The sequence below is a fragment of the Diplotaxodon limnothrissa genome, linkage group LG11 (assembly GCF_057381915.1).
Source record: "Diplotaxodon limnothrissa isolate DT_005_m linkage group LG11, D_limnothrissa_male_GT1.1, whole genome shotgun sequence".
Lineage (NCBI taxonomy): Eukaryota > Metazoa > Chordata > Actinopteri > Cichliformes > Cichlidae > Diplotaxodon > Diplotaxodon limnothrissa.
In genome coordinates this window covers 12,339,065-12,627,422 of record NC_140606.1, presented here as the reverse complement: position 1 = coordinate 12,627,422, position 288,358 = coordinate 12,339,065, and the positions used below count along the sequence as shown (strand labels likewise).

Below are 288,358 nucleotides of genomic sequence, written 5' to 3'. Positions count from 1 at the left end.
AAAAATCTCAAGTGGAGCCACTTTTATAGAATTTAACAACAACAATGAACACTGTCAGCAAAGTAAGGCAAAGCAGATATGTCACAATGCTAACAGCTCTGGCTAATTTAGCTATGGAGTAAGTAAGCGAAGCCTGCAAGCTAACATTTGCTAGTTGCAGTTTCATGTTCACAGAAAAATGTAACAATCATGAACTGCACTATGTTTACACTATAAACACAACATGAATCAAGCTACTTTCTCTTACTTCTTGAGCTCTGCTTCTATTTTAAGCTAACTTACCTTCACATGTCTGAGAGCATCTGTTAGCAGCTATCGCTACATTTTTGTTTAGGCTTCATGTGTTTCTTTTGACTCCTTCAATTCTTTGGCATTTCATTGCTACAGCCTGACACGGAGTACGCTGCTTACTACCGATTGCCCAATATTCAAGCATGGTAATGAGAACTTTAAGATACTTCAAAATAAACACGCTAAAGTAAAACTAAAATTATAATATAACAAATGGTAGTGCCTTTGGTCTTCTTAATAGAAAATAAAATGTCTTTAAATTTTTTGTGTGTACTATCCTATTTTTTTTATTTTTTTTTAGCATATAGACATCTTAGCCATCTTAGCTCATACTCCTGGAATTAAAGCAAAGAGTTTATTACAGATCAGTCAACTACACAGAAATTGTCCTTTAACTATAGTTGACTGGAACGCCCTGTACATGTGATGTGCATTTAGTGTCAGAAAACAAGATGGGGAAAAAGACCAAAAACTGTTGTTCCACTATCATCAGCACTATTGCTCACTGCACCCACCTGTGAAACCCACGGCTCAGTGCAACTTGTTAGCACAGCAGGGTGAAGAAACATGCTATCATCAAAGTAAATTATAACATATTACAAGATGTAACCTGCTCAGGGAGATTTGTTTTCCTTTTAAGGCTAAGTCAGTATTGGTAGGAGCTGCATATCAAAGTGTATACAATATGTGTTTAAGTGAACATACAGTATGTTCACACAGAAGCATTACAGTTTTTTACAGTCGCTAACAAGCGTTTGTCCAAACAGTTGTCACATTTGCAAAACTCTAAACACAATTAGCACAGGATCGGTCTGTTGTGGCCATACCATTCACACATTTCATGTCGTGTTCACCCAATATGCAGTCAGTGAACACATTTCCACAATGCTTACATTTTCTTAACAGACAAGTTATACCTCCCAACAAAACTATGGACTGTTCTTGTAGTATCTACGAATGTTAACACACAACATCCCACAATAGCAAAAACAATATTCCAAACCGTAGATACAGTATAAAAACCTCTGCCCCTGCAATGATATCAGTACAAAAACAATATCAATATCAAAAATATATCTCAGCTGTAAACAAACAAACAATTGAATAATTGACACACAGCTGATTTATGTTGGGTAAATTGGGCCAACCACACCTTCTTCCATTCTGGCTTAGACTCAGTGGGGTTCATAAGGCAAGACCTTGAGGAGTGATGTTTTTGGAAACAAAAAAAAGACAAACACTGTAATGTCTGGTCGAGGAAGAGTAAGAGCAAGGGGCCCAGGGAGAAGAGCAGGCCCAAGGAGAGGGCAAGGTATAGGTGTAAGAATGCGTGGTGGTGGCATTCCAAGGGCTGCAAGAACAGTAGTCAGTGATGAAATTCGTGCCACTATCATTGACCATGTAATCAACCATGGTCTTTCACTAAGAGAGGCTGGTGAAAGAGTGCAGCCCAATTTGAGGCGGTCAACGGTTGCCTCCATTATACGCACCTTTCAACAAACCAACAGGTAAGTATTGCATTTTACATGGATTGTTTCTATTCTCACTTGACATGTCAATATGGTCATACAGTAATGCATATGTTGAATTTTTTGTCTTTCTAAAGAATGCAACGTCTTCCACCCTCTGGGGGAAGAGGAAAGCTCCTCAGTAATGATCAGGAGCTTGCCATTGTGGAAATGGTTACTGCAAATAATGCAATAAAACTGCGTGAAATACAAACCAGAATTGTGGCGGACCATGAGATATTCGACAATATCGATAGAATCAGCCTCACAACCATTTCGCGGACATTGTCCAAACATAGAGTGCGGATGAAGCAGCTCTACACTGTTCCCTTTGAGAGGAACAGTGAGAGGGTCAAGGAGCTACGACGACAATATGTCCAGGTACAGTGTATATTCAATCCAATGTCCAGTTCTATAAGCTTTGCACTTTGCAAGTAGGTAACCTACACAATACTAGGTTACAGTACAGTATGGTATACAGTACTAACATGACTTACATAAACTTTGTTTCAGAGAGTTATGGAATTGGAGGCCAACCAGGCCCCTCATGAATTCATAGACATCGATGAGGCAGGATTCAATCTGGCCAAAAGGCGTCGACGTGGACGAAATGTAATTGGAAAAAGGGCCACAGTTGATGTGCCAGGACAGAGAGGGGCAAACATTACCATGTGTGCAGCAATTGCAAATGCAGGATTACTCCTTCACAAATGTCAGGTTGGACCCTATAATACAGAGCGCTTGCTTGCCTTTCTCAATGATCTCCACCAGCGCCTGGTTCCAGAGCAGGGTCAGGAGGGTGAAAACATGAGGACCTTTGTAATTACCTGGGACAATGTGGCTTTCCATCACTCGCAAGCAATAACAACATGGTTTGAAGTCCACCCAAGACTGGTGAGTCTCTTCCTTCCACCCTATTCACCTTTCCTCAACCCCATAGAGGAGTTCTTTTCTGCATGGCGGTGGAAGGTTTATGACCATCAGCCACATGACCAGATGTCCCTCCTTGAAGCCATGGATGCTGGCTCCAGGGACATCACAATTGACGATTGCCAAGGGTGGATCCGACATACCAGGCGGTTTTATCCCAGGTGCATCGACTTGGCTGACATCAGATGTGATGTTGATGAAAACATGTGGCCTAACCCTGAAGATCGCAGAGATTAGATGCAACTTTTTTGCCTTTTTTTAGCCCCCCTCCCCCCCTTTTTATCTTGGCTTTTTGCTGTTGTTTTTTTGTTCAGAATGCTCTTGTGTGTTTCATGGATATTTTGTTCACTGTAAGCAATACTGTAAAACTTTCTCTGTCCGTGTTTCTACTGTACCTCCTGTAGTAAACAGTAAAGAAACATAAACTTGTTTGCTTTTTACTGGAATGCTTTTGAATGTGAACATTACTGTACATGTGGACATACAGTTACCAACCAAGACATTTCTGGTGTCAATATGGTGGATTGCATGTTTCGCATGCAAATACCTGTGAAACTGAAACATAAAAGTCTATGCAGTTTTTGTAATGTCAATAATAGCCAGTATTTTGAAACCTGGTGTACTTTGATTGACTGCATGTACCTTGTGAAGTGAAAACAAGTGTTATTCTTTGACAGACTAATTTCATTTTGAGTCAGATTTATAGTGTTTTTGTACAGTTAGTGTGTGCAGAGAAAGATGTGTTCTAATTTTGAAATGAGGAGTTAGTATATATTTAACAAAGTGTATTTTTGGGAAGGATATTATCCATTTGGCCAATTGTGTTTTGTAGGTGTGGGTCTGTGTTAAGAGTTTAGAAAAAGTATCTGAAGTATGGGTAGGCGCTTGTTAGCGACTGTAAAAAACTGTAAAAGAAGTCATGCACAATTTTCAGCTCCTGGAGGAAGGAAAAAGAACTGCATTAGCAAATTGGACTGTTTCACCTTTATTGGGGAGGGTGAGAATATAAGGTGCAAGACTAATATGAAGACAGATGGTGCTTTGAAAGCATGGATTTCTTGTTAATGGATTTGTCGCTTAATATTACACAGTTCTGGAGGGGGAAAAGAGGTACAAAGAACAGACAAACTTATGGATGCTTACTTTCGGTTCCGATGTGTCCACATATTGTCTGAAACTCTACAGCTCCTCTCGTCTTTGTGTCTGCTTCTTATAAACACAGAAACTGGACAAATAAAACAACAGGAAGTGTATGACAGAATAGTTCTGTTTGGTGTATGGTTTGATGTGTCATCACATTTGGGTTTATGGATGTTACTGCTCTTGTTTTTGTTTTGAAATTGTGTAAACTTTTTTGCGAGAGATGTACACAGATAAGTGAATGTTTGGATTGCTGCTTGTTTAGTCATCCTAGCATCTGTTATTGCAATGACAGACAATAATTGCAAATATAATTTTCATGATAGGGCTTCGCAAACCACAATATTTGACAGGCTTGCATGCAATGTTAGACAATGATGTTTGTGGAGATGGAGCAGTAAAGTGTGATTATGTTCTCTTCTAAAAACAGCTTCCATCGGTCAACTAAAAAACAAAAAAGCCCGCAAAACTCTAACCTCTCTGTCATGCACCACCACTGTTCAGGTTTCATAAAATAACTGGGTTGCCTTGTTTGATTTTGCTTTGCAGGAAAAAGTAAAAACAATTATCCTGCTATTTTGGAGGCATATTTCTTTAAAATTGGACAGTCCGGGGATCTGTAATAAACCTAAGTGCTGGAATGAAGAAAAAGCTCCTTTTAAAGGCGTCCACCTTGGGGAGCATGCCACTGGAAATCCTCTGGCTCTTTTTAATACATCAAAGCAGCAAATTAATCCTGAATACAACACATGTACAGGCAGGTAAATGAAGACAAAGCCACAGTGGACCTAGGCTACATGCCTCTTATTACAGGCCCTTGATAAAATCCACCTCAAGCCTTACAAATGGCTTATTGGGAGATGTAGGATAAACTTATTCTTAATAAGCCTGTCACTTTACAAGGGAAGTGTAAGCATCAGAAAAATGGACCTAGGCACACAAATACTTTCTACACAAACTGATTGATGGCAGTGCTTTACTGTAACTTCCTAAACTAAGTAAAAGAAAAACAAAAACAAAACTCGTTTATCAAAAAAAACAACCTAAATGGGAGATTACACATTTTTTCTGTATAGAAAGTTAACGCAAGAGTCTGCCAAAAATGTCTAATTATTTCCCACTAAAGGATACTGACTAATACCACGATAAACCCTTTTTGTTCATCTTTCTGACTAAGCTCTTACTCACTGGCAAATACAAAGAAAGGCAAATCATGAAGTGTTGTGGAAGATTATGGTTTGGGGCAATGACTCATGAGCTGCTGACGCGACGCTCCAGGAGGCCAGAATTGTCAACCGGCTCCTAATTGCAGTTATTATTCAGTTTTAATTGTCGCATGATGGGGATCAGTGGTTTGTTCTCTAATAAAGGATGAGGGACCTACATTTTAGGTCACAGCAAACAAGAAATGACTTCAGTGAAAACTTGGCATTGTTAAAAGATATTACTTTAAAAAAAGAAGCTAGCTTCAGCTCTCAAAAGTGTAAAAAAGTGTTGGTATGTAACCCTTTTCCAAATATCAGGTTATAGCAGTACAACAGTTTGACTGTGTCTCTGATGAAAAGATTTGTGCTGTACAGTTCGTCAGATTAGCATTGTAGTGTCTACATGGTTAGTTAGGTTTATCAACTCTCGCAAGCAATGCTTTCAGTATACACTCAGGATTTAAGAGCGTCCACTGATAAAAAGTTGAGTTTATTTCTTCCATTTCTGTCCATTAAAATGCCAGGCTAATGCACTGCAGTGATTACACTCGGACTCTCCAGTTTCCCATTGACCAACAAGGCACAGGGATTACAGGTAAACAATGTTTGTATTTGCAATTTACTAAAAAGTATACATTAAGTTCTGTGTTCATAAAAGAGGTAAATCACATGAGGCTTGATCATAAGTTAACACCAAAAGTAACACAGCAAACTAACAGCATAAACTAAACTGAACAGAGCTTAAAGGGGAATTTAAATACTGACCAGTCAGATCAACATAGACATACAGGACAAACAAACTAACAAATTAACTAACAAAAAGGAAAAAGTAACAATAATTAGGTTAAGTTACCAAAACTATAAATCCATTCTAACTAAATATCTTACCAAATGTCAAATGATTATACAGTGCATTTAAAACAAGTCCTTCTTCCATGATTTGGCAACATTTGGTACATTTTAATTTGGACTTCCTGTATTTAGGAGTGCTGAATTCCAAGACCCATCTTGGGAAATGAATGCAATTATAAAGTAATTTAGCAGTATTGAATATACAAAGAGTGATTCAATGTGCGCACTGCAAATAGAGCTAATGCATCTTAAACAAATGCCAAACATTAACACGTTCTGTGAAATAAAAGACTGTGCATTGCTTTTTATGTGTTTGCATGCAATGTGTGTACAAAAAAAAAAAAAATTAAGTGCTGTTGATAAATGCTGGTGCAGGAGATTATACACTTTGTAACTGCATGGCTGCAAATGTGGCTGTCACACTGTCACATGCAACACTTTAATTACCCCAAATCTGAATCCAGCTGACACCTGAAGATTTAAACCAACAAATGTCCTGCACTCCACCCGTTGTCAGTACTTGTCAGGTTCAGGTCACATTTCTCATGGATGGGTCACATTTTTCCCATCTATGAGTAATCAGACAAAACACAGAGTGGCTCAGGGTTAAACAGTCCCAGTATACCCACTATGAGGACCTGTGCTTCATGTTATGCCCCACCCTCTATTACACAGTATTCCCACTCTAATTCTTTACTGTCATGTTTCCAGGGATGAAATGCCTAAAAATATACAGTGTAGAAGTATTTTCAGCGCACTGATGACAACGTCTGGTGCTGTCTTGTGACTTTGTCTGAACAACTCATAAGATAAGTTACACACCTGGTCACGCATGTTTGTCCACATATGCCAGTCTGAAATCAGAAGGCAAATCTGTTTCACAAATCCACAGCGGTCCAAGTGCTAAAAGACATAATATCCCACATAATCGTACATTTGATAAGAAAGAGGCATTTCTCTAAGACATAATTGGAAAGTGTTTAGAAATAATCCTTTTCATTAATATTATGGCTTATAACCAATATGACTGCGATTCCAGTATGCAGAAATAAAAATGTGACTTTAATGGAATTTCATGTAAGTATTAGTGAGGTTTATTATGAACCTGTTTTACTGGAAGTTTAAACCGGGTGTTTGATGTCCACATCCTTTAATCTAGTATTGTGTATGAACAAATATTGATACAGCTTTACGCCTGAGGCGATATATTTTATTCCCCACAGGGCTAGAAGACAGTATAATCCCCCTGAGATGACTTCCTTTTGATAGTGAGCTCTGAAAGCTTCCTGTCACTTAGTGTGGTTTGACAGCATCTTCACAGTGATCATTGATCTGTTTGCTTGACTCTGCATTAATAAGATGACAATTGTGCGCGTGGAAGTGTGCTCTGTGTGTGTAGTGTGTGTGTGTGTGTCCCAACTGTAATGCATGTCTCAGATCCATTATAACCCGATTAGATTCCCCTCTCCTGGAAGCGGCGCTCTGTGACAGAGAGCATAATCTTTAATGGAATTTGTGTGAAATTAAATTATACGAGCATCAATAAACATAACATAATTCAGAAGAGTAAATGGGTTTAATTTATTGGATGGGCAGGCATAATGGCACCGGTGTGTATAGAATGAAGATGTCAGAGAGACAGGTTTGAAACAGCGGTGGGGGTGTGTGTGACAAATGTGTGATCAGTTCGCATGCGTGCATGCCCGTCTTTGTATTTTTACGTTAGCATCTGTGACACCTTAAGTGAGAAGGATGAATATTAAGGATGAGGCACAAGCAGGATATTCTCTGTTCTTGCTGTTCTTCGTGTGTGTGTGTGTGTGTGTGTGTGTGTGTGTGTGTGTGTGTGTGTGTGTGTTCAATATTCTGAGGCAGGAATTTGAACAGCAGGAAACTGGCAGATTCTTCATCCACATGAGTGGGTAAAGAAAGTTCAACCTTTTATTAGAGAGGACTGTAATTTAATGGGCAGGGTGCACACATGGACTGAGAGATGAAGAGGGAGGGTGACGTAAGGGGTGGGGGGTGTTTAAGACAGAGAGGGGAGAGAGAAGACAAAGATAAGATTGAAAGACAGATGAAAAGATAGCAAGAAAGCAATGGAGATGGAAAGGGAGTCAAATGGAAAGGGGGTGAGTTGAAAAGGCTGGGGTGAAAACATATTGAGGGATAGGGCGAGAAAGAAAGCCTTGGAGTATGTGTGCGTGCGCTTGTGTGGGTCTGTGTGTGTTTGCTTTAAAAGAAACATTTGATGGAGTGGCTCGGCAGCTGTAACAGTCAAGTGTTTGATTGCCCGGGTGGCAGTCGTGTGAGGTTGTCATTTTGCGTCTTAACCTTTTTCGGGAGCTTTTCTTTTTTGGGTGGGGTGGGAGGTTAATAATCAAAAATGATCTGCTTCACTAGAGCAGATAAATAGTGTCAAACACAGCTGGGACAGAGAGGGGCTGACTGGCCACCACAGAGCTAAATTGATGGTTGTAGCTGCAGAGGAGACGGGGGGGGAAAAGCCCCCTCGGTCTACTGTATGACATGAATAGACTTCTAGGTGTCGTGTGTGGGTTTTTTTTTCTGCTCTGTCGTTCTCGTGATGAGCCGCAGTCAGAATGCCAGGCGGCGCAGATGTAAAGCGCGTGTCGCCCGAAGATGTGGGAACGCGCTGCGGCTCGACAGACAGGGCGCCTTTACAGAGGCCTTTCAAATCACAGTCTGAAGGCCTGATAATTTTATTCCATTTCTTTCTCCCACCTGTCAGTCAGGTTACGTTTATTTAGGAAATACTCACCATGGTGTTGACTCTGTGTGAGGGATTATGTCATAGTCAGACACACATATACGCGCTCACAATAAGACAGAGACAGGTGCGAGCTGCTGAAAACATGTATCATTGTCACGTTTTTTTCTTCTTCTCCTCCTAGAAGGCCTAACTGTTTTTGAAAGATATACTGTCCACAAAAGCCTCTTCTTCTTTATCCCATAAATCTGCTTGCGTGGCGGATAAAAGGAGATGGACTGAGAGGAACAGAAAAGCAACTCAGTTTACTTTATCATCTTTCACTTGCCCACCCTCCCCCAGCGCCCTCGCTCCAGCACCAGATTTGTAGCCATAATCGAGGATAACTTACAGTATAATCTTGTTTGTCCCTTTCTTAAATGGAGCGATAACATCTCTCCGGATCATCAGTGGAACGGTAGCGGGAGGTTTGGTGGGGGTCTCACAGTAGAGGAAGAAGAGGGGTGGAACAGGGGCATGGGGGGGGGGGGGGGGGGGGGGGGGGGGGGTATAGAGAGGCTGTTGCAATTCTTTTCTTTATGTGGAAATCCTATAGCGCTGGCGTTTATGACCAGCTGCCTGACTGCCTCCTCTCTAGAATTTACTAACACTTACACACACGCACAATTGGCAGTGTAGGCACAGTGTTATCAGGAGAAATAAATATCTGCAATATAAGAGGTCAGCAAAGGTTGATCGGAGAGGAAGATCTCCTGTCATAATTTGTTTAAGGACCCGCATCGCGTAGCCGCTTGGAGGACTGTTGATGCCGCGTGGGAGGGGGTTAAATGCAAACAGTTCATTATTCAGCGAAGCAAAATGGGCTTTGGCTTGGATCACTCACAGCCATAAGAGCTTCCCCTGACACTGCCATATAAACTGGTTTTAAAAATCCTTACCGGGAGCGCCATGTTTGTGATGATTGGTGATGTTTATCTTATTAAATACACTGACAATCAATAGCAGAGATTGAAGCCCATAAACTTGGTTTAGTCCAGTGTTTGACTCGTGTACTTTGGGATAGAAATTGCACTCGGAGGTTAAAAAGAGGGTTCGAATTTAGATAGAAAGCATTATGGGTTTGTCAATATGATTTTTATGCTTTCAGTCTGTTCAGATCACTAGCGGATAAAGTGAAAGTAAAGCATAACTGTTCGTATGTTTAAAAAAAAAGATTTAAGCTGAGGAGATTTTTTTGAAGTTTGAACCTAACCTGACTGCAACAGATTTTAGCAAAACAAGCTATTAAAAATACAGAAACTAACATTTTATACACAATATATGCTCAAAGGAAAATATATCTACGTGTTGCCGTGCATTTTATTTCAAAGTCATGAAAAGTTTACATTTTGAAGACAGCTGGTTTTCAACAAACAGCAGCATGCCATGAAATATGTTACACATTGAATCCCTAACACCTTATCTCTATTCATCAAAATGACACTTGAAAAAATGTGTTTTTATTCCACGGTACAATTACTTTACATCTTACTCTACACCTCTGCCTACTTGACGTGCATGAATTTATGAATATGCTACTCAGGCCCCACCTCATGCCGCCAGCAAGTTTCCCTGTGCATCTGCCAGATTCCTCATACTTACTTTTCCAACATGGAGGCACTCAAACGTGTGCTTTGTGAAGCAGGAGAGGAAAAGCCTGAGCTTTTGTAAATCATGGCCCTGGGACACAGTGAGGATGCTGAGGATATAAATGCATTAAAAAAAATCAGTATAGCCTAAATAAAACTAAGTCAAACTGTCAAAACAGAAGAATTAACAGTTAATGGGTGACTTTCATTGCAAGTACAGGAACATCTGTGCAAGGGCAGCTCTTTTCTGATACACTCAAGTATTATTCTTGATGTTAAAGAGTCCAGAGACTCTATGTAACATGTCCCAGGCCTGAATGACTGTATGAAACATGGATCTGAACCTATGCAGTGCACAGATAATGTGGCAGATGTACCTATTTCTGTTTTGTTTTGAGATGTTAGTGTTCTAATGTGAGGTTGTGACTCTGACTTGCAGCTTTAAATGTAGGAATATGATTTAACACCACTTTTACACTCTTTTAAACAACTTTAAAACATTTGTAACACTATTGACAGATGTTTTAATAAAACAGACTGGAATTTTGCTGATGTCCAAGTTGTGTATTTTATTCTGCGGCTGAAACTACGCGACTGCATTAGTTACCTCTTCTAAAAGGCCTAGTTTCAAAGGACACCTCTGCATGCAGATCCCTCATCGGGAGAGCTATAGAAATGTACTCCTTGTTAATTATTTAAAAGGCTGCGCAGCCTCAGAAGCTTTACCGATAAAGCCGATCAGAGATGAGGGCATGTTTGCTCACTGTCAAGGAAGAGGCACGATAAAGAAGACCCTATCCTTGTGTCTGCCAGAGAATAGACCTTCCCCGCCAAACCTTTCCCATGTGCAGGGTGTGGCTGATGGATGGGCCTGCATTTCCCAGGCTTGGAAATCACCCCCCTTCACCCCCCAACCCCTCCCTAAACAGAAACCTATCCCCCCCCTATCCCTGCTACACTTCCTCAACCTCCCCCGTCTGCACAGCTTGGACAGGTGATACAAGTGTATATTTATTTATTTCCTTTAATACTCTTCTTTATCTCCTTCATTGTTAGTAGGCCTGTGAGATTGATCAATATTTAATTTTCTGGGAGAAGTAGTGGGGAGGAATCGGGGCTGCAGTGACACTCAGGAAATCTTCCTCCACATATAGGCTTCATTCTTTCATCCTCTCCCTTTCCTCATCCTTCCCTCATTTCTTGTCTCATCCCATTTCTCTCTCTCCAAGACCGGCTCTCTTTCACACCTTCTTCCTGTTCCTTTGTTAACGACTGTTTCTTCATGCTGAACAAAGGTGCTTGTTAGGTCTCTTCACCCCAGTGGTAGGAAAAAAAGGACTGAGGTTAACCTTTAATGTAATGAAGGATCATAAAGGGAGTTTCTGTGCCCTCTAGGAGGAAGCCCTTGCTATGAGCAGGGCCCTTTGGTGACCTTTGACCACATATGGTCATTGCCCAGTGCTTGGGTATGCCCTTTAATGACTGAGCAGTCTAATCAATGGATCATTTTTCACTTTGGAGACGGAGAGGGCTTGCTTTATGCAATATGTAGGCTTGAAGAACAGAATGGAAAAGAAACAGAAGTAAAAAAAAGGATTGCTTGAAAAGCCCTGAAATTGAAACTGCATGTGTCAAAAAATCAAAACAAAACTCTAAGCAGTGACAGGGTGAAAACCCATCATTTGCTGTGGTTCCAAAATGAAAAATCCCAAGCCCAGTCCTGCCAATAAAGCCTTGAGACAACTGCTTAGTCAGGTTCAACTAATCATGTCTTTTTGTCGATGTATTTGAAACAAGTGAATTGTCGTCAATGGCATAAGTCATTATTGTCCTGACCCTAAAGCCCTCTTTAATTAACCCATACATTTGATTTAATACTGACTAAACTGAGTCCTTTCTTGTTTTTGACATACAAGTTACACAGTGGAAAGATTAGAAACCAGATTCTATGTTTTATGTTTAATGGCTTTAGATGTTTTGATACAAATCAGAGTCTAAGCTCACTTTAGGCATCAAAGCAGTGTGCTGCACAAGAGAGCTATTTTTTTAGGATGCCATTTTACAGAGGAATGCTGAATGGCTCTCTGTGGATAAAGCATACTCACAGTCACTTAAAAAAGTTGAAGCATCCTTGTTTTGCTCCTTGCAATATCAGTGCTGCAATACAGTAGATGATCATGAAAGGATGCTGATAATTTTGACTGCAGGCCATTGAGGCTCTCTCTAGATAGAGGGCAGTGCCACTATGGCACTCATTATACCCCCACCCACCCCCTCACTTCCAGTTACCCCCGCTTGGTAATCACCACCAGAAGGGAATTTCTCTGCACATGCTGGTGGTTTCTGGCTCGTTTCAACCTCTGCTTCCCATTGAGAAGGGAGGAATTTAAATTTTCATACACAGAGAGGAGAAATTACTCTCACAAAGTTGTTCCTGTCTCAGAATGTCTGGATCGCTTTAAAATATCCCTAAAGCCTTTGAAAGCAAGTGATAAAATGTTATCAGGAGAATGAAAAAAGGGGGGTGGGGTGCTATTCTTTTATAGGTCTCCCACTCTCTGTGAAGTGGCAGCAGCCAGTTTTAGCTCTGTGTATCTGTGATCCACATAGCTAACTAATCGTGTTGTGCAGCATGTGGTCTCTGGGGCTCCAGGCCAGGTGTTGGTGTTAATGCTGGAGCCCTCAGAACACCTGTTAGGGCCAGCTTCAGCATCAGCACAGACATTTGCTATGGTTACTCTGCTTAACCAAACTGAGTTATTCTCACTGAAGACTTCAGTCATTTAGAAAACATCCCAAGTGAAGCCATGCCACTAGCTGCCATTTATATTTAATCTTATTTGGAAGACAATGAAACCTGTCATGAGTCCTTTTTCTTCTGCAACATGACAGTTTATTTTCTTTTGGCTTTTTTTAGTTAAATAAAGATTGTGTTTTTTTTAGTGGGGTGACATGGTTTATTTGTCTAGTGAGATTAGACAGTAGGTAACATTCTGAAGCCTCAAGTTTGACTTCATGGCCTTTGCTGTTTGAGGCCAGAACTAGCTAACCACAGCTAACCAATGCTAGCTAGATTTAGCTAGCCAGATTTACTAATTATGGTACAATAGGTGTGAGCACAATCCCTAGCGTTCATAGGCATTGTTAGTTTTACTGGTGATTTCCAAAATTAGGTGCAGTCAATATCTTTTCAATATCATGTGCAAAAAAATAGTACATGCTTTTTTCTTTTTTTTTTTGCAGTAAATTGGGATTGGCAAGCGTTAGCAAAAACGTTTTTGTGCTTGATTTAAATTTTCTCTTCCGCATATTTTGCACCTCGAGAACATGGTCAGTTGCAAAAATCTCTCAGGTCACACCTCTAAAGGCCTTTACACACCAGATGTCCAAAATTCTGTGTGAATATTTCGTAAAAACTATTTTTCGGACTCACCTATTCTTAAGTCAGCCATTCACGTCTAATTTCACTGGAAGAATTCGCAGCATTTTTTTGAATCAAGCTCGATTTTTCTGATCTGAATAAACAGATCTGACCAATCAGACTACTTTGGCAACAAGTTTAAGCTTTAAGTCAAAATGCGGTGCTGAATATACAATAATAGAAATAGCGAAATAATAATACTTTACCTCAGACATTTCTCTTACCCCTCAGATGTGGTCCCAGCTTTGTTAAACTGGTGAGACTTGGATGAACCCAGAATCTTCAATTCTTACCTTTTCTTGTTTAGAAACATCAGAACCAGCTCATCATGGCTTGATGTCGACTTCTTTTTTTTCAGCCTGTTTTTTGAATGTGTATACCTTACATGGCAAGTTCTGAAAATTTTTGAATTTCATTTGCAATGAAAAAGAAATGTTTATTTGGAGACCATTCAAAACTGCAATCGCCTTCACACATAGTCTTGTCAAAGTACTCTCATTGTAAATACCAACAATAGTTTTTCACACAAAATCCCATTTCGCACTGGCACAACACAACCTTAGGGCTGCATAGTGGTGCGGTGGTTAGCACTCTTGCCTCACCAAAAGAAGGTCCTGAGTTCAACCCCACCATACGTGCTCTCTCCAGGTTTCGCCTACACTCCAAACACTTGTAGTTAGCAACATTAGACAATTGTGTGAGTGAACAGTGGTTTAGCCCGGTGTCAGATTGGTGACCTGTCTGTGACAGCTAGGATAGGCTCCAAATTGATCATGTTAAAGTCTCTATAGAGGGCTTGATGTTTTTTTTTTTAAGGCTTAAAGTGAACACTTAAGGAAATGTAGTTTCAACATTAAAAATATAGCTAGGCCTAAGCTATGTGACAACTGAGGACAATATTTGCAAAGTTAAAAGATCAGAAAAGGGCCATCATTAAACAAAAATAATTTCTTAAGGTAAGGGAAATGACTGAACTAATATTTGGACAATGTGAGGTGAAGAGTGTCAAATATAAAAAAACACAAGACAGGCAACACAACTACCACAAGGTTATCCTTTCCATCCTCCTTTCCAAAAGTGTGCTCAGATGCACAAGGTTGGTTAAGATTTTGACAGACTGGAGGAATTGTCCGTCACAATGCCACAAACGGCTTCTGTCATTATTTGTCTGAGTACGAGAGATTGTTCTTCGGGAAAACACACAAATAAATTCTATAGTTTTGAAAAAATGACACTGAGAATGACACACAACTATCCTCACTAGAAAACAACAGGACTGGTTAGTAATGTAAAGTTATTATTATTTTCACTACACAAGAGATTAGTTGTCTGTGAGATAGCTTACGGTCGTTTGTAACATTTGAACAATGAACCAGTGTTGCAGTCTTGCTTGAATCCTGCTAAACTGTCTTTTGTCATTGTGTCTAGTCTAGTAGTTTTTATGAATATGAAGCAATCACAAGTCAAAAAATTAAATGGATCAAACTGGCATAAGTGTCTTTGCTCAGTTTCTGTCTGTGTCAGCTGCAGAGTTGTGAGCTGTCAGTGTTCAGCTTAGTCGTCCTCTAAACACACAGATCGGACATGAGCGGAAACCAGGTGATTCTGCCTCTGATGTTGGACACCAAAAGTAGTAGCACTACCTATGCTGTGACCACTTTGGAGCAGAGACACATTTCTTAATAATACGTACTAATGTGGTTGTGAGTAAAGTAATAGATTGCTTTGGTAATTACCCCACATTTAATGTGCTAATTCATGTAGTCCCTTGGCAGTTCAACATCTAACAGCTTCTTTGCTGTCTTTTGTTTGTTTGTAGGATTTAGAGTAGTTCAACTGCCCTTGTCAAAGCTGGGGTAAGTTCCAAAGGTAAAGTAATTTGACAAGTTGCTTTCATAGCTGACATACTACGTTTCAATGTGACTCTCCAGTGAGAAAGATAAATAAGACAGTTTATAGATCATTCCCCCTACTCATGTTTCAGCAGATCCCTCAGCTTTGAGAGACCCAACAATTCTCAAAAAGAACATTTTGGGGGAAAATAAGACTACTGTACACATCATCAAATAATAACAGAGTAAAGTTTTGAACTGGGACAGCATCACGCTTTAAGTAACAGAACTTAAATGAACCTAATGAAAGAAATGTGACAACTCAAAACACTGTCTTACAATCACTTGGAAAAAGACTTTGCCAGCTGCAAAGATTATGTTAAATCATATTTGGTACTTGACAACCTGCCCTTTGTGTGTTCTCTCAGAGACCCTCGGCCACTACACACAGCTTTACAAGATGTTATGACCTCTTAAACAGTGGCACTTTAAAGTATTCCTGTCCTGTTCAGTGGCCCACAGAGGCCAAGTTGTTGCCAGGGATTATCAAAGTTAACAGGATTTTAATGGGTCCAGGGAGACCGGTAAAAGACCCTACCAGGGCCAGGTAGTGCTGTTCTCCTGCTACCCGTCTCTCTCTCTCTCCCTAATGCAGTCAGGCTGCACATCCAAGAACCAGCTAAATAATAAACAGATGGCCAATACCAAATATAGCCAGTTCCAGTTCAAACTACAAAGGGACCCCAAAATGAAATGATAGGGTATTAAAGGGCAGATACAATTTGCAGGTCAAAATGTAATGGCAACCCTTCACTGTGCAAATTGAAAATTAACCTTTCGTGTTACTGAATGATTCACAGCTGATGTTGTGCGCGCACTGCAGGCGCTCTAGCTGCAGCAGAAAAGCCTGCCGGAAACAGGTAGCGATGAAGTCGGATCGTATTTATGACTCTGTGCTGTTTCTCTCATTTGTCTCTTCAAGACCTGCTGCAAGGAAATCGGGACTAAGATGGAGCGCTGAGCGAGTGGAATGTGCACTGACTTTGAGTTCTGCGGCTGTCCTGTTCTCACTTTTTGTCTCCGTCATGCATCACGTTTGAAAAGTTTTGTCCATAAACCAAGTTTTTCTGGTGCAGCTTGTAAAATGCAAGGTCATTCCCAGATGATTCCGCTTGCAAAACAAAATGCCACTCATTTTTCATAGAATTATGAAATCCCAAAAACAAATGAGTGTTTTTTTCCTGGATTAATGCATTTATACAAATAGACTGGCCTCTTTTTCGCTGTTCCTGGGGCAATAATCCATGCCTTAAACCCCCGCGGCAAGAAAAGGCTTATGATGCTAACCTTGTCATATTCAGCAGCTGTCAGCGAAATGACCACTGTACCGGGCCAAGCTGGTAAAGTGGCCTATTCATTATCCTAATCTCATTAGTTAAGATCTGTTAAGTAGAGACTGGTTTTAATGCATGCTTTTCCCTTTTAATTATTGACCATAAATACATTGCAGTGCATTAGGGTCCTAGGGTGAAGAGCAGAGCTGCTCCTAATAGATTAGGAGACAAGCACATTATCTAAATGTACATATCTAACTAATCATGCATCAGACATAGCCATGTGAGCATTGTGACATCAATTGCAGTTTGACATTTGACCCCAGCTGTGACCTCTCTGGGGTCCGGTCCCATAAAGATTTAGTGCTGCTCAAAAAAACAGAAAGAGAAGGAAAAGTGACGTCATGAATGCGGCACGGCCCCCTCCTTTACTTCCCATAATGATTAAGGCTGCTGTGTTAGTTCTGAATGCTAACAGATTATTTCTAAATTGCTCCACGGTTAATCATGTTACAGATTGAATCATTTAGGGATTAGGTTGGAATACATGAATAAGCACTCCACTGTGCTGGATGTCAGAACGCATGCTGGTGACCTCATATTGAGGAGACACAGGAGAGAGAAAGAGGGGAGGAGAAGCTGGAGGTCTACCTCTTGTCACTTTTGCTCTCCGTCTGTCTTAGATTTTTTTCGCTCTCATTCTACACAACACACACACGCACACACACAAGCACTCCTGCTCATTCTCTCAGTGATGAGGGAGAGTGCTGCGTTCACCACACAGAGGGGCTCTTGTACAGTTGTGAGAGGCTATTGTGTAAAACAAGAGCGAGGCTACGCTGCTCAGAAGTATCATCCCAGCTGAGGACCATCATCCCCTTGTCTGTGTGTGTATGCCTGTGTATGCGTTTCTTAAACACATGGAGATACATTCTCTGCCATTTGGTTTCAAATCATCTGTAGGTCAAGATAAACATGATACATCCTGATTAGATTTTATTATAGTTTTAAATTACTGTATAAGGAATTGATTTAATTAAATGACACAACAGAGTAGACTGCCTGATTTAGAGAACGACAGGGAGGGAGTTTTACGTAACAGCTTCAAATTTAGACATGCAAAATTAAACATAAACCAAATCCTCACTCAATCAGCTTTTACTGTAAGCAGTGTAAATATTGCGACTGTGCTAAATTCAAAACACATGCTTATGGTCAGGGAATACAAAGAGGCAGCAGTGAGAAAATCCACAGCCTAAAAATTGAACAACCGTAAGGTTGTTCAATTTATATATTCATATATTCAGTCTCAACTAAATATATGAATATAGGATATATAAAAATTGAATTTGTATTTAAAAAAATTCCTTCACTGCATGTATATTCATTCGATGACTTATTTATGTTTAGCTGACTCGCTATGAAACTTTACGCTAAAATATGGTCATCAAATATTCCAGCTGATGAGTGGAGTGTCTTCTTTTCCGACATATAACCAAGTCGTTCCATCTCTGTATCTGTTATTATTGCAACAGGAGGCCACAGAGCAGCTGTTGAATTCCCCGGCACAATCATCCCCTCACTCCAAATCCAGTCAGAGACACACAAAATAAGGACTATTGTTTTGTTCCGTGAATATCTGTAACAGTAAACAATGTGTTTGTGTGTAAAATAAGAGCTTCAGTGTTTCGTAGCCTTAATAACTGGCTATAGCAAAGTCACCAGTGGGGTAAAGTACATGTGTAACATCTCTTTTCTATCTGCGCTGTGTTTTGTTTTGTTTCTGCATCAGTGTTTGTAACAAAACTGATTTATTTTCCCCACATATTTAAGTGAATTAAACACACTCTGAAAACATAAAAAAAAAAAAAAATTAATCACATAAATCTGTGATATTTTTCCCATGAGGCAAACAACACTGTCACGCCCCTGCAGGCATTTCCCAGCGCACTTCCAGTAAGCGTGCATTTAATAAGCTGCTAAAAGGATTATGAGTTTTTAGCATCACTGTACATTGAGATCTCAGGATGAAATTACACACTGTGCAGGAGTGCAGTAATTATTGTTTTCTTTTGTGATGTTAAATACAGGTGATGCATTGGCAGCGGTCCCTGTTTGATCCATTTAATTACTGTATGTATGACAACATGTCCATATGTGCGCATATGACTCTCTACATCATTATCGGGCTGCTCTGTACATTACAGTCTAATTCAACTGTGCCAATTATTGCTGGACTAACATATATGGATGGCTGTCTGAGAGCAGCAGGTCATAACAGTCATATTGTATCGGCCATATTAGCGAATCAATATGAGCCCAGGGCAGGTTGATTTAATTACACTATTATACATTAGGTTGATTAGACTACTTTCCCTGGAGTGAGTACAGACTATATGTCATAATTATGACAACGGCACAAATGATGAACAGTTCAAAGTAATATCCCTTCGTGGTTTGTCATTGTTAATCATTGTGGTAAATTACTGTGTGTTGATGCATGCTGTGCCCGCGGTGTTGATTTTATTGGCTTTTGACAAACTGTAAAGAGAGAATGAAAAATGGCGTAGGATTAGTATTTGAATGGCCTCAAAATAAAACACATTTCACCACCTTTAACTTTATATTTGTTCTTTTCTTCCTGTTAATAAAACCCCTGAATAGATAGTCTTTGTTTACATGTGACTATATTTACAGGCCAGCACTAATGACACCCTGTGGGCTCATATATTCATATCTCCTCAAAGCATGAAGGGAAAAAAATAATACAATTCTTTGCTCTCTGTTATGTTCGTAGCATTAATAAACCACCCAAATCAAAGCGAACCTGACATTTAGTCATTTCCTTAAGATAAGTAAATAAATAAATGAATAAGGTTGATGTTTATGTTTTTCTTGTTTTAAATTAAGTATTACACCCCAAACCTGACAACCTATCATCATGCAAAATAATTAATTTGAAAATGTTATTTAGACATAATTTACATATAAATGTGTTTTCTGTTAAAATAAAGAAATAATACAAATACACCATGGTGATAAATGATACCCTCAAGACTACAATTTACAATTAAAATGTTAAACGTGCTGATTATATTCAAGAATAATTTCTTCTTGACCTTTCTTCAGTCAGAGAGTGTTCGGGCCTTAGCTGAAATTTCACAGTCTTACTCGCACTGTGATTGCTTACTTTTCATCATGTGTAACTATACATCTCAAGAATCGTGGGTGCTTGTTAGCTGCATTCATCCCACTACATTTTTCTACATTTAGCAAATTTGCTATATGATCATCTTAGGATGTTCTGGTTATGCTGCAACTGCAATAATATTTATAGTAGGGCTTTTCCTTCATACAGTATAGAACGCAGAATTGATTGTAGTTTACAAAAATGTACAAAAAAATCAAATGCAACAAAATAAACTTTGTTGTTGTTCTGAGTCAGTGGGGTCACAATTCACAATATGTGACCAAATTCTCATTTTTATTCTGCATACCTTTTTACAAAGCCAATAAAAAAAATACAAAAGACTTAATTGCACATTTTAAAGCTAAGGCACTTACATAGATCACAGTAATCGCAAGTCTGTAAATGCAGTGTTTTATTTGGATCCATCAGCATCTCATCCATCTCATCTCATCTCATCTCACCTATGAGGAAGATGTGTCATGCCATTTCCACATGATGGCAGCAAAGCAGCAGTCATGTGTAAATTTGCATTCACATATATTCTGTGTGTCTCCGTGTGCGTGCGTGTGTGCTCTGATGTGCTCGTACGTGTGTATGCCATCACATGTTTGACAGGGCTGATCTGACCCATGCTAATGAATGCTGCCGACGTGGCTGACACAGTCTGACACCAGGACAAGAAAAAGACCCTCTTCTCTTCAACGCCTCCGTTTCTGGGCCTTTAAATAGCCCCACACAGCCTGCTGCATGTTCATTAGTCATGTATCAGACCAGTAGCTGATGGACATGGATGCTCATTATCAGTTAGTGTTGCTTCACAAGAGACCAATCTGGTGCCCTGTGAGGGTCGTCATTCAGAAGCAAACAGACCTGACAGCGGCATGAGTTGAACTTGAATAGACACACAATATTTAACTGATGAAAAGGCAGCTTTCACTGAAAGCAAGCGCTAATGATTCGATTGGATTAGTTCAGTCTGCATTCAGCATGATAGGTGCTAACAATAGCAACGCAACACAATTCTATGAGAGCTGTAGTTGTAAAGCGCCTGTCCTTTCTGTTACCTTTCTAGGTATTTTCTCAGTTGGTTAGCTCACCTTACATCTGCATAAGTACCACACATCCTTTTTTTTCTATAGTGAGTTATGTGATATTTTGGCAGTTGTGCAATGTGACATACACAAGCCTGAAAGGCAGACCTGCTCCTCCTCTCCCTTTCCATGCATGACATCACTATGTCTGCTTTTAATTAAAACACATAAATGGCAGTGCAGGAAATATGAGCAAAATATTTGAATTTCAATCACTATCACGTTTCCCTTATTTCACACACGCTGCGTCTGTGGAATGTGCCATACTGCTGCATATCCAATGGGACCGGTCCCTGAGAACAACACCTGGGAGCAGAGCAGAAAGAAGAGGACTGGAGAGTTTTTGCAGCCAAGAAATTCAGTTCACTGTGTCTGAGGAGGCAGGTGCTTTTTATATAAGAGGAGTCCAAGTGTAGTAATAGTGACATTTTAGCTTGATTCACCCCGAGAGCTTCTGCAGCCATAATAAACAGATTTGAAATGAGAAGCGCTTAACCTAGGAGGAATGTTTTCTTTGGTTAGGAAATGCTAACTTTAATGCTAATTCAGACTCATTTCACTTGGTATTAAAGTGATAGATAATAAGGAACACTTTCTCCACTAGATGGCGCAAGACACTGCGCCCTTTTTCACTTCTTTCTATGCAACATGCACTCCCATGACTAACAAAGTCATTTGGTTCTGGTTTATGGTAAACCTTTAAAAACAGCACATACACACAAAGACTCACAATGCTCAAATGCTTCTTCTTGTCATATTTTTTTTAATATTCCTGCAGGTACTTAAAGGAATAAGAAATGGGACTGTGTTCTGTGATGTTATTTTTATAATGTTTTTTCAGTAGTTTTTTGAGAGTGTGTGTGTGTTTGTTTTTTTTAAACAAATACATTTATGTGTGTGATAAAATAATGGTATAATATATCAGTAACCCAGCAGATGGCAGCAATAACACACAAACCAGTGTCACTATAACCACAATTCCATTTATTTCAATTCCATTCAGTTCAATAATAAAAAAAACCAAATCAATAACAACAACAACAATAATATTAATAGTTAGTGTTTTGCACACAAGTAAGTTGGTGCTGCTTCTTGTCGTTCTTTTTCTTCTTTGTCTAATATAGACTAATCTCACATTTTGTAAGACTCATACAATGTCAGGTTTTATCAGTGGAACAATTCACCATCACCTGTCTCAAACTGCCGAGAAGAACTTCTTGTGTACTGTATAAATGCCTTTGTTCATATAACTGTCTTTAAGCACAAATGTATATTTACTGCACCAGTCACCAAGTGATTTCAAGAAGATATGTTTGTTAGGCTCATGTATTTTGAGATTTTGAGCTGCTAATGACACAAACCAACGGTCTGTAGACTTCCCATCCCTATTTGCTTCCACTTATCTTCTTCAGGGTCACGGGGGTGGAGCCTATCCCAGCTGTCATAGGGTGAGAGACAGGGTACACCCTGGACAGGTCGCCAGTCTGTCTCAGGGCTAACACATAGAGACAGACAACCATTCACGCTCACGGGCAAAAGTAGATTGACCAATTAACCTATCCCCACTAACTGCATGTCTTTGGACTGCGGGCGGAAGCCGGACTACCCATGCAAACCCCAAACTGATGGTGGAATTGAACTCAGGACCTTCTTGCTGGTCAGCAACAGTGCTAACCACTGTGCTGCCTGTCTATAGACTTTAGACAGTGAATTCAACTAGTCTACAGCTGGTTTAACTTGCTGTACTATAACTGTTATCTAAACAGAAAATCTGAAAGATTCGCACGAATAAAAAATTACGTGGTTTGGTTTGACAAGATTTTCCCTGCTGATTGAAAATGTGAGCGACTTCAGAAGTTCGGCAGACATCAAAATCCACAACTGTTTGATTTAATCAGTTACTTTTTCCGTAATTGTGTGTGTGCTATTTTTAAAGATTCCGAACAGAATTTCTGCCGTTGGAAAAGAAGAAAATTAATACCTATAGGATTCATTTTGAAAATGCTGAGCCTTGAGTTTTGTCTTTTAATCAAACTGAGAGACAGCTTCCCAAAACTGGTACAATGAATGTCTCTCATTAGTAATCGCACTGAAACCTTCAAGCAAAACCTACAAAAGGAATGAAAGACAAGCCTTTCGATAAGATGGTAACTCATTTCTATGAATAAGTGGTAATGAATAGTTCTAACAGGCTTGTATCAGCCATGTTTCATTTGCCTACAATGATCATCCGAAGTGAAGCTACCTGTTCTGTATGGAACTTCAGCAGCTGCATCATGTAATGTGTACTCGCATTATGAAGAGCTTTTCTAGTCTTACTGACCAGTCAAAGCAACTTATGTAACCATATGGTAGGTATAGCAACCTCTATACTTCACAAGTTTGCCTGTCTGCCACTGTAGCAGCCAGTCTGCGCTCTGTACCTAATGTGAAGTTAGGACACAGATCTGGTTCATGGGACGACATGTAAATACTTTCAGGGCTCATTTTCCACCGTAAGGATCTTGGAGTTCTTTAAAGCCCACAAGTGAACCCACACACACACGCAGACATAATACTAATGTGTTCCGATGTGAGACCAGTCTAGAGCCCGACCGACTGAAAAAGTGGGAAACCTCATTTGTCTGGAGGTCTCCTCACTTGTGGCCTGGCAAAGGCTTCTGGGAAGTGCGGGAATCCGAGGAACTGAGTCACTCTAGACGGTGGGTCAAGGCGGTTTCAGACTGTTGGAAGAGAATTATGTCAGAGGGGGCCAAAAGGGAATGTGTATTCTCAGACGGGCTACCAGGGATTCCCTCTGACAAGACCTGGGCTTTATTTTCTTATGGAGCAGAAGGAAAGGGAGGGGGTGGTGGTGATGATGTGTGAAATTATATTGTCCAGATGTGTTTACACATGCAGCCATTACTGCAAAAGAAGAAAGACCCATTATATTTGGCAACAAACTTTCCTTGACGTGTGTGCACAGGTGTGAGTGCGTGTACATGTGTGGTGTACATCAGTTCGTATGTTGGTAGCATTTGCTTGTGTTTATGTCCATTTCTCAGCATGATTGTGGATTTTTCCTTTGCGGATCTCCTTTTACTGGAGGATGATTATGGATCCAGACGGTTTCTCAGAAGCCATACCAGTTGTGACACATGGGAGCTGCTGAGTAACACTGCCTCTTGTTGCCAGTACCGACACCATGCGGGATTTCACAATCTCAATTCTTTTACTGGTGGGAATGTGTCATAATAACAAAAAACCATTATGCATCTATACAGTAACACATTTCAGCATATGCTCTGGTGAAAATTATACTACATGCAAGGCTTTTATCCACATGTGCAGAAAAAAATATGCTGTCTCTAACTGAACCTCATGAACTCACTAATACTTTGGATAATTTAAAAAGCCCCGAGCTTTATAATTGGTGATCTCTAAGTAAACACAAATGACAGGTGTAGCCATGCCCTCTTAGAAAACACTTTAGCATGCATTGAGTTACCTTAATAAGATCACAAAATTTCTGGATGTCAGTGTCAATAAAGAAACGCCCAACACAAGGAAGGTGACCATGGAATCCTGCTCTGTGTGTTGACAGTCAGTCCAGTCAAAGCTAGTCCTGGATTTACTTTTACTTGCACCGCGCAGGAGTAACCTCTTGAAAAAGCATGGAAATGTGAATTCATTCACTTAGGTTTTCTTTAATGGTTTTGTAAAGTTAAGCCAATATGTATTTGGACAATGATCTGACTGGAGTATAGGCTTTTAGCTGTTATTCAAGGGGTTTTGCAAAAATACTGCATTATCTGTTCAGGAGTTACTGCCATAGCGTCTGATTTTCAGATGCTCAAAAATATATGGAGAATTAACTGACAAGAGGTTTCATGGCCAGTGGAGGTATTTACCTTTGTAATTCCACGACAAATTAAGCAGATAAAAGGTCTGGTGTTGAACTTGCATTTGGTAGCTGTTCATCAAAACTCTCAATATGAGGTCCAAAAAGATGTCCAAAAGAGGGAGGCCATCATTAGATGGAAAAACCATAAACCTCTCACAAAGACAGCAAAACCTTTGGTGACTAAATCACCAATCTGGTAGGTTCTCATAAAGAATAAATGCACTGGCACTGCACAAAAATCACCACCAAAGATGAGAAATGTCTTTCCTTGGTAAAACTAAACTAAACTAAATGAAAACTGATCAGCTAGTGCTTCAAACACAAGATCAATAATGAGCCAATGCATACTGCAAAGGCAACTCAAGAGTTTCAAAGGATTGGAATATTTTTCAATTGCCACCTGATCGCAGCCCAAGACAGGAGCTTTTATTAAATGCAAAACTGGATGCAGAGAGACGCAGAAACAAGCAGCAACTGTAGTTGGCTGCATAAAGGCCTAGCAGCACATCCTATGAGAAAAGGCATAGCATTTAGCGCTGTCCACGGGTTCTAGACTTCAGGTAATTATTGACTGCAAGGGATTTTTATCCATCTATCCATCCATCCATCCATTCGCTTCTGCTTCTCAGGGTTGCTGGAGCCTATCCCAGCTGTCATAGGGCGAGAGGCGGGGTGCACCCTGGACAGGTCGCCAGTCTGTCGCAGGGCTAACACACAGGGACAGACAACCATTCACGCTCACATTCACTCGCACATTCACACCTAATGGCAATTTGGATTTTCGAATTAACCTATCCCCACAAGCTGCATGTCTTTGGACGGTGGGAGGAAGCCGGAGTACCCGGAGGGAACCCACGCAAACTCCACACAGAAAGACCCCGGCCTGATGTTGGAATTGAACTCAGGACCTTCTTGCTGTGCGGCCACAGTGCTAACCACCGTGCCACCGTGCTGCCGATTTTTATCCAAACATTAAAAACAATCCTTATATTTAAAATTACTTTAGTTTATCCAATCAACTTTGAGTCTCTGAAATCGGGGCAGTATGTTTAAAATGGCTGTGATTCCTAAGCAGCTAATGCAATGCTTTAGTTAAAACCCTTGAATTTAAGATGAAAGCATATTAGACAACAACCACACAACCACATCCATTTTTTTTGATTTTTCAGACACTGGTCAGTGTTTACTTGTTGGAAAAGGACTGGAGTTCATGAATCATCCTATTTCGAGTAACTTGGAAACATAAAAGAAAAAGAGTCTGACATTGTTCTAACTCAAAATGCTGATTTGTACTGTGGGTAAAGCAAATATGACTGTAACCTTGGCACCCACAACTAAAAACCAAAAAATTAATCCCAGATCCTTCGGTAATTTGTAAAGTGAAACTATTACTTACTGAAATTGTGCTTTTATAGTAACCCATGCAAGTTATCAGCAGGAACAGCAGCCAGTTTTCCTACTTGACTATGTTTCCTGGAGAGGGATCCCTCATTACACGATTATACTATTTGGTTTCAGAAAAAAAAAAAAGGGCCCAAACTGCAGCATCAGGGTATTCCTTCTGATTGGGATCACTGTCTGAGGTCAGGAATACCACTGCAGCATTCAAGTGAAAAACAAACTACCAGATCAAGTTCCCTGAAACCTGGGAGACACTTGAGGCTGCAGGTTGGAAAGGGAATGACTTCAGAACGACCCACAACACATTTTCTCCCTGAGTTAGGCACTTTTTTTTAGGTCGGGTTTAATCAAAGTACTTTTAATGGTGAAAAAACAATCGACTGACAGGGAAGACAAAGTTTTTTTCCCCCCATTTGCAGTTGATGTGTCTGTGAATATGTTCGTGGTTATTCAGCCACCCATGAGTCATTCTGACCTGATGAGTTTTTCATCCGGATGCACACATTCTAATCTGGCTTGTGTCATGCACATTGTACACGTACTTTTAAATGTGTCTGTGGTTGCTGTTAAACCTTGTAAGGAGAGTTAAAAGGAGAACAAAGACCTGATTTCTAAACCTGACATCTACCAGTGCCATCATGTGGGGCTCGTGAAGGTCAAGCCTCGCTGAACTCCTCCAGCACTTAAACATCACACTATGTAGCCTATTCCTCATGTGACACATGAGGCCCACTCATATCACAGCCAGATGGGGGTGAATCAAAGAGATGGCTGACTAATAGTAAAGTGTGAATCACACTGCATTGTTAACAGAACTTAGCTGAGACTCTGTGTACAATTATTAATGGTTGAAAGAGGTTTCTGTGAAATTTCTAATGTGAATTTTGTTTATCAACAAGCGGCAGTTTACATCAGTTTATCAACAAGTTACAGTGTAATAAAAGTTTGTCAAAGGAAAAATAAGCAACAATGAGAGAGGGGACTTTGTAAGAAGCCAAAACTTGGATTCAAGTTAAAGACAATTCAAATGAATGGTAAATGGCTGGTATAGCGCTTTTCTACTCTACTTGAGAAATCAGCTTTGATTCATTCAAACAAACACTTTTTTTCCACATCCAAGTGTTTCCTATCTAACTTTCACATTCCGATGAGTGCATCAGGAGCAACTCGGAGTTCAGTATCTTGCCCAAGAATCCTTTGGCGCCCAGATTGGAGACATCGAACCACCAACCTTCTGACTAATAAATGACCTGCTCTACCGCCTGATCCACATAAACAACTGCATAAAAATACATTGATGGAGGATGAAAAGCTATGTGTGCTCGGTCAAGATGAACTTTCTACATTCAAAAATAAAGATACAAAATAAAATAAAAAAGCTTATACTGCACCCAGTATACAAAGATGTTTTAGCATGTAAACTGAATAGCCTGAAATAGCCTTTATGATACAATGCTTATGGCCACAGCAGGTACATGCTGAGCAAAGATTACTGAAGGCAAAAGGATTATTACTAAAACAGTCAGTTATAATGGTTATGGTAAATTTTCTTACACTATCATAAAGAAGCTAACTAGGTCTTGTGGATTGTTTTGGAGGCATGAAAACTTTTCAGAGATGATGTCTGGGCTTTGTGTTTTGTGCAGGACAGGCTGCATATGGTGGGCTTATCAGATTTGCAGGTGTTTGCAGGCTGCAGGTGACAACAGGTGTTTGTGGTGGCTGTAAATAAAGCTGATGAGAGTAGTAAGACTGACCCAAAATGGCAGTGTAGCAGGTCGCAAAGCAATGAGCTGAAACAAGGTAAGGAACTGAGGGGCTCTACAGAGTTAGGTTATAAGTTCACATTGGTTTCATTACAAGATTGACTACTTTTCGAGTCACTTTCAAGGTAATTTCACCCATTTTAATGCAGATACACTAACTTATGCAGTTTTAAAGCAGTGAGACACAGGTGTAGAGGAAATCAGGGTATGTAGGAATACATCAACCATACTCCGAAATGAATAATGTTATTCAGATTCCCTCAGCATCTATCTTCAACATCTATCTGCTGACCTTGTAACCTTCTAACCTCTCAAATCACACCAGTAAAAAGAAAAAAACTCCTCTCAAACTGGACAGCTGCTCTGGTCTCTAAGCAACTAACAAAAACAGCAGGAAACAGAAGAGGGGATCCCATCAAAAAGGAAGGGCACTGACTAGAGACAGGAAAAGGAGAGAAAAAAATATAGGAAGAAGACAAGGTTGGTATTTCAGTTCACCCCCTCACTGTAAGTGCCCAGCAGGAGTTATTTTTCTTGACTCTCAGAGTTAGAATGACAGTCGTCCGATCTTGGAACAAGGTTGTGACTTGCTGCAGCACTGTAAGCCAGGATCTAGCTATTTTTAATCTTTTTATGACATGTCAATACCAACGCCAAGGACAGATCACAGAATCACAGAAACAGCAGTGGAGGTGATCCGTGTCACGCTTTCTCTGGGTCTGTGCACGAAAGCCTCTTTCATTCATACCTCTGAATATGCATTAAAGGTCAACTGTATTGTTCTCCTGATAGTTAGCATGTACGCTGTTAGACTCAATGAGTAAACTGGCTTGACATTGGCCTGTTGATGCCAAAGTCTGAGAGTTTCTTAGGATTTCATGTCCATCACGTTATTAATACCAGTGATTTTTTGGAAGATCACAAAAAATCTGCAACCTAATAAGAAACAAGAGGCTGTGTAAAATTCTCCAGGACTTGACCAGGCCTGGAGAATTTACAGTGAGTGAGCGTCCTGTCCCTTGCATGCCCTAACTGGTGATCACCATCACACAAGCCAAACAAAGTAGCCTACAGCCATTGGTGAGGCTCATACTGACTATGTCCTGCAGTGTATGTGACAAAGGGCAACCTCTGACAGCAGTCTGACCTCTCCCAACACTGTCCCGAGTTCCTAGGCGGAAATGATTAGAGAAACAAATAATGACCATGTTCACCTCTGTGTTGGAAATAATAGCAGTGAAATGTACAAGAGAAAGATACTGTATAGACCAGGGATGTCAAGGTCATTTTACATAGAGGGCCACATACAGACAAAGTTGATGTTAAGTGATCTTAAATGGGCCGAACCAGTGAAACAATATGATACATTTGTGAAATTACAGACTGCTCTGTAATTATAAAATTTAATGTTTTGTTAATTTACTATAAAGATTTTTTTAATTAGATTTTTGTTGGGGGTATTTTTTTTTTTACAGTCAGTTGATTAATATTTGGAAAAACAGTAGCTTTTCTATCCTTAATTTGTTTATCTGTTAGTTAATTACTTTAATGCAATATGAAAGGCAATGAGGCTGGGCAGGCTTCATTAACAGGAAAAGCTGTAAAACATATGAAAATACTGTTAAAAATTAAAAATCTATGCATTCCTTCACATTTACTATAGCTGCTAGGCTGTTTAGCCTAGCATTAAACCTGGAAATAAAGGATGCCAGTCTATCAACATAAAAGTTAAAAAACAACAAAAACTATTTGTGTTCTTATAAATGTTACACTAATTCTTGGCTTGACAAAGTGACCTCCAATAATGTTATTTAAATAGAGGCGTAGTTAGATAAAGCCAAAATAAATCCTCTACAGTCTGGCTCACCTGGCTTCATGCACTTCATAATTAATGGAAGGATGAGGGCGATGTCTTCTCATGCATTTTTCCAAAAAACCTTTTCGGATGAGTTGCGTGGTATGATCTAATTTCTGTCCTATCAGTGTTCCAGAATTGTCATCCCAAATTTTGTAGGGACGGTAACAAAGCATCTCTGGCAGTGGGAACAATGACTGATCCTGACTTACAAATGCAGCATCATGCAGTCTCAGGTTTAATGAATTATCCATCAAATAGTGGCAATCAGCATATGAAAAGGAGCGGAAAAAAAGAAATGAGTGCAATGATTTTTTTTTTATTGCTTGCATTTATTCAATACTGCCCACATTTGCAGAGTACTCATTTTTCTTTGTTGATTCCAAACATGCATGCAATTAGAATGATCAATGTGTCGCATAAAAAAATCTTCTCCTGTCATCTTCAAGTTAAATAGAATAACAATGGAAACAGTGACTGCCTGTGACAAATCATCTCTCAGCATTTAGTCGACAGGATGATTCAAGACGCACCGAGATCAAACTCAGATTTGTGAGTGACCCTTTCGTACAACCAGAACCCTGGCTGTGCTGGACTGTATAAATGTGTTTTAATGTAGAGCAGCCAAGTTGGAGAGCCCTGCAGTAAAAATGGCCTTGGCATATACGCTTGTGTTTAAATCACGGTAATGGTCCTCGATGTGACAGTCATAGGCTAGAAAAATGAAACCATCCGCCCTCATAATCCCATAACCATTACTGGGATTGCAACAAAACTGAATGGATACACATTTTGGTTGAGGATAGAAAAAGTAAAATTAAAAAAAAGGCAGCGCTTGCATCATACTGTTTTGTTTGAAACTGACAATATGGCTCTCGTCAGATGTCTTGCCTGTGTTATTATCTGTGTAGGAAAATTGTCTCATAGGCCGTGCGCCTTTGACCTATAGAAACTGTTATTGGCCACAGGTTTTGAATTAGCCACACATGTGGGTAAGATACAGTACCCGTGGCGGGGCTCTTATCACAACTTTCACCGTCAGCAAAAGCAGTCGCAGAGAAAACAGCACTGACGGAGCGCAGTAATAGATCATTAGCTAGCAAAACACAGTTCACATATTTCAGCCCCATAGAGCCACATTCAATCTAGACAATAACAAAGAAGAAGAACATTATCATAGTTTAAAAATTCCCCCCCTTCCCATTGGAGTTTCTGTTGTCTTTTCTTAAAAGCAATATAGTCTCATAAATTGACTTGCAAGATGTGCAGCACTAAGTAGGTAGCAATCATTTTAAGTGGTGTATTAATCCCACTTATGATAGCACAGCAACAATGGTAGCAGAGGCATATGGCTATAAAGATCTTTGTCCAGAATAGCAAGTAAACAAAGTGATAAAGTGCCGGCCTCGCACTGCTTCTTCCTGATTTTCTACAAACACTCAAACTTAGTCAATGGCCTTGTGACAATGACAGCCTTGCTTCTTTGGCTTACAAGCCAGACATTTATGCTACTTCCTGTTCATAAGGGGAATCTCTGGGGGGGGAAAAAGCAGCTAAACATACAGCGGTGTCCAGACATGCCTAAGATAGCTCCAAGCAGTTCTCCTTTATGAGTGCACAACTATGCATTTCCATGGGTGTATGTACTATCAAAGGAAAAGGAGAAGTGGGGAAGTGCGTACGATTTGTGTATGTGTGCTCATAACAAAGTATGGAACTGACCGCAGCCATTCACAAATTGGGCTTCATTAACCACAGACTTCTTCATTTAACAGCATACTCATTCATGTTAGACAAAGAAAGAAAAAATCAAGAGATGACTGGTAACCATGTCTGCGAATGTGGTAACTGCCACTCATGCTGCAGTTTATTACGGCTGAGTAATAAACTTGTATCAACACAGCGCACACAAATGAGCATTTACGGCTATTAAAAGCAGCCCGATTCAAGTTATGGCTCATAGAAAAACGTAGAAAATACTTAATAATAGTGTAGGGAACTCAAAATGCCAGTGTGCACATTTCTCCGGATATGTCAAACATGAATTATACGTTGTAAAAGGAGAGGATTAACTGTGCAGCTACGAGGGAAGTGCTTGGGTTTGTAGCCTTGAGTTTTGTGTATCACAAAGATTCACCCAGAAAAGCAACAATTTTCTGAGTTTATGCATCTTATTAGTGTCTACGTCCATATTAACATCTGCTTCAGGCTCCCCCTTTTTCCCCCAGTGGTAGCATCCCTGATGTCTAGACAAACAAATATGACAAGGCTAAGCCCAGCGCTTGGAAAGCCTCGGATGAGTTTATTTATACCTGTTAACTTTTGGTCTGTCTTTTAAGTGTAAATCTTTTATGGCGAGTTCTAAGAAAAAAAAAGTATTCTCAACATGCCGAGATGTAGCCTGACTCCTGGGCCAAACCACTAGTAGTAAACATTATAGCAGCTGGCATTACGTAGAGAACTCGGCTACAAAAGCCACTCATGTCATTTATTATATCAGCAGCAGCACCGACAAATAGGCTCCGGCTCTTTACAGTTCTGTGCCACACCGAAGCTTGAGCAAACACAAGAAACCAGGAGGAAACAGGAGTGGAATTTGTACCCTGCACTGAACGCTCCTGATGTTGATACCTTTGATTTATTTCTTTTTTTAATGGAGGAAAAAGCAAAACAAAATACACTGGCAACAAGTCAGTTTGTGCAAATGTAAAAAGCAGCATCTGTGTGTTTACAAGGACACAAGAAATTGTCATTTTCTATGAAATACACGAGCGAGGCGCAGGCCACTCATAAATCTGAGCGCAAGATGTGCTTTTTCTCTAATGCTCTCTGCAGACCTGTTGCGGCTGCTCAGTGCGTACAGTGTCGCAGGGCCAGATGTATGAACTCTATAATGTATAATCGTACTTTTCCAAAAAAAAATGCAAAGTGAAGGCAACTTCTTCAAATGTTTTCTAGATTGAGTACTCCTTTTTTGACATGGTAGCATTAATAGACAAAGTTTAAACACTCTGCAAACTTATTTAGCCCAGTGACAAATATGGATTTGAGCTTCTGTTGAAAAATAAGCAGAACCACAGGGTTTATTTTTGGCAAGTGAACAGAGAACAAGTATAGATCTTTATGATATAAAGATCTGACCTCATTTATGCTTAAACTCTAGTGGGTACTTACAGTTTTTCTGATTGCTTAAGCACATTTTTTGTAACTATTGGCTAATTTTGCAAAACTCTTCACACAAATAAGAAAATCTGTCACCCAATAATCAAAACATTGTAGTTCTCTTGCAAAAGCAAACACAGCTAGATTAACTCTTCACACCTTCGTAAAAATGGTGTTTCCGTATCAAACAGTACACACAAGCCATCATCTACTAAGCACACAATGCGCCAACTGCACACTGATGGTATGAATACAAAACACATCTGGCTTTTGCTTTCTCTGTGCACAAGGTAGGCTATGTCAGTTTGAGCTCATACTTCTGTCATAGATCCATAAGCATAGAGGGATCCAAACTTCAAGTACATCAAAACAAACACAAGTGTTTATTTCCAAGTATAGGATTATTTGCAATCGCCATAATGACTATATGGGTTACTTGGTCTGCAGTGAACATGCTTCCTCTGCCCCCAGCATCTGGTCATCTAGCAATTCTGTAAAGTAACAATTTCAGTATTTTTACATCAATGGTATTGGTGTGTTTCTCATTGGCATATGGCAGTGCTACAAATCTTTGTGCGAAGTGACTGTACTAACCGATTCTCATTTCAAGATGTCCCTATGGTACTTGCTACAGTGTAGCGGCTCGAGTTAGGCTGGACCCGTTGGCCAGCTACCCTCAGGGTCATTCCACGGTTGATTACATGGTCCACTATTGTAGCTCTGATGTCATCAGCAATTCTATTTCTTACTCTTCCTACCCTTCCTCTCCCCCCTCCTCATCTTCCTCTCCCTCCTCCTCGTCTTCCTCTTGCTCCTCCTTGTCCTTGTCGTCCTCTTCATCCTACTTCTTCACCTCCACGTCCTCTTCCTCGGCCTCCTCTACTTCTCACTCTTTCTGCTCCCTCCATTGTACTCCGCACACACAGCTTACCTGTATTATAGTGCTTAGGCTGATTGCAAAGTGAACTAATTATCTAAAAAAGTTTTCACATGTGAAAGTGTGCCAGACAGTTGGCAAATTAGTGTTAATGATAGCCATACATGTGTATACTTTTGCTAGGAGTGTGTTGGAAATTTGGTAATTGAGTGTTGTGCAGTGAATTGTGCCTACAGTTTTGCAAAGTGTGTGTTACAAAATTGCAAACTGAGTGCAAAGCAGTTTTTGTGCTTTTAGTTTTGCAAACTCAGTGAGTGGTTTTGCTATAAGTCTGAATAGTTTTAGAGATTGTGCTACAGGAATCACAGTTAGGGTTTAAGCATTCAGAAAAAACTGTAAATCTGGGCATCGGTTACACTGCTGAGAGAGACACAGTCAAACTCATGAAATAGTATTTACCAAAAAGTGAAAGTTACTTATAATTAGGTATAGTTACTATAAATGCACACATGATGAGATTCATGAGATTTTTACCATGATTTATAGACTGCCTAATAACCCGAAGGCTATATTGTCTGTCACTATTGATGTTCTGACTAACTCTGACTATTGTTGACAGACTGCAGTTAATGACACTTCACTCAGTATCACGGAATCCATCAAGATAAGCCTGTTGACTGCCACTGAACTGTGCCCCACCACAGTCGCTTTAAAGCTGTTCAACAACTTGCGTAGCTCCATGCCACTGACAGTGCCAATCAGTTATGCAGCTCCTTTTTTTTGTTCCTACCGCTGGTTTGTATCATAATTCGTCTCCCGAACTATGTGATTCTTCTTTTTCATCTTTGAGCTCACACATGCTCATCAGCCAAGCCGCAGCTGACGCCAGAGAGCTACTGCAGGCAAAGAAAACAGAGCGTACTATTACTTTCCCCTCGTGCAGACTGCTTACACATGCCACCCTCCCCCGCGTCCACACACCATGCCTGCCTGCTCCCAAAAGACAGTCTGCTTCTGATTATGTGTGATCATCCTCAAGCTTGCCAGCTACATTTCAGATTCAGAGTCTTTAAAAAAAAAAAAAAAAAAAAAACTGGACCTAATTCAAAAGGAGCTAGAGAGACTCTTGTAGAGTGCATCCTCATGCCAAGACCAATGCCCTGTCTGTTTTATAGAAATTGATCTGGAGTCTCACTAAAATTTAATGGGTTCTTCCTTTGCCACGTGCCACCTCTTCATCAGGTTTCATGGAATTCTGTTCGGTTGCTTTTGCACAACGTTGCTGACGGACAAGAAGACAAACCAACAGAGTCAAACATGCAACAAACACAGTGGAAAACATGCTTTTCCTGCTCCATCAGTAAAGAAACCTTAGAGGAGAGTTCATCCAAGGCATTGCTAAACATGCCCATGGCACCAACACACAGTGATATCACTATCCTATATGCACTCCTTGTCTTTACAATTGATTAGATGCTTACATTGAAATGTCTAAGGCTTAAGCTTTAAAGTTATACATAATTAAGTTTGTGACTGCTTTGACAAACAGGTGGTTGTATCTGCCAGCTTTCTCTAAGACATCATCATCTTTCATCTTAGATGATTAGAGACACTGAACTGGACACCTGGGTTGTGCTTACAAAGTCAATTGTTGTGAGTTTTGGAACAAATACCCGTGTAGTGTCCAGAGTGAAATTCTGCTGGCTATTATTTCATTTAAATGCAACCCCTGATTACTAGAGATTAAGAAGACATGGAAGTCAGAGATAACTGACCTAAAGTCTGTGACAGAATTCAGCAACAACGTCATTGATGTTGCTGAATTCTGTGATATAATGGTGGTGATTTAAATACAAAACTTTCACTGCTTTTTAATGAGCGGTGATTTACCCAGTAAACTCTCTGTAAATTGCTTTGCTAAGTTCTGGTAGTTTTTATATAAAAAATGTCCCAACATTTACCACATGGTTCTTCTCAGCATAGCATCTATGAAATACAGTACCTATAAAATGAGTAATAATTTCGGAAGAATGTAATTTAAAGTAATATGGTGCACTATAATATTTATCTATGTGGAAAATTATAATAAAAAAATTTAAAAATATGTATTTTTTAAACAATGACTACTAAGCAGTGACCAGGTTACTGAGAAATACGTAGATTTTCCTAGGGCACCTGCATCAAACCTGAACACTGCTATTACCACTTGGATTTAATTTGACACAGAAAGTAATTTTAAATAATTAGGTAACAAAAAGTTATTTATTTCTCCGTTGTTGTAAGAAAAAACCTCTCACTGGTTTTTACATCATTGTTCCACTGTGCTGTCACGTAAATACCTGTAGGAACTGGTTAGGACTTTCAAAGAATGACAAGAAAATAACAAAATTACAACATACATTTAAATAATATAAGCAATATGCAACAGATTACACTTAGATTAAACAAGATTTTGGCAAACATTTTTTTGAAAATGATGTGATATTGTTTTTATTATATTTTTTTTTAAGAAGAAAATGGATATTAAGTAAATGTTCTAATGATCAAAATAACTTGACTGCCAATGTAAATGGGAAAGGCCATAATAATCATATGAATATATATACACAATATGAACTGTTGAGGATACACCCATCAACTCCACTACCCAAACTTAGGTAACATCTCACAAGTAAAGCAAGTTTATCCATAGAAAAACATGGGACAAAGACTGTGTGTCGTCATGACAGATAACAGTGGAGAACTACCCAATGTGGTTTGCTGATAAGAGGGGCTACAGTGGGATTTAAGTAAGAAGAAGAAAACTTCTGAAATCCCTCGAAAACAATCTGAGCCTCCAGCAGCTGAAGGAAATGAATACTCGCTGCGATTGTTTTGTTGGCTAATTTTATCATAAAAATGTGAAGAACGGACCTCTTGTTGACTTAACGTTAACCTTGTGTGTGGGCTTTCAGTCTCTTTCACTCTCTCTCTCTCACGCACACACACACACACACATACCCGTTTTTACTACCTGGTGGGACCACCTGACTGGGAGGGTGCTGGTGGGATCCACCTTTTCTACATGGTTTAGAAAATTGATTTTAATTGCTAAATTCATGTAAATTTTTTGTGAAGGGGAAAATCACTTGATATATTAAAAACACTCACATGAAAAAAATGACCTGAATTTTGCTATTTCTGTGGGGACCCTCCTATATTAAATGAGCAATTTTACTTTTTACCACAAATAATTAACATTTCCTACCATGTTAAACAGAACAGCTATAATACTACAGCAGCTATGGTGATAGTGTACCTCAAACACACTTAAATTTCTCAATCAAAACATTTTTTGTGTGTTTAAGCTCTTTATTTAAAACACAAGATATTTTGCATGGTAGCAAAATGTCATGCCATATATCCCATAACCTAATAAACAAAACAAAAACAAAAAACTGCAAATGGGACAGTGATTGTTTATTTCTAAACAAAAAATCCCAAGTATTCCATTTATCCAAATGTTTTATAATGTAAAAACAGCAATTCACATTATTATTTTGTCTTGTACTGACCTTCCTACAATCCATAATGAAATGAAAAGTGCCATTGTGCACAAATATGTAAAGTACTCAATTTAGTTTACACTGGGCCAGCCGTGGTTAAACTAAATATGAGCTTCAACATGAAACATGAAAAAACAGCACTCTGAAATGTGCAACTATGTGTTTTAAACCAAAACCAAAAGTCTTTTAGCACTCTGGTGCCTCAGTGCTCCAATTCTGTTTGTGACATAGACCTTAACTGCTTTCCACGTCCTTTGTTCAAGTTCTTTTGGTGAAGTTTCAATACACGCAATCCACCTTACCAGGAACTTTGCCACCTTCTAGGAACCTTTTCTCTTTTTTTCTACAGCAAGAGTCTCTGCTGCAGACCAGCCTCTCTTCTGTGAAGCTCCTGAGAACAAACAAAAGTATTAATAGTAATAATTAATTTTAATTGAAGGGGCCTGTGAGGTGAAGTGATATTTCTGATGCTAGTGATTTCGAGAGCATAGTGGTGAAACTAGTGTGAGGGACAGACAAGAAAATAGGAAACCGAACAAGTAAAATACAACATGTGAACAAGTGAAATAAAAAGTAGCCCCCATTTATTTTTGCCATTTCAGGGGAGATAATGTACTGCATGTACATATCTCAAAACTGACAAACTTCCCTGTATGGCAGGGGTGTCAAACTCCAGTCCTCGAGGGCTAGTATCCTGCTTGTTTTTGAGATATCCCTGCCCTACCTGCTGCCGATTACCTGGATCAGGTGTGCTTTGCCAATAAGAAGCTACAAGGGCAGGTTAGTTGGAAAACAAGCAGGACAGCGGCCCTCGAGGCCTGGAGTTCGACACCTGTGCTGTATGGTGTTATACAAATGCTGTAATAACTCAAACATACTTCCAGAGCTAAATAAAAACCTGTACAGTACCATAACAATCTTTTAACTGTGTTCAACAAATTCATCAACTGAAGATAAAATTGTTTCAGGCAACAGGGAACAATGAAATAATTAAACCGTCGCCTGCAAAAGAATTTGGACAGTTAGGCCAAGTTCTTTGTTTTTGAGTCACATGAAGAGGTTTAATTTTCTTTGCTGTGGACTTTTGGTTTGACTTCAAAAGCTGAATATCAGACAGCAGATTTAAATAAAATGTAAATAAAATATCACCCTAGCTCTTGAGGTGTACATTTGTTGTAACAATACCTTTCAAAGGAGTATCACCCTCTGACTCGGTCCACCATGTTGTTGTGATCAAAGGGCCTGTTTAAACAAAACAAAACATTAAATTCAAATGCATAAATCTGGTCATTTCAGAAGTGAAGTGTTTATTAAGTGTGTCATAAATTAACAAGGAGATGGAGTCAGGCCTAATACCAAGATGGCGGCCCGTGCATCACACTAGGTACAGTGTCTCTTCACATTTTACAAGTTTGCTGTATTATTCCTGCTTATTTTGGGTCTGTTCTTGTAGAACAGCTTCGCTTTTACATATTACACCCAACTAGAGGTTTTGGATTTAGGATTACACAACTTCGACTGTTTTATCAGCAACCTTTGACTCATCCCGGAAATAAGAAGAACACCGATGCTTTTGCAGGCTGCTCGGCCAGCCGGAAGTGCTCGAAGACGGCACAGAGACTGTAAACAAAGGCAAGGGAAACACAGAGGGCTAACAGTTAATCTAAGGCTAACACCTGGTGAATAAAATGAATGAGTTATGACTGTGGATCACTAACAACAGGACACTAATGGATTGTAATGTCATGATAATAATGGAAACACAACTCTATCGAGCTAGTTGGACGCCACACTCTCCGGCGACTTCAGCTCAGCATTCAGTACAGTTATTCCCTCCAAACTCCATCATCAAGTCTGCAGATGATACTACGGTGATTGTCTCATCAGTGACAACGACGAGTCTGACTACAGGGAAGAAGTAAAGCACCTAGCTGTGTGCTGCTGACAATAACCTGCTTCTGAATACCAGCAAAACCAAAGAGCTCATTGTGGACTTCAGGAGGGAGAAAACAGACACCCATGTCCCCATCTACATAAATGGAACAGCTCTTGAACGGGCCTCCAGCTTCAAGCTCTTGGGGACCCACATCTGAGAATCTGTCCTGGTCAACTAACACCTCCAGCCTGGTCAAGAAGGCCCATCAGCGCCTCTTTTTGTTGAGGACACTGAAGAAGAATCACCTGTCTGCTGACATACTGCGTAACTTCCACCGCTGTGCGATAGAGAGCATCCTGACCAACTGTGTAACTGGTATAAGAATTGCGCTGTTGCTGACCGCAAGGTACTGCAGCGGGTAGTGAAAATGCATTACAGGAACTCCACCTCCTGCCACTGAGGATGTCCAAGAGAAGAGATGTCTATGTCAAGCACGCATCGTTCTCAGGGACTCCTCTCATCCTGCCAATAATAATAATAATAAATATCATAATGTTAGGCAATGATAAGAAAATGAAATATCACGATAGAAAATGGGTAAAACGCGTTTTGTTGTTTTCATATGCATATGGCGGAAAAAGCATGGCGGCGACGGAGAATGAGAAGGGAGAAAGCGGATGGCTGAATGAATCAGATGAACCAGAATTGGTTTGTAAAAATGGTGCAATTTCAGTGGTGTGGAACTGGTTTGGCTTTCGTCCGTCAGATACACACCAGAGCACATTTTTTGGTAGAGCATGCAAATTGGCCGTCGTTATTACCGAACCAATTTTATGTCGTACATGGCGCTCAAAAATCTGTCAAAAATGTTTTAGTACGACTTTGCTAAGCTACAGAGTCGCACCGCTTGATGGATTGTCAGAGCATTACGGCTACTGTCGTCAGGAGCCTCGTAACACGTACTGTGCTTCAACATAATATTACCACATTTTGTGTATAACCTCTTTTTAAGTTTTGTGGTTACTATACATGGTTGTGCTGAGTATATGTCGGCCAATTTCCACTGGAAATTAGTAATGGGATTTCCGGCTCTTTTTAGAGATCCGGCTCTTTCGGTTTGGCTCACTAAAAAGAGCCGGCTCTTTCGGCTCCGAACCGGCTCTTCAGGTTGTTTTGTTGCTTTAATTAATTTATTATTAACAATAATATAAAATTATGCACAAAAGGAATTACTAACGTAAAAAAAAGGGGTTTTATTTGTATATGTTTATATATAAATATATGCGGTGGCCCCTAGAGACAAAACACGTACAAACTCCAAAACACATTTCTAGCATGAACGGAACTTCCAAAGCAGAGCTACTAGATCACTTAAATTACACAATTGAAAGCATATGTGTATTGTTTGTGTATTTATACACAGGCACTCATATATATTCAAATAATTTAAAAAAAAAAGTTCATTTACCTGTTACTACCACACACCAAATCCAGTCGTTGGTACTTGCTGGCTTGTGTAGCCACTAGGTAACAAAAGCTCAACACTACGCCCAGCATCCTGGAGCACTTCTGTTGTCTTTTGTATGTGTTTTGAGTTTTTATGTGCTTCTGAGTTTTTTGTACGTGTTTTGGAGTTTTTACGTGTTTTGGAGTTTGTACGTGTTTTTACGTGTTTTGGAGTTTGTACGTGCTTCAGAGTTCGTACGTGATTTGAAGTTTGTATGTGCTTTGTCTGTAGGGGCCACTGTAAATATACTTTTATTTTTTCACTCCACATAAAATGTAATAAATAAATCATATAATACAAAAATCAACTATTCACATTTCAACTTTTAACTATTTAAATTTTCAGCTTTTTCCTTTTACAAATTTAAAGTGAAAACAACACAAAACACTGCAAACCACAACACAATTAAATATAAATTATAATATGAAAACAAAAAGAAGATGCATATTCTCTGTCATATGGGCCTGCATGAATAAACTTTATGAATCCTTTATCATCTGCAACCGAAAATAGTTGTGGATGATTACTACACCTTTCTAATGTGACGTTGTTGTCCCTGCCTCTCTTTCTCTCTCTCTCCCTCTGGCTCTGTTCCTGTGCTACTGAGTGTAACTACCGCCCCTCCCCCCTCTGCCCAGCATAAAGCACAATGCTCAGGTGCGAAGTGAAGCGGAAAAAAAGTGCGAGAGAGAGGGTGAGAGAAAGAAAAAAAAAAAAAACCCACGTGACGGCTCGCGATAAGGAGCCGGCTCGCATCGTTCACGTCAAAGAGCCGGCTCTAAGAGCCATTTCGTTCGCGAATGACCCATCACTACTGGAAATGCCTTTTGTTAAACTGTCAGCAAGGAATTTGCATTTGCAATGTTAAATTTTTATATAACTTTAATGCACATAAAAAACAGCTGCTTGTTTAAGTGAAAATTTATTGATGAGGTTTTTTTGCACTAATAAAGTTGTGGATTTGGAAAGTATTTTGTCTAGTGTCAATTATATCGTCAGTTATATCGTTATCGCAAATTTTCAAATGTATATCGTGATAAATATTTTTGGTCATATCGCCCTGCTCTAGTTCATATGTTGATTAATGGTTTTCTTTCGTTTTTGATCTACTGCAGAATATTTTTATAAAATCCCAGGCCAGGAAAATCGCCTTCATGTTTTTCTGTGTTTTATCCTCATTTACTTTGACACAAAGGCATCTGATGTGATGCTCACACCTTTGATAAAGTCAAGTGTCAGCTTTCATGATCTGAATTATGATATTTCTGACTATCTGAGGCAAAATTTCCCCAATTCAAATCAAATTGAATCGAAAATAATCGACGCGGGACCTTGTGAATCGGAATCAAATCGATTCTAGAAATCAGTGACGATACCCAGCCCTACTGTTTTACCTCTATGGCCTCAAATTGTGGTCATAAATTTTTTGTACCAGGATTTGTTTGTGCAAAAAGAATCTCTGTGTACGTAAAAAAGATTTGTGTGTGGACATAGCCAAAAAATCTCTGCACTCAAGTTTCAACTTACAAGTACGAATTTTGACCCTATTTTTCTTCCTTTCAGCTGATTGGTCAATGTCATGTCAATCACAAATGGAACTATCCAATCAGAGAACAGATTGGCTGTCGGAGGGAAGCTTTTTTGAACTGCAGGTCCTTGAAGGGTAATACAGTTGAAGCTGGAGGATCTTTATATAAATATCCCATAATACTCATAAGGTCCTTTAACTTTTGGTAGCTGTTGAAAGCATACAGTTGTGGTATACCAGTCTTCAGAAACACCATTATTACTTTAGTATTACTTTAACACAAAATCAGGGTTGACCCGGGACCACTGCTATGAGTCACACTATGCAGCATAAAGGCAGTTTCACATCGGACGCAACATGCGCTGTGCTCACCGCTAACTAAGAGCGAAGGATCCAGAATTTGTTGTGCTGGCTGCTGAGCTCTGCTTGTATATTGTTTTTTAGCGACTGCTTTAGGTGTACTAAATGCGCCTGATCCTTGTCGTTTCAAAACATGTACCTCTCTGACTTTATCTCCTCTACGAGAGTTTATGTTGTATTATGTTCAAATGTTTAATAAAGACAATGCAGCTCTGCAGAAGGAAGAGCTGCAAACAGGGTCTGCAGCTGCATGAAAAACCCATGGTTCTGTCCATGTCACACGCCAGGCATGGAGAGCAGAAGCAGCTATTTTGTTTCAATAAAATTGCTGAGATGACAGTAGGTTGACCAGACTCCATGTTTCTACACAAATATAATTTTACTGGGCCTCATGCACGTGACCGTGGTCTACAGGCACGTGTCCACCGTGTAACATTAAAAAGCTATATGGATTTAAAACAAACATGAACTCATCAGAATAATTTAGAAGATAAACTGCCCAGAATCACTGCAATGGAATATGAAACATGCTAACAAGGTTAATGCGTGTTCGTATTCTGATCTTCAATCCCCCTTCACCACCTCCACCACTGCATACTTGAGCATTTCAATAAGACTTCAGGCTTTTAAAGTTAGTACAAATGTAATATAGGTCAAATTAAGCTACCATGAATAAACAACCAAACCAGTGTCATCCCTCAGTAAGCCTCCAGGCCACAGAGCTAATCAATATTAGCTAACCACACACCATGTATGAAAAATATTGCAGTTAAAAACTCATAAAAAGCTAAAATATATCTCTAAAACGTCTCTGCATCTATTGAGAGCAGCAATATTAAAGTTTTGAGAGGACTTACCTGGTTTCCATCATGTAATCAGTCTCTGCAGAAATTAAAATTGCTTTGCTCCATCCAACATGGCTCCTCGTGCTGAGTGTCTGTGGGGGAGGGGATAAACTGATAGGTAACGTGGGGACCGCAAAATTCAGGAAGTGTGTAACCTTTGCAAACAAGATTCTTTCCTCCTGCTGAGGCACACACTTTATGGGGGGGATGGGCATGGTCATCATGGGGACCAGAAAAGTCTGGAAATGTCAGCTTACTCTCATCTGCACACATTTGTTTCATGTAGGCTTGCTTTTGTTACACTGTTGATTGTTTTTGTGTATTTTTCATATTTCTTGTTGATCAAAAATATATTATTAAAAAAAATCCAAATAAGGAAAATGGATCACTTATTTATAAAACAGCAGTTTAAGCACAGGCATATGTACTTCTTCAGCAATCACCGGGCTTTTTAGATGCTAATCTAAATAGTGACAGATTTCAGTCTGGGTTTAAACCACATCATAGTACTAAAACGGCTCTGCTGAGAGTTGTTAATGACCTTTTAATTGCAGATTTATGGAGCCCTGAGTTCTTGGTTTTACTGAATTTGTCTTCAGCCTTTGATGTGGTGGACCACAGCATTCTGCTAACAAGACTAGAATATTTAGTAGGCATTAAAAGAAGCGCCCCTGAATGGTTTAAATTGTACCTTTTGGATAGGTCCTTTTGTCATGGTCCTGGGTCCAAATGCGAGACTCAGACCCTAAATTTAAACTCAGAACGTCAGCTTTATTGCTGGAGAAAACAAAATGGGAACTGAACAAAGAATACTGGTGACAGAGAACAGAGACACACAGGAATAATCTGATGATACGGACACGGAGCAAGGGCAAACACAGGGCTAATATACACAGGTAGGAAGTAGGAAGTAATCAGGGAATGGAAGACAGGAGGGAGACACAGCTGGGAGAGATCAGGGCTAACGAGACAGAGGGAGCGAAGCTAGACACACTAACATAAGACACAGACCTTCACAACAAAACAGGAAACAAGAAACCACACTTTACTAAGACACGGATTAGACAGAGAGACGGACTTGACACTGAACAAAACCTACTAATATAATGATAAACACAGTATCACAAAGTAAACAGCATATAAATCCTAATCCCGAGAAATACCAAAAACATAAGAACTAATCCCTTAAAAAGAATAACCGAAACATAGCTTATAATAATAATCAATAAAGCACCAGAGAAAGAAGACAGTCCATCATTCAAAAATAAACCAAAACATAAGAACTCAAAATGCTGGGTCGAACCAACCCAGAACCATGACAGTACGTGTTTCCTGTTTTACTTTGAAGGTCCCTGTCTGATGTCAGTGCGTTCTGTTTACGTTTCCCCTGCCTCATCAGCTGTGATGTCTCCCAGGTGTGTTCCCCTCCTGTTTCCCATCCCCTGATTCCTGGTGTGTGTATTTATACTGTGTGTTACCTAGTCCTCGTTGCTGATTCGTCTGCGGTTTTCCCCTCCGTCGTTCAGAGTGGTTTTCTCCACATCTCCCTGCATCTTCTTTTGTGTCTCTAGGTTTCAGGTTTGTTTTCTATGCTTAGTTTTCCCAGTTTACTCGGTTCTGTTTTTCACCACTCTCACCTTTTGTTGTATGAGCACGCTCCACCAATAAAGCTTCCTCACGTCAGGTGTGCCACATCTTGGGTCCTTAATACTTTCATACGGCTCACCTCGCGAACCGTGACACCTTTTCTGTTACGATGAGGAGCTACTCTTCTTCTGTTACCCCTTTTCGTTGTGGTGTGCCCCAGTAATCTGTTCTGTACAATTTTCTCATTGTACATGCTACCCTTGGTCTCTATATTTGAGAAATATAACGTTTCTTTTCATTTTTATGCTGGTGATATTGAAATCTATTTTTGTCTGACTGACAATACTTCACTACACTGCTTTCTTGATTGTATGAGGGAGGTCAAAGGCTGGTTATCGAGTAACTCCCTAACTAAAAAGATAACGGAAATTATTGTCTTTGTTAGCCACATGCCACGGGGACAATTAGCTGATATATTTGGGCCCTTTGCTACCTCCCTCTCTGATACAGTATGTAACATAGGTGTTCTTTTGGACAGTTTCTTTAAACTTGTTAAACAAGTGTCCTCTGTAGTACAGTCTAGCTTTTACCAACTACGACAAATCTCTAAGGCTAAGCATTGCATACCGCAAATGGATCTTGAAAAACGTATCCATGCCTTTGTTACTTAAAGATTAGACTACCGCAACTCCCTTTACCTGGGCCTCCAATCTGCCCTTCTTCCTAAACTACAACTTGTCCAAAATGCAGCGGCACGCCTTTTAACTGGTACTAGAAATGGCTGACTTTAATGGCTGCCCATTAAATATTGGATTGATTTTAAGATTTTATTGCTTATATTCAAAATCATAAATAATATTGCGCCTTGCTATTTAACTGAACTTCTCAGCCTGTATACTTCTAGGAGAGCACTTCAATCATCGAGTCAAATGCTCTTGGCGCAACCTATGTCCTGGCTAAAAAAACAGAGGTGATCGTGCCTTTGACATTGCTGCACCTAATATCTGGAACAGTCTTCCAGCTGATATTCGCGTGTCGGAATCTATTCAGTCTTTTAAAACACGGTTGAAAACGTATTTATTTGATCTTGCATTTTCGGTTAGTGATTTATCGGATGTACACTTTGTACTTTTATTGCATCTGTATCTAATTTCAACCAATTGTCTTACTAGTTTTTTTTACACTAGGAGTGAAATATTTCTTTTAACATAGTATTCCCAGGTTAATTACTGCTTTGTTTTTTTTCGGGAAGTGTATATATACTCTGCTATCATACCCAATTAATTTTATTTCATATTTTACTATTTAGAAGCACTATGGTGTACCTCTGGTCTTTAATTGTGCTATATAAATAAAGTATTGATTGATTGATATAAAAATTTTTTTAAATGAAATACCCCACAGTCCACTTTTGAATGCAAGCTTGAGTTTCTCCCCCCTTACTTTTAAAGATATTACCTCTTTAACTTTATCTTTATAGTATTAACAAGCTAAAGACAGTAAACATATAAAGGAAAATTACTTCTAAGTAGGGCTGGGCGATATGGCCGAAAATCCATATTGCGGTATAATTCGAAGCATGAGCGGTAACCATATATATAGATATATTCTTTTCTTCTGTATAATGTATTTTTCACACTATAAAGCACACTTAAAATCCTTTAATTTTCTCAAAAATCAACAGTGTGCCTTATGTATGAATTCTGGTTGTGCTTACTGACCTCGAAACGATTTTATTTGGTACATAGTGCTCAAAAATCTGTCAATTTTTTTTTAATAACACTTATGTCTTGAAGAGGGTGATTTGGCGAAGAAGTGACCCGATTTCTGACCCTCTACGCCTCTCCTGTGACTCACAGCATGACCGCAAAGTTAGTAGAAAAGGCAATACAAATGTATAGGGGATTTTGAAAGTACATTTTGGGGGCCTAATCGCGTAGGAGTGGCGTATCAGAATGCAAACACTTAAGTCTTGAAGAGGGTGATTTGGCGATGAAGTGACCGGATTTCTGACCCTCTACGCCCCTCCTGTGACTCACAGCATGACCGCAAAGTTAGGAGAAAAGGCAATGCAATTGCATAGGGAAGTTTGAAAGTACATTTTGGGGGGCCTAATCGCGTAGGAGTGGTGTATCAGAATGCAAACACTTATGTATTGAAGAGTGTGATTTGGCGATGAAAAGTCACTTCCAGGGGACCAATTTTACTTTTCAAAAAAAATCGCACTAGGCATATCAGGAGGCTGTTTTCTATCCATTGCAATGCTTGTGCCTGTGGGGACCGGCGCTCGGTCCCCACCGGAAAAATTGGACCCCACGAGGTGAGTGAAATCTCAGGTTGTGGATCCCACCAGGTAGTAAATACGAGAATACACACACACACACGCACACGCACACACAGGCACACAAACACACACACACCTCCCACCTCCTCCGCTGGGATCCCAGGATGAAAGACATCATCAGGCGGTCCAGGAGGTTGCAGAAGCCGGCAGCGTCAACCCTCAATGGGCGGCGCACTGACGGGAGGACGGAGGGTGTTTTCCAACTTTAAAAGCACCGGAGCCGGCCCCTCCGACAAACCGCTCTGCGTCACAGACCTGTGGACATTCTTTAAAACCTCCATTGGGTCGAAGAGAGCAAAACTCACCTTTAGCAGCCGTACCTGCGCGCCTCTCCTAACCCCCTGTTCCCGTTTCCTTTGGTGCGCAGTCCATCGCCGTGTGGTTCAAAGTTGTACACTCGATTTCCAACGAGTCTTTTTGCGAAATATGCTCCTGTTTAGTGGTTTGTCTAGAGAATCAGTGGTGTTTTGAATACTCTCGTTGCACATTACAGCCTCGCAGCCGGTGAAAGTTGCGCATCGCTTGTTGAATGCAGGATACCTTTTGCCTGAGCGTCACTTCCAAGTTCAGCTTTGGAGCAGCAACCGGCAAGGAGCGAGGACTCCAGTTACTTACTTCTCTCGCCGCCGATATGAAGTCTGCAGAAGAAGGTAAAGAACCCTACATGACTGCGCATCACCAGCACTGTACCCCTATATACATACATATATGTATACATATGTATTACCTCGCTTTAGCTGTTTTTTTTTTTTTTTTATTTAAAGATGTATTGACACCAGGTGCTGCAGTTAATGCAAAAATGGAGAGCGCATCAGGGCAAACTCGGGGTTAATCCTTCTGTGAGATAAGATTACTGAGAGCTGTCACTGCATTATACCCTCATATTTTACGTTTGCAAATTTATAGACGTCTTAAATTATTGTCTAAGCGTTTGTTTTGGTAAATATGTTTAATTATAACAAGCTAAAAATATCAAATTCTAAAGAAACGTTTTGGCCTTTTTGATGGTGTCACGATTTACCTCCCCTTGTTCTATTTTAAAAAAACAACGCACAAAATAACACGCAAGTAATACACAAGAAGCAGATAAGCTCAGTTTACATACACACCATTAGGTGTCTCCAGCTATCTTTGCAGGTGCTTCTCATTATGTGCAGTGAAATATGATGGGGGTTACACTGTTGCTGTCACCTGCAGTCTTTGTTAAGATCTTCATGTCAATTTCTCTACTTTACTTCCTTTTTTAAAATGAATAAATAAATAAAAAATTGAAATTTTTCTCCAAATGAGCCAAGTGAGATGTTAAAGTTCAGGGTCAGATAGCCCAGAGGCTGCTAAATATTATTTACTTTCCCATGCAATCAAAAGCAAACTCTCTATTTATAGCTTTGTGATTCAGAGTGAGAGGGCAAAATCTGATCACAAGTCACTTATAGCCTTAATTCATAGTGGTGATATCACTGGCTTTTGGTGGATTTCAGGAATTTAATTTTGTCTCTGAGGTTAGAGAGGGACGGGTGCAGGCGGTATTATTATTCAGTTCAGTCCCTTGATACTAAGCTTTATAATTTGTAACAGATGTGCGTGTATATACATGTGTTTGTGAGTAAGAGGGAGCACTGTGATCTGTGCATGCAGGGATGCTGGGGTAGCTTGCTTGACAAGGAGACGTGCTTAACCACACACAGCTCCAGCAGTGTGGCGAGGGCTGCTTTAGTGTCACACATAAACTCAGACACGCAGACACTCAAACGCAAGCACACAGACACACACAAACACACACACAGAGACCATGCTGGTGTTCTTCCATAGCGCATACTCAGCCATGTGCGATAAGTGGCCCCAGAGTTCTTAGTTCCAGAGGCTGCAGATGACTTTTGTGGGCGACCACCTATCTCTCTATGAGGTCCCATCACTCTTAGCCCAGCCTAGACCACAATGCCTGCGGATAAACCCGTCCATTCTTTAGTCAGACTAGTTTGGTTGTAGGGAGAGAATGTGTTTTGATCACAATAGCATAATTGGAAAAAAATTGGGGAGTGCAAAGAGAGCACGCTATAATTTGTGTTTTCAAATTAAATCTGCTTGCACTGCATTTTCAGCACATTGCAAACAACCGGGGAGGCACTGCCTCTTGTTAGTGACTCATTTTGATTTCTCTTTTACTCGCTTCACCCCAACAAAATCTGATCTGCTTTCCCAATTTTGTTATTCGGCAGTTGTGATGCGTGTCACCCGGAAAAGCCAAGTTTCAAGATCATGCAGCAAACAAGAGTGAAAGCCCTAGTGTGTTTGAGTGGGTGTTAGAAGAAGTGAAGTGTGCTGCAGCGCAGTGCACTGATCACACACATTCAAAAGGAAGGGGGGGAAAAAAACAGCCGCAACTGTAAGCAAAGTCAGTCAGGCCTGAACTGAGGAGGTGTGTCACAAGGGCTAGAGTGGGCAGGAGATTATCATCTGTTCAAACCAGAGAAAAAGAGCATCGGCGAAGACTGAGCTGAATGCTCACTCGCCCTTACTTTGAAAGACTACGATGAGTGGTGCAGAAATGAGTTTTCAGCATGAAGAGCAAGAGTTTGATTTCAACTACATTTTTGAGTACAGCCAAAGTGTCCAGAAGGAAGGGGAGAAAGGTGCGTACTGATCTGCTATTATGACATTGTAATTCTGTGAAGTAGGCTCTAAAGGGGTTTGACATTTAGCCTCTTCTAACCCCGTATAAAAAGTAACTTTTCCAAGTCTGTAGGTTTAGTGAATAAGTGTCTCTTATAGTTTTCAAAAGGACGACTTCAATTTAGTTTGGGTTTCTGTCACAATACATGCACATCTCCTGGAATACATGTCCTGCGCACGTAGTGTTACTACCTCTGAAAATAGACTCTCATAAGCTAATTTTACCTTGCCTACCCACATATTTTATGTTGTGTGACAGATCTGTCATTTCATGTGATACGCAGTATTGTGGTTAACAAATATCGAATGGTTCAGAGAGGGGAATGCCCTTTGCTGGGTTTCAGACTGAATGGTTTTATTTCTGTAGCTATTTTTACCCTCATTGACGTTATCAATAAAAGGCAGGCGTGAGGTTTACAACTGTTGACACAGCAGCCACCCGTGTCAAGGCTAACTGAAGAGGCATGCCTGCCTTCCAAGCTATCTGGGCTCTATATTGTTGCACTGGACGTGATTTCCTTGTGTACCTGCCTGCACTTGTCCTCTGTTTATGTGTGTACCGGTGGTGTATCTGTGTGTAGCGCAAAAGCAAACTCTCCTTGACTTAATCACATGCTCAGAGCGATGCGAGAGTGCTGTCAGTTTTCCACAGGGGAGGGCCTAATTCACTCAGTGAGTGATGCAATCAATCAAATAAAGCATCCATCAGTGCTGCTGGAGGAATTCCTGTAGAGTACATATGACAGCAGGGTGTGCCAAATAAAGCCTTAGATGAACTGATCAAACAAACAGAGTGGCTGCTCGACTTGCGACTACACAGCAGCCTCATACAGTAACCGCTTTGAGATGATTGCTAAGCTTCTCCAGATGTTTATAAAGAAGTGGGCTAGTCAGAATCTGAAAAACATACTGGAGAGATTTGTGTAGGGGTATTGTTCTTAAATGTGACCAGAGTTCTTAAATGTGACCAGTTCTAGAAATTACATTCCCTCGCAGTTAGGCTATAGTGTTCTCCAAAATTATGTTTAGTCATAGTGTGTTTCACAAATAAATTTTTTTCTTCAACGTGTTTTCTCAGTTTATTTTTTACCAAGAAGTTTTGCATTTATCCCTGTGGTATTTCAGAAGACTGGTTAACATTGCAAAACATGACAAATTCAATTCAATTTTATTTGTATAGCACCAAATCAAAACAACAGTCACCTCAAAGCTTTTAATATCATAAAGTAAAGACTCTGTAATAATAAAGAGAAATGCCAACAATCAGACAAACTCCTTTGAGCAAGCACTCGGCAACAGTGGGAAAAAAAAACTCCCTCTTTAGAGGAAGAAACCTCTGGGAGAAACAACAGTGACAACAGCAGCAGGGACAGACACAACTGAGAGGGAGCATGAATACATCAGAATTAGATTGTATAGACTGAAATGGAGGGGCTGAGGCAGAGGTGGCTTTGCAAAGTGACTCCACAGGCAGCTGCGACTTTATGCAAGATGAGGTAGTTTAAATAACATGTTCTATTTGAGATTTCCCAATAAGATGGGAATTAACTTAGCTATCCTCTGATATGGGCTGTTTGGCTTTGAGACCACTGAGCTTCACTCCAAGGCCTGCCAGAACTAATGCTATGCTTGTTTTAAAAATGCAATTTAGTTGTATGGGAATATCATTTTTTTACATTCTGAACTTTGCTCTGGAAAGTAACACATATTTGTGATTCTCTGTTTCTTAAATATACTTATTTTTTCAGATGCATACAGCTACACACCAAACGTCAGCCTGTCCCTTCCTCTGGGTATGGGCAGCCCCTGTCTGGCCACTCAGTACCATACCTTACAGTCCAGTCCAGTCATCTCAGTTTCCTCTTGCCACCAGACGGGATACAGCAGTGACAATCATGCAGCATCAGGTTATTATCTGCCGCACAGCTTGAGACCCAATGGTGCTCCAGCCCTGGAAAGCCCCCGCATTGAGATCACTGCCTACAGCCAGTACCCTGAGGATGAGGTTGAAGAGAGCAGCAGTGAGGACCACATTGTCAAACGGGGGGTCAACATTGTCACACTGACGCTCCCCAATGCAGAGGGGTACCGTGATCCCAGCTGCCTCAGCCCTGCCAGCAGCATTTCGTCACGCAGCTGCAACTCTGAGGCGTCATCCTATGAGTCAGGGTTCTATAACTACGACAACTCCCCGCAGAACTCCCCCTGGCAGTCCCCCTGTGTTTCTCCCCGAGGATCATCCATGCTTCTGTCATGCCCACATGCCAGTGGCCCCGCAGGGTCCCCTCACAATTCACCATCCACCTCCCCTCAAATTGGAGCCGTGGCTGAGGAAGGCTGGCCGGCACAACCTCGTGGCTCTAGACCAAACTCCCCTTCCTACAGTGGAGGTGGTGGAGGCGGTGGAGGCAGCGGTGGTAGCATGGGGAAGAGAAAGTACAGCTTCAACGGCACCTCCTACCATCAAACGCCCTGCTCACCCAACCAGTCAGCGACACCCTCTCCACATGGCTCCCCCAGGGTCAGCGTTACGGATGATAACTGGCTTGCCAACACCAACCAGTACACCAACTCTGCCATCGTGGCTGCAATCAATGCTCTAACCACAGATGGGGTGGTAGACATGGGGGAGGGAATCCCAGTCAAGACGCGGAAGACGATGCTGGACCACTCAGCCTCCATGAGTCTGAAGGTGGAACCTGGAGGCGAGGAGCTTGGTCCTGATGGAGAGCTCTGCCACGAGGACTACCCCTCCCGCCTGGCCCTCAAGAAGGAGAGCTACTGTGGGGGGTTCCTGGATGTGCCTCAGCACCCATACTCCTGGTCTAAACCCAAGCCTTACCTCAGGTAGGCTGAACCAGCTCCTGCTGTCTCAAATAAATTTAGTAATTCTCTATCAAGTACAGTCTAAATGTTCAGAAATTGAAATAGCCAGCAATTTAGCCAAAAGAAAATTGTCTATGTGTCTCTGCTTAAGACAGAATTATGATCCTAACGCTTGGTCTGAGGGTCAGGATTTTCTACATATTACAATTCATCACATTTCATCAATTCCATTTCTCCATTGTTCTCTTTTTCCCCACATTTATAATGTTTTTTATTTATTGTGAGGACAAGATGGTTTTAGTTTTCAATCTTCAAAAGGCAGAGATTCCAATTTACATGCCCTTCACTTCCAAAGGAGTTCCCTTTGAAGATCAGAACTATTTCATAAATCGTATTTCACATTGAGGAGTTGCCCAGCATGCATGTGCCGCCGTTGCCATCGCAACCCTCACACAAATATAACAACGAATACAGTCACACATGCACACACTCAGACAAATAGACTCTTGCACTGAACAATAGTATTGATTTTTGTCAATTGAGCAAAGCGGGTTTTTTTTCTTTTTGCTCCCTTGTGGCATTCCCCCCCCTTAAGCCAATAACACACTTTCCTGTCGGAAATCAAGTGTTTGATTAAGATACTGAGCAACAGGAAGCAATGGTGACAGGGCTGGCTGAAGGGGAAGCAGCCTGTGAGTTAATCAGCCGGCGCGCTCCACTGGTTTGTCGCGCCATCGGCCCATCTTTTCTCTGTGTAGCTAAAGTGATGTCATGCACTGAATAGGCAGATAAAGTCCTGCGGGGGGAAATCAGTTCATTTTGGGTCAACAAACAGCCCGCAAGTTCCACAAAGATGCCAGAGATTGGTTTCAGTCGAGCCACTCTTCAGGTCAGGGGTTTGCGTTTACCAGGCATCCGGCAAAGAGAAATATTGTCTTGCACATGTTTGTTTTGGTTTAGATATCTCCACGGTGTTCACATGGGAAGCTTTGACTCCCCATCAGGAGAACAATGATGTTGAAGGAGGCCAGCTGTAGCTCTGAGAAAGAGATATCATGCTCCCAGGCAAGGTGTGTGGCTGACCTTGTTCCATAACACCATTGTCTTCAACACCAGCTTTTTGTATTTTAGAATTTTACAGTTATCAATTTAAAATTGAATTAGATAGATAGATAGATAGATAGATAGATAGATACGTACGTGTGTGTGTGTTAAAAAAGCTGCCTGACTGCCAGGCAGTGAGAGATTTGTTTTTGTGCCCCAGAACTGTCTTTCCTCCCACTGTCACTTTCTTAACTCGCTGCGTCTTTTTCCACCTGCCACACCATAATGCAAAACATGCCGCGCTCTAACCGGGGCACATTTGTCTCTCATTTATTTTTCACAAAAAGAAAGAAAAAACAAAGGGGGAAAGCGGGGGCCACTAATTATTACCCAGACCCAAGGAATTACACGCAGTCGGGGGATGACTTCAATTGATTAGATTAGAGACCATGATGAAATGGAGAGGGCTCAAGCCAGTTGGATTACAACAAAGTGTCCCAATTTCAGGCTAATTTAAAGCAAGTTTAGTTTAGATTCAGACTTCTGGATCCTTGGAGGAAAAAAAAATATGGTAGTTCATACTTTGGCAAATTAGATGAAAACCAAAATAGAGATGTACATAAAAAGACAATCATTTGCCATATGTCTTCATTTATTTGTTCCAAGCAAAGTGGAAACGTATAACTCACTGTTCTTTCAGGAAAGAAAAAGCCAGACACTGGGGGTTTTAGCCCAGAAAGGCAAAATCTTTGGACCGTGTAAATGTGAATTCACTATCCTGTTGAAAGGTGGGAATGATACATAGTGTTATTCTCACCTAATAACAATCAATGTGTCATGTAATTACAGCCCATCTTTGCCAGCACTTGACTGGCAGCTTCCATCCTGCTCCGGCCCTTACAACCTACAGATAGAAGTGCAGCCAAAGTCCCACCACAGGGCCCATTATGAGACTGAGGGGAGCCGAGGAGCCGTGAAGGCCTTGTCTGGAGGACACCCTGTGGTACAGGTATGCTGCCAGCACTAATGTTCAAACAACAAATGCTGCTGCTGTGCACTTTTGCATTTACCCAGAGACAAAGTTAGCTTTGTAGTTTTAGACTGTGCAATAATTTGCTGTCATTACAGCATGAGAGGTAACAAGTGCATGCTGATTAACAGCAGTTTTCTATCCAACGCCAATCTGGTGACATGAACGTCTGGCTGTTGCTTATTTTATGACAGCATGTAGTCACAGAGCAAAGTCAACACAGCCCTGACATTTCTTTCATTAGTCACAACGTTGATGTTCGTTTGCTTTTTTTTTTCTCTCTCTCGACGAAATCAGATTTGGTTGGTTAGACTGTGTTTAAATACAAACTACTGTATGCGACTGCTGCTCAAACCATCCAGAAATGATTAGCTACAGTAATCTTTTAATGCTGTTTTTGGCAAATCAGATTCCAAATATTGGAATAATGAGTGTGATTTGAGCACAGTGCCTCTATCTGTTAAGATTAAAATGGATCTATTATGATGACTTTCAGCTCTAGCCACTACTAAAATGGATTTGCAAGATTCACAGGCAGTGAACCCTGGTACGGCCCCCCAGTTTACTCAGTATATGAATCAAGCTGTTTTAGCTAACTTCCCTCTGCTTTTGAGCTCTCTTACCTCCCATTTGCTGCTTTGAAGAGCAGATGGATGGAGTTTCTGCACTTACAGATCATTTTATATGTCATTACACAACCAAAGATTATAAAATGGCATTACAGATGAGGTCACTCTATTCTACACACAAACCACATGCACAGAGATAAAAAAAATAAAAATTAAATTTGTCTAACTAGTCAGCTAGCTTAAAAAAATGCAGGCCTTTCTTGTAACTTCTGACAGCAGCTGTGCAGCACTTGCACACTGCAGGCGGTATATCTCAGCATTTTCTTGTATGCTGCGTTTTTAAATGTTCCCTAAAGCTGACAGTGAATCTGCTGCTGTAATAAGTCACTCTGACCAGCAGCAGTGCATGCTGACTGGAGGAGAAGCGTTGCCCCTCGCTATTGTATTTGGCAAACACTTAAGGAGCACACGTCAGTCTCACCAGCGGCACAGCACAGAGCTCCTTTCTCAGCTCCGCTGTCATCACGCTGTGCTGACATCTCAGTTTACACAAGGTGGGGATTTAGTCGTGTGTGCATGTCCTTAAGGTAAACTTGTCTTTAAATGCAAATAAGCTGCTTCAAACTGTATCTATCCTACTAACTATATGAATATTTGCTGGCTCTGTCAGAGAAGGGATTGAATGGTTTTAGATGGCAGATAGCCTGCTTTCCATGCAGCTAGACTCTGCAAGCCTAAAAAAACACACACAAAAAGTTCCTGGAACTATAAAGTTTAATTGGTGGTCCATCCTTAGCTTTAAATGTTGTTAGCGCCGCAGCTATTTTGTAAATAGATGTTGTCAGCACACCCTGGTCTGCACAATGTCAAATGCATTTGACAGCTGTTGGCCAAAGTTGTGTTATAAAGACGCCTGTCAACCTGCAGGTTTTTTCTGTAAATACAGGTAATTATTCCCCTTCTTTACAAGCCTTTGAATATCAACATGCAGGTGAATCAACACTTTACCCCTCACAGTTCACTGTGCTACAGTAAGAGGCCCAGCAGACTCAGGCTCGTTTTGATTTTAGGTCACGTCAATTTCTGACTTGCTCTCTCTCTCGGGGGCCGAATAGGAACTCATAAATAACACTCCTGAGTGTCTTTACACGTGGCCCTGTCAATATTCACGCTCATGATTTGATTCTGTTATTTAAAATCGCCCATTTAGCGCCAACATTCTGAGGATATTCCCAACCCTCGCTGAGCGCCCTGACCAAATATTATATGAAAATACGATGACAGATGCTTTTCCATCACACCTGCTTGCTTGCTCACATACCTCACATTTTCTTTTCTTGGTGAGGAGTGATTTATGACCCCGATATTGCCTGTGCAGTCAATTGGGATATCTTGAGGGTTTCATAACAGTGGAAACCACTCCGAGCATGGCAGTTGGCAGGAAGATGAATCTATGAGGATTAGGCAATCATGTGTACATGCTGGAGGGTAAAGGATAGAAGAAAAATGTGGTGTTTTTTTTTGTTTGTTTTTTTGAAAACCTGACTTTTTCACTCCTAGGCACTCCCTTTGTCTTTGTTGTGGTGATGTGAAGAAATTGTGTTGTTACAATCTCGGAGGATAGGGCGCGTGGTGTAGTCCCCAGTGCCCTGAGGTAATGAGTGGCAGGCACTGGATGGGTGAAGTGCAGTCAAGGAGAATGAGTCAATAATGACACAAGGGCACGAGTGTAGGAAGAAGCTAAGGCAGTGTGTGTGTGTGTGTGTGTGTGTGTGTGTGTGTGTGTGTGTGTGTGTGTTCTTCATGATTCTTGAGACTGGAGAGAAGGAAAGAGAAGGGGCAGAGGGAGTCACCAGGCAGCTGTGGCTTGGCTTGCCTGCCCCAAGAGATGCTCTGTATCCTGCTGATTAGGACCTGAGTAGCCCTGAGGTTGGCTAAGCATGACAGTGGTGCACGGGAGTCAGTACCCATCACCCACCTCCTCTTTCCATGCACCGGTGCCTCTCTGCCTCCCTGGTGGGCCCGAGGCTGTCACTCCCTGTGAACCGTTCATCCTTCAACCATCTCCCAAATCCACACCAGCAGGCCTACCTCGGTTAAAACCCAGCCATCTACAACTCTATTGTTTTTTTAGGTCATGGATGATCAGACACACGTGCTATGAGCAATCGTGACATGTGTGTTGGAAAGCAGTTCTGGATGAACCCCCCACCCAAAAAAAAGAAAAGAGAAAACAGCAAGATGATGAAAAACATACAGGGATACACAGGTTCCACACTGACAAAGTACTCCGTAGAGAGTGGCTAATATACAGTGAAACCAAGGCGCTCATGTGCACATTTACTGCTGTCTTGTTTTTCCTTGACACACAAAGGTGTTTATGTGATGGGTGGTTGCACAGAGAATGGAAGGTCTTTGCTCCAGTCATACGCCAATGAAAACCCTGGCTTACCATGACTCCCTAGCCTTTCACCATTTGCACCAACTCGTCTCATCAATTTCCATTCCAAATCAAGGTCATCTATTCTCAAGTCAGACACCAACCCTACCTCCTCTCCTCTGCATCTCCAGCCTTTTAACCCCCTCTCTCATCACCAGTCCACTCTGTGACCCCCGCTGCTGCTTTTCCACTTTACTTACTGCATCAGACCACAACACCATTAAGGGGATCTAGGGTACTCTAACAGTTCCTCTCACACTCTTCCAGACTCTCCCCCTTGCTTTACCACAGCTGTGTTTAATGTCTGACGCCGTGCTCAGGAAAAACCAACAACCTGGTCTACCTTTACTTAAAATATAACCGCAACACTGATTTATTTGGTTGTTTGTTTCTTCTTTTAACTGAGCAGACCATTTAAAAAAGACAACTGCAATTGTAAAGTTTTCATTGACAATAGAGTGACCGATCTAACATGAGTTCAGATCAAGATGTTGCAACAGCTTTCAAGTTCAACCACAGACAGGAAAACAGACATCCGCCAGGCCCTTGGTAACAGCAAACAACACCTGTGAAGAATTAAACCTGTCCTGCAGCACACAGAGCAGAATTGCTTATGGCTAATTCATATAGGATAATCACTGGCCTGTAAGGCTTTCACCCCCCACACACATACATGCACTTTCTCATTAAGTTTAAAGCAGTAACACACATGTGTAATTTCAGGATGTGGCCATCATCCTTATTAACGTGTGCGTGACTTAATACTCATCTCTCTTCCTCTGCAACTTTATGTAATGCACATCAAATTTGCAGTATATTTCCGCCATGATGACATGAAAGACTTAAGCAAACACGTGCTCGGGTTTTTCGCATGTGCGGTTTCACCTTGGGATCTGGTCCTTGCTGGCTGCGTAATGTCTCGAAAGAAGAACACCCTGATCTACAGCACTCCATACTGTAGCTGCTAATTGCTCATTAAATCTACCGCCGCCTTATGTTTGATATTCAAAAGGATTGGTGTACCCTGTAGTGCTGTTAGAGCTTAGTCAAGGCTATTATTTGCTGCCCAAAGGGGCATTTATGCCACTCTCAAATTGTGGTTCTCCATCTGCGGGGTTTCCCTTACACTGGTATTGGGCTGCCACTAATTACAAGTTAATAACAAGTGGAAAAAGTTGAGGTTATGTGTACATCGTTTTCACTGGTTTGAGGTGACAACCAAACCGCAGATTTATGAGGTAAGATAAGAGTGGGTAATCTGGCTACTTAGGGGCATAGCAGTGATCTATGCTTCATCCTGCACAAATTTTCTGTAGGCTTTAATGATGGGTCTTATGAATGGCTGATAAAATCAAAATTTAAAACAATGTTATTTGACATAAAATTTGGACCTTTAGTAGTCTAGACATGGGCCTGTGCTCAAAGCTACACCCTCAATACTCGAAGTATTAGTAAAGAAAATAAAAACTTTAAAGGATATAGCTGTTTGGTTGCTTATAAAAGTTGCAGCATGTGAAGCCATGGAAACAGTGCACATTAAAGGATTGCATATGTTGCGTTATGCATTCAATATGAGACACGGGAGACATTAGAGGGTCAGGGGGGCGATGAAGTAAAGTCTGGAAGGAGAGACAGCGTGGATGAGTGTACGTCTAATTGGGTACAGCAAAGGCTGGCTGGTGTGAGTGTGTCAGCACTTGACAGAGAGGAGAGCGTGATAATGGGAAAAAGCCTGCATCTGCTGTTGTAGTTCTCCTCCCCCCTCAACCCCTCCTCTGCTGCTTCCAGTTGTCTTCTCCCTCTCCCCCCCGATTCTCTGCGCCACGTGGACTTCTACGAGTCATGACATTTCTCCAGGCGGTGATGAAATCACCGCAGAGGGATAGAAGGCAGCCTTCACTGCGGGGCCTGTGAAGTGTATTCACACTCAATTTCTAGCCAGGCCAGACAAATCTAATTTACCACCAAGTCATTATTAAACTTTAAATGTTCAAATCCCCACTTTGAATGGTTGCAGCAGCATTAAGAATGTCACTTTTACTAAAGAAGCTGAAGGATAAAATCCACTGTGAAAAATACATTATATTTATTGGAATAAAAACACCCTCTGTCGCTATTTGATCACATGTGACTTTCATTGAGTGAAGCAAATAAGAAAATGGGGGGGGAAGAAAGAAAAGAAATAAACTGGGGCTGTCTCCCAAGGACTAAAGCTTTCTGTATTGCTGATGGAGCTGAGAAGACCCAAAGGCAGATGGGAGTTGAATGGCGGTGAGCACCCAGAATGTGCCCTCCTCTTCTCTATTTATCATCACAACTGACCTAGACAATACAGCTGCACACTATTATGCAGTTAATGCCTCAGCTGCCATGGTCGCGATGTTTTACTTGAGCGTCAGCTCTCAGAAATAGGTTCATACAACAAGCTGACACAGTGGCAAAAGCTGGCACCGGGAACAACTGCCTCAATGTAAGACTGGTTTCAGTGAATGATCTCAAAATAAACATGTAGTGAGCGTTCAGCCCGATGGGCCATATTTTACAGCAAGAAGAAGCTCATCTGGTCAAAATTAGTGTCTCTCTCACAGACAGCGTCAGACACAAATGCAAAGCTGAGGTCGCAGGTGTTTAAGTTCTGTCTACACAGTCTTGACTCCCCCTGTCTTAATTCCCACTTTGAGAATAAAATGAAGAAGTGAATTTTTCACTGTGCGTGTGGCGTGCAGTTGAGGGAGCATCGCAGGAGTTTAGCAGAGGTGAAGGAGTGGGATGGGGGGAGACTGTAGCGAGAGGGTCAGGGGAGCACATATGGTAAAGGAATTGAGTGAGGTCGCTCAGGGGGGATCACGCTGCCTTCGTTTGCTGCTGGGAAGAGCAGCGTCACCACGAGGACTACCTGACCTCATTAATCACATCCTCCTCTTGAGCGAGGATGCCGCCGCCATTGCCGTGCGCTACAGCAGGATGAGAGGAGCGAGAACCTCCTCTACCTCCCGCTTCTTTTGTGGCCCTCGCCACGTGGCGGCTGAGGTAATGTTTTGGAGGTCAAAGAGAAATCCAAAGAAGTCCATTGCCGCAGATGACACGGGTTTGTAGTGCAACTGCCAGCGTTTTATTAAATCACAAGGCAACGTCATGCAATTTAACGCTCCGATGTTTCAGATTTGTACCTCATGCTCCACCGTGGCCCTCCTCTGATTCAATGCGCCCGTAACTGGTAGCATGTGTGGCTATGGATAATTACTTCTGGTGACACCATAAGTAAAATATAACAAGGGAACAGCGTCTGCCGGTGAGATCACTCTATAGATGAAGTGGTCCCTTGAGATGCCAAGACTTCAAGAAGCTCCTGACCTTGGCCTAACTCACTGATGACTAGCATGTGTGACTAGCTCCAGGTCAAGACAGCTGCTAGAGACACTATGGGGAGCTCAAGAGAAAAAATATGATGGTTGGAACTGGAGATGAATGACAGCCTTAGTCTTACCACTCCCTCCGCACTCCCTCGATATCTGAATCAAAGACCAAGCCAGATAACCGCCAGTGCTTAGGTTATTGAAGCATATGGATATATAATCTATTCCCGTGACTGGTCATATTCTATACCTATTCAAGATAATTAATAATGAAAATTGTGTAACAGAGACCACAAAGAGCACATCCTCTGCCTTGTCTTGCATCCAGCAGAGCTGTCATCAAGTGCCGACCAAGGCCATTTAATCCTTGTCGTTATTATGAGACCAAATGACTTTTGATACTGTATCCAGACAAATCTGCTCTCAAATCAAAGGCCCTAGGTGTCGATGACACTGTGGTACTAATTTCCACAGACACCCAATCAGGTTCAGAATAACTTTCCAGTCTTATACCAGTCTTGCTCTTCTTTACACCCCCCCCCCCCCCACCCCCCCAATTCCTGCCTGCCCTCTCAAAGGTAATTATAAACCCATTAATCAGATTATGTCATAGGTTACATGTGGTCTTCATTTCATTGTATGACTCAGTCTGTTAGATAAACAACAGGGGTCTTTTATTCCATTTGACGTTACCACTGTTTTCACTCGGATGGAGCTCAAACAAAATTGGTCTGAAGCGGTGCGCTGGAGTAATTGACCAATTTGTGGGATTTTTCAGATGGTCATGGCTTGTTGAGCCTTGGTCTTAAGTAACTGATCCCTCACAGTAAACGTCACATGCGGTCAAGTAGCCACCTGGGTGGATCTGTGGAGGTCCACCCGATCAGAAGTTAGGCTTTTTGGGGTTTTATGTATACCAGATGGATTCAGCGGCTTCTTGATAGTGTTTAGGTTTGGAGAGATTTCTAAGCCATAGGAACAATTTGCATTACAAAGAGAAACTATATCCTGGGAGGTCTTTGGTGTTAAGACTCGGCCACGCCAGAAATAACTTGGTTAGTGGGTTATTCTGGTCAGAAATCATTCACAAAGTATCAGTTGCCCTTCACCACATCTTGGAATTTAAAGCATTCCCTGCATTTGGATGTTTTTGAGCCATTACACACTTGGTTAAATGATCGAATGATGTTACTTTAGACACAGACAGAAAATTATACTGGGACATTGAATTTAAATTGGCAGTTACAGTTTATATTTGAAGTACATTTGAACCCAAATTCAACAGTGTGCACAGGCATGGATTATTTTTCCTTTTTTTGAAGATTTGATCTTTTTATTAGCTAAGCAGTAGCGGCTAATGGCAGGCTGCTAGAGGAAGTGGTAGTTGTTTGAAGTGGTGGTTCTGATACAGGAGTCTCTTTCATCACAGTGGGACACAGTCTGCGCTCTTTAATGGAAATCATAATGCATGTTCATAACTGCCCAAAGGTAAAGGGGGGGGCTGGAGCACGTCTGCACTCCCTGCTTCATGAGCATTCAGGCGTAAAGTTTTAATAAGTTTAATAGCTAACTGTGTGTTGATAATCATCACAGAAAAACCATTGATTTGTACTGTTTATTTATTTATTTTGAACAGTTTAAGTAAGAGTTTGAGTTTTGATTTCATCTATTTGATGCCCTCCGTTATACTGGAAACATTTTCCCAGTCATCTCCTTAAGTATCAGCTGTGAAACTTTTATCAGTCTTTGTCTCTGTGTTTCCTGCTCAAACACCCAGAAACAATAAAAAATCTTTTGATTTCTCTTCCTAAAGGAATGTAGAAAAGAACAGCAGACCACTGAGAGAGAGCCTCCAATCCAACCAGAAAAAAACAAACAATGAAAAAGAGCTCATGTTCACAGCTCTTCTGCCTGGTCAAAGCTATCAATAAAGGTTCCTTTAACAGTTGCTAATGTGCGTCCAGTCTCGATTTCCTAAATGAGGGGTTGCCTGAGATGGAGGTCTTAAAACCTGATGTTGCCTCTTACCTGGGTCTCTTTGTTCTCTTGCCAGCTTTATGGCTACATGGAAAGCGAGCCGCTCACCCTGCAGCTGTTCATAGGGACCGCAGACGACCGCCTCCTGCGACCACATGCCTTCTACCAGGTCCACCGCATCACGGGCAAAACCGTCTCCACCGCCAGCCATGAAGTCATGCAATCCAACACCAAAATTCTGGAGATCCCTCTGCTGCCTGAGAATAACATGAGAGCTATGTGAGTGCTATCCACGCTTTCTTCCATTAACTTCAAAACACAAGCAGAAATGTGCACAATCTCTTTCTTTCTGCACCTTTCTCTTTGTTATGTCTCTATAGGATGAGAATGCTTATTGATAAATATTCTTGAGCTTTCACTTCAAAACAGGCCTTCAAATTTGAGTTCCATGCTTTTACCCCAAGAGATGCACAAACGTTAAAGAAAAAGCAAGCGCCGAGTTCATGGGTGCTTTAATTCGGCCCAGTGTGAATATGGCCAGTTTGAGGCTTGCACTTGGAGTGCCGTGATCCACCAGAATAATGCGGTCCCGTTACACTTGGCTTGGTCAACATATTCCACCGAGACAAATATATGAGGCGAGTTAGAACATCCCAACTGAACTAACAAGTCTGGTGAAAAGAATGATTTGGGCTTGGAGGGCAATTAGTCACATTCATGTAGCCTGCAGTACCCAAAGCAAACAATAACTTTATTGGCCTGTTTGTATTAAGACCATAACTGCCAATTCTGATACCAATTTAGCAATGTCAACTGATTACTACTAAAATAAACAAATTTAAAATTAGAAATGTATTTTGTATTGTTAGTTTTGTATTTTCAATTGTTCCTTGACCAGCTGGCTGGCGTGCACAATGAAAAAACAAAACAAAAAAACAACAAAATGGATCCAACCATCATGGAAGCCACTTTATGCACACCTGTGTTTTTCTAATGGGTCAGAAAGTCTTCTGAAAAATCGACATCATCATTTGCTGGACAGCAGTGGCCGTCTACTGCACCATAACCAAACAGAAACTTCTGAAACAGAGCTATGTCAGTGTCATTCGTGAAGCAGCTGGCGCAACAGTAGTCTTTCACTTTAATGAATGAAACTCGTAGATCTGCTCTGTAAAGTTTAAGTTAGGCCGGTCATCTTATATTTTAGTCATTTTATACCGTAAAAAGTTCATAAAATGGTTTATTTTTATGAAATTAAACTGGACATACATAATTTCATGTGTCACATATCACATATGTCACATAAACAGTGTAGCCAAGAGATAAAAAACAAATAGCTTTTTTTAAATGACAAAAAGTGTCATAAGTGTCTGACCTCAATGTTCAGACTCAAGGACAAAGTTTTGCTGTACTTGCCTACTAAGTCCACGAGGTTTTGGGGCAACACAGGATTTCTAGAGAAAGTCTGGAGGCTGTTAAATAAAAAAGATGGATAAAGAACTAATCTTGACACTGAAGGGGAAAAGATAGGCCTAATCTAACATTGGTAAATAATAGAAAGTTGTTTGCTTTAGCATGGTGGCATGATGATGATTCATCACATCTGATCAAAAGTTTCAAACCCAAAATAGTGTGAAACATGTTTCAGAGTCAAGTCAAAATAAAGTAAGAGAGGGTTTAGTGATTCGGACTTACAGTGGAGACCAGGATTAAGTCTTTGTCACCGAGCTGCTGGATGATACGAGCAAGGCAAGTTTAAACAGTTTACTGCAGGTAACTTCTACCATCTGTACTGATTAACATAAAAACGGGGACCACTGTCTAAAATTCTGTGCTGCAGGTGGACCAAATTTACAGCTTAACTCAGCATAGAAGAAGCACTGAATGAAACAAAAAAAAACTAATCACCTATTTATTCATAGCATTAAAAAATCGATGTTTTTGATGTAGTTTTACATGTAAACTTGCTCCATCTAAAGGAGCAGAGCATCTGTTTTCTAGGGCTGAAAAGTCAGGCTCGGGTTCTGTCTTCCTCCCTCTAGACTTTCAGTAAGCCAACGGCTCTGCTCTGCAGTGTATCCAGGCAGTAGCTCCTGTCCTGGGGCTCCGTTTAGACTAGGCAGCAGTGAATTTATTGGACTGTGGCCCAGAGCTGTGTGTTGTTGGTAAAGCTACTGTATCTTAGCACAGGTTACATAAGGCAATTACCTCTTACTGTTTATTCGTCACCATTTAGACTTTAAGTGCGTATGTGTTTTTAAATGAAAAGCATATAGGTGATGCATCTCTATGACACAGGTTCATGTTTGTATAAATGTTGGGGATCATGAAGATTTATGGGACATGAGAGTTTCCTGACCGGACAGTGGCCTTCTTTGGCGAAGTGTAGATGATTTTAATATTTGTATTACATTACAATATCATTTCCAACAATACCTCAATATCCTTCATATTGTAGCATATTAAAGCATACTGTTGGCCTGTTTTGCTTAATGTGTCCCCTAGGCTATGATTTTATACCAAACCAAACATTCAAGAGGAAGTTTTTTTTTCTCTCTTTTTATCGTCAGCGCACAAGAAGAGGAGTTAACGTTTTGTATTTCTTCCTGACTATCTAAACAGTGAAAGATGGAGAAAAGTCTTTAACTTTCTCTCTCCACCAAGCTGTTAAAAAGTTGCCTTGATAATGCAGAATCCATCTCGCTGTGCACACGCCAGCTATCATTTGTGTGGGATGCAGACACTCAAGAACTGCAGTCAAACTTTCAGAAAGCTTCAATCTGTTTTTTTTCCCTTTCCGCTTCTAAGATGTTTTATCTTCAAGCACACCAACCACCTCTGCAGATTCTAACTACTATAACCTAATAAGCGAGAAAGCATTCATAAGAGGATGACGGTTATGACTAGAGTAACTTTATTATGCCCATCATCTTGCTCTTGTTTAAAACCACAGACTGGTGGCATATTAGTAGAAAGCTGTGAAACCTTGACTCGTATGCTGAGTGGATCTGTGGTGGTTTTCATATGCTGTCATTTGGTCATCTTGTCTGCTAAAAGGGAATGGTTCATTTGAGTGATCGCCTTTAATTCTATAATGCAGTGTTTTTCTCCTGATGAAAATGGTGCGTTTAACATCCCAGTCGCTGGTAGATAAGGGCTCACTGAATAGTTTGATGAGCTTGAAACTGATTTAGGTCGTATGCTACAGCTTTTTTATTTATTTTTTGCTGTCACTACATCTTGACCTAGTTGCAGATGTGGATCTAGTAAATTTGGGCAAAACATCAAGTTTGTATGTTGATAATCCCTGTGGAATTGTAGGCTATGACTAATACCTGCAGTCCCTCCGCTCTTTCCTACCATGCTATCTGCAACCACTGCAGGATTTTTCATAGAAACAAGGTTTCTACTGCCACAAGGGTTTGTTTAAAATCCAAAAGATTTGGTTTAACATATTTTAACTCTGTCTAATATGTTTGGGTTCGTTATCTTCTTTTTCCTCAGTGTCAGTCGATCATTTCATCTAGATTTCCATAGGTTGGTTAGCAGACATACGGCATCCTAAGTTTCTGATAGTGCCAAATTGTCATCATATGTTATGTTAAAGTGCAAGATAGTTAGAACACCAAAACACCAATCCTTTATGTTGCTCGTTTTTCAGTGCTGATAAGGAGCGGGTAGTCAGCATGACTGTATCTGTTATTTTTCTTTTCTTTGAATTGTACAAACCAAAGTCAAGGGAAAAATGGATTGGTATAAAACCTGACATTTACCATGTTCCAGGAATCGCTCCCAAAAAGCTACCATGTAAAATAATTTAAATGCCAAACCATATCCCATCTGTATTCTCTCACTTTTTACCAGCCACACTAGTTTTATGTAAATTTATGAAAGGCCATGCCTGCGAATGAATGCCCTTTTTCCACCAAGAAAAGGGAAAGAAACTCTACACCTTTACCTCCCAAATTGTGAAATGAAATAAATAAAGAGAGACAGCTTAAAAAGGGGGCTATTAGCACATGTGGCAATGATTAACAGCGGTTTTAAACCCAAAACTCATGAAGTGAATGGTGTGAACGGACAAGGCAGGCTCGGTGTACTCCTACAGAACGTGTGTGATACTGGTAAGCCATGGTGCGCTCAGTCCAGATTTCTCTGAATACTTGGACCACTCTGGCCATTTAAAACCGTGATGCAAACTCATTAATGTCCAACTTTTCCTTTGATGACATGCTGGATTAATAATGACACGGTCATGCTCCGATAAACTTCCAGTGCATGATCTGTAACACCAGTGGGGACTTCACTGCTGGTCCCGATGCGTAGCAGCTATTTTCGATTTCACAGCCAAGAGTAAATCAGATAGGCTCCTGTTTCAACCCTTGGTCGCACTTTTCCATGCTTTTGCATCCCGTTGAAAGCTACCCTCTGTGACTCAGGGTGTGGAACAGAAGAGAAAGAAATTGGTGCTTTCTTGAAATGTTGTAATAGAAATTGTTCTGGCTTGGAAAAAGTAAACAGTGAACTTCACCTTTCCGTCACCTTTGCCTGTGTAATGTTGTCTCGGGGATATAGTCTTCAATTGTGCGTGTGCTTTTCTCCGTTCTAGAATTGATTGTGCGGGAATCCTGAAGCTGCGTAATTCAGACATTGAGCTTCGCAAAGGGGAAACGGACATCGGACGTAAAAACACACGTGTGAGGCTTGTGTTTCGCGTGCACATCAACCAACCCAATGGCAGGACCGTGTCCCTACAGGCCACTTCGAACCCCATTGAATGCTGTAAGTCTTACACACACACAGACAAACACACGCACAGAAATAAACACAAAACCTGGCATGTCTTTTCTGTTGGCTTTGCACTCAGGTGGCATCTATTGTTGTAGTCCAATAAAGTGAGCTACTATTTTATTGCCTACTGGAGCAAATTCAGTGCATCTGCACCCAATAAGCTTTATTTGATCAAAGGTCTTTGCCAAAGCAATAGATGCATTGTGCACGATGCCAAACACACGTGCTATCTATCTTAAATTCACATTTTACGACTGAATGCACAAGTTATTTTGGTAACACTACCCCATTAGCGCAGGTTTCACAAAGGTCGTTTGCCAGCCCCACTTTTTGGCACGGTTGAGTGAGCACATTGAAAGAAACCTCTGTTCTCTTTGTCATTCATTTGTGTATGAGGGGTGTGATGTTATTTGCGCCCAAGGAAGCCAGTTAGACTCAGATTGTGAGACAGAGCTTGCGTTATAGTTTATGGTCCAAAGTGGAGGTTAATCTGAGTTGGTGTATCATATTTAAATGTGAAGTTTAAAGTTATTTAAAGCACAGATTTATAAATAAGATCCACAGATGCAAGGTGATACTGTATATCTATACGGCTGTGAATGTGGTGACCGAATTCTACAGGTCAGAGGTGACTTGCTGGCATCACTTCATGCAAAGCAGAGGCAGGTGGTTGGCCATAACAACCATGAAAATATTGTTTTGATCATTTGTGCGCCTTTTTTTCAATGTCATTTAAAGAGCAGCTGTTGGCTGCAAACCTCTTAGCTAGGGGGTCATGAAATCATCATAATAAAGTTGATAAGCCTGTTTCCCTAACCAAGAACTGCTGTTTTACTGGCTGTGAGCTGGGCTTGTGCTTCCCGGGGTAGTTGGGGATCAGGCGGTGTATTAGTGTAATCTTGCGCACCATTTTGAAACCTGTGTTTGTGTGTCTCTTTCAACAGCCCAGCGTTCGGCTCAAGAGCTTCCCTTGGTCGAGAAGCAAAGTATGGACAGTTGCCCTGCCACGGGAGGCAAAATGATACTTCTAAACGGACTCAACTTCCTGCCCGAGTCCAAGGTGGTATTCGTGGAGAAGGCCCAGGGTAAGCTGCAGTCACCGGGCCATGTTTACCGCATTTCAATTTCCCTTTTTAATACCCCTTTCTTTTCTTTCTCCCCCACTCTCATCAGTTGCATTTTCTTAGTCTCTCCTCCCGTCAAAATAGAGCAAGACTTGCCAGCGAGCCACATGTGGTGTGCATTAGGCCACTATATTTTTAACCAAAGCGTATTTACATTTGCTGAAGTTTCCATTGCCTGTTCAGCGGCGCTCGCCACAAGTTAAGGAATGAATCACAACCAGGGCATGTGCAACGTCTCTTTCTCTCACTTTCCCTCTTTCCCTCGCTATCCGTACCTCCCTGACTCCCCCTGCTTTCGACAGTTAACCCTTTCGCTCGCTTGCTTTCCGTCACTCTTTCTTCCGCCCTGTTCTGCCAGACGCTCACCCTGGCCGGCTGTCGGAAACCATTTCTTTCTTTTTCTTTTTCTTTTTTTTTGGTCTAAACTTTTTGGCCATATGTTTCTCCCCTGTGTGGGTGGGTTGTGAAAGTAGAAACACTAGTGATCAGGTTTTCAGTTTGAATAATGATTGTGATCATTTCCTTGATTGCACCCAATAAATCAAAACAAAGGTCAAGCGCAGTAGTAGCTCTGAAGTCAGCTGAAGCACGACGTGGCTGCTGCTGCTGCTGCTGCTGAGCAACACACAAACTAAGACAAGGGAGCAACATAAACAAAGTTGTGAGAATGAGATAATTGTGTCTTCCAGTTCATTAACCATGAATTTCAAAATTGCTGAAGATTATCACAGTTAATCCACACTTTCCAAAACACTTCACACTTCTGCCGTAAAAGTTAGCAAGTGGTCAGTGAACGCAGAAATAAAAAGTGAATCCTTTATTTACTTATTTTCCTCAAAAAGGTTATAAAAATAAAATTCAGTCTCAAAATTGGAAGGAAGAAAGATTTTGTTACTCTTCACTGCATGGATCTCTCCCTACTTGCCCCTAGCTTGTTTGAATGGTCTACTCTTAAGGACCTAAGGGCTTAAGGAGGAAGCAGCAATGGGTTAAGGAGAGGTGGATGAACTTGGTAATTTGGGGTATCCCTTCTCCTGGTTTTATTTAGTCATGGAGGGGTGTGGGGGATCCCTTGAAGAGGAAAGCCCATACATGCACACCTTTTGCCTTCTTGGTAGTATTTCCGTTCTTTCCCCACTCTCTTTACCTTGATATTCCGTTTCCTTCTTTTCCTCTGTTCTCCCTCATCCCTCATTTTTTCTCACCTCTATCCCCGATACCCGCTAAAGACATTAGGAGCTGCGGAGCTCTACGCTAGCGGGATCTCCGGGCTCGTGGCTGCCATTGACATCTCGGTGGTTTGTTTTCCGTCTCTGTGGTGTCCAGAAGGGAGAGAGAGAGAGAGGGAGATCGAAAGGGAGGTTGTCTGTCTACTACTTAGTCTGCTTTTATGTGAACTTTAATGACCCACCATTTCCAGGGTCTCCTAAGTCAAAAAGCCCATTACAGAAAGACCTACACACCCTAAACACACGTGCGCAAGCAGGAACACGCACATCACTCACTAATGGCAACTATGGACGAGCAACTATGAGCACGGAAAAATACTTGTCTTAAATATACTGCAAAAGATTGTCCTTTGGCATTTTAATCAGAGAATCCTGCTGTTTCGTGAAGTTTTAGACTTCAGGATTTCTCCGATTGTTGATTTAGAAGGGCCAAACTGGGATGAGGAAAAAAGAAACCAATAAAAATATAATTGTATTACAGAATTATTCTATAACTTTGGTTTTATTTTCCTCTGGAAAAGTTCATGACTAAATGCATCCATGAAATACAGAGCATCGCGCCGCAATAATTACACAGTCATGCGTACGTACAGCCAAGGCCTTTGTGTGGCACAACACCAATCACTGATTTTGCCTCAGTGGTGACAGCCATTACTGTTGCTGCCATCAGAGGTCAGGACGGCTGCTCACTCTCCAAAATTGACTCCAATAAACACCTTCAAGAAAATTCCACAAATCCTAAGGAGCAACAGGCTGCTTTAGGAGTACCAATCCAACTTGTGTGAATAACTGTATACAGTCAAAATCCTCCAAGTGGAGTGAGGGGGCAGATCACACAAAGCACAAAAGCCTATTAGCACAAATGAGCTATAAATCATAAATACATCTACTTCTCTAACTGTTTCCATTTGTTGTGGGGGGGTTTTGTGCAGGCTGTAGCTGTTTTTGGCATACACGCAGATGTTTTTGAATTGTCTAAAACACCAACGCAACAAAGACAGATATCAATTAATTACAGAGCTCTGTTAGGGGATGCCATCAACATTTGAGAGATTTGCTGTTTGCAGTTTGTGGTTAAATGAGGACACCAGTGACACACAGACATCCAGTAGTCTTTAGAAAATCATTGGCACATGTGGCCACTGGCATTATCTTCTGTACAAGGAGCAAAATATTATGCCGTGAATACACAGTAATACATCTAAGAGCAAATGATTGTTTCGTACAACAGCATAAATAAATAAATCAGACCCACATGTACTCTTAAAACATAGCGCCGCTCTGTTTGTCGACTTTAACCTTCCTCTCCTTCTCTGTTGTTTTGATTGTCTGTCTGTCCCCCCGTGAGACATCCGCAGTATCAAATGAGCAGAGCTCATAGCTGTTGCCACTGCGGGAAACCTTAATGCACCTTGAAAAATAATTACTTCTACTTTTTAGATGCCATGTCCATCCCCACTGCTCCACTTCATCACCCACAGGATAACTGATGCAAACCGGTGCATTCACGTGTGTACAGTATGTGTGTGTGTGTTTGTTGTTGTGTACCCGCTGCGGCTGCTAGCCTGCGGGCCTGTTTGCGTTGTTCGGTAGGAAGTGTTTGCAGTGAGTCATCCACAAAGGATTCCCTGTAGAAGAGGTGAATCGGAAAAGACAAGACCCCTTAGACAGTAGAGAGGGGGGAGAGGAATAGGAGGTGCAGAAATGGGCGGGGCTTCCGTAGAACTCTTGAGATATTGGCGCATAGAAATGATCAGATGTTATGGTCCAAAGTGGACTCGAAGACCACAGATCACTTTCCACACGCCCCCAGCGAAAGGTTTGTATGTATGGTTTTGCTCCATCAGATAGTGCAAGATATTCAGACTGTAGGAACATAGGTGCTCGTCTTCTGTTGCAGTTTAAAAACTCCTTTCAAGAGTAATTTTGTTGATAGTAATAATAATAACAATCTGTCATTTTTGCTCTCTGCTCAGCACAGAGTAGTGCCTTTCCCAGAACCACAATATGGGCATTTGTGAAACTTTCCATCTTTTTTGCATTGTTGACTTTGCTTCAGTTTTCTGTTATTAGTATTGCGTTTTGTGTCTGTGTTTTTGGTATACCCAAACCGCTCTTTTGGCATTGGATTAGGAAGACATACCTGGCGCACCTATTGCAATGTGTGTTCTGGCTTGCCCTGCTTTCCATGGATGGAATGAGTGCTAAAGGCAGGGAAAATAGAGGCACAGACAGACAAACAGAGAGAGAGAGGGAGAGAGAGCAAGCTGGGGAAAGCCTACACTCTGACTCAGAGGGGAGGTAAGGGAATTCCCTGGTGAGCCGGATAGTTTTTACATCTGGTAGGACTGGAGCGTTGCCTGGAGCTCAGCAGCACCATGCAGCTTGGTCTGCAGCAGGGAGAAGTCTGGTCCTCTCTACCTCTGCCTCAGGCTGGAGAGAGGCTTCCTTAGCTCTAGCATAATCTGTAACTTTAGAACAACATGATCTACTACAGTAAGCTCGAGCTAATATTCCTCATGTGTAAAAGCTCCTCAGCATCGGACTGAAATGTTTGGATATTCATACCTTCATAGTTTGAAGAAGGCTATGACCTGAACTGCTAAGAGTTCATTCATGCACTGTTTATACTTGGCTGAACTCTTCCACCCTGGGCAAGTTTAAACACCAGACAAACTGGTCGATGTATTGTACTTGTAGCAGTATGTCTAGACTGTCCTTTGGCTTCAGGCTAGAATAACCTTCATGGCTCATACTGGCTCATAGTTCTGGCACTTTGGCACGATAAGACCAACCTCCACCCCTGCTTCAGGCATGAGATTTGGGATCTTACTGTCTCATTAGGATGGTATACTGCCCTCAATTTCAAAATCAGTAATTATTTATCACTGCTAGAATGGTTTAAGCCAGCGGTCTCCAACCTTTTTTGCGCCACGGACCGGTTTATGCCTGACAATATTTTCACGGACCGGCCTTTAAGGTGTCACAGATAAATGCAACAAAATAAAACTAGTACCGGTACCGAAAAAAAGAAGATTTATTCATAACACACATGAAAAGACCCAGGAAAACCGAGTTAACGATAAAAACGATAACAAAATAACGCTGAAAACCGATAAAAACCCTGAAAACCATACATTTCACACCTGAGCCTCAACTTTCGCGGCCCGGTACCAAACGACTCACCGACCGGTACCGGTACCGGTCCGGGGGTTGGGGACCGCTGGTTTAAGCTCTCAAGCACCTTGCTAGAAGAGCATCATGAGGAATGTGTGAAATGGAAGTTTCTTATCCGCAGTTTAAAGCTATATTTGTGCAGTGGCTTTGAGAACATCTATACATCAAAGGACCCAGTTGTGTGATAGCAGAAAAATGTTTACATTGTCCTGTGGCCTCTACACTTCTCTTTAGACATGTTTGAACATGTAATTGCCAGAAGAGTCTCTCGAACTGTGGAAAGATGGCCATTTTTGTTAGGGAAACATCTTAATATCCCTCCAGTTGATTAGAATAGTGATATACCTTAATGAAATGTGGCTCACTACATGGGTCTTTATGACCGATTTGGCTGCAAGCTGTTGGAGCGACCCTGCTCTGATATATCAAATGATCATCTACCTGCATTCTTTTTCACCATTCGCTCAGTTTCTAAGTGCGGTTCTCGCTGTGACTCTCGCTAGGCTGTGAAATAACATGCAACACACCATTAAGAGCAGCAAGCTTTGATGTCTTTCTAATGCTATCCACTCTACAAATACTATCCAAATGTACAAGTGCAGATGATCCTCCCACCGTCATTCTGAGTCTTCAGATCATTTTCAAACTCAGCGCCACACAGCTGGACTCTTAAAAAGAAGCATAAAATTTCACTCCGCTGACCGCCATCCTCCTCAGGCTACAACCCCAGGTCACGTCGGCTCACGCTTTCCCTGTTATACACCGAGAATAACTCACTTCCTGGCTATAAACCCATCATAAATCTACTGTCAAGTCGTAATTTATACGGAAGCCCCTCGATCTGAAGCAGACCCACATTTCTCCAATTTCACCAGGTCTTAGATTGGCAGAATCCAGTCGCTCCAGACGGGAAACGCAGCTGGGATCAGTCATGGTGGAATCCCTTTTGGGCTTTTTTGGCTTTGCGCCTCATTGGGCAACAAGGCGAATGCCGTGAAAAATGTACATAAAATTACTGAAGCATTTTCATTCAAGGTGGCAATGGAGACACAATAAAATGGAAAATAAACTTGACATAGGTAAACAGGAAAGAGATATAAATACTCTAAAATAATCTTCTCTGGAAAAGAGACGTAGCTGCAGAATATGTCTGGGTTGTTTCACAAGACAACCTCCGCATTTAAGCGCGTGATTCATAGTTTCCATTCTCAAAAATCCTGAAGTGAATTTGGTCAGTGGAAGCTGTTTTGCACTACACAATGCTTTTTGGAAGGAAAAAAAAATCACCTTTGGCTGTCACTGTAAAAAAAAAAAGGAAAATTTAAAAAAGGAAAAAAGAAAACGCTCAAATGCTAAAACCTGTGAGTTCATTGGGAGGTCAGATACACTGTTACTCAGCTATCTAGGGTTCTTAACTTGGGTAGGTAGTAACAAAAGAAGGACTATAGTATATAAAACTAGAAATAACACAAATGAAAGGTTTGGACTTTATGAGGTTTTTTACAACAGCAGCTCTGTTGCCAGGTTGTCACCAGGCAGGTACACGATATTGTTTGTTGTCAGGAACTGAAGAAGAAATGACTCGAAGAGGCCTCGCCCTACGTGCTGTCTAGCTGCCTGATGAATGAACATGTTGTCCTGGTTGTGCAGTGCTAGTCTTTGTGGACCAGATTTGCAAGAGTGAGTCATATATAGAAAAGCTGCCTGGTTAACATTTGAGCACAAAGTCTAAAAATAAGCGTGCTTCCATTTGTCCATGTGCATGCATGTGTTCATTCACTTCTTTGTTTGACCAAGGCAAGATTATGCCGTACCTAGAGCTCTCCAGACACAGCTCTTATATGCCACTTCTTGTTTTTGTGCTTCCCCTGTTATAATTCAAGTTGAAGGCCAGAACAAAGGTAAAGGATGCTGTGGTTGCATGTGTGCATATGTGTGCATCGGTGTGCGTGCATTACGCGTGGGTGGACTTTGCTTGAAAGAGGAGGTGTTGTCAGGAACAGAAGCGTTTTGCAGATGTTGCAGGGAAGATGGAGAGAATGGAAAGTCCTGTGGTTATCACCCAAACAGCATGCCACAAGTGGCCCCATCCCAATTCCATCAAACTCTTAGCTTTGCTTCATACGATGCAGTGTGATTTGAAAAAAGTTTGACAGAACAAACTGATTTAGAGCTACCAAAGGTGAGACAAAAAAAAGATCAAGAGGGAGGCAGAGAGAAAAGTTTGAAAAACATGTTTACTAGTGGAGGCTGGGGTTGACGTCGGAGTCTAAGGTTTCCCTCTTGGAGTGTCTCCCAGAGCGGAGGCGGGTGAGATTCCCTCTTGGTTCCCCTAGACGTAACATGAGGAACGCTCATCTCTGTCTGCCTCTGTCTCTCCCCTTTTCTCTGACCTTCCCTGAGCCTGTGCTTGCTCTAATCGCCCTTCCATACTCTGAACAACTACACTGCATTACCTTTGCCTCATTCTTTCATGTACCTCAATCATCTGCCACATGCACAGGATCACACACTGTGCCCCCTGGCTACTGCTATTCCCCAAGTCATGCACTTCATCTCCATTGCAGTGAGGTACATTTCTCCATATGCAACTTTTATTTCCACCCATTTCAAATACAAAAAAACCCTTATCTGATCTCTCCACCGTCTGTTTTTCTCTTCCCCCCATGTTTTAATATGGCCATTTTGGAAAGATATATCTACTGATGTTCACTCTCTGAATAATAAAGCTGACCACCCGCCCCCACTACCACATCTCACCAATAATAAGCCAGCCGTGACTGGAATCCTTTATTCTCTCGCTCTGTGCATGATGTGAAAAACATAATGCTTTGGGGGAAAAAACAAGGGTTTTACATCTTCCAGAGCTGCTGGGCTTTTGCTGTCGTTTATGTGGAAACTGTCTCTGATTATCTTATCTGATAGCTTCCTGCGCCTGACGCTGCAACTCTAGTTCTCTGTTTAATCTGCAAACTCCTACTTGCGCCTGTTAACATATAGTAGCACTGCCACACTACCCATCCATACAGTTGAGTCACCTGGTGTGCCACTGAAACAAAAGCTGTTCTGTGTCACTGTCATTCATGACAGCAGTAATGACTCATGGTTTCTGCTGAAAAAAGAAGGCGAAAAATTGCAGTGTGGTTGGTGTTGATTGCCGTAACAGAGCCCAGAGCGTCTGTTCACAAAGGTGCGGCGTGAAATCACAAAGAGGACGCAAAGAATGTGAACTGAGCTTCTGCAGGCTCCCAACAGCTGCAGCGGCACACAGGCCTTTTATTGCGAGGCAGCGAGGGGAAACCTCACCACAACAAGAAGAGAAGAAGGGCGGGGAAGAGAGGAAAAGAAGTAGGGGGAGCAAAATAGAAAAAGAAAAAAAATCTAATCAAGGGACAGAAATAGTGCAGAACTTTACAGAGACAGATGAAGAAAAGAGAGGATGCATTCCTTGTCGAACGTTAGAGAACAAACACAACCCGGCTCGTGGCTATACCAAAGCGGCTTCCCCTTTTTTTTGTGCTTTGGTCCAAAACCTTAAAGTCTTCACTTCAGACTTAGATAAGCAACACATTCTTACATTGGAGCTGCAAAAATTGTTGAAATTGTTTTTAAGAAATGAAAGTTAATAAATTGTCAATTCACTAAGGAGCTCATCTGAAAGAAGAGGGAAATATTTAGTTCATAATTAAATAATAAAATCTGAAAAATTCGACTAGAAGCAACTTAATAGAGTCAAAGTGCATTGAAACTGGTGTAGCTAGAGTAGAATAAGCAGGTGATCGATGGAGATTTTGGAGTTGATGTCCTGAACAACCTGGATCAGGTCGAGTTTCAATTGTCTCACGATGCTTTTTATTATACCGTAAAGACTCTACAGTATTAGAAAGAAACCCCAACACAACAATCAAGTGCTCTGTTTATGTTCCCTTATTATTCAAGACCTTGCATGTCATTGAATTTTAAATTCAATTCTGGGCTTAACGGGGAGCCAACATGGGAGAAATATGTGATCCAGAACTCTTTTTTAGTCCCAGTCAGAGTTCTGGATCAACTGAAGGCTATTCTGGGAGCTTTTAGGACAGCCTGATAATAATGAATTAGAATAGTCCAGCCTAGAAGTGATGCATGCATAAACTAGCTTTTCAGCATCACTGTGACACAGGATGTTTCTAATTTTAGAGATGTCAAAGAGGAGGGTGCGTGACAGACAGCCTGAAAGGGGGAGTGAAAAAACACTAGAGAGAACAGGAGCAGGTCTATTATAGGAAAGAATAGTGACAAAAACGTTTGAATGAGATGACTTTGGCAGTGTGAAAATGAAACTGATGAAATAAAAAGATCCAAAACAGCACATATCAACAAGAACTTGAGAGAACAGAATTTCTTTATTCAATTTCTGTCGAAACCGTGATGTTTTTTTTCCCCAAATCCAAAAGTCTGTAGCCACACTCCAAATGAGGTCCATCTCATCTATATGTTGATGCAGTTTGTAAGGGCCTCCGCTAAATAATGCATTTGTCTTTTTGCAAAACAGATGGGCATCATCTTTGGGAGACGGAAGCCAAAGTTGACAAGGACTCCATCAAATCAGTGAGTGCACCTTACCAGCATGATTTATTTGAAATGCTCGTGCCGTCTCCAGTCCCACCTTCCCGTGAGACTTTTTCTCCTTTTCCTCTCTCTGTCTTTTCCTCATCTGTCCCCTGTAATGATGTAACCTTTGCTAAGTTATTACAAATTGCAACATAGACAATGATGTTTAGCCGATGCAATCCTGAATGGAATTTTCACAAAATCTCCTTATCCTCTTGGAAGTAATTAGACGCAGGCTGTCATGTTGTTTTTGCATCTAATCCATGAAGATACACATGTATGGGTTACACGCACACACACGCACACACACGCACACACACACACACACACACACACACACACACACACACACACACACTCCTCCTAGCATAGCCAGACGTTTAGTTCACACTGAGGTTTGCTGAATTGGGCTCAAACACTTCATCTACGTTGAGACTGTGCAGCCAAGTGCAAATCGCACCCTACCTGCTGCCTTTCATGAGGGTGGTAATGAGAAAATAAACCAGTGTACTCGTTTAACTGACGCTCAGTCGGACTGTTAATGTAGAAGCAAGCGAAAAGGGAATCGTCGACAGAGGGAATGAGGCAAATGTTTTTCTATGTGTCACAGGGAGCTGCCTGAGCTCTGGACTTAATTAAGATTTCATCAAGGTTCATTAGGCCTGCTTTTTACTGTGGACAGAGTCAAGAACAGAACCTGTTTGCTTGTGCAGGATGACAGTATGTTTTGAAATGACGATTCTTTTCATCAACTGTGTCAACCCACTGTAAACTAACTGAGGTGATTTACACTCGCACATAGTTAACTATCCCCAACTAAAGTCTGCAAGTCGGGATGTTTGTCGTTGGCTTGCCGCTGCTGTTTCGCTTGGGTAAATGACTCGGTTGCATCAGTAGGACAAATATGGAGTGTGGTGTCTAATTGCTCCGCAGGGCCGGCTGATGCGTGATGGCTAGAGTCCCGGATGCTGGAAAATTAGCAGTCAGCATTGATAAAACACAAATCTTACAGTGTGTTTGTAAATCTAATAAACAATTACTTAGAGACAGCGAGCGAGAACAGGCCCTCTTCTTATGCCAGCTGCGACTAGACTACTCTAAAGTGCTCCAGTCTGACTGCCTGCTCGACTGTGTTTTTATTGCCATCGAGAGTGTGCTAACTTTCACGGGGTTGGGAAGCGAGGGAAAGCGGCGCGCACGCACTTAACACCCTAAAGTCTGCCACCTGCATGTTTTTCTTTGTCATTATCTGGAGGGTAGACTGGTGCTGAGCTCACCTCCGACTTCCCCCCACCAACCCGTCCCTCCCACCTTCCTTCAAGTGTGGCAATGACCAACAGAAACCTGCTCTCTGTCGAAAAATGCCTCACTCTGAGCCTGTTTAGATCTAGAGGAGAGTCACAGCTGCCCCGGGATCATTTTTTTTTGCAATGTTCTCAATATATTTGCAAGTTCATATCCATACAGACTTGCTGTGGTGTATCGATGCAGAGGAGGCGAGCAGGCAAGCCAGCAAAGGCACGGCTGTACAAACAAATAAGCTGGCTGCCTCCCTCCTCTCGTGCAGTACAGGGACGATGCTAAAGCTCCTGGGTTTTCCTCAGAGACAAACACAGGCACTGGACCAACCTCTTGAGCTCTCGTGCTGCATCTACACAGTCCAGACGTGCTCATTTAGACCTGCTCCCAGTCCAGCCTCTTGGAAACAGTATCCTGAATACTGGCCAACTGCAAAACAAACATAGCTGTTGATTAACCTCTTAATTCCCACAGGTGTACAGTCATTATAAACCCATGCTGTGTAGTCTTTCCAGTCTTTTGAATTTGCAGAACTTCCTTTGAAAATATCATGGTGATCCCAAGCTTTCCAAAGATGCAAAAACGCCTCAGCCTAAATTTGAGACAAAGCAAGAAATAAAAAGTTTAAACTACAAAGCACAAAGTACTAAAAAGAAGTTGGTTATTTAAGAGGAAGTGTGAAAATCAAAATGACGTCTCACACCTGAGTTTTTATTATCATATCATATTTCTGTTTTAGAACGCTCTTGTTGTGGAGATCCCGCCATATAGAAACCAGAGAATATCCAGCTCGGTGCAGGTTAACTTCTACGTCTGCAACGGCAAGAGGAAGAGGAGCCAGTCCCAGCGCTTTACCTACCTTCCTCCAAATGGTAATAATCATCCACCCACCCTTTTTATTACCAGTGACACTGCAACACTCCTATGCTTTGCACAAGCTGCACGCTTTGCGTTCTTTATTGCAACTGTGTGCCTTTTCACATCTTGACAGCCATTCGTCCTATTTTACCTCAGCCGTTAAAGTGCTACGTGAAATTTGTAGCCCCCCTTTTTTTTGTGAATGTTTTTGACGTTGTAAGTGGCAGCACTTGGCTGAAGCCTCTGAGCGAGTGCAGGAGGTGTGAAGTGTGTTTATTCTGCAGTGACAGCACGTTCCCCAGCCATGAGGTGCACCTACTGAGTGACAGAGCCTCCGAGCACTGTTGATGTAGAGGAGTCAATCTCCCAGCGACCTGACTTTCACACCCGGCCCCACACATTCTCTTCCAGCACACTTATGAATTGACAAAAAAACATCCACGCACACACACACACACACAGCCAGCCATTGCTTTGCCATATCATTCATGTAGCAACCTGAAAACCCAGAAATACCTCTGTCTGTGTGTGTGTGTGTGTGTGTGTGTGTGTGTGTGTTTATCACAAGCCTCAGTGTTTATAGATGGCTTTCACGTTGGAATTTGAAGAATGTATTGTTAAGAGTTAAAAAGTTCAGCCTCGAAATTACATTGCGAGCTATTTGCTCTTCACAGTAGGCACAGGTGAAATATCATCTTCAGTATCGCTTTCAAGCATCCCACGAGAATAGCATTATTTTATTGCGCCGGTTTGCTCTTTCAAGCCGCAGCTTTCCAAATATGGTGCCATAGTAAGTCCTTTGCTTGTTGGTCTGCTGAGAAGCGGCACCGACGCAGTTAAGAGCTTTTCAAGACACCGGAGAACTCTTCTGCCTCTTTAAACAGTAGTTGCTGAAGGCAGACTTAGCAAATGCTGCAGCTCATTTGCTCGAGTCGGTTTTGGAATTCTAACCAGTAACCGTGCTTTTACAAGGCACGCATTCCCCTTGTGATAACCAGCGAAATCCATTAGATCAAAACAGTGGTATCTTGTTTTCATTGATCAGAGCCTAATGGGTCTAATGCTTCTGGGATAGCAGGCAAGCAATGTGTTTAAAGACCAGAGCTGTTAATAAGATGTGACATTTAGATTATCAGCAGATGCATTTATGGCCTCGGGAGATAAGTGATCAGGATTTTGGATGAGGCTCTGAGAACAAATAGAGCACAGCCCTATTTGGAGATGCCTGATAATATGATGAACAAGTGCATTGTGGGTAACCGGACAAGTGTGGGACAAGACAAACTGTGGCCATATATAGCTGCTCATCCGTTTCATATAGAAAGAGACAGAGAGAAAAGGAGATGCAAAGGCTTTTCAACATCCACGGCGCATCTCAAAGTCAGTTCTCTGAGCGTGCACGCAGCTCTAATTAAAAGATGGCTTGTTGTGTTCTTTCCTTTGCTGCCAAATAAACCACAAGTACAGCGTGGACCACACAAGCGGGGCCCATGTCTTGTCAAAGAAGTTTAATTAACTTACAAGTGTTACAGCCAAAGCGACCACGACAAGGGTTTTGAGTTCTATTTTCAGATACAGCATACGCATTAAAAAAGTACAGCTGATCATATGAAAAACAGAGACTCTGTTGGGAGATAGCAGGTGAAGCAGAACACAGAGCTTGAGTTCCATAGTTGTGATCTACCTGGTAAAAACTTTGGTTTTATTTTTTTGACCACAATGTTAAAATTGTTCTAATTATCACAGACTGTGCACAGTGATGATGACTGCAATAGTTTCATGAGGAAACCCTAGTGAAGCTGTTTGCTTTTGAGGGTTTCAGTGTGTGTGTGTCAACAGTGAGTGAAACAACCAACACTGCGGCCATGTACTCGGGGTGGGCTGCGGAGGAGAACACCCACACACACGCATAGACACACATTGCTGTCGACACTTTTTTTACTTCTTCTTTTTTTTGCTCGCTCGTATGAAAAGACTCTTCCGGCCCTATGTCCCACTTCAAGCACAGTTGTGGTCTCTGACGTTGTTTAGAAAGAACATTTCTTTCACACTCTGCTGTCTGTTCATCTATAAAAAGCAAACCAAAACCTTAAAATAGCCCAACTTGTTTAAAACAGCGGAAGGATGAAGCAAACACTCTCTGGGACCCAGATGCTAGTGAAAACCACCTTTATTTTCCATTCAGGTCATGTGACCATCTTGTTATTCTTTGACACTAATGCATATGTGGTTGGCAATACTGCGGCTAAACATTGATACCTGCATTTGAAGAACAAAACACATCTGGAGGGGGGGGGATAATAAAACAAACAAACTGTTTGCTATATTTTGCCCCGCAAGTACACCAGACATATTATTTCAACAGGCATCATTATTTCAGCAGATCTGTATGTTCACTGCCTCTGTTGTTAATTAAGAAGTTTATATTAGGCCCGTCAGATGCAGTGGAAAGATAGCAATAGATGGATGCTGTGGAATTTTGAGACATTGCCATGCTAATATAGTGCAAAAAAATGGACATGCTCTATGTAAGTGAGGAAGAGGTAAATTGTGTATACAAAGCAGGAAACTGTTAGAGGAAGTGCCAAATACTGCAGTTCCTTTAGGCTGGCTGCTAAGGAAGGTAATAATTCAGTTCAGTTCAATTCAATATAGTTATACAGCGCCAAATCACAACACAACACAGTCATAGTCACAACAGTTGCCTCAAGGTGCTTTATATTGTAAGATAGGCCCTACAATAATACATACAGAGAGAAACCCAGCAATCATATGGCCCCCTATGAGCAAGCACTTTGGTGACAGTGGAAAGGAAAAACTCACTTTTAACAGGAAGAAACCTCCAGCAGAACCAGGCTCAGGGAGGGGCGGCTGTCTGCCGCAACCTGATGGGTCGGTAATACCAATAGACTTAAATTTTAGCAGAAATAGTGCAAAAACTGTTTTGGTCTGTATGTCTAATTCCTCATTTCTGACTATACGGGCAAACGTGGCTCCTGGTCGTTGTGTCCTTGGGCAAGACACTTTACCCTCCCGCCTACTGGTGTTGGCCAGAGGGGCCGATGGCGCGATATGGCAGCCTCGCTTCTGTCAGTCTGCCCCAGGGCAGCTGTGGCTACAACTGTAGCTTGCCTCCACCAGTGTGTGAATGCGAGAGTGAATGGTATTGTAAAGCGCTTTGGGTGCCTTGAAAAACGCTATATAAATCAAATCCGTTATTATTATATAAAATTTATGTATCACATTATGTTAAGGCTTAAAGTTTCATTATTTGGGACAACTGTGACTGACATTTGGCTGCTGCTAGCTGGACTCTTAGCTGTCTGCTAGGCTAAACTGGACTTCTCTGTCCTGATTGTGGTGTCGCTCATATGACTTTCTGTGCACACAATTGCATCAACGGCATATCTAAGAAGTCTGCGTTCCAGTTTTGGTGAGTAAAATTTCAGTATATTATTTATATGCTTGCAGTTAGAAGGTATCTCAGGAGACACCCTTGATAACCAAACTTCATAGTATTAGTTGATAATTCAACAACCAAACTACTAGTCCAAATATAGTCATGTTTTACATCAAAAGGCTATCCGGTCTTTAAGTGATGACGTGATGAATCCTGCTTCCGGGCCCAAACTACTCTGCGTTTAATAAGGCTGTTGTGCTTTTATCATGTTTTAATGCTTTGTATCTTGTTCTATTTAATCTCAACAAGCCCCTAAAAACAGTCAGTGATCACTGTCGGCCTCTCTCGGTTTTTGTTACCACTCTTCAATTTAAAGCTGAGTTTTTTAAACCTTACAATGTAATTACAGCTCAGCCCATGCAGCAGTATATTAATGACTAACCTCGTATTGTGGATGGATTATCTAAGTTGTTTTCCTGACTGAAGTTTGATCCGTTTACAGCATCCTGCCATGAGATTGTATTTGCACCTAACCATCGGGAACCCTCACCTAAACTTTTATTGAGTGGAAAAAAGTCCTCCGTTTGTTAGCGTTCATCCTCCAGCTTTACTGTTTATATTATGCTAACATAGATGTGTTGCTAGCGATCACGTAGCACATCATTATATACCAGCTAGCCCAACTTCAGTAACCCTACAAAACTCACTGCTGTTTAGTTTTCTGTCTTCATTTATGTTGGAAGTGATAGCAGAGCTGTACGTCTTAATTTGTTTCAGAAATCCCTCAGTCTGAACATGGTATATTATATTTAGATGGAAGCTAGCGAGCTAACTCCCTGCTAACTTCTAACTCCGTTAAACTTCTTCATGGATGCCTGGATGTTAAACTTAATTGTTACACCTGGTAGAGCAGCCACACTGATCATTTTATTACAGATGAAAGAATTTAGACAGTTTTTCAACTCTCAGTAATGCTGCAGTGATCGTTTGACTTGGAGACCTGCAGCAGTGTTTGGGCCCAGACATAGCTAATGACGTTAGACTTAAAGACCAGATAGCTATATTTTATATGCAGTCTATGATATACACAAAGCAACCCCCGCCTGTGTCCAAGTGAATACAAGAACTTGACCTTTCCCTTTACAGAACAAAATAAAGATTATTTTTTAGAATCTTTAGAAAAAAAGAGTTATACCAGTTATGGAAAAAATGTTTCTCCATTGGGATGAACTGATTATGAGGTATAGGTGCATTTAGCCGATGAGTCGAGAAGACTGCTATTGTTTAAATAGCAGCAGCATTTGCGGTTGAAGCCTAAGTGCCTGTCTGTGATGATGAGATGTACATGCAGAACAACTGTCGTCTGGTTCCCAGAATGAGCTTCCCTTTTCCGAGCTCCCGTCCAATAATTCTTGCGTGTGTAGAGATGTGACGTGTTGCTCTTGAAACAAGAAACAGTTTTCACCAACCACATTAAACAACAAATGCTAAAAAAATGCTGGCAGTGACCAAAGCTCGGGCGAAGAACTTCTCGGAACCCCTTTATTTTTACAGGCCGTTTGGAGATTCCTCTGTAATATCAAGTTCTATTCTTAACGCAAATGGCTGCCTACTCTCTCCCACCATCACTGCATCAGTCTGTGGTTGGAGCTGGAGAGGGTAGAGCCAGAAACATGTTCTGTGACACATACAGGAAAAGTTAATGAGCCACACGTTGATCTTTTGTTGTAAATATTTGCACAGTCATGTTTTCTAAAGGAAAAAAAAATCTGGACAATGACTGAACTGTTTCTGTCAGGTCTGCAGCTTTGGGTGTTTTTACACTAACCTACAGTATACCAAAGCCCACGGTATGCTGTGTGTCCAGATTGCCTACACAGTGGGACATGGTGCATGAGGTACCTTTGAGTTAATGAACTACCACCTGCTCCATGTTAAATGTCACGGGAGATTCATGCCGATAGTATGAGGTGTGTCCAGAATTTCTTAAAATGTTTTTCACAGTGGCATAATAGTATCATATTTTACCAGTGGAAAAGAGTGTTAGAACCTAAAATACCTCTTGAATTCGTCCAGAAGTACAGATGCTCTTCTTTAGAAAGTGTTTTATAAAGCTCACATAAGCCTTGCTTGCTTTTTTTAATGAAATAAACAGATACAGACACACATCACTGTCCCTATTCCCATCAGAGGAAACAAGTGCTCAGTAAAATACCTAGATCATTCCTGATCAGTTCAATACAAAGCAGACAGAAGGGAAAACTGCCAGAAATGGAGAGAAAACCATGTGCGGAGCATCAACAGTCTGTGGGCCATAACCCACAGGTTGGGAGGAAATAGAAGCCAGCTGAAGTTGCACTGGGCCCGGTGAATCTGTTTTCTCAGTTCTCATATAAAGTTGAAATGAGACATAGAGATGGACCAAGCTGGAGGAAACACGTCTGTTTATAAATCGAGGAGGGAGGAGTATGAATTTTGGAGAAAATGTTTGCAACTTTGGAGAACAGGCAGGTGGAGGTTTTGCTTAATGTAAAAAACAATGCTTAGAATTTCCTTTACTCTTAATGAACAGCCTTTTCCTACATAAGTCAAACATGTCAAACAGCCGTCCCATTATGCTGAATGCGAAATGAGGAATGGCGTTGCACCAGGCCCAAATGTGGATTCAAGGACAACTTGATTAGAACTTGGTTTTAAAAGGTCAAGGTCACGGTGAGCTTACAAAACACATGTTGGGCTATAACGCCAGACTTTATACACTAATTATGACACAATTTCGTAAAAATGTCTAATAGGATGAAAAGATAAAGCTGTAAAAACACTCTTTCTGGCAGCTGGTCAATGTCATAATCCAAGAATAGAAGACAGCGAGGTTGCAATTGCTGTATATGTCACATGTGCTCAGATACTTAAATAATGACAGCAATCTTTGGTGAAAGGCATCTGTACATGCAATAAATTACTCTGGACGTATGCAACTTTCATATATTGTAATTATTTTATTTTTTTCATTTAACTTTTGCAAGGAGACATTTGAAACAAGATATCAGTTTTCAGGATCCGTTAAGCGCGATGTTCTTTAAATATTTAACGGGACTTTTGTTTTTTTGACTGATTTCATAAGGCAGAAGGTTAAATGTGTTTCAAATTAGAGGCAGCAATGCAGATCGGGACCCCAAGCTAAAATATGAAAATGGTCTCATTTTATGACATTTCCACTCTGATATCACACCCTCGGCTCCTTGGCACACTTCTGTCCATTCACACCAGAGAAAAAGGCACAGGAGACAAAGGCAATCTGGAGGGAAGTAACTGTGGATGTTGTGTGAGCATGTGACTCACTTGTTATTCCCCAGGCCATGGAGAGGAGGCCTGTGCATCATGGGACTCGCCTCACCGTGCTGCCCCAGACACCAAGCCTGGTCTCTGGGCTCTGAAAGCAGACAAGGCTGACGTAAATGTGTTCCCTGCCACGTTATCGCTGCTCTGTAGCTCGGCACCCCGGAGGCTACAGACGCGTTTGGTGCCTTTTCAGACCAAACTCTCACATACCTAGATGTCTTTTTTTTTGACACAGTAAGGGACAATTTGCCTTTTTTTCTGTCAGAGAAAGGTTCTATTATGTACAAAAATCATACACACAGACATCTTATTCATATTGACAGCTTCAAGTAAATGTCACTACGAAGTACATTTAGCCAAAAACTTTTAATGGCTGGCACCAAACAGTCACCACACCCATTAACACATTTTAACAATTGCTAGGAATAAACAGTATGTCCATTGTGACTCAGAAGCCTTTGCTGTGCATTTGGGTATCTTAACACGGGCCTATTACTTTTGTGCTGGCACAGCCTGTGCATGTGTACTTATATAATAACTCAGCAGTGAGCTTGTTAATATGGATCCCTCTCCGTCACTCAACCCGGTCCATAAACACGCCGCTGTTTATGAAGGCTTCGGATTGTGATTGAAATTTTCAATTAATAGAAAACCTTTCTTGACAGTGAAGAGGAAGTATGTGATACCTGTCAGTCAGAAGTAATCAGGAAACAACGCAGACAGTCTGCACTGGATTAGAAGTTAGAAGGGAGCAGGCAGGATGATCAAATGGGGTCACTGCACTCTCTGCATTAGCTGAGGTCTGAAGCTCCTGAAACCACAGGCACAGCTCTGCAACCTCTTAAGCAGCTCAGGCAGCCTAATCAAAATCAAATCATCTCCTTTTTTTCACACCCCCCCCCCCCCCCCCTCCCCTCCCCTCCCCCACCCCACCACCACCACTATCCTTTTGGTCCTGAGAGAAACAATTACTTCTGGAGTGTGGAGGAAACCTGGGGGTCCAGAGCAGCAGCAGCAGCAACAGCAGCAGCACTCCACTGCTTTAAAGTACTTTTATTGGATATCAGAGCTGGAGGAGAGTCCAAAGAAAATAGGTCCTATTCATTATTAGAGCCAGCTGTGGCTTTCCACACTGATGACTCATCCATTTTTCTTTCCTCCCTATTCTTTTGCTTTTTTTCACGGTGTGGTAAAGATGGGTGGCAAAAGAGGAGGCGTAAGGATTTCTCTGTTAGAGGACTCTGCCAAGTTGACGCTGAGCCCAGATCCACTGGTGGTTGTTTGTTTGGATTATAAAGGGTATCACAGGCGCAGTTCTGCCTGCTCGATGCTTTACTCAGCCTCAGTCATACGCTCACTGCGCCACGTGGATTCCCTGCACGTTTTATAACCTCTCCTTTCTTTCTTTCTTTCTTTCTACTTTCCCCCATCAGTGCCGATCATAAAGACAGAACCCCACGATGAATATGATTCTCTGGGTACCGTGGGGCTCTCCATGCATTCCACTCCTTACTACAGCCAGCCAAGACTCACTCCCATCATGCCTGTGGCTGACCCTGAAGCCTGCCTGGTTGGGGGCTACCCTTCGTGCCCACCTCGCCATGCTGCCATGCCATCGTCACCCCCCAGTTCAAGCCCCACCCTTCATGACCTGTCTCCTGTGGCATTCAGCAAGTGCCTCCCCAACAGCCCCACCCACGCAGCAGCACCACCGGGACCCATGGTAGCGCCCCCTATTCAGGACAACCCTGGCCACCCTAATCTCGCCCACCCATCTTCGCCAGATAACAACTCTTCTCTAGGGTTGCTCTACTCCCAGGGTAGCCCCAACCACCTCAACAGCCCAGGACGCCATAACTACCACCCTATCTATACCAACAGCAGCCCCTCATCTTCCCCAGCGTCCCACCCTTCCACTCCAGTTGGGCCTGCGGAGAGCCCATTCGTTCAGGCCTACAGCCCAGTTGGCTCAGCCCAAGCTGGAGGGAGGTCACCAAGCTTGCTACCTGAGGATGCCAGCCCACCTTCGATGGCCATCACCGTCAAGCAGGAGCCCCAGGAACTGGACCAGATGTACCTAGATGACGGTGAGTTCCTGCAGTGTATGCACATTATCCAGAATAATAACTAAATAAAGTTATACGTTTCTCTTTATGAGATCACTGTCCGTGCCAAAATTGGCTGTTTGGGCAACACATCACATTTATTTAACAGCTTTTTCTTATCTGCAAGCCCTCACGCACGGCCGCACCCTATTGCACCTCAGAGTATTTCCTGAAAAAAATTCTGGCAGCATATTTACGTCAGATTTGTTTAATTTTAGGCCCAGCGGATTTATTTGCTTTTGGTTTTAATGTGCCGGCCAGCTTATGTTGTCCGAATGGCCGCTTGACTTTCAAAGGGTAAATTGCCTTGATGGGATTTTGAAACAATCTGTCAAAACATCACAGCACTGGGGTCAGCCGGGGTGCAGCCGAACAAAAACAGTGGCACACGCGTAGCGATCCAAACTGTTGACACAACGACTAATGAAGGAAGCAAAACAATGGGTAGGGGTTTCCTGAGCCGGCCCACCCCCTCCTCATCACCACCCCCAAATATCTGGGAGGGATGCTGGGACGCAGGAGGCAGAGGCTTTGTTTTCCCGTCATTTCCCCACGGAGTCCACACCATGCAGCTGTCGTCATCAGGGGAGACTGTGGGGTCACCAGTCTCCCTCTAGCAATGAAACCAGTCACACCCAAGAGACCATATGGTTGGGTTTATTGCCTCCTGTGTCCATCGCACATTGTGTCTCTAAGGGCAGCAACCTGTTATCTGTGTTAGCAGAAGCTCCACTTGCTGTTATGATATATATCCATAGAGCACATCCCTGGCATCCAGCCAGCTTGACCTGTTAAAATCTGCCTGCAAACTACTAGAGGTGGTGGAGAGGGGAGGGAGGCGCCACCGCATTGAACTCAGGAATATCACCCTTCCTGTGCACCTTTTGTTCAGTAAACTAATGTTGTTGCATGTGTGTGTATGAGCTCATACGCATTCACTCAACAGCTCTGGGAGTACAGGGGTGATAGGCATGAGGGGACCTGGGGAGTTTTGCTGTGGAACTGTAATTGAGTTGAAAAGCAGTTGTCAGCATATCTGTCAGTCTTGATGAGTCCCGTTAGTCATTATCTCATAAACAGACAATACAGACACAGGAGGGATGTCTGCCCCTTATCAGCTCTATAAACTGATTTGAAACTTTCTCTTTCCTCTAAAAAAAACAAAAGTAAATAAATCTTTTAGACTTTTTCCTCTTTGAATTCATACAAATCTGGACTGTCTGGAGATGTAAGCTGAATCCTTTCTTGTTGCTTTCAATAATTACGGCAGCAGAAGCGTTCACGTGGGCATTAATTGAATAATGTAAAACGATAGCTTTATTTTGAGTTTTCTACTACGGTTGCCAAACGGGTCCTTTTACACCAACCGACGTGGCAGTGCTCATCCAAGTAACCTTGTTTCTCTTCCCCGCTACTCCATCCTCTGTCACTTTAGCAAGCTCAGTCTTCCTCCGACCCGGTGGCCAAATGTATTCAGCCTGCGATTATAGCTACATTAGGGACGCACAGGAATGTGTATTGATTGACCAAAGACAGTGAGGCAGCCCCTTGAAAACCTCAGCGTGCTGCCGTTTACATCACCTAACGTCTGTGCAAGCATCTGTGGTAAACTCTTGGAGTCCTGGTAAGTGTGCGGTGGTAACAGCATACTGCCAAGGCATCTGCTGCTCCAAGGCCCGACCCTATCCAAAACCCCTCAAATGAGCCCTGAGCTAAAATAAATAGGATCGGAAGGCAGCTCAACCCGGCGTCTCACTCCCCCGTCTGTACGCATTACAGCCGTGTGTTAGCAAGCTCAATTAAAGAAAGAAGACTAGCAGATGACCTCACCGCGGCAGCGGTGATTTAACACCGGCCATGAAGAAAAAGCGTTCCTCCCAAGCAGTTGGGGAGGCCGTGATTTGGAGTCGGCAGGAGCACACTTGATCTTCCCCAAGAGCAGTGCACCTCCCACGCCCTAACACTGAGGCCTCCCGACTCTCATCAGCCAGAGGAAATGTGTCTCTCTGGCTGGGCCCAGGTTTTACACAGCCCCTGAGAAATCACTCAACTTATCAACGGTGAGCTACTGTACCGTAAGGAGCTGGGTTAGCAGGGAGGGGGTCTGAGATGTAAACACCCCTAACTGCCGTAGACACAGTCTCCATTGTAAAGTGCTGAACTCTTCCCTCTGCTGCGATAGAAGCTTTACTAACTTCAGTGTGAGCCATGATATGATGGTTCTTTTTTGTTTTTTCTGCAATGTTTTATGGGAAGACTCCAGTTGGCAGTCAGATCACCGTTGGAGCTCCCATTTTCACTCAGTGGCATGTTGGCTCTCACCCGCTTACAGCCTCACTTCTCCTACCTGGAATTAAGGCCAAATATCAGCGTGGTTTAGGGAATGGAGGCGAGAAGAGGCTGAAACACCCTTCTGCTAGGCGACTACGCCTTGTTGCATTGTTGACTCACTGTGGTAAACAACTCATAGTGGGGCTCTTGTAAAAGCAAAGATTTCAGACATTTCGTACTTACTCGCAGCCCGCTATCTGTACTTTATGAGCTAGAAAAATGGCAGTCAAATGAGATCAGTGGGTACACAAATAGAATTTTATGAATAACTCGGTCTGAAGGATTACGTTTGTCTTGTTAGCTGAACTAATTAAGCCAAAAAAGAAAAAAAGAAAAAAAGCTTTAATGACAGCATGTTTTTGTCATATATTTTAAGGCGCACTTCTGGTGACACCGCTTCCTGTGACATATCTTGGTCTACATATGAAAAACACGGGTTACACAAACCTAAGCTACTATTCTGAGACTTATTTTTCTTGCCTTGGAAACCTGTTCCTGCTGTTTATAGGTATTTTGCTGTGGTTGCGAGTAGAGTAGAGTAGAGCAGAGGCGATGTGTTGGCAGTGTGAGGCATTCAGGGCCTATGAGGCTGCTGCCGTGTGTCCTGTCTCATTAGCTGCTGCTGTGATGGGTGATATCATGAAATGTAACTGAATGCAGCACGCAGCAAAGGAACTACTGTTAATCAGAGAGCCAGATTTCTACCACCTGCCTCTCTGGGAAACAGAGGGCCCTTATTCCCTAAAATAAGAAAAACACAGAGTGCAAACCAGCCTCTGCTGATTTCTGACATTTGACATATGTGCTCTGGTTTCCTTGTGTTGCAAGGTAGTTTTTTAGATGGGAGCGTTGGGGGGGGGGGGGATTGCGATTGCTTCCTCCTCAATTCAAAGCTAGTGTGCTTTTTACTAACTGAAAACAGAATTGTTGTTGATCCTTCTTTCCTCCTTCCTTCGCTGCCCAACTCCCAACCCCCAGCAACAAAAGCGGAATTCTAGCCTTCCCGAGGATCTCTGTCCACCACCAGTGCTTCTGAAGGCAACTCAAAGCATTCTTCATGGAAACTTTTACACATCCTGGCAAGGTGCCCAGACCCCAGGACTCCGCAAAACCCCTAATGATGATTGAGCGTGCGTCCTCACTGCGCTGAAAACATGCTGAGTCGCTAACATTGGAGTGTGCCGCAAGGCTTCATTGGGGTGGGGGGGGCAGAAGACTGCAAGATTTGGGGGTTGAAGTGCCTAATGGGACTCACTAAAGCAGGGCTACTCCTGTATGTTTAGACAGCATTAGTATAGTATACGTGCGTGCGTGTTTTTTCGCTATTAGTTGGTCGACTCGGCTTAGATGTGGAAGCACTGTAAGTGACATCGTGTGCTTTCACACCACTCCACCTCTGACCCGCTGGCCTTTTGGGAGCAGGTCAAGCTTCAGCTAATAGTATACAGAAAGAAAGGCTGTCTTGTGGTTAAGTGCAATGCCTAGAACATAGTCTCCTTCTACACATAGTGATATTGACGGGTACAAGAAAACGCGTGATGGCTTTTTTATTATTTATGGCCACAAAGAGGATGTGGATATTTTACTGTTATTGTTATTGCTGCCTTCTCATATTAGGAATCCCGTTTTCCTGGCAGCCCTTGACGTGGTGAAGTATAAGTAAAAGTTTGGGCTTGCTGCAGAAGTTTTACAGTCATGGGAAAAATTAATAGGTGGGTGCACTCTTGGCTTGGCCTTTAAGACCATCAAAGCTATGGATCAACAACTACACATCTGGGATCAGCAATAGATTAGCTTCAATTTCTTCTCATTAAGATTAAAAACCATTATTTTTACTCTGTGAATTGAGCAGCTTTGGCTCTTATTGCCCATTATCAGATACTACAGGCCTTACTAAGCACTTTAGAGAATATGCTGTTCGGTAAATATGAAGATCAACTTGTGGTATGAGCTGTGTAAGTGTAAGTAAATGCTTTGCTTGATCCCATGAGCTTGTTAATTGTAGTTATTTTAGTAGCACTGGAAAAGATGATAGCATGCTGGTGATAAAAAATAAAAAACAATAGTAATAATACTACTAATAATAATAATCTTTAGACCCTGTCGCAGCACACAGCTGGATACATGAAGTAATTCTCATAAAGCACATAACAGTGTGGTTAAACATGCTGATTTACAATCTGATGTGTAGGAGTTAAAATGGAGGTACATTAATGGGACCCAGGGAATTCAGTGGTGTCCTTGCTGAAGAAAAATACATTTGCACTTGAGTGGAAGTCCTCTAGATTACCTTAGCTCTGTTTCCTTTTACATCTCTTTTATGTCTGTCCCGCTGGCTGAACATAAGAGCATGTAGATTCCTGGTTGTGATCATAATAGATTTTTTGTAACACATTTTGAAACCCACTCAATTACAGACCCTATTGCCCAAGATTGCTCGCAGTTTAGCAAATGATTGGATCCAAGTGGTTACATATGACAGTGGCAATGGGGTTACCTTATTTGTGCTTTGATTTTAAGCTCTTTGTAAATCCATTGGGAATATTATTATAGTTCTGATAGATGCAGCAAGACGAATCTGTACGAATTCGATCCATTTATTACCGCAACAGGTTGGCTTTAGTGTGTGTGTGTGTGTGTGTGTGTGTGTGTGTGTGTGTGTGTGTGTGTGCGCGCACCCCAAACCCTTGCAGCTGAGCCAGAGGATCTGGTCTGGTTTCAGTCGCTCCGTCATAATATCCACAGTCACCGAGAAAGAATGCGTCTGCTGAAAATGTGCAGCTAAATTATCTAAACAAATTGGGTTTCTTTTGTGTCTGGGATCTACACACGGACACATTTAGATGAAAGACTTTGATTCTGGTTTTGAATGGGTTTCGCGTTTCTTTTGCCAAATATCAGAAGTGCGTGACGCAGAACTGCTACCGTAAAGAACGGTGTCTTATTTTTTCTTCGTCGCGCACTGTGTGGCCTTCTGTGGAAGCATATTACCTGGCATCAATAGGAAAACGGACTTCGGCGAAGCATGCAATCAAATATAGCAGAGTAAAGCCACATGGCGCACTAGATGCATCCTTCTCCAGACTCATCTGAGTCTATTCATTAAGGCTATATTATTCCAGTTCACCGTATGTCATGTATTTCTTATAGTTTCTCCTGACACAGCCGTTTAGAGGCTCGGTTTATGTGGCTCACATTCTGAGGTTTAGGAAACACGTGCTGAAAAGCCACCGAGCCACACGGATCACAGCAGGTCAGGACTGAGACAGGGCCTGTGGCTTGGCTTGGGATCTTCCTGTGTATATCTGTGATCATAGAGCTACCACCTCATGCCAGACACTCTCATTACTGAATCGTAACATGACAAATGTCAGTGTGGTTGACGGCTCTGACTGGATGATTTCCGAGCAAGTCTCCTTCCTCCATAAAGCTCTGAAGGCTGCATTTAAGCTGTGAATTCAGCTGCGTCCAAGCTTTTATCTGTTCATTTTCTAGCTGACATTTTATGACACTCAAGGCTGTTTCAGTATACATCATCCGTGGGGAAAGGCGGGTTCATGCCAGTTGCACAACTCAAGCCTCCTCAGTGATCTCGGTGAGTCGACTGGTATTTTGTTTTTTTATGACATAAACATTTTGTCCAGTCCACAATAATTCATCACCAACCTTAAAACACTGTTCCTCTGTGGAGATAGTGAGTCTTACTCTGAACACCACAAATGCTGCGCAGTCACAGAAACCATAAATTTGCCCTGAATCTTGGATATTTCCTCCTGGCATTAAATAATATGAGCACATGGAAAACTCATACAGTCCATACAAACACCCAAGAAGCACAACTGATTTAAAAGCAAGCATTTTTTTTTGTTTTAGTCTTTTAACAGGGAGGTCAGGGGTCAGGAACAACTCCTGGGCTGCTGTCCAGGAGCTTAGAGAGGGTCTTGCCCGAGGATCTTAAATTTGAACGTAGAGTAGTAACCACAGTGAGATGCTTGCTCCTAGCATATGTATTTAGGGGATATAAATACCTGCGGCATCAGTAAACAGGAGCAGGTCTCCTTCCCAGACCACTTAATAACAGCTTCCCATCTGAAATTTGTTATGTCAGTGAAATTGTATCCTTTAGCGACGGATGTCAACAGAGAGGTTTGTTCCAGGCGGGTGGGATGGGGAAAGCCGTTGGGTTTTGCAACAGTTGGCAGAGTACACTGTCTCCTCTATGCACAAATGCTTCAGAAAGCAGAACGTGGGGGAGATAGTCAAAAAGACAAAACACGAGGACGGAGAAGGAGCATCAAGACAGAATTTATAAGAGGGTGGGAGATAAAGATTTAAACTTTGAAAGGAGAGAGCAGTAACACATAAAAGAATATAAGCCAAATGAGCATATCCTTCCCTTTTACTAAGTTTAATGACAAATCACTGTAAATATAGGCAGGCTTGTGTAAAATGTAACAGTGAACATAATGAACCCTTAAATAAGTGAAAGCCTTTTCAGAATGTTCGTATCACTTAACCGAGAGGAACAGACGCACATAATTTCATTCTTCTTCTTTTTTCTTCTTTTTTTCTTAGCGCGCTCCTGTACTCATGAGGAGTTTATCAGAAGTTTCAGATTTTTTAGGCCAGGAGATGCTCATCATCCCCTCACATCCAGGAATATTCAGCGAGCATGTGGAGAAGCAGGTCAGCCATAGAAATAAAGTAGACAGAGACACAGACAGAGATGGAGAAAGAGGGGAAAATCTGAGGTGGAAGAAAGTAGCATGTAATCTTGGTGATTTTCCCTGGCTTCCATCGCCCCTGTTCTTTACACACACACACACACACACACACACACACACACACACACACACACACACGCGCAAACAGATGGACACTATGAGCTCTTTTCACAGCTAAAGCTGTTATAACCAAGACACTGAAAGTCAAAGAAAGAAAAACACAACCAAAGTGAAAGATCACATTTTCTTCCTGCCCCAGCAGCGACCACTTGCAGAGAGCAGTGGGTGAATGGGTTTCTTTCATTGGAGGAGATGATCGTAACCGCTGAACTGTGAGTGTCCTGCTATTGACATATGACCCATGGAGGTTTTACACCTCAACTGGCCCCCCAATTCTCAGATTGTACTCAGCTGAGCCCAAAGCAACATGGTAACGTAAAGAAAAATCCTTTGATTACTTATTTCCAAAAGCGTAAGAAAACCCTTTACTGTGGATTTTAGTGAAGCATTTTATTAAGCTTTGTGGTATTGAAAGATTATATAACAAAAGACAATTACTACTGTAAAGACACAGAAATTAAGTTCTTTATCGTCCCTCTGGATTCTTTGCTAGCTTTGTGTTAGCACAATGGTGTCTGTGCAGGTGCTTGCAACAAGCCAAAGTTGTGTTAGCAGTATAATGCAGTTGTTTCTGTCATAGATACAGTTTGTATTTTACCTTTTCGGGCATTAAAAATAATGCCCATATTGCCAGTCCTAAAAGGTTGCAAACCAATCCAACATTTTCCTCCTACTGCAAATGAATTGAAATCAGCTGATTTTAGAGTGCAAGAAGAAAAAAAAGAAAGTTCCTTTATGTCTTTTGTGCATTATATTGCTGCGTTACTGAAAAACGTAAAGTTTTCAGTAACGCTTGGAAAACATTAACCCCAACACTGGTTGTCAGCCGTGCAAATTCTTCATTTCACTTCGAAGAAATTCAAGATTCAAGATTCTTTCAAGATTCAAAGAAAAGAAAATTCTGCCTACAGTTACACTTTGGGCTCTGAAAACGTAATCTGCTCGTTAGTGATGGTGAAGAGAGAAAGTTTCAATGAAGCGTTACTATAGAAATGTATTAGTGAGACTTTTTAATAATTTACCCTTCATACAGTGTGTAACTAATGACTTCATTAATTATTTATAGGTCATTTACTAATGTCTTGTAGGTTATAAGCTATTAATCTTTAACTTTTGGGGTGTGCGGAAGAAAAAAAAACTCTGTGGTAAATTGGCATTGGTAAATTTTTTATTAACCACTATTAAAGCCATTATCTACAATACTTTACAAAGAGTCTCCTGCTAGAGAGCGATGCTATTATTTTTCAGCCCTAAAAACTGCAAACATACTTTTCTGATAGACCCCACAGTTCCTACTACTAGAGGACAAACTAATTCTTTCTGCTCATGTAGTAAATCAGCCATGACGAATCTGCGGGGAGCTGGACTTAGAGCTTAGACACAGAGCTTTCCATGTGAATGAAAACATCACGTACACTTTAATTAGATCAGTTAGATTTACTGTAGGATGGAGTAGCAGCGCAGGCTCTCGTTTCTTTTAAGTTATTCAAGTGGAAGGTTCTCTCACCACCAACTGTTGAGTTTGTAAGATATTAAACACTGCGAACAGAAGCAGGTGAAGATGTGCGTCTGTGATTTACAGGTGGCCAACAATGTCTCCGTTTCACCCACTGTCTGCGAAAGTGTAGCTGTCTTCACCTTCAGCTCTGAGACAGTCTGGGTTTCTTGACAGCTATACAGTCTCCAGATGGATGTACGCTTGTCTATGAAAATCAAAGCGAGGTCAAGGGTGTTGGAAAGGAGATAAGAGAATATTTGGCCACAATTGGCTCTCTCTACCTTCCAGCGAATAAATCCATGATGTGCCCCAAGGAGGGCCTCGCCCTCTGTGTCCTCTTGAGTATAGGCTTTAAAGCTACAGGGGCAATAGTTGGGGTGAACAGACAGGGTGTTAATCAGATAACTCTCAGCTTCAGTAGAGATCACTAGAGCGCCACGGGGATGCTGAAAGAGAGAGGCCATGTTCCCGTGAGCAGCAGAAGCTTTTTAAGATTTAGTTAGCTTAGTATACTTTTCAGTGCCTTATCTCTCTACGCAAACCTGCCATCCAGCTCAGCAAGATCCTAGATAAGTGCAAATGTTGTTTTCATCAGAGCGTTCAAGCCAAAACAAACAATAAGACGCTGGGGTTGACAACAAATGTCCAACTTTAGCATGCCAAAAGCTAATGCGTTTTCATGGATGTCTAAAGAGACAGGTTAACTTAAGACCATGACTTGCTGCTACACCAAAACCAGCCATCCATCTATGATGAATAGCAAACAATAAAGCTCGCAGTGAGGTAAGCCTTTTTGGACACAGAGAATATAATTTATATATAAACAGAAGAAAACAAGTCTGAAATCCCACATTTCAGCTGACAGGCAACAGGTGATTTAAAGAAGCCCACTACAAATGCAGTTGTAAATTGTATTATATGCAGGTGCACTGCCAAATTCTCACCCAAACGACTGCAGCCTACTTGAAGTATGATTGTTTCAATATGCTCATATTTTTAGACTCCGTTCCATAATTCAAAAAAAAAAAGAAAGAAAGCGGTGAAATCCCGAGCCGTCTGCGGCGGGAGCATACGTTTCTAATTCCAAATCAATCACGGCGAGTTTATCAGATGGCCGAGTTATTTTACCATAAACCCATTGGTAATGAGCCATGCAAAGGGTTTTAATCTGTCTCCTTTCATATCTCAGCTGCTGAGATGTGCGAGTTTTGCTCGGTTTGGTGCTATTTTTTTCAGGCTTTGGTGTTTGCTTTATGCATTCATGCTCTGCTAGTTGCGTGAAACGGAGCTTTTGATTTCACATGATCTGTACACACAGAAGCTCTTTAGCGTGTTGCTTTTATGTTTGCTTTTGTTTGATAAACACTTTGATTGCTGTGTTTTGTTGTGGTATTCTTCCACGGTAACTTTTTTTTAAAGGCAATTTAACGCAATCAAGCGGACCCGTGCAATCAAAATAACAGAAAGCACTTTTTGTGCTAAACATTCGAGCATCTGCGCCGCACTCGGCGACATCACCTGTCAATCGACTAGTGCGGCTCGTACTGCAGCATCCTTTTTTATCCTTCTTAAAAAGTGTAAAATGCTCGTGAACTATAACGCCGGACAAAGACTGTTATTCCTCGTGACGCACTCGTAACGCCTCACACGCCAAATTCAGAGAAGTCAGTGATGAGGGCACCAGAGAGTAGCTCCAACCATGTAAACACCTCCCCCTCATCCTCCCCAGAGAGCGACCTCAAGCGAGTACACCCAGGGCCTCCTGGGCCTGGGAGGAAATGAGAGGAGGAGGAGGGAAGTGAAAGGCTCACAAAGAGAGAGACAGAGTGAGGTGAGATAGAGAGCGGCAGAGCACACCAAGCAAGATCAAAGACAAAGGTTCTGCGCCGCGGCGGCCAAAATAAGCATATCAGTCAGTGGTGGGGCTTTCAGTAAAAGTTGTTGTCTTTAGGGTTCTAATTTGGTATGCTGCTGTTTCATTGTTCTCCAGCCTCTCTAGTAAATTTTGGATACTTTTCGGTGACTGTGGGCTGAGGCAGGCAACCCTGAACTCTTCCGATTCGTCTGACTACAGAGAGCCATAAAGCATGCGCTCTGAAGGGAGAGGCGCATCGGAGACTCAGGTGGAGATTAGAGCCCAGCTCCACTTTGTCTCTCCACATGAGGCGCAGAGAGTATGTCATCATTATTTCTCAAGGCTGCTCCAGCTCTCTCATCCAACTGAGCCAGGAGTCCTTGTCTAAAAACAGCAGCAGACATATTGATTGGAAATCTGTTCAGCGACATCAGAGCACTTACTGTTTACACTCTATACTTTATTTCTTTTTTTTTTTTGTGGCACTAAAAAAAATTTAAAAAAATTGAAAGCTAATTTACTCCTTCTAATTCAATCTCATCAGTAGTGATTCAGTAGATTCATTCAGGGATGGGACAATGTGGAAGTGGGTGCACATGAAGCCAGGGGGTAAACTGAAACAAACAAAAAACAGCACAAGATTTAATACTTTTGTATTGAAATGATTTAAGCATACAACACACTATGACAAAATTGGTAAATCTGTCTATTTAAATGTATTGTAGTCTCAGAAAAACATGCACCGCAGAGACCTGATCCCTAAACAACAGAGTAGCTTTTCTCTAAATGGGAACACACTGACAACATAATAAGATAATAGTGCTTTTTAACAGCAAAAGAATTGACACACTATTTTTACATCATCAAGGCTCCTCGTGTCTGCAGGCAGCACTCACACGCAGACTGAGAGGTGAACTGTTGGTCAGAAATGCCTGTCTATAGCTTGCTTACTCTTAATCCACTCTTTGGCAGCTGAATAGCGCAGCAATCTTGTTGGGGGGAGGGGGAGAAAATTAAATCAAACTAAAAATAGTAAAGTGGGAGAGACAGAAATAAGACTTTTAGGGTTAGGCATGTGTCACCTACCATTACGCTCCTCATCTATTATTTCTCTCATGATTATCTCTAGCCATGACTCCACGTCCAAAATCAATGAAGTGAATTTCGTGGGATCGCTGTTCACCTCAGCAGTGTGAGGAGATCACCACACATCGGTGCTCTGCAGCTGTTGCAGGGCAGCTGTAAAAAAACCTCAGTTCTCAGGGTAAACTCGGCTCTGTCTTAAACACCCCCCCCCCCCCCACCCCCACCCCACCCCCTTTTTATTCTTCTCTCCAACTCCTCTGTCAGCTGAGGAGACTGAGCGATTCCACATGGGAAAGCCTGGGGCTTCACAGATCAGCCTAACTGTGGGGATGAAATATACTGTCTGTACATATCATCACATCATTAGGCCCAAAGGGATCCCTGCAATGGATTAGAAGCTGTCTACCTGCAAGGCTCAGATGAATTTATGAAGCACTTTATCACGATGAAGCATGAGCGGAACGCTTTGTCTCTTTCCATTTGTGTTTATCTGTGGGAATAAGGATCGCGTCTCCCTCGGTTTCGCTCGCTCTCTTTCACTTACTCCATGCTGAATTCTCTGTCTGTGTCATTTTATGCGCGTGTGCGCTCCGACCTTTCACCCCCCCCTCCTCCCTATTTTTGACACTGCTGGTGATTAGCACAAGATAAGTGACGCTGTGTCAGTGCCTCTCCGTCCAGCCGCTCGAGCTGTGTGTGGGAGGCAGCAAATTGTCCATTAAGTGTTTCTGCTGAGGCCGAGAGAAGATTTGATATAGTGGGGAAACAAAAGTAATATGTACCAGGAAATTCAATTGTCTCTCTCCGGCAAGTTTGAGCTTTAGTTCGGCTTCCCCACCAAATCAATTTCACATGAAAGTACGAGGTCAGATGAGGTTTAACTGTGAGTCCTCCTCGCAGCTAGTCTCCTTTTACTCACTCCGAGGTAGTGTACAGATTGGGTGGCGATTCGATTTTTGTGTGTTTACATGAAAGAACTTGTGTGACTCAGGCAAACTTCCTCACGTGCTGCCGAGAGTCTCGGGGCCACAATAGAAGGAAACTTCCTCTTCTCTCTCACAAAACCCGATGTGGTACTACAGGAGGTACGAGCAAGCACAGGAAACAATCACCTTCGCTACAGTGTGAAGGTCCTTGACCCTAACACAGATGCAGCTAGCACGTGTCGTGAAAGTAAGGGGAGTTCAGGAAGGTGCCCTCCACTTCTTCAGTATCAAGAGACTTCGAGCGGCAGAGCAGAAGTCACTGCCAGGAACCTGTTGTTGCAACCTTAAGTACGGAGGTCACGTACGGAGGCCGGGGTGAGGTGAAGTCTCTTGCTCTCTCTCGCTGTCAGGTGTTTGCCAGTCAGGCCTGATTTGACTACAGGGGATCGTGTTTCGACAGCAGGAACCTCCAAGAGGCTCTCAGGCCTCGAGGCTCCGCATCTCTCCAGACCACAGGGCATCCTCTGTTCTCTAAGGAAGCCCGGCTGTTATCGAACCCCAGTGCACAGCACTATCCCGTAACAATGCTAACTAAATCCCCAGTGCAGTTCAGGTTCACACTGAACTCTTAGAAAAGCCAAATGAAGTCATATCAGGCGTGCTTGTATTACTGGATAAAAAGAAGCCAATTTGTAAGTAAGTAACAGTGAGGTATAGCAACTATGCTGTCGCTATATCAGTGCTTGTATATACTGTACCCTCCAAATTACATCAGCAGCAGAGTGAATATGATGTTTTTGCTACCTAAGCCATTGGATTGGATTCTTTAAAGATGAAAGTAAAACATAACTACAGACCAGCTTTACTTTTTCTTCATTTATTGTGTCTTTATATGTAGATAAAATAGTACATGTAGCCTCTGTTCTGAAAAGTAAAGCAAATCAGTGTGACCTAAACTTGTATTCATTCTAATGACCTTTCTGGTTGCAAAAAGAAGTCCAGCAAACACTCTCCTGATGAGTTTACGGTCTTAATCACAAATTACACAAATTAAGTCTAATTTAATACAATATAATGTTAATTTTGGAAATAATACGCCTAGTTAGAGAACCTTTGTGTGATTTAAGGCGTGGTCAATTTGTTATTCTAAAAGCTGCAAGTACCGACAGCAGTCATGTTAAATTTGCATACGCCGGTATATTCAGGATGTATACTAGAGCTGCCTCCATTACCGCCTTCTAGCAGGTTGAAAAACATCTTCCACAACAGTTGATACAGACTGGTTATTTTAGCGAGGTCAACGTTTATTCAGCCCGGAGTCACACCCAATGGAGGCAGGGATTTAGCAATTAGCCACTTTCCCTGCCAAGACACACTGGCAGGCCCTCACAAAGGTGAATTGTCCATAGAGCTGTTCACCTTGGCTGGCATCACAGTAAAGTGCAGTCATATTTTTGTGTCACTCTCACACCTGCCTGAAATAGATCTCCCAGCCACCCAGTCTGGAGTATAGGTCCTGACAGGTCCAGGCTGCGGTTTGCCGATTGCGTTGGCAGGGAAGCTTAATAAAGGATGCCACTCTGTTTAACTAAGCCTAGCAGGGCACGTGTTTTTTGTTTCCCTCGTTCTTTTTTTTCAGCAGGGGAATATTTGGAGCTCAGTTTTCCACTGTTTTTGTTTATTCACGAGAGGGTATCCTCCCAGCTTTCCATTATTAACCTGGGCAACTGAAAAAAAGAAAAAAAAAGTTTCCAGTGCTGTTGAGAGGGAAGCCAGGCCACTTTGCTTTCGTTATTGTAACATTACATGGAATCTTCTTTTTAACAATAGCATATAGCGATCACGAAAGTGGAAAAATAGCCCTCTGGCAATCTTTTTCAAAGGTTACACTTAGATTTACAAGGTTTGGTGAAGAAATCTTATAATCCACACTTGCCAGCCCACGTTGTGCAACAGAAGATTTTTTTTAAGCCAAATTTCATTTAGAACTAAATGTTCCTCCGAATGCTTGACAAGCTTCCCCACTGCTGCATATTTGTGGTTATTTAATCACCTCAAGGACGGTAAGACAGAGTCAAAAATGTATTAAAGGAAAAACAGAGAGATAATTCTTTCTGGTTCATTTTTTCTCAAAAAAAAAAAAGATACATAAGCTCAGGACAGAAAAGTAAAAATAAAAGTCTTTAGCTAAAACTGGATCATTTCAACTAATTTTGTTTTTTTAAAAGATGCGTGACATGCGAGACCTTTGGTTCTCTCAAAAACATTACCTGTGAGTTTTCTTTAAAAGGTCTTTGTTTCCCAGAACTTGTCACAACTAAATAGTGACATGAGTATTAAGATGCTATAAATAGCATCTTGGTGTTGTCTTGTGGTGCAACAGTTGGCCACATCCTGCTTCTAAAATTCTCACGTTGCTGACAGAGTACATAAATGAAACACATGGGCCAGTGTTTTACCTTTCTTTTCTCTGTCACTATTTCTTCAGAATGGAACATCTTTGTGCTTGCCAATGGAAAGTATTAGTTGATAAAGGGCATCAAAATAACACTGCAGTTAATATGTGGGAGGAAGAGACGTCACGATTTTTTTCTTTTTCTTTTTTTGAACAGTGACTGAAATCAAGAAAAAGAAGCCACCACTTTTAATCTCAGAAATATGAATGATATATTTCTGCTGCTGAACCGTCGGGTTTTCCCACCTCTTCTTAAGAACTAGCTGGCGATGTTTTCTCACCTCTCTGTGATCATTTCGTTGTGCATACATGTGCTTGCACTTCCTTCGTGTCCTGCAATGGTGGATCTAAAAATAACCACAGCATGTAAATGCTTGTTTAGCCCGGAGCGGAACAGGGTTGAAAACAGCCAACACTGTTGGCACAGGTTGAGTTTTTCCAATGGGAGTTCCTCCTGTTCAGGGAGGGGAGTCCCAACCAACTTGTGTGTGTGTGTGTGTGTGTGTGTGTGTGCATGCTTGTTTGTGTGTGTGAAAAGGTGGGCGTTTGCATACATAAAACAAGGACAGCTATTATTGTAGAGCTTGTGTGTCTTTTAAATCAAACATTATTTATGTCTTCAGCCTTCTTTCCTTGGTGGTTCTGCCATTTGTTCTGCATGGATCAGTTCAGCAAAACATTTTTTTATTAGCACCTCAGCCATCAACATCACACTTAACTGAAATCAAGCAGCAGTTAAATGATATAGTACAAAAGGAGCTCCAAATAAGTTTTTCTCAGTTTTGTTTTTATCTTGATCTATGCTGATGCTTCATAATTCACCAAACAGTATGCAGTGATAACAAACGCGGGCCCACTCTGAACTTCAAAGTGGGTGGACTTCCTGTCTCGGCTCCGATGGTGGTTCCAGCAGACTCAGACTGCATCGGCCTGTCTTATCAAGGCGAGCTCTGTGACTGAGGCTTCTTGTTTTTGTCGAGCAACAGGTCTCAGGGTCCTCGCCATCTTCTCAGTCACTTCCCTCTGTTTTGCCAAAGAACACAGAGAAGATAAAGGCAGGGGACTGATCTCTGTCTGCCCGACTGTGGGAAAAGCGCGGGCACAGGAACTGGTGCAGGAAACACAAGACGATGACTAAAAACAGGGATATTCGCATGGAGCCGAAATGAGTTATTAATGACATTGATATGTTTGGACTGTGGCTTCTGATGTCCATGATGTCCTGATGTCAAGTATGCAGTGTAGTGTTGCTGTCTGAGATGTTGTCATGTTTAAAGTTTAAAGAGTTCGCTAATAAGAAAACATTAGAGTAGCTAGGAAGACTTCAGCCAAAAGAGGATTTGCCAACACGTGTAATTTATATTTGACACTATGGCTCTGTCCTTCCATCATAACAGAGCAGGTATCCAAGGCAACAGACAGGTCACAGATTTGGGGCGGAGGGCGTTGCAAAGTGGCTTGCAGGGCAAACAGCGGGAATTGTATGCAGGATGCAGCTGAGTCATGAAGTGATACTGAAATCAGACGTTAGCAGATTATATACCAGGCTAACCTTAAAAAATATGAAAGTATGAACTCCCATATTTTCTGTGAAATGTATGTTTTTTTCTTTATACATTTAGACATTACTTGTTCCTAACCATGGTACTTTGACTTAACATAATAATTTGGAAATGTTTGATATACAAGCACAGAATTGAAATAATAAAGATCTCAAAACTGTTTATGGCGCTAGGATCTGTCGAGATTAGGTAATACAACCCGAGTGGGTCACTGTCTTGTAATTGAGCTTTGTAGTAGTTGTTGTTGTTGGGTCTTTTTTCTTTTTTGTGGCAGAAATGAATAAAAACAAAAGTGATCAACTACTGCACTTGGAGACTTCAAAAGCCGCAAAAGCCAATATCCCCTGATCTTCACTCTATAAAATGAGTCATGCCCTAGAAAATAAACCTATTTATTTAGCCTAGGTGATTTCTTCAGGGATTTACCTTCAGAAAGCCCCATCAAAGATATATGAGACATTTAAAAAGATATGTATTAACCATGAAAAGTAAGTATAGCTCTTGAATATCACTTGAAATCTGACTGGAGCATCTGGTCCCCTGAGGTTCTGGGGCTCTGACTCCAACCTTTGTCAGTGTTCAAACAAACAACCCTTCAAGGCCAGTATTTTCATGAAATGTAATAATGCTTTAGCGTGTCATTAAATGGCAGCAGTTAATAAAGATCTCCTCTTTCTCTTTTGTTTCCACAGTTAATGAGATCATCAGGAACGACCTCTCCAGCATCTCGGTGCACACTCACGCATAGACCATTTGAGTCTCCTACAGCAGCAGCACATACACGTCCAAAAGCAGCATCAACAAACGAGGACAAAAACAGCCAGAGATCCAGATTATAAAGAATAAAAGTTTGACCAGGATCTCCCACCTAACTAACGATGCCACCCGCTCCTCTTCAGTCTCAGACTCTCTGCAGGCTCACATTGACAATCACTGGCAAGCTCCATTTGAATAAACAGGTGAATGTTATATTTACAGAAACGAAAAAAGGGAAGTGATATATCAGGGGCAAAGTATACGATTACACTTGCCTTAATTCGCAGCTGATGTTTAGTGGACCAAACAACTCAAAGAGACTGAGTTATTTTCTGTCGTTAACAAATGACAATCTTCATTTCGAGTGTGATCTGTACGTTAATGCATGGACAAGCTAATGGGACAATAAGTGTCAAGCTTCATCACTTTGGTTCATTTGTCTGCACAGTCAGTCCGCATCAACCAACTCGGTGCCTTACAGCAGTGCTATTGACAGCAAGCAGCAGCAGCAGTCAGGCAAATGCAAACGGTTCAGTGTAAAAACCCGACTGAAGTTTTCTATGACATTTTTTTTGTATTATTTCAATTATTTGTTTACAGGGAAACAAAAAGGCTGGAACATCTATAGGAAGCATGTCAACTGATTCGAATTTTGTTTTGCCTGCTTCCTTATTATCTTTGTTCATTTATACGGAATTTTATGTATGATATTCTTTTGTATAAACATGTATTTGAAAATATGTATGCCTTATGCTCATATCATGCAGTTTGTTATCCCCCCGCCCCCTCCCCTGTCTTTCCCTGATATGATTTTGTAGCATTTCTGCTACCCTACACCTTTACTTTTTCACCTTGGTGCCTATTTCCTCATCATCCTTTCCTGGTCTTCCAGTTTTCCACCCAGATCATGACATAATGATGCAAGGACAATCAGAGGATTTTTTTTAAAGTACATATCCTATCAAAATTCCTGGTTTACAGGAGCTTAATAAGGCAGGTATCAGTTTTATTCTTTCCCAGCTGAGAGATTGTTGAACAAAGGTAAATGTACCTGCTGGATTTAAAGGGGAATACTTTTATAGATTTGTCTGTTACTTGTTGCTCTGCAGGTTTGCATGTAAATAGGCACAGGGATAATCTATACCACGGGCTCAGTTTTCCTCATCATCTAGGTGATTTCACTGAGGAGCTGACAGGACTGTTACTTACAGCTGGCAATAATTGATCTGAGTAGACCAAAGGATTTTATCTTTGGTGAAATTATTGTCAAAGTTTTTTTTTTCTCTGACTGAGACTTTAGCATAGGATGGTTCCATCATACGAAAAAAAAAGACATGCACTTTACCGTAAACACAGAGCCGATTTTCTTGCCTCCAGACCAAATATTGTAGACTGATTTCCACTGTAGTGTCATAAACGCGCTTCTGTCAACTCTTCACATAAACGCAGTCTTTTCCATGTCGTCTGTCTTTTGGAGCATGTACACTGTACTGATGTTGGGGATCATTTAGCTGATAGTAGCTTCCAGGATAGCTTTCCTAATACATTTTTCAACATATATTATAATAGCATGACTAAACTCTATCAATAAGGTTTGTATTTTGTGCCTTACTACCTTTCTTGGCTACAAAATTGTTGCAACTCTCTAATGCTTTTCTGTGTAGGCACAAGGTGAAATATATTTCTCTTTAATATTAAATATTTATGAAAAAAAAAGAAATGTGTTTTAAGTACATTTAATGTGTTCTCAAAAATGACCTAATAAATGGCATATTGGTGACCATAAGTAACAAATGTCCCAGTGTTATATTTGTAAGTGAGTAAGTTGATTGTTGAAAAAAAAAAAGTTAACAAATATTTGATAATAAAGTAAAAAAAAAAAAAGAAAAGCATTGTGTTGAGTAGTAGCGTCCCTATTTCCTTTAACCTGTTTGAATTGAATAAAGAAGTAATTAAAACATTCAAAAATGATTTTCTTTTAAAAATTTCTTTCTAAATTTTGTAAGACTAGCAAAGCACCAGCCCAGCAATTAAATCACTGGACGTCCGTGAGAGGAAAAACTGTGCATTCTAACACTGATTTTGAAATTCAGATCTTGCAAGTTTTCTCTTTGCCAGCTACACTGCACAGTACAACACTGCAGGATAAAATGCAACAAGCTGCTGATATGCCAAGTACAAGCAGAGACATGCGTGTTTTCCAGTGAGTATTGTTAGCGGTGGGTAGTTAGAAGCGAACCAGCTCCTCGTCATGGGATCTGTGCCACGCTCCTGTGTACCACCTGCCAGTCCTCCAGACTTTTTCCGTTCAGCAAAGTTATGAAGCGCCCATCCCCATAGTAACAGAAGGCAGGCCTAGGCGGTGCTCCCCTGTTTGACCGAGGTAAGCCCAAAATAGAGCCACTATTTACAGATACAGTCACGCCCCTTTTTCCTGGCACCCTGTCCTTCTTACCTTAGTCTTCCTCTCGCAGCGCCATACCCTTTGACACAGTGGCGCAATGACTCCGGGCTATGGTTTCCAAAGCCGAAGCAGTGGTCCATAAAAGTGAAATATCAATGGACAAACCCAGCTTTAGAATCTTTTCTTATCGGTTAAATTTTTGTTTAGAAGTATAGAAACACGAAAAGCTTTGAATGTATGATGTGGAAATCAACAATTCACAGCATAAAGAATTTACAGCCGAAATAAGCACCTAATTAAATTAAACATTTACTCAAAAGTTGTTTCGTTTTTAATAAACACTGTACATATAAGCATGGCATAGCTTAGCAAAAAGCCCAGAAGCAAGGAGACACAATCAGCCCAAGGGCAACCAAATCTAATTTGCCAGCATGTGTAATTGATAAATGTGGTGGGGAAAGAGAGTGTATGTGTTGAACACAGTTTATTTCACAATGTGTTTGCTCATCACTCTTAGAAGAGCTGGTAGACACTTTTGTAGGTAGTTAAAAGGCTTCCTTGGGTTTAGCTTATGATCTGATTTCCTCTGATCTGATTTCTTGCAAGAAGCTGCTATCTCTCCTGCCAGACACATAAAGGATTCATGTGCATTCATGTCCATTCGCTGACCTCAAAGGTCAGAGTTTTATGCGACAGTCACACTATGGAAAAGAGTGGTTGGAGGCTGTGGCATGAACAAATTCATTACAAACTTGGTTGATTTTGAAATGGTTGCTTCAAAACCAAGTCTGCCACCACTCGCAGTCAGTAGTCTTAAAGCACAAGAGTCTTTTTTGGGTTAACACAACAATAAAAGGGCAATAAAACAGAATGTGCTATCACTCTGTCATCAATTAGAAATCGAATAAGGTTGTGATCATACAGTGAATAATCTGCAAAAATTGCAATTCCATTTCCATCTATTGCAAATCTGTATATGTGTGCATACACAGAAATCCACATCCACAAACTACTAACTAGACTGCAGTTATTTCCAAACCTTTTCCAAGAATGACTCAGTCTGAGTCAGATTACAATTGTTTGGATACCGGTTGGTTTTACCAGGCGATTGCGCTGAAAGTGATGATCCAGAGGTTAAGGGCGTAACCTGTTAGTCATTATAACTGCTTGCAGTTGTTAACCAAATGCAAAAAGAACATCGACGCAACCGCATATTTTTACTAGCTGCAAGGAGATTTCCATCCTATATTTACGAAATATATCAAATACATGTATTGTATTGTATGTATTTGTATAAAAAAAAAACCATCATAGCTGCCTCATGTGTATGCATGATTATGATTAAGATTCGACCAAGTGCCTCACCAAATGATCACAATTTGATCAACTGCTAATGGTACTGACAGACTGATGTGCTGACAGACAGCCCCAGTGAGCAGCAGACAGCACAGTCTGTCATTTGACGGCCACGGCGTCTCTGCTGTGAAGTCAAGAGTCCAGACAAGGAAAATGTCAGTCCCTGATTATAATGATTGCAGCGCGTGCCTTCTCCCCCCCCCCCAAAAAAGGTTAACATGTCCACAAAGCCTGGCAGAGGGGTCAGACTTCGAAGTTTCACTATACAGATTTATAGTGCCTTTTTGGTCCCACTTCCTCCCCTATTGTATTCCCAGAGAGCCCTTGATTTGGGCTTTTATGAAGCAAGTGTAAAGGCACTGTGGTGGAGCACCTGCCCTTGTCTCTCATGAGCCACCTGCAAGCAGTAAATCCCCAGTATACTTCTGTTATGAAGGGCATGTTGAGAGAGCCATGGGGGTGACTTTAAGAGATCCTTTAAGAGATAATTGCTTGACCACATTGAGGGACCTTTGATAACTCTGTCCCATAAGCCAGTCCAGCATTTGATCTCTGTTGGTCTCTTGAGTCAGTTTCTGTGACTTTTTTCGCTTTTATTCGTTTGAAACATATGTCAGATGACTATAAACAGACCTTCTTATCAGTTACCTTTAGGATGATAAAGGAGGAAGATAAGGACCATGTGTGTGTGTGTGTGTGTGTGTGGATTTCGGCACATGTTTACATGTGTGTGAGGCAGGGCCGCCCAGCTCCACAGGTGTACACAAACCCAGTTTTTATGGGATGGTTTCAACATGTGACAGGATCAGCAGAAGACACGCTGACACGATCACATTATTGCGGATCCACAGACAAATCACCTTTTTAAAAGACATTTTAAGAGGTTGCCCAGAAAGGCAACCAGATGGGGCCTGGAAAAATCCTGTGCCTTCTTTTATTTTCCATCTGTAATCATTCAGCTTGATTTGCGCTCACTCTTGTGATGCATGAAGTGTTGTGCAAGGATTTATAAAATTCAGCGACGGGACAGATGCTTGAGTTTAAGACATGTGAAAAGTGAGAATTGTCTTTAAGTGTCTGTTTATACGATCGCATCACATGATCACTTTATCCTCCGCATCAAAGTCGAAGTGTTTAATATCACATTTGTAGTTCACTCTGAGAGCTCTGTCTTCTTCGTGGACGAGAAAAAAAAAAGCCTCAAGACATCCAAAGCAATCATTCTTGTCTTGTTTGCTGTAAATGTTTCGGTACATATGCAGAATGTTTATGTTGAAGTACGCTGTAGCGCGCATTAGGGATGCTCTTAATGGGCTACAGTAAAAGCCCTTGCTAGTCAGGAGTTCAGGCAGGTGCAGACTCTTACAGTAGATAAAGGAGCCTGGCACTGCAGATGAGTTCACGACAATCACTGTGAGGCTTTTAGACGCCTTCTTCAAGCTCAATCTTCATTTCCCCTGACACTGATTTTGCAATAAGGATCCGGAGAAAAGGGGAATGTCCATCTATTCATTTTAATGATCCCTCATTATTGACTGCTGGCAGGGAGGGGGCGGGCAAAGGTAATGATTCTTTGTCTTTGCTGGCCAATCACTCCTCTTAAAGGAATAAGACTCTAAATAAGGCCACTAATGGATGCCCAGAGTGACCTAAAGCTGACCCCAGATGCAACCCCTGTGATCTGACTTCCCGAAACGATGGACTGTGAGTTTGCTTCTTTAGTTATTTATTAATTCGTTTGTTGTTGTTGTTTTTTATACTTATAAAGTTTTAAAACCCAACATAAAATTATCAGTAAAAGTCTTGCCACAAATTCTTTGTCATCTGTGAATATGAATTTAAACTGCTCCCTAAACTAACATTAAAAGTTACCATCAGAACCAGTTGAGTTTAATTAACCTAAAGACTGAGAACAATAACAGAAGATGTTAAAAATATTTTTAAAAACTGAAGTATTTTAGATGATATGAACGTTCTTAAAGATATTTTAAAGAATTTTTAGGGATGTATGTTTAGATCTTTCATGGAATATAACTCTGAATTCAAACTAGTTCCTACAAGTTGGAGAATTTAAGCAGGTATTAGTCTGGCTTCAGCTGCTAATATCTGTGTAGTAATCTGGTAAGGATCTAAGCTGGGCTTAACAATAAGAGAGCTAGCCACCATCCCTCCTCTCAAATAACTCAGCATTGCCTCTCTAACCTGAGGTGTCCCTCTGATGTACTTGTTTCTAATCTTGTCCATCCTGGTAACATCCAATGAAATCTCTTTCTTGATGATCCACATGTTTGAGTTGGCAAAGATTTTATGCCGGATGCCCTTCCTGACGCAACCCTCTCCACTTATTCAGGCTTGGGACCGGCTACAGGAGTACCCTCGATTGTGCGAGTGCACTCCTAGTAAACAGCCTCACCCTCTCCAAAGCTTCTTGTGTCTTAAAAGTCACTGAAATGAAAATAAGAAAAAGTTGTTTTACTGTGTTAATTTGTGATGTTCGTGATCATGCTGTTTTGCTAGGATAAGAACTATTCTGCTTTCCTGTTTCCAGTATTTACTATGGCTAATCTCCTTGGCTGCTGTTAGATGTGATGTCAATATACTGTACTCACCCAACGTTCAGCGACAAAATAAATAAAATAAACTCTTTGGCCACTAAAACCTTTTCAAATGCAAACCTAGCATATTTACCACAGAGTACTTTTCAATGACTTGCTCATCACCACATCACAATGAAAGCAGTACTGACTGTAGCATCTCGGGCATCATTTATGCAAAATTCTACTGTGCATAGCACAGCATCACTGATAGCACATTACTGAGCCTTTATATGTGTGTGCGTGCACCTCAGCCATTCTTACTGTAGCTGTCATCAGTCTGTCAAGGTAATGAACCCTACTTTACTGCTGCCTCCAACAGCTCTTTAAGGCATACTTCACACCCCTGAAGAAATACACTCAGGTATTAGCTGCTCTGCCTGCATTCTCTGGTAGCTGATGGGTGGGCAGGGATGTTATTAGGAGCATTCATCTACAAGACTCCCCAAGCAATACTATACAGAAACTGACCACAAGACAACCCTATCATCCTCAAAGATTACCTGTCTCCTGCACTGTATATGAATGTTTTATCATAAAAGCTTTCTCTTTTTTGCTAAGTGCCTCCTTGAGTGTTTGCTTTTAACTTTTGATTACTTTGTCTTGTTTGCGTAGAAGAAAAAAGAAAAAGATAAAGAAAGAAAAGGCCCCGCCTATTTGAATATAATGGACTTAACGGGAAAGGTAGCCTCTCCTGCTTCACTGAGAGGATATATAGCAGGGGTTTAATCTTACTCAGAGGGTGTGAAAGCTTGGACAGTGCAGCAATATCAGTGCCTCAGAGTCTGTTGAATTTCTGCCTTGACATTGTCAAAGTGAGCCAAGCAGGTGAGGAGAGAAACGCAGAAAACAGACATGACACAATCACATAAATAAAACAGTGTGGCAGGCTTTGTATGGGATCCACATGTTTCCATCTGTCAGGAAATATAGGATGTCATGCATTACAGTGTAAAAAGACTCATTTACAACCATTGAAAGCAATCCATCTCTGCTTTTGATGTGGCCCATCACATCTTGTTTGGCTTTATACATATATATATATAAATATACATGTGTGTGCGTGTGCGTGCGTGCGTGCGTGCGTGTGTGTGTGTGTGTGTGTGTGTGTGTGTGTGTGTGTATGATAGCCAAGTTTCTCTTTTATGAAGTCTTGAGTCGTTTAGAAGAAAAAATGTTTTTCTCTTTTTTGGTCTAGACGTTGAGGTTTCCAACCCTTATCCAACCCCCTCCTCCCTTTTCCTCCTGCTAGGTTTTACCAGACGTCGCGTTGTGAGAGGGGAATGGTCGATTGCATAACGTCAGGCGAGACTTGATCGTTCCTGGCCTTCTCACAAAATTCAATCATTCTCTGCATACTCCAATCCCATGACGGCCCATTAAAGAGCAGCGCGGGCTAGGATTTCCCCTCATGTGTTTTAAATTTAAATTACTGTCACAAAGTCTGCCATATGCAAGAATCGAGGAAGACAAGGAGCTTGGGGGAAACGGAGATATCACAATATTTAAAGGAAAAAGAGAGAGAGAGAGACGAAGATAAGAAAGGCTGCACTCTTACACTTTTGCTTATTATGTTGCCTAAATCATGCTTCCCCCTTCTCACCCCACCCACAGTCATATAGAGCAGGCTTTCTGATCTGAAGTCTTATCTTAATCTCAATGCATTGTTCTTTGGCTCGTTTGGATCATTACACAGTTTCAGAAAGAGTGCATCAAAAAATGCTTCTCCATTTTCAGACAGTAAGCTGTTGTTGAGATGATTCCAAACCGTTGTGCAGCTTTTAAACTCTGCACGCCATAAGTCACAGAAACTACAGGAAGCGATAAGGAGAGCAGGTGAAGTATGAGACAGCAGGAGATGATGACCCCAGATGTTCTCCGGAGAGCCACTGGGATCTGAATCAGCCTCTGACTGGCCATGAGTTCCTCATTCCTGTTTGTCTATGTGGAATAGAGGAAGGACAAACACACGTGTGCAATGCACACGCAAAACAACGCACGCACACACATTCTCGCATCCACCTACATGCATAAGACATTCTCTCCCGATTTAATGTGACGAGCATATGATGCACCTTGACTCTAATAAGCTGGGGGAGATGCATACTGCTGATGTTGATTCATATATATATATATATATATATATATATATATATATATATATATATATATACTAATTTAGGTTTGCTTAATTTATCCAATTTAACCACAGAGGATCTTCCGTCAGTGCCCCATTCACCAGCTGAGGTTCAATAAAGCGACACTGAGAGTTCTTTTTAGAGCTCACACCCTCAAATCAGACCACAGCCATTTAAATGTTAAGCCTTGACTGCAGCTATGAGAAGTTCTTGGCGATATATTTTTTTTAATCAAAAAGTGACATCTAGTGGTGATTTTGTGAATTACATAGATATGTAAGATTCAGATCAAAGAGTTTTTGGTAAATTACAACTATAAATAGGCAGCTAATTGGCCTAAAAATATTGTCTTTTTTTTTCTTTAAGCCAGCCATTTTTCAGTGTTTAGCAGACCAATGTGAAGGCATTACCTTTTAGATTTCATAAAACAAAATTCATGTGATTTGAATGCCTTTGATCTGCATTTAAACACATGTGACCTGTGGAGTACATCAGTGCTGCCAACTGTCGACGATCTGTTGATGATATTTTTTTCTTTTCTGTTATGAATGTAGTCTTTTACATCATTGGCCACTTCATTAGGTATAGCTGCTACACCAGGTTCAAGTGCTAGTTGATGTTGTATCTAATAAACCAATGACATGGCAGAAGCTCAGTGCCTCAGTGCAGTCAGAAGGGGAGGTTTATAACACTTTGAGTTAGTGATAAAAGTAAAATATAATAAAATAAAACAAAAGTTTGTACGCCTTATGTATGAAAACAGACCCATTCATCGACAGTGTGCCTTATGGTCCGAAAAATACAGTAAATTTATGAATAGATATAATTTATCTCAGGGCTGCAGACAGCTTGTTCCAAAGAACAGGACCACAATAACTAGGAACAGTTAAAAGATCTGCATGTGATTAACTGAGGGGTCTAACTCAGTTGTAAACGGTGAGCAACTCAGCAAAGTATTGTTTGGCCAAACCATTGAGAGGTTTTTTAGCTAGTAAAAATTATTTAAACTTTGAACATGGCATCTGTTGCTGGTGCCAGATGTGCTTTTCTGAGTCTGAGTATTGGTCTGAGTATTTTAGAAACTGCTGGGATTTTCCTGAACAACCATCTCTATGCTTTACAGAGTCATTGGCAGTTTCCTGCAAGAAAATGGCCAGACTGCTTAGAACTGACAGCAATTTATTTAACCAATCATTATAAGAGCATCTCTGAATGTGCAACATGTACAACATTGAAGCATATGGGCAACAGCAGCAGAAAACCCACATCAGGAGACACTTCAGTCAGTTGAGTCAAACAGTCAGTGGAGAAGCAAAGTTTGGAAAAACATCGGCTGGTCTGATGAGTTTAGATATCTGCTGTCACATTATGGAGGATGGGGTCATAATTTCGATCAAACAACATGAAAGCCTGGATCCATTGTGCCTTGTACCAGTGGTTTAGGTGGTGGTGATGTAATGTTGAGGCCTTGGATTGGAAGAAAGCTGGTATTAAGGCGCCCAAGTTGAGTGTCGTTTAAACAAACTGAGTATTGCTGCTCAGGATTGTCCATTCCTTTATGATCACATCCTCTGATGGCCACTTTCAGTAGAATAATGCACCAGAACTCATTCAATTCAATAATGTTTCTTGAACATGATATTAACTTTAAGGTATGCAAATGTACTCCACAGCTACCAGATCTCAAACTAGTCAAGTCAAGTCAAGTCAAGTCAAGTCAAGTCAAGTCAAGTTTATTTATAGAGCACATTTAAAAACAACCAAGGCTGACCAAAGTGCTGTACAGTAAATACAGATAAAAATACAATAGAACACAATTTCGTAAAACACCTCGCTGATCAAAATAAAAAATAAATAAACAAATAAATTAAACCTTTCTAAAAGCCAATGAAAAGAGGTGAGTTTTAAGAGCAGTTTTAAAAGTTTCTAGGCTTTTGGAGAATCTGACGTGAGGAGGTAAACTGTTCCACAGTCTGGGTGCAGCCACAGCAAACGCCCTCTCTCCCTTTGTCTTTAATTTATACCTGGGAACATCTAAAAGCATCAGATCGGCTGACCTCAAAGATCTCCTGGGGCGATAAGTACTAAGGAGTTCTGACAGGTAAGAAGGTGCAGTGCCATTTAAAACCTTAAAAGCCAGCAGTAAGATTTTAAAATCAATCCTAAAAGCAACTGGGAGCCAGTGGAGAGAGCAGAGAACCGGAGTGATGTGGTCTCTTTTTTTTTGAACCGGTCAACAGGCGAGCGGCAGCATTCTGCACCAGTTGAAGGCGATGTAGACAGGAACGATCTAGGCCAGCATAGAGGGAATTACAGTAGTCCAGCCGTGAAGTAATAAAAGCATGGACCACTCTTTCTAGATCGTTCCTGCAAAGGTAAGACTTGACTTTGGCTAAAATCCGTAAATGATAAAAAGATCCCTTAACTACAGAGCTGATTTGTTTATCAAGTTTAAAAGCATTGTCAAAAATAACTCCAAGACTCTTAATGGAAGAAGTGCAATCGGAGGTTAGGGGTCCCATAAAGTCAAGAGAGAAGTTGGGATCTTTAGGAAGCCCAAACACAATGACTTCAGTTTTGCTTTCATTAAGGTGTAAGAAGTTAAGAGTCATCCAAGTCTTAATGTCAGACAAGCAGGAGAGTAGCGGCTGCAAAGAAACATTGCAGTTCAACCTCAGAGGGAGGTAGATCTGAATATCATCGGCAAAGATGTGGAAGGACACATTATGTTTACGGAGCACATCGCCCAGAGGGAGCAAGTACAGAATAAACAACAGGGGGCCTAGTATGGACCCCTGAGGTACGCCACAGGTTAAAGGAGCTCTGGGAGATGACAGTTCACCAAGGTGAACAGAAAAACTCCTATTATTCAAATAGGACTGGAAAAACTTTAAGACAGTGCCCTTTAAACCGACACAATGTTGAAGGCGGGCTAGCAGTATGTTGTGATCTACAGTGTCGAAGGCTGCTGTCAGGTCCAAGGTTACTAAGACAGCAGCACAACCAGAGTCAACAGTTAAAAAACTAATAGAGTACCTGTGGGATGTGCTGCAACAGTAGGTGGCATAATCAAAAATCCATTGATACATATGATATTCTGTGTCCACTTCATTAATTTTACATTATTTTGCCTCTCAAAATTTGCCTAAGATGCAAATTAGCCTGAATGTTTAATTTTCTTGCCTTAGTCCTGTTAAGGACTGGTGGCTGGTCCAGGGTTCTTACTGCCTGCAACCCTTGGCTAAATAGTTCAGAGGATGAATAAAATGTATGTATAGAGCTCAGTGTAGGGATGAATTACAAAAAGAAGAAGCAATTTTCTGGATAAAACAACATGCAAATTTGCAATTTTTTTAGACAGTAATTAAACAAATGTTTTATTTGGTATTGTTCAACAGTTTCTCCACTTCAGTAACATATACAAAGCACATTGTAGTTTTATTTAAACAACACAGTAGTCTATCCCCCAAAATGCCCAGGTCATTTTATAGAATTGAGGCACATTTTAAAGGCGACAGTACCATAACTTCTTATAAAGCAAAATCAATAAAGTACATGTTGAACATCATCATCTGACATGATGCTCAAACTTCAAGTAAAATAGCTTTGACCTTTTGAACCAACAAGGTTTTGTATATTATATTGATATATTCAGTGGCAGAACACTATTTAGTTTGGTCTTTTTGTAGTCTGAGACACTATAGATGGATATAGTGCTTAACAAATGTATTAGATCACCATCCAATGTAAGGTTTGTGCCACAGCAGCTCTATATTAATAATACTGGTAATTACCAATATCATTATTTTATGTTTCTTTAATGAATTAAAGAGACTGCATCAATTTTTGCAAGTAGACTTTTCAAATTTTGTGTTTCACAAAAAATAAATAAATAAATAAAAATAAAGCTTGTCTTTCAATTATTTTTCAAAATTAAGATGACAAATTATACTCATTTACTTGTATTACTGAACAGAAAAGTTTGTTTTAGTGGTTGAATGTTGTGCTTGATTCTGACTTCTCAGATAAGGTCCAGTTTGTCCGTTCAGATTTGGGTATAAAAGTGTGAATTCAAACTTTGTGAAATTATTTGTGTTTTCTTGTTTTTATGAGAGGTGGTCCAAAAAATTTTCTAAGCACTGGGTGTATGTGTACTTCATACATCATTAACTACTGATAAAGTATATGAAATTTACAAACAGAACTTAGGTTAAAAAAAAACACGGAGTGATACTGTGGTGGATTTTCATCTATAACTTGCCAGCTCTCTTACAAGTTGGAATAAGTGCAGTTCTACTAAAACAAGTGCAATTAATGCTAGAATTCTGTACAGCAGAGTTGAACTTAAACACATTTTACATCTATGTTGGACACTTAGTGTTGCAAGCATCACCCGATTTAAAAAACTGATAGAAACCAACAAGTGGAAACATGGTTAGAGCACCAAGCATTGAACCCAGCTGCACTACAGCTCCACACCACACGAGGGCACTGTGGCCTTCATCCCTCAGGATCACCCCAATGATGACTTTGACATAAGACAGGGTGAGGACAAAGAGTATCCAGGCCAGCACCTGCAACAGAGAATTTGTTAGAATTGTGCATTGAATGACTTACTCTTACTGCTACTACTCTTACTGCTGTAAGTAATAAGTAGGAGCTCAGAATATCCTGGTTGGAGCTTGGTTAGCTTAGTAGCATTCAGTGCGTAGCCGCTTGGTTTCTTATTCAGTTTGGTGACTGAAAAAGTATTTTAGCAGTTAACACCATTTTAGTATTAAGTACTTTTGCTCCGAAAAAGTGTATTAGGAAAGGCACATCTGACAGCAAAGTGGAGGCATAGTTGCCTGTGCCAGTGCACAAAAACAATGTACTCTTTTTGAATGTTTGACTCATTGACTCATTCAATGGACTTTCACAGCTCTTCCATGACAGCATCAAGTAGATGAGACTAAGCTGACTTAACATTATATTGTAAAACCTGTCAGTCACACTACACACCTTAATCACAGGAAATCTCATAAATGCTAAGTGAGTATTGCAAATGGGTGGTGGCTTCATGCTTTTATAAGATGCAAGATAGAACATGAAGTCTGAAATTTTATTCTGTGTACACAGTAAGTACATGCAAGAAAATAAAGAGTCTTACTATGACTACAGTTCCAGAGGTACTGTGGACCAGCAAAGGACAGGGACTTAGAACAGCCATGCCCATAATGTAGGCTCCAAATCCAGTCCCAAAAATGGTCAAAACTCCCATGAAGACAAGAGACCTGGACAGAAAAGATTTACAAGCTATTGGTGACTTAGAACTTATTTCTTGGATCTATGGTCTTGATTAGTATTTTATAATTATTGTAGTTTTTCTATAGCTCACCTTATTGGTATGAACATGGCGATGAAGCAAGCCACAGGGTTAGCAACAGCTCCCATGGTGGCAGCTAGATGGTAAGCCTTGTTCCCGTAAGGCATGCATGAGTAGGACTGCACTGAAGGCAGCACTGCATTGGTCAGAGCATTGACCCAAGCCAACACTACAAAGATAAAGACCACCTCAAAGATACTATATGTCCCCCTCCCGAAAGAACTCCTAGGTTCCCTCTTGCCAGCCTCCGAGGGGCTGATCATGGGCTTTTGCTCTGGTGTCTGGGCATTCAGAGATAGGCCTTGTTCTTTCTTCTCACGATCAAGTTCCCCACTGAAGTACCGTTCGCTTTTTCTCTCACGAGCCACAGCTGGGTGGTGATTGAGTAGGAGGAAAGCGACCAGACACACGACCATCATTACACTAAGGAATATGAAGAAGACCTGTGCAGAGAATTTAGCAGGCTGGTAGATGGCCTGTAGCATTCCATTGTCAGTTATGTTGGAATTATTAGATAAAGTGGCATTTTCACAGTGAACTACACCAACGCCTTGAATAAGTGCCACCACTGCAGGCACGAGACCACTGAGGCCCTCACCTGCAAAATACGTTGTGAGATATTGTGGACGCAGCCGCATCATGAAAGGAAGAAAGGTAACAGATGAGGTGCAGTCCACCACAGATAGCAGGAAACTCAATGTCAGCAGTGGAACACTATGCACAGAGTTTCCGAAGGTCACTGTATGCTTCCAAAGGAAAGCCAGAAGGAATGTAGCAACGATGCCCAATCCTACAATGCCGTAGATGACCGGCCGCTCATCGAGCACCCCTGGGCGGAAGCGGTGCATCAGCGTGATGAAGAGAGGGCCTATGTTGGCCATTTGGATGAGGACTGTGAGGTAGGAGGGCAGCAACCAGTGCTCTGGGATATCATTTACGATCAAGGGGAGCTCCACCCACATCCCATTGATGGCCACCCAGGAGCCCATTCCAAACAGACATGCCAGCACGTGAGTCAGCAGCGACATGATGCAAGCAGAAGTGAGCAAATGAAGACCTACAGAATCTGAAACATAGAGACACAGCATAAGCGCGACTGATTAGTGGCATTTAAAAGAACAGTCATTAAACCTTCAGGCAAAGAAATGTTTATGTGTATTTTGCATGCATTTGATGGATTATTGCTTTATTGCATTTATGTACAAATGAGCTTCAATGAAGTGAGTTGTAGAGTGTATCTTTTTTAACTGCAATTAGTTTAAGAGGCTTCATCGGTAGAGGTTGATTACAGTGGAGCTTTGAGCAAAGGTTGTCACTGATGTTCAGCATGTATGATGTTAGTCATGTTCATCGTGATTTAGGGTAACATTTACTTTTGAACAGTTTCTAAAGTTATCTTGTAGGGAACATGAATTTGTGCACTATATTTCATACCAATATATCAATTCCTGAGCCAAATAGTATATGAAAAGAAATAATACTCCATGGAAGTCTTTTTCTGATAGATTTCGAAACAAGTAAAAAAAAATTCTCTCTGAAACAAAGCCTTCAGATAAGGTGGCATAACTAAACAACAGCAAAAGGACAATGAGCTTTTTCATCATCTTTATTTCATTGTTTCGACACAAAAGTTAATAGATGAGTTCTTCTATGGAAACAGCACATAGAACATTGGTGTCATAAGTTAATACTGTCCCCTTAAGCAGAAATAACCTTGAGAATCTTGTGAATTATTTTCAACCAGCCTCTGATATCCTCTAGGTCTCTGATATCCAACCAGGTTGATAAAGCTTTATATTTCTCTTTATTGCTTCAGTAGCAATGCGTTCAAGAGTTTTTGTGCATGGACTTCCCATTTCAAATCCAAAAGATTTCAAATTGATTTAAAAAAAAAAAAATTTTCCTGGCAAGGCCTTAATACTCTGCAATTTTGCTGTAATAAGGGTCACATGTTAGAAGAATCTTTTATGACATCTTGGTCAAACTGTCTGCTTGTAAGCAAAAAAATTGGAAGGGCTGTGGGCAAAGAGAATACCAAAGAGAACACTTCTCTATCTCCCTGACAGCTATGTTCTCATGTTATCTGACAATCTTGGATCCACTTCATCGTCAGTTCGCCCAACTGTAAGAAATCTGGGTGTAACTTCATCGGACATTCAGTTATGATTAGCAGGTTGGTTGTCTTGTACAAACTTGTTTTTATCATCTGCAGAACATTGCCCATCTTAAATATCTGAAATGGAATTGAATTTACATGCCTGTATTTAATCACGCCTCGATTATTGTGATTTTGGTTGTGAGAGTTTTTCATGATCAGATGCCTCTCTGTGTTAGTGAACGACTATACCCATACATAACTACCAGGTCTCTGAGTTCAGCTGTTCAATGGTTGTTGTTGGTATCCAGGTCTAAGTTCAAGACAAAAGGAAACTGTTTGTGGTTCCCAAGTTATAGAGCTTGGTTCCTTTGGACTAAAGGGACCAGAGTTATTAAGGTGTTGAGATGTGTTGCAAATGTGGCAAAAAGAAAAAAAAGTACAAACATAAAGCAGTGACAAAATTGCATGCAAGAAGTGGAAGCTGATATTTCTGCAACTCATCCTGTTGCATTTGGTTTGATATTGAAATGAGCTGACAATTCCTTTGTTTAAGAAATGCGCCTCTTTTCTAAATCATCTGTAAAACTAAACACACCTATAAGCACTATTTGGGATTGCGCTTACACCCTGTTTTTGCCCATTTAGTAAATCTGGCCCAAGATCTTTGTACATGGATGATACCCTTAAAACGTTTGAGACGCACTGTGTAGGCTTGGTCTTATTTATCTTTATATATTACTAACATTTTAGTCATTGTATCTTATTTTATATTGTAAAGTGTCTTGTGATCTTTTTTCTTGAACAGCACTATATAAATAAACTTTACTTACTCTACTTCTGTCTACGCCGGCTCTCTCTTACCCTTTACCCGCCCTGTTGCTTGTCTCGTGTTTCTATGGTGTATTGATAGTCATGTGCTTTTGTGCTGAGGTGTTTTTTCTTTTATCAAACTGTTCTCCCACTAGGAGCTCAGTCTGAGTGGAGTTTTTTTTTCTCCTCCTCTTACCTCATGTAGTGTATTTTCGTTGTTTTTTTCCTATCAGCCTACCTTCTGACATGTCTGCCCAATGTGATGTTTGTGTAAAGTTGGTCAGAAGGTTCCTTTGTGAGTGCGCATGCGCCATTAGCGTGCTGCCTGCTGTAACCCCTAATTTCCCTCGGGATGAATAAAGTATTCTGATTCTGATTCTGACTTCTACTTGGCAAGCCCATGGAGGTTCTAATCACTAACCCCTAATCTGGAATCCCTGTTTTTTGGGGATTTCAATATGCCGTCATATACTGTGTTACTATCCTGTTCACCCACTTAAATGAAATCATGCATCATTACAGCTTAATTTGCCATTTGATTACACTTTTTTAAAGTCACTGTTTCAAGTAGGAGCCATTGACCTTCACAGCATTTGTCTTTCTAAGCTTCTTCCATCCTTCTCACATGTGCAGTCTAGAAATGGATGCCTGACCTTTCGCACACTGACACGGTGCTCCCATAAAAACACCATGTGGTTCTGACATAAACATATTTATCAAAAAGAAATCATTGTTAAGTAACTTTAAAAATAATGTAAGTCTTGATAATGACTATGAACAATTAGTGCCAATCAATTAAAGATATAAGCATGTTTTACGTTTAGGGTTGGCTATATAGCACAAACGCAATATATTGTGTCAAACTTCTAAAATACACAAGATTATATGTCATGTGAATCAGGAACGAGTAAGAATCTCTGGCTGTTACGTCAGGTTACCTTGATATAACTTCCTGATCTTCCTAATCTTGATCTGCAATCTAAACTTAATTATCTGGTGCCTTTTGTAACCATTTTTATATGCATTTTTTCATTTCTGTTACCTTTTAATGCTGGAGGGAAGCAGATGAACTACAGCACAGAACAGATGGACTGAAAGACTTGAGGCTTTAGGATCTAAGATAACCAGGCAATTCAATCACCCTTACTTCCGTCATACATCATTTCTATGCTGCTGTAAGTACACAAAATCAATCATCCTACCTGTTTCAGAACAAGGAACAAGAAACCACTCTCCCCTGGCTTCTCTCCTTCCAAAAACCTTCACTCTTGGCTGATTCGACCTTTTTTTTTTGTTACATCTGCCGCAAATGTGTGTGTGTGTTTTTATGCCCTCCCCTTTTCTAACCTCTCTACACACACATACAGGCTTGCATTCTGCTTCCGTTTTCCTCTGTACTTGCCAGGGGAGGGACTGCACAGGCGCACATGTCCTCTACCACCATGAGTGAGGTCGGTTTCAAAACCAGGCAGCCATGTGCTCGCTCTGTGTTTCAGGGAGCTTAGGAAAAGAGAGCCGGTGGAGGGGGAGGTGTCAATAAGAACTCCTCCCTTTCCTGTTTCCTCCTCCAACCAGCTTGGGACTTTATGGTCTCCCCTCCTTTAAACACACAGGCAGCAGAGTGAGTAGGAAGGTTACGGCTGCCTTTGGATTCACAGTCAGTAGAGTTATAGTTTATAGTATACAGTTAACTCCATGCAGCTGGGGCTTCATTCTTCTGCTCTCTAATTTCTAATGCTTTCACTGTATGACTATGGATTATGGATGACTGTTTCACAGTCATAGATGGTGTAGATGCAGTGATTCATCTAAGCAGACCAGTTTGTCAAGTTCAGCATGACATGGCACTTTAGCAGCCAAAACCTTCACTCTTGGCATATATAATTTGAATATATGGAAAGACTGCTAAAATAGGAACGGGCCAAATGAAGTAGTGTTCCAGTACTGCATTGCAATATTAATATCACTATCTTTATCATTGTCTTTATTTGGTTCATTTATTTTACACAAAATTAAATGAAAAAAAAATACATAAATAAATCAAATGACAAATCAAAAGTGAGTAGGTTGGAGCTACAGCCTATGTAACACATACACCTGACACAAAAAAAAATCAACGTAAGGAAAATGAAATCATCCACATCTTTAACATCTAATTTAAATACAGTTATGTCAGGGATTATATGAACTCCAAAGAACTATCAGCAAGTCTTAGATTAGCAGCTGCAGACGCAACTTTGTGGGAAAGCTGCTATGCTGAAAAGCCTTATTTGTTTATTAAAAATGAAAGAATTTTTCCTGTATTTCTAAAATGCAGATTATTAGTAACAATAATCTCTTCATCTACTAACCTTTCACATAAATCAAATACACTAAAAACTAAAGACAGAAAGTGCTTTCCATTAATCACTTTATACCTGTTTATCATTCTGAATTACAAAGGGAACACCTACCTGCTTGTGGGAAGCAGAGTCAGTTATAATGAAGGTCGCTCAGACGTGTAACAGCGCAGTCTCCTTCTGATATACTGTCTATAGAGTATGAATGCACAGTGAGATGTGGGCTTTGTACTTTACAAGAATCTGTGTCATGTGACCACTGAGGAGGGCTGAGCCAGGGGTTCAGTTTGGGAACCAAAGTTCTTAGCAGTAGAAACAGTTGGATAACAGGAAAAGGTACACACGGAGAAAAGAAACTGTAGAGAAAGGGGTGGAAAAGGCAATTTATATGTCATATAAAAACCTGTATAAAATCTTCTATGGCATTATTACAGCAACATGAAGGTTTTTCCCAAATTGGGTAGAGTAAATTCTGGCAGTCTAGCCAACCAGAAGATGACTTTGGACAGCTTTCTGACTGGCTGGTTCGTTGGGGTCAGTCTTGCTTTTGTTCAGCGCAAATTCCAGCTCAAATGAATGACCCCTGCTGACTACTAACGTCACTGGATGGCTTTTCATTTGAGTGTCCTTGCACCCACCTCAGCACTGACTGGTATTATATGCTCCTTTCCTGAAAAACAAAATTCTTTGTAATTTGATGACTGTTATATGAAACAAATTACTTTTGATACATGATAATTCTACATAAGAAAATCTCTCCTGTCCCTTAAATTTCTTCTCTGTTTGCCTGTCCAAAAATATATAACATGTCACCATTTCTTTAGTTGAATCTGTGAAAAATGCCAGACATGACAACAGCTGACAGTCATAAAATAGCAGTTTTGCACCAACGAGATGATTCCCAAATGGCTGTTAGCTGAAAACGGGATATATATTGGCATGGTGTGAAGGGTGTCCTTGAAAAAAAATTGTAGAACCTGGACAAGTGGAGGACAAAAGAATTGGCGGTGGCGAATAGCCTTCAGTAATAGTAATAAATCACACAGCAATAGTAAATCCAAGATACTTTAGTGGCACATCTCCCAGGTAGCTAGCACAACTAAAACAAGGTAGTTGCAGTAGGCTTAGGCTAATGTTAGTTTTTTAAAAATAAGATATTTCTTTAGGTTGGAGGTGGAGTCTTTTGATGCTGAGAGCAGCTTGGTTGCAGGCAAACAGAGTTTGCATTGCATGGTCAGCTCTCGCCCATCCCTTTCTTCTTTAAATGTGAAGTGATGTCGGAATTTCCAAGTAAGAAATAAATTCCTGCCCATGCACTGCTGGCTCTGTTGTCCTGGCTTCGGGTCCATTGTGTAACTAACGCCACCAACATTAACAGGACGCTTACATTAGAGCCTCTTATTGCGTGTTTTGTTTGGATTGAAGGAATAGCCAAACATATGAAACAGGAAAAGGCCGCCGTGTAATCAGTTTATTTCAACAGAGTAACTGTATTCTAATTATCACCTTTTTAAATGGTAACTGTAGCGGAATGGACGATCTGATTTCCTCGTGTCAGCGTTGTTCCCACATCATCATAATTAATGTTGTTCCAGGTTCAACATTGCAAGTGACCAATCACCTTCTTGTGACGTCATTCCTTTGCGACTTCGAACACCGGTACATGCATTCTATTACTCCCCAACACTGTTTGTAGTTAACACCAAGACTTACTAACTTCTGTTTTCAACCTATGCGCATAGGGCTGACTGATGAAGAAAGGATTTTACTTATAATGGTAGAAGGAGAGTCAGACTTTTAGACATTAGAGCAGGAAGGAGGGAGTTCCAGAGCACATACCAACTTTTGTGGAGCTCAAGCAGGGATAAAGCGACAGCACGCAACATCAGTTATTGATAGAAATCAAAGTGTAACCTTCGGCTCTGAAAATCTTTTTGGCATTACGATATTCAGAAGGGGAAATAAGAGCCTTTTCAGTTTATTACTCACACACAAACACACACACTGTTTTCTACAGTCATTGACACACACACATGCATAAATGTGGAGTCCAAAATCAGCTAAATATTTCTTAAAGTGTTGAATTATATCAATTAATATTTGCTGAAAGTGCAGAAAACTGTGCCTCTCCTTTCTTTATCAATTCATTGTCAACTCTATAAAAACTGGGCCGAAAGACTTCAACAGAACCATGCTGGCCACAATCACCAAACACTACTGATTACATCAAGCATTAAATAGGCAACCGGGTTTTTGAAAATGTCAAAACACACAAACCACAGAGAGGTGCTCATGTCTGAAAGCACCCTTAAAACTTAAAACATTCTTATAACCAGTTAAAGAAATGTTGCCTCATGATAAATGTGTGTTTATCACTGGGAAATGAAGACTGATATCCAGTCACAGGACAGAAGTTGTTTTGAAAAACAAAAAAAGAAAAAAAAAACAACCAAAACAAAAAGCCACTCAGGACTGGAAGTAGGCTAAAGGGCACTCCTGTGACCTGGATTCATAATGAATATTTGTGTAGAAGTACAATACCCTGCTTTCTTTTTCAAAACAGCTGGGCCCCATGTTTAAATAAATATGTCTGTGTTTTTGGTACTGCGTGTACTCTGCAACGGAGTCTGAAAGAGTCACCAACAGGAGGGCAATGTTCCTGAGAATCAACAGATTACATTTCTTTGAGAATCTATCATAAACACTTGACCTTCAGACACATTCTGTAGTTAAAGTGACTGACATGTTCTTTTAGCCTAATATTTAGATGTTTCTTTGTCATACCATGTCAGGTAATATGGCAGATTCAGTTTAATGTTATCAAACAAAATGTTTTTTGGAATTTAAAAGGAAATAATTAGCCAATCAGCTTATACTGCTATTGAATCTTGTTTTGAGCATCTGGTGCCCACCTGTAAGCATTGACCCAGCTATAGCGGTCAGTTGTCCAAGCATGCCTTGACAGAGAGGATTTGTCTTTCATTGATGCAACCCACATCCTCAACTCTGAACTGACAAATGCATCAAATTTGGCACCATTTGAGAAAAGCAACGAGGCTTTCCAACAGTGTAAGATGTTCTGGGCCTACCCTGAGATCTCTTCCCAGTCTGGCATGGTTGGAAAACCTTCATAGGGAGCAGCCCATAAAACATCTTAACTTAATACCTGAACCACCTCAACTGTCAATGAATATGACAAATAGGATTAGAGATAAAGTTCAACCCTGGTGGAGCCCAACATCCACTGAAAACATGCCTGATTTTGTGCCAGAAATGTGGACAGCTCTGACTTTGATTATACATAGACCCCGTGGCCTGTAACAACAGACACACTCCATACTCCCACAGTTCACCCCAGTAAACTTTCTCCAAATCCACAAAACACATGATTGAAGGGAGGGTCAAACTCATACGATCCAGCCAAAAGTCCTGTAAGGGTGATGACCTGGCCCACTGTTTGGACAGAACTGGCAGTGCTTTTCCTGAAGATCTGGACCGAGGTTTGACAGTCAGCCGGAGAATCTTTTTCAAGATCTTGATACCCTGAAAATTTAAGCACACCCACTTTTTGGTAAATGGCAACCACCACTCCACTCCACAGGCATTGTCTTAGACCTCCACGTCAACCAAGTGTCAGCCAAGACAGCCATACAATGGCCAGAACCTTTATCATCTCAGGATTTTGGAATCTCATCCTAGCCTGGCAACTTGGCACCACGGAGCTTCTTAACTACCCCAGTAACCTCTGCCATTGTAGTTGGTCTTCTGCCTCCTCCACAGAGGGCATTTTGGTAGTATTAGCAAATGTAATAATATTAATAGCAAACTATTTCATATTTTTATACAAAAGTTTTATTTTTTATACAAGTGGATGTAAAATTATTAGTGACATTCATCTAAAGTTAGACATCAGAATGAGTGCTGGGTATAGAAACATTTACAGTACAGAAAGATCAGGGTGCATAGCAATCGAAGTGAAATCTGGCTGTTGTAATTTTTTACAGTACAGTAAATTATCAACTGTCTCCAAACACGAGGCAAAGAGAAAATGTATTCCATCACGTAAAACATTTTTGACTTTAAAAAATTTAGTTGACAACTGCATAGACCAAATGCCATGACATAAGCTACTGAAGCTACTCAACCTCAGGTGGATCTAGTACAAAGGGACACTTACAAACATAGTGGTTACACATATTGTAAAGTATTAACTGGTCTATCATTAACCCGCAGAATAAAAGCTTTGCAACACTACCAGTGGATGATGATGATGATGATGGTGGACTTGTAGTTGATTATTTCTCAAGATAAATGTGGTTTGTTGTTTATTGCTGAAACAATACATACTGTTATGTCCAGGCTCATGTGTTGTTATTAAGGAAACTAGTGTTGAATGTTCTTTTTAACATCTTTGGAAGGCGAATAATGAATTAACAAATGTGAGAGTTTCTGAACTGATTGAATGGCAGAAAACAAAACAAAAAAACGATACTGTGTTGCTTAAAATGCCAGAAAAGCATAGAAACTAATAGAAATATTAAATATACAACCACTGCATTCTCATGACATAAAATTGTCAACATTATTTTTTTATGAACCCCAAACTAAAATTATAGTTTGTATAAATCATATGTAAGACATCCTCTTACTTAGCACGACATATCTACAGTAGTTGGACACAGAAAAGTGCATATTTATAAAGACAAATGCGCTAAAGAAATTTTTCTAAGTACAGTGTTATGAAGAAAAAAACACATCTACATGTTCACAGTAATGTTCCATAGAAACATACATCGAAAGACACAACCAGTCCTGAGAAAAAGAATCTCTACAAATCAACAATGGCCCGTCGTACTTCAGTGCATTGTTCGTTAAACAATCTCCAGTGTTTAGAGCATCCTTACAATAAAGAATAAAAATACATTTATATGAAAACATGCTGTCCAAAAAAATTAAAAGACAAAAGAAAGTGTGGCCCTGCCAACAATATCCTCATCATGGAATGACATAAAAACAAAAAAAAATATTACAAAGCTGACGGACGGCATACTGTACCCTTTATATAGTTATGATTTTGGTATATGAGTATTTTTTTTGGATGTTGATAGCAGAGTCAGATAACACAACACCTTTCAGTGCCATCATATGTGAGTCTTAGCACTATGTCACCTTGAATCAGTAACAGAGCGTTACTGACATCTCCCGACACTGTCCGACTTTAGCTCATCTTTAGCAGGCTTGGAAAATAAAAGCAGTTCTGATTAAAGCAATGCTCTGGCTATCATGCAGCAAGTATCCATGCAGAAATTCTTACTCTCTACGCAATCAGATACAAATATATGAAATGAGGAAAAAAGGGACAAAAAAAATCTCTGCCTTGCATCTGGACTGACCCCTCATTGTCCACACTGAGACATTCTTCTCACGCAGATTACCTAAAGCTGCACGCCTGTTAGCAGCACTTTTGGTGACCTTTCCTGTATTTTTCCTTCATTTTCACCTGGTCAAATGTGAATGATTCCATTATTTTCAGGCCCCTTCTAGCACCTAACTTTTGCTTGTCACTCTTTTGGGGCTTCAAGGCTGTGTTTGGGTTGAGCGCTGCAGCATACTCAGGGTTCTCAGAAGGAGAGATAATCATGTGGGCAACCTCTCAGTTTCGTCTAGAAGGTGCAAAAGAATGAAAACAGACAGAATCGGGTTAACACAACAAGTTTCTCAAGTTCTAAAAGTGAATGTTGCAACTTTACTGGATGCACGAGAAAGCAGTTTGCCTAAAAAAATCAAGCAAAAAATAAAAAATAACCTGGTGGTGATGGAGAGTTATCCTCCCCTGTTGTGGCAAACTGTAGGTCAGACCCCAAAGCAGCTATGGAGCTCCTGGGGCGAATGCAGCGGTCACCTGAGAAACTCCTACGAAGTAATGCCTAAAGCCAGATATGTTACACCAATTACTGATAAATGTCTCCATAATAAAATACATTTACATTTTTTCTGGTTGCTACTGTTCTTCATTTGAGAGGTAGACAGGTGCAACTTGATCCTACATTGTTATGGAAATTCTCTCATTTCAATATTAGAAAGATAGGAAGTTGCTTTACCCACAGCTTAAAGCTTACCTTGCGTGTCATGGGGCTGGTGGGGGCAGAGGCACTGCTGTACAGGCTGAGGCTTGAGTTGGACCTGCTGACAGTCAAACCTTTAGAGGTGCTCCCAGCTGGGGACAAGTACTTCTCTTTTATCTTCAGGTTGGTCCGACCTTTTACTGTTGGAGACACAACAGAGGGATTTTACAGAAAATGGCAAAACTTCTCATTATTTATAGATACACCTATTATTATAGTCAGCCAACATGTAGATATTAATAAGACTAAAGTTTTTTCACATACGCTGTGTTAACAACCCCTCCAATCCAACAAAAACTCAGTGAAAAGATGGCTAAAATATGTTGAAGACAACTTTGCAAGATGTCTAAAGAATGTTGAGATTTGGTTGAAGGGTGAAAAGAAAAAAATGCGTATAATTATAGTCTAAGGAGCTTGGAAAGAAAAGCGTCAAATGGTGGAGAGTCCCAGATTTAAACCCAGTGGGAGTTTCCCCCCAAAGAGGGACAAAGGACCCCCTGATGATCCTCTACCTAATCACATGAGCCAAGGTGTGAAAGCGGGTGTGGGTCACAATCAGCCAGGGTTTCAGGTGAGCTCATTATGAAACCTGGCCCCACCCTAGCATGTGATTTCCTGAGGTCAGATGGCCCAGGGTGTGAGTGGGCGTTAAGGCGTCTGGGGAGGGATCTCAAAACTGGATTATAGATGGCAGACAGTTGGTGTCGTAAACCATCGCCTCTGTTCAAAGATGGTCGCTCACAGTGGACATAAATGGCTTATTTCACTCCTCCTTCAAACCATCTATCCTCTCTGTCCAAAATGTGAACATTGGCATCCTTGAAAGAGTGACCTTTGACCTTTAGATGCAGATGGACTGCTGAGTCTTGTCCTGTGGAGGTGGCTCTTCTATGTTGTGCCATGCGCTTGTGAAGTGGATGTTTGGTCTCTCCAATGTAGAGGTCTGGGCATTCCTCGCTGCACTGTACAGCTTACACCACATTGTTAAGTTTGTGTTTTGGAGTTTTGTCTTTTGGGTGAACCCACTCACACCCTGGGCCATCTGACCTCAAGAAATCACATGATAGGGTGGATCCAGGTTTCACAATGAGCTCACCCGAAACCCTGGCTGATTGTGACCCACACCCGTTTTCACACCTTGGCTCATGTGATTAGAGGATCATCAGGGGGTCCTTTTTCCCTCTTTGGGGGGATACTCCCACTGGGTTTAAATCTGGGACTCTCCACCATTTGACCTTAGAACTGAAGAAGCTTCTCGGATGAGAGGTGAAACGTCTTCAAGCAACTTAAAGAAGTCCAGACGCTTTTCTTTCCAAGCTCCTTAGACTACACTGACCTGGATGACTGAGAACCTTCACAGACATGTATAATTATACACTCTTCCTCATAAAGACCTTTACAAAGTCTTTCCATAACCAACAGATTCAAACCTGGAATCTGCCGTTCTGTCTTTCCACATGGGAAAAATAATGTTTTAATGTCCACAGGCTTGTCCTAATCAGCTTACCATGTGACAAATAACAACAGGAGCCCATCAGAAACAGAAAGTTTGCATTTTTTTCTTTAAATATAAGAGGTCAACAGCCAGCTGTGATCTAGTCATCTATTTGACCTTTACTTTTGACCAGATTTAACCCGATTTTAGCCTTGATGGCTCTACATGTAGATCTTTTTGATTGCAAAAGGATTTTTTTAGTGCTAAACATGAATTGGTCAGTTCTTGATATTAGTTTGTTTCACCTTTCACTTTTTAATCTAATTCACCTGAATGTCAAATGAAAAGGCCATTATTGGCCAACTAGATATAGCTGAAAAAGCAACGTTAAGAGATGTTTTATCCTTTATGGTTTTTAACAGCTTGTCTTTGAAAGAAAGGCATTTAGTTATGCAGGAAATAATGACTATTACAACCTCTGCAGGGATCATTTTTAACCAGGAATTCATCCAGAGCAGTCCAGCCTCCTCCCACTCTGACCATCAATGTGCTACGCAGGATTCGAACCATCCTCAGTTGTTGGGAATCTCCAAACTGGAGCAAACATTAAATAATATAATATTACAGTGTTACAAGTACTGATGGACAGAGGAAATCCATGTAAGACATAAATTTCCTCTGTGGTCGAGGATTTTAGCATTTTAAATATGAAGTTGCATATCTTTTGAATCAGTGACTAACAGTTGACTCACCCTGTATCTGTTGGCACTTATTTGCTCCACTTGAAACCTCTTGGGACAGTTACACTGTGCTACCTGTCGGCTCACCTAATAAAGGCAGGATAATGACAGCATGAGTTGAAAAACCTCATAAGGAGTACATTAGTTTAACTTTTTCTTAATTATTCCTTATGAACACGCTCTTCTTACCTCTTCATTGATCTGATCGGCATCCAGTGTTTTTCTGTAGGGATCTCTGCTGGGATGGAGCGCGCTCACAAACTCATAGTAGTCGATGAAACCGTCGTTGTTCATGTCAAAGATGTTGGCGACAGCGTTCATCTCTAGAGAGCTTGTGGGGAATTCTACAGAAGGAGTACAAAGCCTTATCTTGAACACCAGCCATGCAGATCTTAACGTAAAGAGTTAAAGCACTATAATCCAGAATGAGAGCTACATTAGTATCAGCAATGAACTGATTATTATAGGTAAGAAAGTCTCACTAGAGGCAAGAACATAATCGATGAACTCCTTCTGGCTAATCCGTCCATCCTGGTCCCGGTCGATGCTGCGAAACACGTCCAAGATCCGAGACTTCAAATGACTAATCCACTGTATGTAACGCTTTCGCCAAATGTTAAAGTCAAAGTTTGCAAATTCTTCCATCTGTGGGAAACAGCAAAATATCACAACCTTTTTAAATCTTTGAATGTCAAAATGTCTCTCCTAATAATAATTTCAAAAACATTTTTATTGTTTTGGCCACCTACAATGGTACCAGAGTCTCTCAACGTTATTACAGTTATGTTGCAAAAAGCACAATGACCTCTTTGAGCATTTGCTGGTGTTGTTCCAAGCGGTTTTGTCTCGCCACAGACAGGAGCCAAAGTTTCTGCCACTCACTGACCAGCTGACTGAGCTGTGGGGTCTGAGGGTCAAGGTGCTCCAGGGGGACTGGTATAGCAGGCTGCAACTTCATAGCGCTCCTTCTCTCTGGACAAAGAAAGTCATCATTCATCTCAGTCAAATGATACTGTATGTGCTTGACAGGTCATTAGCAGTGAGCTACTCAACCTTTAACCCTTTACGAATGCATGCACAGAATGCTGTTTTCACAGTGGCTTACTGGTGAGGGGCCGTTTGCTTGGGGAAACTTGCTGCTTCGAAATGCTCTTGTGTTTGCAGGATTTTGTGGCATGTTCTACCTCTGGGAACTTTTTATTTAACTCCTCCATGAATACCTGCGGAGAGGAGTCCATAACTGAGACTACAAAGTACAGTAAGCATGTTGTAAAACTGGGGGTTTTGCAGTGCAAACATGGTAAATAACTCATGCTCTCAAAGAAAAAGAACTCATACTGTGTGTTGCTCAATGAGTTTTTGGTTATGCTCTGTGGCCTCAGGCAGAGGCTCTTGATCTCTGAGGCTGAGGGCTTCCTCTGCTGATGAGATCCAGTCCAGCAGTCTTTGGACTTCCTCTCTCTCTGTCTCCAGTGCTGTCAAACTGGCTTGGATCTTCTGGCCCTGCTGCTGGGCCCAGGTCTGAACCTGACTCGGAAAACAAAAGAGGGGGAGAAAATTACACAGCTCGCTGTTTATACATTGATAAAATGTCTTCCAGCATTCAAGCCATTTTGGTGACTGATAGCAACAGTTACCTAAACAATCAAATGATTTGTTTTTTAATATAATTAAAGGAAAATAGAACCTTGTGTGTATTACTTTGGCACAAAGGCACTCACTTCCTCGTAGCGTGTCTTAGTGACACTGATCCACGATTTTAGGGTGATTATGGAGTCTGGATGGCAGGAGGCAAGAATCTCCTCACCCAAACACTGGATGTTCTCAAGCTCCACTGCCTGAGCCTGCAAGGCAGACAGCGACTCCTGTGGCGGAGCAATAAAAAGACTTGGATGAGTTTTTTGATGCTCGAGGTAGCCGTCCTTACAGCTACGCTCAAGCACAGCTTTGTTTAACTGACCTTCAGCCAAACACTAAACTCTTATCAGCACCAGCTTCTTCTGTAGCAGAGTCTGTCCTCTGCACTCACTGGAAGCTGATAAGCTGGAAAAAAAATAATTTCTCTACAGGGAGTGACAAAATTTTATACTGACCTCATGCTGTTTGCGGAAGGAAAGCAGACCTTCCTCCTCCTCTGGTATGACCCCGTATTTTAGGATCCTCTCGGCCTCAGTGAGCCGCTCCATGAAACAATGAACGAGCCCGTCGAACTTTTCAGCCTAACAAGAACGAGGAGGGGAGTTTAGCTCCTTATTAGTGCTTCACATCATGTGTTTTTTCATGACTTTTGACAAAACTTAAAGAAACACGACTACCTGTCAGTTTTTGTGCAGAAGCTATCAGTATCAGTGCAAAAGGTTATGTCTTGACAGATTAAGTGACACAGTCGAATCAGCATTTAATACCGAATGTCAAAATTCCAGCTTCTACTTTTAAAACAGCTGTTGCACACACAGGACAGCCTCACAGCCTTTACTATTCGTGTACAACACCTGCTGAAGCGCAGCCTCCAGCCTGTCCTGCTTGCTGACTGACAGTTTGCACACAGCTTCCCAGCGGCCCTCCAGTTCATCCATCTGCTCCTGCAGCCAGTGAGCGTCGGCCGTGCTGCTCCTGGTCAGATCTCTCACAGAGCGCTTCAGGGTCCTAATGCATCCGGCTCGCTTTCCCAACTCCTTCTGGAAGGCCTGAGAGAAAGAGAAAAAAAGGCTAAAACCAACTATTTTATTTTACTCATGAGGAAGGACTGTGAAGAATGAGCTGCAAATTCAGAGTACAACAAGTAGCACTTAACATTAATTGTACGTATATACATTAATAATACATGTGATATACAACTGTTAGTAAACACTTCATGTACAAGACTGCATTACACCCTCTAATATGAAAATGAGGAAATGAATAACACTGCATTTAGAATGAAAACATTAGAATAAGTCCTGTGGGTTGGTTGCAAAGGCTGATTTTTTCCAAACTGTATTTGTGGGTACCTTGTGTTTGTCTATGAGATTGTTGACCATGTCTTTGTCTCCACCAACAGGTACGTCTTCAGCCAGTTGGGGTTCTGCTCTATACAGCCAGTCGTTCAGTGCCTGCAGAGCATCAGTGAATCTTCCTGAGAACAGCAGTGCTTCCTCTAGCTTGTGTTGCCTAAAAGAAAACAGAAAACACAAACACTTTGAGTACACTTTTTTTTTTTGGTTATTTATCTGTATTAATGTGAATGTTTGGCTCATTTATTGGTAGAAATTCAGTTGTATACGGTATACAGTTCTGTACCTCTCCATGGACTTGCCACTGATGGTGTCCCATGTGTCTTTGAGTTCAGCCATTAAGTTCTCCAGATGCTGCCTATCGTGGGAGGTTTGAGCTCTTTCATGCAGACTGCGACCGCTCTTCAGTGTTGCCTCGTACATGGGCCTCTTTGATCTCAGTAGTTTCTGGAACTCCTAATTACAAGAGCGATCGGCAAATGAGTGACACATAAGTGAACAGCAAAGGTGCTTACACACATACAGCATATCACCATGTTTATAATGTACCTTTTGCTCTGTCAATTGTTGCTTAATCTCTTCGTGGGACACCGCAATCTCCTTATGTGTGTCTAATGTCTGTTCGACTTCTGTCATCCAGTCCACCAGGAGGCGCCAAGATTCATTAAACTGAATGAGATAGAAACATTTTATACAAAGCTCTCCGTGGGTGTGGCACATTATATTCATATACACGCGTGAGAAAGATCAAGGTTACATATCTCTGTATATTAGAGATGAAATATACCTGCTTGGCATTCTTTTTAACATCCTCCAGCATCCTTCCTCTTTCTGAAGTCCGCTGCTGTAACTTTTTGTATCGATCCTGGACGGTCATGATTAGGTTATGAATAACATCACAGTCGTCCTTTCTGCTGAGCTCAGTTAGTCTGAGGCCTGCGTTCTCCACTGTGGTCTTCTTCTCTCCATAATTGTTTACCTCATTCACCAGTGTCTGTATAGATAAAAGCATTTCATAAATGAAAAGCCAATACATATTACAGGGTTTAGATCTCTGGATTGGAAGCAATAAAAACAAAAATACAACAGGTATTTAAAAAAATAAATAAATAAAACCTACTCTGTGACTGTGCAGCTGTGCACAAACTGTGTCCAGAACAAAGCTAGGAGCTGGCAGGTTCCCCATAGACTCTTCACACTTGCTCATCTTAGTGAGTAGCTCCTGGACACTGCTGTGAAACTCCTTGGCCAAATTGAGTCCCTCTGTGAGCTGTGCCTGTAGAAAAAAGTCCTACACTCTGATTTACTGTAATAACATGTATTTGCAATAAAACACACTAAATAAAACACACTGGAACTGAAAACAAATCTCAAAGAGGCAGCGTGTTGACTGTGCTACATTAAAGGACCTTTCGCTCCTGGACTTTGCTGTAAACAGACGCCCATTTCTGTTCAAGAATCGACAAGCTGTGTTCGGTGCTCGATCCCCGCACAACACCGCTGCTCTCCAGCATCCTGTGAATGGCATTCTTCACATCTGTATAGGTGTGGAGCTTTGACTCCATCTCATTACACAACTCCTGTCACATCAAGTCAGGAGAGCCAAAGAATTAGAACCAATATCTTCACATGTATGTTTCCAGGATTATAGTTGACATTTTTAATTTTAAACTCTAATCAGCCTCACCAAGTGGGCATTGAGCCTTTCACTTGCAGAGTCCGGCATGCCCCACATGATTTTAGAAGAGGACAGTCTCAGTTCTGTATTCTCCAACCACTGTAAAAGGTCCTGAATCTCCATTGTAACATCTTGCACCTGTGCCAACACAATATACATATATCGTGCATCAACATTTGTTATAAATAAACTGAATCGTGTTTTACAATCAAAAAGACTTCTGATCCAGTGTAACAATATAATTCTGTCTTCACCTGACTCAGTCTGTTCTCTAATTCCAGCTGCCTTCGTTCAGTCTCACAGCGGACAAACTCCCAGCTTTCATTGAGATGCTCCAATCGAGATTGCAGACCATGTGGACCTTCTGCGGACCCAACCTCCAGCAGCCCCCTGCCTGCCTTGTTGAGGGATTCCACTGTGCGAACATGAGACATAACATCATTCCGCAACACCTTTGAGAAGGAAAAAGGAGGAGGGAAGAGATTAATGCATATGTATAGTATTTCCGCAATGTATTGCTTGGATTGTTTTGGGCTAAGTGTTTTCTGGTGTTAGTTATTTCTGACTCTTATAAGATGACTCAGATAGGTGGTGTGTAAGCATACAATAAACAAGACACACACATACACACACAAAGTTTCCAGCGTTGACAAAGTAGCCTACTGAAAGGCTGGATTGAAATGTTAGTCACAGTATATCTGTATTTATTAAGGCCACCACCAACCTTGTGTTTAGCCAGCTCTATTTCACATGCCTGCAGGTCAATGCTGATTGGCTGGCTGCCCTGCAGTTGTTCAGTGGTCCTGGAAAGCCAAGTGTGCAGCTCATCCAGTGTGTTTTGGAACTGACCGAGACCCAGCAGAGCACACTCTAACTGATGCTGTAAACATAATGAGTGGATAGTATATATCATTAGAAACATTGGAAACAGATCATTTTTACACATTTATTACAGGCTAGCTCACCTTTGTTTCAGTAAAATGTCTTTTGAAGTTGTGGCACAGCAGATATAGCAGCTAATAGCCACATTAGCATTAGCATTGCATCACTCTACCTGCTGTCATCTTCTTACCTGTCTGTTGACAGTCTCTGACTCCAGACTGTCCCAGCGCTGTCTGAAGTCACACAGTGGCGAGATTGAGCCTGGACGCTCTGAGCCTGGAGACAGCCGACACACAAACCGATGGTTCAGACTTTCTATCTCAATCTTCTTTTGGTAAAGTTCCCGCTTCAATTCCTAAAACAAGGGATACCGTACGCAAACATATACCAAGAGAACACATTACTTTTAATAGGCAAAGGTGCCGTTATGAATGAATGTAATTGCAGGTTCTAGGGCAGTATGGAGAATGAACCCACCTTGAGGTCACATAGCTGTTCTTTGACTGACTCCAAGTCAGTTCCTACCACGAACTCCTCTGCAGAACTCAGCTCAGCTGATTTCAACCACTCAAACAGTCCCTGATAGTAAAAAGATGTGGTGTGTTATTTAATATAGCTGTGATAATGACATGTATGTTATTATAAATTTATGCATACCATATAAATGGTTTTGTATTGCACTTGGACACATACCTGCATGGTATCTTGATAATGCAGTGCCATCTGCAAGGAGTCCTCCAGCTTTTTGTGACATTCATTCCATAGTTTGCTTAAGTTGTTCCACGTGCAATAGAGCTTTAAGCCAGCAAAAATATATGGTTTTATGTCAGTGCACAGTTTAATCAGCTGAAAAAAATTACTTTCAGATATGTTTCATACTTCATCTAGGCTCTTTGTGACATCTGGTTTGTCAGTATCCCCGCATGCTGACATCAGCTCCATTCCCAGAACGCCAAGACTGTCCAGATCTCCCTGCAAACTGTCTATATCCTCCCTGAGAGTCTATATTTTGAAAAGATGGAAAAAGTTACAACATGTCTTTCTAACAATATGGGTTCTTCACGCACGCTTCCTTTTAAAGTCTCCAGACCAACCTGCATGGTTTCAAGGCTCTGACGTATTGTTTCAGAGTCTGTTCGACTAGCATTGAGATCCAAAACCGCCTGCTGAGCATCATTAAGAGCAGCTGTGACATCGCCGACATCGCTCCAGTATTTAACGGCAAGGTCCAAGAGTTTGAGCAGCCAGGTTTCCCTCTCTTTAGCTTGATTATGTGTCTCATCCCAAAGCAGGGACAAGCTGGACACTCGCTCTTGAATTGCTGGGATCACAAGGATATGGCAAGCAAACTGCTTAGAATTTAAACTTTTCCACATAATTAAAAACATTGCAGCTTGTGGTTTTGTGTGTTTTCAGGAGATCTGAGAATATGGTCACCTGTGCTGATTGATCCATCCCCGGCAGCCCGAGTGTTAGCCAGTAGTTCATCTGCCTGTGTTTTGACGCTGCTGAGGCCTAACTCAAGTTTGGACAACTCAGCCAAGGTTTGCTTGTTGTCCTGCAGCTGCTCTTGGATTCTTGGCGTGAGACCTTGAAGTAAGGTGGGTGTCTGTATGCGACTGAGCAGGCGGTGTAGACTCTCTTTGATAAGAGTCATCCTCTCGTTCAGCTAGAGGAATAAGAAAACATTAAGCTGTGAACCAGTATAGGACAAACTGGTGAACATTTCCAAACAAGGATTCTTACCTGAGTGAATCGAGGCAAGGACTCCTCCAGTAGATTGGCAGTCTCTCTCACGCGGTCTCTAATAGCTCTATGCTGCTCCTCAGCCTCTGTGGCCTTGCGGCAGAACTGATCCCCCTGAATGGAGTTTAGTTCTGACAGGCGTTTTGCCAGAGAGCATAAACGTGCAATCAAAGGTCTATGTTCAGCTATAGATTCCCGAAGACCCTAAGCACAAGAGAGAAAAAAAAAGTTTAACAATGCAGAGAGCACTTTATTTACCAGAAAGCATTTGAAATGAACAGGGAAAGGACAAAAAATCCCTTTGTGTCACTTGCAGTGACAGGCCTGACACAACAGACCTGTCATGAAGTAAATTACATTAATGAACTATGGTTTAACAGATTAGCACATTTACCCAGAGAAAAATAGTGGCAGTGGCTATAAAGTCTGAAAGGACTTCATTGTTCACCAGCACAAAAAGGGTGATGAAAGAAGAGAAAAGCTGGCACTCTGATATGGGAAAGCAGGTTTCTTTACCTGTAAAAGGTCCTGTTGTTCCCGAAATGCCTCATAGCTAATTGTGGTGAGGGACAGCTGGCCAATCAGGGTCTGAGTTTCTTCAAGCCACGGTGAAACCTCAGCAAAGCCCTCAGAGAATTGATGGAGGAGTGACTGAGCATGCTCAAGCTGCAGGACCACGTGGGAATTGGTAGCTGAGGTGGTGTTGCATTGTTCTTGTAAAGCCTCAATTGGGGTCTGCAGGAGATGTAACAGTGGAAAAAATACATTCAAACCTCCCGAGTCATGTATGTGTTTGCTTCATTGATGAAATTTTAGTTGAGAGTGTACCCGAAGATCGCCAGTTTCCCCTTCATCGCTGTATGTCATCAAGATTTCAGTGATTTTTACCATCTTCTCAATATTGAACCGATGTTGTAGAATCTCAACTGCTAAAATCTGTACAGGTAACATTATATCAAGTTAAAATCAAGTTAAAATCAGTTACCAAACATTCCTATTGATGGACTTATAAAACTGTAGCATGTACTGTATAATATATCGTGTCTGTGTGTGTGTGTCCTGACCTTTTGCTCATAGACCTGTTCTGCGATGAGCTCTGGATCAAGATCAATAGTTTTCAGCTTCTCAAGTTTGGCTGCTGTATCTTTGAACCAAGCTATCTCCTTTACCACTGCTTTTTCCAACTGTTAAAAATACACAGTATTGTCACATAAACAAAACAATTATCATTCAAATACAAATAGATATGTTCTGAAGGCTTCCAACATCTTAAGTAAAAAACACCATGTGACAATAAAGAAATTACACAAAACCTAATGGCTTTCTCTCAGAGTCTTCAGGTCTCAGTTAAATCTTAAAGTTCATGAAAGTGCAATTAGAGCAAGACTGTCCTACAACAACACTGACTTGACGGCAGCTAATGCTTGGTCAAAATTAGATCAGGTGACAAGACAACAATCCCAAGAACGTCAAGAAACCTACAACAGACAGTCCCAGTTTCTTCTTGGGAAAATGAAATGCCAACCCCAGCGCCACAATAATATGACAGATTGATGAAGTCATACAGAAGCAATTACTTTATTGCTGCTTAGATGGCTCTTTTGAATTTGGTGGTGTACTTAGTTCTTCACATTACTTTTACAGAGTCCTGTGAAAATGTTTTTTTTTCTCCACATATTACATTAGCTTTGCACTTCCACTTTTCAATGGCGATCAAGTGGTATTTCCTTGTATAAACCCTAAAAACCTTTAATTATGTGTAAACATTACCCTTTGTCTCTCAGCTGCACATAGTACTGCATCTCCAGCATGAGTCTGTGCCCCTGCTGCCCCCAAGAGCTCCCGCTCAATGCGACCCAGCCACAGGTGGAGGTCCTCTTGGCTGGAGGTACAACGACTGGAGGCCTCAAGCGCTTGTTCCAGTCTCTGCAGCACGTCCAGACTGCTCAGACTCAGCACAGAGCAACGAATACGCAAAGCATCCATCTTCTCCTGTACTTGCTGGGCTTCCTCCTCTGAAAGAAAAGGTAAATCCAGATTTACACAGTAGCCATTCATCAAAATAACCACCAGCATCACACTTGGCAGGTGTACTGCTGAGGATGCAAGGAAGTGCAGTGTTTGGTTTGAAGTTGTTTGAACGAGTGGTAGATCACATCTCAGTCTTCTCATATAATAGTGTTGATTAATCAAGGAGTTATCAAACAAGCGACAAGGGACAGACATGGGCAGAACTTCTATTATTAATATATCCATCTACAATAACTAATTTAAAGATGTATGTAAACATTACCTGATAATGCTTCCATTAGCTCATGACCTGACTTCTGTATTTTCCCTAGTTCTGCAGTTTTAACTTGAATTTCTTCAACAACAGCCTGAAGGAAGAAAAAAAGTGTTTAAAATGTATTGTAAAATCTATTCTTCTATTTAAACAATACAATCCACCTTTACTTTGCATGGCAGTCCATTCGCTTTAGATTTCTAACCTTGGCCCGGTCGGAGGCCTCTGTGAGATGCAGCATTACTCTTTCTGCATTTCGAAGTTCAGCTAGAGTCTGTTCCATAGATATGAGCCATTGCTGCAAGCTGTCCACTCCTTCCTGGAACAGCTGGGCCCTGGGAAGGATGAGCTCCAGGCTTGCCCTCCTACGAAAGTCCCCGTAATCAGTGAGTGATGTTTGTCTCGTGATGCAGTCTTGTCAAATCAATATTGATAGTAAAAGTGGTTCACCTTTGTTCTGCTTCCTGTTGTAAGGCCTCCCACTTCTGATTAAGAGTGGATAGTTTGACCTTTACTTGCTCCCCTTCTTCTCCCACATGGGCCTCCACCAGCTGAGTGCCTTCTGACATCATGGAGGTCATACTACGCCTCCGGTCTGTTAGGAGACGCTGCAAGAGCTGTGAAACAGCTGAATATCTCAGGTGAAGTGATATTATGTGGAATCACAAACACTATTGATACTGCTATACAGAAAACCTATTCTTAACATTTTATGTACGATTTCTGAGACACGACATTGCTTGCACCTGTTAATATTTCTTAAATCCGCCTCCCCTTTTATTTTTGCTTTTTTTGTTTTTCTTCCTGTTTTTGTGCCAGTCAGTGAGGGGGGAGTCCTGTTTCACAAACCTACATTATCAAGAACCAGACAGGTTTCACCTCCTCCAAAGAGCGCACAATGGGTGTGACTGCCGCTGAAAGGTGAGAGACTTCCCTGCTTTTATATGCCCTCAGGACATGTAGACAAAGACTTACTGAAGCTCATTGTGGTGATAAACACCACCCATTCACTGCTGAATAGAGCAGATTTACCTTAAAACGGAAGCACTAGAGCATTTTCCATGGATTCAGGACATCTTCCTATAGGTAATTCTTTTTGCCCACTGCAGAACTCAGTGGAAACATGAAACTATGATGCAATGTTGAACGTAACAAACCTTTTGTTCTTGGAGCTGTGCTTTCACCACTTTCACCTCTGATGATGGGGGTTTCTGATTTGCTGTGAGCTCCTCTATTTCTTTGACCCATTTAAGCAAAGCTTCCAGGTTTTGGAGAAATGTTTCAGAATCTGTAGAAACATCCTTTAGTGCCAAGGCAGATCTTGTTCCCTTGACAAAAGACCACAACATATCAGTATCAATTTCTTAACTGTGAATAAAAAATGTTTTCTTTAAAACAAGGTTGTTTCACCTGAAATATAATCGGCTTAACTACAACAGAAATATGATATGGGTAAAACCTACCCTCCATTTATCCAGGGTGGGATCCTGATCTGAGCTTGAACTTTGGAGCTGCAAAGTAAAGACAATCCTAGTGTTTTGTCAATTCATAAAAATTTTGATATAGAAATACCCAAAAAACATATTGCCTGTACAGACAGAGAGAGTTCTAGGATAGAAAGAATAATGGAAAGAGTGAAAAGAAAACCAGATACAACTTCTCATATTTGAGAGTCGTGTTGTTTTCAACCTCTGCAAGTTCCTCCGCGACACCATTCAAGACTCTCACGGTTCTGGTGACAATCGGGTTCCCTCCTTTATCTCCTGTTGGATACTCTGTCACTTCCACAATTTCTGTTACAGTTGTCTCTGTCACCTCTGTCACTTCTGTGACCTCACGTGATGCCACATTCTTCCAGGACCAGGGGCTTCCTTCTCTAGAGTCTCTCCTCTGGAAGCTGGCCCTCCTCTCTGCAGCGGTTTTCTCTGGGTGAGCCAGAGGTGATCTGGCGAACTCAGGAGGCACTGTCCTCCTTGTCAAGGTGCCATTTCGAGAAGTTTTTATGGGAGACGGGCTGCCTTGCCAAGCATTTTCTAGAGTACTGGTACTCCTGATTGTTGACGCAGGAGAGCTGTGAAGGGGTTTATCTGAAATGGGAGTTTCAGCTCCCTGCTCCCTTTTAAGATCAATTTCCTGGGGTTCCTTGTAACTCTCCACCTCTCTTTCCTTGCTCGCATCATCGTTGGCTTTGTCTTTGATAGTCTCTTCCTTTTTGGTCTCCCCATGTTGCTCTGCGGGCTGCCACTCTTTTCTTCGTTGGTAGCACTCCTTCAGAAAGTCCTCATCTGACCTGACATGCTTGGACTTCTGGCCCAGGCAGCTGGGCCGGCTGATGAGGTTGCCCATAATCCTTCAGCCCAGTGGCTAATGAGGTAATAGGTCAGGTAAGGGCCAGCGGCCATGCATGCGGGAGTTTCTTCAGCTACCTAAAATAAGACAAGGGGGTCATCATGCAATGAATAATTGCTCAGTTTGTGAATCTACAAAATAATACTTATTTTAAAAGCATAGCTTCCCAGTTTCAAAGGCACGAGTTACTCCTTGCATAGCTTACACGTCCAGAAAACTGCTAACAAATAAAGTAAATCAGTGTCTCACATTCTCCATTTGCTACATTTCTTTGCCAGTGTTGCCCTTTTCTTGGCACTGAAGGACCATAGGAAAATGCATCAGAGATACTTGGCCAGGATACTCCCCATCCCTTTGTCTAGATTTCACATAAACACCCGCAAACACACGCACTCCCCTCTATGTCACATCACCAACCGAAATATTCTGGGCTTAGAAATCAATGTGACAGGCTTGTCGATGATCCCACTGTTGAGCCTGGCACAGAAAAAGCAGTGGCAATCAGCCAGCGCTTTCTGTAACTCAGCCTGGACCAGTCCTGGGAAAGCCGCTAAGGATCTGATCAAATATGACAGCCATTAACACGCAGACATCGCCTTTCTAGAGGGTGACAACAAGAGGAGGTGCAGGAAAACTAAGCGGCATGAGAGTAGTGGGGGAGTTGTTGGTGTAACAGACACCAATCAGTAGCATACCTTACAGTATACACTGTTATTACACAGACTGATAGCTGGTGACCTTTATGGAAAACTAAAGCCTGACTCTCTCCTATTACCACACTACTACTGCAGAATTCTGAATACAAAAATGATCTGATCACCATCTAACCTGATCAAATTACTACATGAGTGACAGTTTACGGTGTTAGCCTGTCTGCCTGTCCCTCAGCTCAGAGCCTTCATTGTTTTAACAGGAAGGTTAAAGGTGAGAGTAATTATCTCGGTCTAGTGGAGCTGAGGTGAGCCCATCAGGATAGCACAGGGAGGGGTGCTGTTGAAGTTAGGTCCTCCTCTGAGTCATGATTGGACTGGTCCATTCAGAATTATTACAGGTCATTTCAGGTCATGCTCGGTGACTAAAGATCTGTGGGGGGCCTCTATGGGTCATCAAAGAGGAAATTGGGATGTTGGCTCCTCAAACTACTGAGAATGCGGAGGATGTGGATGTACAGTGCTATAAAGATAGACAGTTATTCTGTATATTACACCCATAATCGATTGCTAAAATAATAGCCTGTAGATGCAGCTTCTTTATTTTTGCAGCTTCTTAGACAAAAAAGTCTACAGCCAAGGAGAACGTCTCTCTACTGTCAATATACAAAACAAATTTAAATCAGATCTGCCTTAGGCGGGCTTTTTAAAGTCCTTCATTTGGTTCTCCTTTTTTGTTTGACTCAATTCTTATTTATTATATATATATAGCTGTATGTGTGACGATGTTTATGAAAAGTTTCATTCAAATTGGCACACCCATAAAGGAGCTAAGGTTACATATGCTTGATCACTGTAGTAAGATGAAATCTGACAGTGTTTAACTGGATGGGAATCTAAATATGACCTATGTTGGTATGATGCCTCCATGTGCATTAAGCTAGCAATTACCTACATCATGCATGTTTCTGCTGAGCAGATGATGCAGTTAAGAAACCACAGGGGAGTACACAGTCAGATCAGAGAGTAGTGCCCAGACAAAGCCCCAGCCTGAAGATCAATGATTACCCAGTTAGGCCAGATCACTGCCCAGCAGTCTCCCGAGGAAGCGAGAGAGTGTCTGTGGCTCTGTCCATATGGGTTAACAATTCAGCAGAGAGGGTGTGCCTTCTCTGGTTACCGCACCACATGTGTGGTCATTTACTAAACTACACGGCTGCTCTTACAGTGATCTCACAGCACACTGTGTGAGGATATGCTGAGGACCACTTTCATCACATGCTACAGTAAAAAGGAGATTCTGTTTGAAATACACAGGCTTATGTACTCTTATTCTCATTATGTTGCCTTGACCCCTTAGACCTGATATAGAGTGAAAAAACCCCCAATAATCATTCAGTTTTTAAGGAGGACATGTACTAACACAGTGACCTACATTATTTCATGAAAGAATCCCTTCTCAGCATCCCTGGATCTGATATACACCTCTCACCTTTTTGCACAATGGTAGATGAAAGGGAGCCAGGCAACCAGAGAGCCACTCTACTATATAACTGATATTGACCTAACCATCCCATCACTTAACCACCTTTAAAATGGCCCTTAATTCAAATGGCCCTTTCTCTGCTCTCAGCTGTGATTTATGATACACGACCGCAGTCCATTTCCTGATGAATTGGATTATGACTATAGTATAGGGACTTGTATATAGTATAAAAGCACGAACATCAAAATTAGCAATATTCATTTATATGTGTGTATGCATTATGAGCATCTAAAATACCATATAGAGGATATTTGTATTGTATGTTTTTCATCATATTTATACACTGATTTGGTGTAATAAGCTCGATACGAGTGGACTGGTAATTAGTGGCGAACAATAATCATCAATCAGAACAGTAGAGCCTTAATGTTGTGTCACTGTTGTGTGCTGGTTTCTGTTGAGGGAGGTCCTGAAGTAGTAATCATTGTAGTGGTCCCTAATCAGGGATGGCAGCTGTGCATTCACCCATGAGACTCATAACATTTTAGGGTGGATAATGTACAAGGTTGCACACTGTCCTCTAAATGTGCAATACAGCACTACTATATAAAATACAATGTGCTAGTTGTAGCTGTTGTAAAAGGGGCATGTCTCCATACAAGGAATTGAGAAAATGTTCACAAAGAATATATAGCTGAACTAAATAAAATACACTTATGTACTTACATTTGAATGATCCATTCATATTGATGCTTTGGAATATTTTATTGCCTCTTGAACTGAGTAAATGCAGAAAATCCTTCAGTTGGATCTCTCACTGCTACGACCTCTTAGTTTAATCCCTGACCGGCAAAGTGCAAAACCAAAGTCTCTCTAGGCCAGCCCTGACTTAGTGGCAGTTTTGGCGGTTAGAAGCTTACGTGAATTACACTTACCCCGAAGCACAGTCGAGCCCAACAGCATGAGTAAAGGAATCCAGCTACTCCTCAATCACCGTTCAAAAAGAAGACAAAGATAGAAAAAAAATCCAGCTTTGTTTGAGCATCCCTTGAATGGCCTCCCACCTCCAACATCCTGAACTGAAGGCTCCCCGAATGCATACACATGCATGCTCCCTCCAGCTCACACTCAATCAAGTGCACTCATTCACACATGCTCGCATACAAACTCACTTTCTAAACACACTCACACATGTCCTGATAACTCATGCTTTTCCGTTGCCCACAGTCACAGGCAAACAATGCCCTCCTCTCCCTTCACAGTGCACCCTTCCCCTCCCGTCACTTCACTTCTCCTCCCACCAGCTCTGCTCCTCTCCCTTTCTTCTTTGTTATGGGAGCTGCGATGGAGGAATTCTTTCCTTGTTAACGCCACCGATGGGATAGTGCGCCCAGATGGAGACAATGTATTCCAACGGCTCAGTTGAACTCCCACAGTTCCCAGCCAAGAGCAGTTTTCACATTGAGGTCAAATTGTGCCAGTTCCATATAACGGCGTGGCAGCGCTATTCCCACCAGTGCTGCTGATGCTCAGGTTGCTCCTGTACCGGGCAGCCTGGCAGCAAAGTGCCCCCTTTACCTTCCCCAGGCTTATTTTTTCTCTCTCACTCTCCCCCTTCTCATCCAACAAAGCCCCTCCTCTGGGTCCGACTGTGGCTCAGAAACTCCATGCTGCTTCTTCATGAAAAATGGGGTGGGGGGCAAAAAAAAGGAGAGTTTTCTAAAGACGCCCTTGAAACATTCACATGGTAAGTGACAGCTGCCTCGGCCCATTCCCTCTCTCGACGGCGAGGGAGAGTAGTGCAGGCTACAAAAGAAGGGACCCACACCCACCCTGCCATCCACCCACTTACACATTCACCCCAACCCCCTTGCAGTCCCCGATTCCCCATTCTGAGGCAGTACAGCAGTCTCCACAGCAGCAACGAGGACAACTAATTACTGTAAAACATCTCAGATTACTTTTCAACTCACTTCCAGCCACTGCAACTCAACCCTGTAAACAAAGAGGCTGGAAGCAAACACAAAATAGAGAGCAACGGGAAGATAATACAGAGTCTTTTCTATGCTTTTGGCATGGGAAAGCAAGGAAAGACCCCTATGGTGGAATTCTATCATGCCCCATTTAAGGAAGTCACAATATTTGCCTTAGAAATGCAATACACCAAGCATTATGTATGCCAACGCCATTACAAAAATACATCCTTATCATTTAAGGTGAATAATCTGGGCAACCATGTTTTAACACATTTCTGGTATTGCTTCAAACATGACCAATGCCATAAGTAACGCCAAAAAATGTCTGGAAATGATGTGAAAGCGGGATACATAAACACATGCATTTATGCGAGTACCTTAGTAACGAGGCCAAGCTCTGCCCTCTTTATCATTTTTCCTTCTATCTTTCTCCAGCCAACCAAACAATCAAACAACTGACTAATTCTCCAAATGCACACATGCATGCACCTTGCACACACACTCTTTTTCACTCTGTCTCGCCTGTACACATCCACTCAGTCGTACATGTAGATACCTGCCACTCAGCCTGCTGCCTAAGCCACACTTCTCAGCCAGTGTTGCCATGAACTGCAATATCTTAACAGCAGCAGGAATGTTAATGTGCATTCACTGAACAGGTACTTATATCATAAAATCGATATCAATTGTTCTCGTGTGAAGTGCCTACTGCGTTACACGTGAGTAGAAATGTCTTGGAAGCTGTCACTGTAAACTTTGTTTGCATGAAATGTGCGCCGAGTCCTGGTTTATTCAGTTTGTGTCTCAGAGCGACAACGTAACTCCGTTAACAAAGAGTTACAATCGATTAAAATAAGCAATATACTTTTTTCATCCCTTTAAAATGAAACACATTGCCCGGCCCAAGATTACCGTTTTTGATAATCTACTTTCACTTTAGACTAAACACCAGACAACACAAAACTGGTCTAGAGTCAAACCAGCGGTCTAAATAATGTTAATTTCTGCTAAATGTTATCATATGCTAACAGCTTCAGCATCTTAGCCTTTATTTAACATGCTAATAACCATGATAACTAACAATTATTGTAGCTGCTGGAAATATTTCTGACTTTGTCAATCAACCCAGGTGCAATCACTATTTTCTTTTTCCTAAATTAATTCAGTATTTATTAAATACCCCAACAAAACCAAAAACCAAAAAAAGGTCATCTGGACCCAACGCAAAAGTATGAAAATCACCATGAGGATTCATCCATATTAATGGAGGTAACGAATATCTTTAGAAATATCTTGTGAGATGTAGCATGGACTGACCAATAGTTGGTAGTATATAAGCTGTTTGATAGCATTACTACAACATATACAGTAATAATATGTTCCTGATTCAAGACCGGAAGGAGCCACATAGCCAGGATATGGGGAGTGTCACAAGCTAGTCTACTCGTAGTGCTGGTCCCAAAGCCCAGATAAATGGGAGGATTGCATCAGGAAGGGCATCCGGTGTAAAATCTGTGGTAAATGAAACAGGGAGAGCCATCCACTGTGGCGACCCCATGGGTAAATAACCTAAAACGTGCCATTAAAACATATAATGTGAAACTGCTCTGTTGGGTCTATTAAAAGTGGATGTGGTGAGGTTGAGCTAACAGTAGGATTCTGTCCCTCTGTCTTCTGACAGCTAACACGGCTATGTTCTGTTTCTAAAATCTTTCATAGTGAAATTTTGGTTAAACAGTCATTGTTCTATTGTGCTCAACAGCATTCAAGACCTTCCTGTGTTAATGACACATGAAGAGTCTTGTGATGGTAAAAATAGGCTGTTTAATCTGCTTTGAATGTGTTTCAGGTTTTCGGTGATCCTCAACTCCTACAACAGTGCCCCACTTCTGACCCCCAGCCCTCTACAACTTAAATTTATGCAACTGATGTTTGGAAAAAAAGGAAAGAAGTAGACGATGTCATAGAGGGAAAAAACTGGGGGGAAAAAGCCTGTCACTGTGGCCAGTGAGAGAGTGGCTTAATTGAATAGAATGACCTCTGAAGGTCAAGTTATTTAACCTCTGAACACTCCAGTGCAGATTCAAAGCTTCGCTGTCTTGTCTTATAGGACAAAAGGCTTTCTGTATTACACACCCCTGGAAATGTACAGTAATACAGAAAGCAGTCACATACCATGAACACCTTTAGCTAACGGTTTAGCAGTAAAAGATCCACACATTCATTGATAGCTGTTTCCTTAGGTCACTTTGAGAGCTTTTGTCTTTAGCTGCTTAATGAGAAAGTAAGTCCCACATTCCCCGTCCCCCCTTTCTTCTTTTCTGAAAGGAGCTGGCAGTAAAGGGGCACTACTTTGCCAGGAAGACATTGTTGTAAATCCATGACACCTGATCCCTGCTTTCACCATCCTCCAGTCCCCTCAGTACTAATTAAATACTTTGCCAAAATCTCCCCTCTCCATTTCACAGTAGGTGCACATAGAGCTTCAAATAGTTCTCAAAAAGAAGGCTGGTGTGGTTAAAGAGCAGCTGGCACTTTGAGCTATGCAATGATGCAATAAGCTGGTGAAACTGTAGTGAAATCATCTCATTTTTCCTTCTGCCGAATCCAGATTCCCAAAATGCATGTGATAATGGAGTGGACACAGGTTTGAAAATTGATTAAAGCCCAAATTAATGTGATATCAAATTAGTGTCCAATGGGAGCCTAAATTTGATCACAGATCCCGTGTGCCAAAGGACCTGAGAGAAAAGATTAATTTTACAGGCTTGTTTTCCCCCCTCCTCCCCTATCTCATCCTCTCTGCTGCCTTCAAATTAAATAAGACCTCAATAGCTCTTCTACAGAACATGGTAATTAGCCCTCTTCACAAGAAATGAAAAAAAGAGAAGGTCCCTTTTGAGGGTCAAACCAGAAGCACTATTCAGCACACACACACTGTCATTTATCACCAAAGAGGTCCTTTCCAAGAAAAGTGGATGAAAAGCTGATGGGTTTTCCTGCTGGGTTGCTTGGGCCCTACTGGGCTGCCTGGATACTGGAAATCACACCCGTGGGTGAGAGAAGGATTCAGCCACTCGAGGATAGAGGAGTTCAGCCACATCATCAAGTATGCATTTGATTCAATCGCTGCCAGGAGGAGAAAATTTAAAGCCATAAGTCTGCATTTCATACTGAGAACAGGAAAGCATGGGCAGTAAAAGAAGAGACCCCATACTGCTGTGGACAAAAAGTCTGTAATGGACGAGATTACCCAAAGTGCATTAAGATGAAAATGAATTAGATGCGCTACGAGAACAAAAAGAACATCAAATTGTTTTCAAAATAAGATTCAAGTTAAAATAAACAAATTTACTTCACGGCCATCTGAGCCTAATGGATTATCCGTTTGCCTTTTCGGCAACAAGCCTCGTCTTTCCTAAAGGTTATGACAGCGTCAGAGGAGGGTTACTGTTTGCAAGCTGTCAGGGACAGAGAGGCGCGGATAATAGGTTCTGATCTTTCACTGCCTTTCCTGAGTTTGTTTTGTTGTTTTGAAGTCGTCCTCACGGGGTTTAGTTGGGATGCAGAATCTGCCAAAGTCTAAGCTAAACCAGAGACCTTTAAAACACAAAGTGTCTTTATCTCATCAGCATGGACTGGGGGCGGGGGGGGGGGGGGGGTGATGGAGAGAAGAACGTTTGACCTTAACCTTTATTGACAAAGCGTTGTCACTTTGACGTGTCAGTCACATTTTGTTCTGCCACCGTACAAAAGGAAAGTTGAAATTACCATCGCTGCAACTGCGGTTTTCAGCCTCTCTGATGCGTTTTCATTTTTAAAGTGCCAGTGTAGTGGGTAAAATTATTTCTACGGTGATATATGTAAAGAGAAATGTAGAAAGTGCAGCGATTGTGCTAATAATTTCATTAACACGTTAATCAACTTGCTCTTAAAGTGGCATTATAGGTTCAGAAGAGAGATGAGAAAAAGTGCAGGTAAGGCAAAGTGGACGGAGAAGTGTATGAAATTACATTCAGTTTCTGTCTTGTTAAACAGATTGGAAATTTTGCCACTTAATTAGTTCTATAACTTACAAGTTCAGATAAGCATGCAGTTCAGATTAACCATCCTGTGAGTCGGACAGAGTAAAAAGAGGTAGAGAATGATCTGCTGTGGTGTTCCTAAAGAAGTATTAATCCATTTAAAAAAACAATTTTTTACACTTGCATATCTCTGGTTGTGCTCAGTTGTCATGGTCCTGGGCCATGTTGGCCCAGTATTCTTAGTTTTTGTGTGTTTTGTATTTTGTTCTCTATTTATGCCTTGGTTCCTAGGTTGTTTAGTTAAGATGTTCCTTATTTGGTTACCTCCTGTGTGCCCCTTTATGTATCTGTGAACCCTTGTTTCCCCTCCTTGTGTTTATTCCATGTTTTCAGTTATGTCTGTGCTCTCTCCTCCTGTCTGAACCTCTGTGTACTTCCTGTTTTACTTTGACAGTCTCTCGTCAGTATGCGTCATGTTGTGTTCACCCCTGCCCTGTCTCGTTACGATTATCTGTGTCAGCTGTGTTTCCCATGTGCTCTCACTTCCCTCGTTTACCCTCTGTGCATTTATGTCCACATCTCCCTCAGTTCAGTGTCGTGTTCTCCCTCATGACTGTGTGCCCCTCCGTGTGTTTCCTTGTAAGTCAGTTCCTTAGTACTTCCCAGTTCAGTTTCATATTATTTTGTATCGCCGTTATCTTTTGTCAGAAATAAAGCTGTATTTTGAGTTCAGTCCTGTTTTTTTTCTGTGAGTTTGCGTTTGGGTCCTCATCCTGCCTGCACAAAGCCTGATCATGGCATCAATGTTAGCAAATAACTTGTTACGACTGCCAAAATACTACTACCAACTATGTTCAGGTTTCTCTGGACTGTAAGAAACAGATGCACAAATTCCATTTAGATTTTTATCACATTCATAATTTACAGTGTCCAATTTAAAGCTTAAGGCGTAATTGAGAGTTCATGGGAAAACAGAGTAAGATGCTTCATTGCTTGTTTTGTGTTAAGGAGCAGGTGTGTAACTCTCTCCTCTGCTTTGGAGAAGGGTCTGTATTGTGGCGGAGGGGATGCCAAGGGATGTCCTTATTCATGCTGCTAACTAACAAGTCCCTCAGGCCAGACTGGAACCAGCAGTGCAGCAGACTAACAGCATTACCATGACAAAGGTCTGTGGTCGGATGCAGTATGATAAAGGAATGGTACAGATAAAAGACACTCCTTTATTTCACTCCTTTATTTATTTCTCTCGCTGGGGTTCAGACTAAAGCTTCACTATGTTTCCTTTTGAAGATTAAATAATTATTTTCCCTAGAGAAGACATGGAGACTGAGATTGTGTTGGACGGCTGCATCAGATTTTAAGTTAATATGCGGCTAATCTGAATGATGCTTCTTTCTTGTGTCTTTGAGTTTTCTAAACAACACTGAGATTGAATAAGACCCTGAAGCACCGTGAATTTATTTGCGTCATTTATTGTATGATTTGCCCCTGTTGGGCAACTCTTGTCCAGCTGAATTGTAGAAGCAACAGAGTCTTTCTTCTGGAAAAACTTGAAGTGCTTTTTCTTCTTTTTCAGGCACACTTCCTGCAGATCTTTGTTCTGTGCTGTGAGCTTTGTCATCTCTTCATGCTGCACCTCAAGGTTTTTACACTTTTTCTCCAGTTTTTCTAATTTTTATTGCTTTTCCTCATGCTTTTCTTCCAGTTCCTCATATTTTCCTTCTCAAACTTTCTTTTCCTTGTCATTTTTTGTTTGTTGTACTTTGTCATGGACGGCCAGTAACTCTTGATGTCTGCTCTGCAGATTGTGAAGCGTACACGGGATGTCTTTATATGTTTTTTCCTTTTTCTGATCTGTAATATTTCCTAAAGTAATGTTTGTGTTTTTGTATTTCAATTGCAATTGTATTTGTTTATTTTTAATCATTTTAAATCCAGATATGTATAAAATTCATGCTCTACATTAATATAAATAATGCAAGCTATGTCTCAGCCATTGGAAGTATGAAAAATAAAAAAGGCTGAAGCTCACCAAAACCTTCCAGCTATGCGATAAGATGTGGCGCCGTATCTTTAACGTTGGTCCCCAAGGAAACGGTAGCCGCTTTCAGACACAAAATGTAAAATGTCTGAAGAATGAATAACTAAAAAGAGCTTCTGTTTTAAAAAACAAAAGATATACGTACAGGTTTATTCTGTTCCTTTTCAGTTAATCAATGCCTTGAAAATTCAGTCAGGACTGTGAAACCCATGCCCAGACTAAATCAATCAAATCAAACACCTCTTAATCCTTGTGTGCAACCGATTCACAGATGATTGAAAAGGTGCAGTCACCCCTCACTAGGAATAATCACATGAAATATTACCGTGCCTTCCTTGTACCCCACAGAGTCGTAATATGTTAATGTTATGAGCAGGGATAGCTTTCATTTACTGGACAATAGGGTAACCAAAATGAAAATGTTCCTTTATTCAAAGCTGAATTAATTATTTAAGTGATAATAAAGCACAAAATGCTGTGAGACAAGCAGAAATAGTAAATTAGCAAATTTAGATTCACATTTAGAGTTTAGCCATACATGGTCTCTTATAGTTGTATAAAACTGAAGTAATTTGACTAAAAAGTAACAGTTGATGGAAACATGACAAACTTCATGGGCAGCTAGACTGAAAGGAAACCCTTACATTTTAATAGCATTAACATTTATCGATAAAAGCAAGAGAGAGTCCAACATTTGAAGAGCAAAATGGCATTCCACTATGACCTGCATTTTTCTAATACTTGTTTGGTTTTTTGATTATTATCTTGCAATTTTCTCAATCACCAGTAACCCAGTTAGTAAGCCTGGTTGTAACTGGCTAACTGTAACTGGGTTCGGTTGCGACAAGTTGCATTTATAAATATTTGTAAAAAATTTGGTTGTATGACTAAATCTAATTGTGTTCAGTAAATGCCCACTTAGTTAGATCTGAATGCTTTTACCGTAAAAATCCTGCTTTCCTTTCTTTTCTTTTTTTTCCTGCCCCCTTGCCTCTTCCTCCCATCTGAGTCTGATGTCTTTTCAATGTGTTCGCTCATGTGTGCAGAGGGCCTCCAGTGCCAAGCACTTCTCTAGCCCGGTTGTCCAGGCCAGGCACAATAGGGTCTGATTCCCCAGCCCCTCTGTCCTCCTGTGGTCTAAAGAAGTCTCTCTGCAGGAGGGGACGAGGACCACCTCAGTGGCCCTCTGAGTATTTTGACAAACTTCCACACTCCTGCTCCTCTCTTTCAGTACACTCAAAGGTCTCAGTATAGTGACTTGCATGAGTCATTGGTTTAGCTTCCCTTTGATTTCTTTGCTCTCTTAGTCTCCACATCGTTTACAGGATCCAGTATACTATTGTTAAAACGGAGCCTAATCTCCATTAGGAAATTGAGCAGCTGAAGTAGAAGACATAAAGACAGAGTGACATTACATGAGAGTGATAGACAATAATGAGGGAAAAGGGCACAACATTGAGTGACAACACAATTGATAGTGATAAACAATAAAAATGATGTTCATGCATGGGAGTGTCTCTCTGACCTTGGGGGGAGTTGATTGCTTGTGTAAGTATGGACAGAACTGAATCTCTCATTTTCTGCCTACTCACGTAGTTGCCGGCCGCTACAACTTCAATTTATTAATTATTATAATTTTTTTTATTATTATTTATTAATCTAATACAATTATATTTATATAGCACAAGGTGCTTTATATTGTAAAGTAAAAACCGTAGAATAAAACAGAGAAAACCCCAACAATCAAATGACCCTCTAAGAGCAAGCACTTGGCGACAGTGAGGAGGAAAAACCCCTTTTAACAGTTTTAACAGGAGGAAACCTCCTAAAAAAACCTCCTAAAAAGCCGCAACACTGCCTTCAAGTCAGGGGACAGGGCTGCGTATAGGGCGGCCAGGGCAGACCTGAGTAGAGGCATCAGGAAAGCTAAGGCTGCCTATAGGAGGAGGATTGAAGATCACTTTGCTGACAACGACCCCAGAAAAATGTGGCAGGGGATCAATCACATTACCAACTACAGAAGCAATAACCAGGCAACATCTAGGACTGATGCCTCACTGGCTGAGGATCTAAACCGTTTCTTCGCCCGCTTTGAGACGACCAAGCCCTCAGCTGCCACACCACTTCCACCCGCCCCCAGCACTGGCACACTAACACTCAGGGAGCATCAAGTGAGGTGTGTTCTAAGGTCAGTGAATCCCAGGAAGGCGGCAGGTCCTGATGGAATACATGGAAAGGTTCTCAGAGCATGTGCTGACGAACTGACCGGAGTCTTCACTAAAATCTTCAACCTTTCCTTGTCATCAAACACCGTCCCGCCCTGCCTCAAAACCTCCACCATCATCCCCATCGCCAAGAAGACAGCTGTGGCCAGCCCAAATGACTACAGGCCTGTTGCACTTACGCCTGTAGTGATGAAGTGCTTTGAGAGACTGGTCTGTCAGCACATCAGGGCCGGTCTGCCTCCCACTCTGGACCCCCACCAATTTGCCTACAGGACAAATCGTTCCACCGAGGACGCTATCACCATAGCGCTCCACACTGCGCTGAGTCACCTGGAGCACCGAGGAAGCTATGTGAGAATGCTCTTTCTGGACTTCAGCTCAGCATTCAATCATATCATCCCGGAGATCCTGGTCCAGAAACTGTCTCACCTGGGACTCTCCACCCCCATCTGCCTCTGGATCAAGGACTTCCTGACAAATAGACCACAGTCTGTCAGACTCGGCCCCCACCGGTCCAGCACCATCACACTCAGCACCGGGTCTCCACAAGGATGTGTTTTGAGTCCCCTCCTGTTTACGCTCTACACATCCGACTGCTCCCCTACCCATCTCTCAAACACCATCATAAAGTTCGCGGATGACACCACAGTGGTTGGACTCATCTCAAGGGGGGATGAGTCGGACTACAGAGATGAGGTCAACAGACTGACTGAGTGGTGTTCAGTTAACAACCTCCAACTGAACACCACGAAAACTAAAGAACTTATCTTGGACTTCAGGAAGGGCAGAGCAGACCCGGCCCCACTTTACATTCACGGGAGCTGTGTGGAGAGGGTACACTCCATGAGGTTTCTGGGCGTGCAGATATCTGATGACCTCTCCTGGACTGCAAATACTACAGCGGTGGTTAAAAAGGCCCAGCAGCGTCTCCACTTTCTGAGAGTGCTCAGGAGGAACAACCTGGAGGAGAGGCTGCTGGTGACATTTTACAGAGCCACCATAGAGAGCATCCTAACGTACGGCATAACAACATGGTATGCAGGGTGCTCAGCTGCAGACAGGAAAGTACTGCAGAGGGTCATCAACACAGCCCAGAAGATCACTGGCTGCTCTCTGCCCAGCCTGGAGGTCACTGCAAACTCTCGGTACCTCAGCAGAGCTGGCAATATCATCAAGGACCACTCTCACCCCAGCAACCAACTGTTTGAACTATTACCGTCAGGCCGACGGTACAGGTCACATAAAACCAGGACAAACAGATTCAGGGATAGCTTCTTTCCCAGAGCTATCACCGTAGTAAATAAGCACAAAAACAATTGAACCTATTCCATACCGTCACTGTCATTATATTAATGCTGCTATCCTGTATATATTGTACATACTATTGTTTGAGTACTTACGATTGTTTTTTTTGTACTTTTTATATTTTACATTTATATTTATTATTGAAACTTGCACCAAGGGAGTGGCACTCCAATTTCGTTGTACTCTGTACAATGACAATAAAGGCTATTCTATTCTATTCTATTCTGCAGAACCAGGCTCAGGGAGGGGCAGCCGTCTGCCGTGATTGGTTGGGGGTGCCGAGAGGGAGGCAGGACAAAAGATTAATTTATTTGACTTCCACGAGTGTCTCTTCTTGAGCAATGAAATAAAAGTCCTCACCTTGTATTTCTTGTTCATGTGCATGATAATATGCTAACAAAATCACAATACCCTTCGTAAGCTTGCTAAACATTAGCATTGTCATAGCAATCATTTAGCAGGGAGAGATTAGTGCAGCTCAAACTGCACTGAACTAATAAATGAAAGTAGAATGAGAGTAGATTTTTTTTTATTCTAATCTTGTGACCTGATAATAAAGTAGCATTGCTGAATTGTTTTCATGTGTGATTAAAAATGGAATCCAAAACATATTTTTGTAAAAGTACTGTAGCTGGCATAAACAGGGAGTCAGGGAGAGAGAAAAGGAAGCAGAGGCACGACAGATGGATTTTAATTATGTAGACTTGCTTGGCAGGAAGCTCAAAGATGCTACAGATTTTAATAACAACATCAATTAATTAAATATACTATTTTTTCCCCTTTATAAAAGTGCCAAACACCTCTTTTTTTCTTCTTCCCTGGAAATCAAATACTGCTCTTTTGTCACTGATGTCTCAAAGTTACATACAAGGTGTCCTTCAGACCTGCAAATAGTCACTATACATTACATTTAACTGCTATTGTGCAATTACACACTTTTGGTGCTCAGCACAGAGCTCCCAGAAGTGAACCTACTTGCTTCACTATCTGTGAGATACCAGTGGCATCTAATGAGCATCACAGTGTTCAACTCACTGGGATATTAACACAGTATAAACATACGCAGAGGTGCATTTTTTCACCAGCCCGTGTCATACGATGAACTTTAGAATGCAGGCAACAGCATGCAAGCAGACACACACACAGTAAGGCAAACTGACCCTGGGGTCCAGAGGAGGTAGCCTCATCTCCATGCTCTTGAGCCACTGTCTCAGTGCTCTGATTTGACCCCTGAATTCACACTGCCATTGGCTCATGTCCTCTATTTCCCTGCTGAATCAGAGAAGAACAGGAGAAAACGTTGCATTGATCACATTTTAGTCAAATACTATTACCACTGTAATTTAGAATCATGCACATAAGGATTGTACTAAATGAACTAATGATTGCAAACACAGCACTCAAACAGCTAACATCATTAATATTCATAAGTAAATACAGTTATTCATTGGTAATATTTAAATATTCATATACAGACCTGCCAGATCTTTTTTTTTTCTTTTTTTTTGCAGTTTTATGACTACTTTTACTGGTGTGTGTGAACTGATGGCCTGTCTTGGTTGGTTATACTTTTTCATGCTAATAACAGTATTCATTTTGCTATATCCTGATAATGACACAATACACTGCTGTTTGTGGCTCATCATTTTATTGCTACTTATGTGTTACTGTTATTATAATGAAATTACAGCTACACAGATATAGTATCAGGATTTCTTGGTTTAAAAACTTTCCAAAATAGATCATTAGGAAGGCATGTGCTCTCTCTGTCTGCTGGGCTGGAACTTTGGTTTTCTTGTTTAACTATGTTCCAATCAGATGCTTTACACTTAGTGCTTACTACACAATTCAAGACCCTGTCTTTGTGTCTGTGACAAATGGAAATGCACTGGTCCACAAAGCTGCTACAAATGACCGTTGTCACAGGCTGTTGGTGGCCGCTGTCAATCTGGCAGTCATTCTTTTTTCTTTTAATGTGCCTAGATTGTTATCTGTTGTGGTCCAGAGTATTTCATTCATTCCTTTTGCTTTTAAATTCGTTTACAGTAGCATACCCATAGCTCTGATCCTGTGAAGTAGCTCCTGGTGATCCAAACAAGTAGCAGCCTTTATCCTGCAAGAAACCAGTGGGTAAAATATACAAAATGATCCCTGTTCCAGTCTCTCTGCTTTAGCTGAGACTGTTAATGGAGCAATTCATTATTTTATAGCATTCTGTATACAGTGGGTTTTATTTCTCTCTGTGTGCTTACCTCCCGCTCATCAAACGCAGGGAGAGTTGGGGTCAATTCAGAGTAGTCAAGGGAGCTAAGTGAAGAATTCAGGGTGGTGAATGCCCCGGAGCTTCTGTTGGCAGGCTCTTCCATCAAACCCACTGGCTAATGTTGGCACACAGAGCAAACATCTGTATGCATGTAGTGTGAAGGACTTTGGGTGTAAACAAACATGCATACCCTGAATTCAGAAACCCCATTCTGGGGTCTTTTCACTCTGATTTATGAAAAGCTAGAAAAATAGAAATTGTATAGAAAATTGACTGTAATTAGTCGTGAAATGCCTAATGACAGAAACTCACTTATGTGATAAACAGAATAAACAGTGGGTTTAGGGCAGAGCAGGAGTTGGACCTGTGGCGCTTTCACCTGACTGAGCTGCTTCCTTGCAGAAAGTAGGTCTGTCTAACACTGCCCTCATGTGGTTGACTGTTATTTATTTTTTCCTTCTCTTCTATCAGTGATAAGGTACTTGTTTCAGGTAATAGTATCATATCACATAGGTAATAGTATTATATCACATCTACAGGCGTATTAAAGCAATTGTTCTATATAGAATACATACTTATTTAATCAAATATTAACGTAGTATTTATATTAATGTAAACTGAGGCAGAAGCAGTGAAAAAGTACTCTTAAAAAACTGGGTACTGATATACAAATGACAAGAATGCTTCTTCAGAGCACGTTTATTTACAACATAGTGTTAAGTTCACATACAAGAGGTTTTTTTGCCATGTCGCTGAAGCAACATCTGCCCCATAACAAAATCCAACCAGTTAGTTTGTCGTTTTATATATTGCTGAAACTTAAATTGGCACACTTAACACTTACTGAAGTTGCTTTTATTTTACACCAACATTTTTCCCCCCAATATCCTTTAAAAAGTTAGTAAAACATGCAAGACATTCATAATATCAAAACCATCATGAAAACAAAAAGATTTACAGCAGTAAAACTTTAAAGATGCATAACAGAAATAGGTCATTTGAGAAAATAACTAAGCACAATTATTCTTTGTGCTGTCTTTGAATCTGCAAAAAAGGAAATTTGCAGCAAAAAAAAAAAAAAGGCAAAAGAAAGGAATTAATTTGAAAAAACATAAATTCATGCAATGTGGTGCTGAATCAATATCTCAGTTCTCTAAATTACTTTCATAGGTACTTCAGTTGAACTGGATATGTAGTCAGGAATAGCAAAAAAAAAGTCTAGATGTATTGTTTCGATTGAAATGTACACATAAATGTTTTTATTCTGAGTGGCTTTTCTCTAAAAATGCCAGGATATAACATAAATATCAGTATTAGCATTCAAGTAATAAATACATGGCAAATGGTAATAAATGAAGTGTTCCTAGAAAGGCTTCCCAAGATGATGTTGACTCAGCCTCAGCTTCCTTCAACAGTGATGTACAATGGAAGAAAGGACATACTCAATGGTATCTAGAAGCAAAAGGAAAAAAAACTATGTAATCAAAATAAACCAAACAATGCAGCGAGAAATTAAAAAGAAAGCAATGAAATGAATACTGCAAAACAAATCTTGATGAAACAAAGCTTAATCTTTGAAAAACAATGATGCAATTATGCTCTGTACCTGTGTTACAGCATGAGGCTGGCATGGACTCACAGATCCATCCAAGGTTAGAAGATCGTATTCTCCAGCCAGTTGAGTACATGTGACCAGATGTTGGATTCTGAGTGACTGAGGCAGCTGTGAAAAAACAAGGAAGATGGTGAAAAACAACAATAATGAGAATAAACAGAGAAAGTTGACAAGTGAAATGACACCAAAGGCAGTGTTTGGGACTGGCTATTAGTTGTGATCAAAACAAACAGAAGAAAATGGGCAACGAAAGAAAAACAAATACAAATAATAAATTCAACTTACAAGAATCAAAATAACAGGAGCAGGTCTGTGGAGGGGATCGGGATCGAGTCTGACATCATCTTGGGATTTAGTGGGAGCACTTGAGTGATGATGGTTATGAGCAGTGTGTAAAACAATGGTGCAGTTAACTCAAAAGATGAAAAGACATACTGAATATAAATGGGTGTAAAAGCAAAGTAATGACAGATCTAAAACTGATTTCAGAACAGTGTACATGGATTTAATTGTGGAACTTGTTGCATTCCTATAGTGTCTCTTTGTGTAGTGTCGCAGATGTATTCTGTGCTGCAAGTTACTGGGTGCATAATGCAGTAACCCAGACAATTTGTAACATTAAAAAATTAACACATACTCTGTGCATACTCTTTACAAACATTCAGGAATTTTAAATGCATCCAAATATTTTAGTTAAAAACATTAGAATTATGTTAACATTTGGTATCTCTTTACCAGTACTGTTGAAAAAGATAAAAAATAAACAAAATTTCTAAGGAAACATGAAATATTCAAGAAATATTTCTGTTTGATATACAGGAAGTATATATTAGTTTCAGAAAGTATAAAGTATACATCTTTTGAATTGTGTTATATAAAAACTATAAACTCAAACAGCAGAAAAGGCATGCTTTGCTTTGAAAAATATAAACTCACTTTGTCATCTGTACCAGAAGATATGAATATTTTATATATTTTGCAATGCCTGGTTATGTTTCTACATCTAGAGCGCATGTTTAGACTGATGTTATATGAAAAAGTAATAACCTAGACAATTCTTGTTTTGGCCACATGCAGGGAAGAACAAATAAATTATATTTTCTGTTACTTTAACTATTTATTTCCTGTTAGAAATGCAACTGTAAAGTGCATTAGTACTGCTGGTTTCTAGTCAATATATAAAATCTAGAATCTGCGGCTGTAGCCAGAAGAAGATGTAAAGGAGGAAGATGAGAAGTTCATGCTAAAGCCAGAGCCAGCATCAATACTGCCTCTCCTGGAGCCTGATCGGGATCCGGTTCTTGAGCCACTCCGGGAGCCATAAGCCGATCCAGAGCCACTAGCATTGTAGGGACTGTAAAGGCCTTTGCTAGACTGGGAAGAGGCTTCCAGAAGCCTTAAGCCGGAGCCTTCCTCAACCATACTTTTGTCCATGGCATCTTTGAAGGAGATTTTCAGTTTGGTTTTTGGGCAGGTCAGATATTTAGAATAGGCACCGACATCCCTCAGTTTCTGGGCAGTGCGAGCATCGATCGTACCCTTCCTAATGGATTCATCTATTGACACCCTGCCCTCAACATCAGGCTCAATGAGTCCACCAGTTAGATATTGGACCTCAAGGAAACGCTGACCAGCCTCATAATACAGCCAGCCCTTTTTCAACGCCTGGGAGGCAGACATCTTCACTTTAGTTCTGGGGTCTTCAAATCCATTGAATGCTTTTTGAGCCAGGTTCAGACGATCAACCATGATTTTGTCCACAAGACCTTTTTCTGTGGCCTCTGCAATTGAGTATCTCTCTCCACTTGTGGGGTCAATTATTCCACCTGTACATGCCTGGGCCTCCAACAGTCTTTGACCAGTGATGTTATCTACCAGATTTCTGTGGATTGCCTCAGTGACAGACACTTTTTCCAATGTGTCTATGTCTAATATTCCTGCTACAGGGCCAGTCTCCTCTGTTGGGTCATTCCATATGACTGCAGGTGGTTTAATTGATGGTAGGGGGCTCATTGAAGAGGAGTAAGTGGAACCAGTGGTAGAACCAAATGAGGATGATCGTGAACGGAAGCCTCCCATGTTTCCAGAAAGCAAGTCAGCAAACTCTGTGATGGACAGGTTTCCAGCTCGGTATGTTTCAAGAGCCTTCTGGTCAATAAAGCCACGTGCAATAGCGTCATCAACATCATACTGTCTTCCTGACTTCCTGTCAATAATGACGGATTTTACAGTGCCATCAGAAGAAGTCATTGTGATTTCTTCCCATTCACACTCCTGCTCAGCAAGCTCCAGGTAGGTTTGGTGGTCAATGAGCCCCTTGCGGTAGGCCTCATACACAGTCATTTCTTTGCCAGTCTCTGGATCTACAATGACAACTCTGCGTTTACGTACTGAGGATTTGGAAGAGGTCTTTCTTTCCCGCTTCTTCTCTTTGAGTAGCAGAAGCACCAGGCCGGTGTCAGGATCAGTGATACACCTCTCCATCAGCTGGAGGTAGGTTAGGTTTTCCTCAGTGTTGGGATCAAAAAAGCCTTTGGTATCATCAGATGGATCTGTCAGTATCTCATTCATTTCCTCATCGAAGAAGCCACGATTGTAAGCCACCTCAACTGGCAGACGGTGACTTTCCTCCGGGTCAATTATTCCGCCAGTGGCAATCTGAGCTTCGAGTAGACGGATACCATGATCTTTTAGGATAAGCCCTTTCTTCATGGCCTGGAACAAAGAGATTGTCTTGCCTGTATAAGGATCTCTATATCCTGTTACTGCACGCTCAGCAGAGAGAAGCTTGTCTTTGAATTCTGGGCCTACTATTCCCATCTTTACTGCTTCATTGACAGTCAGTTTGAGGTTTTTGATTGGATCGATAACATATCCTGTGGCTGCCTGGGACTCAAGGAGTTCAAATGCAGTGCCTGGCCTAATCATGTTCTTCTTCATAGCCTGGTAAATTGACAGCCGTTCCTTTGTGGACTCCAAAAATACACCAGCAATACAGCCTGTGCCCTGCAGGTACCTTGATAGCCTATTACTAATCTCCTCTACTGAAACAAGACCTTCATTCAGGTCAGTGACGGTCTGCTGATCAATGATTTGTGAGCGAATCAACTCCTCAATTGTGATTTGTTTTCTCAGACCCTTGAATGTCAGCCGCTGGTCTCCCAATGAAAGCAGGCGCAATCCACCATCCAACTTGCATCGTTTGAGTAGCTGTGCATAAGACAGTTTCTCATCAGTGACAGGATCAATGAATCCTTTCACATCATCATTCAGTTTCTCATTGGTTTCCTTGTTGATATAGCCTCTTTGCATAGCGACATCTGTTGGCAGGTGGAACTGGAATTCAGGATCAATAATACCACCAGTGGCAGTTTGTGCCTCCAACATTTTGAGAGCATAATCCTCTGGAACGAGATCCTTTTTCATGGCCTGGAAAAGTGCTATGATTTTTCCACTGTAGGGATCTTTGTATCCTGTGACAGCTCTTTCAGCTGAAAGAAGTTTATCATGGATCTCAGGGCCAACAACACCCTTACGGACAGCTTCATCAACAGTGAGCGTTTCGTTCTTCAGTGGATCAACAATGAATCCTGTAGCAGCTTGGGCTTCTAGGAGGGTGAGGCCTATTTCTGGTTTAATAAAACCTCTCTTCATTGCTTGGTATATGCTTAGCTTGGAGGTCGAGTCTGTTGTGACGCCTGCGACACAGCCTGTCCCATAAAGATACTGCTTTACACTTGTCAACTCCATTATGTTACGGATGTCTCTCTTGCCCTGTTTAAGAAGGTTGTATGTTTCCAAATCAATGATGCGAGCATTGTAGAGCTCCTCAATAGTTATCCTTCTCCTTATAGTCATATATGACAGTGGACTATCATTTCTGATGATCTCTCTTTGCTCCATGATCTCAATAATGATGATGATCATCCGCTCTTTAGTCATTTTACCAGAGCGATATTCATCTAGGAGCTTCTGCCTCTCTTGCTCTGGAAGCAAATTTGAGTTCATGATATCCCAGAGATTCATGGGTTTATCAGCAAGCCCCTCAATAGGAATGTCAAGCTGGGTACTGGACAGCTCACTCTGTGTTTGCTCCTCTGTGTAGAGGTATGTCTTCTCTACAACAGTTGGAGACTGCGGCTTGGAGAGTGAGAGCATGTACAGGCCGGTGTCTTTATCTTTTTGGCATTTGTCTTTAAGTTGTCTGTAGGTTATAGTGTCATCAGTTTCTGGGTCAGAGAAAACTTTGTTTTCATCACATGGTTCAGAGAGGGTCTTGGCAATATCTCTGCTCAAAATGTTCTTCTGATATGCAACATCAGTGGGGACACGATGGCTTTTTACAGGGTCAATAATTCCTCCACTCACAATCTGGGCCTCCAATAGGGGCATCGCATGTTCCTTTAAGATTAGATCTTTCTGCATTGCTTCAAAGAGGGAGATTTTGTGGCCTGTGAATGGATCTTTGTAACCAGTGACAGCTTTTTCTGCAGAGAGGAGTTTTTCATGTAACTCTGGACCAACAACTCCTGACTTTACTGCTTCATCTACTGACAGGCATTGGTTTCTTACAGGATCTACAATGAACCCACTTGCAGCCTGAGCCTCGAGAAGTGAAAGGCCAGTGTTATGGCGGAGAAGCTTTTTCTTCATAGCTTGATAAATGCTGAGTTTCTCTTTTGTTGGTTCCAGGTAGAGTCCAGCAATGCTACTAGAGCCCTGGAGGTATTTACTGACATTGGGATTTTCACTGACTTTCTTGGGTGTAGTTTTGCCTTGTTGAAGCAGGTCAAAGGTTGGTTTGTCAATGATTTTAGACTCATACAGGGAGTCTGCTGGAACAGGAGCTCTGAGTCCCTTGAAGCTGGACTGTTCTTGTTTCTTGGCTTCTTTCTCATCTACAATTGTGATGATAATCTTAATTATCTTTTCAATTGTAATTTTTCCTGACCTAAACTGTCTGAGCAGGTCAAGTCTCTCTTCCTCAGTGAGGTATTCAGAGTAGATAATTTCCCACAGGGTCATTTTCCTGCCCTTAAATGGTCCAGAGTTAACTTCTACAGTAGCCTGAGTCATAGCCTCTTTGGTCTGGGCTTCGGTGTATGCTGGTTGTTCCTTAGCATTGATTGCTTCATCAGAGAGAGGGAGGACCCGCAGACCAGTTTTCTTGTCAGTGACACATCTGTCAAAGAGCTGAGAGTATGTGAGATTTTCTTTTGTGTTGGGGTCAAAGAAGCATTTAGTTTCATCATTTGGATTACTCAGAGCCTGCTTCATTTCATCATCAAAGTAGTTTCTCTTGCAAGCCACATCATGAGGAATGCGATGGCTCTTTACTGGATCTATGATGCCACCAGTTGTCATTTGGGCATCGAGTAAGCGGAGTCCTTGTTCTTTAGGTATGAGATCTTTTTTCATTGCTTGGAATAGAGATACAGCTTTTCCAGTGTATGGATCTCTGTAGCCTGTAACAGCTCTTTCTGCAGACAGAAGCTTTTCATGCAGCTCAGGACCAACAACACCTGCTTTGACAGCTTCATCAACAGTATACTTCTGATTGTGAACTGGGTCGACCAAGTAGCCTGTACCTGCTTGGGCTTCAAGCAAGTTCAAGGCAGGCCCGGGCCTCATCATGTCCTTCTTCATGGCTTGATAGAAGGACATTGTCTCCTTAGAGGAGTCAATGACTACACCCGCAATACAGTTCGTGCCCTTCAATGCTTTGTGGACAGGCTCCATTTGAGACACCTCACTGACAGTCATGTTGCCATTATGCAATTTGTTGTACAGATCTTTATCAATGATTTTGGATTCCAGAAGGTCAGTAGCAGGCACGGGTGCTCTCAGACCATCAAAGGTAATTTCATTTTTCTTCTCTTTTTCCTCAGCAACAGTGATAACAATCTTAATGATCTTTTCAATTGTGATTTTGCCTGTCTTGTACTGACGGAGGAGGTCCTTCTTCTGGTCTTCTGTAAAGTATTCTGAGTTGATTATCTCCCAGATCGTGACAGTCTTTCCCTTGAATCTACCAAATGGTACAGACACAGTTGTTTTGCCGAATACATCTTTTGTCTCTTCCTCTGTATATATACTAGAGCACTGCGCAGCTTTGTCTGTGATTGGCAGGAGTAACAGACTGGTCTCAGGGTCAGTAGTGCATCTTGCCATTAACTCAGAATATGTCAAAGGTTCCTGAGTGCTGGGGTCAAAATATCCCTTTGTGTCATCTGATGGGTTCTCCATGATCTTATTCATTTCTGCATCATAGTGTCCTTGTTTATAGGCTGTTTCAGTGGGCACACGGTGACTGTTGATTGGATCAATGATGCCACCAGTAGCAAGCTGAGCCTCAAGGACTCTGATTGCATGATCGTGTTCTATTAGCCCCTTTTTCATGGCTTCAAAGACTGAGATCTTTCCACCAGTGTATGGATCCTTGTAGCCAACAACAGCCCTCTCAGCTAAAAGCATTTTGTTGTGCAGTTCTGGGCCAATCAGTCCTTCCTTGACAGCTGCATTAACAGAAAGTTTCTGGTTCTTAATTGGTTCTAACATGTAACCTGTGGCTGCTTGTGCTTCAAGAAGGATCATGGCTGTGCCGGGAGTAATTTTCTTCTCTTTTGATGCTTGATAGATTGACATTTTTTGATTGGAGGGTGTCAAAACACCACCAATGGCATTCTTTCCTTTGAGAATGTTTCTTAGACTGTCAGTCTTGCCTAACTCTTCAACAGTGGTTTCACCATTTTTCAATTTATCAAACTCCTTCTTTGGTAAGACACCAAGCTCATGAAGTCTGCTTGCAGGTACTTTGTCACGGATGCCATCAAAAGCCAACAGATCTGGCTTTTTGTCTATACCATCTACCACATCACCAACATTCTGACCATTGTAAACTGTCTTTGTTGTCTCAATCGTTGTTAGATGGATAACATCTTTGTGACGGACAGTGTGCTGATCTTTTTGAGCATCCTCAAGCTGCTGTAGCTTCTCACGCAGTTTCTGGTTCTCTTCTGCCAGAATCCTTTCCTGCTCTAGTCTCTGCCTCTCGAGTTCTTGCATTTCTTTTTGCTTTCTAAGCATTTCTTCCTCAGCCTCTTTCTGTTTACTAAGGGCTGCATCCATGGTAGCCTGGAGTGTCTTTTTCTCCTGCTCCATCTGCTGTTTCTGGCGTTCCTGTTCATCTTTGAGAGCCTTGGCCTTTTTCACTTCCTCTTCAAACTGGCTCTCAAGCCTCTTTTTCTCATCTTCAATGAGTTTCTCTTTCTTTAATAGCATCTCCTTTTCTGTCATGAATGTCTGCTGGAGGACTGTCTTCTCATGCTCAATTTTTTTCTGCTGTGCATCAGCCATCTGATGGAAAAAAAAAAAAACATAAAAAGATAAGTTACAATATGTTCACAGCTGTGGCACCGAACTACGTTTTTTATTTTTATTTTGTTCTGTTTAATAATTGCAACAAATTTATACAATGCACTCTGCTTATGCTAATGGCGCAAAATACTAAATGAAATTATAATGTGAACATGTGTGCGTTCCTGTTTTTTCATGATTATGTTATCATTTTTTAGCCAGTCGTCTTCTTCTATCTATTTTTAGTTACCATTTTAATAAGATTATGTAAAAACTGTTGTCACTTCATATTAGCATAGCTAAACCTGAATCTAATGTCTGATACACATTTTGTTGTAACCTGTTACCCCTGGTCATGTGTATCCACTAGAACTCCCACTGTTGTTCAAAAGTTTGGGGTCCCTAAGAGATGCTTTTGTTTTTACAGAAACGATGTGTTAGCTCTGATCTAATTTTTTTTTTATCTCACTCATCTCATTTAAAGAACACTAAAACTGAACTGAAAAATGTTAATCATATTTAATTATTATTGATATCATACCAATTGTTTTAATGGAAAGATTTTTAATAGAAAATCTGCATGGGTGTCTAGGGGGCCATAGAGGCTGAACCTGTTGGGGGGAATTAAAAAGTAATACATTGACCTGAGCAACAGCCTTTGAGAGTTTGATTCAAGTTTCAAAAAAGAACTTGGTGGCCTCGGGATTTCATATCTGCTTTTTGTAAATGATGTGGTTTTGTTGGCTGTATTGACCTTGCGCTAAGGTACTTTGCAGCCAAGTGTGAAGCAGCTGGGAAGACAATTAGCACCCCAAAGTTCGAAACTATAGCTTTTGGCTATAGCCGCATATACTGCTACTGTACTAATATGTGCAGGTTTACACTTTTTTCCCCTTGGAAACAGCATGCCATTTCAGAGCAAAGAGAGGTAGCTACAGGAGATTCAACATGTTTTTGAAAAAATGTTGAATTCGTCTGTTAGAATTTGTTTTTGACATTTTGGAGGTTGAGAAAGCCATTCTAAGGATTAATCTGACATATTTATGTCATAACAAATGCGCGAGCATAAAAATGATCCGAGCAAATAATTTCATTGCAGGTAAATTCCTCGCATTTAAATTCAGCAACCCACAGACGTAGAACTTAGTAGCTGCACCCACAAAAGGTACCATCGTGCGTGTAAGAGTGTCTGCTTTGCACATGCTTCTACAGTTTTACAGACAACAGTGCAGAGGCTTCAGAACCTTCCTTAGAACCCTCTGGTTTAAAATATTTCTTCAACATTAAAGTAATACAGTGACAGTTGTCGGTGTTTCCACTACTGCATTGCAAACAGTAACTGTTGATAATTAACCCTCTGTGGTCGACGGATGTGCCGACATGTCCAAAACACATGACCAATTTAAGCAACTAATAGCAACAAGATACAGCCACACTGTGTCTCCATTTCAACTTGTGTTGAAAGTGTGGACTTCAACTTATATACCAGTTTTTAAATTGTGTTGATAGGGTTAGGGTTGTTGAATCTCCTGTAGCTGCCCCTCTTTGAATTGGCATGCTGTTTCCAGGGAGAAAAATAAGTGTAAACCTGGACTCACACAGCATTATTTTTGTTACATTACTTGACTTGTTGTACAATGTGACTTTCTGATTTGTGCAAAGCTCTCGCATGCAAGACGGCTTCTTTATGCACGTTGAATTTAAACGTGAGGAATTTAATTGCGCTTGTGAAATAAAATTATTTGGTCTGATTATTTTTTTTGCTCGCGCTTTTGTTATAATATAAATATAATTTCACACAAGTGAAGCACAGAATTGCATTAGTACATATAACATTGAAATCTGTGTATAACAACTGACCTCTAGAATCTATCCAAATGCTGGCAATGCTCTTTTATTTTTCTCAAAGCTTTGTGATGCTACTTGTACTTATCAAAGTCAGTATTAGATATTCCACTGCCAGTCATGAAACTGACACAGTGCTTCTAAGTTGGGTCACAGTGGCAGCAGGCTAAGCAGAGTATTCCAGAGATCCTCGTCAGCGCAGTCGCCCTATGAAGAAAACTCATTTCGCCCCCTTGTATTCGCAACCTTACTCCCTTGGTGATTACCCAGATTTCATGACCATAGGTGAGGGGGCTTTAAAAATATTACAAAAAATACTCCTACTAATTGGAGTAAACAATGTAAACTCATAAAATATACCTGACAAAACTATAATTCCAAAACAACAGATCGGTTTGTTCTTGGTGACTGCTGTTAAAAAAGTAACACGGTATATGGGAAATATGTTTAACAAACTTAATGTGGATTATTAAGCAATCAGTTAGTTTGTTATCAAGTTATTATGGTAGCTTTTTAAATAGATAATACAATTATTAGGATACTGGGCTTTTGGTGGTAATAATGACAAAGCGACCAATCTTGCTAACTATAGGGAATTTCTATAGATATTGCAATATCATTATTATTGTGAGGTTTTCTTTTGGGAGGGGGGCTTGAAAAACAATTATTATGACTGGACATACAGGGCTCCATATATTAAGTCAGCTCTATGGCAGATGTACTCTTGGCCTGCAGTGGCAACACAGTATTCACAATGAAGGTTATACTGTCCCTCGAGTTAGTGTAGATCTTCTCTATTTCCCTCTGTTGCTCAAATTGCTGAACAGTTCATCTGGTTTTCGAACTGTATTTATAATAATGTTTGTTTTTAATTTTGTCACAAGCTAAGGGATAAATGAGTTTTGAAACTGAAAGAAAAAATGAAGCATGTCAACATTGCATGATACGGCTGCACATTCAGGTTGTTTTCTGCATGAGCACAGTGCACTGTGAAAAAAATTAAATCATATTCAGTAAAAAATATGGTGATATGATTAGTGTAAGGAAGGAACAGAGGAAACTTTAAGAATGAAGTGAGTTAGCTTTTTGATAGAGTTAACAATGACATAAGCTGCTCTGTTATGCCATTTTTGACACAATACCTCTTTAGACTTATTTTGACGTTCTTCAGCCTCCTTTTTCAGTCTAGCCTTCTCGTTCTCTAGGTCTGCAATAGCTTTGCGTAAATCATCGGACTCTTTGCTGGTATTTAGTCTCTCAAATTCCAGTCTTTCCACTACAGTCATTTTTTCTTGGGTAGCAATTTCAGTCTCGTGAAGACGGGCAGCAACTGTATCGGCTTGTTTCTTGAATTTTTTAGCCTCTTCTTCAGCTCTGGCCTGGGCTTCACTGAGCTGAGAAACCTGAAGTCTGAGTCTTTCAGCTTCAGCCATGATCTCCAATTGCCTTTTTCGCTCTACTTCCAGTGACTTGTGATATTCCTCGGATTCCTCCTCCAGGCGCTGCTGCATTAACTGTTTATCCTCCAGCAGCTTCTGAGCCTGCTCCTGAGCCAAGTCCTTCTGCTTCTGGAGCATTTCTGCTTCAGCCTTGAGTCGAGATGCTTCTTGAATTGCTTGCATTTTCTCTTTGAGCATCTTTTCCGCAAGTGCCCGTTGCTGATTAAGGTCATCTTCTGCAATTTGTCTCAAGCGTGCAGCCTCTTGCGCTTCCACACTAAGCCTAGCAGCGTCCTCTGCAAGCTTTCTCATGTTCTCAGCCTCTTCAGCAAGCAGTTTTTGTGTGCTGTCTTTGTCCTTCTTAATCAGACGCTGATTTTCCTCCTCAATTTTATTTTTCAGTTTGAGCAGTTCCTCCATCTGGACCTTGACTTTGAACAGCTCCTCCTCCACCTGGCCCCTTTGTTTGACGGCATCGTCGACCTCGTCTTTGAGGCGCTGGAGTTCTTCATCTAGGACAGATTTTTGCTTATCAGTTTCATCAAGCCTCAGCTTAACCTTTGTGAGCTCTTGCTCCACTTGGAACTTCTGTTTTAACGTTTGCTCGGCCAGCTTTTTGTGCTTTGCCATTTCAGCGTCAGCTTGCTGCTTCTGCATGAGCGCTGCAGCCTCAGCTTGGGCTCGTTTGGCAGCTTCAAATTCAGCTTCCTTCCTCAGTCGCTCGGCATCTTCCTGAGCCTTGGCTTGGTTTGCGGCTTCTTCCTCAGCGGCTGCTTTCTGCCGTTCTGCCTCCTCTGCTTGCTGACGAAGGAGAGCTGCCTCTCTTTCTGCTTTCTCCTTAGCAGCTTCGGCCTCTTTGGCCAGCTTCTTGGCTTTCTCATACTCTTCCTTGAGCTTCTTCTGCGTGATGCTGTCTTCTATCTGTTGGGCAAGGACGCTTTGAACCTGTTGCTCTGCTGCACTGCATTTGTGGGCTGCCTGTTGGGCCACAACAATCTGTTTTTCAGCTTCTTTGTCAGCCTCATCTTTCTGCTTTCTGGCTTCTTCTGCTTTCTTCCTCAGCCGTTCAAGCTCTTCTAGGGCTGCCTTACGCTGCCTGGCGGCCTCTTCCTCTGCAGCAGCAATCTTCTTCACCTTTTCCTCTGCTTCCCTCCTCCTCTTCTCCTCCTCAAGGGCAAGCTTCCTCAGTTTCTCTGCTTCCTCTTCGGCTCTGATCTTGCTTTGGTGGGTTTCATCTGCAATGTTTTTCAGCTTGTTCAGTTCCAGCTCCAGATCCAGTTTTCCAGATGAGGCCTTTTCAAAGTTGAGTTTAAGAATCCGGATTTCTTCTTCGACAATTCGCCTCTGTTTGAGTGTGTCATCCACTATGGCTTTCTGTCTTTCCATTTCTGCCTCAGAGGATTTTTTGAGTTGCACAATCTTTTCCTCAATCTCTTGCTTGTGCTGGTTGGCCTGGTCTTCAAGAGCTTTCCTCTGGTAAGCCTCATCCTCAGCTTGCCTCCGGAGTCTCTCATTTTCTGCCTCCTTCTCTTTCAGGGCAATTTCGGCCTCTGTTTTTAAGCGAGTGGCCTCACTGATCGCAGCCAGCTTCTCTTTGAGAATTCTCTCAGCTTCTGCCCTCTGACGAGCTGCCTCTTCCTCAGCAATCTGCCTCTGATGCTTAGCCTCCTCTGAAATGGCTCTAAGCCTGCTTGCCTCCTCAGCAAGGTCCTTCATCTTGGCAGCTTCTGCCTCAAGTAGTTGCTTGCTCTTCTCTGTATTAGACATGGACTCCTTTTCTGCCTTAGTCTTCAGCTGAATGAGGATATCCATTTCACTCCTAACTTTGGCCAGCTCATCTTCTAGCTGCTTCCTTTGTTGCTGAGCTGCAGCGACTTCATTCTTCAGGCGGTAAAGTTCATCTTCAAGGAGGGATCTCTGCTGTTCTGCGTTGTCAAAGTCCGCCCTGAGTCGAATGAGCTCCTGCTCGGCAGTGAGTTTCTGCTGGGCTGTGCTGTCAGCTATCTTCCTCTGCCTCTCAAGCTCTTCTTCAGCCATTTCTTTCTGCTTCAGGGCTGACTCCTCGGCTTTGGCTCTCTTTTTAGCCTCACGCTCTGCCTCCTCCTTTTGTTTCTCAGCTTCCTCTTGAGCGAGGGTCTTTTTGTGAGCTTCTTCTTCGGCCTGCAACCTCAGACGAAGAGCCTCATTAGCCTTCTGCCTCCATTTCTCGAGCTCTTTTTCAGCCTCTTCTCTGGAATTTTCTGCGTCTTCTTGTTGTTTCTTGAGGCGTTCTGCTTCCTGTTGCAGCTGAAGGACAGCACCATGCTCCTGCTTGAGTGATTCCTCCAACTTTGAGGTCTTTTCCGCAAATGACATGTGCTTGCTCTGGAGTTCAGCTGCAGCACTTTGCTGTGCAGCCTCATGAGCGACCTTGATTTGTTTTTCCTTTTCAATCTCTGCTTGCTTCACTTGTCTTTCAGCCTCCTCGGCCTGCATCCTGAGGTTTTCAAGGTCCTCCAGAGCTTTTTGCTTTTGTTTAGCAGCTTCCTTCTCTGCCTCAGATTTGCGCTTGAGTTCCTCTTCAGCCTGGCGCTTTTTCTGCGTCTCTTCACTTACTTGTTTACGGAGCTTCTCAGCCTCATCTTGGGCAAGCTTTCTGAGTTTTTCTGCTTCAGCCGCTCTATCGCGAAGCTGCTGGAGCTCAGATTCGGCGGTATACTTTTGTTTTTGTGTTATCTCGAGTTGGATCCTGATGAGGCGGATTTCCTCTTCGATCTTAGTCCGGCTGTGAAGCGCTTCATCTACCTGTTGACTTTTGTCCTTGATTTGCTGCTCTGAGAGATTTTTGAGCTCCTGCAGCTCCAGCTGGATGTTGGTCTTTTGCTTCTCTGCATCTACAGCAGCAATTTCTCTCTTGCTTACTTCTTCCTGCATTTTGAGCTTCAGCTCTTGAGCCTCTTTCTCAGCTTTGGCAATAGCCTTCGCGTGAGCTTCAGCTAACTGCTTCTGTTTGTCTAACTCTGCCTGCATCTCGGCCATTTTTTTCCGCTCTTCTGCTTTGAGTTTCTCTGCAGCTTTCTGCATTAGTGGAAGCAAATGGTAAAGAAAGGATTATAATCAAGCATGACAGGTTAAAGGTAATACATCACATTTGACCTTCTCGAAGCAGTGTGAATTAAAATTGTAAGTACTGTGGTAATCACAGCCAAAACACACACTGCAACAAGCATCTAAATGTACTGTATTACCCAGGCAATGTTAATGTTAAAATTAGCTTAGTAAAAGATCATTCACTAGTTGCAAATTAGATGCACATTCATCAAAGTCATGTTAAATTCACGATGCAAGTAAAACGATTCAGATGGCAGTGGATCTATTAATGTATGGGAACAAAATATCACTTCACAACACAGCAAGAAAAACATGGCATGTGACTGTAGCTGTAACTGAACTATGTCAATCTGTGCCATAAAATTGGATCAATTAAACTGTTTAAATTAGCACTATAAATGGATTCACCACACTCATGAATAGAATTTATGGCGAGCTTCTAATGCTCATGTTTCCTGCATTTGAAAGTTTGTGAGAAAACTTAAGTGAGGTTTGTTGAAATAGTTTAATGTTAGAAATCACCACTCTTTTTTTTAAATCTTATCCCATGCACTGGGGGTTCTTTAAATCACTATTTGTGACAAAATGGAGAAAGCAAAGGCGAAGTCAATGATAAGAGGCTCAAGTCAACCCAGTGTATATTAGGAAGCTCGCTTATGGCTGTGTTAATTTCAGGAAAAGTTGTAAATTTACAGGATGAGCTGTTAGTAAGAATATTAGTGACTTTGAGACAGTATGAATGGCTGCAGTGTTTATATAAAGAATGGAGTGAAAAAAATGTCCGATGGAGTTTGACAGAGACAAAGGATGATGAAAGTAATAGGGTCGGTAGGTACCCCAAAAACACTGAATAATTTACCTCTTTAATGCACAGGTTAAGCATTCATCATGGCAAAGCACTGGCAAGCAGTTAAGAGAGGCAAAGAAGGAAACAAAACATCAGGGTTAGAAAATAATGTAACACTTTAAAGTTGTGTTACTGTGGAAAAAGAAAGAGAGCTGAAGATCATGATAACCAGGTTGAACCTTAGATCAGAACTTTGGGTTTGACCTCGGGAATTAATGCGAAGGAAGAAAAAGGAAGCTTGAAAAGAGTGAAAGAAAGAACCCCTCGTTCTAAGTCTATAAATGACACAACACACAGAATGGATGGAAATGGAGAACCTAACACTCCAACTTAACAAATCTACTTTCATACTGCATCCACGTGGGTGAATGAGCTTTATACACTGTTTGTTTTCTGGTATTTTTAATAACCTTAAATACCATTTTAACTAATCCCTATTAGATATTAGCCTTACGTGTGTATTTCACTGGAAAAAATATCAGCTACAGCAGGCCAATGTTTCACGCATAACCAGTGTAAAGAATCTATTTGTCACCTGTACATTAAATATAATGTATATATGGGTTTGTGTGTGCATAAAACACACAAAGAAAAGTGCGTGCTTGCATGCCTGTGGTTCAGTGACTGGCAATTTCTCATCTGTGTTGGTTAGATGTCAGTTTGATTGGTTTGTTAGGTTAATGTTAGATAGAATTTAGTTTGTTTGGGATCCTCGGCCAGTTGTCACGCACCTCGTCGTCGTCCAGGCGGCGCTGCGTGTCTGTGATGAACTTGATGTACTGACTAGTCAGAGTCATCAGTTCGCTGTACCTGGTCCTCAGTGTTACATACTGATACAGGAGAGAAAAAAATAACATTTATGCAACAGCTTCAGGAATATTGTTTTCACAGGGTCAGTGGTTAGTGGTAGAGTTAACCTTCAATTTAAAAAAAAAATTACCTTTTTTCTGTAATGATTTCCAGTACTCATAAACTCACCTCCTGAATAATGTTGTCAGAAGCTGAATCCAGTTTGGTTTTCTTGAGGGGCGAGACAAGAGGTTCCACCTGAGCTTTGTAGGCAACCAGTTGGAGTTCATAGTCCTGTTAGCATGAAACACATTACAGGTTATTTCAGTAAATGCTCTAAACTGCAAGATTTATCGAAAAAATATGCAGAATAGTGTTATTTCAGGCTCGCCTTGATAGTATCAATGTATGCTTTAGCGTATTTTTGACACTCATCAACTTTGTCTTTGTTCTGTTCGATCTCCTCCAGCAGTTTCTGTGTTGAAAGGAAAAGGGTTCAAATAAAAGTTAATCTCAGCAGTTTCACTCGAAAATAAAGCAAATAATGGTGCTAATATTAGATCGTTGAACATACTTTCTCCTGGGCAAGTTGCTCCTTCAGCGTTTTGCTGTCGGTGATAGGCACAGCCTGAATCTTCTCCTGTCTTTGCTTAGCATCGGCAATCCAGCGGATTAGCCAATCATAGCTCTCACGATAGTAACCGAGCTGGCGGCCGAGCTGCTCTAGCTCTCTCTGGCGAAGGTCGATCTGGGTGAACACGGCCTTCCAACGATCCTGGAGGCTGGACAGCTGCTGGCGGAAGTGGTCGAGCTCAACGTCGCGCTCGCTGTGCACACGAGCCATCTTGTCGCTCACGGCAGAGGCTTTTTTCAGTTCTTCTTCCAGGGAATCAAACACTGGCTGTTCACCCTCAGCTTCAGTGCGCATTTTCTGCAGGTTTTGTACAAAGAACACCAATAAACAGTCTGTAAATACATCAGAACCGGGCAAACCTACTATTAAAAGTGTGACTTCTATTTCTTAAACAGAATCAATTGAGAATAGTTCTTTGTAACATAAGTAAGATTTCTGTAAAAAGAGGCTTGGCAAGAAAATAAGTCATGTATTGTTTACCTTAAGCTTTGCTCTGTAAGTCTCTACTTCCTTGACATCACTGGGCACAGTGTGAACTTCACGCAGACAGTCCTCATACTGCTTGAGAACGCCTTCAGCACCCTGTGTGTTGCGGATGACCATTTCCACAGTCTTTAGCCTGAGACAAGGAGCAATAAATTAATTAAGGAGATCTAAGTGCACTAGAAAACAGCACATTTTCTCTTTGCAGTCAGTTTTTAGGGACTTACTTCTCAAGATAAACAGAGGAAAGAATGTGGGCATGATCCATCTTCTGTACAGTGAGGTCGAGCTCTGACCGCAGCACAGGAGCTGAGGTGGAAGGCTGAGGGGAGGCCAAGACTTCTTGTGTCTTAACAGACACCTTATCAAGGTCCTTCTTAAGGCTGTCAAGTTCTCCCTGAACTTTCTGTACAACAGAGAAGACAAGCATGAAGAACAAAGAAAAACCCAAAAAAATCCAAGCCAGCCGACTATGAACAACTGAAAGAAAAAAAGGAACATTTAAAATTTTAATTAAACTAAGCTCGAGGAGAGCAGGAACCAGAGGCACATGGCAAGTTTTCTGCCATCGTTAACAATTTAACCCCATTTTTATGTGTCAACCAAACTCAAATAACTCAAAACTTTTATTTTTGCACAAAGCCCTAAGCTGAACTTCACCTACTAGCAGGGCTGTACAGCTGCTGGATTGACGCCAGCATCCCAGCTCTCATTGAATTACATATAAGCTGTTAAGCACTTAAATTGATTTTAATTCTCTGCTGTGTTTCCACATTTTAAACCTACTGCAACGATTCATTAATTCAACCCCCACTCCATCCTTCTGCATGGATTCTGGTTCAGTTAGCTACTTTTGCTTCTCATCAATAACACATTTAGTCAACTATCCAACAAACCTATCCGTCTTTTAACCACAGCACAGCTATTTTTGGTTTCATTTGATGCCTCATTGCCATTTCTGCACAGAACACATTTAAATTTGAGCTCTGTACCTTCTGCTCTGTGGTCTTCTGAATACACTCTTTGAGAGGCTCTTTTTCCACAGGTTTGCGAATGCGTGCCACAGTACCAGCCTCGCAGTCCTCTATACGCAGACGCAGGTCCTTCAGCTCAGAGATGTAGTTCTTACACAGAGTCTCATTCTGTTGACCTGTGAACACATTTGTATTAGTTTAGAATCGTAGGAATAGAAAAGATCATCCGTTTTGAAAAGGCTATATTTGAATTTCCCAACTCTGGGACTAATAAAGACTATCGATAGTCAAACTCATCCCATACTTTTGCATGAATGTCGAGTTGCAAAAGTCACTGCTGTTGTTACGCTACCTACCAGCAATGGCTGTGAAATTAAAGCACTCTGAAATTGAACTATTCTTGTTAGTATGAAACATTCAATTCAATTTTAATATGACACATCCTAAGATGTCATGTCCACAAATAGATAATGCTGTACTGCTGCACTGTAATGTTTTCGATCACCTGTGTCACACCTTCCATGCAGTTCTTCATATATGATGTGTAAAATACACGCAGCTCCAGCCATATCTATAGCATACACAACATCTGCATTACCCAAGTACCTAAAATCAGAACACATATTCTACTTGGTGCAGAGCTGCCACAAAAAAATGCATATTGAAAATCAAAGCAACATGCACTCACACATGACTAAAGACAAACCCGTGTTTTGGGACATTCCATCAAAGGCTGGAAGGCGTGTACACATATTAGTTTGGTGAGCAGTAGTTTGTGCTTGCTTTAAGTCACTCACCTTTAACCCTAACGACCATTATTCCTGAAAGGTGAATTGACAGTTATATACTGTTCAGTTGCTACACACTTGACCTCGGTAAAACTATGAATCATTAAAATCAGTTTGTTAAAATCAGATCTCACCTTTCTCCATGGAGCGAAGCAGGTTGTCGAAATGCTGGGTGGACTTGGTGTAGTCGTCCTCGACCTGCATGCGATCATCGGGGCCGAACAGCTGCGAGTCCTGGCTGTCACGCATGAAGTCCTGGTAGTGAAGCTCCAGATTCCGCATGATCAGCCTGTACTCTTCTGGCTTCATGGTCTTTAACTGCACACAATGAAGAGAAGCAGTGGAGGAATTAGGAGACAGGACTTGGCGCAATGTCGTCAAAGCACAAACAAGGCCCCTTTTATCGTCAGCTACACCAAACTTGGTACACACTGAAATGGAATTTCCATTTCCAAAAATGGAATGAACCACAATGAAGTTCCCCTCTTTGTCAGCTCTACAAGTTTTAGGTGATACTTTTACTTTAGTACCAACCAATGTTCCCTCTAATTTTTCACGTGTCTGAGCGAACACACAAACTCCCTGAGCGGTCCCTTGGACCACTGTGAGCGACAATCAGACGTGTGCACTGTGGTCACGCCGGCATCTAATCCATCCAAGTTACATGGTTTATTAAAATTATCAAATTACAGCATTTATGTTAGACTACTTTTAATTAACTGCTTTAGCCCACTTGCAATGAAAATGTAAAAAAAAATCTAGTCATTGACCTGTGTAGTATGTTAACACTATTGGAAGTAAAAATAACTTGAACTCCAATTTTGAAAACACAACTTTCTTTCTTTTTAAAGTAACTCAGTTTGGCAAACAAAGTTTTTTGCAGCTATTTTTTTTTAAATGCAGCCAAGGCGGTTTTTTTTAAATAAACATTTCAAACTATTTTTAGAACAATCAGCTGTTTTGCATCAAATCTGATGCCACACAAATTATTTGTGCCACTCCAAAAAAATAATTTCTGTCCACTATGAGATAAAGGAGAACAGCCTGAAACTGCAGGCCTGACAACAGGAGATGTATCACTGCTGTAACACCTGTAACATTCAGCAGTCGCCTCATTGTTCTGACACACACAACAAAAACTACACTAAACACTAACTACACAAGATTTGCGCTACACGTCTCAAATCTCTCACATCTCAAAGCACCACCGTCACTCCTAAAATTTCCCACCGTTTCTTAACAACTAGATGCCACGTTGCCATATCATTTTTTGATTGGTCGACATGGTACTTTTTTGGACGAATAGGAAAGGGAGAGGGGGTGGAGTTTGTTTTTGCTCACAGGTGGAGAGCGCTTTCGAGCCTTTTTTCTTATAAAACGCCGTTTTTACCGTTTATTCCCGCAGTAAATATAAACAACAATAGTATTCAGGAAAAAACAAACAAAGATTGCATATCTTTTTATCATAACTCTGGTTTTACGTGGCCTATCAACACAATTTAAAAACTGGTATAAAGTCCACACTTTTTCCGTCAATTGTTTCGTCTGTCCTGCTCACATCTCCAATGGTTGTTCACGTTGTCATTAATGTGGCTTCACTCCACATCAGCCACGCCGCTTTGCTAGCTAAAACACCGGCGTCAGCACATAAGGACGCTGTCATAGCCTGTCAATCACGTTGATTAGCTGCGTATATACGAATGTAAATCGCATCATTTGCTGGACTATGGGATAAGGTGGCATCGTTCTAATCCCATATGGGAGCAGCCAGTTACTTACTGACTAACACTGCAAAACATAATTGTTAAATTATTCATTTTAATTTCAATTCAGGTTAGATTTTTGTTGTGCGCAACACAGATTTTCTCTGCACAGAGACCGTGCCAGCAGTGCACAATTGCGCACGTGCGCAGCTTAGAGGGAACATTGGTACCAACCATTGTGATGTTCCAGGAGCGTATCTGTGTGAAGTCTCTCATCAGGTACTGCCATGACAGTAGACTCTTCATGTTTATATGGAGCATCTGCCACATGGACACCATTCCCTGATGACCTGCATCCAGACTACAGTAGGACAATATTGTGCATTATGGGAACAAAAGAAAAAACAAATTAAATAATTGACATGATCAAGCCAAGATGTCGTCGTCACATAGGGGATCAATTTTATAGCCACACCTGGACACACCGTCCACAGCCTCCTTGTTGACAGGAGGTACAATGAAGCAGACAGAAGGCACCATCGCCTCGTGTCCAGAACGGTTCAAGACCTTCCACTTGAAGGGCTGAGAGTTGTTGAGGAGTGCACACTCATCTCCTTTGTGGACAGTGATCTGAAAAGAAGCCAGGATATATTAAAGTAGATGTAGTCTCAGGATCTGTGGCAATCATGATTGCAATGGTGAATGATTAAGCATTTCCACAGTGGAAATAATCCAACCTCCTGCTGTTTGAAGTCACAGACAGCCTGAATGGGCAGTTTGCCTTTGATGGAAGTGGTGGGGTTTCGTGGTTTCAGCTGGATGATTGACCTGGATCTCTTGTTCAGGCCGGCCACCACAGTCTTGAATTCATTCAGCTGTTCTTTCTCTTCCTGTTGAAAAGAAGATTAAACTAGATTACAGTAAAAGAAAGCAGACCCCTATCTTGATGCTTTTATTAAAGTGTGTGTGCGGTACGATGCATTTGAACATGTACATACCGCAGCATCCTGCAGCAGATCCTCTAGGCGTGTGGCTGTTGTAGAGCGATCACAGCTGTATTTCTTTTTCATGTTCTCTTGCATTTTCTTCATCTTGTCCTGAGCCTCTTTAACGTCGGCAAAGAACTGTAAAGAAGGAGATCACATGAGGCGGACAATATTCCTGACTCTATAAATATGAGGGATGATTATCCTGGAGATTTATATTCCTAAATGTCTGTGTTCCATACCTGGTAGTAGGCTGTGTTTTCTTTGAGATGAGCCTCTATACAGCAGCACAGCTGGAGGATCCAGCTCCACTGAGTCTGCAGGGCAGCTGTGAAGGACTGGTAGAGATCAAGAAGATATGACAATGACAGTGCATTAGTTTGGACACATTTAGGTCTATATTCTGCATGCAGATGTCTTCTGCTCAGCTGGATTAACTACTGCAATTACCTCAACGGTCTTCTTGCCTGGATGTCCATCCCTGACAAGTCTGTCTCCCAAAGTCTGGATGTCATTGACCTTCTTCTCCCTCAGCTCCAGTTCTCGCATGAGACCCTGAAGAATTGAACAGATGTAGTTGAAAATCTGCTTATTTGTTGAACATCTGTCAGTGAATCTACAGGGCAGGATTAGGGGATAAAAATGAGCAACTGTGAAATTTTAGATTTGGTTCTACTTCTTAAACGCACCGAGTAATTGTCTTTCTTTGCTGTCATGTTAGTGTTCCTGTCACTCCAGTCAAAGTTGACCTCTTCCTCTTCTTTGTCATTCAACCACATCAGCTCTTTAGTAGCAGCGCTGACAAAGGCATGCAGTGATTCCAGATTTCTTAGGCGGAACTTGGAAGAGTTCTGAAAAAAAGAAGAAGGAATATTTACAGCTGATTAAAGATCCATAGCTTATATTTATAGCTTCAACCTTTTGTGCTGAGTGATTAAAATCTGAAATCAGATTATTTATGAATATTTACCAGTAGTTTGCCATACTGAAGGTCCAGTTTTCCCAGGTATTCTCTGTATGTGGCCTTGCTGACAGGAGATAATTGGGTCTATTGTATATGAAAACCACAAAATGACATTATTAGGAAATAGGGAACCACTTTTATACATACTTAAAATCCGTATGTAGACTTTTTAGTGGTCCGATAGAAACACTACCTCATCAGCCTTAGCCCGTTCGATTTTGGATTTGAAGTCCTCCACGGTCTGATGCAAGCCTCTGTGGCTGCCCAGCTGGGACTCCATCGAAGGCAGATCAGATCCCCACTCTGCGTTATCGATGCGGCGCTGGTTCTCCTCCACCCAGGCCAAGAGATCTTGAACATAACGCAAGGTTACGTCATCCAACTCGGGCCGTCCCTTCACGGAGGTCTGCTGGACGCTCTGGGTAATTGGGACCTGGGCAGTAGTCACGGCAGACTTCAGACGAAGATTGTAGTCAGTGCGCAAATTCACCAAGCGCTCATGGAGGCGGTAAACTCTGTCAATGAAAAATAAAAACACAGACACACACACACAAGTACAGACAGACAGCAGTTAGTTGACAATGCCCTTGCTTTTTCAGCTTTCTATTTTGAAAGTTCACTTAAATTCAGCACACACACAGCACTCACCTGCGGTATATCTGTTCAGCCTGAGGGTGGCGCCCATCCTTGAGTACCTGCACGTCATTGAAGAGCAGGCGAATGACATTGTCTGCCTTGTCCAGCTCCCTCTCCACCTCTGCTGCGTGCTGAGCTGGTTTCCCTGCGTTCAGCAGACGGATGTCCTGGAGGAAAGGAAGCCAATTAAAGTATTAATCTTAGCCTTGTTCTTAGTTGGTCACGCACATCAGGATACAAAAAAATGCTAATGACAGTGACTGGAAAATGCATTCCTGTGATTTTTTCTTTCCCTTTGTACACTAATCACTCAATTTCTGGATTTCATGTCAGTTTGTCAACTCATACTGCAGTAACACATAGCAGTTTAACTCACCGTCTGCAGCAGGGTCTCCAGGTGGGTAAGCTGCTCATCACACATTCCTGACTCCTTCTGGACTTTACCACAAATCCTCTGAAGTCTCTCGAGTCTAGATATGATCAGAGCAATCAAATTAAATCAAGAGGAAAATGGATAAACTGTCCTCCCCATTATTTAATAGCTAAACGCCCATCGTGTAACACACGCCAGAGCTCACAACAAAACCTTCACAACACTTACGGGACCCTGCGTTGCAGCAGATACTCCAGTTTGTGAGGGTCAGTCACAAAAGCCATATCGCATTTCTTCTCAACAGATTTCAATTCAAGCTATGAAAAAGTTGGCTCTTCTTGGCTCTCACACGCCCATTACTCTGCCACGTACGTGCCCAGAGGGGGACAAAAATGCCTTTCTTACAAAGAAGTCCGGTCAGTCCATTCAGTCATTCCACATCCCAGAGAACTCCATAAACAAGGCTGCGAGACTGCAACATGACGGGGCTGTCTTGTGACAAGAAGCCATCCCATTTTGTCCCAAGCGTGACACAACGCTGTTCTAAGTACACAAAAATGTACAATTTTCTCATACCTAATTATGTCTTTTTGTGCGTCCAGTTATGGGGAACACAACCCTTTTATCTCATTATAGAGCAACCCACAAATGCAGAAAAATACTCTTAGAATGTTTTAGCTACCAGAAAAGAACAAATGTGCTAAACAATTTGGCTACTCGAGAGGGGGAAAATGAAGGCAATTGTTTATTTAACCATTCAAATATTAATATATAATGAATAAAATGCAACTGGATATTATTTTGCCATTCCCCAATGAACATAACTGGCTAATTTAATAAAGCTAAAGACAGGCAACAGGCTCACTGCCTTTTGTCAATTATCATGAAATGCCTTTGATAAAACTGTGTCTTTGTGTTTTAAATGGATTTAGTTTACTAGCCTATGATCATCTGTTTATTCCAGTTGAAAATATGTCCCTTACCAGGATTTAATGTTAGCTTAGCTCTTTTCCCAAAGTTAACTATGAAGAGTTAAACTCTTTATTATTTTTAGAAAAACAAATGCGTCACATGTGTTTTATTTATAACTTGGTATATTTGTGCATTATTCCCAGTAAGGTTGACAATTATATCACCACCTTCTTATTAAATATGGCTCTCAAGGGATTTTTCTTTTGCAGTTTGTTGTTGGCACAGCAGTCCTTGCTAAAGAAAAACTGATGCAATTCAATCTTGATCACAATCATCATATGTCTTATAAATCTGTCCCAACCTCTCAAACTCGATCCTGAGGAGTCGTTCTCTCTCAAGAATGGCCACGTGGAGTCGACCCCACTCCTTCTCCACATCAATGGGATGGTAGCCTGGAGGGACTTTGACCTGACCAGCATGCACTGCACTCTGTATATGGAAGTAGAAAGCATTTAGTTGTGAAGCGTTGGTATAACAGTGCTGAAGGAACGGAACAGAATTCAACTTATTAAATTAAACGATTGTTGGTTAACTTGCCTCAAAGGACTGGTAGATGTGTTTGGAGCGGCTCTTATCAGTCTCTTTCACTGGCAGCTCTGTCTCTTTGAACTTCAGGAACTGGCGCCAAAGAAGCTTAAAGGGAAAAAAAGAAACACAAAGAAATTGTTTATTTTTAAATTAGATTTCCCTTTATTCATTCTAATAATTTTATAGACCTCAAATTATCTATAAAAGTTCCTGGTATTTTTTTTAAAATCAGAATTGTCAGATGGTAAAACCCTAATTATATGAGTATGAATACAATAAAGTAACACATCCTGTGACAGCTCTGTGACCAGCAGTGGGGTGAAACAGTATTCACACATTCCTGTGACCACAATAAACTCATTTAGCCTCGGAAATCTTTCTGCCCCAAAGTGTCTAAATGAATTTGATTGAGTATATTAAAAAGAACACCCTAGCCTGCTACTTTTAATACAAATATTCTACTAATACAGACGTTCAAAGAAATGTAGAAAAATACTAAAGTCACGCTATGCTTTTGTAAAGGGAGTGCTGACAGGGAGTGGTGATTCTCCCGAGGATTAACTTAAGCATTATCTGCCTTATGGCTGTCTTTTCTCAGCTCCAGCACTGCCCCACCTTCAGTACAACAATGCTTGTGAGTATAGTTGTCTCTATCTGCCTACAGCCAGACATTATGTAAGCATGTCCTTTGATCCAATAATGGATGGCTGCAAACGTATTCCCATTTTTGAGACAGGTGCTATGTTTTAATTGTTTCTTAAGAACATAATGAGAACTTATCGGTGTGTCTTTCGATATTGCTCAACTGCAAACATGCCTGTAACAAAATCCCTGGCCTAGAGACAAAATAAGCGCATATCCTTAGCATATCGTCTCACCTCTATCTCCTCGTAGCTGGCAGGAAACTTCCTCTCTTCGAAGATCATGACATGGTGACGGATCCACTGGAGCAGAACAGTCACCAGCTCGTAGTACTCCTGCCAGCGCAGCTCCAGCTCCTGCAGCCAGCACAGCAGAAAAGATAGCTGCGAGTTTAACAACAAGAAACAGGAGGGCTCTTCTCCTGCATCTCCATTTTAGTTCACTCACACACAACCCTAAACTCAATTAGGTGGCAACAATCCAGGTCTTATGCGAGTAGACAAAGAAGCAGAGGCTAGAGGAGAGGTTGTTAAAGTGTGAACTGCTGAAGGAGGAAAGTGGGAGAAATAATAAGTGGGGCCAGACAGAAAGGAGCATGGTTTTTTTAGCGTTTTTTTGGATTTCATGTACGTGGGGTCATAGCCACGCCTGTGAGGACAGTAATGTGAAAAGAAAAAGTCCTCAGATGTATTCAATATTCACTATAACACAGCTCAACTTTAAACTCTGGACACTGAATCAAGTAAACGAGTTTGTGCGTGTGCGGAAGCTACATGTTTTTCTATAAACAGACAATGGGTGACAATAAATGTTCAAATCCTCACTGTCTTGGTAGCTGTAAACACCACAGGTTGTTCATTTCCTGTGATACTTACTTTCACAAGACTTCAATTTGTCTTTGAAGCTTTAACAGGATAAGAATAAAACTGACTACAAAAGCTAAGTTTAGGCACAGTCACAAGCTTCTTCAGTCCTGATTAAATCTGATAGAGCATTCCATCAGATCAAATTAAAGTGCGCGTTCATGTTGCGACGCTTTATTTTTTTATTTCACTGTCTCCATGTTTTCCTTACGTTGGTTCTCATGCCGTCGTGTACATCAGTGCGAGGCATGGCATCATACAGGGAGGACACGTAAGTGATGATGGATTTCTCATCTGGGTGTGGGACATCAACATCTGAAAGGATATGGTAAATTTATGTGATGTGACATAGTCACCAGGAGTTTGTGAGTAACAGAATTACTTCAGCTGAAATCGGTCTTAAAAAAAAAAAAAAAAAGGTTGTCTGTGTCTGTTTGAACACATTTTTGAACACTTTTACCTTCAGGGTCCAGCAGGCGGGTCACACCCAAATCTTTCTCAGCCACACTGAAGGCTTGTTCTAGATTCTCCAGGTTGGTCTGTTGATACACTTTGCCCATGTTGATGAGTCTGGGACTACGGAACACAAAAATGCAACAGATTACCCACAAGGCCACAAGGCCCGCGAGTCCAATGTTCAGAATAACTCCCAATAACATTTGATTCTATATCCTAACGTGTAATAACATCAGACTTCTCAAAAGCACTGGTTTTGAGAAGTCCCCAGTGGGTAAGTAGGATGTTGTCTTCAAAAAAGCTGCATTTGAAAGGACTAGAAACGCTTCCAGCTTGGCGCACATATAAAATGACACCACCAATGCCTCAACTCAGAGGAAAATGATAGGAAGATAAATATCACACCTGAATGCATTTGCAGAATTAATGCAGTCTCTGCCAGCACGTTTCATAAACATGACCCCAATACAGCATATTAGCAGTAGAACCTCTTAGACCAGGGGTGTCAAACATAAAGCCCGGGGGCCAGAATCGGCCTAGCAAAGACTCCAGTCTGGCCCACTGGACAGCTTTAGAAAATGTTAAGTGGGGCATGGATTCCACAGTAAACATATTAATGTGAATGAATGAAAACTTTATATTTGATAATAAAAGCACAGTCAGAGCAATGAACTACCAGAATATTTTCTGTAGTTTTACACATTTATCATGTAGTTTCACTGGTCCGGCCCACTTTGGACCAATGTGGGCTATGTGTGGTCCACGGTGTAAAATGAGTTTAGCGCCCCTGTCTTAGACCCTCTGCCTGTGGCTGAATGCTGTAGGAGAGCCCGCCTGTTCAGTTTCTGACAGAGCTGCATGAGCACCTGCCTTTTTGTCCTCAGGGTGTTTGACGCTTTCTGGCAGATGTCAGAGCATCTATAGGTGGAATGTAATTTACAGAGCAGCTAACATAATCAAAGCTGACACAAGTTAGGCTGGCAACCAGCCGCAGCTTCACTCCCACAAGAGGCAAAAGTTCAAATTTCCAGAGTACAGAGCAGGATGATTGAATGCCTCGCCTTATCTCCTTATCTATCATGCACGCAATCCCCATTACAAAATTTTCAATCGGCAGTTTTAAAGACATTTCCAAATCTACAAATTCGAACGTGCAAGCAAAAGAGAGTATATGCAGATACATACAAATCTCTCATCGTTAGAGTGGAATGGTCCCCATTGTATCTGTACACAGGAGAAGACACAGCATGACGGATTTCTCGAACAGAGTATTGTTTTATTGGCGTTGGTGGACTGCTCATGCTCTGACCCCCTCTTCCGTGAAAGCTTCGGGACCTCCATCCATGCCCCAATTCTTCGCTGCTTGAGCGGGCCCCTGAGCTATTAGAGCCCCGTCCTGAGTCCCAGGAAGATCCCTCTGATGGGATATCCTCACACAACATGACCACCCTGTTGTCCACATCGCTGACACTTTCTGACAAGTTCCTGATGAAGCCCAGGCTTCCCTTCTTCTTTTTAGACTTCTTCCTCACACTGAGCATTTTAACACCAACAAGAAGGTCCAAAAGCTGTATCGACTGTAGTTAACAGGTGCGTTAATTTGAGCAAATCTTTTTTAAGGCTTGCCCATTGCATGTAAATGCATCCTGGCATTGTCTCAGGTGTCCATCATCTTCAGAGGATCTGCTTAATCCTTTAGCTGTGATCCCTGCTCGAATTCTTTGCCCTGAAACCTAACTTCAGCTGCGTCTCTGCAAATCCACGCTGGAAACCATCACACATGTGCAGAAAACCTGGAAAATCTTGAATTCGCCGGATGAATGACAGTTCGACAGTAGATTACCCTGAGTTATGCCTCAGCACCAAGTAACGTTACACTTTTCATGTAGCAGACACAGAGTGCTACAGTTACGCCCACACACCACACCCCTGACCTGCATGAAAGGCAGCAATGAGCCAGCCTCAGCAGCCTCCTACAAAAAGAAAAAAAACAAACAGTGCAGGTACGAGCTGAAGTTCAAGAAAACTTGCCCCTGCAAGAGTCTTTTCTCTTTTCTTTTCTAATAATGGATCTAAAGAAATACACCTCTGTCTTATGAAATGTAGCTTTTGTCCCATTTGTACTCTGGAATTATGTATGAATACCGTCATTTTAGGACCAACAAAATACTTCACTTCATTTGCGGATATCCTGAGAAATGCACGCATGTTCAATTCCCAGGATAATAACACACAAAGCACCCACTAATTCTACTAAGAAGACCCACAAAAGATTTGTGGGATGTAGCATATTTAGGCTTCAACAAAAAGAGCTTTGGATTTAGCTTTTCAAACTTAGGTTCCCAACAATTTAACAAGCCAGCTGCATTTAACGCAGGAATTACCATCTTATAACGCAGCCAAAGGAGGCACAGAGTTACTCGGGGCCAACACCTACCAGTGGTATTCTAAGCCTTAAGGCTTGGAATCTGCATGAAGGCTCTTTATTGAAGCAGCATGAGCATGTGCACAGTCAGGTGCGGAAAAGTATCTATAAGAGGCATTTTTAAAGGGAGATCGTGGCAAAAATAGTCCAACTGTATCACTGAGTTCAAACAAAGTAAATACGTTTGCAGCTATGCACAGTATGTTGAGGCTCTGTATGGAAGGAGCTATATGCTGTGACTTATTGTCTCTTAGTTAAAATAAATCAGCCATAGTAGCTTTTAACAGCCACTTGTGCTTATCATGTCTAAAAAAAATTCTTTCTGTCAATGCTGAGGCCGAGTTTAATTACAGTGCAGGCTTAAACTGGCACTATAAAGTGTAATTTGACATCTGAAAGCGTTCCAACATCACACTCCTGCTCCAGTGCACTCTATACTGAATAAAACTTATGGATGGATGGTTGTGTGTCATGACAAGACCGTGCAAAAAAGCTATGAGAAAGTGCTCCATTCTGGAGACAATGCTATTATGTCAGTCTTAAATATGTTAAGTCTTGTTATGTTGGCAGTGCAGGCTTGGAACAGGGTCGGTACAGGGACCTGCAGCGGGCTTTTCAGTTTGTTCTATGTAATACTAGCATATTTGTTGCCATTGGCGTTGGGCTTATTTTCCATAAAAAAAAAAAACTGTGCACACTCACTAGTGCTTGTGTATGACAGCACTGAAGAGTTTGCCATCCCTCCAGCTGGTGGTGAAGTTGTCACAGCGGATGCCCTGGTAGCCATCTGTCATCCTCTGAGACCAGAGCAGCAGCTTCTCCTTGGCCGTCATGTCTTCTGACTGGCCGTTGACCTGAATATCTGAGATCTGTAACAGTTTCATGCAAAAGAGCGTTAACACTTGTGGAAGACAGAGAGGATTTGTGGCTAACGCAAGGAATGTGGAAGCAATCCATCATTAGTGGAAACCCAAAAGATGCAGTTTAAAGTGGACCTATTATGCTTTTCTTAAATATAGCTGTTTTCGAGAGGCAGCCAATCAGAAGAAAGCTGGTTTGAAAGAAACTTTAGTGGAATTCAAGTTAAAAAATGGAACTGAAAATAGTCACAATAGGTCCAGTTTAAACAGAATTGCTCAACACCACCTTAATTGACACCTTAGTCATTTCACCTTTAATATATTTCATGGCTGAGAACAGAGTGTCTGTGTTTCACAGGAGGTAGTCGAGTTTTGCCTGACGGATTGCTGGAAAACACCACTGTGTCTGTGGCATCTGGATAACGTTTCATTTGGGGATTTTGATGGTAGGAAAGATGAGTCATAGCAGTCTTGGTTTTTCTCTTTTTTTCCAATTTAACTGAGGGTAAATGAAGTGTAAATGGGCGAGCTAAACTCAGATTCTTCTCTTCTAATAGCTCTGTTCTACAGATGCGATAACACTTTAAATATTCAATTCAGTAAAAAAACAAAAATAAGAAAATAAAAAGTATAAAGCCATCATTACTTCATTACTAATACTCACCCCATTACTGTATCTCGAGACTGGCAATTAAATCTGCAATTAAAATCATCCTCCAAAGATTTCTTGGATCAAACCATCTTCTTTCCTTTGTGATCAAGTTAATTTAGGATAATCGGATCAGATTTGTGGGGAGTAGTTTTTCTCTTCCCTTTTAGTCTGGAGCCTTTATGACTCATCAGCAGCCACAGCCCAGCTCTCTTATTTTGCCTCTATTGTATAAAAGTATAAAGACTCTGGGAACGCAGTGTGTATCTAGAGGGCACAATACTATCTTTACCAGAATGCCATAATCAAACCACGCCACTCTCACCTTTTTTTCCCTCTCTGCTTAGCTTCAGCTTTCTGCAATCAAAACCTCAACCATTTTTATATGACTGAGGGTGAGGCCGTGACTATTAGGCTATCACCCAGGGATTTCTGCCTGGCAGCTTTTGGCGTACACAGGAAAGGCAGAAAGAAAGGCCTGGAGAGTATGTGGTAGGGCGTGGAGGATGCCATCAAGCTGTGCACTCCAACCTGACACGCCCTCCCCCTGGGAGTCAGGGAGAGATTGACTCACACTAACACACCCTGACAGTGTTATATTTGTTTAAACGGTTCGTATTAGCTACTAAACTCTAAATACCTGACTAAAGTTTTTATGTTAAAATAATACTTCTATGAGGAATATGATTTAATGAGAGCAATTGATTAAAAAAAAGTCCTTTATGAGAGGTTTTGAAGAGCAGAGTCCCCTCTGATTGGCTCCAAGGAGATGGGAAGCAGCAGCCGAGAGGTTCAAATCCCAGAGACAGAGGTAGACAGCAATAATATAATGAAACATAACACTGACAGAAGAGGAGACCTGGAAGTGGAGGATGATGGTCCATATTAACCCCAGGGTCAACTTAGGGTTCCCATCAGCTATGTCATCGTTTCTGATGTTAACCAGTTTGACCTAAGAAAGCAAAACACTCACGTTACTTGCAGGATTACAGCTGAAACTATCAGTCATCTTCTAACGATTGATATTCGCAGTCTGGTTTTTAAGGGTTTGATGTATCGTTATACATATCATACCTGCCGATGTCTGAGGAAGTCCAGTGCTATCTGTACATTCTGAAGTTTGTGGAATCGCATGCGGCCTTTCTCTCTAGGCTGAAGAGGTGAAAGAACAGATAAAGAAGTGTTTAGTTACATTGCAGACACTCGGTACTCAGTGCTACTGCCATTAGAAAGGACCAATAGCAACAAATAAAAAACAAAAAATGTATGATGTAAAAATCAAAATGAAAATGAAAAACATTTAATAGAGAGGTGAAATTGTTCTCCTTTCTCCGTCTTAGTCCTTTAGTTTACCAGAGAAACAAAAAAATAAACTTATGGGAAATTTGCATTAGCTAAGCCAAATTTAAGCCATCTGTCAGGAAGCAAATATATAATCATGTTGCGTGGCTTGTTTCTGGGCTTCTCAAACAGAAATCAAGGAGAAATTCTCAAACAAACAGAAATCAAACTAAATATTTTCTTGTATACGTTCACAGCAGCTACATGATGAAAGCAAGCCTGTCAGCACAAGAAACAAAAAAGTCCCAGCAACAGAACTCATCATGGCTTGAAGTTCGTGGATACCATGCGCAGCCAAAGAACCGGAAAAGTGCCGATAAATCATTAAAACAAAAACATAATGCCTACTGTAAGTTCCAAACCCACTCACCAACCGAACGCTCCTGGCCATGTCTCTCTCCCTCGGCTAGCCCCAGCAAGAGCAGTGCAAAGGAGAGGAGGCGAAGGCCAGACGGCAATGATCAGCACACACAGAGGAAGGTTAAAGGAAGGCAAACGGGAGAAGGAGGAGCAGAAAAGAAGAACCGTCGATCAGATAGGAGCACAGTTCACAAACACGCACACAGTCTAAAGTGGTAGCAATGTGTTATAGCTATGGATGCATTGTGAAAATGAGCAGAGCTGAAGCCGGTGGAGGGCAGCAGCAGCAGAAAAGCTTTGTGTACAATTTTGAACCCCAGGATATGAAATACATAAGCGTTACGCAAAACAAAGAGAGAAGTAGAAGAAAGTAATTAAAATATATCGAGTGAAATAGGAAGAAGAGGACGGTACACTGAAAAGGAAGTTAAGAGGTGTTTGCTTAGCGTAGTTCAGCTCAGGTTAAGCTCTTGACTGACAACTTGGCTGCTAATATTTTACATTTTGTTGCCACAGGGGTGGCATTCCAGGTCGACCTCATTAAAGTAATCCTTGTGTAGTTAGTCGGGATTAGGTTTGGGTTTGGATGCTGGAGGACTGCGAAAGAATAACTGACAAAAATCAAGAGACTGTACTCACCAGTGTTTCTCCAGAGAGGACCTCCAACAGCGAGATCAGGTTATGTCCATCTCGAAGGTCTTCATACAGGTCTGTCACATGACGCTGTGACTGTCACGGTGGGGAAAAAAAAAAGGAAAACACAGCAGAGAATATGTCAAAGGGATTCATGATGATACAACTTGGAATAACCTGTTCCACGTGAGATTTGCAAACTCAAATTGTGGTGCAGTTTGCTGAAAGCTGACGGCTTAAAACACCTGCAGAGTCACGTACTGTAAGTTCTCTACAGTGCTTTGAGCACAATTCTACACATGTCAAGAATGCATAGCCACGAGCAGCCAAGCCCGACTGCTGGCAGCTGGCAGCCTGACACATGATGAATAGGACTCTAAATAAAATAAGAGACCATCAAGGGTTAGAAAAAATGATTTAACCTTTTGGATTTCAGTTAACTGAATTCATTGTTTATGCAACAGATGCGCTGTGCTTTTGCAACCAGACAACAAAACAAGTGAGGGAAAGCAAAAAAGACAAGGGAAAGATGTGATGGTGCACAAACATGAGGGAGGGGAGACAGCCTCCATGCAGTGAGATACTGACCAGCTACATATTTACTGCCAGCACCTACCTCTACCCTCGAATGCTGGTGGTAGAGAAGAGAAGAGATGATATGAGTAATGGGGAAAAAGGAAAGGATAGAAACAAGAGAACGAGAAAAGCGTATGAACAGAAATTAAGTGATAGTTGGACTTTGGAGGATTTGATGGTGGACATGATGATAAACTGATGAAAAACAGAATAATTAAAGTACTCTCTTTTTTCGTAGTCTGCAGATATATTGGTCTACTGGGTGTGTTTTCCATGTGGGAAATGGGCCTCAGCCCTAAAATGGAATGAAGGCATATTTTCCCTTGCAAGTTGCAACAGTGACTGATTTATCTTGGCAAGAATTTCCGCACCTTCCTACCATCCATCTATCCATCTTATGATATGCTCCTCCCTGCCTGCAGAGAGAGATGATTAAGCGAAGTGCACCACAGAGCTAAATTTAGGGAAGGGAACCAACACTGCTGCCACTAGAGTTCACTGTTTGCACAATAAAAGCTCTTCTACTTTTTAGGATGGGCCATATTGTTAAAGTCTGCACCCTCTGAAACTGTCTGTCAGGGCTCTCTCCAATCAGATCAGTACCTGTTTACACAATTAAACGATGATGATCCGGTCTTTCTTTGTCAAGTAATGCTGTGATTTGTCCTCTACCTTGCTGAATCTAGCACAGCCATCTATCGCCACTCCTCGGTTACTTTGTCCTGCTGCTGAAAGTTTACTAGGCAAACTGCAGCCTCGGCAGTAAAAAGGAGCTGCTTTCAAGGACAAAGTCATTAGTGCACATGCCTTACACCGGTCCCTCCAGTGGTCTGTGAGCCACTGTCTGGAAGCAACATGCTTAACATGCCTCAGGTTTTATATCATCTTGTGGAGTTCCTCTCATTTTCTTTATCCTTTTTCCTGATAACCATCCTTACAGAGTAGCCTTGATGTGCAACAGTTCAAGGTTCTAGACCTCATCACAAGCAATTTGTAGGCATCTACTAGAAAACAGATGTTCATCCCATAGCTGGTTTGATGTTTCACTCTTGTCTTACGCAAGATGAAGAGATTTATTGAGCTAGGTGGGGTGGAGGGCATAACACTCAATGGCCCTTTACAGCTCTTCATGGTTGCACCCAACCTCCAGCCTATCCCACTCAACCATTAAGCCATTAAATCAGTTTAACAGCGGTTTAACCTCACTAGAGCAGATCAGCACATTCGCACACATACTTTAACGCTTTCCCTCCCAAACGTGTGCATTTGCTTCAGTGAGGTTCTTTACTATGGGCTGTACGTGGTGATAACGCTTCTTTTTTTGCTGCTAATAAACACAGACTCAAACTTTTCTATTAGAATACTGATATAATTCGAATATATACGGATTCATGTTGTCATCCTGAGAAAATAAGTGTTATCTAATGAGCACCTCTCCTTTAACTACACTCGCTTTCAAGTCATGGCAGAAAGTAGTCTGCAGAAAAAGCAACAGACTGAAACTGTACCTGGAAAGGGCACAAACAAATTCTTAAATTCATGTAGTGTTGCAGTATGCGGGTAACTGTAACAATAACTGGATGGGAGTACTTATGAAACTCCCCATGCATCAATGCATGCCTTTCAGTTTAAGGCGTGCACTGATGCCAGTACAGCCACCCCTACCGAGCAGTCTGTGCAGCACATGTGCTACCGTTGGCCTAACCCACCATGGGCTCTGAGCCCAGACCAGAATTTGCCTCTTCAGAGGGAGCTAAGTGAGTCCAGATGTCTGTGACTCACCCTCGAATATTCACAGTGGACACTTAAGAGAAACAAGAGGGAGGAACTGAACTAGGTTCTCATGCAGTGGTAAAAGAAACCATAGCTCTGCACATTTATGGAAAGGATAACACTTTCTTTGTGCTCATTTGTTTCCTCTTTCTTGTTCCATTAAAAAAAAGAAAGAATGGGCCTTATGTCTGTGGAGTGGAGCACTTAATGGTTGTAAATGTAGTGCTGCCAATTGGAGTTTTCTGGAAGAAAAGTGGCACAAGCAGGAATATTTTTAGCACTCTGGGAGAGCGGTATTGTGTTACACGGGGCTAATTTGTCAACCTTAATAGGAGGTCTGAAATGAGGACTATAGTCCTTTTGACTTGACTCGCCTCCTGACCTGTTCACGTGAGCCTTCGGGCCATATTTTGCGAATAGAGAGTGAGACAGGTGAGATTTGAAGAGTGCTGATGGACGGCTTACACACTCTCTCAGCTGATGACAGATGAGACTTCTGGTAAGCCTTCCGATCGCGGTGCTGTGTTAGCACGAAACAAAAAACTGTCTAGCTAATGTATGTTTATGCAAGAAGGGAGGGGGTGAGGGTCGCGGTGGCGGTGTTGGTAATGGTTTCTGCAGAGATGTTAACAATGAACACACGCTGACACTCGTTCAGCTGCTGTAAGATTTTGCTGTTATGTGGTTCTTTGTTCACCTGAGTTTGTGATCTTTAAATTGGCACAAATCTTACAGACTGCTGGAGCTCTGTGTGGATTCGACAGGTTCCCCCTGTGCCTGACTGAGCTCTCTACAGGTACTCATTCTTCCAACCGCAGTACAAAAACACACATGTTGGCTTGGCTTGGTGCATAAGTCTGAATGTTCTTCTCTGTGCTAGCCTTATAACAGCTGCAATAGACTCCAGCAACCCTGAATTGTAAAAGCAGTTATATAAATGGATGAATGGAAGAATGCATGGAGTGACGTATGTAATGATCATACGTGGACATAATCCCAGAATACATGAGTTGCAACATTTATACAGCTTTATTCAACAGCCTCCTGTTGTTAAATGAGGGTCAGGGCAATCACTCACTATGCAAACATCTGCAGTTTGACACTGACAAAAGCTATGCTTGTTGCGACAGAAAACACCCGTACACGTGTTTGAACAAAAGGGAAATTTGTTGACACTCTTCTGTGACGTCCACACTTATGTTTCTCCATCTTTGTACCTTAAGTCATGCTATGGATTGAGCGAGTGTGCGTACAAAAACTTGACCGTCAATGTTGCCTTAGTTACAACACAGAGAAAACCCAGAATAGGTCCTCACCTTTATCAAGTGCTTGTTCACCCACTTTGTGAAGGTCTTTTTCTGGACTCGGTCTCGTTCATCTGCAACACAGAAAGAGCACAGTTAAACATCGGACTCGTAAGACGAGGAAAAGCTAAAACTAATTTCAAAATGAGTAGCATCAGGTGTGCGATTAATGTGTTTCTTGAGTGTATTTCCAGCTGCATGCTAAGGAGGAAATCCCCAAGACTGACTGACAAGACTATTTTTTCCTCCTGTAGAATAAACACAACTCATCTCTGGGTGGAAAACGGCTCTTGTGCTCCTGTTCAAGCCTGCATCTGAGTCAGGGAACATTTGAGACCATTCACTGTCTGTAGATGCACTAGAACACAGGTTTGTAAGGTCATGTCTCACTCTATGACACCACTGGCAGCTGTGCTCTTAAGACGTAAACAAAAAGGAAAGGATCGAGGCTGCAGAAGTGAAATATTATTAAAGTGTGAAGATACTTGGGCGTGATAACCGTGCGACATAATAGCATAACTATTAGTCTGCAATTATCCGACAAGAAAGAACAAGGCCTAGGCATGGAATTCACCCTCTAACAAAACAAACCTTCATACTCCCTCTTATTCCTGTTCAGTTCAGGTTTAAATAAAAAAAAAAAAACAAAAAAAACATACACACCTACACAAACACAAAAAGGTGTGCCACTACAATCATTTATTATGGACGCAGTAGATAGAAGAGTCTGTTTGCTTTCACGTTACCCCACGTGATCTAAAAGTTGTGGTTTACTCAACTGTTCAGACAGGTTCAGGAAGTGCACCACCCAACTTCACTGACCCACTCAGCAATTCCTTCAGATTATGCTAGAATGTCCCACAGACATACCACAAAATCTTATCAGTTTTAATGGGAGTGACCCATCCACCCATATATGTTGACACGCCCAGCAATGAAAAGCAAAGGGTAGTGATTCAGTGCTAACATAAAATAGATGCCCAGAGGCTACCTTTTTTTCCTCTTTAGAGGAAGTTGCCAGCAACTTCTGGACAACTCTGTTATGGAACTGAGTTGCCATGGAAACATCATACTGAGACCACCAGACCTAGCGTATACTCTGCAAAGGCTCAGTAAAACTGTAAACGGTAAAACAATAGTGTAAGAAACGCTTTTATTTTGATATGTCATTGAAAATAAATATAAAATGTAGTAAGATTTGGTATTAGTACGTGACTGAATTGATATTTTTACTTGAGTAAAAATTGGTAGGTTTACATGAGGACATGCGCAGGATGAAGCAAGGCTTTTACTGAGAAATGACTTTGTGGAAACTTTCAAAAATATCCATCTTCACAGGAATAAAGAACAATTTGAAGGAGAAACAGGAAAAAGAAATGTGATGCATGGAGTGACACATCGTTCATTTTGGCTGCAACCGAGGAGAAACAGTCTGTAGCTGGAGTGACTCACCCCCCCCCCCCAACAAAAAACAACAAAAAAAACACATCAAGCACGCCACACAGCAAAAGTTGTGAATGGGCTCTGCTGACCAATGTGAAATGAGGAAGCTGCTGATGGAAGGAAAGAGTGGACAGCACAGCCCAGCCTGACTAACTGCCACTGGATGTGAAATAATATGCAGCACATGATGCACGCCTGCCACTACAATAAAAGCAAACAATAAGCAGCAAAATAAAAAGATTATCATCTGGCATGCACGCAACGTTTAAAAAAAAAAAAAAGTTTCACACAAAGCTTTTCAAGCTCTCGCAGACAAAACGTCTGCAACGGGAACTCTGCCCAGTTTGGGAAATTAACTACACATCTCACCCCTTCCTGGAAAAAAAAACACTTAATTTGTGCCCAGAGGCTCCTCACACATGTGGGAACAAACAGATCAAGACTTGCAATTCAGCTATTTTACACTAAGTGCCACCATACTGGTACCTTTCCTGCCGTCCGTGGCCTTCAGCATCCCTTGGTAGTAGCCGTCATCTGAAGGCACCCTCTCCCTGCCAAAGCTGTCAGAGGAGAAATTCCTGTACCTCTGCTGCTGAGAGGTCATTGTCGCCGTTTGTCAGGGCACAAAATAATATTCCTAAATGATAAAATATCCGTGGTGATCTTCCCCTTTGACAGGATCTTTTGCTTTTTACTTGTATCTATCCCTCCAGCGCTACAGTTGGTCCCAGAGTAGGCAGTCCTGTGGCCACAATCTCTTCTTTTTTTCTCTTCTTCTTCTTTTCCTCTCTTAACCTCCTCGCTCCCTCACTGGGTTCGGCTCTGCCCTTCTCTTTCCTCCCTATGTGGTTTTTTTTTTCACTCCCTTTTTTCCTCTTTTTCTGCTGCTCACTCTGTTCCCGCGAATGGTGCCTGTGGGCTATGACGTCTGGGCCTGTCCTTATGTGTGATGTGCAACTGTGCATTAGCGGTGGCCCTAGTGTGTAGAGGACACTCTACACACTAGTAAGGTTTGTGGGTGGGGCTCTAAACACACGCCTACCTCTTGCAATGTGAGGCAGAAAAAGAAGAAGAAGTAGGAGAGGCGAGGTGTGGCAACCTGCATGTACTATTACTTATTCACCCAACTTGCGCAAGAAAAGACACACGCACATGCACACACCCCAGCTGAGTAAGAGGACGCAATAAAGAGCCATAAAAACTGATGCTCATGACCTTTTATGCTTAAGAGTGAATTAAATGTCATTTAAATGACTAAAATGTCCAACAAGAGCCTAAAAAGTAAAAGAGAATTTTCTGAGTATTGTACACACATCTCCGGTTAATCATTATTTATGATTCATGCTGTCAGTCACTGTGATGTAAAAACAGTAGAGATGAGGGATGAAATAGTTTTGAGAAATGCTCTCATAAACCACGCCCTAAACATCTCAGATTTACTGAGAGATTATGACTCCATGTTTGAATGTGCCTGTGCGTGTAATTATTTTCTTTTTCACTACTGGTGACGGAAAAATACATCCTTTTGTTTATTTAAGTCTCCATGTAGAGCATGAAGTGCTGTCAAGTGTTGTATTTCACACTTCTAATCAAACAACACGTCTGTCTTTTCAATTCTATTTCAGGAATCAAAAAGGTTTTTTTTTTTTGTGTGTGTGTGTGTGTGTGTGTGTTGGGGGGGGGGGGGGGGGGGGGGGGGTACTTAGCCAAAGTAACCTCCTTTTCTCAGCTTCACTACACATTTTCTGCTGTATTTAAGGGAACAAAAGATGCATTAATTCCTGCTGTATAAACTAAATGATTTTGCCAGGCAACAAGAGGTTTTTTTGAACAGCAAATTTCATAAAGCGAGCGAAAACATCCCTCTTTTTTTAAGAAAAAAATAGAAAAAGAAGTCACAGGTAAAAATGAATTCTCTTTGACATTTTTTTACTCCAAGTTCCACTAATGTCACTCTGCTTTATCGCCCTGTGGCAATAACTGGAAAGCAATTATTAGAATACACCCTAATGATAGCGCCACAGAAGACGCAGTACAGTTAGCAAAACAACACAGTAATACTGTAGCGTTAGAAACTATGAGGTAAGACTGAAGCAGCAAAATGAGTGGGCCTATTAACATAAGCAATGTCATATTTACTTGATCATGTCTTACTTATTAAGAGGATGGTTTCATTATTGATTACTTTAAAAGTAACATACTATCAGTATGTAGTTTCACAGAGTTCCAGCTCTGTGTCTAAAGTTCCACAATTATCAGTTGATCAGAAAACTTTAGACCCTGTTTTCATAACAGTCCCCTATAGAGTTGCTGTACTATGTGCTGACAGCTAAGCTAGAGGCCAGGGTGTGTCTAAATCCTGCCCCCCTTCAGCCTAAGGTTGGTTATATATCCCATTTGCCCCACCATGGCTGACATCACTTTATCAGGCATCTGAAAGTACATATTTTTTCTTCAGTGTAGTCAGCATGGCCTGTGTGGACATGCAGGCACTTAATGTGTCAGTGTGGGTGTGCTTGTTTGGAGGTGTGTGTGTGCAAGCGATGCCTGACTCATTTGAGCCCTGCTAGCAAATTTGGAGACACACCTTTCTAGTTTCTACATTGTCTAGGCAAGCTGCAGAACTAAGGTGCGGTATGTGGGCAGGTAATTAAATCTGAAACAGGAAAGGAATCCTATCAAAGGCAGAACGTGCTGTGAAAATACTCAAAGGATATGATTTTGAAATGGATGGAAAAAGGTGTTTTTCATCTCCTAACACAAGTTAGAAAAGAAATTGATTTACAGTTGATCTGAGATGCAGAGGAAACGGTAGATGGTAACAGATATCAGTGACGATCTGGCGGGCAAAAGCATACAAGCACCTACTTGACCTGCATTTCTGTCAGTGCGCCCCAGGGTGGCTGTGGCTACAATGTAGCTTGCCATCACCAGTGTGTGAATGTGTGAGTGAATGGGTGGATGACTGGATATGTAAAGCACTTTGGGGTCCTTAGGGACTAGTAAAGCGCTATATAAATACAGACCATTTTACCATTTACTCTCACTGGAAACACTATAGCAAAGGAGACCCAAAGGAAAATGGGCGAAAATGTGGAACATCTTAGTCCTTAGATCTTTCCTCTAAAAAGGAGGCATATCATTAACGTCTCAACATGCTTATTACACTGCTCCTTCATCTGGCTTCATCAAAAACCAGATGGAACACTTGGGTTTTTTATAAGAACGGAGAAAGTGTGGTGAAAATATAGAGAGTTGCTTTTTTTTGATGACAAGTTTGATGATGGACTTGATAAGGGCAGTGGTCATAGTAGTCCCGGATGCAGTGTTGCTGTTAGCATGACTACTAGCAATATAGTACAGTATCTGCTATTCTCTGCCATTAAGATGAGGCTTAGGCTGTCTTTTGTATATACAAAAATCAGACACAAATAAGCTAAACTAAATTTGGGAACATGGTACATATCATGCCTGCATGGTCTGTCCACGACCTGCATGTTAGCATGCTAATGCAAATGCAAATGTTAAATTTTGATTAAAATGTATTTTTGTTATTGATTTTAATTAGAATTTTGTGCATTGTTTTATATTTTTCTGCTATGGTCTTTCTAACCATGTGTTAAAAAGTGCTTTACGAATTAAATTTAGCATTATTTATTATTGTGCATGCTGATATAGCAGAAAGCACCACTAGCATGGCTTTTGACCCTTACTCCTTTTACCACTAATATACTGTATCATCGTGGAAATGGTTTGGTATAATTATCATAAACACATGTGACAACCAATATAATGGGGTTAGGCAGTTCTGTGTGCTAGTGGTCCTGAAACGCTAACTTTGTGTCTTTTAATTAATGGTTGTGTCATTTTAGTTTTGCCCTGTTTGCTATCCTCTCTCTATGCCTGTTTTTCCTCCCCAATGGTACCAGGTTGTTACATAGCTGGAGTCTTGATTTATAATGTTGAAGGCTCCTTGTTTTACAATATAAGTGCCTTGATATATGAAAGTGAACTGAAATTAATAAAAAGAAATCTGTATTTTCACATATATAGATGTAGCCTCGCCAGATGGTGAATTCAAACCCAGGACCTTCTTGCTGTGAAAACTGAAACAGGACCATCACACTGGATTTATGTGCTTTTAGCTGATCCCTGTGACACCGCTAAGCCTTCCACCACTTAAAACTACAACAACCTTCATTTAAGCACTATGGAGCAACAAAGCAAAACAAATTAGAGGACAAAGGAATTCTAGGAATGTGTCATTATGGTCTTTTCTAAGTGCTGAAGCGCAGGGAAAAATAAGGGTTTAGACAGAGGGAGGACGTGGCGTAAATGCTCTTTTGCACAATATTATTACTAGATATATTATATATTATTATTTTTTTTGCACTAACTTGTCTTGTAGCACCTTGGTTCCTGGAGGAACGTTGTTTCGCCTCACTGTGTATTTTTAAACTGTATATGGTTGAAGTGACAATAAAGTTGAACTTGGACGCACAACACCTTTCTTTGCAGAGGATGAAAAAGCTGCGAAACAAGGTTTGCTCCAACAGTTCAGGTTACATGCCTCTCTATCTCTCTCTCCCATGTTTCTCATCGTTGTTTTTAACCCCATGGCTGAATCACAGCAAACGCTATCTCATATTTCTGATACGGTTCGGATACATACAAAAGTCATCAGTGGCATGACCATCCTTCAGAAGGTTCTGATTCACACAGATCACAAGCTGTATTATCCAAGCTGCATACTGAGTACATGACTCAAACATTTAGGCAAGCAGCACACCAAAGCAAACACACCTTAAACCTGCTTAATGTTACCTGGATGAACTCCTGTAAACATTCAGTGGAAATAAAAAGAAAAAAAAGACATAACACAAACTATCTGGCAATTTTAAAGTCATGGAAAACTTATGAGAGCACTAACTTTATGCTATCAAATCCAGTGGTTAAATTGGCCCCTAAGTGTGATAAATGCTGTATTTCTAATCCTGTTCTATTAAGTGAAAACTGAAAACTATGACCAGAGATATCTGTATATGTTTTTACATTTTTACACTTTACATCTTTATTCAGATATAAACAGATGTTATGCAGAAGTTAATGATTGGCAATGTAATTTTAAAAAGCTACATTACACAAGTAAGACCCATTCTAATCACAGTTAGTCATAGCTGTGCTGTGACACACCGTACAGTTATCACTGCCAGCCATCATCAGCCTGACAGCAGACTTTGGATGATGTTGTCAGAACCAGCTCTAGTGATGAAACTCCAAACCCAATTTAACTCAGACTCAACAGGCCTTCAGATTAGCCACGGCAGCTGAGGTTTAAAATAGCTCGGTCCTGAGCTTTGCAGGAGTCTGTGGAAAGCACCGCATCTGGGGTCATGTTACTTGTTAATGTGCAATTCTGGTGACTGAGATGTAACTTAGTTGACTGACTGGCACGCGGCGGCTAACGTTTAAAAGCAGCATGTGTCTCCCCCTGCAGGTCACAATGCAGTCATTTGGCTGACAATGTACACATTAACAAAAGTACCTGAAAATGTTTCAGATAAATCAGATAAATAAAAGTTAAATAACACAAGATAGTGTAAATGGAACTATTTAAATTCTTGGCAATCATATAAAAAATGTAACTGAGTGTAAATCAAAAAAACATTTGATGATTGTCAAGAAAATAAAAGATTTTTTTTAAGTACTAATCGGCTGAAATTATTTTTAGGAATTAAAAAAGAAAAACAGTCAGTATCACATGTGGTATTTCCATCTGCTAAATCACCCTCAACACTTTTTTGAAAATGTGGAGAGAAAAAAAAAGGGAACTTGAGAGACGCTTCTATGACAACATCCACAAATATACAGCACTGTGTTTCTCAGTGGTAACTATTACTGAGTCTTACTCATGGGTGTGTTTTTAGGCAGAGACAGAGGGGTTTCCCATAACTGACTATTTGACGAAAGGAAAACGCCACCCTCGCCTCACATGACACTTTGGTCCTCCACTGGCTGAAGGTAGTGAAATATTCTGACCACTAGATGGCACCAGAGTACAACCACACCCACCTGCTTTACACTACATTCAGTCATCCACCCATTCACACACTGGTGATGGCAAGCTACATTGTAGCCACAGCTGCCCTGGGGCACACTGACGGAGGTGAGGCTGCCGGACACTGGCGCCACCGGGCCCTCTGACCAACACCAGTAGGCAACGGGTGAAGTGTCTTGCCCAAGGACACAATGACCGAGACTGTCGGAGCCGGGGCTCGAACCGGCAACCGATTACAAGACGAACTGCCAACTCTTGAGCCACGATCGCCCATAGAGGGATGGACATGGTCAGCAACAATACTCAGCTAGGCTGTGGTGTTTAAATGATGCTAAAATTTGCTCTAACTGTGCCAAGGAAATACACCAGTACACCACCAGTATGATCCTGAGCTGCTGAAACAAGGCAGGATGGATCCAGGCTTTTGCATTGTTTCTGCCAAATTCTTACCCTAACATCCAAATGTGACATTAGAAATTGAGGCTCCGTTAGCTGAAGGAGAGGCAGCTGGTGTGGTCTTCTGCTGCTGTGGCCCATCTTCAGGGTTCGACATATTCTGTGTTCAGAAATCTTACTGCATATCATAACCTTGGTAATGAGAGGTTATTTGAGTCACTGCTCCGTCCCTATTAGCTTGACGCAGTCTGGCCATTCTACTCTGGCATCAACATGGCATTTTTGGTCAGAGAACCACTGCTCACTGGATATTTTCTTTTTTTCAGCCTTCTCTCTGTAAATGCCACTAGATCAGCAGTTTCTAAAATACTCAGATACATTACAACTCAGAAGCATGCCACATTGAAATCACTTAAATCACCTTTATTCCACATTGACATACTCAGAACTTCAGAGGGTTGTTTTGACCATTTCTACATTTCAGTTTCTGGCATATGATGAGCCACATGTACCTGAGAAAGTTTCCAGTGAGTGCAATCCAGAGAAAAGAATGAAATAAATCAGAGGTGCCAGAGAAATCTCTGAAGTCCAGAAAACAATATTGCAGCCCTATTCAAAACAGACACTTTAAATTCGTGCAAACAAATTACTCCATGGATTCAGGAACACTTCAGAAAACTATCATCACTGAATAAAGTTCATAACTGAATCCACAAATTAAACTTAGAAGTCTGTCTCACAAAGAAAATACATGTATGAACAAGATTCATACATGTCTTCTCTGGGCTGCAATAAGGTAAAATGAGGGAAACCATAGACTTCCCAGGGTTATCCAGGTTATTATTAATGTATAGATAGGAACCCAGCATCAATCATGGTGTCAGGATTCAACAGTGCACATTTGCGACATCTGCAAAAGAACCATTAATGCTTAACAATATAGGTTATGGAGCAATTCGAGCTGCCATCCAGACAAAATCTTTCATTTCAGCAAGATAATGCAAAGCTACACTACGACAGCATGTGTTTGTAGCACAACAGTCCTCATGCTCCAATGGCCTGAGCACTGTCCTGACATGTTACCCATCAAAAACATTTGACACATAATGAAATGAGGCTTCAAACTTTTGAAAAGCTAAAATCCAATCAAGTAAGATAAAGACGTTACGCCAGAGGAATGAGATAAGGTCAACATCACATTACACAGCAACAACAAAACACTTTTAGAAGATAAGAGCACAGGTTGCACGAGTTGCACAAGCATTTCCAAGTGTTATAACAGAAGTGATGGTGGGAAGTATTAATTGTATTGTTTTATGGCAGATGCATATGAAAAAAATAAATAAACACACACACACACACACACACACACACACACACACACACACACACATACATATATATATATGTCATTGCAAAGAGTCTGTAATTAGATCTGTTTCAAGTCATACAACTATGTTCATAATTGCCATTTTTGAAATATCTTCTAATTGCATCTGGACTTGAAATTTTTATGTGAAAGTAATTCCATAAACTATAAATGTAGTTTACCCCCAACCTTCCGTCAGTCTCTCTGAGCAGGACTGTCTTGTACCACCCATGGAACATTCAACACAATGAAAAACACAACACACCAAACTCCTCCCTACCGTGTCCTATAAATCGAGTCTCACCACTCACCTGTACAACACATCTTGCTGTACAGGTATCTGGTTCGTTCTCCATGCGAGCTCATCTCATGCAGATAATTCCCTCGCTCAAAGTTCCACATCCCAGCCATGCTGATGCGAATGGAAGTGTACACAGGTAGCCTTTTGTGTTTCAGGTAAACTGTGCCAGCTGGTGTAAATAGTGGAAACAGGAATGACTTTCAAACAGAAAGTCGTTTCTTTGAGGGGGGCAGGGCCCAGCCCAGTGCTGGGCTCTTTTAAGGACAAACACAATAGACAGCAGACTGGTAGCTCAACATAATTTTCATAGTTTAATTATGACGTCCTTTGACTTATTAGTCATTTGGTTGAGCATATCTGCTCCATGAGAACCATGACAAATGTAAAACTGGAAGCAAAAGCGCTTTGTTGCCCTACAGCCATCCATTTATCAGACTGTCACTCGTCTAGAGTCAGTTTACAGTTTGTACAAGCATTTAAAAAAGAGGTGTTTGTGCACCTGCAGGCACGTCGGTTTGTGAGACTATTATGAGGCTTCACTGCATCTTTAATGCTAATCCAAGATAGCAGACTAGACTTCTGTTGTGTTATGATTAGTATTTAGTCCAACTGCTTTAACCTGAAACTTTCGTCTCTCGCTGCTTTTTTCACCTTGCAAAAGCTGAGTTTCAATAGCCTGCATCTTGCCAGAATACAATGTATTTATTCAGATTAGTCCCCAGTGCTGTCTGAAAATCTTCAAGCTTAACAAATCCTAAGGCACATAATCCTGAAAGTAAATACAGTGAATATGCCCCTACCCATTACCGGTTTACTTTAGGATCTGGATATTTAGGACGGGACAAAGCGCAGTAAAATGTTGAAGGGAAAGTGCAGATCACTGATCTCTGACCCAGGACTACCTGTGTGCCAGGATCTTATCACACTGGACGCTGATACGGATACTTTCACTTGACCTCCTTGATTTTATTTTACAGGAAACTTTAATGTTTTGACATCAAATAAAAAGATAACGATAATGTTGACAGGGACATTAAGACCTTCACACTGACAGCTAGCATTTGCAGTGCCACACTGGATTCTTGGACTCTACTAAATTAGCATTATATGACTCACTGTACAAAATAACACTTGTTGACTTAATTCTGGGCCTATGAATTAATATATCATCTCAAACAAGCTGTTTTAGCTCCCTTCACTGTCCCTTTATCCACTTTTCTTTGAAAAAAAAAAAAGATTTGTATAGCATGTTGGTGACGCTTCTGTGCTATATGACAAAAAAAGCATAATTAATCTGCCTTAAGGAGGGGGTCAGATCATAGAAATCGTATTTGTTTCTATGATCCCTGTGCTGCTCATAAATAAATCAGCTCTATACGAGCTCCATCTGACTGTGTGTCTCATCACAGCTTGTTCATTATTCCCAGAGAACATGAGAGCTGTATCCAAACCGGCTTCCATAAGCCCCTAAGGAAAAAGTGTACTGTTTAATTTATGACTCATGCCCACTGGTTTACCAGCACCAACCACAATGGTGGAGGCCATTTAGACTTTTTTTTTTATATACTCACGAGCCCTGGAAAAAACAGACACATACAGACCCACACACACTGCTGTACTGTATTGTAAGTAGTAATTGGATTGCTCCAGAATAAAACTCCTGCCTGTTTCCAGGAAGAATGCTGGCTTTTCCATGAACCAAGCCAAAGCCATAACCAGAAGTCAACCATCACAGCCCACACAGCTATGAGAGGGCCCCACATGTAGCTCTAAACGAGCATTTGCTTGGCGATTGAATGTCATCCATGCGCTTAGCGTGTCAAACCGGATGTTACACTTCACAGCGTTCTGTAAAAACTCTGACACCTTCTGGGCGACTGCAGAAGAGTGCTGGAGCAAGAGCTTTCCATAGCTACAGCAGCTACATGTTACGCCTGAAAATTCTCAACCGATCATTTATGCAAAGCAGTTTAAGCAAATTAACAGTCTGGTTCCAAAACAGCCATCAGCCAATGTAAATAGTGCGACAGATCTGGGTTCTGTTGCACCATAAAATATATTCATCCTGATTTTGATTGTCTGTGTGAGGGCAGACAAACAGAGATGAAAGGTCAAAGCTCAGGAGGAGAATGCAGAGTGAGGCACCTTGTGTGTGACTCACAGCATTTTTCCCCCCGCCCCCACCCTTCTCACGATCTTTCTCCATACTGGTCATCGATGGAGTAAAATGCCAGCATCAGCGTTTCCATATCTGCACATGCAGCCTATCACGGTCAATAGCATAAGACCAGAAGCTAAATCACAAGTGGTCAGACCGTGTGGTGTCTGCTCTCACTCCTGTATAAGTGATAGCTCGAGCCATTGAGCTAGTGAGTGGATAGAGGACAGAGCTGTCATCATGAAGAATGGGTGCCAGTGAAAAATAGGACAGCTAAGAAAAAAAAAAGCCCCCCGATGGGTCTAGACCGAAGGGGACAGATCAGCAGGAAGAGCAGCTGCATTAATGCTTCCGTATCAAAGACAATAAAACATTATCCAAAAGGACATCATAGAGTAAATGTCAGGGCACATAACACGAAACTACAGCCAAAGCAACTGGGCATCAAATATTCGTCTTCGTGTCCTTAGAGTAGTGAGTCAACTTTGAAGAATATTACATTTTGCGTAGTGTTGTGTAGGTCAATGCATTCTTTAGTGTTGCCTAATGCCATTTTAGCCATGGGAAATGAAGTTAACGTTTGCTTTACGCCCTGCATGAAAGCATCTCGGCCAGCTTTCTTTTTCGAGTTGTCTCACAACAAGCGCTTTCCTTTTACTCCTATCTTAGACTGATAACATTAACACTTCCCATGAGCAAGAGCAAGATACCACGCTCTCTAACTTTAAACTTTATCATGATAACAACGATGAGCCATGGCAGCTAAACTACAGACACTTTGGAAATCACTCAGGACTACTAGTGACACCTTAGACATCTTAGAAACCTGGGTTTCGAACAGGGTTTGGACTGATCAATAACCAGACTTGCACAAGCATGTCTTAAAATTTAAGCAATTGAGTACTTTTGGGGTATCGTGTCAACAACGACTCGTGTAAAGGCATTGGATCAAACAAGATATTATTTAGTGTAGGACTGTATTATCTGTTAGCTGTTCTGTGCACACAAAAGCTACATTTATCCAGGATAAACCAAAGAAAAAGTCATCAAAGTGTTGACTCATGGATGCAGCATCTCTTTTGTAACACTGCTAGGGTTTCAAAAGCTACCGGCTGGTTTGGAAATTGGCAGTGCCTCAAACCAAGCAGGTGTACTGAACCACTACCGGACTTTTTTTAAAGAAATACAGGAACAACCTTCAGCAAGAACACACATCCACACTCAAAAACAGACAGAGACATATTGATCTGAAAGCAAACATGGCCCAACAGGTTTGGGAGGGGCCTTACCAGCAACTGAATTACCAAAACACTGCTCAGCTACAATACCGTGCAGCAAAAGAGCTTCTGTGGAAGTTCAGCTAGGTGGAGAAAGGGCCAGTACGCATCTATGTTGTGTGACCGGTCAGACCTACGTGTCTCAAGAACCTGCAACAGGCTTCTCATGCTGTCTGGGAAATATGGCGGTGTAAAACTGGCACATTATGGCCTGGTGGCACCTTTGACCTGTCACAACTGACAAATTTTCAAGGTTCCACATGACCTATACAGACAGTAAACATGCTAAATGTGAAGCTGCGCAGAAGAGAGTTTTAGGTTTAGTAATGTGACCTCTTCAGATCAGTATCACCAATGCAACAGAAAATATCTCTAGTAATCTCTTGTCAGACACAGAGAGGAAGAGATGAGGCAAATATATTTTCTGATATCTAGCTGCTTTACCCTGAAACTTTAGTATCTCACTGCTTTTTTGTGTAAACTTTGAAAGAGCTTCAATACCTTACATCCTGCCACAGTTATGGTTACTAAATGCCCCAAAATGAGCAGCCTGGGAAGAGTGGGTCATGGGTGGCTTTCCAGCATTAGTCTGGACAGAGATAACGTAAAGGGTGTGAAGAAACAAGCCTCGTGACAGGTGGGCCTTCATTAGGAGGGGGAGGGATGGCAGAGGCGTGGCAGGGACATTTGAAACTGCAGGGTCTCTCTGCCCCCCACCCCCAAAAAAAGATGTTTTCAGAACTTAAAATCACCTCAGTGATTATAATCATTATATCATCAGGATTTTTTTTGTTTATTAGGAAAAAGGATTTTGTTATGATTACAGCATCCTTCAAAAGTTTTATGACTTAAAAAAGACTGAAACAGCACATGATGACAATTCAATTTGTTGTATGGCAGGACCTAAAAAAAACAACTCAACAGGTGACATGGTGATATAAACAGTAGTACAAATCCAGGACTTTAGCTGCCACCTGCTGACATTTCTTAACAAAATGCGTTGGTATTGTGCTGGATGCCAACAGGTGTCCATGAATATGGAGACTTTGGAACAGGTGGACTTGTTTAAACACTCAAAAAAGGCAGAAGTTATCTTTTTAATTTTGTGGATTTCTTTCAAAATGTAATTCTAATTTAACTGAAGAGGATTTAGAGAATTATTGCAAAACAAAACATGGCGCAATGCTAAATGGGTGGATGAAAAAAATGTAAATTAAATGAATTACACAGAGCTAGTTTTACAGCAATGTGAAATAGCCAGGAGAGACCCACAACTATCTGACACACACAAGGGCACATTTAAACACGCTGTATGAGCCGCTGCTGATTGTTGACTTCCATCAGATGTCACAAGAGGTAATAGCAGGGGTGGGGGTACTACAACCCCCCTCCTCCCAAATTCTCACCCTCACCCTCCTTCACTTACATACCATCAAATAAATGAAAATACAGAAGGCAGCCAAGAATTTCCTCACAACAGCTCAGTCACACTGTGAACAACTATGAAAGGCAATCCATGCCGCAGTAGCTGTTTGTGATGGGAATGTGTGTGCCTATGTCCTGTTAGAGTGAGTGTGTACGCACAACAACAAGACATTACCCACTGCCTTTGCCAAAATCCCAACAACAGTCATCAGCCAGGAAGACAAGCACAGTTAGACACAAAGACACAACACAGAAACTTCAATTGTGTGACCTACCAGGTATGATCTTCATCTAAAAAAAGGTATGTGGAAAGAAGAGGAGGACAAGGGTGAAGAAAAAAACAACAAGCTGGACAGAGGGAGAATGAGGAGGACAAGAGAGGCGCGTGCTTGTTTGCCCCGACTGCCTTGTTTCTCCCTGGTCTTGAATTTTGACAGGCTGTGCCTGCTGCTTGAATCCGTCAGCCTGCTCTCCTTTGGCCAGGGGAGGAGGGATGACACACCAAGCCTGGGGAAGGGGGCAGGGGTGAGGGGTTCTGAGGGCTGCCAGGGGGGAGAAAGAGGGCTGGAGCTGACTGGGGGTTATAAATATCCACTAGAGCCAGATGATCACACAGTGCTCACACTTAGAAACTGATGGAAGCGCTCTGGCGGGACACTTGGCTGTTCTCGTCCTTTAGAGACACCCTCCACAAGCAAGCCCTTCCATCCCCCCTCCCCTCCCTCTCTTTCTCTCTCTTTCTCTCGCTCTTCGAGGATGATGGTGGGAACTGTTTAGGTCACACCTCTCACCCAGAAAACACATCACATGTCAGAGCTCTCTTAGGCTTAACATAATCAAATCATTTGAGTAGTAAGTAAAGTACTCATCCCAATTAAACCACAGGAAAGTGTGACACACTGATACAACCGAATACAAGCTGAATTTAAACACACAGAAATACTGCGGCTGGAAAGTCTGGCAGTAGATGAGATGGATTAAACTGGATCTTATTCAGTAAAACACAGTTTAGTGATGGATGCTCTAGAGAGCAAGGCTGGTGACCTCAGTGTTCATCCCCTTATTGCTGCGGGATCATATCAATGCACGATATTCTCTAAATATAGTAAGTTCTAATATATGCATTTGGCTTGGGCAATTGTAGTGCTGACGACTGGCTCCACTTCTCTACACTGCTAAAAGCAAACCTGTCTGGAGAGCAGAGTGAGGACTGCATTCTGTTGTGAAATGCTGACATTATGTATGGATGTTCTATAGTGAAATGAAAGCAGCTGTACTGAGAAACCATTGAGCAGAATTAGACAGGATTGCAGGAAATCCTTCATCAACAGCTTTAGGCGCAGCAATCCCAAACTCCTGAACTCAACAGGCTTTCTACACACACATGAATCATGTCAGGACACATGGCTGAAAGGTATTCTAAGCTTATGTCCCTGGGGAAAATACCAGTAGCCTTACTCTTCAACCACACTGTGTAGTGCAGATATTCATTCTTGTAAACAAGAATGCTCCTCCTCTACTCACTAAGCTGGTGAGAAAATACTGGATAAAATTAGGGTTTTATGAACTTTAAAATGAAGGCCAAACTCGCATCCCTCTCACTCAACTGTAGTCACATTAGTCTGGTCTTCTAATAAGGTCTAACATGCACCCTGGGAAATGACTAACGTCATAACCAGTTTGGCCAAACCCTCAATATATTCCACATGTTATCAATCCTGTTTCCAAAGTTTGGCCTATTGTGAGTTAACCATTACACTGCCACAAGAGATCCTCGATCCTGCATCACTCTCCAGCTCCTGCTATAGCATACCATTTAATCTGATATCAAGCACTCTGCGCACGTAAATGCGGCAATTCAAAGTAGCAATTTGAACGCACAAACAGCTGCTGGAATGGGATTCTGTTTCACTTTTCAAATAGGCCTCATAAATATTCACCTTTTGTGACTCCTGTTCTATATTTGTGCCATCATTTTTCCAAAAATTTGCACTTAAGCCACGAAGAAATCATCTCAGGTTTCATTTCAACATCCCTTAATGATCAAAATGTCTGTTTGGTCTGCAGGTGTCATAAATTTTGAAGTGTACTCCAATATCTTCTGAGACTCCGAACTAAATATCAGAAGGGGTTTCACAGGCAGAGTCAGCAGTTAGAGACATGCAACAGCTAAGGTCATTTACTTTGTTTTGAGCAAAACAGCACCGTGGGCCAAGCGGCAAAAGCGGCAGCAGGAGATTAAGTTGCCAGTTTGCAACACAGTCTGCTGACAGACGCCAAGAGTTTGTCTCTCACTTTTTCCCTAATTTTTTTTTTTTTTTCTTTCAACAGAGAGGTCACGCACATGAATCAACTCCAAAATTTGCAAATCGCCCGGGGTGAGTCACGACATTAAAATGAAGTGGCACCATAATGAGAGACACAGAGCTGAAGTTCACTGTAGCTGTTCATTTATCCAATCACACAAGTATGCACCGGGCACCATTTCAAAGATGAAAACATGGAAGACCCTCAGCGGCACGTCTGTGATGTGATTTACTCAAATTGTGCCTGGTGCCATGTCCGCGCCGAGTTTAAACAGTGTGTACAGTCCACACAAAAGTGCTTACTACTCAGATTTAGTTTAAGTGCATCCGGAAGGCCACATTTGATGAAAACTGTTACTCTGAAATTCAAACCAGCTTATAGTCGCTGCTTTGAAAGCAACATTTTTGTGGCATAAGTCACATTTCATTCAGTACGTTCCTCCTTCCTAGTTTCCGCATTACTGATGCAAAGTAAGCTTGTAACAGAAACTGGAGGAGCACAAAAGTATGCATACTTAACTGCAAAAATATCCAGTGATGAGCTTTGTCTACCGACTGCCACTTAATAAAGCAACATACCAAGAATACTACACTCTAGGAATAAAGGTAGTAGAATCAGTATTTCTGGAAACCACTGCTCTAACAATCCATATGAGGTCAAATTAAAAGCAAAAAAGAAAAAAAAGTGGCTTTTTTATTACATGATAACAAATCTGAGCTCCTTTCAAAGACTTCTGCAGTGGAGTTGCAGCATTAGGTCTATGTGACAGATGAATATGGTTGTTAATGGACAGCAGATGTCAGCAGTGTGCTGCTGTGTCTGATGTGTGAAAACGTCACACATCAGAAAGACCTCCGTAGTAAAAGTCAAATTAAAATCTTTGCGATAGTTCACCATGGCAATGATCAGCTCTTCATCTACAATTCAGGTTTCTTCTAGATACCAAAATGCACTGCAGAGAAGCAGAGTTCTGCTTATAATGAGCTCTATAAATGACTGTGTTTGTGTACAGCTGTCATGAAGTTTTTAATCGAACTTATTTTCCTGATGAGTAACACAGACTGGCTCAAGGAGCCAGGCTTCTAATTGAATCCAGAACGTCAGTCACGTGTGGATCCAAACAAACACACCCATGGATCTGTGAGCAACTTATTCCAACTTTCTGACTATCTGCATGCTGTTCACACCCTCAACAGACAACGCCCGAAAAAAGTCTGTCTTGCACACCCGGAGATATAACATTTTACATGGTGGTTTCAGCAACAACTTGCTTCGCTCGTGGAAGTTATGAGACGTTACATATCATATCCAAAACTCTGGAGTCACATGAATGTGCCTCAGCATCATCAGGATTTAACATGAGCCATATGAGTTTCACTTCAACAAAAGCTAACCGCAGCATCATGTGCCACTTTTATTTCTCTAAACCAGCAAAGGAGGATGGCGCACAGTACTGTGTTGACTTTACCCACATAACTCCCGTGTTAATGCCCTTTGCATAATGGAATGCAAAGGGCATGCATATCTCTCCAAAGAAAAAACAACCCTAGAACACAAACCAGAGCCAAGAACACAGCCTGACTAGAGCAAAGAGACTACTAAAGACTAATACTCCCAAAAGGACCACACCTCTCTTTTTCTGGCTTTAACTCACGGTTAGCCGTCTCTGCAGGGAACAGGCGAGGCTGGATCTCACTAAAACAGCCCCACCTAGTTGGAATGGCTGCAGATCTCACTAATCCTGCTGGCAAACACTCAGATAGCTCCAGAGATAACTGTTACCACTCACAACAGTGAGTATAATTGATTACACAATTCAATCACAATTCCCCACCCTGGAAATGTGGGAATTTTTCTTGTCATTTGAATTGTTTGTTAAAAATAAAAACTGCTGCTGATGCATGTGGAAACTTGAAAGAATAGCAGTAAATTATTTTTTGAGTGTTTACCACAGCAAAAAACACAGGAACCTGTGAAATCTGACAGCAGGAGGACAACAAGGGGCAAGCACTGTGTCAGACACTTTATCTCTTCTAACACAAAGCTAATTCAATCACAGCCACATCTCAAAGGTCTCCTCACCCTCTCACTGAAACTGTTCCTAAAAGAGGCTCCCTCTGCACCACATCACAAAATAGACTCTGGGCTTGGTAACATGTAACTTTAAGCCATAAACTGTAATCACAACACCCCAAATAATACTTTGAATGGGAAGTCAAAGACAATTACAGAATGGTAATGCTATTCAAGGTACATAAGTGCAGAGCACCAACAGTGCACCCTAAAACCTCAAATGCTTTGAAGAAAGGTGGGAATCTAGACTCAAGAGTGATTGCATCACAGAGACATTAGAAGTAGGTAAGCTGGCACGCATTCAAACAAACCTTCCATGAAGTTAGGCCATGTCTTCTCCTCTGGCTCCCCCAGTGAGTGGTCCCAGTCTACCTCTGGTGAGGCTCCTCGCCCCTTGCCCCTTGCCACCTGTGCCAAGACTGCCCGCTCTATAGCAATTTCTTGCAGAACATCCAGGTCCAGCTCCTCGCCTTCCTCCTCAGACTCCACAGGTGGAGGTGGTGACTGCTGTCCAGCTGCCTCCGGACTAAGGAGCTGCTTTACTTCAACAATCTCCTCCACTACTACTATTTTCCTCTTCATGGTGGCCTCGTCTATGTCAGATGTTTCAAACTTGCAGGTGTCCCGCTGGTGAGGCTGGTCAGGACGGGTCACGGGCGTGGCGGTGGCAGAGGGTGTGTCCTCTATCAAGTCCCTCTTCTTCTCTCCCTCCTGCGTTAGGGCCTCAGAAACAGAGAGCCTTTCCTCTGTGCTGCACTCTGCTGCCCGAGCGGCCGAATGTTGTGCAACTGTGGGAGGCTCCTCTTGCTCGAAGAGTGGGCTGGCCTGTGCCTGAGCTGCAGCTGGCTCTGCTGTTAGCGCTCTTGCTGCTGACGCTAATTCTCCGGCTGTGGGTGCTTCCCTCACACTGGAGGATGTTTCTGGTTTTGGAGCCTCCCGCTTGATTTTTTCTGCAAAGAGCAGGGCTGGCTCCACCTCCCTTTTGTCTGCTGGGGCCTCAGAGAGCACAGCTGCTGCCTGCCTGACTTCCTCACTGCACATTCTTTCAAGAGTCATCTTTAAAGAAACATTAGTTTCTGTCAGTCCGGAGGCCATGTCAGGGCTGTCTTTAACTGCAGCTTCATGCAGGGGTGTAGTGTCAGTTGATGGCAATGTTTCTGCTTCAGGCAAAGGGACAGGATTTGTGTTTATATCCTCTAACTCTGGTTCTTTAGGCTGCTTTCTACCTTTTCCCTTCTTCTTTCCCTTTAAAGGTTCCTGTGTAGCTTTATCTGTATTTATGGCGGATTTAGCCTCAATTGTGGGTTTCTGAGGTTCTGACAGTGGGGCAGGGTTTCCCTGCTCAGATTTAGGGCTTGCTTGCACGAGCTCCACTCCACTTATTTTCTGCACTGTCACTGTTTCCACTTTGGTCACAGTTATTTCCTCAGATTTCACTGGCTCCATATGGGGCGACGTAACATTTGACTCGCCCTTAGGGGATAATGGTCCCTGTGCAATCTTTCCGGCATTGCTTTCCTCAGACTTCTCTTTTATTTGTCCCTCCACTAGGGGCGCTGCAGGAATCTGTCCTAGTGGCAGTGAGGCTTCTTCTGAATAAGCTGTTATTTGTTTGGGGACATCTTCTGTTTTCTCTCTGTCAGTATGTAATTTAACCTCGTTTGTCTTTGTTCCCTTTGAGCAGGTAGACACAATTAAAGGCTCTGATGAAGCCACTGGTCGGAGTTCAGTCTTATTTCCAGGTGATCCCTCAGCACTCTCCACACTCTTCAAGGCCTCAGCTTGAGATTTCTTTTTCTTTCTTTTTGATTTTGAGCCTCCCTCGACCGCTTGTTTGGTTTCTTTAAGCACCTCTGTGGTGACAGCATTTTGAGGAGGCTGAGATGTATCTGATTCATCTTGTACTTTTACTGTGCGCTCCTGCACGGAACCTTTAGGGGCTTCTTTTCTGACTGGGGGAATCCCTTTTGAATTAGTTTTCTTCTCTTCTGCAGTCATCTCTGCAGCTTTTGCTGTGACAGGCTGTGCATCTTCAGCATTGGTCAAAGGTGCTGCGAGAGTTGCTGTGGTAATGGTGGATTTGACTTCAAGTGTTGAGGATTTCTGTACTGTAGTAACTTCTAGGGACACTTCATCAGTTTTAGAATCTTTGACCTCATTAGTGGAGCCCTTTGGTTTGCTTGTGGCGCTGTGAGGTTTGGCTTTGGCAGTCTCCTGAGTGGCAGCTGCATCTGTAACTTTTTCTGCTTTATCATTTATAATTTTAGACTCAGCTGAAGCTGGAGGGGCCTTCACCTCAGTGGGTTTAATCAATTCCTTATTTACTTTAAGCTTCGTTTCTTTGACAGAGCCTGTTGAAGTGACAGGCATTACTTGTTGGGGCTTTACTTGATCATTGGCTGCTGTAGCACTCACATTTGCAACTTTAACTGGATCCACAACCACCATTTTCATTTTGTCTTCTTTGGCATCAAAATCAGGAAGCATTGTGAGAACTGGTTTGCTTGTAATCATTTGAGTAGGCTTGATTGACGTTTGTTCCTCAGCGATATTAGGCCAGTCCTTGGTCTTCATTTCCTCGTTTGTTTTGGGAGCAGAGGGCTTAGCTGGAATCTTTGATGCTGCAGCACCTGTGGCCTGAGCAACAGCAGCCACAGCTAATGGTAGGGCTGTTTTGGAGGATGTCAGAGTGGTCTGTGACACATCCTGCTTCAAAGCTGCTGTCTGAGCGGGAGCAGAACTTGTTGGCTTCTCTTTTTCGACCTCCAGTGCTCTCCTCTTTTGTGGTGATGCTATGGGATTCTTGCTGTAAACATCAAGCTCCTGGTGAGTGGCTCTTTTCCCCCTGTTATCCTCCATCATTGCTGTTTCACTTCTGAAGCTGCTGGTCTTCCTAAAAACGTCCTGAGGCTGGCCCTCCACTTCCCATAAGGCCTTTTCTCTGGCCGGTTCTCCAGCCAATGGGCGACCCCTGAACCTCGGGGTCCTATCGGGGTTATTCTCTCTTTCTCCAGAACCCACCATCTTATGGCGGTAGCCTTGGCGCTCTGCTAGTTCCTCTCTTCTTTCTGCTTCAGCCCTGCGTCCCGGCTTAGGAACATAAGACGTTGGACCTTCTACAGATTGGACCCGTGCAGCTCGGTGAGCAATGGCCAGAGTGGCGGCCGGCTTCCTAATCCTTTGCAGGGTGGCAGGAACAATTTCAGTGGGCAGGTGGAGGTAGTCACGCAGGTAAACAATGCCATCATTGGTCAGGTACCAGTAGAAATGTTTCCAAGCAAATGTTTCCTTTACATAGCCCCTGGACTTAAGAGACCCCATGGCACGAATTACTTGTAGGTTGCTTACACTTTGTACTTCTGGGTGTTTGATCTGCGGCCTCTTATCCTTCTTAGCCACCATGACACCATCTCGAAACAGGATCTCGTAGATGGCCCTCAGGTCATGCAGGGGCATCAGCATTCCAGCAACCATTGTTGTTTGATTCAGTAAACTCTCTCAAGTGAAACTAAAATGCACAATGCCAAACAAAGAGAACAGCACCTCACGCTGTGTTGTGAGAAAGAGTCAAGTGCCAAGACCGGCTGGCACGTGTTTCTTAATTCAATAAGGGTAAGAAATCCCTGTAATGATTTTTCCTTACTGTCTCTTCTCCTTGCTCTTGTCGATCCTTTTGTTATAGTGAAGAAAATAAATATTCCTCTGTTAATAAGTTTAATGCCCCCCCTACATTCAGGGTGGCTGAGAATGAGCAGTCTCTGTTCGGGCCGAGATGGCAATGACAGAATGGAAGAGAGGGAGTGTGTGTGAGTGTGAGAGAGAGCGAGAAAGAGAGTGAGAGAGCAAGGCACACACTTCTCAGTCTGGCTCCTCCTACCTTCTCTCTCTTTCTCTTAGGAAAAAACTGTCATGGAAAAAAAATCTCACTAGAGTAAATAGTACAGCAGGAAGCTAGAAAGAGGGGGGGGGGGGGAAGAGTGTCTGCAATAAACTGAAATAAAATTCGAGCAAAGTCAAATGAATGGATCAACACACCTATGGAGGGAGCACATGATCTACAACTCTATGACTTTTATGAAGAGTCCCGCCCACAACCAAAAGCAAATGGCTCCTACTCACATGCAAACACACACACACACACACCTCTGAACGCACACTAGGACTGAGTGGCACACACCCTCTGGCGTGTGATGCACACCGGTCCAATGAATGGGCTGTTCTGTTCAGCGAGTAGATATCAGAAAGGAAGATGACTAGCTGGCATCCATCCGATCCTGCCCATGCAAGTTATTAAGTACAAGGTGTCTTTAGCTTTACACATTTCACGATCAGGTTTCAGTGAAGAGCTTTTACTATTCATGCAGGGCATGGTGCTCACATCTCATATGACACAGTCTTAGAATATATCATGAAGGCTGGTGACATTTCAAGAGAAACTACATAAATCACAATAATGTACTCTGGCTGGACTTTGCAAGGATATGAAAGGAGATGACTAAACTCTTACTAATTATCTAATATGACCCATGCCTATATAATAATAGCAAAACTAACGTTAAGTTTAATTCTATTCTTATCTTATGTATTCTTATCTGTGTTTGTTTTGGGGGTCTCCAAGCCGACAAGAAAAGAAGGCTAGACGGGCCAATCGGTGTTTCCTTTGCAGCTCATTAAAGTGATGCAACAGGCTGTAAAGCAGCCTAAAGTTGCACTGCTACTTCAGACAGTTAATATTAGAGCTGGGAAAGAAGAATCTATCTTGCACAACTATATAAAGAACTATGCATTATAGCTAACCTTTTCACCACTCCCAGAAACATGATATCAGTTTTCTATCCAGAGATCACTTCTCTCCCCTGTACATCTGTCTCCTGTTCATCTCCTAGTGTCAGAGAGAGTGATCACTTGCGACCAGCGTTCAGCGAAAGCCGAACTGGAAGGAGACCTTACAATTGTCGCTTACAGCACAGTAGCATGCGTTCGTTTGTCTGCGCTGCAGACAGTGATATACTCATGAAATTATAGTGGTGGTGAATGGGCAGAGATGAAATGACGCATTCCCCCCGGTGTTTGAAACCACACACACTATTACACATACAAACACAGACAGAAAACTGTTTTAATTTTTTTTACCATGGCAACAGTCAAATGAAGTAAGCCAGTTCTGAGTAAGCCACATATCCGCTTTCAGAGCTGCAGTGGAGAAGCTGGCCATAAATCTGTTGGCTAGGCAGCTGGACCACTGTGTCAACTTATTAGACTGCTATTTGCAAGGACGTCATTATCTCATCATTATCAAAACAAGTTATTATCAGGTTATCAACCTTTCATCAGTAATCATGAAAGCAAAAACATGTCATGGCAAAATAATAGTTTCTTTTTAAAGACTATATACAAATGTAAAATACTGACATATTAAAATAAGGGAGACACCCCCCTCATAACTATTGCTGGACGCCTTTACTAATCTACTATCTAATAACAATTCCTTTCACGCAGGATTTGTGCAGTTGTCTGTTTTGACATCTCTCTCAGACTGGGTGAAGCCTTAAGCCATGTACTCCACCTACAGTATATACCCTGTTATCTTATGGTATTAACTTTAGAGATGTATGTACAGTCAGTAATTCAAAAAGCAGGGAGGAGCATTCATTCGGAGAACATAGAGACTTTTTCGGTTTATGGAACAAGGAAGACATTCCTCTGACTTGCGAAACAAACATCTGCCTGACAGGGAAGTGTATGTGCATGAAAGAATCCTAAGATATCAGTGCGAGTGAGCATTTAAACCACATTAGGCTGCAGTCTAAGGCCGTGTTTGCTTCACCAAGGCAATGCCAAACCATTTTGCATGTATTCAAAAGTCTAGCAAAAAAAACACAGGCGCTAATATACAATGGAAATGAAGAACACCAAAAAGGACCCAAGTAGTTGAGCAGATGAAATCCTACATCAAGGAGGAATCTGCTTTCTAAACTTACAGCAACTACTTCCTTACATATCTTACTTATTTAAAAAAGATATCTCAGTTGTTGTTGGGTTGTTTTTAATTAGGGATTAAATGCAAATCACAGTTTTTATATCATTTGTAGCCACTACGATTTAAATTGCAAGCCCTAAAACAATCTCACTGGGGGAAATTGGCATCAGTGTGTAGGGGTGCCTTGCCCTCTGTGTTGCATATCACTGTGATTTCATGCACTGTTTATGCACAAAGTGTTCAGTGAACTTCAAGCCTCTGACAGTGACCCTTATCCTGGCTCAAGGCCCGACCTCTTCGGCCATCCAAATATTCGATTGTCACACTTCAAAAGAAACAGTGTATCACCAGGATTTGCTGCTTTTCAAAGGGAGTTGCTGGTTGCAAAAGCTATTTACAGGCTTGATGTGGCATTGTCAATTTTTCTAATAAGAAGCAGACTACCAGAAGGGAATGTCATGGCAATACAGAACTAATCTTATTCAGGCTATAAAAAGAACAAGAGCAGACCAACTACAGAATGAATGCCAATGTGATTGACTGAAATGGAGAAATAGGACTTTGGGGAAGAGTTCCCGAAGAGTTTCCTGGTTAGGAGTCTGCTCCTCCTGCTATGTTTCAGGCCTCCACCAGTCCCAAAATAGACTTGTCAGCACCAGCTGATGGTGGCTGGCTCATGGCCCAATGTAAAGGGCTTCACAGGTGCCCTCCACCCTCATATCAGATCCAAGCCACTCAAGGGAAAGCAAAGGTCAGCAAGGCCTTTCTTATCCACCAATGTAAGAACGCTCATTACAATAAGTTAAAAAAACTAAAAACACCTTCTAAACTGCAGCAGGAAAGATAACTCGTTAAATTGACTGATCCTCCAAATAAAAAACACACATACTGTTTCATATGAAATGTTATATTTGAAACTGAGCAGAGACAACTATCACGTTATTATGATTCAGGGTAAAGTCCACAACCGGCTGTAAAACAAAAAGTCCAAAATACTGTAAGCTGGTAATGAAAGCACACTGATGCATTTGAGCTGACTGCGTTGCCAGATGAAAACGTAAAAAGTTACAAAAGCACAAATCAAAATGTGGCCCTAAGTCTACCCTAAGTTATGACTTGTGTCTCTGTAGTTGTGACAAATTGTTTTGTGATGCACGAGAGCTCATTTTTATCCAGATGATAAGCCCGTTTTTATTTGAGGAGCTTGCCTCTTAGCTGTGTGTGGTTAGGCAAGTGACTCCATAGTCTGAGACAGCTGTGGCCCCTGACATAACTGGTGCATGTTAGAGCCCAAACACCCGACCTAGGAATCTGCTAAAGTTAGAGGTTGTTGTGAACAACTTTATATGGAGGTTTCCGACTGCCGCCAGTGTATTTATAGGCCTTCTAAGTAATTAGAGTAATTCAATTAATGAACTTGGTCATAGCTGAATTATTTTGCCCTATCTTTTTGAGCTACCTCCACAAATACATAGAAGGATGCTGGCCAAGTGGTTTCCGTCACAGTCAAGTTTGATTCTTTAGTTTATGACCAACAACATAACCTGCGGACATAATCTGTATTTAGCTCTAACTGTTAAACGTTAGCTTGCTCACATGCTAAAATAAGATGACAAACGTTCAGCACATACCTGCGAAAATTCACTGTGCCAGAATCGTCACTGGGAGAATGTATTCATGCAGAATGCTACATTTGGATCTGTATACGTCAGATAGAAACATCTGGAACTGAAAACTGAAGTTAATGTGGACTCGCTGGCTCAAAGAGTGAGTTAATCTCCAATAACACTCCTGTTAAAACTCACATTTTTGTAATACTCCTTTTTATAACAATTGTATGATGGTTAATTTAAAAAACAAAACAAAAAAACCCCCCAATAATAATAGTAAATAAACGTTTTAAACTTATCCCAAAAGGTTGATTCAGTTCATCTGGACGTAGCGTTTTTCAGATAACTGTGCTCCAGTTTGGGGGAAAACTTCTAGGATTTTGTCGAACTACTCAGCAATGAGTGGCCAATTTTTATGTATTCATATATTCACTCATAATATATGACTTCTATGCCCAAAAATAAAGCTATAAATAAATTATGTAGCCAATCTATACATAAATTTGTCTTTACTATTGTGAGAACCTGGCATAAGAAGCCTTAATCGTATCACTAATATAACCCATCACTAATATAACCCTCGCAACAACCTTGACTGATTTCTGGATGGGTCAGCCTGAACAAAAATTAGTGCTTAAACAGGCAGACAAACAAGCTTTTGAAATGCAAGAAGAGAGAGGCTGAAAGGATTAACCCCTGGAGGTGACGGCGGGTGGCTGAAAACTTTGAGCGCATGAGACTAAGGACTTGAAGAGAACTGTGCCTCTTGTGCAAAGCCAGATATAGTTGGAGGGGTGGCTAAGAGAAAAACCCCAAACTCTTTATATTGTAAACAGAACAAGCAAACACAAAGCCACAAAAGTCAGTAAACCGCAGAACTGCTCCATACAAAGAAGCACTTTGTGTTAGGGTTTGCTGAGCATGGAAGGAGAGGGGTGTCTTTGGCATTGCCTACTCTGCTGCAAAAATAAATAATCAACTGTTCTTGGATAAGCTGAACTAAAAAAGGGGGGAAATCAAAGTGGAGGAGGAAAAATGTTTGCTTTGTTGCACTGAGAACAATAGACAAAGTTCTGAAATAAATCAAGGCACTATGGGACCTGCTGCTTGTTGCTCTGCCAATCCAAACTTTTGTTGACTTATAAATATCTCTAGTGTTCAGTAAGCCTTGTTAAAAGCAACCGTGTAGTAAGACAACCTTTTTTTTAAATTATGGCATGAGTAACTAATAGAAAGAACTAGAAAAAGAAATTCTTGAGAAAAGCTTGACCAATAAAACCTGCAGAGACGTCACAAGTTAAAAAAACAACAGACTACTGTGAGAGCGTAGTAAGGAAAGCCAAGTTTTGGCTTCTGTCTTGCCAACATACACGTAAATGCACATGGAAAAATCTATAAAGTGATGAGTGTCTGAGGTAAGAAAAATGACAGGCATTGCTTGGGTCTTAGGTTCCACCAGTCTCGGATCACACTGACTTTTCCTTTTCCAGAGTGGAAAGAAATTAAGTCACAGATTGTGTCTCCTGTCGCCCGCCTCACCAGCCAAAAAAGAGCAGGAGCACCCAAAAAAGTTTTGCCAAGTCCCGTTCATCCCCGCTTACTCTCACTCTAACAAGCTTTTTGTCACGTCTTAGTGGAGGGTTCCTAATTTGCCCAACCTTACAATGTCCCTGGCAGCCTCTCAAATTTGGACAGCAGCCCGCCAATGACGGGGTAAGAGAGTCGACTGAAAGCAAAAAAAAAAAAGCAGCAATCTGGCAGACAGTCCCTACGACTGATGAAGAGGACACATTCGTTTCAATCGGCAACAATAAAATTTGCACTAAAAGTAGAGCATGTTTTGTGACTGTCTGATGTAAAAAAATGTAATAGACATCAGTCTTTTGTGTTAAATTCTGCAAACAGCCAGCAATTACAAAAAAATCTTTGTGCTGTAAATAAGTTCCAGCCGTGAGATCTGGACAGAAAATTTGAACCAGCTCTCAGCTCTCTTGTTCTCTCTCTTGTGAGAGGCGTATGCCAGCTCAGCTAAACAGCAGCCAGGGATCCGACTCAGCACGGAGAGGATGTATTACGCCATTTAGGAGCTAGAAAGGTTTAAATATTGCTGCACAAACCGGGTGAGAACTTTCAATTTATCTGTTCTGATTCGAAGATCTGACAAAAGATGTCTAGCTTACTTAGCCACACCTCTTTATGACATAAGCCTAATGCTAACCAGTGCACAGAATCATTAACTTGCTGCCTCTGTTCTCAGCTTCAAGCACTTATTATAAACGCTTACCTTTTTTTGGGCTCAGCCAGAACCGATCTCCAAGAGGATCTCCTATCTCCATGCTGCTTTGATCTGATCTATCATACAGAGAGGCCTCAGAGGCTCCAACAAAACACCTTCCTGCTTTTGCCACACACTCAAATCCACACTGCTACTCCCTTCTTTTCACATAGAGACCCACTGCCCGGCCAGCAGATCAACATGGCATACAATATGGGGCTAAGAAAGAGAATGAATGGGAGTGGAGGGCTACTTTCAGGGCAGGGAGGGTGTTTGTGAGGGAAAAACAGGGAACAAGGAAATCTTTTCATCTGTCCCATAAATGCAGAGTAACATCTACACTATAAATCTGAGGGTCTTGCCAAACTGGACACATCCTCTCTGCTGCCCCGGATACCCTGCAACACGTCCCATACATCTGTAGGCGCCCACGCTTTATTCCATTATCAGCCAGCTGAGGGATGAACAGTGGATACCTTGTTCGAGAAACCAAGCAAATTACAGCCCCAGACATTAAGATGAAGGGTACACAGGAGGGTGAAAAAGGATAGACAAGAGAACTATGCAGAGACAGAATACAAAGAACTATAAGTCAGTCTGTAAAAGGCACACCAAGGCACCCGAAATACACCCAACAACAACTCTTACTTCACCTCTTGTATATTTTGGTTGACATCAAGCAATTAAGCCTTTTGTTAACTGTTAAAAAGAAGCATGTTAATCTTAAAACTGCATTCAGATACGGGCAATCCAAAGGAGAAATGCTATCAAACAGCCAACTGCTGTACATATTTCAAGAGACTAGAGATAATACGTTTACGATTTTATTGTTTCTGGCATGTTTCCAATGGGCCTAAAGGCCACCACAAAAGTATGAAGCTGCTGAACTGAAAGAGAATACACAAGGTTTCAGTAAAGGAGTACGTTCACACAATGATGCATTAAACAACACATTTGTCTTATTACAATACAACACTATTAAATTTTTTTTTTAATATAGGAAGAATTTGTGACAATTGTATGTGACTCCATTTGCCCCGTTTATGATGACTGTAAGTTTTCTCATAACTCATCCTCTAAGAAGACTTACAGTTTGCATAAACCAAGATGTCTGCTGATCCAAGTCACAGAACAGGAGCTCTGACATAACATGGCTTGCTGTTTGATTAAAATCGTACTGAAACAATCCAACCATAGGCTCCAGTTTTAGAGACAGCAATTCTAGTTTAATTTGTAGGTCACTCAGCGCTAATTAGCAGGTATCTGTGTTTATTTAACGATACTAACCAAGCTAGCTAACATTAGCTAGCTTGATGCTTTATTTGCTAACTAGCTTCAAACTTTAACAAGTTTTAAAACTGCATTTTCATAAGTAACAAGACATTAAAAGTGGCTTAAAAGAACGTATGTATAAGAATTGTTCATCTCTGACTCTCTTCCGCAGTATGTCTCCCGTCTTACCCCCAACTGGTCGTGGCAGAGGGCTGTAGCACTTGGTCATAGGGGGATTGTTGGGGTTTTCTCTGTATTATCGTAGGGTCCTTACCTTACAATATAAAGTGCCTTGATGCAACTGTTGTGATTTGGTGCTATGTAAACAAAACTGAATTGAACTGAATGTGAGTATTGTATGAACAGAAGTAAATAACATACATTTAAATACATGTAGTCCTGGATGGTAGCGGCATTTTCATGCTAAATTTTCCAAATACTACTGTTTCAGTGAATGTGCGAAAAGTAGGCTTTAAATTTATTGACTTAATAATATTGGCTAGCTGTATATACTTTTTAGCTCTGATAATAAAAAATCATCAGACAATAAAAGAAAGAAAATAAGAAAAAATAAAAAGATAAAAAATAATAATCTAAGGATAAACCAGGCAAACATGACAGCACACACACTCGAGAAAACAAAAAAATCTGTAATACTAAAAAATAGAAATGTCCAAAATTACATATCTGAAGAGCATTGTGGGTAATGCTAGCTAGTCAGGTAGCATAACAAGGTGTTAAAAGCTGGAAGGGGCTCCTTGGCGTTATTAATAAACAGCAAAGACAGACATAAGATGAAGAAACGAGAGCAGAGATGCACTAAAATAAGAGAGAAACTTTCTGTGCTACTAAGAGACACATTTTGTTTTCAATTCTGCTTGTGTTGTGCTCCCAGTTCTTCCTGAATGTGAGCTGAACCTATGCCAAATACTTTTTTACTGCCCTGTCCTTATCTTTACTGCCCTGTCCTTATCTTTCTGATTCTGATTACTTTCTTTATTTTATGACAACATTTAAATGCCCGCTCATTCAAAAAAACTACCACTAATTACATAAAAAACGATATGCTGACGATGATTTGTGGTCATGACATCCATCAGTAAGTACCCAATAGTTTGAAACTGCATTTGAATAAAGGCTGGCCCTTCACAAAATGGAGCTCCAAACTGGTGAGTGAGGGTATAAAATGGCTGTAGGGAGTGCCAGGACTGGCAGTGCCAGCCAGCAGGGGCAAGTCCATTTGTGCCATCAGAGGCACAGACAGCCACTGTACTGTAACTCATTCATGATATGAAAAACAACCAAACAACAGAAGGTGTATCTGAGAAAATCTGTAAGACATTCCAAACAATGTGTAACATTTTTATCAAAGAGAGACAGAGAGAGAAAAAAAAGATGAATATCTGCTTCATGAGTCAGCAACTGCTAACCACATATAGGAGTGGCCATGCAGGCTTTGGTTGCTGCAGCAACACAGCCCACAGGTTAGGCAAACACCATGTGCTGTCCACGGCTGAGGTCCCAGGGAACATGGACTTGCTGCTGCTGCTGCCACGGGCAACCAACTATCAAACAGCAAAACCTGTCACAGGATCTCGACTCTGGCCTTCCTGACTCTGTCACAGTGTGCAGATTTGCATTGTAACCTGAAGAGCCTCGGCTTTATTTTTAGCCAGGCATCCTGACCCACAGAATAAAACAGACAAACACAATACAGGTGACTCCTCATGCACACCCATATATATGAGCCCTCACACACACACACACACACACACACACACACACACACACACCACCACCACCACCACCACCACCACCATCCGGGCAGAATGAATCAGTCGCATTCTTTCGTCCCTGGGCAGAGAGAGACACTAAAATGACTGCATGAGTCTTTCTTTCACAAAAGAAAGACGTGCAGTAAATTTAGTGTGTGTGCAAAGAAAAGGCCCATTCTGCCACAGCTTTAGAGTCCAGTTACAGACACAGTGGTGACTCATTACCACTATTATCTCCGTGACTTTCATAAACTAGATTTCAGTGTGCCAAAGTACCCACAAGAGGGCTCTTTATTAATGTAGGAAAGAATTGCAGCAGAGGTGGCGCTAAGGGTCAGTGTGGAGTTTTAGATTCAGGCTGTTGTTCTTCCTGACATATATTACTACTGAGAGTCTGAACTCTTTTTTTCAGGTTATCGGAGGGAACGGGAAGCGATATATAATACTTTTCTTCCTGAAATCCTGCCATTCCAAGACAGAGCACTGCCCCAGCAACATAACAGACATGAAGTCAATCAATGAAAATGAAATGAAAGAAAACATAGCAGGTGATGGACATTTTAGTGCTCGTTCAAGTGTTTTTCTTGTTTTTCTTTTTTCCCAAGAATTGCATAATCTTAGGAATGCTCTGGTTGTCTGGTATTATGGCAGTAGAGTATAATTACCCAGAGTAATAAACTATCCAACATGTCCTCACATGCAACAATGCAAGGACAAGAAGTAACTCAAATCCAGACACTATAATGCCACAATAAAAACTTGCAAGGAATGAAAGCCAACTCTGTGCCTGCAACAAGGCAACGGTATTAAAAAAGAAATTATTTCGTGTGCAGGTTTGGCGCCTCACTTTATGGGTGTGGTAATACATGCGAATTAATGACTTTATATTGTTCTCTTATGCCCATGGTTCTTGTTTTGTTTCACACAGCATTCCCAATAAGAATGGCTAGGCACAAAACCACAGGAGAAATAATACACCACACCCAGCACTGCACAGCTGCAGGATTAATAAAATATCAGCTGACACACAAGTTCAAAGTACAATAGGCTGGAAACTACAGATGCACTGCTAGTGAAAATCTAGGGTCATATTTGATTGGTTACCAGTGCTGATACCAATTTTAGTAATCAGCCAGAATTCCTCTATACGTGCTTTTCATGAGCCAAGTCACTCCACCCCAAAATTCACATGTCTTCACTCCTGCAGGAGATGGCTTTTTCTTTTTTTTGCTTGCTTGTTTTCCATCTGCAGGCTTGGAGTGGTTGGAGTGGTTCTGCATCCTGTTTTCCATTGTGACATCTAAAACTAAACCTCCTGCCTTTAAAGACAGAACAGGAGTCCAAACAATAGGCAAGCTTCCCGTCCCCAAATTATAATAAAACCCAGATGAGTAGGCGCTATTCTAGCTGTGCACTCGTTAACCAGCATTGGTGCATTTCTGCGTGAAAGAACTGTGATTTAGAAACGATTACAAAGAAGCAATTACAGGTAACCATTAAAAAAACAAAACAAAGTATCCTGATAGTTTGTCCTTGAGGGTGTATGTCCCACATTGAAATCAAACAGCAGAGTAACTACAGCCAACAGCCTATCAGGTTACTCCCCTGACAACTGTAAGAGCTGCTTAACATTTATGCAGCCAATCTCGCGATGCAGGCTTTGCAACAGAACCGCACTATGAGCTTTTAAAAGGTTTGCTGTGGTTTAATCAATCAATCAATGCACTTTTAGAAACATGTGGGACCACTTGTGCAAGTTGAACACAAATAGCAATGCGCTGCACTTAAAGTGTGATCTTGTAGTGAAGGTGAAGCCTTTTGTAAACGTTGCTTTGCTGAACTAAAGGTGCTGCAGGGTAATTAGACGTACTAGACTATCAAATGAACTGAACTGGAGAAAGAGAGAAATACAAACCAGTTGGATCACCTTTAACAATCATGCAACCGGCTTTGTCAGGATCTTAGGACCTTTATGCGAGGTGTGGCAACAGTAATAACTCCCCCTCGGGTAAAGAAATGTGAACCGCCGTGCACTGGAGGCCACTGAAAAGTTACAGGAGGGCCATATCTCTACTAATACAATGAGATCCCTTACCAAACATCACCAGAAAGAAGTGTGGAAGCACAAGTTTGCTATTGTCTCAACACTCGCTGAGCACACACACAAGCACAGACACACGTTTTTGGCATTTTTGCTTTGTGAGTAACGTCGGGAGTAACTGAACAAGCATTGTTTGCCCCCACCCATGCCTCCAATCGCACATCCACACATTCACTTCATCAAGATCAGAAGGTTGAGATTTTATCAAGCACTCTGCGGCACAGCAGTTCCAAAATTTCCTTAAAAGATCGTGTGAAACAGGCGGTGGGCTTTCAATACACCTCACATACAGCTCATCCTTTCCATGGAACACTTTGAGCTAAAAAGAATGAAGCAATGTGATGAGGTGGCCTTCTCGTGAACAGGTCACACCCAGGTGTTACAACCCCTGCATGTATTTCTCATACCTTGTGCTAAACATTGCAAATATACTTTAGAGGAAATGACCCCACCCTTGTGATTCATAGAGTGATGATTCAAGATTCAAGATAAAATATTATCTGTCATAAAATAAGAGTAAAAGTTTATTACACCACTAAACTAGTAATATAAGCACAAGTGTGTATCCAGCTGCGCTCCAACTCTGTACTAAGTCAACAAAACATGAAGCTTTTATTCATGTGTCAGCAGAAAATAGTTCTTACAATATCAAGCTGCACGCATTTCCTGTGTTTTATTCCACTCTAACACTACAACTGGATTGATGCAATCAGAGTACTTATTGGTTCATAGCTCCAGGTGTTCTGGACCATCATCAGTCAGCACGACAGAAGACAGAAGAGAAGATGGGACTCACCTGAAAAACAAAGAGAAACAAAAAGCAATGTTAATTGTGTAAGGCACATGCTATAGGATAGAAAAGTCGAGTTTATTTGAACTCCCTAATAAACGCACAAGGCAAACTTTAAACAGGACAGTTAAAAAGACGATGGAGAAGAACTGGTTTGTCATGTGGACTGCATTAGCAGCGCATGCCAAAAGTAAATGTGCGCTCTGACACTTGCAAAGACTTCAAACTAACCGGTCCCACATGCAGGAACATTCTGTTTCAAGAGTCGGCCTGACAAAGAGCTGAATTATATCCTCATGCTTCAACTGTTATGCAAGCGAGTTCCTTCTTTCTTTTTTGCACAAAAGAAAGGGAACATCTTGAGCCCATCCATTCCGATTCAGAGAATTCATAAAAAAGCATTCACTGGGAATGAGCGGCTAATTCAAGTTTACTGGGCAATAGCACCATCTACTGGAGAGAGAGAGGACAAAGGCACATGTTATTAGGACTCATCCAAACTGGTTTTAGGGTTCCTATAATGATTGTAATCTGCACATCCAAAGCACCTGTACACCATTCAACGTATGAAACACGATACAGACTGCATTACAGTCAAACCATCTCCACATGTTTTTGCAATAATAAGAGTAATAATACCATGCAAATTATTATTATTTTTCTACCTTTTATACTGAACTTTTATTTTTTAGTATTTTCTACACTTAAATAAATATTCAGAGAACTTTTCTGCCTTTGTATTCATCAAAGTTATAAAGTGAAGTTTAAAATTTCACAGTAAATACAGGCCAACGCTCTTGGCTTGAAAGTATTCCAGCCTTTAGGGACAGGACAGATCAAAGGCTCGAGCTCCACAGTTGTCCTTTATTCTGATGTCACGCCACTCTGGCCCCACCCAATCTTTACCACCCACATCGCCCTGCTACTGAGTAGGACATTCTCCTCAGCAGCACCACTACAGTTTCCAGTCTATAAAAGTAACGCACAAGTACCGACTACCAACTTGCCACCCTGCTAGTGTTTCTCATGGGGAACCACAAGGTCGTTAAATCGTCACCCTTTGACACAGATGAACCGAGAACTAACCTGCTCTAAAATTGGACCTGTCTAACTTATGGTATGGCTTCTAGCAGCTGAACGTAACTGTTTATGGCGAATATTTGCAGTAAATGCTTGACATGATGTGAAAAATGACTGTGTTAATGGTGAGGGCAGTAAAGTTTTAATGGCAAATTTTAAGATTTTATGGATTCACGTTTTGTACTTGGTTTATGGCTTTATCTTCAGGAACTACATTCCAAGAAACAAGACGTTACTGAGACATGCAATCAAGAGGAGATGAAAATTAAAAAAGGTTTTGTCATTTGATATACTTTTTTGTGAAAATAGACATTTTCCAGTTAATAAAAAACTTTTAACTTCAGAATTATCGTCTCTTTTAATTTCTTAATCCATAAATTAGAAAACAGTAAACTGTACCCATCAAAGATTCTAACAGAAATATTACTAAGTTGATCATTTATCTGTTAAAAACACAAAGGTTTGCTGTAACACCGATGGTGTGCGCGAACCACTATTTTGTTGATGTGCATGATACAAGTTTTTCGATGATTTTTTATAGCAGGAAATCCATTTACAGGAAGTCACAAAACCAAAAGTGAAGGAAACTAAATTCAAAGACAACAGAACAACAGGATATGAGAGGAAGCATCCTGCAAGAGCAGGCAGACTTTCCTCTGGAGCAACCTCTGGTCACATTTCCTGCATGGACAGTCTGCTGACAAGAAACTGCACAGAAATATTTCAGGAAAAATATTGTAGGTCTCTTTGGTGCCTCCTTGGTGAGGCTTTTAGGAATGTCCTGCTTGGAAGAAGCCTGGGGTACAGACCCAGGACAGCCTAGTGAAATTATGTCTCTCAGATGGCTTGGGAATGCCTCGCTGTCCACTTAGAAGAGCTGGAGGATGATACCACCACAGTAAATTGTAATTTAAACACTCAAGATGTGGCTGAAGTCCAGACTTGTGGCTTTAATTCACTGTGTTTTCCAAAATATTGCATTAGCTGCTGCCTGGTGAACCCTGCACCCTTTTATTGTACAAACAAATTAACAGATTAAAGCAGATAATTTATTATCAGACCTTACTTTATGTTCTCAAGGACACTTCAACAGGTAAAGTAAGGGCAGTAGGTCAAAGTTTAGAGATTCTCATTCTTTCATGCTACGTCACTGAGTGTATCATAAGTGTTACTGTAAATACAGTGAAGGCTACAAGCTGGTTCAAATGGTAATCATGCCTAACATCATGTGTCAAACACACCGCCTATTTGAGCTGCAAACTTTCCCATCTCTGCCTAAGACATGTCAGTGCAACCCAGGACTGCAGGCCTATGTTTCCAAGCCTCCCATGCTCCATCTGTAAGCTCCAGGGAGATATTTACTCATCACTCCCCATTTTCTACAAGTGACGTATTTGAAGTGAGTGATGAGTTTGGTGCCTAGACTCCAAGTTCTAACTATATTTTATTGCTGTAATACATCATTTTAAGCATAAGCTGTCTGACTAGACTGCTATTATGCGCTAATAAAAACTGAACACCCCTGCAGGTCGGCTCGACGAGTGCAGGACCAACGTAGCAGGGCGGAGCTTTCTACATCACCGCCCTAGGCTCGGTTTTACCCTTATCCAGATACTACTGTATCATAAAGGCCAAAATAACTCTTTTCAAAGAGACAGAGAGTCTAAAATCATGTGTTTGTTACTAAGCAAGCTTCATCTGCTAACAAATACAGCGAGAAACTGGTTTCCAGAAAAAGATTGCATGTGTTGCATACTGCAGCTGGACAGTTTGTCACAAGGTCTTCCTCATTACTTCAGGTTAAAGAAAGCCTAATGATCTGATCAACGACAGAAGCATCGATGACATCATCCAACTTTAGGGAAATTCCACAAGAAGCTTTCACTGACTAAATAAATCTAACTATGTTACTAAAACAACCCACAAAGACACTGACTGAAACTTTAAGCCTATTTAATAATACTCCATTGCACACCAGCTGATAGTGGCTACTACCAACCCCTGCCCAAAAACAACACACCAACACACATTTCCATCAGTGAAAACAACCTAAGAAACCTGCCCTGGGCTTTTACAAATCTCCAGTGCAAAACTGCTCACCGCCACACAGGCAAACCTTCTTCTGCCAAACACTCAGAAGCACCAACATAGTGCACCACTTCTTCACACTCTGTGGGAGGTCTTTGAATCATGCTGTAGCCTGATGGAGGCTCAGTGGGAACGTTTTTAGCCTGTAATCCCTGAGACTATGACAGTAAAAAGGCCTTTGAGTGCAAGAAAAATCCCTCCTTTGTGGGTTCTCGACTGAGAGTCAGCAGCACGGCAGCATCGCACTCAGCACACTGCACACACGGAGGGTAAAATACTGCTCGGGCTGCTGAAACAGGGACGTAAAGTAGCATATTAGGGAGCTGCTAGCAAGGACAAGGCAGTAAATCTCCGCAGGAGCACACGGCCACAGTCAGCATCCATTTATTACACTCTAAAAGCTTAATACATCTTCAGCACTTTGTTACAAGATCAGAGGTTAGCAAGTGTTAGTGCATCACTTACTGTACAACAGGTAAAGTCCAGTGACATGAGTAACTCACTAAATTCAGCTCTAGCATTTCAGCAGGTAACTGCACTGGCTACAATGCACCCATGTAAGAAACAGCATGCTATAAACCATTGAAAATGAATTGAGGATAGCATTGGTTCTGGCAGGCCAAGGAGCCAAGCTCCGTTAGCAATCGTGTCAGATCAGTTGATCTCAACACCTCATTCAACCAGGTGTGCTCAGCTGATCCCAACCTGTTCATCCTATTGGCACACCTCATATGGGCTATGCTATTACAACTCAGCTTGCACAGAGTTTCTGCAGCCTTTTCAGACCACTTTGCAACCCACCACCACCCTAACTGCTCCAATTCAGGCTTTCAAAGGCATTTCTGACTGAATCAGTGGCATACTTGTTGTCTTGTCTGTTCTATGAGTAATTCTTGTCGCACCTTAGCTTTTTGCACATGAAAGTCCCACAACACAGCCAATACTGGCAAATATGGAGATGGAAGATTGATTAACAGTCTTGATTACTATATATTTTTGTTTTTGCACTCTTTGATCCATACATTCTCACATGTTTGCAGACAGACACCTGTTACACATTTTCTACTGTTGTAGTTTTGCCCATGTGCAGTCCCACCCACTGAAATCCTCTTTTTGCCAGCCCTGCACCTGTATCACGTTACCTCTTAGCTTTGTTGCCTGTCTCCTTTCTCTCCTTTCAGCTGCATGTTTGTTCACTGCGTTTGCGTACCTTTACTCGAGTAGAAGGACTCCATGATTCAGACGCGTTCAAGAAGAACTTTGGAACCTCACGGCTTACTAACGGCGGCTTTTCCCTACAGCTATCTTCTTCTCTCCGTTCCGCTTTCACTCCAGATTTTTGACTTTCTCTTGCAGCCTATGTTCTCTGTCAAACACGTCACGCTGCGTAGATCAACAGAAGTCCCCCCCGCCAGTCTCCTCCTCCTCCTCACAGGTCAGAGCCGCCCTCCATAATAATACCTCTGTGTATGTGTGTATGTGTGTGCATACTCATACGTGAGTGTGTATGGAGCTGAAGTGTTTGACAAAGAGCTAAAATTTCAGAGCAGCAACAAAAGCAAACAAGGGCATAAAGATGAAAGAAAACAATAGAACACAAGTTAAATTCAATTAAATCAGGCAGCACTGCTCCACGTTCCCGCTGGACTGACAAAATAAATGTTTAACTCAATAATTAATCTCACATTAGAGTATGCATAAGGTTTAAATATAATCATTTCATGCAGCTTTGAGTGGGATGAAAAGCCCGCATTGGGATAGGGTGTGAAAAGACTATTAATCTGCTGATTTGGAGACACAAAAATGCTGGACTTCAACAGCAGCAGGTTTTTCTAATCGAAAAGACACTGAACACACAACAGGGAAATCAAAGAGAAATGACTATATTGCATGTGCACTGTGTAAAACACTGTGAAGATAAAGGTGGCGAGTGTTTGATGTCCACGAGGCGAAAGGGAGTCAAATTTATATATAGCATATGTATGCAAGTGGGCCATTTAACTGGGTCTTCTAAAATGTAACCACGCAAGTGACGGCGTTAGCCAACATGCATGATGAATTCGATCCTGCAGTGCAGTGTCAATGCTAGCCATAGCTGCATTTAAAGCTTGCGTGTGAAGCAGGCATTGGAAGCCATAGGGTTAATCATTAACACTTTTTCCTGAATTACAGCACACACTCACACACATTAACCCAAGCTAAAAGTATCCGGAAGGCGTGGGAGGAGAAAAGGAGAGAAAACAAGGAACTTTGGCTGCAAGTTGTTGGATTTTTTTTTTAAATTACTGTTATTTTCAGTATGAAGATAATGAACAGTACTTTTATGATATTAGAAGAGAGATTAATACTAATGGTTAAATGTAGAGTGGTGCTATAAATACACTAAGAAAAGAGGTGAATCATCATGGAAAGCCCTTAACAGCCTAGGTATATTGCAGCATAGCTAAAGGGAGGATTCAGGGTCGTGTAATCCATCCCTAAATATAACCTTTGTCAAAAAGGAAATATTTAAGCCTAATTCAGATAAGAAAGTAAATAGAGCAGAGAGGGCTGGTTCTGTCCCCTGGCTTCTGTTTGTTTACCATGAGGGAGACACTAAGTCATTTCACAGCTGTTGCTCTCATTAAGTATACTATAAGGTCTTTCCCCATAGCGCTAGAAAGCCATAACTAAAAATAGCTCAACAACAGAGAAGGGAAACTACCCATGATGCATTTCCTTACAGGGGAGCAGGGTTAACTATACGACAGGAATGTCTTGAATTGTGTGCAAATTGCTGTAAAACATTGTGGACATGAGTGTGAAATGATTCCACAGAGCGCCTGCTTCAAACAGTGCAGATGTCCCAGATGACAGAAGTGACAATAGGAGCGTGGAGGCTTTGCAAACAGCATAAAGCACGCCCATAACAAATACTGCTTGTGTTTCTGAATTCAGGGCTGGGTCGACAGCTGGAAGATGCCGCACAGAAAACAGTTCAGGAATTTGATAACTCCCATATGGTATTTTAAAAAAGGAAAAATGGGAGAAAAGGATGGAACGGTTACAAGTAAACAGATTTAAAAAAAATGTCCTGTCATATCTTCTAAAACAGACCACATGGTTCGGACCACACAGAAATCATCGCCTACACAGTTAGGTTCTCATCAAATTACCCTCCTGTGCGAAGCAGACTGAAAGATTGTAAACAAATTTAGGCCTTGGCTGCTGAATTCGCCCATCACAATGGGGAGAAGGGGGTGATAATAAATCAGTCTGTCTTTGTATCTGCATTGTTTTGGCTTGTTCTTAATGTTCGGGGGTGCGGAGATGTCGAAAGAGATCAACAGCGGTCGATGGAGCAAACTGTATTTGAGTGGAATTTACTGACCAGCTTCATTGTGACATTTATGTGTAGCCACAACATTTGAGGCAAGCAGCCACTCCTGATTTACAGCATGGCAAAAGCATGGTGTCACAGATAAAGAGAAAACCCCCTGTTAGTATTATATATTGTGAACAGACTGTGTTTGAAGTTTGTGATTGGAGCAAAACTAAAGGATAATTAAAGTTAACTGTAGTTTAGCAGTTCTGTTTCACTGGATAGGACAGTAAGGTTTAGGTATTCATTATTTTCTGTCTGTCTTAAGTCACCAATAAGCTGACATTTTTGTTATTGTGTAAGGCAAAATATGAGGTCTGAAAGAATATTTAACACCAGGAAGCTAAAAAGTTTCGTTTATCAGTTACCATGACTGATAATATTGCAGGAGGTTTGTTATCATTTTAGGAGAATTCACGAGGACATCGTGCAGCCAGTTAGCATGCGGTCCCAAAAGATGAGTCATTTGCTTGTGGTCAGAACTGTGGCCTATGATACTGTGAGTCATTTCTTGATCAGACATCTTTTGTTGACATAGAAATTAAAGCAAACAAAACACAGATTGGCAAGTAACTAGATGAGTCATTTCCTTTCTGCACTATACATACAGTTTAAGAAGCTGTTGTTCAGCCGTCATTCTCTGTGCCATCGTCAGTTGAAGGGAAATGAAACACAGGTGACTGAATGGATGTGGATGGGAGAAAACACTCGAGCTGTGTAAAGACTTGTCCTTACTTCAAGTTCAAGGGCCTTGTTGCTGATCATTAAGTTCTGAGTCCATGAGAATCATTTGTTTGCCAAATTTCTGGAAATCCTACACGGTTTTTAATCTCTTCTTTTCAGAGATGTCTCATTCCATTCCTCTGACACGAAGCACTTATCAGACAGTTTGCTGCCTTTTTTGGCAGCTAGCTGTCTCTGATCAAAGACCAAATGGTTGTGGCCAAAGAAACATCATTCCTGACTTAAGAATTGCAGCTAAGATGGGTTACAATGATTTCATCTAAGCTACTGTAATACTGAACAAGCAAATATATCAATTTCCACACAGCAGAATAAAAGCAAGAAAAAAAGAATTGTTTAAACATTATATCAACAGTACGCTTTAAAGTGGCTACGATTTCCTGAAACTTGAAGAAAACCGTTTGTAATTTTCATTTCCTGTCTTTGTGCTCGGTCTTCAGTTCTATCATCATGGTCCCAGAAAATGAGACTTGGATCCAATACAACAGCAATTATGATAACAACTGTTAATAAAACAAGACAAGAACGCCAAACATCAGATTTTAAAACAGTATCTAGAACCTGTGTTGTTCAAACACTAGCTATACTGATAGAGACAAACGAAACTCAGATAATGAAAAACTTGCTATAGACTTACAGGAAAAAAAAGGGTGTCATTTAACAGATTTTTAAAAACCCACTATGCCACAGCTTTGTGATAGTGGTCGATTGATGTAATACAAAGACGACACTGATCTGCCAACGCGCATGTGCCAAAATGTTACGCCTCTGGATAATATCCTGTTGGTCTTTCTTGTTCTGCCAAAAAGTGCAAACTGCACAAGCAGGAAAACTACAGGGGCTCTGAAGGTGTGCTATGTCATCAGGTGTGGAGATAATAACAACAGATCTTTTAAAGCAAAGTTCCAGCTGCCAGGTGGAACAGCTACTATCAGATGTTCCCTTTCATCAGACCACCGCAGATAGGTATCGACTACTGCTGAACGTTAGTATCATATACTGAACTATCTGTTTTCTTAACTGCTTGCCTGTATCAGGGCTGTGCGGGCAACTAGAGGCTATCATATAGTAAAAGGCACATCATGAACAAGCCACACACATAGAGATAATCACCCTCACCCTCTTCCACATCTACAGCCAACACATATCAATAGAGAATAAAGTCTAACCCATGTATCAGTGCTGCCGATATCAATATCTACTTTTATAGTGACCTTTTTATAACAGACTTATAACTGAACTCTTTATGTTTTCTTCATCTCAAAGGAAAAAAAAAAATGTATATCAAGTCAACAAATAGTTGGACTATACTAGAGTGAACCAAACAGGGAGAACACGTTCTTCTAGAGCAAAGAAGAGATATGAGATAAGATAAAATAGTGATTTTACCTCAGAGAAACCAGGACTGGCTGGTCTACTTTATGTGACTTTTACATTCTAACGTGTTCTTTTCAATCTAAACTACCCCATTCATACACCAATAACAGGAAGAAAAATATTAAGACATGATATTTCAGTAATCTAAGGCAGCGGTCCCCAACCCCCGGGCCTCGGACCGGTACCGGTCCGTGAGTCGTTTGGTACCGGGCTGCGAGAGTTGAGGCTCAGGGATGAAATGTATAGTTTTCAGGGTTTTTATCGGTTTTCAGCGTTATTTTGTTATCGTTTTTATCATTAACTCGGTTTTCCTGGGTCTTTTCACGTGTGTTATGGATAAATCTTCTTTTTTTCGGTACCGGTACTAGTTTTATTTTGTTGTATTTATCCGCGACACCTTAAAGGCCGGTCCGTGAAAATATTGTCGGGCATAAACCAGTCCATGGCGTAAAAAAAGGTTGGGGACCGCTGATCCAAGATATTTCCCTTTTTAACTTCAATAAGGTGTTCCCATTTCTCTGGTATCCAACATCTTAACCATGAGAACAATCTCACTAGTAACACCCAGTCATCTCCAGTCCCAGCTGCCTGATAATAAAAGCATCTCTTAGAGTGAATCTCATAAGGCGAAAACCAGAATCTGTGATGAGGGATGAATAGATGGAAAGTATCACTACAGTGTTATCAAAAGTACGGTAAGGGCATGATCCACATGAGAAAAACACAGACAAGCACACAGCTGCAGAGCCTCGAGTATGCATCAGACATGCACGCACTACAACGCAACACTCCAGGGTAAACATACTGAGAGGATGTACTACCTCTCACTCTGCTGTTAAATGGGAATATATTCATCATTACCCCATGCTGTGGCGCCGCACTCATGACAGGCCTGAAACTATCCTGAATGCAAACAGTGTTCTCAGCAATCAGCAAAGTGGTGACAGAGTGACCAGCCAGTTTATACCTGCCACTCTGTCGTGTCACTCTGTGAGCTACATTTCCCACAAAATGTTGTACATCTTTGTGTAATGTTTTTTGTAAAGGAGACAAATCCAGAGGAACAAAGAAGGTTAACTCTCAGAGGCCTGAGGTAAAGAAGTGAATCAGAATCAGAATCAGAATCAGAATCAGAATGGGTTTATTGCCAGATGTTGAGGTTAACAACATTAGGAAATTGCTGCGGTGCTTCAGTGCAGACAATAAGAATTAAAGTGCTATGTAGAAAGAAAGATATGTGCATGAGATATACATGAGATATATACATGAGAATAAGAATTATGAGTGCTACGTAGAAAGATATATACATGAGTGCAGGTGGTGATCAGTGCCAAACATATATACATGAGAATAAGAATTATGAGTGCTACGTAGAAAGATATATACATGAGTGCAGGTGGTGATCAGTGCCAAACATATATACATGAGAATAAGAATTATGAGTGCTACGTAGAAAGATATATACATGAGTGCAGGTGGTGATCAGTGCCAGACATGAAATGATGCAGTGACACAGCGTAGGGTCATGTGTTAGTGGCGGGGACAGTCATGTGGTTATTGTTCATGTGTCCAACAGCAGAGGGGAAGAAACTGTTCTTGTGGCGAGAGGTTCTGGTGCGAATGGACCGGAGCCTCCTGCCTGAGGGGAGCAGGTCAAACAGACTGTGTCCAGGGTGAGAAGGGTCAGCTGAGATCCGGGCTGCACGTCGCAGTGTCCTGGAGGTGTACAGGTCCTGCAGAGATGGGAGTCTGCAGCCAATCACCTTCTCAGCAGAGCGCACAACACGCTGCAGTCTCTGTTTGTCCCTGATAGTGGCTCCAGCGTACCACACGGTGATGGAGGAGGTGAGGATGGACTCGATGATTGCAGTGTAGAATTGCATCATCGTCCGTGTTGGCAGGTTGAATTTCTTCAGCTGCCTCAGGAAGTACATCCTCTGCTGGGCTTTCTTGATGACGGAGGTGATGGTGGGCTCCCACTTCAGGTCCTGGGTGATGGTGGTACCCAGGAAGCGGAATGAGTCCACAGAGGTGATGGGGGTGTCAGTCAGGATGATGGGGGGGAGTGGGGCTGTGTGCTTCCTGAAGTCCACAATAATCTCCACTGTCTTCTGGGCATTCAGCACCAGGTTGTTGTGGCTGCACCAAGACACCAGACGTTCAACCTCCCTCCTGTAGGCAGACTCATCCCCGTCAGAGATGAGCCCAATGACGGTGGTGTCATCTGCGAACTTGATTAGCTTGACAGACTGGTGGGTGGAGGTGCAGCAGTTGGTGTACAGGGAGAAGAGCAGAGGAGAAAGAACACAGCCCTGAGGGGAGCCGGTGCTGATGGTCCGGGAGTCCGAGACATTCTTCCCCAGCCTCACGTGCTGCTTCCTGTCCGTCAGGAAGTCAGTGATCCACCGGCAGATGGGATCAGGCACATTCATCTGGGAAAGCTTGCCTCGGAGATGGTCTGGAAGGATGGTGTTGAAGGCAGAGCTGAAGTCCACAAACAGGATCCTGGCGTAGGTTCCTGGGGAGTCCAGATGCTGCAGGATGAAGTGTAGGGCCATGTTGATGGCGTCGTCTACAGACCTGTTGGCTCTATATGCAAACTGCAGGGGGTCCAGGAGGGGGGCCGTGAGGGTCTTGAGATGGGAGAGAACTAGGCGCTCAAATGACTTCATGACCACAGATGTCAGAGCCACGGGTCTGTAGTCATTTAGTCCAGTGATCCTAGGTTTCTTGGGGACAGGGATTATGGTAGAGGACTTGAAGCAGGCAGGCACATGACATGCCTGCAGTGAGGAGTTGAAGATGCCAGAAAACACTGGGGCCAGCTCGTTTGCACAGTGTCTGAGGGTGGCAGGAGACACACCGTCTGGGCCGGGAGCTTTCCGAGCATTGAGACTCCTAAACTGCTTCCTCACATCTGCTTCATGAATATGAAGAGTTGTGGTCGGAGGAGGTGGTGTGAAATCCTCTTTTGTGTGGGGTGAGGGGGCGGGTGTTGCAGGTGAACAGTTTGAAGGTGGTGATGGCTCTATGGAGGGGGGAGAGGTGGGGGAATGAGTGTCCAAAGTGCCTCTATTGTTGGGGTCGTTGGAGGTGTGAAGGCTGCCTGATGGCTCGTCAAAACGGCAGTAGAAGTCGTTGAGGGTGTTGGCTAAGAGCAAGTCATCAGTGGAGTGGGGGGTTTTAGGCTTGTAGTTTGTAATATTCCTAAAACCTTTCCACACAGAGGCCGAGTCGTTCTCTGAGATCTGCTGCTGCATCTTCTCAGAGTGCTGATGTTTGGCAATGTCCACTTCCTTAGTGAACCTGTACTTGGCCTCTCTGTAGCAGTCCCTGTCTCCGCTTCTGAACGCCTTACTCTTTTCCAGCCACAGCTTTTTGAGTTTAGGAGTAAACCAGGGTTTGTCATTGTTATAACTCACCCTGGTGCGTGATGGCACAATGCTGTCCTCACAGAAGTGAATATAGGAGGTGACAGTGTCCGTAAACTCGTCCAAGCTGTTAGAAGCAGCCTTCATTGTGTCCCAGTCTGTGGTCTCCAAACACGTGCGAAGCTCCTCCACAGCCTCGTTGCTCCACAGTTTTTTGGTCCTCACGACAGGTTTGGAGAGCTTCAGCCTCTGTCTGTACGCGGGGATTAGGTGGATCATGACGTGATCAGAAAGTCCGAGTGAAGCGCGCGGCACCGCGCGATAGGCCCCGCTGATCGTGCTGTAGCAGTGGTCCAATGTCCTCTCCTCTCTGGTCGGGCATTTAATATACTGCTTGTATTTCGGAAGCTCATGGCTCAGATTGGCTTTGTTAAAGTCCCCAAGAGCAATGATGAGAGAGTCCGGGTATGTCCGCTCCGTGTGGAGAATCTGCTCTGCGAGTGCGCACTGAGCTGCTTGCGCATCCGCGTCTGGCGGGATGTAAACAGCGGCCAGGATGAATGAAGCAAACTCCCGCGGAGAATAAAACGGTTTGCAGTGAATAAAAAGATATTCCAGAGAGGGAGAGCAGTGCTGAGCAATCACTGTTACATCTGTGCACCAGCCACTATTGATGTAGAAGCAGACACCTCCACCTTTGGTTTTACCGGAGAGAGCGGCCTGCCGGTCCGCGCGCAGCAGATGAAAGCCCTCCAGCTTGAGCGCGCAGTCCGGGATGTCCTCACTGAGCCACGACTCCGTAAAACATAAGACACAGGAGGAGGCAAAGTCTCTGTTCATGCTTCTCATCAGGGCCAGTTCGTCTATCTTATTCCAGAGTGAGCGTACACTCCCAATGCTCACATTTGCTACTCATTAATTACACTATAATGTGGAAACCCACTTGCGCTGCTTCTCTGTTTATTTTACCTCATGACAAAGAGTGCTGAATGTCATATTTTGCCACTGGTTTTTTTTCTCATCAAAAAAGAGAAACTGCAGAGTGGAACAGAAGGAAAATCAGTGTACGTAAGCATACGCTACATTTCAGAAATGCGGATGCAATCTGTCCAGAAAGGGTCAGGGACAAAAGAAAAGGAAATTAAAGAAATAAATGCAAGGTTATGAGTGAGAAGTAATTCCCAAAATACCTACAAGCAGGTCATGGAATTTCCTCTAACCGATTCATGTGTGTACAGTGTGGAGCATGGCCCATCCAGACACTATAGAGACCATACTGCTTATAGAACAAGGGGAAGGAAGGGATCTGTTCAATCCCTCTATAAGCTTACCCCTAACATTTTCGGTCAGTCTCTACAGACAAGAACAAAGTAAAGTAAACATTTCATCTCTGAACGACTGTGTGCAGGCTCTTCTGGTGTTTTAGCCGGCTGGTAGACAAAGCTTGAAATAAAAACCATTTCAATCTCTTTTTTCTTGAAACACGTTGGAAATGCAAGCAGATTTGCAATACTAAGAACATTTCCTGCATTACAAAAGGTATTTCCTTCAGACAATGGAGGACAGGGGGTCGCAGGATGCAGGGACCTTGTGCTGATTCTCACTTTTTCTCAGGTGACTGGAGTGTAAACTTGGTTGCTGACCACCTTTTTGATTTTTTTGAGCAGTGAGACCAATGTTGCATAAGTATACTTGAATGAAACAGTTATTGTATTTTGTTGTCACAGATTGAGCATAGCAGACATTTAAGAAATTGTTGCTCAACTTGAGATTATTGTGTAACATTTGTATTCAACTAAATGTCATAAAAGCTTTCTGTATTCATAAATATGTGATGTGTGACCGGATTGGCTGGTGAAACAATCAGTGTGAACTGCAGCATTAAGATATGATTTTATTAAAAGTATTATGATGGGTTAAAATAGACTGAGGTCACCATCAGACATGCCATGAATACCAATTTAACAGTTGTTAATTTGCACTTTGGCATCGCTAACCATATGTGTCATTGCACTTTAAAAGGGAACGTCGAGATTTAATCAAACATTTTTAGTTCTCTTAATTGAAACAGCACTTTTCAGATAACGACTAACTTACCTTCTCTGATTACATTACTGATATGCAATCACCTTGTTTGTCTTCTTTTATTTGCTGCTATTTGTTGCTATTTTGGTAAACAGAAGGTTTCAGGTGACAAATATGAATATGTGTGTTACTGAAAAGAGAGGAGAACCCAGTTTATATATATATTATTATATGACAGCCATGGTGGAGAAACTGGGGTTTGTATCATCGCAGTAGCTTATAGCATGAACACTACTGCCCTGTTAGCCTAGCATTAGATGGAATACACACAGCTTATGTGAGCTTTTTTGTAAAATAAAGAGTATATTTCGTGTTGGTGTAAAGAACATGTATGTAAATATAGGCCAAAAATAGTTTTGATAACTACATATAGGATGATACGTGAGTTAGCAATGTCTTGTGGCTTATGCTAATTAGCAGGGTTCACTACTCTCATGCTTCCACACAAATTTAATGCCAAATAAATACAAATAAATAAAGATGAAAGCCAGTACTTTGTGAAAAAAGGTTAAATAGGTTAAATAGGTTAGGTTAGACAGATTAAAATGAGCAAGCACCTCAAACAAAAACACAAACATTTATTGATAATGTAGCAGCATGCTAGGCCAGAGTCTGTGGGTTGGGAAAGGCCTCACTGTGGATCGGTGGCAACTACCAGGTTTGGCAGATCCCCAAGGAAAGCATATGCTGGGTGGTTGTGAGCATATTTCGAATAAAGTTTGATGAGTCCACAGTCCCTCTCAGTAAGTCTGGTCAATTTTTCTTCTTATATTTCTGTTTTTTTTTTTTCAGTTTTCATGCCTAAATTCAAAGACAGTATTTGTAGCAGTGACTACTACAGAGTGAGCGTGCATGTCTACCTTAATTATCATGATGTCTAAAATCGTTAGTATGTAAATTTTACGGTCTTTAGAGGTGTATAGGAGGAAAACACATTAAACAAGCGTCAACACAGAAAACGAGCAGAGACCACAGAGAGTCAGTGACTTCTCGCAACGGGAGAAGAGACTGTGGGCAATGTGAACTGGGTGTCCTGAGTTAAACTTTCAGCTTCTAGATGAATGTCTGAAGTATGCTGGCATATGAAGCGAGGTAAATACATTAGAGGGTAACCTAGGCAACCAGACCCTGGAATGTCCAATACAAATGGCTACAAGGCAACAAGTGAATCGCTTCCTGTGTAGACATTCCTTTTATGGCTGGCATATATTTGTTATACACTACACTTCTATAAGCGTTTGCTTGTGTTTTTTAGCAACTAAAACAGCATTGCAATATGTTTCCTGGTAACAACGGCAGTACATTTAGCTGTTTCATAACCTGCTGAGGTTAACCATGCCACCCACCCAATCTGATACTTGACAGCTGGCAACCCTGTAAAGTCACGCTACTACCAATTCATACAGAACTGCATATCCGCTTGAAAAGCCAGACAGAGCAGTGCAACTGCACGCACAGTGTTCTGGTTTTATGGAATTCAACTCATTACCTATTCTTGCAAGATCTGACCCCAAAAGAAATACAATACAACCCAAAACAAAAGAGACAAGACTTGAAAAGAATTTATCAGAGCAGGAGACAGCCCTACGGCTCTCATCCTCATAAGCACACATAGTCTGTGGCTATGTGTCATGAAGTAAAACGGGGGAATTTATGGCTGCATGACTCCTTCAGGAAATGCAAACTAAGGCCGAAATCAATCTAGAGATGAGATGGAGAGACTCAGACGCGCAGAGAGAGAAAGCCTACCGTTGAGATCACATTAATCACACTGCCTGAACCTATGACAGCTTCTTGGAATTGTAGCTCTCATTTGCACTGATCTCTCCTGGTAGCGTACTGTGCATGAACGGGCCTGTTTTCTATGCAGCAGTGTGACATTACTGTTCCAAGTGTCTTAATGCCACAGATAAAAAAGTCTGATGATTGAGCGTCACACACTGAGGTACTCTGTCCACATAAGTGGAAGCAATTTCTGCATTGCAGCGGGATCCAGTAGTTTCCTATTAGTGTGACTGTGTGAAAGCTCACACAGGCCGTCTAAAGAAAGAACCAAAGTGTCAGACAGTGGCACAGCTGTAATTACAAAAGGATTTATTATGGGAGAAGCTGAAAGAGCTGAGAGCTGGGAAGAATGTGTAAAGCTCTGATCATACATACTGTTGGTAATTTGGTAAAATCATGCTTAAAGACACTTCCTATAAAAAACTTGAACAGGAGAGGGATGTCTAGAACCATTCCTGTTTTTCATTAGATATAATTAGATATATTTTTTAGTCAGCATGTTGCTCCTTTTACAACAGAAAATCAATGCTGAACACCTCAGTCCCCTACCATTTTTTCCAACCCTAACAGCTTGAAACAAATGAAAACATAAAACATAAACTCTAAAGAAGAAAAGCAAACTGCTAGAATTCTGCATTTTGCATTTGTTCTGCATACAAAAATATTCATACACTGTTTCTATTTGCCACCACATCAGGCCAGGCAGCACTCATGTTTGTTTGAACTGCCTCTCTTGTGGTTGTGCTCTAGTTTTCATCCAAGCCTATAAAGAAAAAAGACTGTGTTCTAAGCAAATAAACAGAAGGTGACTTACTGCACCTATCTGTCTGCTATTAGCCTGTCTAATGAAGCATTTACGTATATAAAGCCCTGTTTAAAGACAGATAAGAAATGCACTTGTTTTTCAGGCTATACTTAACATGCTGAGCTAAGAAGTTGCAAAACTCTTCTCTATTATCTTTCTGGTCACTGTCTTCCTCTTCATTGTTACTATCAGTTTACCAAGCATATGGCCATTCATAGTTTACGCTAACTCTAAGTCATTCATCAACAGAAACTACACGCAGCACGTGTGAATAACTGGTTCAGAAAGGTAAAACCTGACAGGTCGCATGCTGAAATGATGCAACTATGAAAGATTTACTGTGATGGAAGGAAGCAAACACTGAAAACAAGCAAGAAGCATGGCGAAAGAAAAGGTGGACAACATTCCTCGTATTCCCTGGTTTGCGTGATAGTCAAAGAATGCTGTGCTACATTTTCCATCACTCTTTCACGGAGCTACTGTACAAAAATAAAGCCCAGCCTGTGTAATCATTAAGCACAGTTTCACCATTAATTTTAGATAAGCCAAGAAAATGGATATTCCAGGTTTGCATAGAGGGTTTGCATGGCAAATGTGAGGTCCAAGTGTGTCTATCAAAATACCAGCCTGCTTTACTCCTTCAGTATTTATCTGTTTAACAGACGGTGAAACAATGGCACACATTTTGGAGCACAGACAGGCAGATATTAAAACAGCCGAACACAGGTAAGATTATTATAACGGTAAAATGGTATCTCTCAGTTTAAAATACAATTGTGAGCGGCTAGTTAAACATGCCTGAGCTTCCACTGCTTTTCAAACAATGACACCCCTCCCTTCCTATAGATAGACTGATACAATCAAATGTGACCCTCATTCTTTGCTGCCTGGTATGTTAGCCTGTCGATAGGCACTTTTTCTGTAAATCAAAAACTGAATGTTAAATACCTTTTAGAGACGTAATCTCATTCTGGATAGACCTAGGGTTGCTCATTGTCACTGTTAGGCCTCCTTTTGAATGGTGATGATAACAGATACTGGCAATGCTGATGCTGATTCAAGAGCTTGGACTCCTTCCCCTCAAATGACGACAGGACCAATGGTGTCTCTGACTAAATTCCTGTGACTGACGTCTGAGTAGTACAGAGTCTTTTCTGGCTTACTTTGATCACTTTCCTCTTGCTACTGCAGGTCTGCTGACCGGGACTCTCCTCTGTTTTGGTTCCTGTGACACACCATGTGCATGCACACACACTCATTTACACACACGCACAAACATCCTGTGTGTGCCGGCATCTGTTCGTGCAAAACCCCTCCCTTGGCCCCTCCTTTTCTACCTCCACCTTCTCTTTTGCCCAAGACTGGGTGAAGAATCTGCCACAAAGACTTTGGTCACAAACCAGCGAATCGTGACACAGAGTAGAGTATCTATCAATCAGCCTGCTCCAAAAGATTGACATTAGGAAGTAGTTTGTACAGATGATACAGACAAGAGAGCAGGAGTAGAAGCAAGTGAACGTTTAACATGTATATGCGTGTGCATGCCCATGTAGTGACACAGAATCCCAGCACCACCCCCAGATCCCTGTAGTAATTCCCAAGTTTAGCCAGTGCTCACTCAGAGCATCCACAAATACATAAGAGGATAAAACAGCTCTTGCTCTAAATCCTAAACAAACTAGCTTTGTACTAATTGCACATGTAGCAGCTGTATGAAAACAAGGGTTTTTCTGTGAGCGTAACGCTCCAGCAACACACTGTAGCTGGAGTACAAAGGGATATTCTTCTGAAATAGATGGGAAAGTATTTTACAAGTTGTGTAATTTTAGCAGAACAAAGAAACATAAATCTGGAATTTTAAGTCACCAAAAACTACTAAAATTACTGTGACTGTGAGTAAACTTCTTCTTTTTTAATCACCAGGGGGCAGTCAAAAACAGTCATGTTAGAAAATAGTTGTTATTGTTTATTAAGGAACAATTTCCGGAGCTAAAATAAAATGAGGCCATTGCAGGAAACGCTAACAGACTGCAGGGGCCACAAAAGGCTGGCTTCAAAGGAGAGTCAATCCCCACCCACTCCCATGTTAAGCTTCACAGCATAAAAAAAGATGAAAAAGCATATTTTAGACGCTGGTACAAAAAAAACAAAAAAACCCAAACAGTTTTGGTCCCTATCGAAAGTTTTTTTTATACCTTTTATGATCTGGATTAACGCATATCATGGGAATTGGGATTTCTAATAAATCTTTTGTAAAATCGTATTATTTAACCAATAATAGTTAAATGTGTGATATGTTCATGCAAAGTTTCATTTAGATTGTCCAACCCTTTAAGGAGGAGATGAAGTATGTATACATGCAAACCTATATATAGCAATTACTGTAAAGATGGTCATCCAAGAAGTTTGTGAGGGAAATTTTAATATTTTATTTTGTTTCTTAGCCCCAGCCAGCAGACATGTGTGTCCGTGGCACCTTTACAGTTTGTGGATGTAGCTGCTAACTAAGCTAGCTAGCGTTAGCGGATAACTTTGCACTCCACCCTCTTGTCCAGATATTTCCGGCTCCAAAAAACTGACTTGACAGCAACTAAAACACCGAAGCTCCTAAAACCAATGGGTGAAATTGTGGTAACTACGTCCATCTTTTATACGGTCTTCTGAAAAACTCCTTCTAGGGCAGGGGTCGGCAACCTGCGGCTCCGGAGCCACATGCAGCTCTTTAGTCCTTATTGGTTTGTGAAAATAAATTAGAAGTATTTAGCTGAAGTGTATTTTATTTATATTAGTTCTTTTTTAACTTGTAGTTCTAAATTGGAAGATTATTGTGATATTGAAATACAAAAAAATATATATTCTATAATTTTTTTTCATCACTCAAAATAAGCGTCACACTCGCGGAAGCCGGTATACCCGCCGAAACGCCATGCATATATCGAGACTTTCAACCCCAAGTAGGCCAATTATGGCACTTCGGATCCACATTATGTCAGCAGCTATTCTCCACCGTGAACTATGTTAAAAACAAACACCGCTCACGCCTCACAGATGACAGCTTACAGTCCTGCGTAAAGATGAAAGTGACTCCGTATAGCCCCGATTTGCAGACGCTGTGCGCAGAGGTTCAGGAGCAGAAGTCCCATTGTAAACATGTCACGGCAGACCCGACGATGTTTCCATGAACATGCTTTTCAGCATCTACCACTTTTCACACACAGTTGCTGTACGCATACAGCCGGCTACAGCTTTTCAGCTCACAGCCCGACACACACCAACACAACAGCATAGATGGCACAGACGTTAAGGCGGCGAGGCGTGATTGCGGGTGCGCTCAGGTACGTCCGCCTCACCTGCAGCAGCCCTGCAGGCCACGCCCCGCCACACACATTAACCAGGTAAAATACATATTTAGGCAGAATTTTGTAAATATTTTTTTCTTTTTAGCAGCATAGTGCTTTTTTCCAATTATTTTTAAAAGCCAGGTCAAGGCTCCAAAAAGCCCAAAGGCGATATAAGGGTGGCGGCTCACAGCAGTTTTTGTTTGCTACATGGATCATTTTAGTTCCTTTTGTTATATTTCTTTAAGAGTTCAAAATGTGTTAATTACATAAATAAAATGTAATTTTCTCTGTAGCACTTCATGGATTTCATAAGCAACACACCTTAGTTGTTCACACAAAGCATAAAGGTAAAAAACAACGTATACAGTGTTATCTTCATTTTAGATGTCAAAAAGTATTTGCGGCTCCCAGAGTTTTCTTTTGCGTGGAAACCAGGTCCAAATGGCTCTTTGGGTGTTAAAGGTTGCTGAGCCCTGTGCTAGGGTAAAGACTTTCACGTACCCTGAGTGTAGGTCCCCATTAGCAAAATTTGCTCTTTCATACCTGTTTACCTTAAAGAAAATGTATTTGATTAGCTAAGTACATTAAAACTCTAATCTAATTTGTAAAGTAAGAAAAAAAACAGAGCCCTCCCAGTATGACAAGCTAGGCTAGGAAAAAAATTAAATAGCTGAAGTGCTTTCAAAACTGCCCAATTTATAAAAAACAAATACAAATCCTGGCTACCTTATCCATGTAAACTGAAGTTGTTTGCCCAGCATGCTAAAGCTTGCACCACAGGAAGAGGAATGATTACTGGATGTGCTATTTCATATCTGCAGGCACTCTAAAAATGCAATAAACCTGTGTTTTCTCCTTCAGTGGGCACAAGCAACAGAGACACAGCACAAGCAAAAAATAACAGCTGCTAGTCTGCCAAATTGAGGAAAACAAAAAGCAAAAGACACTCCCAGTGCTATGTCCCAAATCAAACATCTACTTCCCCAAACATAATGAACTCACAGTATTAATAACTTCCTAAAATCTGCTGAAAAGCTTTAATATCAGAATGAAACTGATGAGAGACTAACTTGGCTAAGTCACTACATAATCAGTGCCTCATGCGACTAAATCAATAGCAATCCTTAGTCAATAAACCGCATTGACTTCTGTCGTAAGCTTAAACATCAACTACTAAAGAAGCCCTGCCGATACCCAGTAGAACAGGCTGTGGTAAAAGCCACAGGAAATGGACTGGAGTTTACCAAAGAGAAATTAAACAAAATAAATGATGGCAAATCAATCCACCCACTAGTAATCAGTTAGCCTCCATCTCCGCTCAGACAGTGGGTGGCCTTGTTGCAGTGCTATTATTTGATTCAGCTCTTGTATGGCCTCTTGCACATAATAAAGGACGTCTGGAGGAAATGACTGACACATTTTTGGCAGCAGGGGAAATGGGAGTCTTGCTGTTCTTTACTGTCAAGGAGAATTCAATCATCTGTGTATATTCGAGTGTGTGTGTTTTTTCAGAGTGTGTTCAAGAGTGTGCAGCTCTTGGAAGCAGTTGAAGGAGATTTCGGAGTACTTCTAGAGAATTTGTTTCCATACTTGTCTTACAAGAAAAAAGACCCATGCAAGCATGTTTTGTGAATTTACAGAAGGGCACAGCTGAGTGTTTCTTGCGTATAAAGTGTTTGACTGCTTGCTTTGGCTGACATCAGTAGCGCTCTGGATCTGTGCCCATCAAACTCTTTCCACTCCCATCACTTGTGACTATGACATGTTCCCTTAAGAAAAGCCAGGCATTGCAACTGAAGGATGTTTACAAGGACCTTTAAACAGAAGACCCTATACTTCTAGGTATACATACTAATACACCAATCAGCTTTCCACCTATTCATCTTTTTTCTTAACCACTTATACAACTTATGGTTGTGGGTGGGCTAGAATATATTCCAGCTGACACAATGAAAGGTGCAGTAGATCCTTGATGGGGTTCTGACGAAGACCAGGGAAACTCCACACAGAAAGGCACAGTATATGCTTTGCTATGCTTCTGTCAATGAGATTAACAGGGATTTTGTTTTGTTGTTTTTTTACATTTGGTGACTGACTGCAAGTAGTTGCTGTGATCAGCTGGTCAGCAAGAGGTCAAATGTGCAATACCTCCAACTTCCAGGGCACAAGAAGGTGATTGCACTGGTCACCTGGCTGGAGGTCCAGTTCAGAGTCACTGCAATTATCCACAGAGAGGTTTGCAGTCTAATTTATAAACAGCAAACAGTCAACACGTCCTAGTCAGACTGAGTCAGGCTGCACCGATGAGCATGACCCAGCTCATCAGTGCAGCCTGTTTTTGCACTAGTTGCAATGGGCAACCATGTCAAAGTTAATATGGATTAAATTAATCCACAGCTGCACTCAAATAAGCTGCGAAAGAGTTATTTGTTACAGTTATGAAACCTTTAGTTTTTAAAACAAGTAACATTAAAGTTAAACATAAATATTGCACACATTGTGACAATACGAAAGGAACGAAGATACTCTAAGAGTAAGAGTACAAGAGGTGATTGGTATTCACACCAACATTTTATAGGTTCTTCCTCCAATAAGTTTCATAATACTCGGCTTCATAGTTTTGGCAAACTCTTGGTGACAGACACAACATCAGGATAGTTAGCTTAGTACAAGTAGGAGCAAAAAAAAAAGGACGTGCTAGCCAGAATCAAAATATGTTGTATTTCTAGACAGATGAGAATACATGAAGTTCTTTTCTTAGTTTGAAACCTCACCATCACTGTGAAGATGTCAGATCCACATCTAATCAAAGTAAGCTAACTACTAGCAGTAACTACACATTTGTCCTAAAATTCTAAGAGAAAGCATATTTCTTAGACTAATGTCTACACCTCCACGCCATGCTGCCTGCATTTAAGCTTAGCTACAATATTTTAAGTCAGAACATAATCTTGATTAAGTTCAGAAAATAAACCAGAAAATGAGCAAAAAGTGTTTGTGTGTTACCAGTATGATTAAAAATGAGCCAGAGGTTTGTAGTCAGGTTGAAGATTTTGTTATATTAAATCTAGAAAACATTGTCTAAGGCTGTTGTCTAAGAAATACCTGCTTTGAACTTTAACTAAATACAATACATAAAAGCATAAAACACATACTGTTCAGAGGTTCAAGCATCTTAAAATCCTGTTAAGTATTTAGTTCCTGGCATTTGGATCAGTGCAGTTTCCTATGTTATATTTTCAAATATTTTAGAGAAATGTAAAAAAAGAAAAAAGGCCTGCAGCTGCTCATGCGGTTACAAACTAGAACAAATACAGGCTACAATGTCAAACGCACACTCTTCAGCTTTTCAAGGTTACACAGGGATGAATCTCTCAGCCCCTAGCAGTGTTTCATAACTCGTTTCGAAAAGGAATGAGAGTTATGAGGAGCAGGGCTTTTGTAATGTCTAGGCAGAACTCCTGTTCAGTTTGTGCTGCTCTGGCTTTAGAAGTATCCTGCCAAGCTACACGAGCATTTATTAGCCACAGGACAGCCTGTAAATTGCTAAGATTTATTTGTCAAGGCCTGGTAAGGGAAATTTCTCTTGACCTTTCGCTAACAGTCACAGTCACTTGTTGGCTTTATCTGTCCATCTGTGATGAGTTTATCATTGCAATGCATGCCTTCCAGATTACTTCTGCTGCCTTTAAACCTTTCCTTTTTCAGAAGAGCTGGAGACAACGATTTAAAGAACTACTTAAGACCACAGTAATAGTAATACAATACAGTTGCTTTTAAATAGCTTTTGGTCAAGTAACTGCTGACACTCTGAGACTGGTCAAACAATAAATCATATCACATCACACAGACACACACAGACTGGCCATTGTGGTCATAAAAAGTTGTGTAAAGCTGCCTTCAAATGGATCTTGTGATAGATGTCATGGAAGGCAAGTCGTTGGTGTTACGCTGGATCACCTCTGCTGCTGGACCAGGCATCACACGACATATTTGTCTCAAACTACAACTACAGCCAAAGTTACTTTGCCACAGATGATGCTGTAAGACAAACAACTCTGGCCCCAAAGTCACATAAATGATAGGGCATTATCTACCTTTATATATACTGAAATTCCTTGTGTGCTCTATTAGGAAGGGCAATCTGCCAAATCAAATGTTCTTGTAAATAAGGGAACAGCCAAAAGAAGCTTTCAGGACTGAAATGTTCATTTTTATGTTGTTGGTTGGGTTTTTTTTTTTAATTTTACATCCTTTGAAAAATTAGCTTCAGTGGCTTCTGCTATTTCTGAAAACATTCATAACCCCGAGCTTTCAAAATATTTTCATTTCTGAGGTCATAAAAGTTCTCATGAAGATGATAAAGATGATCCTGTCCAAAGACCTCATAAATATTACTTTTTTCTGCCATGGCATTTCTGCTATACATTTAATGTTTTCAGTATCCTGAAAATCTCATATAGACCAAAGTCACCTCGAATGATCACTAATGGAAAATATTTCCTCTGAACCAATAGGATTACATTTGATTGTGCTACATAAATGTTTACTATAGGTAAAGACTTTTGTGCTTGCTCCATGAGCAATAAGCTACAAAAACACAACAGACAGCTTTGCCTCCCCTGTAGTGATGCAGTTGAAATTTCATTGCTGATCAGGTTAAGCAAACACTTGTTTCTCAGCAACAAAATTAGGTGCAACTGTGTGGCTACAAAGCAGCACGTGGACAGCTGTTTTTCAGTGATACCACTTTGATAGTTTGTTTATTTCCTATGTGGCCTCTTATTGTTCCATACAACTTTACCAACCACAATTTTTTTTTCTTTTTTTGTGTCCCGTTTGGATCTTTAGCCATCAGAATTGTTGTGTTAAGGCCAAGAAAGATGCCAAGCGGATTTATTTTACCAAGTGGATCATCATGGCCTTGCCATATTGGTCCATTTGATTGACCTTTATTATAATTATGAATTTATTTTATTTTCAGTTGCTACAAACGGGACAGACATGACTGGGGGATAGGACAGGGAGAAAGAATGAAAGAAAGAGAGGGAGAGAAAGAAAACCAAAGGGGAGAAGAGACGATGAGAAGGGGGGGAAGGAAGAAAAAAAAACAAACAAAAAAAACAAAACACCTGGGTCACCTGTATGGAGAAAAAAAACAGAAGAGAAAGCAAACAACAAAGAGCAACATAATAAAAAAAATGGCACCATCACAATAAACTAGCTAGCAGTAGATATCAGTAGATACTAAATAATAAACGATATTGTGCAGCACGCAAGATAGACAGCGCACAATGTGCTTTGAGGCAGCAGCAAAGAAAGCTGTAGTCCGCGTCTGTGAATACCCGTGTGTACACCCGTGTGCATACCTGTGTGGATCAGCATGCTTGCATTCCAAAGGTTTCTCCATGTAACGATCTGCTAGGGAGTGTGGGGGGGCCACAGCCCCGTCCTCCAGGGTATGAAGCAGGTATGGAGGAGATCAAAACTCCAGACATCCAGAGGCCCCCAGAACACAAGAGACCAAGGAAGACCAACAGAGGGGCAGCCGCGCCACTGTCCCAGAAAGAGCTGAGGAGAGTCCCAGATGAGGGCTCACTCAGCAGCCGCGGAGCAGAAGCCAGGGGGAGTTGCAGTGACGCGCCCGTGAGCTCCGCCGGCAGCCAGCTGTGCCTGAGTGACCGAGCCCCAGGCCGAGAGGCCGGGGGCACCCCACCTCCAAAGTGGCCCGAGCGAGCCCCAGGCTCCAGGCCCCAATAAGCGGCCGCCAAGGAGTGAGCCGGTGTGTACCCGGACGCCCACCCCCAGACACAAAGAACCACCAATGCACCGACACCTGAGGGAGTCCGCCACTGGCAGGGGAAGTGGTGGTGGGTGGAGATAGGCCTCCAAACCTTGGAGGGCCTGAGATGTCCCCAGAGAGGTGGCGTCTGATACCCAACCTGACATATAGACACAGACATACAGGCACACACAGATACAAACATCCATTCCCACCCTCATGCTCTCATATGCACTTACTCCACACTCAACCAACGTGGAGACAGACATAAAGAGACGCTGTACACACGATCACACTCCCCAAGCGTACTCTACAAACCGGGTCTAGGTACCCTTGCCCCTGGAGGGGGGAACTGCACCCAGACCCAGGTGGTGTTACCCTTTTCCCTGCGGTGGGGAGAGGCAGACCGCCCCGACTCCGCAGCAGCAGGGAGGCCCCACACCCCAGACCGCAGTCGGACGGCCAACTCCTCCTAGCCCCCCCGCTCCAGCAGGCCGCAGAGAACGGGGGTGAGAGAAGACTCCAAACCTCCCTCCACCCGCTCATTGTAGTGTTGATGCATGTGTGTTCTAAGGTGCAATTAAAACCCAGGAGGGCTTGGAGCTACCTGCCAGAGAGCAGCAGGTAAGCGCATGGTCCCTCCTGCTAGCCCTCAATGTCTACGTGTATTCAAAATTGAGAGGTGGGCAACGACGCCAGGGGTGAGGTGTACACCCTGATGGTACTTTGGACTCCGTGTATCGTGCCCACCCCCAAGATCCTATATGTATGTGTAATGAGAGTGTGAGTAATGTGAATGTCTAAGTTGTGGGATAAAATTGAGGCAGAGGCAGCCAGAAGGGGACGGGGGGGGGTAGCCTCCTCTGCACCCTGGTGACATACCCCTACTCCAAGGCCCTGCATGTGTGGGTGGTTGTGGTGGAGCGGGAAGAGGGAGGCAACTGGAGATGGGGAGGGAAGGAAGGGAGGGGCAGGTGACCCCTCCCTGGGGTCAGCTCCCCCGCTGACCCCAGTAGGCACTCCCATACTCCGCGACCCGCCAGGGAAAGGGGGCCCAGGCCCATCCAGACCGGGGCCCAGCGCAGCAGCGCTCCCCGGCCCCACAGAGCCCGGGACAGTCCACCCAACCCCACCACAGAGAAAACTGCACCCACCCCACCATCCACTCATCTTCCAGACTACATGAGACAATAGACGCCCAGGCTGAGATCTTCCTCCACCTCTCCTGTATCTCCCCCTCCTGCAGAGAGTTCCTGAGGAGAGGAAAGCTCCTGCAAGGTGTGACAATCTCCCCCACCAGTTGAAGAGCCCCCCAGGCGGCTCAACGCACCGGCGGCACCCTGCGCCAGGGATGGGCCCCCATGCACCCACCCGCCCACAACCCCGGCAACACACAAAACAAGACCCAAGGCCCCGAGGCCCGGCCCGGGCCCCAGCCCAGAGACGGAGCGCCCCCAGAACCTCACGCCCATCCCGGACCCACCCAGGGGCAGACAGGCTACCAGGTCAGTAACCCACGTCCGTCAGCACAGACCCTCCCCTAGCCCCGCTGCACGCAGCCACGAGGAAACAGTCACCCGAGAGCCAAAAGAGCCCCCAACCGGACATGACCGCTACCCCGGGTTGAGCCCCCCAAGGAAGATGCCTCCGGGGAACCCCCCGACGCCCTAAGCCTGTCCCTACCCCCACACATTAATCACAACAGTGAAGGCGGGACCAAACTATGACCCCCCACCCCCACTAGGTGATGGAGCTGATCAAAGGAGCCCAGAGCAATTGATCTGATGTGGTGGCAGAGGCTGTATCAAGACTAATGTAATCTAATAGATAATTTCTATATTGGTTAGAATTAAGATTATTTTTATTTTTCCAGTTCATGAGGACAGTTTTCTTGGCTATGCATAGGGCAGTGAAAACCATATGGGCGATATTCTTTTCTGAAGTGACATTATCTAAGCTGCCCAACAAACACACTAAGGGGGAAGTTGGAATGTTACATTTCAGACACTTTGATAAGTCTTCACATATCTCGCGCCAAAACTTCTGCACTGGTGGACAGAACCAAAGAGCGTGGATGTAATTGTCTGGTGTATTGCCCTGACAGTGTGAGCAGTTGTTGGAAGATGTAAAGCCCATCTTGAACATCCGATGACCTGTATAGTGCACTCTATGTAGTATTTTGTATTGTATTAATTGCAGACTGGGATTTTTAATCAATTTAAAGGTTTTTAAGCATACCTGAGACCAGAAGTTTTGGTCTAAGCTGACTGATAAATCTGCTTCCCACTTTGCAATAGGAAGGGATATTGATTCATCTAATTTAAAAAGTGTTCCGTACATTTTAGATAATAATTTGGGGGATTTAAGAGTAAGGAAATGTGCCGCACTTGGTGGTGTTTGTAATTCAACTTGACTGAGGTTAAATTTCTTTTTTACTATGGATTTAATTTGTTGATATTCTAAAAATCTTTTCTTGTTGATCCCATATTGTGCAACTAGTCTGTCAAATGGAATAAATTCTGTTCCCTCTAATATATGTTCTAAGTATTTAATTCCTTTACAACTCCATTCTAGGAAATTAATCATATTATTGTTTTGTAATATGTCAGGGTTATTCCAGATAGGTGTACGTTTGCATGGGATTAATGAAGACTCCGTTATTTTTAGAAACTCCCACCATGCTGTCAGAGAGAAGCTGATGTTGATACTTTTAAAGCATTCATGTCTTTTGATGTTTGAGCTAATAAATGGTAGGTCTGAAATCTCTAGATCCTTGCATAGTGCCTGTTCAACATCTAGCCAGGGCTCATCTAAGAAGGTATGTTTTGACCATTCTGAGATGAACTGAAGCCTGTTGGCTAAGAAGTATTGGTGAAAATTAGGCAGATCTAATCCTCCTCTAACCAACCACAATTTTTGATACTTTCACCCTTTGAGTGTTTCAAAGTCCCGCTGGCTCTCAGCTCTGCTGCTCCACCGACATCAGACCGGTAGCCCTGCTGTGGACAATCCAGACAAAACATTCCTACTGTCTGAGGTCACCCAGCCACTCAGACCTCCGGCCCAATGTACCGGCTTAGAGCACAAGGCAGCAGTCAGCAGGAGACCGGGCTCCCCATCAAGAGAGATCGCCCGCGTGTTTGTCTGTGATAAAATAGTTAAGCCAATGGACTGAACCTGACAAAACACAGCCTGTCAACAGTGCCAGTGTGATCTCAGCAGATTTTGTTTTCCATAGTTTATCACAAGTTTCCTGTTATTTTAATTTGATTAAAAACCATCTCATCATTATTTTTTTGTGATTTCACAGGCTATGTATATAACGCAGGAAAATGCATATACGGGAGGTTTTCTTTTTATCATTAATGTTGACAGGCAAACAGCAAGCAGCCTGCAAATGTCTTCAGGGAGGGTGATTTTTCCTACCATACTGCTACACACAAGACTCCTGAGGAATTCTAAGAATTGAGACAACACGACCTTAAAAACAAGGCAGCTAAAGACCAGAGATCAGCTCTCGTGTGGACCTTCGGCTGCAGCAGGTGGCTCCCTTTATAATTTTCTACCTTCTTGAGATTTGGAAATATGATTGATGGAGAGGCGAGCACAAGAACGTTATCTCTGAGTCACATTCTATTTACAGAAAGGAGGAAAAGAGGGAGTCATTTAAATGAAAAAGTATAAGTGGTTGACATGGAGCAAAATGGGTCCCCAAAGGTCTCCCCCTGCCCCCCCACTCCACCCCACCCACGCTCTGACTCACTGGCTTCCACTGAGATTCACTATGCTGGAACTGGACTAAGTAGCGTCACTGGAGCGATGCAGTCATTTTAGCTTTGTTTAAACGAACCCATCAGCTATTGAGACAGAGGACATTAATCCAAAGCCTGGAATCCACACACTGATCTCCACTCTGGAATACAATCTCCGCTATTTCAGCTACTGTTCCTGATGTCAACCCAAAGCTTTTTTTAAAATCCTTGGGGATTTCCTTAAAAGTCCATTTGTCAGCTTTTTTGATCATCAGGTCTGTTGTTATGAGAACAATGATCCACCAGGGGCTGTGCTTACTCTGTAAAGCCATGATGCAGTCAGCCAACATAAGCAGAGAAGCAACAGTGGGGGAAACAATATCTAGCTCTAGGATATTAATACCGTGACACATATGTTTCTCTCCAAACAATGTGAGTATAAATTGGCTCATGCATCATGTCGGTGAATTGGCAGAAACAGCCTTTTTAAAGGCCAAAAATTAAAACCAGAGGCCTGCTGCAACAACAGGTCCCACCTTACACGCCGCTTCATCTAAACAAATTGCTGCCAAGCGTGAACCCAACCACGACTGATCGATGCTCTCCCCTTACCCTCTACTTTATCTGCCTCTTAATTTCTGCTTGTGAAAACTGATTTGTCTTTCAGCACTTTGTCTCTCTCCTTCCTGTCCTGCTGCTCTCCCACACTCTCAGAGTGCCTCATCATCTTTTTCTGTCTTCACCACACATGACAGGGAGTTTCTGCTTGAGGCATCTCTCTGGCTACTGCCCGTAATGCTCCTTTCCCAGGATGGATGGTGGGACTTTCGCCGCATGTCTGACAGATTTAAATCGATTCGTCCAGAGCCGCTTTCAGCTCTCCTAAAACTGACACCAGTGAGTCTGTCTCTATTCCATGACCGATGCCAGCAGCCCACTGCCTCCTACTGGAAGCCACAGAGAATCCTTGTAGTTTGGGCCCCCAACAACCTTTTACCATGACTATAACTTAGCAGATCTCATGACCAGAGAAAAAAGTAGTGCTTCTGACTGTTCCTTGGCTATGTTTCAGATGTTAATTCAGTTTCCTTAAACTTGATTTATGTGTCCTTCTGTGCTGTTTGGCAATACAGGACACTGGTTCTGATTGCATGTGAAGTGCACTTCCTGTTGAAAACACCCTCATATGTCAGTTGCCCCCCCTCTATGAAATTCAGGTTATCACAAATTTTTAAATGTAATACTGTAAAGTTCAAAATCAGTTGAAATTAATCAGATCTATCAGTTGACAGTAGAATTCAAATGCTGCAACTGTACCACGAATTTAAGCACATTATATGCAGTATGTCAGTTGGCTATGTTAATGTGCTCTCACATCTCTCTTGGCCTTCAGCTGTGAATTCATGGAATGATGGTAAAGGCCAAACATAAATAATGTAAGCAGGAGGTCATGGAATTGGCTTTAGTCCTGCTTTTAACAATGTCAACAGCTGTAACAACTTAACTAAGGCTAAATTATTGCGCACAGAGCTCATTCCAAATGCACTTTCCAAACATTTCAAACGCAGCCCTCACCAGGCTCGAAGTTGCCCTGGAGCAACTGGAGCGTCTAAGCCGTGTCAAAGTGTAGCTACAGCCCTACAGGAGGGCCAGAATTGGCAGTAATTTGAACTTTCAGATAAGAAAACAAACAACAGGCAGTTTTTTCCAGGGTTGCTGTTGACCTGTGCTTCCTGGGAGGGCAGACACGCCCCTCAGAGAGCCAGCGGGCAGGAGACACACAAAAGCATGAGAGGCCGTGTTTAGTTTTACAGCAGTCTATCATCTGAGAAGCATCTTTATCTATGAAGCAAGTCGTGCCTTTTACGTAAGTCCAGTCTGTGTAGCTCCTTTTTCAGTGAAACGGAGGAGTCGAGTTTGCCATTTAGGGTAGTTTTTTTGCATATTCTGTCAAAGCCTCACAGAATCTGACTGTGGAAGGCTAACAAGCTTCACTCCTCCATCTTTGGTGTCTTCGACCAGGAGGAGATTAAGTCAACCGCTAACAGAGGAAAATGCAACGAGTTACTCGTTGTGGTATGCTTGCAGTCCCAGAGGGAGAGCGTGTGCATGTGGAAAGATCAGTGAGAAACCTAATGTGCAATGACAGTGTGTGCACACGTGGGACACATTCCCCCCACTGTCAGCTGTGTGGGGTGACCTGCCGTGACATTCCTGGCTTGTGTTGGTGACTGTCACACAATCTAGCTCCAGTTGCTCTGAATACCACTGACCAGCAATAAACTCACTGCCTTTGAGTGTCAGGAAATGATGGAAAGTTATACACATTCACAAATGATTGCTCACGAGCATCATTACTTGGTAATATGAATTAACAGGTATCAGATCATGTGCTAAGGACTATTTTTACTATTACTCACTTGGAACATAATAAGCCTGAAGTCTGCTTGGCAAAAAAAAGGAGTTTTTTCCACTTACTCAGAAAAAATCTGGAAAGAGTTCAATGTGAACGTAATTGCTCTGGGCTATCAAAAAGTTCTTGTCTTCCCTCAACAGAGTGCTCCTTCACACTGGACACAGAGATTTCTGTTAACTCCAACCACGGTGAAACAGATGGGACTTTGGTTTCTGTGTGTGCTCTCAGCTTTCAGTTCTGTTTTTCTCTGCTTTCTTTCAGCCTACGTTTGCAGTAACAAGGTGGATTCAGGGCCTGAAGTGAAATATGTAACTGTGCTCTGAATCGTAACATCCAAAATGAAGACACATAACAGAACTAGCAACAAGGTCCAAGTGAATGCTTAAAGAAAGGGAAAAATGTTCCTAAAACACTTGTGTTTGAGAGCAATCTGTCACATAAATGCACAATTATGCAAAAAAAAAATCCAGTTTCATTCTTTCTTTTTTCCAGAGAAGGCTGGGAAATGAGGGGGAGGGATGGTTTTCCCTGTTCTCTCTGGAAGTGGAGGCTCTGCTTTTAAAGCTATTTTTCCATCTATACTATGTGTACAATATGGTGTAGCCATGGTATGCTTGCACAACACTGTGTCAGGTAAGCTGCAGCACAGTGCTCCAGGATGTTTTGTTCTCCTCATTAAGTTTTTCACAGCTCATTGGAGCCTTGAAGCTACAGTCCCAAACTAATACTGGACTTAATAAAGCCTCACAGCCCTGCCGTCCATTATAAAGCAGCAGAGACAAAGTCTCTTTGTGTCAGACACAACCCAGGTGTTAGAACGTTATTATTTTCCACACAAATGTGTTTTCCACACTGACTTTTCCCTCTCAAGCCGCAAAACCATGTGTTTCAAAGTCCTTGTAAAAATCATGGAGAAGCTATAAATGCTTTAATACCACAGGACTCCTTATTTGTTTAAAAAGAGAAGCAGTAAAGCCGTCCAACCCTGGTAAGCTGTGAGCTGAAAGGTCTGGAGCTCCAGTATATGAGAAGACAGAGTGAGCTGACATTTGCCACTCAATCTGCTGTTTAAGCAGATCTCACGTCGTCTAAAAGCAAACAAGATGTCAGATTAAATAGGATCATCAGGACAGTTAAAAGCCACAATCATCCGTCTACTGAACTGCTGCGCAGCACTGAGCACATCCACATCTGTCTGACTCAGCATGTCAGACATTCAAAGAGGAGAATGACTTTGAAAGGTGGAATCTAACTGGGTTTTGACCAAATGCATGTAACGTATTTATCCAGAGGCGTCATTTTAACTTTTGAAGCTAAAGGTCGTCCAAAGTCTCATTTGGAGCGTCAGGTTTAGCACTATTGCTGCCGCCATTTGAATTTTAGACAAGAAGTGACCATATTTTGGATGAGATGGTAGCAAGGTGCAGTCACAGTAAGAAACACCTCCGTGAAACTGACAGAAGAGGTTACAATTAGGGAGTTTAAGTCAATTTCAAAGGACTAAGAATATAGTGTTAATGAAATTTCACTCCAATTTGGATGCTGTTTTTTCCCTTGTCTTTGCTGCCAGGTCACTCTTAACAAAGAGATTTTACCTGGATAGAATAAAGTGTCAGAGTAATAAAATATTACAGTTTCACACACTAAAACTGAATAACTGACTTCTTGGCTGGGTTGTTAGTACAATTAACCACGAAACTAACTAGCATCCTAGCTGCCACCCACCTGTTGTTCAAAGAATTCTACTAATGCATAACTTTTATGGATTGGCAATTTACTAACATATAGTGCTTTTCTACTCTAGCTGGGCACTGAAAATGTATCTTCCTAAGTTTCTCATTAACCCAATCTCACACACGCAATCATACAGCGCTGTTACTCCAGTCAGGGTTCAGTATCTTGTCCAAGGATATCGAACCCTGAGTGTATCAGATGTCGACTCACCGACCTGATCAACAGGTGACCTTCTGTACCACGTGAACCTCAATCCGACCCACAAGAAAGATCTGTGTGACCTAGTTAGTCCTCAAGAAGTCATCATATTTGGATGAAATAGTAAAGTTTATATTCATAAATTATATATATATATATATATTTATTATTTAAATACAGTTCCCAAGAAGACAATAAAAATAAATAATAAAAATAAGAAACCTAAACCATTTTTTGCACCAGACCGTAAACATGCACTATAGAGAGGTGGAGAGACACTAAATGTATTAATGGTTGTAGAGCCTTGAATGATTAGGATGTCAAAAAAAATTCCAGTTTACTGCAATTTTTGCCTTTATTTTATAGCTTTAGCCATCATTTTCTTGTGAATTAATACTACACAGTATAAAAATAAAATCACAAGTCATGAGTGCAACTGGAGAACAAGCAAAAGAAAATTAGGTGCATATCATGCACCTGCAGCTGAAGCCAAGGGTAGACCAGTCTGTCAGAATGCTGACACTTTCAAGGTCCCAAAAACTTTAACAGATGCAACATTTCAAGGCTACACGGTCACTGGCCTTGCCAGACATTCCCCTCTTCTTTCCCAAGTAATAAAAGTTAAATGATTAGATAGTGTGCAAACAAAGCTACAGTTTACCCTGATTACCGAAACCAGTTAATTTCAAGATAAAACCCAAATTAATAGACAGAAACTCTCTCTCTCTCTCTTACAGTTCAAGTGTAGCCAATCCAGAGGTTTGTGTAAATACTCTGTGGTTCCCTACAGTTTGTAGTCTACCTTACAATATAAAGTGCCTTCAGGCGATAGTTGTTGTGATTTGGCGCTGTATAATTGAACTGAATTCATGTTTCTTAATCATCTCATTTATTTTTCAGACTGTGAGTGGAGCTTTAATATTACTCACAGAAGTGACTGCCAAACCCACAAAAATTCAACCAAGAGTTCATGAAGGCTGACATCATTCTAAATGATTTTCTACAAAGCAAAACATCCATCCCATTCAGCATAAATAAACACATCAAATGACATTGTATCGCTGTAAATATTAGCATCCAATCGCACTCCCTGCCTCCTGTAAACATACTTTCTTTTAAATGTTCTCCTTTCTGTCTCTCTATTTACTGCTCTCATTACTTCACAAACACAGACAGGCAAAAAACACAAGAGATTCAGGCATAAAGGAACAGCAGCTTCTGTTCTGGAAAACTGTTGACTATTTGACAGGAAGGTCGACAGACTGGGGAAACATCCCTCTGAAGCTTCTCACTCTCTCCCTTAAAAGGCCCTAAAGGGATCCCAGCAGAGTTTTACTTATCAAGCCCTGCCCCAAAGTAACCTCTCAATTGAGTTGTGTGTCACTGCTGATCTATCCCAAGCAACAGGAAGCTGACACACACGAAAAATATAATAACTAAAAAAAGAAAAGGAAAAACCCACCCAAATGTAGCAATTCTCACAGCAGCTTAGCTAAAGGGCCTTTGTGACCCTCATGCTAAACAATGTCACACCCTGCGGTTGAGTGTGGTGCTATTTGGTGGAAATACAGTAACAGTAAAGTTCCATGACCTAGATTTTTCCTTTTGGTTTCATTGGTGGATAATTGGCAACTGAAAGCACTAAAAGGGCTCCATTTGGCTACACTGATATTAGAGGAAAGCCCTAAAATGTCATACATTTGTAAACAGACACACATAAAAAAAAAGCCAGATCAACAGATTTTATACCAACGGTCTATTTTCCACAAGCACTTCACCTGGCACTGACATCTGCGTATGGCTGACTTCAAAAAGAATTCAGCATTTTCTGTTTGTAGAAGTGGTAGCCAGAGTAGTTTCCAGTGAAAAGACAGCCAACTGCATCAAGAGAAGGAAAATAAATTGCCCACATTTGATGTTACCGCTAGCCCAGAATACCATATAACTGATGTCATAGTAATTTAAGATTCTAAAAGTTGTCCATGTGTGGCAGAAGGTAGGTTAAATCATGTGAGACAGCATTCTACCTTTGGGAACTGCAAAGTTGTGCCTTGCTGGGTGAATGAATGAGTAAATGAATCCATCTGTCACTTTGATGCTAGAATACCTAAATTTCTCCAGTGAGGGAAAATGAAGGATATTTCTATTCAATTCTGTTCTAGAATTGAATGAATGACTCAAAAACTGATACTGAACGAAGTTTTCATAAAGCTAGTTCAAAATGATCAACGAAATATGGACAATGACAATGACAGTGCTCGATAAAAGATGTAGCCATGGAGATGTCTTCACAAGGCTAGCGCAAGGAGCATATTGACTTTTTGGCATTTTAACTGTTGCCATGATGGACAATGGATGTGAACATATTGATATGACAGAGTATTGCTTGGGGAGTTGCCGTCAACCCAACCTAGCATTTGCTAGCTAGCTTAGTTTCTGTACCAGTCGTTAAACATGCTTTTGGAGCAGCCTCAAGTGGCCATTCAAAGAAGTACTTTTGCTTAGTTTTTGCCCTAGAGGTTCCTGCTTGAGTTGCTCTTTGTGTTTAGTGCTAATTATTAAATGTCAATTCACTATTTCAGTAACTTAAAACAAACACTGTTGGTAGGTTAGCATGCTAACAGCTATGCTTCATTCATTTATTTTAAGTTAAACATTTTTTTTACTTGTTTAGGATTTTTAAATGTCCTTTTATATCCTTTAAATATATAGTATAGTATTTTTTGCATAGTAGTTTTAATTGCAATGCTTGCACAACCAAACAAATTACAAAAGAATCTCTCTACCCTTTCCAAAACATCCAACGTGACCTGAACTCGTAATTAGTACAGTCTCACAGAGCAGCTGGTGTGGCTGTAGACTAAGTGTAGAGATAATACCTGGCAGTTGAAGGAGATGCAAATCCTCCATAAATGAAACAGAGATATCAGTATCTACTCTTGTGCAAATTTCAGAACCAACAGCTGAAAACTGAGAAAATTAAGCTAAAGTGAAGACGTGGCGAGTCTCATTCTGCCCAGTTTTGTCCATTTTGTTTCAAATCAGGGCTGTAATGAAAAGAATTCTAGGAAAATCAATGACTGGGACTCAATGGTGAACCAATGTTAAGCAAAGAGGTGTGTAACCATAGCACAGGTTGACTAAATGTTGCAGAGCATTAAAATATATATATAGATATATAGATACACGAGAAAAATGTGGGCACTTGTAAATGTGTTTATAGCACACTATTACAGTTGAAGTTGATTTAAAAGTACAGACACTCAACAACAGCCTCACAGAACCTCTAAGCAACTGTACTCATATCTAGTTGTTGTAGGTTAAGTGCTTTTCTCAAAGGCACTCAACAGATGGCAACCAGCTGAAACAAGCTGAGAAAATGTTACGGAAACTGTCATTTAAAACTTTTGAGATCTGACAAGTTATTAGTGAGTGTGTGCTAGATAAGAATGACTAACACATACTCAGTGGCTTTAAACAGACATACACTTAACACATACACTCACACACCAATTTGTCATTTGGTTTTTTAAAGACTTCATTCATCACAAACCACTTCCCATACTGCTTCTCACGTCACGCATACTGGAAATAGAATTTGCTGCAGTCATTCATAAAGACATATGCTGCATGTCTGCACTGTAAAGTCATCTCCGTGATATGTATGGCAAAAATAAAGTACTACTTAATAATTCCCAACTGTTTGATGTTTTTCAGCCAAAGAGAAACTGCAATTTAAATTACCCATAGCAACTAATCAAGCTGGCCAAAAATAACAGTTTAATTGGTTGACTGAACATTGCCACGGCTATATTTAGGGTTTATTTTAAGCCCTGCAGGGCATAGGACAGGGCCTTCTAGGACACCCACTGGGGCAAAAATGCATGCCAGCCATGGCTGCGCACCCTCAGAAGTCCACCCGATTTGCACAGGGCAATCCCCCACTCAGGCGGCCTAGTAACACTGGCATCAGCTGCTGCCACAAATTGCATTAGAGGACAGTGGGATGACAGCCAGGCCTTTACCATCCAACCAGCTGCAATTCAGAAAAGGCAAGGAGACAGCAGTGAGTAACATTAGAAAGAGCAGACTGACTAATAGACTATAATTTTATTTTAACCCATTCGGAAAATATGGCTGATCCCAAATCCAGTGTCATGCTCTAGTCCTTATTCTTTGTAAATTAGGACCACCGGAGATGTTTATCGTACTATCAACAAATGAAAGATGATTCAAAGGTTCCTAGGAGTTAGTAGTAGGTACAATTGGATCTCTTGGTCAGCTGATGCCTCTCTGTGTTGGGCCTGTATGTTCTACCTGTGCCTGCATGGGTTGTTTTTTGTTTTTTTTTATTATTCACACAGCACAAGATATGCTTTTCATGTTAACTGGTGATTCAATTGTATATGGGGATAGGAAGATCTGTGGTTCTACCTCATTGTGTTACCCCTAGTACAACTTCTCCAGGATAAGTATTAAACCATTTCTATCTGCGGGTTTCAGTACGTCATATTCTGGATGAGCTCCAAAAGCATGCTATTCATTTACAGAGATGCAAACCTATCCAGCAAAAATAGACCCAGCATGTAAAGATAGAGGAACCACGGCTTATGGAACCAGGACACACATGCACTAGCTTAAAATGGCAACTGAATGAGTGGTGAAGGGGTTTCCTGGGGGTAAAAAAAAGCACACGAATCTAGCTAAGCCTCTGTGATGCTGCATATAGGTTGAGTTGTAGAGTGTGAATTTTCAATGCACCTTATATTCCACAAAGAAGTGTATCCATATCCGTGGGACAGTCTTGTAGATAATTGTTTACTGCATCTTACAAAACAGTCCATAGACTTTTTACACCATCATACTTCACTTTAAGGATTTGTTTAATTCCATGAATCTATCGTCCCACGAATCCTACTTGCTGGTATTTGCATTTTTAGGGCTGCACAGCCCACAGACATCATGCACTGGTCTGTTGGCTGAGATCGTGCAGAACTTTGAGCTAAACGATTAAGCCATACTCACAGTGAAAGTGCGAACATATTGATGATCAGCAAACACAATCTTAGCACTTCCTTCTTCCTATAACATCAGTTATGCCAATGAGGAGAACGATACAACAGCAAAAGGTTGACCGCACCCAGGTGGGTATAAATCTACACCTGGAAAACCGTGTGCTGTATCTCAAAGGTATCAGTGATTACACAGGCAAATGATTCTTTGCATGGTTGCATATTAAAGATGCCACGAGGCAGCCTTCTATGTTAAGTAAACACCCGCAGTCATGAAAAAGCTTTTAGCATGAGCTATTGCAAAATGCATAGAGCAAATATCCACATTAGCATGTCTTTTGATCCAGTGTAGATCTTGCAGGGAATAAATCATTATTGTGGGGGAAAAAAAGACAAAGTGGCTGATTTGTCTTTAAACACAAAATGGGGTCAGTATGCAGAGAATATGGAGAGGGACGGGTATTTAGAACAGTGTGGCTATGTTCTGCAAAGATACAAATAAGCATGTGAGAAACAGACTTTAAAACTGCTGGGTACTGCTTTACAAACCTAATAATTTTCATAATTAAGCTCTGGGAGGTACAAACATACACGCAACCTGTCCAACCATGCCGCATGGAGCCAATACAGACACGTAGCCTATTCTATTCATAGGAACTACAATACAGTACTTTCTAAAGCCTTGCAGGTTCTGCATAAAAATTGCTATTGTTATTTACATTTGCAAGATATCCATGTCTAAAAACAATATGAAAAAAATCAGAGATAGGAATGTGACAAAGTCGGAGAGTTTTGTGCCTTTATAAGGAGAGCAGGATCTGCAAGGAGCACAGACGCTGTTGAGGTAGGAACACAAAGGAACGTCTGGAACATAAACACCTGCCACAGAGCCAGCTTCTGCTTCCCATTACCTCCTGGTTCAGAAGCAGCATTACAAACACACACTGAAACATACAGACCCATGCACAAATGAGGCAAATCTGGTCCAGCGTCTGTGTTTCCGACATAGTTTTCTAAACTTAACTGCTAAAAAGTTCTAGCGCGTCTCCTGTCCTGTGGCACGTTCACTACGCTTTGAAGACAAATTCTTATCAGTCTCTATTTCAGCAACAGCGTTGCCGAAACCCATAAAACGTTTAGACTTGATAACAGTAGAGCAGCAGTTTTGTGTCAAAAACCAACCTGTCTGAATTCCCAGCTAAACGCAACCAATTCCCACTGGAGAAGGCCAACGGGATGTCTTACTGCCAAAGTATTCGGTCATCGCCGAAGTATTCTGCACTCATTCCATTTGTTTACAGTAATTACACAGACATTGAAAATCAATACAGTGAAGGTTCAAAGATGTTAACAATGCCAAGTTTGGCAGCATTATTTTAAAGATATGGAACGTGTACACAAAGAGACCCAGACAAAGAAAAACATGCTGATACACAGAAAAATGAGCAATGGTGATTCAGCACAAGCACAGCCGCCAGATTCTCACAACAAGAGAGAGGCAAAGGGGGAAAAAACTGGGGCAATATTTATAGAGTAGCTCTTGCTCTTCCTGATGATCCTTTGGAACAGAGGAGATGAAACACACAACAGGAAAAAACATTTAGCGCAAGGAAAAGCGAAAGAAGACAGACATATGAGCTGCAGACAAGAGTGGCAGCTAAGGAAAACTTTTAAAGTGAAAGCACCTGGAGGATGCTGCTGACTTCCTCTGATGTGGAGAAAGTGAAAGCAGTTGTGGAGATGTGTTGTTGTGACAGATGACTCTTGTATGGATGTTTTTTTTTTTCAATTTATCCTCCTCATCTTGATCTTTGTTTGATTAACCTTTGTGACACATTACATTTCCAAATAAAGTAAACCATGTGAAATATTAGACATAAGGCAAGGCATGCAGCACACTTAGGGGGAGATAATGGGATAAAATTTGAGAAGAAAAGCAAGTTCTTCCTGTGGGGCGTTAATGAATTTCACTGTTGCTTAGCAGCACCTGTTAATGCCCTCTGTTGTGCTGGACGCAGGCTGCAATGGGCAAAGTGCCAAGACTTTAAAATAAAGTCTCATAATGACATCAAGGTCAGAGGTGAGCAGAGCGGGCTGTTTGTTAGCAGAGATAGTGTGGAAAAGTGACAGCCAACATGTGTGGCAATCAATAAAAAACACTCAGCAGTCAAGAGATGGAGCATGCAGGACTACTGCTCCAGAAACATGCACGGCAGCCGGCACATTTTAAAAGCACAGCAGACAGGCACATGCATCCCACCTGTGCTGAGTCAGACAAATGAATGGGACAGATACAAACACAAAGACACATGCTTGACGATCACTTAGAGATGTGCGTATGCTGTTATTCCTATAACACGAGCGCACTCTCCCACCTTTGTACTTCTCCCTGACGTTCTCATAAGCCTGGATGAAGTCCTGCTCCTCAGCGTTGGGAGGCAGATAGGCAGGTTCATACATGGCCATCCCAGCACTTCCTTCCTTCTCCTTCTTCTCCTCTTCTTTCCTTTTGGGTCAGCCCTCTGTGTGTTTGGATGTATGTGAGGCAGACCGGTGCGGTCCTCTGTCTGGTCTCTCAGCTGTGTGTGAACCCTCCACGGCTCGAAACTTCATTCCACAGCCCAGCGTCACCACACATACACACACCCCTTTGCCTCCCTTCTCTTCCATACCCTCCCATAGTCTGGCTCAGAAAAATACTAATATAAATGTCAGGCTCCTCCTCTTAAAGACACACAGGCTGGAAGAAACAAGCACACACTCACAGAGAGCAGCAGGAACAGCAGCAAAGGGCTCTCTGGTTCAGATGAATTCAACTGTAATAGATGGCAAGCATAAGATTTCCCACCACCTTGTTTATGTAACCTCATAAAATGCTAGAAAAATTCTGATATCATGAAATAGTAATTAATGAGGGCTCGACTGAAACGACACATAAATTTAGGCAACAGAAGCTCCCATAATCATCAGCACTTGCAGAGTGGAAAAAAACAATATTGAATGGCAGCGTGCTTTTAGGGAGATTAACTTGTTTTGTATCACAGTAACAATCATTAACCATACAGTAGTATTCAGCCAAGCAGATAACTTCTTTGTTAGTTCAGAATAGTAATCATAGGTTACAATCAGGTGAGAGAAGGAGGTTCTCATCTACTGTGAAATATTATAGTACTTGGGTTGGTCCAATGTGGTGAAGTCGTCCTGTACCTTTAGCAGAAAAACAGCCCCAAAGCATAATGTTTCCACCTCAGTGCTTCACTGTGGAGATGATGTTCTTTGGATCATACTCGGAATTTCTCTTCCTCCAAGCGCAGTGGTTCAGAGTTGATGCCAAAGAGCTCGATTTTGGTTTCACTTTTTCCTGGCCATCTCTGAATCATTTAAATCAGAATCCTTTTGTCGTCATTGAACATCAGATGTTCAACGAAATTTGAAGCAGCTCCTTGGCAGCAGCGTTTGGAATACCAACTACACAAATACACAAATGCACAAGGCTTACACAGATGTGCAAGGTTGCTCTGAAGGTTCTGATCCACCACCTTTCTCATGGTCATCCTCACCCAATGCATGGAGCTCTAGACCAAGGGCTGATTGGTCATTTTAGATATCGCCCACTAACCGAACAATCACACCAACATTAACACTATTAAAATTAAACTACTATAAAACTTTGAGACAGTTCATTTCTTTGTAAGTGACCGAACTTCAGCAAGAACTCAAATATTTAATGTATTGTGAAACTGAAGTAAATGGTGTATGGTAAAGCAAATTTGTTCTGAACTGTGATTTTAACACTTTCCAGGTTGAAAGTTGCCTTGCTTTCCAGCCCATGCTTATATTTAGTATTTAGTACTTGCTTATCATGTCCCATCAGAGAAGTTGGGGCGCAGCCACAGAGCTTTTGGGGGTGTTCTGTGGAGTGCGCCAGCACATGCTTTGGATTCTGTGGGTGGATCAGACCTTCTGTAGATCTTTGAACACATTAGGAATTCAGAAAATAGAGCTTTTTTTGTGCAACGTTTCATTTCGTGTCTTTCAAAGTAACTTCCACATGAATGCCAGAACCCAAGGTTTGCACTCTAACAAGATGATCCATGTTATTCTCTTTACTAGTGTAGTTTTTTATTTTATTTATGCCATCTTTAGAATGAGAGCCACTGTTGTGTGGCATTGATGGCAAACCAAATATCAGAAGAACAAACATTATTTTCCACATTAGTTTTTTTTTTGTTTTTGTTTTTGTTTTTTTTTAAATAAAATAAAATAACATCCATTAAAAAAGTTAAATTCCTCCAAATATCTTTGAACCCAATCTGGCTGAATACTTCATCCTTCCTCATTAATTTAAAGAGGTTTCATATCTTGTTCTATAATGCCATACCTTAATCAGATTTCTACATTCAATACATTTAGTCCACGTCTACAGGACATAATCTCATAACAAAGACATTGTCGACCCTCTATGTGCTGCAGAAACACACTCCAGCTGGTAGCTGCTGTGTTTCAGCTGGTCTCTCAGAAAGTTGACACCTGCAACATGATGAATAAATACATTCAGTTGCAGTTGCAGTGCAGATATGCCCTTGACATCCACTGGGAACATAAACAGTCGGAGCAACCACTGAATATTCAACAAATGCCAAGACCAGCCGAGCCGATGACAGTCTGGACAAAAACGGAGTTAAAAGAAGAAAACAAAACAAATTTCCTTCCTATGCCAAAGCTTCATTTGTTACTTACATATTTCTTGTGTCAAAGGATAATAAAAATTCACACCGTGATTTGATTAATAGCTACGCAGGCTGTAGCATTAAAAATAATTGATAACAGCGATGACAGCAAACTGATGTCAACTAGCAGAGACATACTATGCACAGAAAATGAAGTAAGTTGCTGGGATCTAACAATGCTGTCTTGTTGAGCCGTTTTATGATGGAGAGCCTCATAAAAATGGAGGAAAGTGAACACTGTATCACACTTGCACTGTTTCCATGTTGGATTTTGCGTAGGAGTCTCCTGTAGCACAATGGTAGGGATGTGATGTAGGAAAAAGGAAAATCCCTGCAGCTCAGCCTGACTGTCAGACGTTTCTTTGGCCAAGGTCACACTGACATCAGCTAGGACACTTTCCTGGGAGGAAACGCGATAAGTTCACTCCAAACTCTTTGCTCTTGCAGCTGGAGAATTGCGACAGTGTGTGTGTGCGTCCGTGTCCTTTTTACTAGATCCAAAAGGAAATTTCATTATGCTTAACTCTTGCACTGTAAGTCTTCTGTATCTTCTGAAGAACAAAGCTCACACACTGCCGTTTTTTTCCCTATAGTCATATTTTCTAGTCACTATTTTGATTAACATACAATGTATTCTTTTATTATTCTTGACAGTTTTTCACCATTAAAATGTGAATTTTTAAATGTGTAAAAAAAAAATTGAGCAGCTGGCAGTCAGGTCATATTGCATAAATTATGTAATATCGCAGAAACACACACATTTTTGCTTTATCTTGAGTGCAAATTCCACTGTGGTTACTGACTTCCCAGAAATCCAAGAAGAGAAAAATATGATAACTGCAATTACAAATATGCTCGGCGAACACATACCAGCTAATATGTACTTGGCATAACCTCCTTTTAAAAAAGATTACGTATCTTAAAAAAACAGGGAGAGGTGCAACAGAAGGATGACATCAGCATATCCACTCTGAGATCCAACACAAAAAAAATGAAAGGAAGGCGAGATTAGACAGAAATTTTTTCACTATGACAGAAGTTAGTAGAATTTAATTTGGGGCTTTACAGTTGACATTAATATATGCATGTAATGAATGACTCAGTCAGACTTGTGATCATGTTAGATATTACTATGACATTAGATTTGAGTGTTTGGAAGTGGGGAGTGAGTGTCAACTACACGACTGCCAAGGCTAAACCTTTAACACATCAGCTACTATTAACGATCAGTGACGCTGGCTCTCATGACCTCATTCTCACACGCGCAGTGGTGACGCATAGAAGATAGTGTCTCACTCCGAACTTGCTAGATCATTCTAGCTCCCTGTCCACTCCCCAACAGTTGGACCACTTTATCTGGCTCCATGACATCTGTTTGTTTACTCAAGCTGCTACTTTTAAGAGCTGATAATCTGGTAATGTGAAGTCAAATAAGAGTTGAGGAAGGATATAGAAAAAGTATATGAACGTGTGTGTGTGTGTGTGTGTGTGTGTGTGTGTGTGTGTGTGTGTGTGTGTGTGTGTGTGTGTGGTCATGGGCGCCTGTGTGTAGTTTGTTTTCCAGATCTCCTTCAGAAATACCCGACAGGTGCACACAGGGGCCTGTGTGTCCAGTGTCCATTCTTTCATTTACACACACAAGCTTTCCACATCAGGAAATCTGAAACTGCAGTTGGATGTTTCAGTGTATGAACAGCTTAACCTTTTTTATAATGTATACAGTGAATGCACTTGCATTTCACTTGATACTCTGCTTATTACTCAGAGTACAGAGTCTTTTGTCCTGTCTCCCTCCCATTTAGCCCAACCGGTTGTGGCAGATGGCTTCCCCTCCCTTAACCTGGTCTGCTGGAGGTTTCTTCCTGTTAAAATAGAGTTTTTCCTTCCCACTGTCACCAAGTGCTTGCTCAAACGGGGTGGTCTGATTGTTTTGTAAGGTCTTTACCTTACAATCTAAAGCACCTCAAGGGGGCAGTTGTTGTAATTTGGCGCTATATAAAATTAAATTAAATTGAATTAAGGGTCACAAGAAATAAACTGAGAATAAATAAAATAGAACAAATTAAAATTCATCAAAATAGTATTTTACAATTGAAAGGTAGATATACATTTTTAATATACAAAATGCCCCACTGAGACAATTTCTTGCAATCTTCAGTGGTTAAAGAAGCTCCACGGCTGTCCACTTAACAGCCTGTAACGTGTGGGGGTTTTTGCAGTACGTTCCTTTTATTTGATATTCTAATGGGGCCAACTCAGAGCGACGGCTTTAACATTAATAATGTTTTTCACACTGCTCGGTTCCCAGAATGAGACGGCAGTCACACAAATCACAGCACATCTTTTTTCAAGTGTCAAGGGCAGGGACGTGCAGAGAGGTTTAAAGGGGCGGGTGCTCAAAGTTAAAAAGGGGCACATTGAACCATGCTGAATAACAACAACACACATTCATCAAGAATCTAATATGGGAAGGGCAGGGCTGTGTTGATCTGAGACTGTAGACATTAAAAAGTCCACAGGAGAGATGGTAGCTGATTAAACAAGTGTCATGAGATAATAACAAAATGCAAAGATTGGTGACAGCGCTTGGAACCATAAGGCAACGAAAAACTGTGACATAAACTCGGCTCTGCCTGTGAATCACTCTTTGCTTCTCTTCTTCCTTCCTTCCCATCATTTCATATATCACTCTCCACTTGCTGTCTATCTGAGAACAAGGCACAACTTGCTATTGCAATAAACTATAATCTTCCACACCTAACAACTCTTGCACTTAATCTATAATAAAATGATGACAGAAAAATGTTATAGCACTGCCTTTAGTAGCCTCACACAGCTCCTGCTGTTTCCTCCTCATGTCCTTACCAGCCATGTCTGCACAATGTTATATCATGAGTAATATTTTTTTAAATCCAGCTAAATAAAACACACACATGCACACACAGTGACATTTTAGACCTTCTTCAGAATACTGTATATACTATGGGCATCCTTACATTATTATTTATTACTAGAGCTACAATAATAAAGCAATGAGGAGGGGGAAGTAATAAATATGAAATAATGTATTTATGATGATTCCATTTGTTTCACTATCCACTCTGTGCAGGGGCAAAGCTTATTACATTTTTAAACTGTAGAGATACAATCATTTTACTGCTGTAAAATCCAACTTTTGTCTTATTTAAAATATAAATCTAATATAATCTGCTTCTTAATGTATGTTCTTTAAAATACAGCGTGTGTTTTTTAATATATTATAATTATAATTATTATTATGTGGACATGCATATTAGATCGTTTTTTAGTGAAATATAATCCCTCCAGAAAGGCAGGAAATGCCCAGAAACTTACTTTAAAACTAAATATGTTCCCTAAAACGGTGACAGAGCTACAGACCCATGACAGCCTTACACAGGTAGCCAGCAGCTATGACCAGCACTACTTGTGCAGTTAATAAAAGGACAGGTAATGTTTGTCACGCTGTTGCACACACAGCACGCTCGTTTGTTTCAGTTCGTCAGTTGCAACAAGACAGCTTACCAACGTGTACGTAATAAGCTAATACTCCTGTGTGCTACACACTACAGTGTACGCTGTACACCTACTTACTGGTTTTGTCGCATCAGTCCGTGTCTCTGAGTTAACTTGTGTTTCTCCTACAGCTCCGGACCGCAAAAAATGCGCGTGCTCTTTGTGAGCTCGTTCCCGGCTCGTAACCAGCGCGTTCTGCCGTCGAGGGCGATCATTGGTTAAATGTGATCATGTGACTGATGCAAGCCAGATCCTTTTATTTAGCAAAACTATGATTAATAGTTAAATATTATTGTTGAGGGGCACAGACAGGACTCCGCACGCACACACACATAAAATTAATTAATTAATTAATTAAAAAAATTTAAAAGTTGCCTCAACAAAAGGGCACTTTGGGCACTCATCAGGAAAGGGGCGGGTGCTCAAGCCCCTCTAGCCCCCCCCCCCCCTCTGCACGTCCCTGGTCAAGGGGATTACCGAAGCACAGCTCACAGAAAAAGGAAAAAAAACCATGGGGGAAACAAATAACACCTGGACTGTGCACACATGCACAGGCAGGAGTTTAATGCTGACCCACAGCTAGACTGATCGGTCTGGCTGTGGAATATGACACAAAACCCAACAGTAGTGTGGCAGCTCCTATTAAGGGAGAATTTATGGTCCATTTTAACTAAGCCAGGGCTTATCCTCTGTTAGATTTTGATGAACGGAAATGGTTTTGTCTGTAGAGACAAAAGAGCAAAATCTCACAATGCTTTCTGCCTTCATTGTATTGTAATAGTAGCCTTTCAAAGTAATTACTTGTACACTTGGGTATATTTATCTATATACTCTTATTATACAGCCTGTGAGGATGTGATCTTTAGTGTCTTTTCACTTTTGACTACTTTTGTCAGCTGATGATCACCAGGCTTGATGCTCTTCTCTGTCAGTTATCCAAGCCTGAAACAATTTGAGTATGGTGCAATCCGGGTGCAATGCTGCTGTTACGGTTGCCCAGTAAAACTGTGGGTAACAGACAATCATAGAAACAGGCCTGGCTCCCTCTTCTGGATATCCACAACAGAAACACATGTAATGCGCAGCAGTGGATCAGACATGCTGCTGTTGACTGCCCTGACCTTTTCAGCCCACCACGCTTTTCCATCATGGCTCATTCACAGAATCTGAAACTGATGGTGAGGAGCAGCATTCCTTCCCTAGAATGAGGAAGACCATGAAGGTCAAACGTTTAAAAAGAAGAAAAGTGTTTTGTCCGGAAGGGTCTCGAAATGAGAATGAAAGCATACTGTCTGGTGAAAAAGGCAGAGTTCTGTAATACCAGACACATAATGAACACACAATGTAGTTGATGCTATTTGAGACGGGTGTCGAATGAGAACCATTTTCCAGAAGCAGTGACGACTCTTTAGTACGAGCAGGCCACCAGCTAGTTAACAGAAAGTGCCACCTGCTGGGGAAATGGGTTATAGCTGTCTGAAGGGAAGCCAATAGCTGTGTTCACACATGAGCAGGGAGCTACAGATGTAAGAATAGAGGACATTTAAGAAGCTATTGCAATCACAATCTATTATAAAATCTGAGGAATACAATTAGGCACACAAAAGAGGCAGGCCAGCTCAGAGTGCCTTTCATAACTGAATCAGCTCAACAATATAAAAATCCAAAGCTTATTATAATAAAATGTCAATGCATTCAGCTCGTATAAAATCCGCTACAGGGCAAGAGTCTGAGTATGTGTCTGGAGTAACTGTCAGCAGTACAAAAACAGCATTTGTTTGGAAGATGAGTCATACTTTTAAAGGCGCTTCTCTCACTTAATAAACAACATCGGGGGCTAAAAGATGACGTCAAAAGTGCCAAAAACGGAAGTTATTTGAATTGCGACTACACATTTGTTACAAAAGCGACAAATCTCTAAAACACCAAACATTACATCAGACATACACATGTTTACAGCATAGTACAAATACAGTTGGCCGTTACAGTTAACTTCTCTTTTGGTAAATGGTAAATGATGAATGCCCCTTTAAAATGTATTAAGTTGTGTTTAATTAAGTGGCTCCAGGTGGGTCCTGTTGTATTGCTTATAATGTTTGCACTCCGTGCTTACTGTCCCTTGTGGTCCACCGTAGTGGCAACGGGGAGTGTTTGTTTTCACGAAAGTGGGTGTGTTTTATGTTGAACTGAACGAGCGGCAATAAAGATAATGGTGGCTCACGAAGCAGAGTATGAACACGTTATTCATAAGTTTGAGACAGAACATTACATGGTGTCAGAGTAAATCGAACTAAACGCCCACTGACAGAGCGAAATGGATTCGTCGGGAGTTCCTGCACCACGGATGGACTGGGATTCAGCCAATCTTCCCGATGCCTGGCGGAGGTTCGTACAACATGTGAAGCTAATGTTTAGCGGCCCGCTAAGCGGCAAGCCCGAGGAGACCCAGTGCAGCTATCTTCTTCTGTGGGTAGGAGAAAGAGGCAGGGACATTTATAACACATGGCAGCTATCGGATGAAGAAGCTAAAAAGCTGACCACATATCTCGACAGGTTTGAACAGTACCTCATGCCGAAAACAAACACCATTTTCGCCAGATACAAGTTTAATGAAAGACTCCAAGGTGAAGGGGAGTCATTTGAGCACTTTGTGACCGAGTTAAAGTTACTCGTCAAGCAGTGTGGCTATGTTAACAGTGATGAAATGGTCCGAGACAGGATTGTCTTCGCAACCAGTTTCCCACAAGTCAGAGAAAAGCTGCTGAGCCAAGGGTCAGATTTGACTCTAGAAAAAGCCATAGACATTGCACGCTCCTATGAGATCGCACGAGAGCAATTGAAAGCCATGGTTGACCCACACACTAGCCTGCAGGGAGCAGCGCCCGCGCATGCAGTATCCGCTAAGCGCCAGAGTACGCAGCAAAAAGATAGGAGGGCACCTCATTATAATAAGATGGGAAAAATGTGTGGAAGATGTGCACGAGCACACAGCCAGAAGGAGGAGTGTCCTGCAAAAGGGAAGAGGTGCAAAAAGTGCAATAAAATGAACCACTTTGCCAAAGCATGCCGTTCACAAGCACCACACCAACCCAACCCAGTGTACTCTATTAACCCTGACACTCCAAGCGATGAAGCGGAGCTATTCATAGATTCCATAACAAAGTGCAACGAAGGGGAGGCCGATGAACAGGCTTACGCTGACGTTGAAGTAGGCTCACTGCATCACACCGTGAGTTTTAAGCTTGACACAGGAGCCACTGCTAACGTCATTCCTGCCCGATTGTTTAAGAAGTGTTTTAAGCAGGTTAGCTTGGCACCACCCACACGCACACTATCTGGCTATGGAGGAGAAAAACTCAACATCAAAGGCACATGCCAGTTGAAGTGCAGGTGGAAAGACATTCACAAGATGCTGACTTTTGACATAGTAGACACTGCAGCACCCCCCATCTTAGGGTTGAGAGCATGCCTGGATCTAAACCTAGTCAAGCTGGTCATGTCAGTACAGATCACAAACGTCATGGAGGAGTTTGCCGATGTGTTCGAGGGCATAGGGAAATTCCCAGGAGAATGCGACTTACACATTGACCCAGACGCCATGCCCGTTGTGTGCCCCCCCCGGAGGATCCCTTTCACACTGCGGGAACGACTGAAACGGGAGTTGGATGACATGGAGAAAAACGGCATAATCATCAAAGTAAAAGAACCCACAGAATGGGTAAACGGACTGGTGGTCGCAGAGAAGCGTACTGGGAAGCTCAGAGTATGCCTCGATCCTCGCGAGTTAAACAAAGCCATCAAAAGACCTCATTACCCGCTTCCAACATTGGATGACATCACACCAAAGCTGGCAGGAGCACAGTACTTCAGTGTCATGGATGCTCGCTCAGGCTATTGGGCCATCCAACTAACCACCAAGTCATCGCTCCTCACCACCTTCAACACGACCTTTGGCAGGTACCGTTTTCTGCACCTTCCTTTTGGGATAATATCAGCACAGGACATTTTCCAAAGGAAAATCGATGAGACGTATGAAGGGCTCAATGGAGTGGCAGCCATCGTGGATGACATCCTCGTGTTTGGCAGGACAAAGGAGGAACACGACGAGAACCTCCGTGCCATGCTTGAGCGCACACGGGAGCGAGGAGTACGTCTCAATCCAGAGAAATGTGTCATAGGCGCCACAGAAGTGAGTTACTTTGGACACAAACTCACCCGGGAGGGCATCCAGCCAGACCCAAAGAAACTGCAGGCCATAAAGGACATGCCACCTCCTGAGAATAAGAATGAGCTTGAGACAATCCTTGGAATGGCGAACTACCTGTCCAGATTCGCACCACGACAATCAGAGGTGAACGCACCGCTGCGTCAGCTGCTCAAACAAGACTCAGAGTTCATCTGGGATCAGACCCACGACAGAGTCTTCCAGCAAATGAAAGATCTCATAACCAGAGAACCAGGCCCCATACTGGCATACTACGACACGACCAAGGAGCTACGGCTACAGGTAGATGCATCGAAGTATGGTTTGGGAGCTGTGTTGATGCAGGACGGACACCCAATAGCATATGCTTCAAAGACACTGACCCCAACAGAAGTCAACTATGCACAGATCAAAAAAAAGAGCTCTTTGCAGTGCTGTTTGGATGCAAGCGTTTCCACACCTACATATACGGCAGGAGAGTCATCGTCGAGTCGGACCACAAGCCGTTGGAGCACATACTGAAGAAACCAATCTCTGTAGCCCCGGCTCGTCTGCAGCGCATGCTGTTACAGCTGCAGAGATACGACATAGAGATTGTGCACCGGCCCGGAAAAGACATACCTGTGGCCGACACACTGTCCAGGAAACCATTGCCCGACCAAGACAGCACGCTGAGTGAAGGCATGGAGGACCAGATCCACTCAGTGATAAACAGCCTCCCAGTAAGTGACAAAAAACTCTCAGAGATACAGGCTGCAACAGGATGCGACCCGCAGCTCACCCTGCTGAAGCAAATTGTGCAGGATGGCTGGCCTGAGGACAGAAAAAAATGCCCCAAAACCCTTTTGGACTTCTGGAATTTCAGAGATGAAATTTCACACTTCCATGGCATCATCTTCAAAGGTGACAAAATTATAGTGCCAATAGCCCTAAGGAACAACATGCTGGAGAGAATCCACACTGGGCACATGGGGATTGAGAGGAGTAAGCAGAGAGCAAGGGACGCCCTCTTCTGGCCAGGCATGGGCAAGGACATAGCTGCCACGGTGGAAAACTGTTCCATATGTCAGGAGAGGCGCGCGGCGAATTCCAAAGAACCTCTCATCCCACACCAGATCCCTGAGAGACCATGGCAGGCAGTGGCCTCAGATCTCTTCACATGGCGTGGACGGGACTACTTGGTAGTTGTGGACTATTACAGCCGCTACTTTGAGGTCGAAAGGCTATTCTCTACCACTGCAGGGTCCGTCATCAAAAAGCTCAAGGCCATATTCGCCAGACATGGTATACCAGAGAAGCTTATCTCAGATAACGGCCCACAGTACAGCTCTCGAGAGTTCAAGGATTTTGCAGTCACATGGGACTTTGTCCACACGACCTCAAGCCCTTTGTACCCGCAAAGCAACGGCCTCGCCGAAAGAACAGTCAAAACGGCCAAATCAGTTCTGGATAAAGCTCATGCTCAGGGAGTAGATCCCTACCTGTCCCTATTGGAGCAAAGGAACACGCCAGTCGATGGCTTCAGGTCACCCGCGCAGCTCCTCATGAGTCGACGTCTACGCTCAGTGCTTCCCATTACCGGATGCCACCTGGTACCTCGCATCATAAGCCCGACGGTTGTGCAAAAAACACGGATGGAAAGACAAGAGCATCAGAGGCGTTACTACAATCGCAGCGCCACACCACTACCGAAGCTGCAGCAGGGGGACCACATTCACTTTCAGCACGAGTCCGGAGCCTGGAAACCGGCTGTCATCATCCGACCTGCAGAAACTGCCCGCTCTTTCGTGATCCGCACTGGCGAGGGACAGACTATACGGCGTAACCGATGGCACCTGAGAGGCGCCAAGGCGTCACCGGCACCTTCAGCACCAGCATCCGATCTGGTCACCCAGCCAGATGGTGCAGCTCAGCAACAAGCAGAGCCCCTGTCGCCATCTAGAGACACTAAAACGCCAACCATGGACACTAGCCCTGCACTGACCACCAGATCAGGACGAGTGGTCAAACCGAGGGTTATTCTTGACCTGTGATTGTAAAGGGTGTAGGCGGATCGCTGCCCTAAAAAAAATAAATAAATAAAAAAAAATAAAAATGGAAACATGTCAAATGTCCATGTACTAATGAGTGCATATCCCGCATTGCATTGTTGGTGTTAGTTTTATGCCCCAGTAATTTTACACATGGCAGTGTTGAAAAACTGTCCCTTATCCTCATGTTCAGGATGTTCTATTTTGAAATGTATACCAGCTGTGTCACTGGCGGACATTTAAAAAAAAAAAAGGGAGATGTTGTATTGC

At 41.7% G+C, this 288,358-nt stretch overlaps 4 protein-coding genes across 10 annotated transcripts; 1 reads left to right on the top strand and 3 right to left on the bottom strand.

The window, feature by feature from the left end:
• The first annotated feature begins 50,225 nt into the window (after positions 1-50,225).
• Positions 50,226-106,830, top strand: LOC146622429 (nuclear factor of activated T-cells, cytoplasmic 1-like). The gene is made up of 10 exons (XM_085366811.1): positions 50,226-50,325; positions 52,114-53,212; positions 55,085-55,244; positions 63,684-63,886; positions 68,217-68,389; positions 69,343-69,483; positions 78,463-78,518; positions 80,560-80,692; positions 88,854-89,507; positions 106,775-106,830. Exons 1-10 carry the CDS (start codon positions 50,226-50,228, stop codon positions 106,828-106,830), a joined length of 2,775 nt encoding a protein of 924 aa, XP_085222937.1.
• A 12,861-nt stretch (positions 106,831-119,691) lies between these two features.
• slc52a3-2b (solute carrier family 52 member 3-2b) lies at positions 119,692-124,864 on the bottom strand. Of its 2 annotated transcripts, none has more exons than XM_085365126.1 (4): positions 124,806-124,864; positions 120,708-121,761; positions 120,480-120,603; positions 119,692-119,904 (listed from the first exon to the last, which is right to left on the bottom strand). In XM_085365126.1, the coding sequence occupies exons 2-4, from the start codon at positions 121,721-121,723 to the stop codon at positions 119,692-119,694; spliced, it is 1,353 nt and encodes a 450-aa protein (XP_085221252.1). In that variant the 5' UTR covers positions 121,724-121,761; positions 124,806-124,864. The 2 variants fall into 2 exon arrangements, with proteins under 2 accessions (XP_085221252.1, XP_085221251.1); XM_085365125.1 differs by lacking the exon at positions 124,806-124,864 and adding an exon at positions 122,889-122,901 and having other exon boundaries at positions 120,708-121,752.
• Positions 124,865-131,579: 6,715 nt separating this feature from the next.
• On the bottom strand, positions 131,580-146,171 carry macf1b (microtubule actin crosslinking factor 1b). Its single transcript, XM_085366212.1, has 39 exons — positions 145,515-146,171; positions 145,289-145,336; positions 144,983-145,153; positions 144,276-144,442; positions 144,031-144,190; positions 143,835-143,919; positions 143,312-143,556; positions 142,606-142,725; positions 142,370-142,477; positions 142,058-142,276; positions 141,542-141,745; positions 141,233-141,464; positions 140,890-141,116; positions 140,675-140,797; positions 140,489-140,590; positions 140,273-140,374; positions 139,986-140,150; positions 139,638-139,793; positions 139,168-139,365; positions 138,923-139,051; positions 138,645-138,815; positions 138,356-138,511; positions 138,023-138,229; positions 137,785-137,904; positions 137,522-137,691; positions 137,233-137,392; positions 136,735-136,929; positions 136,336-136,461; positions 135,964-136,107; positions 135,581-135,769; positions 135,348-135,462; positions 135,048-135,214; positions 134,725-134,887; positions 134,432-134,586; positions 134,255-134,329; positions 133,979-134,096; positions 132,062-132,207; positions 131,749-131,869; positions 131,580-131,605 (listed from the first exon to the last, which is right to left on the bottom strand). Exons 1-39 carry the CDS (start codon positions 146,169-146,171, stop codon positions 131,580-131,582), a joined length of 6,342 nt encoding a protein of 2,113 aa, XP_085222338.1.
• A 16,661-nt stretch (positions 146,172-162,832) lies between these two features.
• On the bottom strand, positions 162,833-276,394 carry plecb (plectin b). Of its 6 annotated transcripts, none has more exons than XM_085366210.1 (36): positions 275,966-276,394; positions 200,062-200,123; positions 197,013-197,027; positions 196,403-196,492; positions 195,137-195,214; positions 194,922-195,014; positions 193,256-193,422; positions 190,133-190,248; positions 189,884-189,987; positions 189,046-189,165; positions 188,177-188,272; positions 187,941-188,068; positions 186,671-186,764; positions 186,307-186,461; positions 185,852-186,173; positions 185,665-185,742; positions 185,384-185,545; positions 185,145-185,249; positions 184,937-185,032; positions 184,707-184,832; positions 184,446-184,598; positions 184,184-184,338; positions 183,943-184,069; positions 182,140-182,323; positions 182,015-182,038; positions 181,236-181,393; positions 180,471-180,649; positions 180,241-180,379; positions 179,701-180,057; positions 179,518-179,601; positions 179,316-179,420; positions 179,069-179,167; positions 174,104-177,457; positions 164,046-171,116; positions 163,752-163,868; positions 162,833-163,597 (listed from the first exon to the last, which is right to left on the bottom strand). In XM_085366210.1, the coding sequence occupies exons 1-34, from the start codon at positions 276,054-276,056 to the stop codon at positions 164,946-164,948; spliced, it is 13,587 nt and encodes a 4,528-aa protein (XP_085222336.1). In that variant the 5' UTR covers positions 276,057-276,394; the 3' UTR covers positions 162,833-163,597; positions 163,752-163,868; positions 164,046-164,945. The 6 variants fall into 6 exon arrangements, with proteins under 6 accessions (XP_085222336.1, XP_085222332.1, XP_085222337.1 ...); XM_085366206.1 differs by lacking the exon at positions 275,966-276,394 and adding an exon at positions 219,168-224,117; XM_085366211.1 differs by lacking the exon at positions 275,966-276,394 and adding an exon at positions 214,752-215,168.
• Between the last annotated feature and the right edge of the window lie 11,964 nt (positions 276,395-288,358).

Bases quoted from the DNA above. Each gene is read 5' to 3' on its own strand.
- macf1b (XM_085366212.1), bottom strand. From the start codon at position 146,171: ATGGGCAACCTCATCAGCCGGCCCAGCTGCCTGGGCCAGAAGTCCAAG. The intron at 144,443-144,982 runs GTTTGTTACGTT...GCTGTTTCACAG, and splicing joins CACAGCTCCAAGAACAAAAG to CTCTTGCAGCGTCTCCTAAC. The intron at 141,465-141,541 runs GTAAGAATCCTT...TTATTCCTCTAG, and splicing joins CCTTGCCTCGATTCACTCAG to CTGAACGAGAGGATGACTCT.
- plecb (XM_085366206.1), bottom strand. From the start codon at position 222,330: ATGGTTGCTGGAATGCTGATGCCCCTGCATGACCTGAGGGCCATCTAC. The intron at 185,546-185,664 runs GTAAATATTCAT...TCTTTTTTTCAG, and splicing joins TTCAGTATGGCAAACTACTG to AACTCTTCCAAGTTCCGCCT. The intron at 184,833-184,936 runs GTATGGAACACA...CCTTCTTTACAG, and splicing joins AAAACACAGCCTACTACCAG to TTCTTTGCCGACGTTAAAGA.
- slc52a3-2b (XM_085365125.1), bottom strand. The intron at 120,604-120,707 runs GTGAGCTATAGA...TTTTCTGTCCAG, and splicing joins GCCATGTTCATACCAATAAG to GTCTCTTGTCTTCATGGGAG. The intron at 119,905-120,479 runs GTAAGACTCTTT...TCTCTGTTGCAG, and splicing joins CCTCTGGAACTGTAGTCATA to GTGCTGGCCTGGATACTCTT.
- LOC146622429 (XM_085366811.1), top strand. From the start codon at position 50,226: ATGAGTGGTGCAGAAATGAGTTTTCAGCATGAAGAGCAAGAGTTTGAT. The intron at 69,484-78,462 runs GTAAGCTGCAGT...TTTGCAAAACAG, and splicing joins ATTCGTGGAGAAGGCCCAGG to ATGGGCATCATCTTTGGGAG. The intron at 80,693-88,853 runs GTAATAATCATC...TTCCCCCATCAG, and splicing joins TACCTACCTTCCTCCAAATG to TGCCGATCATAAAGACAGAA.